This window comes from Festucalex cinctus, chromosome 6 (genome assembly GCF_051991245.1).
Source record: "Festucalex cinctus isolate MCC-2025b chromosome 6, RoL_Fcin_1.0, whole genome shotgun sequence".
Taxonomy (NCBI): Eukaryota; Metazoa; Chordata; class Actinopteri; order Syngnathiformes; family Syngnathidae; genus Festucalex; species Festucalex cinctus.
Genome location: NC_135416.1, coordinates 9,035,078 through 9,252,500, shown reverse-complemented (window position 1 = coordinate 9,252,500; position 217,423 = coordinate 9,035,078). Strand labels below are relative to the sequence as shown.

The window sequence follows — 217,423 nt, the reverse complement described above, 5'->3', positions numbered from 1 at the left end:
TGTCGCTGAATAGCATTTATGCGATCTTTGATGTGGTACCCATGTTGTGTATGTTGTAAAGGAACACAATATTCTGTTTGCCTTGAAAGATGAGTTAAAATGCTCAAAATCGGCCGGCACCGTGGGGGTTGATTTTTGATAACGTGTAGCAGTAAAAGTTAATATGTGCTTGTGTCGAGAACACAAAGTGTGGACAGCCTCTGTCACCAAATTTCTCAAATTTTAACAGTGGAGAAAAGCAGGAAGTGTGAAAAAACAGTCAAACATTGACATGTGTTTCTAGTAGAAAGTGAACCACAGTTAAAATGAAGCATATTGTTTATTTGAAAATGCTGGACCTCACCTGCTCTTCTTTGGTGTACAGCTGGAAACACTGGTCCAGAGTGCAGCTATGTTGTTGAAGATGTTGCTGCTGCTGGTTCCTCACGCTTTCAGCGTCTTGAACAACTTCCTCCTGGATGCTGCCAAACAGACTGGAGCACACAAGTGTTGTTGTCACACACTTAATTTTGCTCTCAGGCAGGCAATGACACAGTTAACCGGGTAACAAGCGTAGGCGGACACTTGCTGAAGAAGAGCTAGACTGCTACAGAATTTGTGCATCCCACCCAACTTGGCGGTCATGTTGCTTACCAGTCTTTAAGCTTGTGCTCCCACTCAATGACAATCTTCACGTGTGGAGGTCCCCCGGGGCCACAAAATTTCAGTGCTCTAAAACGGAAATACAAATAGCAACTTAACAGCGATACCACTACATTTGAATGCACCAAAAGTCTTACTATTTGGAGTTCAAAAATGTTGTTTTTTTTTAGGGGGGTGGAGTAGGAGGGTTGGGTTATGCCACAAAAGGGACCCAAAAACTACTAAATAAAAGACTTATTAACAAAACTAAAATAGGATTTCAAAGTGAAAACCGTTCATGTACAACAGCAGCATATGCTGCTGCTTTTAACATCGTGACTACTGTACTTGCATCAGTCTGATGATGAGTTGTGGTGATGGGTGACATATTTACAGAGTAGAGCCAAGTGCTTTGATCTCAGGTAGAAAATATACAGTGTCAGAATTCAGCAGCAGTCCAAATGCGTCCTACATTTTCTTTGATTTTGGCAACATGTTGCAGGCTGTCTGTCTTCCCAACTTCAGAGGAGAACTTATTTGCTTGTCTTGATCAACTATGTTTGATGTGTCGATACTTCACGTCCCATTAGATGCCTGGCTTAACCTTTCGTTGGGGAACCATGGGACATCGTTTGCACACCATTGATTGGCTATAAAACCGTCCAGACCACACAGAGTAGTTCAACTCATCATCAAATCAAGAAAAAAATAAAAAAAATAAAAATAAAAAGAAGAACGTTGTACAACTGTGGAATAAAACAAATGTGACATTTGCATAATCAATTCCATGGCCAAGTAGTATTGGGAGCAAGATGGAGGAAAACAAGCATCGTTATAAAGTTATTTTTGGTTGCCGTCTCGCCTGCGAAGAAAAATGTCACTCATTTGCAATACACTTCAGAGCCTCATTTGCCATTTTGAATTGATGGCAGGTTGGTTAAACTTTTAACACATCGAAACACATTTATGTATATGTAATGGGGTAATTCAGCTGCCAAAGTAATGCCACACTCCTGTGTGTCTAGTTAGTATGTCAAATCACATGGCTGCCGGAGCACAAAAGTGTTGCGAACTTGATGATCCCATCAAGGAGGCACTTACTCTCCCCCCCAATGAGCTGGCATAAGAGGCAGTGCTTCTTGCACGCGGTATGCCTGCAAATTGCCACAGTCCAAAGAGTTATCCTTCTCTTTTTCAAATGTGACACATTAGATTCTCTTTAAACACAAACCCCTGCTGTTACGCCCACGTAGAAAGCCCTTTTATGCCTCAATGTCAAAAGAGAGAAAAAAAAAATGGCTTGCAAATACTGACATTCAATCTTAGCCGTAAGCCGCATGAAAAGATGTGACCTTTCCTGCAGCTCAGCGGCAATGACTGGTACTAAACCGTTCGGAGCCGCTCTCAAGGAGTTGATGATCATCGTAGAGAGGTCAGTTTGCACTGAGACTTGTATAATTATAATCAACACCAAAGGTGTGCTCTCTTATGATATTGACATTCAGCACCAGCTTTCAGGACTTAAGGGAAGGCCACTGCAGCAAAACCCCTTCAGAAAGTGGTCTTTAATTGACTTCAAATAGTTATTTTAGATTTCATGCAGAGCGGGAATTCATGTGGATAATGTAAACTTGTCTCCTACTTCTTGTAATTTACACAGTGCTCGTGAATCATATCGCAGCCCATGTATCGAGGTATGTATCAAATCGTCTTAGTGGTGAGATGAACACTTGTAGTATTTAGATTTTTACGATTTCATTTCATTGGCATGCGGCCTATTTAGGTTGTTGCCCCATTACTTTTCATATAAAAGCAACACAGTTCTTAAGTTTAATTTTCAGGCTTTCTTTGTTTAGTTTTTGTCTGTGTAATTACATGCAGTCACAAGACACTTTTATAAAAACATTTCAGAACAGCCTCAATTCCATATTATATAGATTCAACAATGCTAGATACACTTGAGAGATTTGTGTTCAGATTTTCTCAGCTGCCCGAGCCACTGGCTCAAACAGGATAGATCCCCCATGTGTTCATGTTCATTCAATCCAAAGGAGTAGGATCTCCTTCTGTTGCAGCCCGTCTCCTCCATGCATTTCAAGTGCCCTCTGGCTCTACTTTGCTTCTAAGGAGTTATTTTAGTTCACATTTCTCATCCACGCTACAATATTTTCTTCTGACCTCTTCTGCGAACAAGACATTTTCGCTTGCTGAACTGCCACTCATGTAAAAGCTCAAGAGTGTATCTAGGAACGTGCATTCCTTTGCGTTAAAAACAAACAAGCAAAAAAAAAAAAACATAGAAAGAATAATGTTTTGAAAAGTTGCATAATGAAAATAATAAATGTGGCAATTGTTTGTGGTAATCAAAGCGGAAATGTGGATCTATTTTTAGCCAGGCAGTGTGTATTCCCTACTGAAAAAACAGCACATACATTATAGTAATTGGGAGCAAGATGGAGGACAATCAGCATCATTTTTGACTTTGTCATTTTGCTGGTTTTTACTTTTAAAAAAAAAAACTAATTTTAAGCTGCAACAATCTTCAGAGGCCTGTGGGATTTTGTATTGTTAGCAAGTTGATAAAGCTTTGAAAAGAAGAAAACACCAACTGAAACAAATATAATGTTCTATTAATAGATGCCTCCCTTTTCCCTAACATCACGAAAGAAGGTAGCAAATGTAATTATTTCTAAGTAGTAAATTAGGCGTTGTCACAAAAACACCAATATTCTTACACCAAAAAACTCAAAACTTCAACCTTGTTAGTATTTCTATTAAATAATATTAGCCAGGGGATGATATTTAAGAAAATTATTGAAATATCCTCTTTTTTTTTTTATTTTTTTTTTTTTTATCAAATGAAATACAAATGTAACACAGCAATTCAGCTATAGTGAACATTTTTTAAGGCTATTGAACATTTTTATATGAATTCTTTTCTTACAACTGCTATATTTTTTAACCTTGTTCAAAGAAAAGGCTTTGTAAAAGAAAATAATCACAAAAAGTAGAGGCAAAACCAGCACACGTTTCTCTTGCTTCCTCACTGATATATTCTTTGGACACTTTAAGGTGCTTTGCCAGGGAAACAGCAACTATCGATTGAGTGCATCTCAGACTACAGATGATGACTGATGTTCTCAACACTCACACTGACAATTGAGACTGAAACACAAACGTTCTGTTTGGCAAAATAGGCAAGGTGACCGTGTGATTATTATCACGGTTGAGTAGATACATAGAGGCACTAAATGTGGATGCAAAAAGCCTTCACAACACATTAATGATAATAATTATAATAATTATTATTATTTTTATGATAAAAAAAATGAAGTAAAAATAAACAGTTGAGATAACGTGGTTGCACAATTGTTCACAGCCTCTCACAATTAGACCTGTATACAGATTTAACCAACCACATTCAAATCTATCCATCCATAGGCTGAAGGAGGGGTAAAAAGAACGTTTTTACTTCACTAACTACTTATTTATTTGAGAAAAAAACAAACAAAACAAAAAAACATTTTGTTTTGGCATCATCATATGGGTGATTGTATACACAAATGGTGAGATTCCTACCTGTCAACGGCAGGGTGGTGCAGCGGCCTGCTGTCTTGAGGTGAAAGGTAGCTATAAGATGCCGATCCTCCCACCACTCTGATCTTAAAAAGCACCCTGGCATTCTGCAGAGAGAGACAAACTCATTAGTACGGCAAATAGAAATTCAGACATTTTCTATCTAAGGGTGCTTTAAGCCAACTTTGTCCAATAGTTACCCTACAGTCAACATAATTTTGAGTTGTTTTTTTAATATTTTGGCGTTACTGAGTTGTAGCTTCAGAGAAGATGTTAACAAGGCAGTGAAGGCAGTATGACTAACAAAATGCACAAAAATATGACTTATTTTTCCATTTTCTAGTGAAGGTATACATTGCCTTCTGCAAGACCGAGTCACATTGAATATACAACAGAATATACAACTCACTACAATGAGTATTACGGTACACATACGCGGCACCATTTGGCACATTACTAGTTTCTTTTTAATTTTATTATAGTTTTTTTCCCCAGGTTGTTTCGATTGTGAGAAGCCTAAAATCAAATTGATTAAATTTCAATTAATTGAAGCACTTTGTGTTGTTTTCAAGTATGAACGGTGATGTATAATTAAGTTTTGATTGAATAAAAGGCCTGTTTTTCAATGCCTGATGCTTGGGCTGCATTTGCCAACGCATTTTCGTCGGTTTCATTTAAGCATTAGTGAGCCTGTTGTGACATAATACACAGAGCAAGCGGGTTTAGCAATAAATCCATACCTGGACTGCCATTATTGTCTCCTACTGTCTCATTATTTGGCTGGTTCCCCTTTCTGAAGAAGCTCTCTAAAAAAATACTTTAAAAATAAATAAATACATTTCGCTAAGCATGAACGAGATGAGTATTTTGACAAAATAAAACTTCTTACAGACTATGATGATGATGATAATAATAATAATAATAATAATAATAACAATAATAATTTTTTGTTCAGTAATTCTGTGTGGCCTGCTGCTCGGTTTTGGCCCACTGCACAGAGGTAGGGGGCCACTATATTACAGGACACACATGGGCAGTATTTAAAAGGGAATTAGTGAAGGTTTGAATCATTACTAAGACATAATTTCAAAACCCCACAAAGCTATGGGGAATAGAAAAAAAAAAATCTGAAATAAAAATATTTTTCTAGTTGTAATTGAAAAAAAAAAAAAAAAAAAACATTTGTGGGAAGAGCTGATTCACTTTACATGCCAGCAGTGTCTTGTGTTGAAAAAAACAACATAAATTTAAAGTTGTAACACCGCAAGAAAACCACTGGGTGGTGCCACAACACCTCCTAAATGAGAAGAAGCCATTCCTGAGTCAAAGCACTACAAATAATTCCTGACTGGACCAGAAGGCTGCGATTGGCAGGCAACCAGTCCAGGGTGTACCCCGCCTACTGCCCAAAGCCAGCTGAGATAGGCTCCAGCACCCCCCGAAACCCTTGTGAGGAATAAGCAGTCAAGAAAATGGATGGATGGATGGATGGATGGACGGATGGATGGATGGACCAGAAGGAAAACCAAGTAAACTATCAGGTGGCAATATGACTACCATCACGAGATGTTTCACATCTGTATCACTGTAAGCAATTAGACGACTGATTTTGTTTTCATAAAGAGGACAAAGGAAGGGCAAAAAAGTGTTTTCAGCTATAGAAATCACAAAAGAGGGCAGATAAAATGCAAGTTAGTGCATATTTGACTGTTGGTGTCTGTTGTCACTTAAGTGTGATTTTAAATCAAAACAAACAAAAACATAATGAGGAAAGGCAGTATTATTCTTTATGGCTACAATTCTTCATGTTGATATATATTCAGTAATGAACTACACTAACAATTAACACTGCCTTAGTGCCCTGTGCCAAACAAATCATATCATAATCGTAATCAAATCACAGTATAAAAAAACACATTCTTTAAATTAGGTCTTTGGAGGGTAGTTATGACACAAGGTGCTGTTGTGTTCATTTGACAAGAATAGAAGGTGTAATGCAGTTTGAATGAATAAAACAGGAGCTTAATAACAAGCTATAAGTCACTGTGACCACATGCCAACAATTAGAGGGACTCACAAAGTCAACAGTGCAATAATTCATTCAGCATGTGGTAAATTATGGCTCAGGAGCTTTCATATGTTGACTCAGTTATAAAATTAAGAAATAAAATTAAGCTAAAAAAAAAAACAACCAAGAGAAAAATGTGAAAATATAATATATAGTGACCCATTGAAGTGTTTTGGCTAAGTGTTTTTGAAGTTTTACGTATGACCAAAAGTAATTCTGATTGATAAGACAGCTAATAACTATATAAGAAAGAAAGAAAAAAATCAATGTTACTTAAAATATTTTTATGGTATTTTTAAAGTTTTATCATGGCAAAATTGACCTAAAATTGGATTAGATGAAACATTTCCAAGAGTGTTAAAAAACAAAAAAAAAAAACAAAAAAAAAAAACCTTTAACGCAGGGGTGTCAAACTCATTTTTGTCACACTTTGTAGTCACAGTTTCCCTCAGAGGACAATTACGACTGTGAAACCAAATAAAAGTGTCATTACCCCATCATATTATTACTAACACACAATAAATTGATGAATAACTAGTTTGGAAATCAAAAGTGAAGGATAATAGATGGTCAACAATTGTTCAAGTTACTGTAAAAAGGGCAACAAAAAAATGCCTGCAGTATCTCAATGTCATGTTTATTTTTGAAATTTTAGTTGGTGCGCAGGATTTGCTTTTGCAGGCCACATAAAATGATGTGGTGGACCGGATCTGGCCCCTGGGTCTTGAGATTGACACTTCATTTGCAGGGCCAAGTAACATTTTAGTATTATAACAGTCTCATAGGAGAACTGTGGATTTTTGTGTGACTTAATTTTTGTCTGTCAAACTGTACCACCTCAGCGCCAGTCCACTCGAGTGTTTATTTTTTATTTTTTTTTCATAATACGAACAAATCAAATAACACCATTGGTGCCCAAGTTCCAGAAGACTCCACGGTAATTGAAAACCCATCACACTTGCCTTCTGGCTTCAGTGAGCCTTGTGGACTAGTATCTACTGGAGCTGATGGCATTTACCTGAGCCTGAGATCTGTTCAGCATCAGATAATAGAGCTTGGTGAGGATGCTCTGCTGCAGCTGCTCCCAAGAGGTGCTCCTGTCTTCCAGCATGAGAAATGGTGGCCCAAACCTTGTAAGAACAGGGGGGGGGGGGGGGGGGGGGGGGGGGGGGGGAGCAGATAAAAATTGCCCTGAGGAATCTAGAACTCGTGTCAAAGCAAAAAACAGTGGACCTCTAACCCACACGGCACCTCCGAATGGCTATTGATGTCACGACCCTACAAAGCAAAGTCAGCAGCCAGGAGAGTCAATGCTGCATTCAGTAAACATTATCAAGGAAAAATGGGATGCGGCGAACTGAATGAGCACATAACTGCAAACAATTACTGTGAGCAGAGTGAGTGAAGGTGACACCTGGTTAAATCTGTCATCCACAATCCAAAAGGAAAATAGAATAATGGGCCCGAAGGGGAAATTGCACAGTAAAGTGTAAACAATCCATCCTAATATATGTCTTGGCCTAAAACTGAAATAATGGTATACATCACTTCTTTTTCTTCCCATTTGAATTTACAGACATAGAGCTCCATTTAAATGATTGAGTGCTTTCCAGAGCACGTCCATTTAATTCTGATTAGTTCAGCGATGTGTAGAGGGCTCGTCATTAGTTTCTAAATTATTGCTGGGCATTTCAAGAGTGACATCTCTGATTTTCCCGTTGAAAGCCCGGTGTGCTTGCACCTATTGCTGCTTGTTTCATAACAAGCATGAGAAAGTTGCTTTCAATATCCACAGCTCACCGGACAGCCTGCTGACCACTTCCGGATGTGTTGCAAATGAGGAGCAGAATCTTGGAGGAGCCGCCCTGGTTCAGGTACTCAGTGGATACGGTGCCGGATGATGGCAACCTCGCAGCTGAGGAACTATATGGGGAATTGGGGAGGCTGTGGTGATACCCTGAGGATAGAAGAGCAGAAGGCAAATTATTACAGGATGCAACTGTATAATAGGATGAGTCACTACTCATTAGGTTCACCTGAATAATAAAAGCAAAAACAAAAACAAAAATAAAAAATACCGGTATATTGTATGCACCGCACGCATGCATACACATTTATATACATACGCATACAAAAGCACAGGTATATATGTAACCTAATTTAAAAAGAAAAGAAAAATCTAATAACCACACTGTTAAAACTGTATTCTATTCTAAAAGGAACATTTAAAAAGTACATGGAGTACATTTCCTTTTTAGTTAAGGGAAATGACTCCTATCCTATTTCCACCGAAAACTGATAATAAAAAAATACCATTATAACATCTAAATAAATAAATAAATAAATAATAATAATAATACCAAATGAGTAAATGAATGAATGCATAAAGAAATAAATTGGCTGGGTTGATAGTTCATGCTGTAAAAGGTACAATTGTTTAAAAAAAATAAAAAATAAATAAATAAAAATACAACTCAATGTCTTCAGAATTAAAAAAATAATAATACTAATACTTAAAATAGAACATGTATATAAAACATAACCTAAATTTTATCCATACATCCCAATACGTGAATACAGGAATGGCATTGTCCTTATCATTGTACAGGCAGCTGGAATTGTGCAAGTGCACCGAATGAAGAATCCAGACTGTCTCATGTTGTCTTGAACAGCTGTGTAAGGTTTCCCAGTTACGCCTCAATAGTCAATGCAACATTACCTCTTCTCTTTCCACTGGGTGGAACAAGAACATTTGTTACGGCAGACACTTACACACACCTCATATACACAGCGGTGAAAATTGGTTAAGAGCTTGAGGCAATGTAAAAGGCCAGATTTTCTGAGAAACACAAACTTGGACTTTGCTTGGTGATTTCATCCAATTACACCAATGTCTAATAATTAAATGAAATGGACTTTATCGACATACAGAAATGTGTGGCTGAGTTTGTTCCAGAAGAACTTCCAAAGAAACCATGTTTTATATGTATACGGTTTTTATCAGCAATGGTATGTTGGTGGATCATAAGTAATAGTGGAGATTGTGGATGATGCAGCGCACCAAGTCTACTGCCAGACTCCAGCCAATTCTCACCTCCTCCTTTTGTCCCCCACCTGCTTGTAGGAGGTGAAGATGAGATCACTCTCACTGGAGCACAAGAACGAGAATGCTGCACCTCATCTCTGACGAAGGAAGGACACACGTCGTTTCTGAACATTTATTCACCCACTCTTGGTTGTACTTTGTCACGGAACCTCGATGATTCACAAGACTTGATTTGAGTCACATGACTTGACTCGAGTGACATGAATTGAGTCAGAATCAAGTCACGGATTTAGCACTTGACTTGGCTTAAGTTTATGGAAGACTTGACTTAGTATTTGTGACTTCATTTATTTGTTATGGGTGTAAACATTTTATCACTCTAATGTAAGTTGCGACTGAGCAAGACTGTATGACTTAAACGGAGTAATGACTTGTTTGAAATTTTGTGGGGACTCTACTAGATTATTTGTTTCCTCTTGTGTTTTCATTTTAATTTGAAGACTTTCAAAACTTCAACCATGAGCCTACTGTAATACGTTTTATGGTGTCTTCTGTATTTTGTGTTTATAATTTATTGATCCATATGATATTCATTAACTTTATTTTGTGTTTTGTTTTGCTTGTCTTTACTGCATGACTGATTTCTATTCCATGTGCAGCACTTTGTATGGTTTGATGGTTGTTTTAAAGTGCTTTATAAATAAAATTGACTTGATTATCCCCCTGGGTCTGAAATAAAGAATAAAGTATGAAAAATGCTCCTCAAAGAGCCTTGCCCTCATTTCTACCACGTGTGCATGTGTGCGTGTACGTACGCGAAAGCACGCACATGCGCGCCTACCTGAGTGTGTCTTAAGTGTGAAAGCAACAAATAAATGGAAGAGAAAACCCAAGCATTGTATAGAGGAGAGACTTCTGGTATGATGTGCTTCAATATCTAGTGAGTGAGCCCTGTCACTAACAATGTGCACACTAACTAAAAATACCCAGAGGGGGCTGTGAGCTTAAACCCGCATGAATCAAAGGTCAGGGCTGTAAACAAGCATCAATGGCCACAGACCACCTGAGCTCTCTGCTGACTGTGGAGAAAGAGATTAGGTAGAGGAAAGAAGCCAGATGCATCCTTCTTCCAGTCCCTTTTTTATGTGATTTTGCCAAATATAAGAGCGTCTTTTAACCACCTAAAATGAGGAAGTGTGTACAATGGTTATTTTGTCATCAGCCAGGTGAATCTCCATCTGAGTGTTAATCAAAAGAATGTTGAGGTTATGCAAGTACAGTATATTCAAGTCTCAAAATGCAAGCTTTAAAATCCTCTAGAAAGAAGTGTCATTGTACTACAATATAGATGATCTACTGAGATTTATTTTTTATTTGTTTTTCTTTTGAAATGCAGGATAAAATTAATCCTCTGGCCAATTTTCTAAGCCTTTAAGTTAAGTGCTTAAAAGCAAATTATATCCACCATAGTCCCTGCTGACAGATGCTGTTTAACACATTAGATGAGTTTTAGATGTCTGTATTTTCTTAAATATATTTTGTCACTTTCCGGGAGTACGTCTACAAAATAAATCAGCTACCTCTGGCCCCATCTTGTGCCTCTAATTTGATTTGCAAAAAAACCCTCTGTGCTGGGAAAAACAACCAATCAAAAGACAGAAAACATGACATATTTAGATGCAGACGAGGCATTGAAGGGGTCCGGTTTGTTGCCGTAATTATTGCATCTCCATTTTCCAGATGTCATGAAGGCGTGGTTCTGTTGGCTTCATCAAGCAGTGATCTTCAACTTTGGTTGGAGAGCTTCGCAGTAGAGTATGAAATGGTTGGAATGAAAATCAGCATCTCCAAATCTGAGGCCAGGGTCATCAGTGGGAAAACGGTGGAGGGCTTGCTCCAGGTCAGGAATGAGATCCTTTCCACGGTGGGGTAGTTCAAGTCTCTTGGGCTCTTGTTCACGAGGACGCGAAGGATGGAGTGGGAGACAACCATCGGCTTGGTGCTGTGTCTGCAGTGAAGCAGACGCCGTATCGGTGCAGACAAAAAGGAAAAGCTCTCGATTAACTGGTTGGGTAAGAGGAGAAGGATGAGATTACTCGGGCATCTGTTTAGGACACCTCCTGGATGCCTCACTTGTGACGTGCTCAGGAGTCCCAGGACATGTGGGAGAGATTCTGACTTTTATGTGTCCTGGAAACATCCCGGACGAGCTGGATGAAGTGGCTTGGGAAAAGAAGATCTGTGCTTCTCTGCATGGGTTCCTGCCCCTGAGACCCAAGCCAGGCAGGGTAAGTCTAAGAAAATGGATGGATGGACCTTTGTCTATTTTTACTCTCTTTTACTGTGTTAAACTTTGTATGCGCTTATTCAAGTGAGATGCTGTTGGAGTAAAAACAAAAATAGTTTTGGATGAGGTGGCACATCAGGTGGCTTTGAGACACCGAGGCAATCAAAGAAGCCGAGGTGCTTTCATGCATAAAGAAGTACAACACACAAATATGCAAATCGAGCTGCCGACACAGAAGGCTAGGTGGGAGTTTCATGAATCTGAATGTGTCTGTGGGAATGCTAGTCAATCAAAATGGGGAAAAAGAGAGAGGCACTACAGGAGAGCATTTGGATGATAAAGGGATGGAGTGATGATGACATGCATATCCTGTTACCATGGGTACCTGAGTGCGGCGCAGAGCCTCCGCGACCGTGCAGAGGCGGCGCTTGAAAGGCGTAGATGACGTCACTGTCAGCGATGGCTGTCAGGTCGTCGTCATCTGAGAAGGAACGCTGGAATCCCGTGGAGTACAACTCGGCCAGAATGACCTGCGCCGGGAGAACCAGATGGGACAACACAAAACCACATTATAATTCTACAACTCTTGAGCTAATGAAACTGGAGTTAGCGATACTATAATTCCATTTCAGAGATCCATAACACAAATATGGAGCAGATAGGTGCAAATGAAAAGCACCTGGTCCGGAGAGATGCCTCCTTCCTCTGCTACCATGGCTCTCAAGCTGGACAGTGAACCAAAGAAAGGCACAGCAAACCCCACTCGCAGATACCGCTGACCCTTGGTGCTGAATACCAGCGTCACACACATTGGCCTGCAAACAAAGAGGCATCTACCTATTGGCACTGAAGGATTTTTATTTTATTTTTTATTTTTTTTAATAAACATCACCAGTGTTGCCACAGTTAACTTGGAAAAAGTAAGAGTTACTCTACTGACGACTTCATTTTAAAAGTAATTAAATTAGATTATAAATAATTATTACTTAGATTCAGCAGATGCCAACAACCGCACTACACATAAAAATGGTTTGCCAATACTTTATTGGAAGTGCATTCTTTAAACTGTCCTATCGGTAAATAGATAAATATTTAAAATAAATAAATAAATAGAGGCCTTTGTTTTCAAAGAATTTTTATAAATTAAAAGAAAATATTTTTGACCTGACATATTAAATTAAAACTTAACATTAATAATATTACATTACATTTTTTAATGTGTTAAATCAACACTGAACTTTGATTATTCATCTTTAGCTGACACAAGCTCAAAATAGTGACTTTATTTCCATCTTGAAAACACAAATCTCTCTGTACTCTAGGGGTGTGAATTGCCTAGTACCTGACGATTCGATTCGTATCACGATTCACAGGTCACGATTCGATTCGATACCGATTAATCCCGATACGAATGGTCACGATTCGATACCGATTAATCCCGATACGAATTTATAAGTCGATTGTTGCGATTTTTTTCCATTCAAATTTAGAAAATACTATCAGTAAATTTGTACATGTACACTGTAAGATTTGTATGAATATATTTATCTAAAACTTGAGGCTTATAACCGTGAGCCACTGTACACAAACAGTTTGCAATCTGTTTCACATTTGAACAGCATTAAAATAAAAATATTAAGGCTTAATGTGCCGTTCATATAACATTCTTCCATGCTCAAGGTGTGAATCCTAAAAAAAAAAAAAAAAAAAAAAAAAAAAAAAAAAAAAAAAAAATTCGATTCTGCCGATTATTTAATCGATTCGATGTAGTATCGCGATATATCGCCAAATCGATTTTTTTTTTTTAACACCCCTACTGTCCTCCATTGTTGTTTATGTCGATGGCTGCTTAGTATGTACTTGTGAGTTGTCTACATGATGAAAATGTGATTTGCCGTATGACACTACTAAGTTGATGGAATCCCAGCAGCCATTTCATAATTTACAGTAGTTCATTTTGTGCCTTTAGTTGGGTATTGTTTGTCTCTCATCAATCATCTATATTCTTATTTGTTGACTATTAAATTAGTTGCATGCACCGTGAGCGACTGTTGTGTTTATTGACCTCCCTCTTTATTTATTGACCTCGCTTCTGCAAGCTAGTCATGATTGTCTGTTACCTATTCGGGTTGCTTGACATGATATCAAGATACAAAGGAGAAGCTCTGTTATATTGATTTTGTTTCTTTAAAAGTACAGAAGATACTTGAAGCAATGGTTTGAGGTGGTCAAATGTTGGTCAAAGGTTTTCACTCCTTTGTCATCAATGGTGAAACTGAAATTAACGTACACCAGAGATTTGAATGAAGCAGGTGCTTCCTTAAGTTTGTTTCTTCATCTGGTGCTACACTTTGAAGCTGGACACAGACGGTAGGTACTGGTTTTACAGAGAACTGTGGCATCCCCTTTGCGGACTGAATGATGGAATTTTTCATGACTGGAAAAGGGAGGTGTCTGATGCACGCTGCAACTAATTGGGGCTTAGCTTCTATTAGAAATATGGCTGGTTCTGGAGGAAATGTAGTATATCAGCATTGCTACACATATGTCCAAAAACGATTCTGATTTCTTGGCCCCGGAGGACACCACTGGCGACATAAATCATGTTGGCATTTGTTTTTGCACAACAGAGGCAGTTAACTTGATTGAATCATAAAGAATTCAACACAACAAAACATTCCACAGAATTAGGAAGATGTGCCATGTTGTACATTTTAATATGTTTTGAAATGGAACACATTTTTTGGAGGTATTAGTGTGCTGTTGTACAAAATCCAATTTCACCGGTACGGATAATCGAATTTGTCTGAGTGTGACTTCATATCTAATTGGATTATTCTCACATCTCTTCACAAGTCAACGCTAGAATGTGTTAGGAGGGAGGACATTATGTGTTGTTGTTTTAATAATGTAGGATACCGCCGGATGAGACAGCAATATGAGAAATAAAACGGGATGAGAGTGCAGGATGACTTTTGAGAGCAACAGGAAATGGAGACCATCTTTGAACACCTTGTCTCATTATAGCTTTGAGCTAGTGGACTAATATTGGAATTCATCACACCGTTGTGTATTCCTTTAACACTCCTTGAATGCTTAGATTCATAGTATCACACTTCACATGCCTGTTTGTGCAAAGTGTTTGCCTGTCCTAAGATCCTCACAACATACGTTATTTGTGGACGTTTTTTTTGTGGATATTTGGAGATGATTTTGTTTTAGTACATCCAAAGCCCCTATTTCCACAAAGCAGTAAGGCTTGGTTTTGAATTGTATTATTGGTATTGGTATTATCTGCAGCATACAGGCATCAGCACCCTGCTGCTAGCCTGCTCATGCTTTCGGGACCTCAGACTCCGCATGACGTCGACTTAAATACTGCTTCAGCAGGAGCATGGAATCACACCAGCCTGTATGAGAGCCACAGTAGCTGTGTTTTGTGTAATCAAAGGGACCGCATGTTGTCAGAGTGGATGCAATTCTGTCAGTCTCAGTGTGGTCTGTCAGCATGAGGTGTGAAACAAGGACACATTTATTAGGCATGAATGTAGAAAATTTAACAGTGCATTAGTCAGCTGTATGCATCTTCTACACAGCTAGTCATAATATATAAGAATGACTCTTGAATCATCAATAAATTCCACATAGTACAACCTATTAAAACAGGAATCGGGAAAAGTTATACGAATAAGGCAGAACCATGATATTAGACTGGAATTACACAGCAGGTCCAAGCACCCAATTCTGAATTCAATGCCTTTGTTTGTATGCATTTCAAGTGACAACATGGAGTAAGAATTAATACGAAAACACAACTAAAAAAAAATATATATATTCCACCAATAATTTGAATGAGGGTAATGGCCATTGTCCATGTATCTCCAATGCCCCAATTAGCAATTATTTTGCTTATTAAATAACAGACATGGCTCTAATGTATCTACAGTATTTATTTATTTTTTACAGTGAGTGTTGGAGTTGTAATTGTGTTTTTTTCATACATTACCTGGTTTGTCGCAGAGGGATGGGTAGGGAGATGCATAAAAAGGGGTCAAAGGTGTTGCTCTGCTTAAGGCAATGAGGGCAAGTCAGAGATGACCTGGGGAGAAAAGAAGAAAAGGTCAACAAGATTTGACTTTTACCTAATAAAATATTTCTATTTTTAATCCAAGAATATAATTTACCTATTATAGAAAAATATATATATTTCCTCAAATGGTGCTTGGGGGCATTAAGTTACTCAAACTGGAGATGTGGGAAGGTGCCTATATGGGAGAAGCCTTATTTGTGTTTCATTCCAAAATAATCAATGAGGCAATTTATGAGGTCTCTGCAAGAAATTCTTCTAAAAAGTACAGTAAGACTCCGCACTTCATCTGAGAGTGTAATTACTGCTGTTTTGGTTGGCAACAGTTCAAATAGACTTCAACAACAGTGTCTGTTAGCTCAGATAATTACAGTTACTACGATTTGTTTCCTGATGGGTAAAAAGAAAGCTATAATTAAAATTAACAGAATGGGCTGCTACATGTTATAGGATAATGCGTTTGTCTTTGGACGTGGCGAAGCAGCATGTGGATCATTGCCCAAGTTTTTTTTTTTTTCTTTTCATACTCTCTGATCCAAGTAATAGTCAACAATTGTACGTTTGATATTGCCACGCCTAAGTGTGTTTAGTACAAGTGGGACAGCAGCTGTTGTGTTAGTCAGAAGCCCTTGTCTACTGCATCTGCCCGGTCCAACTGCTTCTCTTTCTCGCAAGGAATAAACTAGAAAGACAATTCCGGTGTTTATTACAGTAATAATACACTAAAAAAATATTGCCACAGAACAGAAGAATTTATTTATCTCAGGTGGATGACTCACCCAGCAACTAATTGGGACACACCATCTATTAGAAGGATGACCACTATTTTGAGGAATATCACATGACATAATTTGTATTTGCCAGGACACCATTTTGCCATTACTGTACTGCATGACACTTTTTCTGGTGCATTTGAGTCCACTGTCACAAGGTTCATATCCTTTAAATCTTGCATGGAAGTGTCCATTAGGGAGTAGAAATCACTTGCATACACAATGTTGGCCCGATGGACCAAATGATATAAAGTAACAGCACAGACACAAAATCCTCTTATGTGTGGCGTCAGCGTGCAAGATACAAGTTCATAGTCTGGTAATTTGCATGCACCACAGTGTGGATGAGAATCCTTGAATTAGGCCATCTGGATATGCAGTTAAGCAACAACAACAAAAATGTGCTGCTGTTCTGATCTTGAACACCAAACAAAAACAAGACCAGATGATCAGTTGTATAAAAAAAAATAAAATAAAAAATCATCTCTGGATGATGAGGGCAGCAGAGGCATCTGAGGTCGATAGGGAAACAAAAGCGACTGAGCAAAGAGACACAAAGGCAGCGACAACAAAGTGTAGGGGACCGCAGCGGGGCTGTGGGCATTAAATATGAACACAAGGTCGGGCACGGGACAGCCAAGTTGACAAGGAGAGAGCAAAGAGGAAAGTGGAAAAAAGACACAAGCGCTCACACTCACTCCATCATTATCATCATCCAAATTTTATTAGAAAGATCCACAGTAATCAGTGATGGTAAATTTATTGAATACATCACTAGTTTATTAGAAATTGAGATTATTATAATTAAAATTTAATCCACAAAGCTAAAGTGCCAAAATGAAACCACTGACTTGAAGACTATAGAGGAGAAGATGTTCGCCATCACCAGAGGCTAATTTAACCCTTTACCCCATCTATAAAGCTATCACCTGTAATGGCCTAGATACACCAATCCGATGTCTGCCAAATGTGACCGACGCCAACACCCTGCGACGTCGGCACGATGTAAATACACACCGCAACGACCCCGACAGCATGCATGAGAAGTAATTCCCCTCCATACCATCGGCGGCGATAGTCATTATTCTTAAAGGCAACCGGAAACCTCTTTATATTAAAACGTAAACAATGCATATCGGTGACTTTTCTCTCATGTCCTCCCACGTGAATGAAACACTCCAGATTTTGCACAGTATCGTATAAAAGTAAATCCTACCTGCTATCGCCAGTCGTGTCCCCATGTCATGCCATAGTTCGGCTTTCATACCTTTGTCGGCATAACCTTTAACGGTAATATCATACAATGCCAGTCTCTCTTGAACCAAAGAGACAAAGTCATCTTCCCGATCTTCTGTCCAGACTGACACTGTACGTTCAAATGCGGAGGGTACAGCAGGGTGACGATATGCAAAATCAGGGGAAAAAAAGAAAGAAAAAAAAAAAAGAGGTCCAGGCGTTCCATCAGTACTGTTTAACCACGTTCGTCACTTCCTCTTCTTGCCCCGTGCGCTGATTCGCTAGCTAACAGTCAATCACAGCGACCAAATGCCCAAAAGTCGATTCATCATGTCGAATTTGCTGGAAACGCCACCCCAACATATTCCTACTCGATCCGACTTTACGCCAGTAATTTATACACTGATCAGACGTCGCATGGCATCAGCCCAATGCTGTCCGACTCCCGACGTCGGATTGGTGTATCTCGGCCTTAAGATTTGCGGAATTCAGATCCATGTGGACACGCCACCAAATATTCCCAGATTCTGGTCGATCTTCACACAACTGCTAAGAGCAGAGAAAATAAGCTGGTTGTTATGAACGCCTCACTCAGACACAATTATAGATAAGATTATAGATAGCTGGTTGTTTAATTTCACACTTGATAGGTGGACAGGCACTCCAGACAACTATTTGTTTCTGAGAAATTAAAAAATACATTTTATGTTCTGAGGCTGCTCTATCTGGCACAAGGTGTATTGAATTTGTTTAGTGCATAACGAATTTAAGACAATAATCAAGACATTCTGAAGAAAAATGTACTGACGTGTCAGAAAGCTTTATCCCATACTGTTACTTTAAATCAGTAAAAGAAATAGATACAACTAACTCAATGTTTGAGATGATTTCTCCTCCATCCACAAGCCCATCCGTCATACATGTTATATAAACTTGTTTAGAGCTAGATGACGTCTTGGAGACAACAGGCCATTAAAAATAGACACCACAAAGTCAGGGTGACAGACAGAGAGGAGGAGCGAGGCCCTGACAAAGATGCATTCAAACACAAGCGCGGAGACACGGCGAGCGCCGACTCCCACGTCGGCAGCCCAATGCACAAGACAGCGCGGGCTCTAATCGCAAACATTTATTCAGATCACAGGACTCAGCTGACTCCCTCTGAGGAGCATCTATGGAAGATATGAAAGGAACGGGGAAAGAAGATGAGAGGAAGGGAGACCAATTGAACAAGAAGGAAGAGATTGAGTGACAGTCGCAGGTCGATGAATACGACACAAACAAAACTCAATAAATGAAATTGCTCTATTGTTACAAATAGCTGCCTGCAACTGTCGATCACAGCACCGAGATATGTTGACAGCAAATGATTAGAAACAAGATGAAAATGAAGTGACCATGGTCCGAATAAGCAGAACAGGGAAAGGATGGATGGATGGATGGATGGATGGTTTCATTGTTTTCAGTTGCTATGTAATATGAGTATTAGTGGGGCTGTCTTGTCCAATAATCTTGTTTTAATTCATGCCTTTTTGTCACCAATAATTAACGAAACTATTATTGGAGCAAAACAGATAGTCGAAGAGGTAATCAAGCTAAGCAGTAGTTTGTGTGGCCCAAAAGCTTACCTAGCTAAAGAGCTGGCTCAAGCACAAAGTCTAGCACTAAAATAGCCAAAAGGTTAGCCTTGCAATGTAGCCATCTAGCAGTTATTACAACATGGCGATAACTGAGCAGTTAACATGCCAACGGAGGTAGGATAGCAATTATCCTAGCAGGAGCTAGCCTAGCATTTAGCTTTGTAATTTAGACAACCAAGCAGTTAGTCTAGCAACAGAAATAGCAGCGCAACTAACATAGCCGTATCAGTTAGCCTAGCACGTAGCTAGCCAAGCAGTTAGTTTACAAAAGGAGCTAGCCTCGTAGTTAGCCTAGCAATGGTGACAGCCTGGGTTAGATTGTTTATTATTTTAATTAGGAATTTTGCTTATTAATAATCAGTGATAGTTTCATGAAAACATCACACTGGTTTACTTTACAACAGCTTTTTAGTTGAATTATGTAAATGTTCCAGACGTGCCCTCATTTTCTCCATTTGAAACAAGCATGTGTTATTTTTACACACAAAAGACTCTAGTACAGCTATGCGGGCTATACTGTGAGTGAAAAGTAAAATGGAAATGATTATCTATTCAGATATTGTAAACTGGTCCTGAAGAAACCCTCTCAGTCAAATAGAGGTGTTGGAAAAAAAATAAAACATTTCTTCAGTGTTCACCAATGTTGCGACTCTTGCAGTACACGATAAGCTTGTTAGCTGTGACGCTAAGGCAGCTAATCAGTGACAGAATGTCCAACTGTTTGAGAGCTCCAACTCGCTACCGCTGTGGACTTAACAAGAGCTGTCATTCAAACAAGTGATTACAAACCTACTGTGTGTGTGTTGCTCCTTTCACTGCTTTATCTGACGATTGAATGCTTACAAAGTATTGGATTATAATAAGGAGGATTTCTCCCCCCAGCTCAAATGTGACTCTTGTGCTTTTCTGTTTGTTTTTCTGGCATGCCACTTCACCTCCAATAGAGGGCAGTGGAACCATCGCTTCGAAGACGTATTTCATATTTCAAAGAGTATGAACATTGATGTAAGGTTGCTCATTCTGAAACTACAAGAGTATGAATTGAAACTTCTGAAACCTGATTACATGAGCAACGCTTTATGACTTGCATGTTGGACAGGTTTGTACTTACAATGATGAACATCATAATTTATAATTAAAAGCTGACTGGTTTGCACGTTTGCCTCCCAGTGGTGAGGACGGACGCAAGATCGAGTCCAGGCTTTGGCCTTCCTGGGTGGAGTTTGCATGTTCTCCCCGTGCCTGCGTGGGTCTCTTCCCACATTCCGAAGACATGCATGGCAGGTTGATTGGGTGCTCTAAATTGTCCCTAGGTGTGCTTGTGAGTGTGGATGGTTGTTTGTCTCTGTGTGCCCTGCGATTGACTAGCAACCAGTTTTCTGAGGAGGAAGAAAATGGATGGATAGCCACTGACATTTAATATATTTAGTCATATATGTGAGTGTTCAAAATGGAGCTTGAACTACTGTTGTTAAAGTGAGGGATTGCTAGTCAGCCCCATTTTCAAGGTCAGTTTAAATGCATGACCCAATTGCATATCAAGAGATATCTCTAGATGTTCTTACCTATACTGGGCTTGGAAGTGTTCCTGGACAAAACTGTGGCGGCCTCTGGGCTGCTGCTGCGTGTTGGTCAGGTCCTCCAGTGAGCTGGGCCCCTGGAGACACACGGTAAAGCAGACGTTTAACAGTTTAACCTCTAGATGTTGTACAAATCGGAATTCGACCAACATTTTAGCTCATGAGACCTGATTCTAACAGCACCAAAGAACGAGATGAATTAAATGACCAACGATTATCAGGGTATGTAAAGGAACTTAGATGAAATGTGTCATTTTTAACATCAAGTATCTCGTTTAGCCCAGTTGGGCTGCCTGGACCCACATTTGATTTTCCATGACTGTTGCACGACCTTTTCAGTGACAATCTAGCAGATATGACAGACATGACACGTCCCAAACAGAAATTGTCGGCAAAAATACCCAACCTACTAGCACATGCACTGGTGTCTGGTGTCACGCCATGTGTCACTTTTTATTTAGGTCACTACTTTTCTGACTTATTTCAATCTTTCAGGTGTGGATTCCTACGTGAAAAGTGTCTTCTTGACTGAGAAATTTTGAGAGATGAGTCATACTTGTTGAGTTGATAAGAATCTCCCATTAAGCAAATAACCTGGCAATGGAGATAGCTTGGTGTTAGCTTAGCAAAGGAGCTGTCCCTTGAAAAGAAAATGTCCCAGTAGTTAGTCGAATACACAAAATATCCTGGGCATTACTTTTCATTCTTTCGCTTCACTTCATTTTATTGTAATGAATAGGTCTTCGATTCCCAGCATTACAGTACATTAAAAGATATTGCCTAAAACACTGCTCATCCAGTTATTTCATTCTGCTGTGATCCACAGATAAATCCACTGGCAACAACAAAGAAGTGAAAGCATGGACTTGTCTGTCTTTACTAGGGATTTGGAAAGCACTGGCAGAGTGATAGCTTCCCCCTGGGGATGTCGACACTCTATTCCCTAACACAAGAACATATGTTCTTATCAAATCCCAGCTGATTCCCTGTGGCGGGCGTTCATGTGGGACACTACTCGGCGTGCCTTTGCCGCTCGCTGGTGAGTGCGTGGGAGTTTGGCGAGCAGTCAGGCTGCTTATTTGGAGATGTCTATATGTGGCACAACAAAAATGAGAGGTACACTGGCCTGGAAATAGACCAAAACGAAGCCCTCCGGCAACGACTGCTGTAGCCAAACAGACTTTTCAAGTAGTCATTACGATGGGTGTCAACAGGGATTCTGTACCACTATCCACTTGTCACTGAATATTTTTCAAGCTCCTGCATTCTCTGGCATCCCAATGCTCTTCACACTGGTACCACCTCAAATACTTTTTTCTTTGCTTTTCTTTCGACTGGTCGCCACATCCTTTTCCACCTAAATCTATCTTCTGCAGCATCCTCTCTAAAACCAACTGATCTGATGTCTTCCCTCACTGTCTTACCACAATAACCATTGCTATTGGATGTTGAATCTCGCTATCTCTGCTTCCCATGGCTTCAATCTTCCTAGTCATCCCTAGGTAATGTTGTTCAAATATTCCTACAAAAAAACTAAACTGATATAAAAAAAAAAAAAAAAAAAAGTAATACCTTACCATTGTGCAAATGCTTGGTGTTAGCGTTTCACATGCTGATCAAACTACTCATTTTTTAAAAAATTTTTTTTTACTCTAGTGCACAATTACCCCCATCACTACCCACTGTGGACTAAAATACACATGACTTTTCTTGGCGCATTTCAAAGGAGATTAATAGCTCGCACTTTAAAAAGCAAAGCCCCAAACAATTGTTTGAAAGTAATAAAACAGACCAAGCTTTGAAAAAAGCGTAATTACCTTAAAATGGTACTAGAGGTTTTAGGCAGTTGAAGTGCAAAGTGATGTGGTTATTAGCAGTATCTTGACAAGAACAGAGCACTTTGAAAATAAAACTGAGACGATTTCTGAGGGAAAGCACGAGTCTTTCATTGCCGGTCCATCCGCAGCTCACATTATGCAGTCTGCATCCAACTAGAGACCAGCCTATGTAAAGTGTAGCATTCCCTCGTCCTTTCCACACGGGCATGTAGCAAACCAAAGCCAGCCAGCCAGAGCTGTTCTGGCTGGACCACAAATATAGAACCCTAAAATGTAGGTCATCCAAGGTCGTCCTGGCTATTCTTTTTATTACAAGCCAGTGAACCATCTGCGTGCTGTCAAATCCGTTAAGGTCAAATTCTTATATATTGTGGCTTCGAGCTGTTGCCATCAGATCAATGGTTATCAGTGCAGAGCCATTCAAAAAAGAAGTGGGACAAGTACTTGTTACAGCAGAGTTTGTCAAGAACTGCCTCAGGAGATAAATTGATTTAATTTGGCGCCTTTTCTAACTTGCTTCGAGCAAATCATGCATGTCTTTAACCTTTTTTTTCCACATTAATAGTAGAGGTCAAAGAGAGAAGTTGGAGGGAGAAAGGGAAAGAGAAGGAAATATGGGAAAGCACTGGTGGACAATAACAATGAGCACATGGGCAGACAGATTGTACAGGACAGAGAGATAAGAAGATTCTTTGGAGGCCATCAGTGGAACAAGGACACTGCTCAGGAAACTATGTGGACTCAGAAGTGGTCTTTACTGAGCAGACTGAGCAGTCATACTAATCACATCCCAAAAGAGGATGGACATCGGACAACAATTGGTGTGCAAAATACATAATGTCTCTTACAATGTGGACAGTTATTTATGTCATATACCTAATTCCTGTGATGAATCAAAATGGACAATGCTCAATATGAATTTGTAAACTAAAAAAATGTCAATAATGAAGCTTTGAAAACAATCTGTGTATCAACACTCAGGTTTGACACAAGCATCTCAAATATTTGGTGTGCAGCGCCAGCTAACCTTCCTGAACTCAATTCTGATTTAAAATAACACAAAAAGGAGTGTCCTAGCTTGCCCAGCAATGCAACAGAGCAAACAACAAGGTAATGCGGGGTTAAAATGGCAATGACATCATTCACTTTGGCAACAGCCAGCAATGATGTCCATCTTTTTAATGTTTTTGTTTCAAAATATAGCATTACTAAGGTAAACTTTCTTGCTATTGTTGGCTTAATAATATGTTTTAATACTGTTTTCACTGATGGACGTTGACCTAACAGTAGGAGAAAAAAAAACCCATTATGATGTAATATTTTGTCATGATTACTAATTTGCAAATGATGGGCACAGAGTAAGCACCAAGAGATGAGACTGATGCATGCATAGACAGTGAGTCAAAAAGAAGAGGAGCGGTTGTTGGGGGTGTGGGTGTGGTGGGCTTATGGGACGTCATTTGTCGGTCTCCATCCATTTAAACAAAATGCTGTCGGGGCAGTAAAGCGGCTGACTCAAAACAATCCTTTCAATTGTGGATGGCTGCTGTTAATTTGGTCTATTCATGAGGGGCTTACAGGAACAAGATGGCCGGTGAGATAATGATAGAAAGCACAGGCATTTGAAACCCTGCTCTACCCTCTGGCCCGCTGTGTTCTACCGCTCCATCGCACAATTTTTTCCAATATTTATAGACCGCACTTGCTAAGACAAAAGGCAAATAGCACCGCAGTGCTCTTAGGCGCCATTCCTTGGTGAAATCTGCCAGTTTCATTTCAGAGCGGAGCGCAGTGAGACCTGCCACTCTGGCTGTTGCCATGGAGATGTCTGTCTGGCCAAAAACAAAAGGCAAGAAAAGAAATTAGGCAGCCTCAGACAAGAGTCGCAGGCTCGGCAAGCATGGGAGAGAGCTGGCCCAGTGTGGACAGGCTCATTGCCAGCGATACAAGACCAAACAATCTGAGGACATCAGTTGTGACGAGTGAAAGGATTGATTAGCCTCTCAAGAGGACTGAACAACTCAAGTATGTGATTTCGGCTGACCTTTAATTTGCGAAGAGAATATGGAGCAGCAATGTAGATGTTGCCTGAAGGCACTGACGTAGCCTGATTGATCTTCATAGATTCTTTGTCATAAAAATGTGCTTGTAGTTCATCACTCGTCATTGGCTTCATGGGGTTTGTCAGCGCCCACTGGTCTCAATTCTCTCCCAATATTCTTCAGACTTGGCAAGGGTAAAAGCCATCCACCCCAATGTTAGAAAACAGTGAAGGCTGCAAAGCCAAACAATTTGGAATACAGCTAAATCTTGACTTGTTTAATTCCTTCTGTGGACAAGCTTGTGATTCAATTTACTTGTCCATAAAACCAATTTTCTCCACTAAAATGAATTAAACTATTCTAACCCACCCAAAAACATTTTTTTTGTTATGCATTAACAAAATCGAAATTGAAATTAATGTTAATGTAAATCCCTTTAAAACAGCTGATTTTTTTTTTTTTAATGCGTGCCTAACGCATGACCCTTATTTGGTGCAACTTGTCCGTAATTCAGGAAGTCCAGTAGCAAGTTCGCAACACAGCTGATGCATCCTGGTATGAATTACTTCACAACTGCAGCCAATATACACAACTTGTAGAGGAGCTTTTGGACTGTCAAGCACCAACACCTATTCCTGCTTTGAGAGTAGGCATGGACCGATATACTGTATTAGATTTTCTGTATGATAACCGTAAGCAAAAATATTACGGTATTGTGGTTTTAAAATGACAGTTCTAAAATGACTTTAAAAAAAAAAAAATATATATATATATATATATATATATATATATATATAGAGAGAGAGAGAGAGAGAGAGAGAGAGAGAGAGAGAGAGAGAGAGAGAGAAAGAGAGAATAATTCAATGCACATTTAAGTCAATACGAATCAATGGCTCAATGTCTATTAACTGTATAGTAATACATATCTATTAGGCTGCATTTTATTATCCCATTCCACCTGTCCACAAGCATCAGATAATCACAACCATTTAAGTGTAGTGTTAATACAGACAAACCTGGTAATGCGGGTGTGGCAGATTGAATAAACAGTAAATGAAACAAGAAAACCAACCTGCGTCTTGGTAGCAGTTCGTAAGCACACCAGCAGGACCAGTTCCGCTATCAACACAGCAGATGACCGACAGTAATGAGTGTGGGAAAAAAAAAATTGAGAGAAATGCTACTTAGAATTTGTGGATATTTCATCCCTTTTCGCTCCTTGCCTGTCACAATTGGTAAAGGGAGACAAAAAGGTACAAATAAAAGCAATCAAGTTTCTTTATCCGTGTTTTTTTTTTTTTTTTTTTTTTCCCTCAGCAAAAACAACTTCTTGGCTAAAGGCTGATTTTGTCATTCACATCAACATAAAATGTGTCATTGTAGGGTTAGGACAGGGAAATCTTCAAATCAGATGCAGTTTTTAAAGAAGGTTTATAAATCCAGCGTGACATCTTTTTATAGATAAGCAGAGGAACATTACAAGGGAAAAATGAAACAAGTTGTACAGTAATAGTGTACAGTATCATAGTTTGGTCTGTAATATGTCAGGAAAAATCCATTGTTTTCCTATGTGAAAAGAAGATGCTTGCAAATGTGTTATTTTGATTGAACACAGTCTACTTTTATAGAGGACTATGTAAATAATACAATATTGACTGCTAAGAGTCTGAAATTGGAGGAGATGGGCAATTTTAAGTTAATCAAGGTCTCTAAACCAATTAATAGATTATCAAAATCATTGTTGTTTAATTTGGTAATAGATTAATTGATGCACCACTAAAATAACGTCACTTTTAGAAATGTGGCAATAACAACGATGGCGAACAGATGCATCGCAATAATACAAATCCTCTGAATCGATTCACCTCCTGACCAATTGCTTTGTGTGTGTCGCATTGGAATGACAAAAGCCGCACGACCAACACACAACAATATAGCGACAAAAGCAAGCAAAAATATTTGATGCCAGCACCTTCAAGTTTTAAATTTGTTGACATGGATTCTCCTGTAAATCCAGAACACAAGAAATAGACAATAGTAAGGTATTTTGTAAGCTGTACCAGTCCATAATATATCAACAGAATTTCCAGGACATGGGAAATATTATTTGAGGTTACAACAGCATTGTGCAAATATTTATATCAAACTGAATCAAATCACATCATAAAGAATCAAAAGTGAACTGGATTGCGGGGTTCTTAACAATATCCAGCTCTAATTTAGAGTCTCCAGTTAAAGTATCCAGATAAAACCCATGCAAGCACAAGGAGAACATGTAAACTCCAAACACACAGAAATACCATAGCCCGGATTCAAACCCACAACCTCTAAACGTCGCCCACAGAAAAAATATGCTGTGTAAAAATAACCCAGGTCCACATGACTGTGGGCAAGAGGATTTATCGACTACTGTGAAGATGATATGTAGGAAAAGGAATTGTCTTCACTATATGAGAGAGTATTACATCAGATCCTTCACCCTAAATTCGTGTTTACTTTCCTGCTGCGATAAATGTAGAACCAAAAGTAAAGTAGCAGCAGCAAGTAGAAAAATGTTGCAATTTATTTTTGGAAATAGTCACTGGAATACCACATTTGTACCTGAGTAGTATTTCACTTCTATTTACTTAAAAACAAATCTAGCTTCTGCTATGGTTTTATGATTCATTGAAAGGCCTAAAATGTCTTCAAAAAAATAAGGGCTGCAGGCGATGGTGGGGTGGATAAAAAAGGACCACAGTAAGTACCAACCCCCATCCATCTACTTTTCTTTCCTTTCAATCAAGTCTGTCTACTCTTCTCTCAGTGAGGACACAAAAGCTCATCTTCCAAATGTCTATTTAAAGAAATACCAATTGCTTGAATTAAACATTTCCTTCCAGGACTTTGGATCATCCGTTAAAAGCCTTCCCGGGTAAATGCTATTTGGCAGTGGAGTGTCAATGATGCCCACTCTTACAGTGGCCACTGTAATGGGGTCACATGCATACATGCATGCATATAAAATAACCCAGGAAAAGATCAGGGCAGAGCAACCACACACATATAGAGAGAGCAAACACAAGGTAAGGTTAATACAAGGACACTGTTTTCAGAAAATTACTAAATTATTTTCCTGGAAAAGCACTATAAAGAACTTTGTATTCTTTATACTTGACTTGAAAGGCAAGTAGATCCATTGTATTATAAGAGGTGTAGCGACATGCCTTCTTCTCGTCACATTCCTTGCCTCTGAATCTGAAAGCCACATTGAACAATTGTATTCTTTCAACTCTGTATGAGCATTTGAAACGAGTGAGACACTTGGATGAGTGTAATGGGGCCAACCTTTGTGGGGACATGGTTCTTCCTGCAGAGGGGAGAGAGGTACAGTGACCGACTGCTCTCAATTTGGTTGTTAATGTAATCTATCTACTTGTGTTGCATGGTATATCAACAACGTACAGGTTTTTCAACCCAACTGATTTACATTCAAATACAGTTTGAGAGCACTCGTCCTCATGACAGCTCACAATAATCTGTATTGGTTGATAACAAAACCAAATCCATCATCTTAAGGTCTCACCTAATATCCACCAACTTTACAAACGGTTTCTCTAAAATTCAGCTTTATCAAGTGGATTCTTACTCACTTTTGATTGACACAAAGATGCAATATCTTTCATACGCCATTGTACCGGCAGCATGTTGCCAATTAAATGCTCTCTTTAATTAATCATTTAATCATTTCCCGGGGAGAGAAATTTGTCTAACTTAATTAACTTTGAAAAACGACTTCTGAGGTTGAACAACAAATCCTGCCAGAGAGATTATCTTGTTAATTGAACAGAAAGCCAAGGAGACAGCAATTAAATGATGCAGACCATTGGCTATTACACCAGTCAGTGATGCTTAATGAAGCTTATTTTATGCCTTAAATGCTACACAACTGTTTCCCATTAGATGTATGTTCAGTTCAGAAACAAAATCAGTCATTGGTTTTAATTGTTTTGAAAGTAATTACATTTACTCCTAACAGGGCTAATAGAGAAAAGGACAATAATATCACACAGCTAGGACAATCTGTCCTAAATATATTATGCAAAATGGCATGGATAAGCTATTTATGGATGGTATTTCAAAACTACTTTTTATCCTTGTAAGTTTTAGTGAAGGTTCTCAGTGTTACCTCTACCACAGGTAACTTAAAAAAAATCTTTGGGACTGTTGCAACTCAAACTGTTCCTTGTCTCTTTTCACATGAGTAGATATGTTTAATTTTTCATATCTCCCTGCCGTGTTGGCATTTCATCGACAGCAGGTGGGTCGGATCGCTGCAGATTCCTCCCGTCCGGTTAGATATATCAGATTTGCAGTCAGTAATAGTATTTGCAGTGATTTACAAGATTGTCTAAATCAATGTTTCAATGATTTTTTACTTCCGAATTGCTATTTACCATAGATAAACATACTTTACTTTTGGGGTAAAAAAAAAAAAAAAAAGAAAAAAAAAAGATTGCTAACCTTTTAAATTAAACGTGCAGTGAGGTTTATCCACATTCTATTCAACATAAAGTACATTTGAAATAGCTCTTCCAAAAAGATAATCTGCATCCTATAAATTTAACCCAAAAAATTTAAATGTTAACCATAGCCGTTCATCACACTCATTAAGTCAACCAAGGAGATCCACTGACACTTGTGAGAATTGACACATTGATTTAGTCCAAGGTCAATGTTAACAAGAGCAATCTACTGTGCAATATATGCATCCAAGCCCACACTAGCATCCATATCATACAACCGCAAGCAGCAAAGTTGCAAGTAGTGATGGTCTGAGGAGAAGCATTCAGTCATTCATCCCTCACTGGCTGATAAGTCAAGACATTATGCCAGGAAAGTAGGTTTAAAAAAAAAAAAAAAGATACTTGAATGGGCTAAGTGAATCTTGGATGAAGCCAGAAGGCAGAAATGTATGCTGAGAGTAATTTCACAAAGCTCCAGTTTTATTTGAAAGTTTCTTCCATTCCAGACTTGTCCTGGTTTAATCCCTTAAGAAGAGGGTAGGAGGGCAATGGGGAGGGGAATTACGTGACCCGTCCATTCCAGCCAGAGACTGTTTCACCATGATAAAAAGTTTACAAAATCACCTTCTAAACGTTGGCTTTCATCATTCTTCCTTGTCACTCATTTTAAAAATAAGAACAACAGTTTGAACTGTTCTTTCATTATAACGGCAAAAAAAGAATCCCTTGGTTGTCTCTTTCAAGTGTTCTCACTCTCCATCTCTATCGGTAGGAATTTGCGGCATCTCAGAAATGCCACAAGCAGTTACAATCAAGACACTGGCCAAGTGAGGCAAGGTTATGCTTCTCTGAGTTTACCTGTCATTGGTGAGTGGCTGGGCATGAGATCGCTTGATTGATGGAACACATTTTAAACCCTAAATAACCCTAAACCACCTCATTAGTGGTCAATAACACTGGTAGTATTATAAAAATGTGGCCACACACTAAAATGAAAGGACAATTAAAGTAAATAATTTTGCTAGCATTAAGAACACATTAACTGTGTTTTAACAGCTATATTGCATTTTCAACAAACGAACTGCAAACTGTTTGCTTTCTGTCTTTCAGCTCATTGATGCGGTTACAGCTTACAAGCATCAGCACACACCAGTATGTAACACTGCTGCTTGTCAGTTGACTTGTCTCATTCATCGACATTTGCCCTCTCGCCGTTCCCTCCCCTGGAGAACACGGGCCAAACTCTCATGGAGAGCTATCAAACTCACTATTTCTGTCCATGTCGATAAGAGGCCTCGCTGGCTGCTTCTACCGCGTTTTTCAGTGACCCGATTTTCAAAGTCTCCGCATTTGGCTTCGGGGGCCAGAATATTACAACCCTCCACCCCTCCATCCCGTCACAGTTAACCCCCCCTGCGGCATAAAAGGGCCAAAGCACTATCGACATTTAAAACGGAATAATGCATACATAATGCCTGGACGCTGGTGTGGTGTTGCACTGGCAAACCACTGAGCTGCCAGTGGGATGAGATGGTGCAGTTCTTAAATGCATTCGCTTGAAATAGAACTCACGCTGGACCTGAGGCTGAATGTAACTCTTCTCTGTGTTCACTTTGTGGGCGCTCTGTGAAGATGTATGCCACTGTCAAACAAAAGCAAACATTTCCTGCTCTGTTCTTAGAAAAATGTGAGGATATTTCTGCCAAGTTTTCTTCCACCTGTTTAAAAGATACGTTTCCGGCTTTCAGGGTTGAAGCAGCTGCAGTCATGCCGAATGTAATTCTTAAATAGGAATGACATTCAGTTGAGTGCAGATCTTTGCCAAGGCCAAACGGTCCTAGACAAGTCTGACTTGTTTGATCACATCCTGACAAAACCTGTTCCACTCCAGTCCAGTAGGTGGTGGTAATGCACATCACAAAATGTGTGCATAGCTTCTTTTTTTTGTTTTGTTTTGTTTTGTTTTATTATCTCTAGCACCCCCAGTTCCAGTTGAATAAAAGAAAGCCCCCAAACATTCTGCTAGCACCATGCAGGCTTCATTTTTGGTGTACTTTTAGTGATGATGATCAGTGTTGTGTTTGCGGTGCCACACATTACTGGATTGCCAAAAAGCTCAACTTTAATTGTAATAGACTATGACACATTTCCAATCAAGCAAAGGCATCTATCCAACAGGCATCCTTGAATTTTTCCTCTATGCTACCTTTGATAGGAAATTATTAACAGTACCTCTGACTTAACACTAACAGCAATCAAAACCTACCTTCTTACCTTGAGCAATCAGTGACTGGAAAAAAACAGATTACGTTACATACAAAGAACAATATGAAGCCCGCTTTTTCTCAGAGGTTGCGTGAGCTGCACATGCTGGTTTGTGCACACTTAATTACGCAAATGTCAAACAATAAACGGCACCGCTGTTGAATGATGCAGTTGTGACTGACGTGGGGGTGTATGAGGAGCAAAACCAAATTTCATTTTGCGTATTTGGTTTTTTTATCCATTTGACAACCATGTGCGGTATTTTGTTGAGGTTACTGAAAACAGGCGAGAAAACATTTTGCTTACTTGTTATGAATGAGGGGTCGATCTTGTATGAACTTGGAAAAAAAACTTTTTAACAGCTCATCCAGTTTACAAACTATCTCCAATAGAAGTACTTTTAAACAAACTCCGTCCTGTACAATAAAACTACACTTGGGGCTACACAGTCTAATATTTGATCAGCCAAGCTTTTCAATTCCAAGTGACAGAAACTACAAAGTGTGCACAAAGCTGTGACTGTGTTGCTGTCTGACTCGAGCTTGCTGAAGAATGCTACAAATGTGTTGCCAGGCAAACAAGGGGAGGGAAACCAAGCAGGTTTAGCAAGATCCCGTTAGAAGACATAATATTAACCTTACTGAACTGCCTTTGTGTTTGTTACATAATATTGCTGGGCCAAGCTGTGAAACTGGTGCCACTGCTCCTGTTACCCGGTGCAATGTGTGTACAGCATAATGCAATCCAGCACTGAACCAACAAAGCCACACATCAGTGGCAGACGGGCTTAAAGTGTGAAATTGTGGCTCTGTAATAAATCCCCCTTTCACTCATCATGTTTGATAGTATGTCTTTGATGGATGATGATAGCGCTAGTGAATTAAAATGTCGACAGTGAGCAGTGACAATATTAGAAAATTACAGATATAGATCAACACCTCAAAATCACAGACCATCTGAGTCACCCTAGTGGGGTTTCAAATAAATCATTAGTTGCATCCCCATCCATCTTTTCGCTAAACGGCTCATCACGTTCAGGCTCGGGGGACGTGGGGCTGGAACCTATCCCAGCACGCTTTGGCATCAAGGTCGCGTACCGCCGGCCCAGACTGGTCAGCCATCGATAAAGCGGATAAACTTTTTTACCCACTCTTGCACAACAGCACAATTGAATGCCTTTTGATCAACTAGGGAAATTAAAATGCAATCATCCCCTCACATCCCTAGAGAAATACATAAAGAACGATATTGATTCATGTGTTCCAATCCAAGTGAAACTGTTTGCATTTTACAGAAGAATGCGTCGTGTTTTCACTGATTTGATGATTTAACTAAGTTTTTTGCTAAAACAAAACAACAAAAATTTAGGTAATTCAGGTAACTCAACTAAATTACTTTAAACCCCCAAAACTACCAGAATAGATTACAATTCCCCCATTTTCTCTTCTTACAATTATATTTAATGAGGGGTGTACGTACTAAGTGGTGTGCAGAAGATGCACATCAAACAAAGACTGAAGTGCTTTGTACAACTCAAATAATAACTCAACTGAGTCATAATTTAATTTGTAACATATTACTGGGTGAAAAAATTATGATGTTTTAGGCAACAAAGTGGAATGTTATGCAATGACTAAGTCACCTGACCTGAGTCCGATAGAGTATGTATTTAACTTGCTGAAGATGAATCTGAAGGGAAAATGCCCCAAGAACAAGCAGGAACCGAAGACAGTTGCAGCAGAGGACTGGCAGAGCATCACTCGGGATGAAATGCAGCATCTGGTGGTGCCTATGCATTCCAGACTTCAGGCTGTAATTGACTCCGATGGATTTGCAACCAAGTATTAAAAAGTGAAAGTTTGAGTTATGATTGTTAATTTGCCCCATGATTACTTTTGGTCCTTTCAAATGTGGGAGGCATATGGTGTCAAACTGTTCTGCTTCCTACATCATTCACTTGATTTGGAAGTAAATACCTTCAAATTAAAGCTCAAAGTCTGTAGTTGAAGCACATCTTTCTTCATTTCAAATCCACTGCCGTAGTGTTGAGAGACAAGTTTATACTTTTTCCTACTTTTCAAATATGTACTATAAATCTAATTTATGACCAGTGACCGGGTTGACGTTGACTACGGTTTTACTTTCTATCCTGTGGCATTTCATCTTTTGCTTGTATGTTTGTGTGAATTCTTTTTTTCATTTCTCACAAGTGTACTTAACAGTTGGTCCTTTATTTTATACATGCTCAAAATAACAAAACAAAAAAAGATGAACATTGTTTTGATCCTTGTATTTATGGGTCTGACTTTATGTATGACAAATTGACAATATCAAAAGATAGCACATAGTAAAGAGAAACCTCTGCCAAGGCAAAACAATTCAGAAATACACATCAACTAGATCTTCTATAAAATGTAATATATTGTTTCTCGCCTCGGCTCATTGGATTTGAAAACACGAGCAGGTCATTTAGGCAAATGCCCAGCCCTAGCGCTCACTGCAATATTCAGCATATGAAGGTTATGGGCACATAGCTAATGTTTACCCATCGCATGGACCCAGCATGAGGGTCCAAAGCTGGAGTCCCGACATTGTCAGATTATCAACAGGATATGGACAATGACACTATTGAATGATACAATGAAATCTGTTTACAAAGCGGATCAATATTGAAATAAATAAATAAATAAATCCGAGATGATCCTGACTATGAAAAGCCAGTCTCTGCATGGTAGATTCAGTGGAGGAAAGCCGGCTTTATTATAGCACTGGCAGCCTAATGAGAGCCACGGCCTTAAGATGTTTATTTGGCTTCAAGATTGCTATCAGGGAGAAGGGATGCTTTGAATATCGAAAAGAAAACCCTGTATTGAAGAAATGCCATGCTTGTCAAGTGTTTCCTGTTGCCCCAACTCCCACTGAGAACACATTGACCTGTTCTCCAATCATTGGTGTATTGCCACAAAGTTAAATATTATTGTCAATCGGCTCATTTCATGATAAAAGGTCTCAAACAAAGTCATGATGTGTCTGCCCTACTCATTCGCTAAGTTGAGCTGGTCTCAAAGAGCAAGGTTAAGCGATAGAAATTTTGCAGACACCACCAGCATTAAGATAAACTAAATGAGAGGCTTCTTCATTCATCCTCTCATAAAATCATTTCATGGCTTTAAAGGATCAGGAATTTGGGGGCTGATACCAGAAAAAAAAAAAAAAAAAAGATTGTAGATCCCACCACAAGATGGAACAATATTTCTATTTAAATAATGTAGCAGTGTACCAGAAAGGGAAGCACAACAAAAGAAAGTTCATAAATTGACAGAATTCATTTGTGATGACCTGCCACAGGAAAGAAGCACTGCTGCTGTAACTTATTTTGTGAAACCGATCAATGATGACATCGATTGGATCAGGCAAATTAAGACATTACAGCTGATCATAAAAGGTCCATAAAATGCAAATGATTGGCCAGTCCAATACAGCCAATCATATCAGTGTAAAATCTAGTTTCAAACTGGATTCAATCACCGGAAGAAGCAAATGAAGCTGGTCAAATTGGACTCACCTTGACGTTGGCTTTGGTGTTGTTGCTACTGCTGCTGCTACTGTTGTTGTTGTTTGGGTTTTTGGCATCTTCATGAACTCTGTCCAAAAGCCAGAGGAGGAACTCGAGGGCGTCATGTTGCGAGTTGCCCCGAAACTGAGAGCCGTATTTGGCTACAATGCTCTGGAAAACAAGAACATCTCATGACCAATGTTGGCAATTTGTGGTTTCATAATGCAGTAAACAAGAAGAAAACTATATACCGTATACTTTGGAACAACTGGTTCAGGCTTAGACATTGGAGAGGGACTGTAGGGTTGTTGTAGTCAAGATCATACAGAGACCGAGTTAACAGAGTTTGAGGAGTAATTCCAGTGACTCGAACCAAATCCAATAATTCCACTTTAAAATGAACCGTCCTTGAATCATATAGCACTGCATGTATCGAGATACATATTGAATCGTTTTTCAAATGGAGAGATGCATATATTTAATTATATTCTTTACAGTACCACTAATCACCAAAGTTTGGTCAAAATCACTATTTGCTGCTCTGCTAACTAACAACGCAATGAAAACATAAGCTCCTAGGTGGTGGTAACTCCAGGTAGCGATAGGAATTGATGAGTCAAAGAGGAGCGCGGGATGAGTCATGCATCCGACTGTGACGGAATCTGGCATTTTCCTGGGATCGAAATATAAAGTCTTGGAGGGAGAACACACTCACACACCTGACAGCCTGCAAATAAGCTTCACAACCAGGAAGACACCCCGACTAAGTGGATGGAGAGATGGGGGGGCAGGTGGAGGGACTGAAAGCAAATGCAAGAGCCGGACAGATTTTGAATTCAGAGATTTTCTGTATTTTCTCTCTAGACACTTATTAATTTTCTGTTCATAGTTAATTTCTCTCAGCTGTATTAAATGTAGTTCCAGCGAGACTTGTATGTAAATTGTACAGCATCAATTTGGTGCTTTGTAACTACATTTAACATAGCTTAGCGCTAGTTTAGCATAGCTTAGTCTTGGTATGTCTTCTGTTAAATACTACTTGGACTCCATCCATCCATCCATTTTCTTGACCGCTTATTCCTCACAAGGGTCGCGGGGGCTGCTGGCGCCTATCTCAGCTAGCTCTGGGCAGTAGGCGGGGGACACCCTGGACTGGTTGCCAACCAATCGCAGGGCACACAGAGACGAACAACCATCCACACTCACACGCACACCTAGGGACAATTCAGAGCGCCCAATTAACCTGCCATGCATGTCTTTGGAATGTGGGAGGAGACCGGAGTACCCGGAGAAGACCCACGCGGGCACGGGGAGAACATGCAAACTCCACCCAGGAAGGTCCGAGCCTGGACTCGAACCGGAGACCTCAGAACTGGGAAGCGGACGTGCTAACCACTCGACTACCGTGCCGCTACTTGTACTCCTTTTTATGTTATTAATACTTGTCAGAAGTTTGTCTTGTCTCATGCCTACTTATATACCTTATAACAAGGTGACGACTAATGACTTTTAGATAAGCGGTTGCTGTTTAGCCGCCATGCTAGCCAGCCAGCCGTGGAGCTGCAATGCTACACGACGGAAGATGCAATCACGTCAAAAAAATTTTATCGTGAGTGGTTAGCCGGTAGTCCTTATCTTATGTGAACCAGCCAATCACAAGCCAGAGACAGAGACAATGGCTTAATTTTTCACCATTTTGATGCCTCATTCATTGATATAGTTGCCGATTTTTTTTTTTAATCTTTAAATATCTGGCAGGGTTGTTTGTTAACATTCTTCTCTGTGGTGCCATATTTACAAAACACACAAATTTTCCACTTTACAGGCACCTAAAAAAAATACATATATAAAATATGTCTTCCAGAGTAAGACAGTAAAGGACATAAAAGGGAGGCTGGTTCAGGAATGATAACAGTGTGGAAAGGTTCTGATTTTAATCACACCAGTTTTAGAGTTATGGTCACCATGTCCCCAGATACATGGAAAACATCCACATTCTGTTTGTCTTGTTTGGAAAAGCACAGTAGTATAAGAGTACCATGAGTATCTCCTTTGCGAATTTGGACAAATGTATTGCCCTCATATATCACTCTCATTATCATAGTCATAATACAAACAATTTTTATGAGGCATTGTAAAGCGCTTTGGGCACCATGTGGTGTAGATTAAGCGCTATATAAAAAGCAGTCCATTTACCATTTGTGCATAAAATGGAGACATCATAGTTGGACAGCGGCATAACTGGCATGAACTCTAAAACGGGTAACATTATTCACAAAGTGAATGAATTTGGATGAAATTCAGATTGTTTTAACCCAAGGCATATACATTTTCTAATATCCAATTAGAGAATGTTCCATAGAATCACAGTGTAATCGTTTACTTTAAACCATGACATTCTTGTTATGAACTTGGGAATACTGAGCTGACTTCACTGAGCAATTCAAATGGAAAAAAAAAAAAGTGAATTTGTACCAAGAATGAACATGAGGGCCTTGATCTGAGCCAACTACAGGGTCGTGTCTTGTTTGACAGACACTAATACCACCCCAGCCAATGATTGTCGACAACATGCTGGTTCCATAATCAGGGGCATGACATGTCAAAAGTCGCGGTGTAAAGTGTGCTGCTGTGTTGTCTGATCCCTTGACAATTATGTGTTAACGGCTACCTCTGTTGCTGTCTTAACAGTGGAACATTCCATCCCTTGATTTCATCTCCAAGCAATTTCTATTGAAAGCAATGTGCAATTGCTTTAACATGTAATGACAACACTGCTGCTGTCTAACAGGTACAAAGTCATTCTTGCATAATGTTGATCAAGCCAGCAGCAATATGAATTCTATGTTTTATTCCACAGTTTGTTTGGTTGCTGGTCGGGCACACTAAAGTACCAAACTAAACGGGTGTTTGCGTATTTGAGTGTGCAGTACTTGTGTGGAGTCGCAGCTGCTGCCAGGCTAAGAGACCATCTGCTGTGCCTGTGATAGAACACCATGTGAGTTTTATTTGCCGTATTGAAAACGGACGAAACAGATGGAAGATGGAATGGTCTTTCGTCAAATTAATACAAACCCAAGGGGAACGCACTATATGAGGGCACGATTACTAGAGTGTGGGGGTGGGGGGGAGGCTTCTGTTTGGTCCCCTCATCATTTTCCTCACCTTGTAATTTAGTCCATGGTTCATTTGGAGTTCACACTACCATCTTTAATATGCACAATGTGCTCTAAAGAAGGCATATTTAAAAGTGGGATGTGTCGGGTTGGATGTTTCTGCGACTCCTAATGATGGGAACACAATAAAATGGGCCTTTGGCTTTTACACGGCAAAACACAGCGGATTGTTATTGAAACTGTGTGTGCATTTACACAGCGACAAGGCAACATACAATCAGATAATTTTGTGTGACAACTGAAGCTCCAACGACTTGGTCACCCCATATATCAGCGAGGTTTAGAACATCATACCGACACCGAATTGGGCGACTGGGGGGGACAGAAGTCACCCCTACAAATTCGGTGGCTTCTGGGGTAGTATTAGAGGCATAGTATTGGAATAGTGGGATAGATTCCAATGCGTCAGGCAATAGTGAAACATTAGGACCACTTACAGCCACACTAATAACCAAGCTTCCCTCCACAGGTGTGTCCGGAGGACACAATCACTCACTCAAAAACTTGACCTTGCAAATTCCTTTTTCATTTTTTTTTTTTTTACCCCAACATTATCACTTATGGTTCTTCCGTTTGACTGCCTGAGTGAATTGATCTAGTGTTACAGGGCTCGAAGATGGCACACAAGTGATTGAAACACTTCACTTTGAGAAGCACCCGTCTATTTATGAGCCTTCCGGTCTGTATTCTGCTCGCTTCTTCTTGTGTTATCCAACGCAACGTTTTGGAATAATAGTGAGCATGAAACTGAACGACCTCATCACACACCTTGAACCGTCTATAATGTGCAGTGTCTTCAAATAGCCATGAAACTTTCATGGAAGAAATAACCATTGTACATTGTACAAGGATTTGCTGGAAAGCTTACCTTCCCATAGGTGACACCCATTTGGTTTTCTTTTGCAAGTAACCTAGTTGAAGTAGTTCACTTCATTTTGCTTCATTTGCTATCAACAATCAATTTGGCAACATTTTCAACAATCAATTTACTAATGCATTCTGATTGCCACAGGCAATACATAATACAGGCAATACATAAAAATTGGGTGATTGTCAAAGCGAAACGTAATGTACACATCCATCCATCCATTCATCTGCGCGTCAGTTCGTCCATCCAATTTCTACAGCATTTATTAGCGTTGCAGATAACTGGAGCGGTTGAGCTGGTTGCCAGTCAATCACAGTGCCCCCACTATTCATGGGGTAAACGGGACTATGTATTCAGTAATTGATGGCTACTGAAATGTATTGCAAAAAAACTAAAAAATTAAAAAATTGCAAAAAAATTGCAAAAAACAAAAGTTCTAAAAAAAAAAAAAAGTATTTAAACACAAAAAACTTTTTAAAATGCCCATATTAAATGAATTGATATGTAATTAACTAACTAAAAAAAAAAATTGCCAAAATGTGAGTATGTGGAGTTCCACTGTATAAACAAGCTATTCACATTTTCACCTAATTTAGTCTTTACCTGACCTACCATGCATTTCTTTGCAATGTGGAAAGAAGCCAGTGATCCCTGAGAATATTCAAGCAGCAATGAGTCAATATTCAAACCCAGAACCTCCCTATTGTGGGGCAGACCTGCTCTCCTCACCACTCGGGTAAAGCACAGTAGCATTGTTACAGTAATTCATATTATTTTGGACACATCACATGTATTGGCTACCATCACAATGAGTTTACCTCCAGCATTTGTCTGATGCAACTATACTAATTGTTGTTTACTCATAAAAAGATAAGTAATTATACTGCTAAAAATTCCTGCAGCACCATCTGTTCCATTAAAAAAAAAAAAAGACAAAAAAAAGACAAACAATCGCGCTTCACAGTCCAGGTGGCACATATCCACCACTAAGATTAGTGTGTGCAAACATTGTAAACATTCTCAGTCATGAGAGGTCCTTGAAGGAGAGGTGAGGCAGGATGAGACAAACAATCCATCAGTGTTGGCCTGCGTCACTGTCATACACCTCCTGCACCCCCCCCCCCCCACCCCACCCTCTCCCCAAACAAAGGAGACTACTTCAAACACCTCTCTTCATCTCTTCGCCTGAGCTCCTCGAGCTTCACGGAGCCGCGGCCCTTCAAGCGTGAAAAAGATGAATCCGCGCCCCTCTCGCCACAGAAACTCTCACAAGAAGTGCCTGTTGTTAAAAACCCTTTGGGCCCACCAGTGTTAAAGCCACGAGCTGTGTTTTCAAGTCCCATTAATGTGCGGCAACACTTAACCAATAAAACGACACGTCATCCCTACAGATTTAATCAGCATCAAATGTGCAGTGAATCGACAATGTCAAAGTTGAAAATGTTGGATGTTCATGTAATTTGGGAGCATTTCTGCACAGAGGTACATGCTTTCACTGATAGTTATAATTGACTACATCAGACTTTAATGAAGTAAAGCATTCTGGATGAGATTTGATGTTTTAGCGGTTTTTTAATAACCCATATAAAAACTTCAATATCACTCAACAGTGCAACAACCTTAGCAAAAGCTGAAAATGTGAGTTTGTTGAAGGGCTCAATTATGACAAGGAGCTAGATCATCAGTACTTTTACCCATATAGTCACCAAAATGTAATGGCCCTTCCTTGGCCCATGTGCCACTCAAGGTTTTTGGGTAATCTTTATTTTCTGCCTTTTGTTGCTAACGTTACTTTTCCTGCCATCTACTGGTTTTCTATGTCAAAATTGCAGCTGTGAAAAAGGTCATATATAAACACAAAAGCTACAGTAAGCTTAATACCAAAATGAACATTACTACTTTCTGCAACTTCTATACTAGACAATTACACTGTTGACGTCTCTCAACCTGACAAATTACTCAACAAGAACTCAAAAGATGGAATCATCTTAATTTGTTTCAACACACTTTCTGTGTTTGTATGTGAAGACCTTTACCTCATAGCCTCAGGTTAAGCAGCCTTTATGGGGAACATATTCGACTTTTGTTCAAAAAGCTGCTATTTGTAATGAATGGATCGCTTCTCAGAATGAGAAAAAACAATTAGTTTGTTTATTTTGCAGCAACAGAAATACTAACTAGACGACCTGCTCATTAGTCTCCAGACTGTGGTAGAGAGGCACAGCAAAGCTTGTTATAGAGGCCTCGCTAAAAACCCTTTTTTCCTTCTCTGGTGTGTAAACATTGAGTAACACATGGCTGGATTTAAGGAGTTGCAGTCTTACAGTATTTGCACACTGTAATATGTTGTTGGCATAACAAACCTATACCCTTTTCTCTACACCAACTTGGTAAAAATAAGTCGCTTTACTCCATCATTTCATCTGGCATTCTATTAAAGTGCAATGCAACAGGATAAAGATTTTTCAACCACACAATGTTCTATTAATAAAATGTCTTGGTCCATCCAGGAACAGCTTGGTAAATGGCTTATTGGAGTTGCTTTTCAGCCTGGGCAGCACAGTAAAATAGTGGGTTGCACATATTCATCAGAGTTCTGAGGTCCGGGTTTAGAATCCTGACAACAGTCTTTCTGTATGGCATTTACATGTTATTCCGGTGCTGCTCTTCAAACATTCCAAAAACTAAATTGTCCACTCACTGTGTGGATGTGAATAGTTGTTTTTCCTCGAAGTGTAATTGGTTTGTGCACCAGTTCAGCGTACATCCCATCTCTCATCCAAAGTTAGCAGGCTTCAACTCCCTCGCGAACCTAATTTGCGCTCTAGTTGAGTTGAGTAAATGGATGGATGGCTGAGTTTCCCCACGAGACCCACCAAAAAACACAGTAGTGAACATATCAGTGACAAAAACGTACACAAACAAGAATGAAGGAAAAGAAGCATCTCCTGTGTTTTCTGCAGTTATGTGGATACTGTGCGACATAATCCAAAGCCACAGCAAAGATGCAGCAACAGAAAATGCTAATGTGTTAGTGTGTGTTTGTCATTTCTAGCCTTGTAACCTCAAATGTTTCAGTGAATCTGGCAGACAAGTGGTTTGTGTTTCCAAAACAGGAGCAGCTCAACACGTTTGAAATCAAACTAGAAATTGTGGCCAGAAGTACCTGGTTATGCAGTGTTGAGCCAAGCAGGTGCCATGCAAAGAAAGGGCCATTAGAAGATTGAAACATGATTTATTTATTTTTTCTTATACAGTTGTGTCTTGTGATATGAGTTTAATTTGTTCCTGGACAATGCTCCTAACTCAAAATGCTCAAAAGCAGGTTTCCTTAAGGAAATTAACGCTCCCATTTAACTGGTAAAGCCTCCCCCACAAAAAAAAAATAAAAAAAATAAAAAACTCTGTAATGCCTTTTTTTCCATAAAAAAAATAGCAATGGTATCATACTTAATAAAACCATACAGCACCTAGACTAAGTGCAATTTCTGGAGAAATTGCGTGGGAATACTGAAAGCTGAATGCTAAGATTTGAATGCATGTGGAATGCTTATGAAGTAAATTGAGAGATAAATTGTGAAATTATGACCTCCTAGTTACTGGACAATGCACTTTACCAAATATGCCACCGAGCAGTATCAGACACCTGGTAATGATGATAAGCTATATGTATGGAAGTGGGCGTGGAAAGCGATACTTAGAAAAAGTTCACTGTCTGTCCCATTGAAAATGAATGGGGAAAAGTTGATATTTAACGTTAAATTGTGCGAATACTGTAAGTAATGTGGAATCAGACGATGTATACCCCGGGAGGCGTGAATTTTTGAAGCAAGTTGAAATTTGAACAGCGTAAATCGGAAGTATTGTGTCGGAGTTGTTACACAGCAAAAAAGTGTGGAGAATAAAAATTACAATTACGTATGTGGGAATGCAATCCCACAATTACATAATTAATTGGAACTTAAAAAAAAAAGAATTGCACTGTTTTTGTCATACTTTCTCCTTCACTTGTGCTGCTCATTCTGGTGTGCACGCCTGACTGATATACTGTTCACTGAGAATCCAAACACAACAAACTCAACTCATCTTAAGTCAACGGTACAACACTAAAATTAGTCATTCTTTGGAAATGATCAAGAATATATGCATGTGAGCAGTTGTATTGTCTGTCTACATGAGTTCTCCCAACAATTAAATTCCAACATCTGTTTCTTAAAGCATCATACAACGTCATATAGATGCTAATTGTTAACCCATGTGTTTAGACTTTCCATTTGTATGCTAGCATTCAAGTAGCAGAGTCTGTGTGGTTACTTTAAATACACAAGGATGTGTAATTCCCTTTGTTTTATGATTGGTTTGGCAGTAACTTTCAGCTGAAAGTGAAATAAATAGCATGAAGTCTCTCTCTTTTTTAAGAATATGTATTAATTATACCTTTCAAACTGCTGCTTGCTGTGAAGCGAGTCACCTGCTACTAACAGTGCTCCTATCTCAAGTATGAGCTTGCAAGTCAAAGCAAGAAAAAAAAAAAAAAAAAAAAAAAAAAAAGGTGGTTTGTACCTCAAAAAAAGTCCATCTTCACGAGGCCATCGAAAGGTTGCACATCTTTCAGGTCAACAACAACAAAAACAACAAATGCCTATTAGTCAGCTTGAATTTATGAGAAAAATACGACTTGCTAGCAAAAGGAACTCATCAAGCGGCTGAGGAATTCTCAAGTCATGTTGCCTCCAACTGAAGAGGAGTTTGGGAACATAAATTTTACACTTGAGGAATTAAGGAGGAATGTTGCGGTAACAAGCAGCTTTCACGGATGCCTGTCCTTCCTTTACTATGGAGACAAGACAGGGAGGGCCACAATTTTATTTACAAGCGATGCCCCTCTCCTCCTCACCCTCCTTCCCTGGCTCTTAGTATACACCACTGGAGACATCTCAGCATGGGGCCTCCTCTTCCTCATCCTCGTCTCCTAGGCTAGATGCACTTGCTACAGTAACGCTCCCTCCAGCTTTACTCAGCGTGTGAGCAGACACACAAACACACAAATCACTGTGTCCGTGAAATGGGGCGAGGCCAGGCAAGAAAGGGGAAATGAAGGACATGTTTTCGTTAGCGATGCAGAGGAGAGACCCAGCAGGTACCCCGGTGATCCAGCCAAAATATCCATCTTGGTGCGGGACAAGGCTCATGACTCATGCACCGCACACCGTTAAGCTCAAATGAAATCATCTCATTCTCCTTCGAATAAGGCGACAATTCCATCTGGGAAATCATCCACATCCTTGATCATTCTTTATTGTAGCCTGCGGTAATGAGAGGATCAAGTGGGTGCCCCCATTCAGGCATTAAGCGCAGGAGGTAATAGAACTGACTCACAGTAACCACCATTTTGTCACAGTGCCTTAAATGAGGTGCACCAAGGTGACAAGGTTAGACACAAAGACATGGGCTGATTGCACTGCGCTGATTATCACCGTTCCTCATCAGACAGCGGAGTCCAACACACTCGCTTCTGGTCGACTTCTAATTGGTTTAGATTTGGAAACAACTGGGTCAATAACATCACTATCAAGTGCATTTTGGGTCTTTATCAGAATCACTCGGCAGAATGATTAAGTGTGGAGTCTTATTATAAGTGGCTAAACATTTTCACGCACACTGTATAAGTATGATAAGTCGCTAAAATGTGTTTCCTTCACTTTACTGTGTGCCAATTTTTTTCACTGGACATATGTGATTTTGGCACATCGCACACAACGCTCCATCTACAGTGTATGTAATAAGTGGTTAAATGTTAAAAAAAATTAAATAAAATATGGTTTTATTGTCCACAACAACTAATTTGATAAAACAATTCATTTTATTTTTGTATATGTTGTCCATATACCGTACAAAAATGTCCACCCTGGTAGCAAGGTCACATATTTTATTGGCATGTACATTGCGAGCTAGCAATAAATGTATTTAAAAAGTGGAAGCTTGGTCAATATGCATATTTGTAGCAGCGTAAAATTAGTTAATCGCTGTTAATATTTTACACATCGCATCTTTTTTTTTTTTGCACAAGTGGAGAAGTTTAGACACCCTAAAATGTAAAAACAAGTCATAACGCACATAATGATGCTGGCTTAGTTTGAAGCTAATCTTTCTGGGTCCCCAAAAAGTCAAAGCGTGAAATGTGGTTAATCCGGATGTGTTTTAAAATATAGTGACTTTCTGCCACACTTGTTTTTTTTTTTCTTTTGAAATAATTGCTGCGAAAATGCCAAACACATGCCAATAGTAATTTAGACGAAGGTAGAAGTTTGACCCTGGAACACCTCCATTCTTACGAAGATTAAATTCAAAATCCAGAACTCCTTGTGGAACGTACTGTGTACAAATATGGAGGCGTGTCCAACGTATATCAAGTCTTTTATAGCTCCCAGCAACTTGTGAGAGAACTGGTTTGCCGTCATCCAATAAGCCCAGAGGGGCGGCAGTTTCACAGCCCGAGCAAGAAAAGCTCTTTGTTGACCACTTCTTAAATGGCCTCGAGTTTGAAAAGATCCCCTTGTGTTGCGTGCTGAGCAAGCTGTAGAGTAGGAGTTGATAAGTGCGAGTGTCCTCTCCCTCCTCCACATGACTACCGAGGAATGCAGCCTAACCACCTCGGCGTGCCGGTGAGTCGCGCAGGTGAGTCAGGTCGAAACGACATAACTGGTGTATAAATCAGTCACAGTAATGCAAACAAGTTCAGTCATAAAACATCATGTGAACGACATCACATGCCCAAGCTGTACTCTTGAATAGGGAAATGGGTCAGAGGAAGTTGAAAATTACATTGAATCAAAACAAACTTTGCCTCCAAGTGTCAGTAGCGGTTAGCATGTCTGTCTCTCAGGTCTGAAAGTTTAGTTTGGGTTCAATTCTCAATCTCTTGAATAAGTCTTCATGTGTGGGATTTGTGTGCTTGAGTGGCGTTTCTGCAATGCCTTTAAGCACACAGTTTTGTCACGTCACAGCCAATTAGGGCTTTTTGCTTAGGTAAACCTTTTTATGGTCTTGTGGCTAACTGGGGAGTGAAATGCATCTTTAAAGATTCTAACAGTCTCATTCTCTATACATATAATGTTGTGGATGTAACCTAGAGGGAGCCCAGTGCTTTTGGGTCCCTAATGGTCCTCTTGCCTCTTTCCTCAAATAGTGAACGTCCAGCTAATAGACGCCGGGCCCCAATTAGCTGCTGGGTGCGTCATCAACTTCCGTAAATGCCTTCCCCACCTCTCGCCTGAAAAACATGCTGTAATTTTATTTGTCTCAGTACATGATCCCCATTGAACTCTGTTGCTGACCAAAACAGCAGCACCTATCGAAACATGCAAGCAGTCAGATGAATTAAAATGTGGACGAGGCCCCACATTAAAACTTTTGAGGAATTTTGTAGTGGTCTTGCTGTATTATTAAAAACTTAAGAATATATTACTTCTATGTAACTACTTTTTTATAAAATCTATGTGAGTATGCAAGATTTGACATTTTCTGGGCTTTATAACTGCACATAACTTTATAACTTCAAGCCATTACTTTATGGAAGGATTTAACAAGATGCACAACAAAATGTACACGGCCCAGTAAAACGCTAATTTAAAAAATATATATATTTATTTCATCATACCTATTTAGGAAATTTGTACCAGCCCGGTTGGACCAGAGTCAGTGAACTTCAGGTGGCCCAAGGCCTCATTGCATGTTGTAAGCTAGTTCTTTGCACAGTTTTTAAGATGATCTGCACTTTATGTTAAGACACTGTAATAAACGACTAAGTGATCGTTCCACAATATTGTTTGCATCCACATTAGTGTTTTGGGAAGAAACCAGTCGGCCTCCATTCTAGGCCCTTCTCTGCTTTTCTCAATAAAAGTCCTTCTTATTTTGTTTTAGACTTCACTTTCACGCAACATAAATTGTACAACTGTTTAAGACGATTCAAAAAGTATGTCTGCAGTTGAGTGAACAAACACCCTCTCTCCCCCAACCTAATAAAACGTATAATACCCCGAAGAAGAGCAACAATCATGAATGCACTGACTTGATGCTAGATCCTGACACGGTTGCTGAGCTGCCTTCAGACCCACTGTTTCCATTTGACCGGTCTTGGATTGCACGTGTACATAAAACGGACAATTAATCACATAATGGCAAGTTAATGACACACGATGTATGCGATCCTTTCACAGCCGCTGGCCCTGTTTTGCCTGTATCGTTAACTGCCCTTACAACTGACTCCAATTAATATTTAAGTGTAAGCACTATTAACATTTACACATACAGTACTGAAGTCCAATGGGAAATTAACTCCCAATAAGACATGTGTTTCTAGTGGTAGAAAGTAAGCACTGCAGTCCTCTTTGCCATTGTTGGTTTCCAAGAGTTATGAGAAACCTGTAGATAACCCCAAGTAGTACTGCTATTCAAGTTATTCAACATAACATGAATGAAAGAGTATTTAGTACTCCTGGTTGTGGAACTTTGCTTTGTTTTAATCAATGCAATTTTTTTGAAAAGTAAAATGCTACTGTAATGTTTTAAATTCCAAATGCTCTCTTATTGTGGTTATATCACTAGAAATTAGGGGTGTTAAAAAAAAAAATCGATTCGGCGATATATCGCGAAACTACATCGCGCGATTCTCGAATCGATTCAATAATTGTTTTTTTTTTTTTTAAGAGCTCAGAATTGTTCATTCGGTAGTCTTACCGATTCAACGTCTTATCATCATTGCCTTTTTTTTTGTGTGTGTGTGTGTGTGTGAATCGATTTTTAAACTTCCATTTTTAATGGAAAAATATTCAACAAAACGTCTGACGTCGGGTTAGGATTCACACCTTGAGCATGGAATAATGTTATATGAATGGAACATTAAGCCTTAATATTTAATTTTAATGCTGTTCAAACATGAAACAGATTACAACCTCTATAAGACTGAAATTTCAGATAAATAAATAATACATTTTCATATAAATCTTACACTCTACAAGCTTACTGATTAGTATTGTCTAAATTTGAATGAAAAAAAATCGCAACAATCGACTTAGAAATTCGTATCGGGATTAATCGGTATCGAATCGAATCGTGACCTGTGAATCGTGATACAAATCGAATCGTCAGGTACTAGGCAATTCACACCCCTACTAGAAATAGTAGTAAAAAGTGATGCACTGTCACTTGACTAATAAAACATACGCAGTGTACTTCCGAGCATCAATGGAAAAAAATAAAATACCTCTTCCAAGTAGTTGTTTTGTTGAGTCATTTGTTGTGCTTTTTATTTGTTGTTGTGAATGTGTAGCTATTTGTTTGTATGTATTTTAATACGTTGTGGTTTTTTGTTGTTTGTGTTTGCTTTTATAATTTGCTGTTGTTTTGTACACGAGGGCCACCACTCGATATATCTTACGGAATGCAAAGAGCTACTTCCTGCTTTGACCACGCCCATCACACGCTCCCCTTCCATCCCGATGCACCTGTGGAGTCTCGTGACGAGACTACTCATACTTATGATGGTAACCAATATAAAAGATAACCCACACAAGTCAAACCACTTGTTGTAAGAAAAGTTCAAATATGTGAAAAGCTCTAAAACACTAGTCTCACCTTGAAGTCCACAGAGAGCTGCGGCGTGTACTCGAGCGTCCACAGAGCTCGAACCAGCGACGCCAGCTGCTCGGTCACCTCACCCCTGGCCGCCTCGCCGTTCACCCTCCGGGCCAACACGTCCGGCTTGTACTGCTCCAGCCCGAGATACTCGGCCAGCAGGTCGGTGTTGCTGAGGCACTGCACAACGGCGTTCATGAAGCAGGTGTTTCCGTGGTTCTTGAGTCCCAAGGCGCCGGGGGTCTTGTCGCCGTAACACCACGACAGCCGCTCCTTGACCGAGCCGTGGGACGACAGCGTGGCGCTCTTCTTCACGGCGCCCTCCTTCGGAACCCCCGGCGTGGGCTCGTCTTTAAAGCCGCCGGTGTCGCTTCGACCGAAGCCGCCGTCGTCGTCCTCCTCCCCGGGCTCCGGCGGCCGTCCCTCGCCGAAGTGCGCCAAAGTGCTCAAAGTTTTCAGAATCCTGCCCATGAATTGACTGAGAGAACGAAGAGATTTCCGCCGGCTGAATGTCCCGCTCCGGTGCTTCTTCTCTTTCCGCTTCGTCGTTTTGGCTTTCATGGGCTTTCGCGGCTTTTCCTTGCGGGGATCCATGGCTGCTGCCTGCACCTGACAGGAGGAACACTCGCTGTACTGTGGAGGAGGAGGAGGAGGCGCACCTGTCTGCCAGACAGTCTAGTCTTCCTCCTCCTCCTCTTCCTCCTCCAGCTCATGCTCCTCCCGCCTTTCCGCAAACATCGCCGCGGCGAAAGTGGCACCGAACCGGTACCAGGAAAGCATGCGGTTAGCTCGTCTCTTCTACAAATGTGCTGGTCCCCTCATCCTCGGTTCCGCACGCGCTACTACTTCCCTACTCCCGCAGCTAACGCTCCTTCTCCCGCCCCAATCGTGAGAACAATGCCCGCCCCCCACAACCCACCCGGGAAGCAAAAAACAAAAAAAACACACGTCGGCCACTTCATTAGGTACACCTACCATTGACATCCAATTGGAGTTGTGCCGCCTTGAGAAAGTTTTGAAATAAAAACAACTTGAAATGTGCACTCATCAGACCACAGCGCACCCCCCCACCCCCAACTTGGCATTTGAACAGGGGTGTGTAGACTTTTTATATTCACCATATATTAAAAAAAACATGGGTGTTTTGATGTTAGACTAAGCAGATGTGCTTTGCAGACGGTGCCGTCCAAACACAGATGGCCACTTAGGTGCACAATCTCCATTCGCACTATTGTCAGTGTGAAACACCTTGTCTAAAACACACTAGACAACGGAGCCTATAAATAGCTTCAGTCACATTAAGGCTGCCACTGCTGAAAAACTCCAGCAAATACATAAATGGGGCTTTTTGTGCACTTTTGGTTTGTCGGCGGGAAGCCTGCATCTGCCGCGTTCTACTCCGATTCTAATCATTCGAGCCTTAATTTCACAGCTCACCGCCGCCCAAGATTGAATTTAGTGGGCCAGATATGCTGATTTATTGGAACAGATAGTCAGAGCCGACGTTTCCGTAATTTCCCTAATGCTCTTACACTGCTATTGTTGGAAAACGAGCAAAGGCAGTATAATAATGGGTGAATGTACCAAATCTGCTTTGCAAACTTTTACAAGTTTTTTTTAGGTTGCCTTTTTAGGGAAAATCAACTGGGCAATCAAATGTCAAATGCGCCTGATTTTGTACAATCATGTTATCGATTATTTCAAGTTCGGCCTATTTACTAGGATGCGTTTTGTTGTTGTTTTTATGTATACAGTACTGCTTCCAAAACAACATGGCTGCCAGCAGAGAGGAGCTATTTTACAAAGCAGAGTCATTAGGGGTGTAATCTGTCAAAAATAAAAAATAAAAAAAAATCAGTTTGTATCGATACATGGGGTACCATACAATTTAAGGGCACACAGAATGCTAAGATGGCTTTACCCTTGTGTCCCAAATGAAGTTTCATGATTTGCAACATGTTTTCTTAAAATGCTAACTTTTCTCATATTGCTTAATATGCATAAGATGAATTGAGTGGAGTGTTTCTTTGATACTGAAACTGTTTTTACTGTTAATGCCACTGGAGAGATTCTCATTATGCTGTTGCAATGCACCAGAGGGTTCTGTGAGCTAAAGTGCCAGGATGAGGCAGTTGAGATGTGTTTGTCGAACCGTATTACATGTCTTCACCGTTATAATATGATTATATAAAGGCAGGAGTATAAAGGTTCACAGTAAATTCTGCAGAACAAATTTTACTCTAAACTGAGTCTATTTGATCCCACTCTAAATAGAGTAAAATGTACACTTGGAAGGGAGTTAAAAAAAAAATAAAAAATAAATAAAAGGTCACGCAAGGGTTGAGGAACAAAGCCACAACTTAATGTTGGGAGATAGCCAATCTACTCCCTGTCAGATGCAATTTTCCTCCAAGACCATAAACGATGTTTTTGGTCTCCTCTTGGATATAAGCAAACAGTAGGAGTGGCATAGCTCAGGTGGTAGAGTGGCAGTCTCCCAAGGTGAAGGTCCTGAGTTCGGTCCTCAACCCTTAACTTTTTTTTTTTTTTTTAATAAACTAGTAAAATTTAGCCAATCGCTCCTTGCAAAATTTACTTTGAATTTCTGAGAATTTGTAATAGTTTTTTTGTTTGTTTTGTTTTTTCCATGTGATAGGCAAATTCTCTCGTACACGCTAAAAATACTTTTGGGGTCAAATTTACTCTCTTACAGGTGTAAATTTTATTCTATTTAGAGTGGGACCAAATAGAATTCGAGTAAAATTTACTCCACAGAATTTACTGTGTTCTAATGACAAGCTATATGATCATTTATGCACTTTATCCACAATGTCAATGTCAATAGGGATTGCCTTTATTATGAATGCTAGATATTGAAAATCAGTAACTTTTTGAAAATAGCACTATATGCATGGTTTCGAGATGGGAGACATATAAAAAGCAATGGGGCATAAATATATTGTGAAATAAGAATTATATTTATTTTTTTGCCTAGTGCCTTTACCATTATTCCTCAAACTGTATATAAATAAAACGACCCCTATGCAATTATGCCTCACTGCAGTGTAGCGAGTGTAACTCGTCCAGCCCGACACGCTCCGTCACTCCAAGACGGGGTGAGGAAACTTCCAGCGCATGACGGCTCCGTCCACGCTGGTGCTGATGAGGGTGCTGTTGTTGCAGCAGATCTCCACGCTGGTGATGGAGCCGCCGTGAGCTTTTCCGACGTGGGTGACCGTGCCGTCCATGTAGTCCCACACCCTCACCAGCTTGTCTTCGCCGCCTGACAGAGAAAAGTCGTCGAGTATTCATTTAATTTAACTTTATTGTGGAAAAAAAAAAAACAACTATCGAAAAAAACGGAGAGAATTACATGGCTGAAAGTGTAGCAGAGGGACGAGACAGTGCGGAGCAGCTGCCTAATGGTCCGTTACCTGTCACAAAGAATCTGCCGTCATGGGAGATGTGCATGCAGTTGATGGCCGACGTCTCTGTGTCCTGCAGCTCTCTGATTGCTGTCCCGTCGTGCACGTCCCAATAGACGATCTGAACAGGTAGCCGACAGTTATTTATTTGACAGCGGCAATAAAAAGATAGACCAAGATGCATTTGTTGTGTAAGCTCGACTGGAGCTCTCGCCAGCTGTCTTCATGTGCTTGTTTTAAAATTCTGATTGCTTCTCCAATGGCAGATAACGCACATGACTGACAATATTAGCTTTCGGTGCTTTTCAATTCAAATTGTAAAGTCACTACCAGCCTGAACCATGAAATATATGAGAGAAAATTCTGATTCTTTGTAACTAGAGTATTTATTGGTCCTGTTGAACAAACAAAAAAAGAAAAAAATATTTTATTTTTGTTTTGTTTTTGAAAATCAACTTCCACATATGACTTTTGATTTGTGTCATATTTGATACACCCGGTCACAATGCAATTCATACATTTATAACTGTCAAAAACATAATAATAAACAGACATCAAATAGATTAATATTTCCAAAAATCAGAAAGAAAATTTTCTACGGAAAAGCCATCAGCTGGGTGATACTGCCCTCTAATGGATTATCCGTGCAATGCATGTGTCAGATCATATGTCAGGGTTTTAATGAGGAGAAAATATATCAGACTCATGAAATAGAGGGCTCAAAATGTCTTGTATTCAATTCATTAGCTCCCAAAAATGTATAAAAAAAATGTTCTATTTTAAATATTGCCATGGTCCCAAAAACGTATTTATATGTTTTGTTATTTTTATTTTTTTTTTACGTTATTTTATGCTAGCGCATACACATGGGTTTGATGCAGCCTCTGACCTGAAGAGGTCGCTTAAAGCAATGGTAGTAATAAAAAAAAACGGCAAGCAGGTGGCAGCAGAGTATAAGAGATCAGAAATTACTAGGCACAATTGGAGGTAAGGCAGAGGCCCTAATTTGTGAAAATATATGACATGTCTTTTAGCATAGCCATAGCATAGGGAAGGGTGTTAACTTGAGCAGAAGCCTTTATTTGAGGAAATTTACAGATTTTCTTAGTTGGGTGCACTCTGGTTGGTTTCATCTTATAATTTTGCTAGGTTATATTGTATATAAAAAATGACTAATTTACAGTGTGATCTTCTACCATATGTCAACCTGTATAAAATGCTAAGGTGGAAATTATGCTTACTAAATGGAAGCCAAAGTTAATCATCCCTGAGGCTTTGCAGCTGTCAAAGTATGACAAAAAGACGATTGTTGTCTGTGGTTATTTATAGAACAGGTAACAAAAACATTACGGTGGTGCACACGAACACATCATTTTTGTTATTAAGGGCAGCACTGATTATATAACTGATGAAACGAAAATGTTTTAATGACATATTAGTATCCGTCTGTTATTTACTCACAAAGCAGACATATGATGGAAAACTGACATTTTAATTGTTTGTATACAGATTAATTAATATGTCTCCGCAAATACAATAAACATGAAAGTACTATAATCAACCAAGTATAATGGTACAGTGAGATGCCAGTTTAATTTGTGCGACCATGCTCGTAACGCAAAGCACTCATATCTCAAATAATATTTTCTCACTGAAATGAATGGAAACACCATTCATTCGTTCCAGCCTCCCCCAAAAGAAAAAGCAACAAAAATTGTTGGAACGTGTATTTGGTGCCCACCATGGGCACTTACAGACAAATGTTGATTGAGACGTCTCAACTCCTCTCTCAGCTTGTCAGTGTGGCACTATTATTAGTTTTTCTACACAGAGGATAAAGACTGTATGGCTGGGAGTACTATTATATTGTCTAACTTCATATGCTGCTATGAATTTAAAAAATATTTGATAGTGACGGCGCTATACTGTATATAATTGCTATTGATTACATTAGAGTGTAGAAGCGCTAACAACTTCAAGTATGGTAAAGGTGCTCGTACCAACATTAAAAAACAACAACAACAACACCACATAAACAAGTGTAAACCTCTTCAAGTCACCCCAAACATCTCGTCTTTTGTTTTCCTCGGTCTCTTGGCGCTTTCCAGTCACGACCTCTCCCTGCCTCATCTCATTCGAGCAGCTTATTAGCGACGCCGCCTGTGCGACTTTACTTGGCCCATCTGTGTTCTCGGGGGGAAACCGGGCCGCGGTCCAAAAGCTGAGCCGCGCATGCGAGGATGCACGGCATTGTTCGCACATATATCAAGAGAGAAAAAGTTGGGAATCAACTTTTTTTTTTTTTTTTTTTGACCACTTACATGCTAGATTATATCATGCAAATGTGCCGCCGATTTTCATGCACTTAGCAGGGTTTGCAGTTTATCTGCTTCACACTTCTGAAGTTCAGGTTTAAATCCGGATTCCGAGCTTCATGTGTGGCATTTGCATGATCTCCTGACTTGTATTCCTACTAAGTTCATTGACAATTATACGTTTTCCATAAGTGTGAATAAGAGTGTAAATTTTCCTTTGTCTATATGTATTATACGACTAACTGCTTTACCATAGCCTATGACCTTAACAAGGACAAGCACTATAGAAAATAGACGGTTGAATGCCCAAGATAACCATCTAGCTTCAAGGCAGTGAATCTGATGCACCAGGATCACTAATGAATTGAGTTTTGGGCACAATTCGGTCGTATTGCGATATTCGACCGGACAGCTCTCACATCACATCTCTAGTATATTTGTAAAGCTCTGGCCGATACGGGCGTCTTCAACTGCCCGCAGACAGTGTGCCTGTGTCCTAGGATGAGCAGATGGTGGAATTGGCTGACGTGAGGCTGGCGTCGACACATCCGCACACAGGAAGGCACGAGCGCTGCCCTGCATACATCCTTCGTCACAGTTGTGCTAATCAGCGCAAGTTAGCTTCAACTTTTGGCAGAGGTGGGAAGTAATGAAGTACATTACGAGGGTACATGTTTTCTGTGTACTTCAACAGATTTCTCAGGTAGGTTATCTGTACTTTAGTATTTTTTTAAGGACTTTTTATTTTTACTGTTTACACTTATGAGGGATAGGTTTAAAAATGCCCATAGATGGATGGTCTAAACATGGCATTCCGTTTAGTCAAAAAAATAAAAAATAAAAAAATCTTGACAATTCTATGCAGCCCCACTAGTCTAAATATTGTATTCCGGTAAATATGTTAGTGAAATATGAGTTAAACAGCAAAATCCAGCAATTTTTATCCATATCGGAGGCAATTTTACCACTTGCTGCTGAGTGACAATAACATCACAGTTGCTCAGGTCTCAGGTAACAACCAATCACAGCTCAGCTTCAGAAAACAGGTGAGCTGTGATTGGTTGTTGCTGGAGTCCTGAGCCACTGTGATGTCATCTTTATTCGACAGCATGTGGCAAAATGGCTGAGATGGATTTAAAAAAAGCCTGGAATTCGGTTCATAACTCGTATTCAACAAATGTAATACTAATAGTATTCAGAGTGTCATGTTTCGACGAGTGAGGTCACATATAACATATCAAGAAATGTCAAGAAATGTTTAAGTTTGACTTGCCCTTTAATATTGTTTGTGGAATATGAATTGATGCTGCATTCGAGGATGGTCGGAAGTCGGACTTTTGCCAGTTCAAACCAGCAAGTGTATACGGGAACTCCCCCTTGAACTCGGAAATTCCAATTGCAAAGTCGGAAGAAAAAAAGGACCCCGACTTCACCGGCGGACTACAATGTGACATCACTCTGAATGGCAAAACACAATTTACTCGAGTATAAAACTAGATAGCTTTGTTCATTCATAAATATTTGCCATAACTTCACGTAATGCAACGTACGTGATAGTATTGCCACTATCTCCCTGCATGATATTATACGGTCAACTACTTACCGTAACTGTATGGAATGCTTATGAAATAAGATTAAAACAATAAATGAAGCAAAATTGCAAAAAGGTAAGTTTTCTGGAGGTCAAAATGTGTTTTGAGGACCAAAATTAAAAAAAAAACCAATTTAGCACAATCTGCCATTTTGGTTGTTTACTTTTGCCTCGAACACTTTGAGGTCAGGACTGGGAAAAACCAACTCTGATATATCCGACTTCCGACCATCCTCGAATGCAGCATAAGCAGCTAAATCCACCTGTTTTTCCTCCATCTCGGGGCGGCCATTTTGCCTTCAACTGCCACTTGCTGTCAACTAAAAATGACATCACAGCGCCTTACTCTTGTCTAGCTTGTGAACGTCACATGACCAAACCCAGAAAACATGTGAGCGAGCGTTGACGGTCATTACCTGATTGTCATTATCGGTCAACAGCAAGCGGAAGTACAAGGCAAAATGGCAGCTCACTGAAATGAATCAAAATGATTGGATTTTGCTGCTCAATTCATATTTCACAAACACAATATTAATCAGAATAGCATGATCAGACAAGTGGGGGCGCATAGAACATATTGTAAAGAAATGGGGAATAAGTTGTTTCTTGTGCCTAAAACCACCATCCTCACATGCTAAAAAATTGTTTGTAATCGAACAAAAACCAGACATGTAAGGAATTTTGTGTATTTTTCCGATGCTAGCTAATTTAACATTTTTTGTTACTCAGTTCACAAGTTTAAGAAAGCTATGGGAATTTGTTGTTTTGACAGCTTGAAGATCAAGCAAACGCTAGCTGGCTCTTAAACAACAACATGCAACACTATAACTGACAGTAAAAACATTTTTTTTTTTAACTTTTGTACGTGTTAGAGTCTGTACTTCTGTGTCTTCTGTGTCTCTCGGCAGGAGTGTGAGCTCAGGTTAAAGGGGGTGTGGATGAAGTGCACACACATTGGGGGAACAAGGACGGAGGCGGCCTAATTACGACGAGCCAAGAAATACACGACGGGCTTTGCAAACTAATCTGTGGACGTTTGTGCGTGTGTTGTGCCAGTGGTCGCCGTGGGAGGCCGCGCTAATCGTAGCACAGCAGCAGGCTTCTCGCTTCTGCTCGGCTCAGTGAGTGGAAAATATTATGATGCAATAATGAGACATTTAGATTAGCGGGCATGTTTACCCCCGATTTATTTCTGTGTCTTATACTTGATATATATTGGCTGAAAATCCGAATGTGTCAAGATGGAGTCACTCCACTGCAAACTAAACACTGAGGGGGAATGGAAATAACGTCGGCGAAACCTACCCTTCTGTCGGTGCCGCTGGTGACAATCTGGTGTTCTTCAGGATGGTAGCACACGGTCTTGAATGACGAGTTTTTGGTAGTTATCTTCCGAATCCGCACAAATTTCCTACATGAAAACATTCAGCAGAACATTTATTGGTTTTGAACGCAGACATTTTAACGGAGACTTATTGGACTAAAAACACTTTAAAAAAAAAAAAAACGTAGATTTTGTAGGAATAATTGTAAATAATAAGTTATACATTTGCTGCAATGAAGAACTACTTCTGCTTGCAATGAAGACTGCTTTGCTTGCAAAAAAGAATTGCTTCTTCTTGCAATGAAGAATGCTTTGCTCTGTTCCCACTCACATTCACATAGCCTGGCTATTTGAAGATGACTCAAAAAGCTGAAGAACACAACATCTAACGCAGCAGAATGGTTCGAGCCAGTCTGCTGAGGCCGCCTGTTTTCTGTTAAGAAATTATTGCAAACTTGACCACACATACTCAGCAGTCTTCCACTCACATGCACAACACATAAACAAACAAGTACACTGTGTTCCAACTATGCCTTGCATTTGCATTTTTAGGGTTGGAACACCCATGTAACTTGGGGCGTGGAAAACCAAATAAAAAGAGAGGGTGAGGAGAGGAATCTTCAGAGAGTGCAGAAGTGAATTGTATCAGTTCCTCTCCTCTTTCCTCGCGAGCCCTGAACTGAGTGTCTTCTCTCCTTTTTGTGTCGTGTTTAATAGATGTCAAACAGGTTAACCTGACAGATTTGATGACTTTTCCTAAAGTAAGCCAAAAAATACAAAAATAAAAATTCATGTGCATTAAAGCCATTTGTCTCATCTATACTAAAATGAATTGGTATGTAATGTGAATCTTGAAACTGTGCACACATTTCATCACTTTTTCAAATCAAAATAATCCCCACAAATTAAATTACAATAATCCAAAATCCAATGCTTTCACAATGAGCAGAGAGATGCCTTTCACTAAGAAAAATGCTGCATTCACTAAAGTGGGAAATTTTTCTGGATTCATCCCACTCGGACTGTGTCAGTTCTAACCTCAAATCACTTGAGACAAATGTTAATACAAGACATACGTTCACGTGACACAACCAGAACAATTGATCTGAATCAGCCATATTTGATGTTTACATTTGTCTCAAATGGTTTAAGGTCGGAACTGGGATACTTCGAGTAGGATAAATCCTACTTCAAACCTTCCTCGAATGCTCCATAAGACCGCCATTTTGACTTGTGACTTAACTCGGAATAATAGTTGCTCTTTGCAGAGTATTAACACTATAATTATGTGTGAGTATTGAAAACCTCATCCACTATTCATTGATATTTCAAGGGAAGACTGTAATGCAACTCACTCGATGTCCCAGAGGATGCAGGTTCCGTCCATGCTGGCAGTGATCGCCTCCTTATCATCGCTCTTGATCTGGACAGACCTGACCATGGCTTTGTGCTCCGTCAAGAACGCAAGCCGTCGTTGGCCGTGCTTCAGCAGCTCCCAAACGCATACCTACATTGGATTCATTAAACAGACATACTTTGTTCAGACATCACTTGAGGTGAATCTCAGATTGTCACGTGGATTATGAGGCGGGGAAATGCCACAAAAAAACATTTATCACAAAAATTGGTCAAATACTTTTTGGTTCTACTGTTAATTACTGAAAAATCTAGCTTGTGTCATCATCTTCATCATTATCATGCAAGACTGACCGTGCCATCCTGCCCCCCACTGACAATTTTCTTGCAGTCCGTGGACCCCTTGATGGCTGACACGCCATTTCGGTGCGCATTGTGAATGATGAGCATGAGGCGGCCGCTCTGCGGTGCAAAGATGCGGATCTTTCCGTCATTCCAACCTGTGAGAAGAAGAGAAGAAGAAAAAACGTGATGAAATCCAGCTTGGATTGGTCGCCAGTCAGTCACAGGGCATAAGGGTGTCCAAGTTTGGTCCTCAAGAGCCCCTTATCCAGCCTGTTTTCCGTGTTTCTCTCCACCCACACACCTGATTCATGACCAAGATCGTTATCAGGCGTCTGCAAAGCTTCCTGATGAGCTGCTCATTTGATTCAGCTGTGTTGAAGGAGAGAGACATGAAAAACAGGCTGGATAGGGGCTCTCGAGGACCAGACTTGGGCACCACTGTCAGCCATTCGTTCACGCTCACATTTACACTTATGGGCAATTTAGATTCTTCACTCTCTTGGACCCTCCTACATCCTGGCCACTACCTCTTCACTTCACTTTCTTTGCTTGATGACTGTCCTCAATGTCTGCACAACTGTCATCAGTTTGTGCTACAGCACATTACTTTGACTCTCTAATATCTCTATATTCACTGGATGTATCATTTCTTTGTCATAGTTGTTACTTCAAAATGTGTGACATTCACACTACCTGAAACAAATTCCCTGTGTGTTTTTACAAATTGGGTCAATAAAGATGATTCAGATTAAATTAACCGATCATGCTTGCTTTTGGAAGCACGGTAAGCTAATGGTTAGCGTTGGTTAGAGTTCCCAGAGCTTTTGGGTTCAAATCTTCACTCAGGTCAACATCCTGTGTGGATGTTCTCCTCGTTCTCACATGGTTTGTAATTGTCCCTTGATATCCATCCATCCATCCATTTTCTTGACCGCTTATTCCTCACAAGGGTCGCGGGGGGTGCTGGCGCCTATCTCAGCTGGCTCTGGGCAGTAGGCGGGGGACACCCTGGACTGGTTGCCAGCCAATCGCAGGGCACACAGAGACGAACAACCATCCATACGCACAAGCACACCTAGGGACAATTTGGAGCGCCCAATTAACCTGCCATGCACGTCTTTGGAATGTGGGAGGAGACCGGAGTACCCGGAGAAGACCCACGCAGGCACGGGGAGAACATGCAAACTCCACCCAGGAAGGCCGGAGCCTGGACTCGAACCGGAGTCCTCAGAACTGGGAGGCGGACGTGCTAACCACTCGGCCACCGTGCCGCCCTGTCCCTTGATATCTACAATAACAATAATAATAATAATAATAATAATAATAATAATAATAATAATAATAACGTATAAATATAGTTTTAATACTTTGTCCTTCACTCCCTAAAACACATTTATACGTTGTTGTTGTTTTATGCTAGAGCATACAAAAGGCTTTGATGCAGATTCTGACATGAAGAGGTGGCTTAAGGCAATGGTAGTTATTACAAAACACGGCCAGCTGGTGGCAGCACAGTACAACAGATCAGCCAGGGCCATGTTGCAACAAGCTCTTTTTCCCGGTGTTTTCAACAGGTTTGTGAATAATGATGAAACTTAGCTATATTCTCGTGCTAATTGCTGCAAAATGGAAACAATGAAAGAAGATGAAAAAAAGAGACTAATCTTTTGGTAGGTTCCATATTTTATAGCAATAGAACACAATATTCTGTGAGACTAGCAAAATCAGTCAAAATCCAGTAAAGCCGGGAGTGAAGGGGATTGCTTCAGTGAAAATGGATGTGAGTGAATGATAATAAATTAATAAATAGCATTAAATAAAACAACAATAAAAAAGTTGAATGAAAGAAAGAAATTGCCTTATTTCTACACCGAGAGCTGTGTGCATTGATTCCTACCAGTGACAATGCTGTGTCCGTCAATCATCAGGTGCAAAGAGTTACAGGTAAGGCAAGGTTGTGGGATTCTCAGCAGCTCTTTGGACTTGTCTATGTGCCACACCCTGATGTCCTCCTCTGAGCCGGTGACAAACAATTCTGAGGAGCCGCTGATGACGCAGGACAAAAAGCAACAAAAGCTGGAGATGAACATCTGTAGCTGACAATAAGATATAAATGTGAGATGTGAGAAAAGTATTCAGTGCGGGTCAGGTTCCTTGTTGTGAAGTTCCAATCGTATGGTGAAATGATTTACGACAATGTGTATTTGTTTGGTTTACACACGAGTTCTAAAACAATAAAGCAACATCAAAGAAACTTGTTATAAAAGTGGGCTCACTTAGTGTCCTACTTTATCTATAAACAGGATGCCAAATGTAAAAAGTTTAACAATTAATTGTATGAATCCTTATTATATGTGCGGTATGATGTCAATTCTAATTATCATTGATCATTAAAGGTTTACTTGACTCATTTAGATCATATTTTGTCTATAATTAATGTGATGTCATTATTTTCCATGTACAATCAATACCTTTAATCACACATTTTGCCACTTGTTGTCAACTGATTATGACATCACACATGCCCAACAAACGACCAATCAAGGCTCAGTTTTCTGCCGTCACATGACCAGACCCAGAAGACAGGTGAGCATCTGATTAGTCATTACCTGTTTCCTGAGCACCTGTGATGTCATTTTCAGAAAAATAATGACGTTATCAAATTAATTCTGGACAAAATATCAACTTTTTACTGCTGAATCCATTTAACTGACATCTATATTAACTCATTGTCATCCTTTTCATTCTCAAATCAAATCAAATCAAATCAAATCAAATCAAATGCCTAAATACTAGTAAGAATTGCATTTATTACAACTGCTACTAATAACGGAAATGTATAATAATAATAATAATAATAATAATAATAATAACTTTTATAATAAATAACAACCTAATTTAGTCATTTCCCCCCAATAATTCCAATATAGCCGTTAGTAAGCTGTAGTACATAAGAACAGTAAGTGTGTTTATACTGCTCTCTAGTGTGGTTAGTGGGTACTGAACTCAATAGGCCTACAATATATTTTGGAGAACATGTTTTCATTTCATTTCATTTCATTTCATTCATTCACAAAAGACGAGAACTACAGACTATCTTTCTACTTTTTGTAATTTGATAAGAACGAAACTTTCATCATCAGCCTAAGGCTACATTAGTCTACTCAGCTTATGTCTATCCAGCTTGTTTTTCAGTTCAAACCTGAAAGGATGCCTGCGGTGTAAAAACAATATAGTCAATGAGAGTAGCTGATTTCTTTTTTATGTGTGACGCCGCTACTCACAAAGCGATGGAGACGTCCTTGACGGCGCCGTGATGATTGGTGGAGACGAGCTCGGCTTTGAAGTCCTGCAGGTCGAGGCAGTAGATCTCGGAAGCATCCGTGCCAGCGAAAAAGTGGCGGCCGTCGTCTTTGAGAGCGATGGACGTCACTCCGTTGTTCATCTGCACTTGTCTAATGTGGAAGAAAAAGGGGAAGGAGTAAGTCCCTCACATTCCCAAACAGGGAACTTGACTGTTATCATTTCTAACAGTGCTTTACAACCATCTTGTGGCATCTACTGGCAGTTCCAAATCCTTTTTTAGTGATGGTACTCACTTGATAGCTTTGAAGTTAGCCGTGGAACACAGTGTCAAGGTACCAAATCCAGAACCAACAAGTAGTTCACCCGTACTTAATGCCTTTAGCACGTTGGCTCCCTGCGCATAAAACACATTGGAAACGCCCCACAAATGAAAATTAATGTCCGAAGAAGAATTCCAACAGGACTATATTTGGAAACTCTGTGGGAATTCTCACCAGATTATGTTTAGTTTTCAAGGGACCATAGTGACTCAGACACTTTGTCTTGGCGTGGATTTTCAAGATGTCTCCACTGGAAGTGCCGCAGAAGATGTACTCGTCATCCGGTGCGAACTATAAGGAAAAAAATGGCAGCGTGAGCGGTCGCCATATTCACATTCATACCAATGGACAATTTACAGTCTCCCTGATCTAAGTTTTTAGAAAGTTGAGAGGAAGGCAGAGTACTAGGACAAAAACTCACTCAAAGCTAATGATTTTCATTTTGAGTATTCTAACTTTTTATATTACTCTTTTACTGCCAAACGTTATCCAAAAAGACAATCCCTAGAGTACTAGCCGATTTCAAGCATTTTCACACAATGTTCAAGTCAAACAGAATTGTGTGCTATGACTACGTAAACATGGTGGCTACCGTAAAGATTGGACTCCATTCTTTTATTCGAAAAAAAAGTATGATTCTACTTTATTCCGTTCATGAGTAATTACCATTTGAAAATAGATCATTTGAATGACACCAAGTTATTATTGAAAAAATAAGGAGAAAACTTTTTGTTAAAAGATACATTTTCTGCACAACGGTGACTGACACTAATGTTTTTTTGTTTAGTGACGCACTGTAATTTAGATTTAATGTGACCAACGCTTTGATCATTCACGTCCTTGAAAACGTTGCATTTCCTAAGATCCGCCATATTGTCATGTCATTTCAATTTCTTTGATCCACGGGATCCCAGTGAAAAGAGACACAATGCTGCCATCTACTGGCCATAGTTAGTGGGTGTTTTTTGTTTTTTGTTTTTTTCCCTTTCCCCAGCTATTCTTGAAACCACAGCTGCTCAAGAAGTTGCGCTGCCCATTGGAAAAAAACAAACAAACAAAAAAAAACACGTAGTTGACATAAATTAACGTTGATGGCAGTACTCGTTAGGATTTCTTTTAAAGTGAATTAACATTGATGGCAGGGAGAGTTTGAAGCAGTAAGATGCTGTGGGTTTAAAAAAACAAAAACTTCACAGAAAAAGTCGGTAAAAAGTACTTTGATCATATTTTGTTGCAAATTCAGACAACTCCAAGAAAAAAATTGCTTCAAAACCAGCCGAGTACAGTAAAAAAATATTTTGGTAATAGAATTACACTGAAATGCTCAGAATTATGCTTTGTGAATACAAAAGAATAACTGGTGAGTGCACTAGCACAACAATCTTTTAAACATAATTTAGATTAACCCTTAAACTTAACCAAATCACGTCAATTGCAAAATCAGTTTTCTCAGTAAATACCCTGTCGATTTGGACTTTATGGTTTCAATGGAAACGACACAATCTACACTAAAATGTGCATATCACTTGTCAGTTTCTGAAATAAAAACTTGTTTTCAATGTGTTGCAGATTGGAGTAGTTTGGTTTTACATGGTGAGGAAATGCAACATTCACTGATGCTGTGACAGGCAGTCTGCTAATTAGCGTAGCGTTATTTTTGGCTAACTGGCCTTAGTCCACTTTTGAGCTTGAACTTATTTACTTGCATTCAAAAATATGACTTTATACGCACCTCTATGCACCTCACTGTCCTCTTCAGTTTCCCCAGTATACAATCTGTAGGTTTAATCTTGTTGCACTCGTCCAGCTCCCAGATTTGCAAAGTTCCCCTGCAACACAAATTACATATTGTTTTTGATTTGTTTTTTATTATTACCAATCATATTGTGAAATATTGCGAAATGAAAATTAGGGTTGGCTTCCCACACCCACCCAGCCAAAAATAAATGCATTTTAAGTTAACATTGGAAAAAAAAAAAAAAAAAAAGGATGAGGAAAATCTAAAAGTGCAAAATATCAGTGAAAAAAAAATAAAACATTTTGATGCATGACCATATTATTTCATGTCAGGAATGTTTTAAGGTGACATTTGACCCCCACGCACACTTGGATATCATTCCAAATCTCAAAAGAATGTTTTTTCTGTGCAGCACCACTAAAAGTTATTTGTAAGAGCATCCAATAAATTGTGTCAACGGTCGCTCGTGTGCTGCCTTGAAATCTCTACGGATGCAATTAAGTCCAGCCAAACGGAGTCAGTTCTTCCTTTAATGAAAACAAATATTCCCTTAAAGTTTGAGGATTGGTAGAAAATTATGACAGCTTTGATCATTGCCTAGAATGACGCAAAGCCAAATTGATTACAAAATATCCATTAGTATAATTTCTTTAGATTTAATTGCATGCATGGATATCATAAAATAGCACAAGGAATGAAAGAATGTTTTGGGGGGGGGGGGGGGGGGGGGGGGGGTTTCACAAAAAATAAAAATTCATCAATAAGCTCAGTCAATCAATTACATTGCACAGAGTAATGAAAATGTTGGCTGCTACTGATCAAAAAGAACTGATGCCAAATCTTTTATTTATTTATTTTAAGTTGAACACCTTCAATTAATGCATTGATAAATTCCAAATGTTTTTGGATATTATAAACTGACAGCATTTGAAACCAAAAAAAATTCAGACGATTGAGATCATTCACGGTGGATGAGTGGTTAGCACGTCTGTCTCCAAGTTCTGAGGACTCTGGTTTGAGTCCAGGCTCCGGCCTTCCTGGGTGGAGTTTGCACGTTCTCCCCGTGCCCACGTGGGTCTTCTCCGGGTACTCCAGTCTCCTCCCACATTCCAAAGACGTGCATGGCAGGTTAATTGAGCGCTCCGAATTGTCCCGAGGTGTGCTTGTGAGTGTGGGTGGTTGTTCGTCTCTATGTGCCCTGCGATTGGCTGGCGACCAGTCAGTACCCCGCCTACTGCCCAAAGCCAGCTGAGATAGGCTCCAGCGACCCTTGTGAAGAATAAGCGGTCAAGAAAATGGAGATCATTCACCCACCTGCCAGCACAGACGAAAATGTTGTCGTTCGTGTTGGAGTACTTGACGGTGAGGCGGTGACATAAACTCAAAGGGACTGCTGCAGCTGAACTAACGGCCTGCTTGGTCGCAAGGCTCCACAAGAGGATTCTAAGACAAAACATTCAAAACTGTCAGATCAATAAATAAAATAGGCTTCTTAAGTTGCTCAAAACATAGCTACTTTATTTTAATAATGATTTGAATAACGACTTTATTTTCACTATTCTACTGAACAAACTTGAGATTTGCCTTCCGTCATCTTGACCCCCGAGGGACACCAGATATTTGTCATTGGGAGAAAAGGCCAACGCCTCCACCTTCGATTCGTGGATCACAAACTTAGTGTACAAGCATCGTGTGGCGTAATCCCAGACGATTATCTCGGCCTAGGGAAAGAGCATGTATATGTGGAAAAGGGGGATTAAACAGTAATTTAAAAAATACTTTATTGAAGGAAATACAGTGGATATAAAGTCTACACACCCCTGTTCATATTATCTCTCATTTTTTTTATTTTTTTTATGTCCCTCAAATGTTATCAGAAAAAGTGGCTTTTGTACTTTTCGAAACCACCATATATGATAGTACAGAAACAACATGATGGTGTTGGTGGGAGAATGATCTTTTGTCTCTGAAGTCTACCTCAAAGTCATTGCAATTGATTTGTCCAGAGGCAATATAAACTCCACTTTTAGACATGGAGAGGCAGGATACGTCGCTGGTGTGACCGTGCAGGAAGTGCTTCTTGCCATCTTTTATCCGTGCCAGGACGACGGTACAGCCCAGAGGATAGATGAGGTGCTCTTTGTCCGGATGCAGCCTCATGCCGAAATGCACTTGTCCTGAAATCACGAAGGAAAGCACGCACATCACGTTGACTGACTTCTAATTTGTCCTCATTTTAAAGTTCATTAAAATTAAGCCCATGTCGCTGCTCTCAAACGTTGTCGGTATGTCCGCTTAATGTGCCGATTAATGAACCCATGTGCCGCTGAAAAAAAATTATGTTAAGAAGTTTGAGACACAAACATACCACTCCATGTTGGCCAGTAGGACAGGTGATGGGCTTGTCCATGGCATGACTTTCATGCTTGGGAATTTAAATATTGACACCATGCTTTTAACATAATATAATTGGTGTGACTATGCCTCAGGATTGGTTGACGACCAGTCCAGGGTGTGCAAGTCAGTCACCCAATTTTCACCCAAAATCAAATGAGATAGCTAGTTTCAGCTCATGCACAACAAGAATAATGAATGGAGTAAATCACCTGACAAATGGAACAGTCAAAAGAGGAAACAAGCTTTTCTGGTTATTTTGCTTTTAGCTACATGCTACTTGCGTTAGCATCTGATTGGGAGCGTTCAGTTGTAGCATATAATTTTTAGTTTTTAGATTATTATTATGTACGGTTCTAATAAAACACATTAAATGCTCACATTTGATATTTTGTTTTCTTTCTTTCGCTGTTAGGAAACTTACCGTTGTAGCCGGAAACCGCCGCCAGTTCAAGTGGTGGATAGTTTTTTGGTTCCAGCAGTTCCATGCTGCTGAAAATCCACTGTACAATGACTCTATAAAATTAGATTTTTAAAAATATATATTATATTTAAAAAAAAAACACACACACATTCAACAGTAAACATTTATGTCCTTACAATGATATTTTAAAAGACCACAAACATTTTCACACAGTGGAAGCCGTCTACTTCACTTAATTGCCGTTTTTTACGCGTAAACTGGCGCAGTGTGACGTCACTAAGATTAATAGCTCGATAACGGGGCGTGACACTAGGCGTCATTGACGCCAAAATAAATACAGCTAATGCTGATCAGTGATGTAAGGTGTCTTTTGAAGAGCACTTTTATACTAACTACATTTAAATACAAATTTGCCCTTCGTGTCACTAAATGACGTAACAAACATACTGGACACAAAATGTATACATTGCAGTTCACCGTAAAGCCACAATTAAAAAATAAATAAATCCCATGGCCATGTAAAATTGCATTTGCCACGTTGGTTAACCCTACGTTTAGATCCTGGATGCGCAAATATTGCGCATCAGTAGCCCTACAACTTTCACAAACATACCTTTCTAAATATACATATAAAACTCCGTCATCGACATAATTACGTACTGTTCGACGTGCAAAGTTGTTGCAAAACTTACCGTTGACGTTATCAAAAGCCTGTATCGCAAGTGAAGAGTGACTACAATGAAAGCACTTCATTTGACATTCTGTCGAAATAACTTTTCTCGCTAAAAAGTGACGTTGTCCACTAACCACTAACAAACGTCGCCTAGCAACGGGCGACCTGCTAGTACCGCCCCCTCCTCCCTTTCAACGCTTCCCATTCGTCCTGACGTTCGTCTCAAATTCACCTTTATTTACCATTTTGAGCCATTTCTGTCGACACAAGCGTAGCAGGTGAGCCTGAGCACTCAGAGAAGCACAATTTTTCATTATGGGGTATTTCTAATCATTTTAAAGAGGAAAAATGATTTGATATGCGAGTAAATGGAGTTACAAGATCACCGAACAAATAACTCATGTCAAGGTACCACTGCATTTCCTCATGTACAGTGTGTATAATATGACTGAACAATTAATCAAATCCAAATAGCAATATAGTAAAATATTTTTAAATTTGTTGGCATTAATGTAATGATTTATGACGTTTTCGCCACACTTCAATTTGAATTTTGTGAAATTGTATTAGTGTATGCTTAAAAGACTTCAAAAACTAAACTCTAATTTAGTAAATATTCTACCAGAAGTCTATGACCAAAACATGACCGCTTTAAGAATTTACACTTACGACAGAGCATGATGTAGTATGAAGACAGTTCGACCCTGAAAGGGATCATGATGAGTGACCTGGAGTATGACAGTAGGAAGACAGAGTTTTTATTTTGACACAACTCACAAGTGACAATGACAGCAGGATATTGGTTCATTTTCACAACAAAGCATGCAAGAAGTAGAAAACCTCCCCATGATCGGTGACTAGTTTATTTTAGCTTGGCTTAATATACACCATAACCAATAAAGTATTGGGACACTTACAGTATAATGGAAGATTGTTGATTAATCAGATTTTTAAGAAACTTACTCAAAATGGATCGTGCTACTTAACTATGCAAGCAGCAGTCACCCTTTGATTCAAGGAAACAGGAGTTCAGAACATTCAGCCTCACATACTTGCTTCCATTGCAATGCGACATGTTGCTATAAAGTTAGATATTTTTCAGTCTATCCTGTTATTCTCGGAAGTCTCGTCCATTTCCTCCTTCTGTGCTTTCTGAAATGATCACAAGATGGTGTCAGTCCTGTCTAATAGAAAAGTAGTGCTTTGGTGCCACCCTGGTGACAAGGAACTATGTTGAAATGGGGGTTGGGCTATTTTAAAAATTGTCTTATTTTGAAAGGCTAGCGCTGGAGTGTTTCGTGAAGAGCACTTAACATGAGCAAGGGTTTTTAAAGTGATACTTTACTCATTTAGCCATTTACAACATTATAAAAAAAACTTAATGTTTTGCCTAAAATTAATTTGCTAGTTACTTTTCACGTACAATTAAAACCTTTTCAAATACATTTTGCCGCTTGCTATTGACTGCAAAGTGCAAATGACATCACAGGTGCTCAGAGCGCAGGTAATGACCAATCACTGCGATCCTGTTTTCTTGATTTGGTCATATGACCTTCACAAATTGAGTCATGATTGGTCGTTATCTAAGCCCTGCGGACAGGTGTCATGTTCAGTTGACACCAAGTAGCAAAATGTGTTTTTAAAAGAATTACTTGCACTTGAAAACTAACAAAGTTATCAAAATATCAGGTTCTTACTGCTGAAAACGGCTAAAAGAGTCAGGTATCCCTTTATAAAATGTGAATTTTATGTACACTGAGGAATAAAAAGGGACCGAAGCCCCACCCTGTTGTGGAATAGTTTTTTAGTGTTTAATTTACAATTTTCGTCCATTTCATAAACTTTTAGGCATGCTTTTGTCATGCCTCTTAGGTTGTGCTTAATGCAGACATCCATCTTTAGTTATTGGGGTGCACAGTGAGCTTAAATCCCATAACTTTGGGCCAGAGGGAGGGCTGTGAATCTTTGTAGGAGGCAGCCAAAGTAACTCCAGAAAACCCGCACATGCAACTGGAAAGAGTCGAGAAAGACGCAACACAAAGGCACTCAAGTTCCTAAAATGTAGGGAAGAGGCCACTGGCCGCTGTTTTAGCTATGGCCGAAAAACTGAAATGGTGAAAAACAGCTTAAGACTATCGCCACAAATATTGAACCTGGCGAGGCTAAGCGGTACAGAGAAACGATGGACAGATTAGTCTTTGCACGTTTCAGGCAGTTATCTTTCAACGTGTATAATGTATTTAAGAGAACAAATCTCTGAAATGAAGGCCTCTTTAAAAGGGACAGTGTGTAGAAATGTTATTTTTCAATGTTCATTTAAAAAAAAAAAAAAACTTCATTTCAATAATTAGACAGATAGACAGACAGACAGACAGACAGACTGACAAACTTAGTAAATGTAGTAGTGCAGTGCTTCAACTTAAGTCATTGCATTCTATTAGTTCACCACTAGATGGCAACAAAAGTTCTACACACTGTCCTTTTAATGACCATGGGCAAATGTGGGTCAGACCAGTTCAGCGATGGGCAATCTCGGTCCTCGAGGGCCACAGCCCTGCATGGTTTTGGATGTTGCCCTTCTCCAACACAGCTGATATATGATCCGCTCATCAGCAAGCTCTGCATTAGACTGATAACGACCACATTGATTGGAAACAGCTTGTGTTGGAAGAGGGAAACCTGCAAAACCTGCAGGGCTGTGGGCCTCGAGGACCGAGATTGCCCACCCCTGAGTTAAGCCCTGGATTTAATTAAAAAAAAAAAAAAAAAAAAAAAAAAAAAAAAAAAACACTTTACATTAACTTCTCTAGCACTGATGTGACATGTAAATTCCTGACTTGCTGTGTAAAAGCTACACAGTTGCAAAACTATCCTGATTTGCAAGGTTCTGTGTATAGTGGGAAAAAAAACACACTTGATCGTGTTTTCTGCCATCAGAAGTGAATTTCAAAATAATATACTGGATCATGGTGACTGGTCACATTTGGCAAACTGTCTCGGGAAACTACCGTACTCCAACAGTCAAATTTCTGTACAGTCATGCTGGAAAATATTCCACATCAAGTTGTCATAATTGTCTTGAATATGACTGAAGGGAAACAAACCGGTCTCGTCCAACCCCTGATTGTTTTTACTGCATGATTAACAAGGGAATGGGGAATGGTAAACCCCAGTGATCAATTCCAAACAATCCTATAAAACATCACCGATACAATGCCCCTAAATTACCGCATGTGTCTGTTTACAAAACAAGCTTGCCATCTTCTCGACTGCACTGATCCTCAGCAAGCTCTTGCAACTCTTGCAGGTTTTGTAGGTCTTTGGCCCCATCCCTCATCATCTGCTTGTGAGCGTGAGTCCTGCGGTGTCTGCTCAGGCAGTGACTCCAGGAAAAGCTGCGCCCGCACGGCAAGCACATGTACGGCCTCTCCCCCGTGTGCACCCGCTGGTGCAGGTTCAGCGACTTGTAGCGGGTGAACGTGGCCCCGCACTCGTTGCAGGCGTACTTCTCGGACCGGACGTGGACGTTCTTCTCGTGCTCCTTCATGTTGCCCAGCTGCGAGAAGCCTTTGCCGCACACGGGGCAAAGGTGGGGCTTCTCCCCCGAGTGGATCAGCGAGTGGATGTTTAAATCCTGGCGCGAGTAAAATCCCTTGTTGCAAGTCAAGCACACGAACGGCCGCTCGCCCGTGTGGCTCCTCATGTGCCTCTTCAGGCTCTCGGATCGGGCGAAGGTGCTTTCGCACTCGCTGCACTGAAAAGGTTTCTCCCCGGTGTGCGAGCGCTGGTGCCGGCCCAGTTCCGAGGCCTTGAAGAAGGACATGTCGCAGTCGGGGCAGTGGTGGGGTTTCTCCGGATTCTCCTGGTGCGTCTTCTCGTGGGCCTTGCAGTGGCCCATCTCGGAGAATCCCTTCCCACAGAAGGAGCAGGTGAAAGGCCTCTCGCCCGTGTGCATTCGCTCGTGACGAATGCGCCTGTAAAGTTTATCGAAGGTTTTGGCGCAGAAGGAGCACTGGTGGGGCACCTTTGGTTTCCTGGCATGGATGCTGCGATGCCGCGCTAACCTGGAAGGCTTGTTGAAGACTTTACCGCAGTCGGGGCACGGGTGCTCCCTTGTCCGGTTGTGGGTGTCTTGGTGTCGTAACAGCTTCTCTTCTTCTTTGAAAGTCTTGTCGCAATGCACGCATTGATGGCGAGTCTTTAAGGTCCTCGGCCTTGTGTGGACCGATTTATGCCTGTTAAGCTTGGACAGCCTGTCAAATATTTTGTTGCACACGGTGCAAGGGTGGCTCTTGCGCTGCTTTTTCTTGGGCTTTTTGTCATCCTCTGGCTCGGAGTCATCGCTGGGGTCGGACGCTACGATATACTCAATGTCGAAGGCTTTGGTACCTGTTGAGAAAGCATATCAAAGAGTTGAAATGAAAAAAAAGGGGGTGAGGAAAGTTCACCCTGGACTGATCACCAGCCGAACCCGGCGTGATTGTCAGTGAGGCACTTGAATGGAGCATAGCCAAGGAAAAATTACTATAAATGAAAATATAATGCTGCTTTTACACAGGACAATTGCGGCTGGTAGAATGTGGGCTGTGTTTTAATTAATATTACATTTGTGTAATAACACCTAAGAAGACTAATTCACCTATTTATGTCTATTTTATATTGCAACGCCCCCATAGTGCCCACTGAAATTGACAAAGTGGGCATAGGCTCACCAGGTGGTGTGGGCAAGGCGAGCCCATGGACACACTTAAAGGGATACTTTACTTATTTAGCAATTTGTGACAGTCAAACATTAATATTTTGTCTATAATAAATTTGATATGTTTATTATTTTTCATGTACAATAGTACTTTTAAAAACACATTTGACAACTTGCTCTCGACTGAAAATGACATCACAAGGGCTCAGGTAACCAATCACAGCTCAGCTGGTGAATGTCACATGACCAAACCTAGAAAACAGGTGAGCTGTGATTGGTTACCTGAGCCCTTGTGATGTCATTTTCAGTCGACAGCAAGTTGCAAAATGTGTTTTTAAGGGCTCCAGGTGGAGGAGTGGAACCGTCACTTGCCTTTGGTGCCGATTGGCGCGGGTTCGCTCATCCGCCTGGGAGACCCAAGTGGCTTACATGAAGTGAGCTTGTGTGTGAATGAGTGATTTAAAAAAAAAAAAAAAAAAAGTTTTTAAAGGTACTATTTGTATGTGAAAAATAATGAAGGTATCAAATTAATTATAGACAAAATATTAAATCTTTATTGCTGTAATGGGCTAAATAAGTGGTGTATCCCTTTAAACGTCAATTTCAAAAACACAAAGAGGTGTCAATACTTACTTTCATCCGAGGAGTGATCTGTCGCGGATGAACCGTCCTCCATGGCTAGTGCCTTGCAAAACACAAACACACTTTCTGTTAGATTAATGTTACAAAAGAGAATGGCAAGGATTCATTTTATGGACATTACAAGAACCGTGATTAATAGTTGCACCTCTAATCTCTAATCGGCCTACATATTTTGCCGTGCTCCAGCCAAATTTGATGGGTAATCTGTGCAAACATTTTTGGACCTACTGATGGTCAGGCTACTTAGTTGTAATGTGTTTAGCCCACTTTCCATTGATTCCAACCTTTTCAAAATTATTCATATTTGTCTCTGGAAAATGATACTAAAATGTTTGCTTTGTTCTTGTTTACTGCAAAACTGATATTTATGTTTATGTACAGCACTTTGTATACAGCAATGCCTATTCTTAAAGCGCTTTATAAATAAAGTTGAGTTGAGTTAAGAGGAATCAGAATCTCTGACAGATAATGTCGGTCTCCTGTAAATTAATTAATCTTCACCCATGGATCGCTGGGCAGTGGGTGGGATTCACTAAGAGAAAAATCAAATAGTCACAACCTTATCTGTTGCATGACGGCAATTGCATGTTTAATAAACTAGAAAAGCAGACTGATATTCATCTTTCTTGTCTGTAAGCAGCACAGTTTATGTTATGGTATGGCCATCAAGTTAGGCAATTTACGGTGGCACAGTTGTAAACTGAACCTTATAGTCAATGCAAGTTAATTCAGACGACAGAAGTTGATCGTATTTTGGCGACTCAAGGATTGTGAACTATCAACATGATAGCAAAACAAGTGCGTTACTGAACCATTTCGAATTCATCTCAGCAAGTCCGCAATGCACGCAAACACAACATAATGTATTTTGGCGTTAAGACAGTGTGTCTCCTCATCTTGGAATGAGGGCTAGTTTGTGCACGTTTATCCTTTTGTGTGCAAAAATACTCAAGAGAAATGTTGTTAGCATTAGCTGCGTTCAAACAAATAAACGAAATAAACAAAAAATAATGCGAGACCGTTGATGCCACTACAAAAACAATAAGAAAAGAAACCTTACCTCTCTACTGATAAGGTAATACAAAGGATATCATATTCTAAACCGGGCCTTGATTAAAAGTGAAAGAGGCCGAAACAGCTTTTGCTACGATTCTTCTTCTTTGTCTTGATTTTCTGCATACCGTGCACGTTTTGTACATTGCTGCCTCCCAACGGTTAAGTGATAAACACCTGAAACAGGGACAAGCTGCTTTTATGGAAAAGAAAAACAAACAAACAAACAAACAAAACACACAAAAAAACTTTATTGAACATAACTCATTAAAAACGTAACAGCAATATGTTTTTCCCCCCTTAAAATCCGTACATATAATTTACATTATTTTATTTATTTAATAAATTTGTTTAAAAGCACAGTGTGAGGCATATTTTTCTATTTTTCACCACCAACTTACTTCTAAAGGTATAGGAATAGCATGTTCTTATTTTATTATATATATATATATATACTGCACTTTGTTAAGAGTGGCCTACAACAACAACAACAAAAATACTCAGGAGTGGATCTAGAAATTTTTCGATAGGGTGGAACAAGCCAGTGTGACACAATGACTCACTAAGGGATGGCCATGAGATGACACACATTCAATTTGCACATTTGCCATTTTGCACAAACATGCGTTTACTCTTTCGTGTACACACGCTCATACACGCAGACACGTACGCATACTTATGTGAACGCATATAACTCGAACGCAACTTCACTTTTTGAATTGAACTCCTGAAAAAATTACATGCTCCACTATATTGTAAATTACTGAGATGCACCTGCAATTGGGTCTGATTGTAAGGCCTGACTCAAACCCTAACCCGTCCTTTCAATAAACCAAACTAAAAAAAAACAAAAACAACAACTGTGATTACATTATTGAATGGGCATTAAATTGCATAAGAACGCTTGTTGACAAACTGAAAATGAGTAAAGGTGAAATATTTTGCTTGGAGAGAGCACTGCAAAAGAGCAGTAACAACCAGTAGACATTATGTGTGGTACAAACACCTTTAATTTTGTCCAGAAGTGAGGTAAGAGGCCATTTGGCACTCACACATAGCCACATTCAAAACCGCATGTTCCATTGTTTGTCCACATACAGCAGCTGACCAGCTGACCGCCCCACTGCAGCCTGTTGGATGTGGGTTTGTTAAGTCCCTGAGGGCATGTGGTTTGATATTACAAAGTAAAACGATTTTAACCAGTGCACTATGGAGTATATAAAAAATCAGTAAAACAAAAGGCAATGTGAATGTAAAGGGTATGAGTCGAACTAAATATTTTGCTGGGAGGCAAAATAGTGAGAAAAGCAAATGGAGTTCTGGATTCCCCACACTTCCATAGACTGGATCTTGAAATGTCCTTTGCAGAGGGGCGGGCTCTTGAATGTGTCGCAAGCCTCTGTGTAGCCTGCCTTGAGGTTTTGTTGAAAGCAGAGTGCGTGGCCTCCGTTCCCACCTGAAAGAAGGCAGAATGATGTGGACACCTTGTGCATAATGAACTTCATTGCAATGAGTCTTTTGCAGTTGCAATTGGCGATGGCCAAGTCAATGGCCTGACTTCAACCTAATAGAGCATGCTTTTTTTTTTTTTGGCAAGTCCAAATTAGCTAGAGCTTTAAAGAGTTTTAAATCAATTCAATTCGCAAAAGCGTTAATAACTCCAGGACCTAACAGTAAGCAATTGACTTACCAATAACAAGCTGTTCATCACTGCCGGCGATAAACTTCGAAGCCTCTTGCTCCTTGGACCTCTTTGGCTCCTTGGCAGTAAATGGTTCCAGGGAAGGGGCTGTGAAAGGGATGGTCAAGTAGCTGGGGTCTTGGGGCGTCCCAGCTGGACACGTCAGAGATGTGTTGGAGGCGCTCTGGAAGCCGAATTGAGGCTGCTGAGGGGAGACTTTCCTGGTCATGATGTTGACCATGGCTCGCTGATAGCGCTCCATGCTGGGACGAAGCTGAATGAGCAATCATGTTTATTGCCATTGGTGGATATCCCAATACAATTGTGACGCAAGGTATCAATGGGATGGCTCACCGTGAAAACGAAACATTCGCATGTTCCAAAAAATGTGGCTTTATCTGTGTCGTACTTGTGCCGCTCTGTCATATCTGATGAAATGAAGGCACCGAAGACCTATGAAAACAGTTTAATCAATTTAAATTGTGTTGCAAGCCATCATCTTTTCTATATTGTGTACATGCCCACCAGCTATAGTTTGGTAGGTAATGTTACCTCATCATCCACTGTTTTGATGATCAACACTGCAGGTTCGTGACCCTCAACGTGATAATAGAATCTGCGTGAAAGAAATTGGTGAATATGAATGATCAAATAATAAAGCCCATACATTAATAAACAGAGGAGATATATTGGTACTTGTGTTAAAAAGGGGAGTTCAACCCAATTTGGAAAAATATGCATCAAATGCAAAACACTGCAAGTTTCAGCTCAGTAAGGATCTAGACATTTAACTCGACAAGTGGGTATAGTATTGTCTTTTTAACTGCATCTGTGCAAGTGCTTTTAAGTAACGCACTAGCACTACTCAGAAATGGTTCTTCGTGGTCTAAAGCTGCACTTTGTAACAATTTACCCCAAATATCTTTACAATATAGCCTCTTTATTTGACCATTTATGACTGAAATATTTTTTAATTAGTAGATTAACACCTTAGCTGTTCATTATGGGAACTCCTGCAAGACAGAATTCAGGTTCGAATTTTTTGCCCTCTGCCTGCGGATGTGACGTTACGGGTGCGTTGTGTATATGAAGAAGGGAAAGTGTAGTTTCATTTTTTGGCCACAGGTGGCAGTAGCGATTTGAAATTCAATTTTCTGCGTTGAGTAGCTTTAAAGTTTGTTTGGTCCAAACTGTAGTAATGTAAAAATAAAAAATAAAAAATAAATAAAACAAATAAAAAAACTCTCCATCCATCCATCCATCCATCCATTGTGCTTACAATGGCAGAAAGTGTTGACTTACGAAGCAAGACTTTCTCCATGTTCTGTTGTACTGAACAGCTTAATGGGACTGAAAAGGGCAAAGCGTTCCGGTATCCAGGCCCAGACCACTCTCATCTCTGTCCCCGTCACGACACTGGAGCTAATGTTGTTGAAGTCCACCGTATCCACTGACTGTCTTTAGGATCAAAATAACAAAGGTGAGACGATGACATTGAGGAATAATAATTCGAATGTTCTTCTGTTCTTGGTGACTCACCTCTTCTGGTGGATGCTGACCCCTTTTTGCATGAGCGAGACCTTGTTGGCTTTGAAGAGGAGGTTGAGTTCTCTCCTCGTGGCAACTGGAACCAGAAAGGCTCGCTCCAAAAGATTCTCAGCCGTGCAGTGGCGAGCCACATTCTGCACAAACCTTTTCATGTCGGTTCTGAAATCCTCCACATCTGCAACTCTGGACGACACGGACACTTTGTAGAGGCTCAGTAAAGTCAACGCCACTCTGAAAACAAGATATGTATGTTATTTTGTTGTTTTTGCAAAGGTTTTGAGGGGGTTTCAAAGCATATAGAATCACTGCAAACCTGTAAAGAACCTTGTAGCCTTCCAGGAGGTAAACATCCAGCACTCTGATGGCATACGTAAATGGAAGATCAGCAAAGATCCACATGATCCAGTCGGAGTAGAACTCAAAAAGGTTTTGGTGTGAGCTGGCTATCAACTTCCGGATGCCCCGGCAACACCTGTTGGCAAGGTCTCCGAAGGTCATGCACGAAGCTCGGTATGTGAGGAAGGTCTGGTCAATGTAACGCTTATTCGGGTCGTTGTAGCAAATCAGTCTGGAAATGCTGTAGAAACATTCTGCTTCGTCCTCGCTGAAGTGCAAAATGAGTGACACCAAAGCAGGGAGGATGGGGCAAAAGTTCATGTCTGGGAAGTATTTCCCCAGGCAGAGGAGAATCTTCTTAACTGAATTCAGTCCTGCTTTATTGAGACAGTACCTGGAAAAAGATCAGTTTTTTAGAAATTAGCAACATGTTTCTTGAGTTGTTTACATTTAAAGGGGGAGTCAACTTTAAACATTTCTTGACAATATGTTATATGTGAGCTCACTAGTCTAAACATGACATTCTGATTTGTGGAATATGAGCTATGTAGCAAAATCCAGCCATTTTTCATCCTATTATTTCATCATTTTGCCATTTGCTGTCGACTGAAGATGACATCACAGTTGCTCAGGGCTCAGGCAACGACCAATCACAGCTCACCTGTTTTCTGAAGCTGAGCTGTGATTGGTTGTTACCTGAGACCTGAGCAACTGTGACGTCATTTTCACGCCACAGCAAGCAGCAAAATGGCCGCCTTCTGATATTGATATAAACTGCTGCATTTTGCTGCTTAACTCATATTCCACTAACACCATATTAACCAGAATACCATATTTAGACTAGTGGGACTGCATAGAACATATTGTCTCTGTTCTTTCCACAATAAGTGTACCTTGGTATTTCTCCTGCTTCCATGTACTCTGGAACTGGGTGGTTGCTGAGCTTTTGTTCACCAAAGAGCTTCCTGCTTAGTTCGCAGTACACGACTCTTTCTGGACTGTCACACCTACAGCACAGGTAACAATATCCAGTATCACTTTGGGTTCTGTAATTGAAACTTCAACAATTGCATAATACAGAAAATGATGTGGAGCTGTTTATTATTTCAAAATAAAGGACTGAGTTTGAAATGTTATTGTGCCGTATAAGCTTGACAACTCTTTCTGTGTAAAAATAGGCTATTTTGTCTCTAAAATATTTGATTAGTATTTTCCAGATCCGTCTAGTTTTTCTTAAGTATGTTTCGTAGTAGTGTGTATGGCACATTTGAATCTCTCAGCTTTCCTGTCTTGACTTTTGAAGTGCTCACCTGGAATGGATGCCATGAATGATGTGATAGTAAGCCTTTGCCCTCAGTGTATGAGGCATAGCCCAGAATCCTTGTCTTCCCATGGCTTTCAGCTGCTGGTGCTCGCTCTCCAACATCTGCTGGTACCGTTCCGAAGCTTCCGGATCGATCTTCTCCCAGTCCACAAACTGACCATATTTCATGCCAGAGCTGGAGCAGATCTCCCAGCTGTCCGACTCAGAGATGGTCATCATGGACCCGCACTTAAGACTGCCTCTGCTACCTGAACACATGTGCAGCGTTCCATGACGGTTGTGAAACCCAGCAGTGGCATACAAGATGTACTTACCGTTAAGGTCTCTTGAGAGTGACTGCTTGTTTGGTTTTGACTTGGACTTTTCATTTTTGTTCACAGGATGCTGGGGTGGAGTGGTCGCCTTTTGCCTCATTGGAATGGACACGGTTATATGACCCAAGTCATTGTCGGAGTCATCTTGTGATGTTTCATAGCTGTAAAAAGACCTGGAAAGCATGATCACACATTAGCTAGTAGCTAATTAGCAAGTCATTCCAGAATAGAACTCCTACCTTGAACGAGGTCTTTGACAGGTCTCCTTATTCTGTGTCTGTACTCCATACGACTTGCTGTCCTCAGGGTTGTAATAAGAGTGAGACCGCTGCCTGCTTATGCCCCCCGTCATTGTGCTCAGGTCAAACTGACGCAGCTGAAGAGCTTCGGCGATCTCGAGATGTGAATCAGGTCTTGCCAGAAATTCTATGTGGTGGTTGGGTTGCATGTGCTGCACGTTTAGAGTGGACCTTTTATTAGCCTGTGGGTGGGGGGAGTGGAGGGGTGAGGCTTGTTTGTGGTGACTTCATGCTTTGAGCGGGAAAGGTGGAGAACGTTCCTGCGTTAAATCTGGCAACACCAAGTGTCTCCTTCTCAGAAGAAAGCAATCAGCAATAAACACAGCAACCACAGTGTCAAAATGATCATCACTTAAATGCTAATTGTAACTGTACAAATAGCCTACTTTTTGGAACACTCTTGTAGTTCTGGACAGCAACTGAGCCCGTGTCCTCTAAATAAAATAACTTACAAAAATTTGCTACAAAATGTAATACTATAATTTGGTGGATTTGCATAAAGTACAGTATTTTATTTTATTATTATTTTTTTTTAGTATATTTGAAAACCTGTTTAACTTATTTAACCATGTCAAAATAAGGTCATTGGAAATAATTGGAAAGTACTGCTCTTTCCCTGAACTTTTCCAGGATCAAAATGCCAACTAGGACTATTCCGGGAAATCTTCAGAAAGTTATTATTCAACAAAACAGGTGAGTGTTTTGATCTAAACACAACCACTGTTTGGCCATGACACATTCAACCTCTACGCATGCCTATCTCACGTGGGCTCCAACACCAACGGTGGAAAACAAATTATTTACTGTAACAGCACAGGTGCAAAAATGTTTGCATTCACATGTAATTTCACTGCCAGCAGATTCTGTAAATAAAGCAAGGATCATATCAACACTAGCTGGTTATAACTTGTAGGTGCCAGAAGATCTTAAAATAATCTTCAAATCTTAATAATATTAATTAATTTGCCTTTAATTCTAGGCTCACTTCAAAAGCGCAGTTCCAACTCTTAATGCCACTTGAAATCCTAGAAACATTCCAGACACTTTCCATAACAATTCACAATCAAGGAGACCTGCTTTAATTAAAGCCATAGATGACAACAAGGTGGCTGCGATGAAAAATATTAATACAAAGCACAAACCAGAGAACTAAATTTGAAAAGAGTTTAATCATTATTTATTTTTTCCTTTTCACAATGCAGGGCAGGCTTTGTCAGAAAATATGATTTTTGTTATTTTATTTTTTTTCCCCCAGACTGTGATTTTCCCACTGCATCCCCCATTGTTGATGCTGCATCCATCCATACAGCTACAATAATAAAACAGACAGAAAATTGTGGTATTACTGCATTGGCATACTATTTTGATAAACAACAAATTATGGATATCTGCAAATAGTTACAGATTGATTAAAAACACAAAACAAAACAAAAACAGTAAGACAGGAAGAACAGCAGCACAGCATTGGTAATCCCAGAAGTGAAAACAAAACAAAACCAAACCAAAACAAAACAAAACATCAGGCATCAAGGTTACCAGAAGAAATAATAGCAATAATCATATTATTACTTTAGAAAGAAAAAAAATAAGCCATTTAGGGGGTCATAGTTTGTTTAGATTCACCCTCTGCTTTAAATAATTTGCATTATGAAATAAAAGGGGAAGGCGTGATCATGTCTGTAAAAAGATGATGATGATGCTATTCAGTATTTAGATTTTTTTATATACTTCCAGGAATTGTGGGAAATTAATTAGTACTCCATTATGCAAAGCAAGGCCTGAAAAAAGAAACCATTTTTGTTCAATAATGCAACAGGAATAACAGTAGACAAGCAATAATTAAAAGAAGATCTGGCAAAAATAACGAAACAAAAGAGTGATTCATGGACAGATTCATACAATTACATTCTAAACCCTTTAGTGGGAGAAATAAAACAAGTAGGCTCTTGTGTCGAAAGAAAGAATGATACCTCACATAGTAGGACATTCTGGATCAAGTAAACCTAATTACTGTATGAATGGATAAATCAATCAACCAACCAATCAATGAATTTTAGTGTAACATTTACAATCATATGTGACGAACACATAAAGAAGTACAAAATAAATTCTGGTTAGAATAAGATATTGAAAGATTTATAAGTAAGCAAAACATTTACTCATTACACGTGAAATTATATATAAATATAAGGGCAAGCGTATTAATAACGTTCAGATATTTATTTTTGATTCGAGGAAACGCCTTTTCAATGTCTAACAACAAGATTGTCCCTTATAGAGCACTGTCGTGACGTGACACCTAAACAGGAAGCGTTCAATACCGGGTGTTATACGAGCTGTGTGGATATTTAAACCTTTTTTTTTTTCCTTCTCTAAATGTCTCAGGATACCTGGTAAATAATGTCTTCAATTGTTGTTTTATATTATATGCAAGAATGCTGTCCGCAAAACTCAATTCCGACGTAGATAAAATTTTGCTAGCGCATTTTGTTTGCTTCACAGCTGGAACATACACATTCCAGCTTTGTGTTAGAAGATATATATTTGCTTTATACGTTCAAAACGCTATGGAATCATCCAGAAGAAAACGTTCATGTTGTAAATTACACGATTTACCGTTTAAACTCTATACAGGAAAGCAAACCAAATACTGTCAATTTGCGTGTTGCAACATGTTGGCCAAAATGGCCATACTGACAAGTCCATTCGTTTTGCATTAGTAAATCATCTGCTATTGACGTTTACTCTTTTTAAACACAGTTGAGGGCTATAAGTTAACAGTCCAATATAGACATTTCTTTCCTCTTCCTTGTCATCTAGGTTACAGAATTACGATGCCACTTGTCGGCTGGCACAAGAAATTGCTGAAAACATTCATGAGCGCAACAGAGAGCAAAGAACAGGCGGCAACCCAGCCAAGGTGATGAACTGTTTACATCGTTAAATACGATGTTGTACTTCCCGTCTTATCTCAATTTTCTTTTGTCTTTAGATCAACATGACACTACGGGCATCACTTCAGAAGCTCAAACAAAATATTGCCCAGCTTAAAGAGAGTTTGCTGAGGGCTTCTTCGTCACGGCGCATGTATCCTTCCTTTCCTCCTAATAGGAGTCATGAGACTGGCTGTTGAGTTTGTAGTGACATCAGTTGGACAATAGAGGGCAGACGATTGCTTTCAAAATGCTGGCCTGTTAAGTGATCGACTCAAAGTGTCTGCAATCCATCCGTCCAAGCCAGGGCCCAGTGCCAATTGATTACCTTTATCTGTTTTTGTTGTTGTTGTTGGCAAGTCAAGTCAGCTTTATTTATATAGCAGCACCTTAATGTGACTTCATCAGAATGCAGTCAGAAGCGGACAGGCGGCAGAATCTCATTGATGACCTGCTGACCAGGGAGAAGCAGCTCAATGGCACTTTTAAAGGGGACATCACAGAACCAGCTTCATCCAGGTATATAAAGCACTTTTTGAAAATGAGTATTTAGCTTTTTATTAATGTTTTGATTAAGTCGCACAAGGACATTGATTGGGTGTATGTGTGTGTGTGGGTTTTTTTTTTTTCCTCAGTCAATGGAAATCAAACATTGCTTTTGGTTTGTCGTTAAACAGAATTATTTAAAAATACAAATTCATGAAACAGGCCACACCCACGTGTGTGTATTATTCAATGTGTCATACATTTTTATTCCACATGTAGTCTCTGTCCGTCACTCTCAGTCACAAGTCAAAACAAACATCAGTCCATGAAGCTTCCGGAGCCCAACCTGTAGTAAGACAACATTTTGTTCTTTTAAAAGAAAATCGGGGTTGGGCATCCAATTAAAAATAATGAATCCTCATTTTCTTGCCCATGTCCTTGACCGGATGGGTCAAAGGCTCTTCGCTGGGCTTTGATGATGTTGTCACCGGTCACTAATTTCTGCAAGTCTGTGCACTTAGTGCGAACTCGGGTTTGACCCGTGCCCTCGTTGTGCTATCACTTGGAAGAAAATCTCTCTGCCTCCCATTAATTTATTTTTATTAATAGATTTTCTGGCTTTTCAACATTGGTCACTTATTCTGCATCTAGTGATTGACACACTGAATATGCAAATGAGTTACTCTTCTTTGTGATGGATTTTTCATGCTCATTCATGATTTCCACTGATAATTTTGATGAGGCATGGCCATGCGCTATCCGGGTGACATTTGTTTACAGGAAGAGGAAATGATATGTAGGTCGCTTCCTCATGTCCATTGTGCGTTTGCAAATTGCCATTTTACATTGCAAGTTCCTTTTATTCAAACCTCAAAAGTATTTAGACAATGCTATTTTTAATGGTAGAAATGATAGAAAATGAATGAATCTAACCATGTTCTGGATGTATAAATGCAGATTGTTAAGGGTTGCCCTCTAGTTGTGAAGTGGTTTCATGCTTACTATAGCACAAATTGTCCACTCAGGACAATATATCCATCCATCCATTTTCTTGACCGAAGGGTCATGGAGCCTGGAGCGCTGGCGCCTATCTCAGCTGGCTCTGGGCAGCAGGCGGGGGACACCCTGGACTGGTTGCCAGCCAATCACAGAGCACACAGGACAATATATACAAGTAGTAATAAACCTCAAGTTGAACTTCTCTGAAATCTCTCAAGTTTTAATTTTGGTGTTGAGCTACTTAGCAATGCTTGGCGCTGACGTTTATCTTTTTAAAGACCACACACCCAATTACTTAAAAGGTTTTGAGGGGAAAAAAATGAAATGGCACTTGCTAATAAATTTCCTCTAATCATGATGTGGTTATGTGCTTTTCAGTTTGCTCAGTGAGACTGAATTTTATTGTGACACGTAGTGGGGTAATTCGAATTTGTGGCTGGAACCCATTCCCTCTGTGTGGTCGCTGAGGACAGAACATGGGGGGGGCAGGGGATCGCCACGCTTGGCTAATCTAAGACACTTTTTCTCCTGAGAATTTGGTGTATTAAGCAATGAGGGGAGTTTGCTGAGGTGTCTTTAATCTGCCTCAGAGACAATGCAGTCGGGGTATCTCCATTTCAGACTGAGAAAAAGAAGGATGTGGCGCCTACATTTGAAGGTTGGCTTCACCCTGTGACCCCGAGGAGCCACCTTTCCTCAATTATTCACTAACCTTTCCTTTGTGTTTGATTGCACTGAAAATAATCATAATTAGTTAAGTCTCTGCTGTCCAAGTCGCTCAGTCAGGTGGTGGATGCTCAGACGTAAGTGGCGGCAGTCTCTTCCTCCAAAAGATGTGCCTGACTGGCTTTCGAGCTCCCCGCTGACCGGCTAATTGGATCTTCACACACTGGGCACTTGCAGGGATGGAGTGCGGGCCTGCACATAGTCTCATAGTAATCAAACATGTCAGAGAGATTAGACCCAATACATCACCGGCTCTGGGTTACTGACCACATCAAAAACAATTACGAAACGTGATAAACGTCATGTGTGGTCCACAACCAATTTCTAAACTAAAAATTGTAAAACCATCAGTTTTCTCATAATACTTTACTCGCCCGTCGATTGGCTTGCATGTGGCTCACGGTCTACACCGGCTGGCGGCTTGATCTAAGCAGGTTTTTAAGTCAAACTCACATGGTGACATGTCACCACAAGACTTTCAGCGACAGCTTTAAGCAATCAGCGGAGGAATAGCTTTAAAACCACAATGCGGTACGGCGCGCTGCTCTCTGGGCTGTGGCTTTGTTGCCGAGCATTCCGCAGTCCCGTGACAGATTAACAAGCACCAACCAACCTGCTATTATTCTTATTTTTTCCATTCAAATGAGTAAATAGATGCTGTCATGTTTTCTGTGATTATAGCACTTTATTGAGAAGGCAAGCGTGACTTGTACAAATATGGAGGCTGAGGGGATTGTGAAGATAATCAAAACCTTGATTAGTTGAGTTTCCCCTCACAATCAGTTGTTTATATGGTGTCTGATAAAAATAATTGATATAGAATCAATTTTCCATTTTGAGCCTGATTTTGATTCATAAATCCATGAATCTATTATTTTAATTTTTTTATTTTTTTTTTACCCCATAAATTCATAAGAAAATAGAATTTTAAATTCAATTTTGTTTGCCTCTTGTACCTAATTATTTTCAACTCAGCGGTGAAGTTTAGCAGGTTCTTTTCAAGAATGTATCATGCTACTGCAAACTTCAACTTTACAGATGCCACCATGTTTGCTTCGCAGGCATTGTACGTAATGAGGTCAAACACAACACATGGAGCTATCAGATGTCATAGAACCAGTCATTACATCACTATATTTTCTTTCCTGAGTATAGATGGAGGAGTTTGTATCTAATACAGCACAAGCCACAAATTGGGAAATGCAATGAATGAAAGAAAAGTAACCAACCAAACACAAAACCGAGAATCGTCGTGTTTTTGTTGTGACTATCTTAAAGGTCCACCTTAATGGCAGGAGGAGGGGGAGCAAGCGATGGAGTCGCGGCCAACCCGTGGCTTATTAATGAATCAGAAGAAACCCGGGGGTTGACTTTTGGAGAGATTAAACAACAACAGCAACGAATCATCGAAGGTAAACGCAGGATACAAATGAATTTTTCTTGAATTATGTTATCTGAAAGTCAATTTGCAGGTGTCTTGCATTACTTGCATAAGATTTGCACGTCACTTTAAACACTTGTGTTTGAATTAGTACCATTCACACAGATACAGATCATACCCATATGGAGCCACTCTTGTCACTGTAACACAAATGCAGTACAAGGCTATTTCCAGTAAGAGATGGTAAAACACACAGTTAAGTTAGCGCGAAGAGGCAAATTAATATAAGTATATGACACACGAAAAGAATTTAGTGTGTATTGGCCATCTGTAAGTGTGTGTGCCAACACATGAAAGGTGGCCATTACTACCCACATCAAGAAGATACGCTATAAGCCATCGCCTGTTTTCTCCCTTTCCCCAAATGGCTTGGACATGACTTGAACACCCACACGTCAGCTCACCAGAATCCTCCATGTGACACTTCATTGCAATGTCTCCATTATGGCTCTGGTTAGCTTCAATTTGGGATCACGGATTCATTTTACGACAGTGAAACCCAAGCTCTGAGAGGTTTCCAGTCCCGTGAGGGGTTTATGGTGGAGCTGGGTAATGGTTAGCGCCTCAAACTGTGCTCATAAAAAAAAAGAAAGAAAACCCTGTGATAGTGTTTTAAACTTTGTGATCAGCGGGCGACAGGTCTTTTCTATTCTTCTCAGCCGTCATTGTTTTCTCTCAGACTGCTGCAGTTGAATTAGTTTCAGTGAGGCTGCAAAATGACTCGCATGTGGCATTAGGGCTGATCTGTCCTAGTGTTAATTTCGTCAACGAAAACTAAACAAAAACAATTGCGTCAATGCACATTTTTCACCAGACGAGATTAGACTAAAACCTTCATAAATAAACAATAACTGGGACTAAATCAGTATGCATTTTCATCGACTAATGAAGACTAGATGAAAATGTACTTCACTCAATAAAAACTGCATTTTAGTTCATGAACAAAAACGAGATGAAAATTATATGATTTTGTGGGGAAATAAAAAACAAACAAACAAAAAAAAACGGCTATAACGTTCCAGCAATAATGTTACCGGTGATCTGACCGCTAATGCTTGCTACTTACTAGCTCCTAGCACGGAGCCATAGTAGACACTTGTTGATATACTGTAATTGTGTGTTAAGTTGTTTTACATAAAAGTGAAGAGAGAAAATTGTATGTGAAATAATTTTAGATCCGAAATGCGCAACATATCTGCTGACAAAAAATATACATGGGTAAAATGATTGCCCTGACTAAAACTAAACTAGACTAAAACATTGACAGTTTTTATTGACTAAAACCATCCATCCATCCATCCATCCATCCATCCATCCATCCATCCATCCATCCATCCATTTTCTTTACCGCTTACTCCTCACAAGGGACGTGGGGGCTGCTGGAGACTATCCCAGCTGGCTTCAGGCAGTAGGCAGGGTACACCCTGAACTGGTTGCCAGCCAATTGCAGGGCACACAGAGACGAACAGCCATCAACACACTCACAAGCACACCTAGGGACAATTCGGAGCGGCCAATTAATCTGCCATGCATGTCTTTGGAATGTGGGAGGAGAAAAATAAAATAAATAAATAAATAAAAACGGGATGGGCTGGACGAACTATGATAAAAACTAACAAGCGTGATTGAAACTGGACTAAAACTGAGACTAAATTTAAAAATGAATTGAATTGAAATGAATGAAATTTAAAATTAACACTAATTTGTACCACACTTCTCGTCCCCCAAGAAAGCAATTGCATCTTGTTTACCACCTGCATGTATCCCTCCCCCAGTCTAAATCCAATTTTTTCTTTGTTGTTTCAGTCCAGGATGAAGGTCTCGACGCACTCGCAGCAGTCATTAGCCGGCAGAAGATAATGGGGCAGGAGATCGGCAATGAGCTGGATGAACAGAACGGTAAAGTTGAATCATTATAATCTTAAAATTGAACACAAACGTGGTCTACAATAGAGATGGGGATCCTGTGTTTGCATACAAACATTTCACTGCTCCTTTTTTAATTCTTTGAATGGCTCCTGTTATAAATGGACCATGAAACGGATTCCCAACTGCCATTCTGTTTAGGCTGTTCATTAAGGCGACCACTGAGCAATTAGTTTCTTAATTCATGGTTCTCTGAGGACTACATGTGTTGCAGACACAGATGGACAGAGTAATTGATAAATCGACCATTAATAATGTGTTCAATTGTATGGAATTGTTGATTAATGACACGTTCGTGGCAAAACGGAGTGCAGTACTTGGCTGCAGTGGTGCTGTTGATTCGCTCTCTGCTAGTTTGCTGTCTAAAGAACATGTCGTTAGCTTTGTATAGTTGAACTAAATACACAGAACATGGACCTCTGCTATGATACAACTCCAGAATGCTCATTACAATATTTGTAATGGAAGCAGGAGTTGAGTGTTCAGAGGTCCGACCTGACATCGTAATAGGGAAATTTGAAGTCATACCAAAGGTCAAACCCTTTTTATTTTTTTTTATTTTTTATTTTTTTAATTGCTTATAATATATGTAAATGATTAGCTTTGCTCATGGACCCACATTTGCAAAGGCGTTGAACGATCTTGTAATATCTCATCCAAGCACTCAAACGAAGGCTGAATAACTGAATGACTTAAGCAGGACAACCATCAACCTTCCCCTCTGCTGGGAAAGAATGGCAGCTGTTTGGCGCATTTTGTCCGACAGTGATGGGAGGCGGGGCGAGAGAGAAATGAGAGATGATTGTTTTAGCCAGCGCTCCTCTTGCCTTTTCGTTGCCTTCAAAAACTCCATCTGGCCTGTTTTTACTTCTCATTTTTTCAGCTTGATGTCAGTGTTTCCAATTACACGACCGTGAATGGTGGGAGAGCTGACTCGCACCAATTTAGCTGCAAAAATGCGCGAAACCTAATTATTTTGGCGGAAACAATGGCTTGTCACCGACTCCGTGTAATGGAGGCCACATTACCCTTGAATATAAATTTGATGGCGTGAATGTTATTATTTCTTTAAAGACCAAAAAAGATGTGCCACCTGCAAGGACTTCAATCGCTTACACGAGTAAAGGACCATACACTGAACTTCTTCCTGTTTCTTAATTGTATCATAGCCAAAAAAGATGGTCAAATGATGAGAGAAATATGAACATCCAAATGGTCATTGTGGAAAAATGAGTCTCTTTCCTGAGAACTCACCAAGAGTATTTGAGATTGCATCATTTACAACGTTTTCTTTTTATTGTATTCTTTTAATATGGGTTAGACTAACCAGGCATGTCTAAACTTTTTAAATATGAAATGCTCAAAATCGCCTGGGACTAGTTAGTTACACTACAGGATGCTGAAAAATGGACGGCAGGCCGCAAATGGCTCCCAAGCCATAGTTTGGAAACCAAATCCATGTATATGGAATTGTCATTATCTTGCTGATTGATTTTGACACTTTTGTGGCAGCCGCACTTCAACTTCTAGTAAATGTCAAAACGGACTTTGTCAAAATCCAGTTTAATTTGATCGAAGTGGCAAATAAAATGTAACAGGAGAAAAGACTCCCAAGAGAGATGACACATCCAACTTTCTTCTCTGCTTTTGTTCCTCCATGATCACTGTACTGTGAATGCAGTGTTTTTCTATAAATAGATTAAGCTCTTTGTAGTCTTCGGCTGGAGTCTAGCCCATGACCCAAGTGCAGCGAAGGCTGCAGTCATTTCCTTTTGGAGAAATATTTCCGGCTCAGGTCAATAAGGGAGATGACCCCTTTTTGAGAGGTTGAGAGATGAACCCAGAGCCCCCGACTATTGCCTGGACTCCAAAAATAAAGTCTTGATTAATGTAATGTCACTTTCTGCTTATTATTTTAGTGCATAATGACTTTTAGTTAGTTAATTCCATGCATAACAATGGAAAAAAAAAATCACCGATTGTCACTGGGGTCAGTATTATATTGGCCGATTTGAGCCCTTTTCAATCTAATGCCGGGCCCTCGTCTAAATTACGTCTTCATCTGTTGCTTATTCATATTTGTAAAATTCTGGTGCACGAACCTTTTCATTTCCATCGCGAATGTTGGTACCATCTGAGCTGAATTACATGAGCAGATCTGTATTCTTTCAGAGAAAGCTCAACAGTTATATTTCAATTTATAGGACACATTTTAATGAAACCAATCTCCCGAATGATGACATCAATTATTCTTTCAGCATGAGTTGACTTCCATCAGCATTTTCAAACAAATGAAATGTGGCTGTAAGGAATTTGCCTTGCATAAATCAGTCATAGGAATTAATCATACCATCTGCTATATGTAATATCGCTCAAATATGTTGATGGTTTTCACCTTAAATTCCATGTATGGACAACAACTTCCAAATGCTTAACATTCACGCAATCATTCAATCAAACTTTATTTATATAGCACCTTTCATATATTCAAATGCAACTCAAAGTGCTGAACAATTAAAACAATTCATAATGCAAATAAAAATAAAAAGCCACCCTGCCCCCATATCGTCATGATTGTACCCACAGACACACCCAAACCACAACAGACACACGGAAACCACAACATGGCGGGGCACAGAAGAACCCTGTAAGGAAATCAATAACTTGGATGGCGCAATAACCCTTCGTCTTACTTTTTTTTGCGATATAGATGTTTTAGAAAACAGGCATTTTCAGTGTTTAGATTAGCGTGACAGTTATTTTTAAAAATGCCCACTTTGAGAACAATTGTTAAAAGCTTCAGTCATTTTATGAGTTGCCATAACAACATCAATAACAGACATTTTCCAATTGCTCAAGAAAAAACACATACTTTAGTCCTGAATTTTAACCTAAATACTGCCAAATAAATATTTCACTGGGTTGGTTATAAATCAGGTGAGCATCTATCATCCATGATGGGCAGCAGCTTCTCCTAAAGAACGCACTTGCGTCCTTTTGAAATAGCTCAGGGAGCAATTGAAGCACATGAATGATGGAAAGCCAATGTGGTAAACAGCTGAAGATTGATTTTGTGTGTTTGTGTCACAAGGCCGTATTGAGTCGTGTCTTCCAGACACTGTGAAAATGGAGAGCACCACGTATGATGTTCAAAAGAGTGTTGTCATTCGAGGAATGTCAAAGTTGCAGTGAGCCGCAAAAAAAGCCAACCTCGTCTTATGTGACGACTGGATTGGCTGACTGCGTGACTTCATGAATTATTGAAGCTATTAAATATGTGAGGGGATAATGTTGGACACCCGCACCGTAATGTTCTTTGGTCTCATTTCTTATAAGTGAATGCCAACTATTTAGCTTAAAATAAATATTCTGTAGCGCTTTTTAGTGGTTGCATGATCATGTGGAGTATTACTATAGCCCAGGGTTCTTTTATTTGATTTATAGTGTATAAATTAAAATGGACAGACTTGGGTTTTCAGAGTCACAGTTCTTGCATGCTTAACCGGTTTGACTACCAGAAATTTGTGCTGTATTGTCGCAACAATGAACCCAGAGATTGCTCAGTTACCTCAAAAACAGCATTAAAAGTAGCTGTGGGTCGTATTGACCTACCACCAAACTCTGCATTCTAAGCAGATTACAATCAATCATGAGTCTTGATGTCTTTATTTATCTGGTCATCCATACCAGCATCCATCTCTGTCTGAGGACGGTCGGTGTCCGAGCATTCCAACAATGGAAAGGTCTTGGTTGACTTGAGCTGTTTGTGCTCGTGAGCCAAGCAAGGAAATTAACATTTTTGGACTCTACATCTGAAAACATTTCATCAATCACGTCTTCTGTTTCTCTTTACTAGACCCCCCTTTTCTCACTTGATTAGTGTGTATTTAAGTGCCGTTCTTGACACGTTTGAAAAGCAACCTGTTGGCGTTTCAGATGCAGGTCAGGGTGAGATTTTGAGGACATGAAGACATTATCGTGGAGGCTCTTTGTCTGTAAAAATTCTCCATAGTCACGTATTTGCCCAGTGACTGATGTGAATATATATATATGAAAAAAAAAAGCCTGTCTGAATGTTTCCTTATGTGGCTTACCGACAGAGTGGCTCAGTTCCAGCAACCCTTTTACATCACACACTCGCACCTTCTTTGAAAAATGTCATTCCTACTAGTGTGGTTGAAGTAATCGTAAAATACATCGTAAACATGTTGAACAGGTTGAATTAAAGGTAAGTGGACCTTTTGGACCATTGCCTGAATGATTTAGAACCAAAATGGGTGTCTTGTCTATTTTTTTTTTTTTTTATTTTATTTTATTTTTAAACATCTTCATTTTGGTCATTCAGTCGATGCTGGCTGATTTTGATTGGTCTTAATCTGGATCCTGCAACAGATGTGTTTTTGCTATTGTGTTTTATTATCACTGGAGGTATGACTTCTAGCTTGAAACTTTTATGAAACCTGAGAAAAGTGAACCAAATTGTGACGGGCAGTGCTTAATGAAATAATCAGAAAGAAAAGAAACAGTTTCAGTTAAAGGGGAAGTCAACCTTAAACATTTCTTGAATATAATATGTTATATGTGATCTCATCAATTTGAACACGATATTCTGATTAGTATTACATTTAAGCAATATTAGTTATGCGGCAAAATCCAGCCATTTAAAAAAAAAAATCCATCTCAGGGGCGGCCATTTTGACACTTGCTGTCGACTGAAGATGACATCACAGTTGCTCAGGCAACGACCAATCCCAACTCTCCGTTTTTTTTTTTTTTTAAGCTGAGCTGTGATTGGCTACCTGAGACCTGAGCAACTGACATATGTAATGCCCAGAAGGAAAATATACCATATGATGAAAAATCAAGGTGTGTTCCACCCTGTGCAGCTCATCTGCAAGGCAGAATCACGTCCAGATGTCCACAACAGTTGTGTGGGAGAGGCACTTTCCCGTCTACTCCCTCCTCCATCCATCTTATCCAGTCACCATGCCTGGCACTCCAAAGCGTTTTTCACAAACTATCAACTTGGCATTGAAAAAAAAAATGAAATCCCTAATAAAAAAAAAAAGAACAAAAAATATGAAAGGCAGGAGAATTTCAGTGTTACTTTCCCATCGCTTTGCTTAAAGCCAAGAGGATTAAACAACACTGGCGACAAACATTGTGTGTGTTCCTTGATGGCTTTTGCTCTTAAGCACCATGTGTTGGAGTAATCTGTCTTTAATACCGTTTTAGTGGACAATAAGGAGGGTTCAAACTGGCTTTATGGCTTTTACTGGAATGCTAATACCGAAACTACAGATACTGCCGTGCCATATGTGCACTTATTGATCTCAAATGTATGAATCATTTTCACACCCATGCCTTCGATCGTCGATCGTTTATATCATTAATTTGACTTGCTGCTACTGATTCTTTTTCGTAGCAGTTTCTTCCTATTTTAGAGTATCTTGTTTTACGAACTGCGGATGACTCTACTGAACCATTCAGAAGGGACTATTCCATCTCTGTTACAAAATGTGTTCTCATGAGAAATTGGGATATGAGCAAATAGGTTCCATCTAGTCATCTTCACCGTATTCTGAGTAGGGTTGCAGGTGTGCTGTAGTCTGTCCCATCCGACAATCAGGCAAGAGGCTGTGTACACCCTGGACTGGTCACGAGCCAATCACAGGGCACATAAAGACAAACAACCATTCATATTCACATTCACACCTCTAAGGAGGACAATTTCGAGTCAGCCAAAAAGTTAAATTTAGCTCATTGCGCCATGCTCTGCTCTTTGTTCACTTCAGAAATAGCTTCCATTGTCATATCAAAACCAGAACCTGACTGACTCAATGAAAAAAAATCTAAAGGTCACTTTAACGTTGTACAATTGATTTTAGTTCAGCCTGTTCTGGTCAAATCATTGTGTGATATATTAAAAGCTTTCATTCATGTCTTCCCGCCCCTGTAAAATAATTCATTTTCCATTCCGATGTAGTCAGGGAATGTTTTTCTGAGACTTGGTGACTTATATTACCTCTTCATTGTGACTCCCAGTCGCACAGAAATAGAGTTAAAAATATTCCTGTGAGAGAGCTTTTCCTTTGAGTGTTAATATCAGTGTGAAAATGACCTTGTTACTCAGCCAAATGTCGATGTCTTGAATCTGAGACGGCCAAAGAGTCCTCCAGCAGGCTGAAGACTGTCACGCAAATGTAAAATGAATTCAGTGATTAAATAAGTAGACCTTACGCAGGGAGCTCAAGAACACTTTCTTACACTGATGATACAATCACCTGCCATGACTTACGGAAGTACTTCTCAATTATTTTTTTTTGTATTCGGGATTTATAGTAGTATTTAGGAAGACAATCATTCAGCGAGCGAGTGTTAACGAAGTATACATTTGACCTTTTTAAATTTGATCCCGTCTTCAATTAAGTAATTGTAGCAACAAATTGCATATAGCCACTTCACATAGACATAACATACAGAGCCCATTGTCCCCGCTTCTGAGAAATATTTGTCTGAAGTGGGTACTTAGGCGATCCAAATCAGCAAGCCTTCAAAGTGACACGTCTTCCAGCAGACACTATAGCCAGACTTTAATCACGCCACACACGTGTTACAATGTGTCACGCTTTTAAGAAGACAAAAGTGGGTGATGCTGCTTTTCATTCCCTATCTGATAAAGTTGTAGATGTGTAATCTGATATGATGCCCAAACTAGACACCTTCAAGGTTATCTGTCGGATGTTGTACTTCACGTTAGGTTGCTAGCTTTGGCAATAAGTCTAGTGAGTACTATTACTGTTTATTGAGTAAATAACTGGGTTGTATTTTAATATCAAGGGCCATTTGTTCTCCTGATTCAGTTCACGGATGTATCCACTAGTTGGCACCAAAGGCGTGACCAACCCATCAATCTTGTTCCTTCTTTGGGTTTGTGGCTTTAAGACGCACTGAAAATTGGGTCAATTTGTGCTGGATATAACCAAATTGTATCGGACTGTATTGGGAAGTTTGAGGTCTTCTGGGCAGCAGTATGTGCTAAATACAGAATTGTTAGGGAAACGGGAATTCTCCAATGCCATTCAAAGTAAGACTTCTTGCTTTGGTATCATGAAATCACATCACACCGCCTGATACCATTATGTTCTCTAACATGTTATATTTAGCTTTAGCTAGTTTTTCATTTCTTTTAGCGCCTAGTGAAGTGTGGTGGTCTTATTATTACATCATATTTTTGCAATTTTCTTAGTGCCCGGCCTCCTCTCCTAAGCTGTCCACAAGCAAATGTACAGGGCTGTTTCCACTCTGGATGGGAAGTTGTTTCAGCCGTGCTGTTGGCTAAACATTTACTCTGGCCCTTTGCAGGTTGAACGCAATTATCCCCAAATACTCACTGAGATTTTCAGCAATTACACGCGCCTCATGTGCCACCCTGGAATTTGAAGTGCTCCCTACATGTGTCTGTATTAAATCCATAATCCAATTCAAATGTATCATGGGCAAGTATGCTGTAATAAATGTTGTTTTTGGATCTTACTGTGTTGGGTCATAATAATATGCATGACTTAACATGCACTGGGTGGTGAATGTTTAATACCCAGAATATTCCTTTTTCTTATATTAAGTCAAGATGTATTATTCGTTTTATAATTATTCACTTTTATGTGGTTAGTCCAGGTTGTACTGATGTGGTTGCATAATGTGTCCACACCTTACTATATTCAGAATGAACCAATTTCGTTACAACTCATGTTATATAAGAGTCAGCACACAACTTAAACTGCCTCTAATTAACCAAAATAAAAAAGTAAAATAAGGTAAAATAATTAGGGGGCATTTGGGCATTTTGACAAATATCGGTATCTGCCTTTAAAAAAAAAAAAAAAATCTGACGGCCGATAAAAGGTAAATCTAAAACAATCTCAGGGAACTATTTATTTAAAATGTAAACTTTTTAAGCGATATTGCTGACCCTGGCAACCTTTTGAACCTTTTGTTATTGTTCGATATTAAAACAAAAAAATGTAAAAGTTTAAGATTTCAGTTACCGTACTATATTTTTGAATTTTAGAAAAAAACTTACTGTATTTACTGTAGAAAACTATAGAGAGCTATGGTATTTGCTTGTTTGTTTTCATTTAACTGAACATTTTGTTAGAAATTTAAAAGGATGCCTACGATTAAGAAAAAAAATTTATATATTTTGAAAAGTTTGGAAATTGTTCAATAAACATGCTTTTAAGATATTTAAAAAAAAAAGTCAAGATTGCCATTTGTATTTCAAAAACATTTGATGCCAATGATACATACACCTTTTTTTTTTTTTTAAACTGACAATGAATATTGGCTCTAAATATTGGGTTATTGGCCTCCTTGACTACTAACAATCAGTATTGGCCCTGGAAAAAAAAAAAAAAAAAAAAAATGTATCGGTCTATCTCTAAAAATAATGATTCGTTTTTGTGGTTTTTACTGAGTGAAAAAGATTGTAAAAAAAAAAAACAACAACAAGAAACTCATCAGTGAAGCTGACAAAAAAATGTGACCGCAATATTAAAGCAGCTGCAGGAATGTCTGGCAAGTATGACATTTTGAGTAAATGTTACAACGGTCTTATGTCCTCATCAAATGTCTGGATAATGGGGTAGGGTGGCAAGATTTTGCAAAGAAAAAAAATATTCAACAGTTTCAAACAGCAATCAGTGTTGCCACATAACCGTCAGGCTTTTACTGGAAAGCAAAACAAACAAACAAACAAACAAACGTCAGGAAAAAGCTTGAACATTTTAACTTTATTGGAGTTAATTATAGACACGTTAAATGGTGGAAGTTTTGCTTTCTCATTTAACATAAGTTTGAATGTGATTGGTTAATTCCGAACACAGTTAATCTCGAGTTATAAACTGTGGACACTTGCGCAACTACATTACTCAGTTGTTTATAGTTTCTTTCCCCACTCTAAAATATTTACTTTTTTTAATTGAGTGGTTCAGGTTTTTGGTCACAATAATAGTGGAAATAGTCTTAAAACTGTAGACTCCATCCACTGTAAAGTATTTGTTTTTTCTATAACCAAGTAACCATAATTTCCGGAAGTCTGTGTGAGCCACCCGTTTTAACATCATTGCTAGCTATTCAAACTGATAACAAATCCTGCTCACTAGATTACCTGATAGATACCCACTCCAAACATTTTTTTTTAAACTTCCTTCTCAATACATCACCTTCTTCTGGGTGTCGTCGCTAATGAAGTGTGCCGGTATTGATGAAGTGCAAAGGCAGCTGGCGTTGGCGCGAGTGCCAGTGACAGGGTGGTCCGCCCCCGCCTGCACCGCCGCTGCCACCCTCATGCTCATCACGCTTACATTGTTTGGTGGCATTTGGCTGCATGGGGGAAACCTGCTGATGAACATTCTTGCCAAAACTTTGCTACCTTTTAAAATAGTCACACCATTGCTTTCATTTCTTCAAATTAGTGCAAACCAGAATCTGTCATATCCCGGAAATATACTGTAGCGTCATTGCCTGGGCAACATTTTCAGTTTAAGGATTGTTAAAAAAAAAAAAAAAAATGCATACCTCTCACATAATTTGGTAGGCTCTATTACTATACTATATGGTCCTGCTTTTTGAAGTAGAAGCCCAACAGTCTATACAGTATATGGAACTAATGTGAATATTTTCAAGACTTCTTTGGGCTCTTCTTTGAAGTGTCGTGCGAGTCAAAGAAAGGTTCAACTTTCACAAAGTCATCCATCAACGGACTGCTCATTGGGTTGTCTGTCATGTGCGTCGGCAGATCTTGGGGTAAACGTAGGTGAAACTCTTCACGCAAACAGACGGTTTCAGTTTCAAACAGCACACGACTAGGCTAGGGGAAGATGATTCAACATGTAACTCAGTGCTTTGTTTAAAGCAAAATGTTTGCTATCCATTCTGGAGTTTGATGGCACGATTGCATTGCATCAAAACACAAATAAGCAAGACATTCATCGCCACTTAAGCTAACTAGTCCCCAGCGGCATAAATTCAATGATGCATTAAAAGACCTCCCCAGAACTGTTGGCTCAAGGAGGCTGCCAGTCTGGCAGGGGGTTGATGTCCAACAGTGAGACTAATCTCACCACATGTGTCCAGCGCTTCACAAGGCCAGATGTTGGAAGGGCTGATTTTTTATTTTTTATTGTATTTTTGTGTGCGTGTGACAGCGTGAAACACAGCAGCCCATTTCACGCACGTGGTTCGAAATGCATAAAAGCTGCGGTACCAGCTAAGAAGACGTACTACACAGAGCTAAATTTAATTACGGCACGCATTTATGTCATTTTTTTTTCTTCCTAAGCACTGATCAGTGTGAATTGATTTCATGGTTTCATCTGTTCTGGTCAAGGGTGGATACGGCGAATCAGAAGGCATAATTCTCGGTATTTGGGCATGGAATTCGGAGAACAAAAACAGAGAGGAAATAAATACAGGGAATTTAATTGGAAAACAAACAGTTGTGCAGTATTGCATTGTCTTTTGCCTGCATCATGTGTCTTTGTTGCTTCATGCATCTGTTTGTCCATTCATATACACAGAAAATACATTTGGAAGTCTTTGAAAATCCTCATGTGTTGACGTAGGCACTTTAATTTGTGAATGTTACTCTTTTGCAAATGATTGGTGTATGTATGTACATGCAGTTGGAATGCTCTAGATCAGGGGTCACCAACCTTTACTGTCAAAAGAGCCATTTTAGGCCAAATAACGAAAACAATTGTCCGGAGTCGTAAAGCATTTGAACATTGTGATGAACAAAACAGTGTGATAGTGTTAGTCTGTGATAGTCTAATGTACTGAGGGGCCAAATAGCTAATTCGAGTTGCACCAGAACACAGAAATATGCTGCACCCAATTCATTTTCTTCTACCTTTTTGTTATGTTTCATACATTTTTAGACTTTCTGCCTTTCAAAAATTTCTATTTATAATTTTTGGTAGTTTTATGGACATATGGTAATTTTCTGCTTTTTTTTTTTTTGCCTCTCTATCCTTTTTTGGACATCTTATGGCTGGTTTTGACATTTTTTTTTCTGCCTTTTTTTGCTATTAATCTTCTGACATTTTTGGCAATTTTGTCTACATTTTTACAGTAATTTTCAAGATTTCTTATTTTGCTTTTGGACATTTGATTTGTACTTTTTGAGCATTTTATCTTCTGCCTTAAAAAAAATCAATCTTATTTTTTCAATGCTTAAGACACTATGGTAAATTTTTGTTTTGTTTTGGGAATTTTATGGTTACTGTTTGAACATTTTCTTTTCTACCTTTTTGTGTTCAATTTTCTGACATTTTTAGCAATTTCATGGACATTTTTTTTCTAGTAATTTTGTGCTTTTTCTCTTGCTTTTTCGATAATTTATGGTCACTTTTTTTTATTTACATTTTTAGGCAATTTGTAATACCTTTTCATCTCCCTTCAGTCTCTATTTTTTCGGACAACTTAAAAATTTAGACTGGCATTTTTTTCAATATTTAATTATGCATTATTTATTTATTCATTAATTCATGTGAACAATATTTGATCTGAAAAATACAAATAGATAAATATTAGTTTTTTTGTTTTTTTTTTGAGAGATCCACATCAGATCTGGAGCGCTACGCTCCAGAGCCGCAGGTTGCAGACCTCTCGTCTAGGTTTATCCACTGTAATAGCATTTTAAATAAACAAACCTTGCATGAAACAGGGCCTCCTTTGTGGCCCACCAGATCCAAGCCAGGGCCAATAGCCGTCACACATGGAAGCATATGTTACAATAGGAAATTGAGAATTATGTTTGGGATATACTCTACTGTGCAACGGCTGTAGCTACAGTTAAAGGTTTTGTTCTATCACTTTAGTATCTTGGCATGGTTGTGAATCCCCCAGTGGATTTAGATGTCATTGCGAAGCCAAAATCAAGAAGCTGAAAGCTAAAAAAAATCTTGTGACTCATTGCAATGGCACGCAGTACAAATGTATCGGTGCCTACACAGGGCATGCCAGCGTCTTCTTGACATAAGGTCTACAAATGACTTCACCCATGGGATTGTTGTGTAGCGTTTGGATTATCAGGAGATCTCTAGATACAAAGATCTTACATAAACAACCACATTCCCTCCTCATGAAAACTTCATGTTGAAACTTACAATGCATCTATTAAAGCTAAAAATCTGCTTCCTGCTAACGTCTTTGCTTTTAAATTGCACCTTTATGAAAATAAAATAATGGTGTGAATTCACTGTAGTTTTAAATTATAAGGCGAAAAATGTCTGTATCAAATGTTCGTTTTGTTGTTGTTGTTGTTTAGAAATCATTGATGACCTTGCGCATCTCGTGGACAAGACAGATGGCCGCATTCACAACGAGACACGACGGGTGCAGCTGGTGGAGAAAAAGTCAGCCTCCTGTGGTGAGCTGCCTTCTTTACTTTATTATGTAAACTTTGCAATTGGCTTAATTAGCCTGATACAGTAATTCATATCCATTATTAAAAGTCAATTTTTATGACTGATATGTAACAGTCGCCAATTTGTATTGGTTTGGATGAGTTAATTAGTTCAATGTGTCACTCGCAATGCTTCAACTATTTTTTAACAATTACAAAGGCCTTTACAAAAAATATTGGTCGAGGGAATTTACTGCTGCTGGCTCAAGCCAATCTGTGGAATGCGTAAGCGTGAGCTGACCTCCGTTTGCCCATTGAACTCGGTCAGTATTGCTTAGGCAAATGTTGCTTTATTGTGTGATGAGAGCAACGAGGCTAAACAGAAGCAGAGCAGACACTGAAGGTCTCGCCCCTGAAATGCTTGATTCTGTTGGCTGTGTCCCCATGGTGCCCGAGTGTGAGCTTATTTGTAGATCCCAGAGCTGCCTCTCCACCCCTCTCCTTCATCCCTACGTTCACCGCTGTGGCGTAATACATTTTGATACATCTACATCATACATTTTTGAGGGTGTGCGTTCCCAAATGCATGCAAAGAGTGTCCTTGTGCATACATGCCTGGATACATTGCTGTGCATCTGGCCAGCTACGTGAATGGAAAAAAAATCTCCCTTCCATTCCTCAACATCACTTTTTTTTTTTTCTTCCCCGTTTCATCTCGTTGCTTGCTCGTCTCTGCAGTTGTTTGGCAGGCACCCGTCTTTGTGTTGAGCAGAGAACAAGGTGAAACGACGACATGCCGCAAATTGTTTGTAGGGCTTTCCCTCTTTCTCAATGGCAGCATGTTTATAATTCCTCGGCTCTAAGTCTTTATTTATTTTCGTAAGCGCCTCTCATCTAAAGCTGGCGTTTTGTGTTATGTCTTAGCAGACTTTGCGACGTCAAGCCTTGACAGCTGATGGCATTCTTAAAATATTTTTTTGTGGGCCCTCATTTATAATAGATTTTTTTTCCTTTCCAAAAGTAATACATTGTTTTTGTTGAAGACATTTTGGGTTTCAGATCAAAAGATGAATATGAGACAAAGGTCCGTTTGTTTGAAACCACCCACTTTTCAAGTGAGCAAAAGTATTGGAACAGACATTAAAAAGTGAATAAAATGTAATCATTGCTGGTTTGACCCTTACTTCCAAAAACTGCACCAATCCTTCGACCCATTGACTCTACCCGACAGTTCCATTCTTCATTTGTAATACTTTTCCAGGCCTCTTCTGCAGCCTCTTTCAGTTTTCTGATTGTTTCTAGTGCTTTCTCCTTTTAGGAGACAAAATGCATGCTCTCTTGGTGTTAAGGTCTGGTGATTGTATAGTAGTAGAATAATAGATGACAACATATTGAATTTTCTCTTTTTTAAGTTATTTTATCTTAATTATCTTTATATATTCTTTATTATATTTATACTTACACATTCTACTTTACTTTTTTATTTGTTCTTTGGGGTATATGCCCTTGAAGAGGCGGGACTGTTTTTGCACCAGTTTGCTTCCGATTCGGTTTGCGACGTGTGGGCTGCGTCAAAATACTTGTGCTTCCGACTTTGTGCCCCTCGGTTGCGCGTCCGCAACCCGGACCGGAACCAAACTGATGTGCAAAAACAGTCCCGCCTCTTCCGTGGCATATACCCCATTCTTTATCTATTTTTTATCTTATCTATTATCTTAATTGATTGAGAAGAATATAAGGCAGTAGAGGATGCTACTGAAAATTATTATATTGTCCCGCTTAATAAAAAAAATAATAAAATAAGTTGACACAGAATCTCAGTTATTGTTTTTAAATGCTAATTAACATTTTGAAACAAAAATAAAATTTTCTCACAGCTGCTGAGATTTTTTTTTTTGCCTTCTTTAAAATATAAAAAATTGCTTTATAGAAGCAAGATTATTTATCATAAAACCAGCAACATTTTTGCCTTTATTCGTCGTCCGACTTATTGTTTGGACAGTTCATCAGAGTGGGAAAGTCTGCGCCAGCTTTTCACAGAAATCAGAACGCGCTGTGCAGACGTACAGACTGATACGTGCTCTGTCACTGTCACTCTTAAAATACTGATACTAAAAACACATGATATTGTAAATTGCTATCACAGTACCTTTTCAGTTCTGGCATTCTGAATGAAGCTCAGTACAGAAATAATACACAAAGCATACGGTTGTCATTCCTCACCTGATAGCCAGCCAAAGAAATAGTCGTGCATGTTCGACTGGAATACCATTTACCTTTTCCTTTTTCCGGAATGAATGCAGTCAATGAAACTAAATGAGCCACGAGTACCGACTCCTTACTACGTGTCATAGCTGATGTGGCAGGAATATGTCAAATAAGAGTGCATGCTGTGAGTTTGAATGCATTGAACAAATCCTTTGGAGGGCGGCATTAGTTCTCTGGAGCTTAGACATCACCACCAGGCAACATCAGTAGTGCTTAAGCACTTCCCTTCTCTACAGGGCTAATCCACATTTGGTATAGTACCACTTGTGATAGGCCAGTAATCCTGTAGGTGGCTTGCATTTAAAGTAGGGTTGTGCTATTTGGACTGGAAGCAAATTAATGTATTAGTGAAGTGCTTGGGAAATAAACTATACTGAGGACGCCGCAAATAGTCCTCAGTAACACTTGTTTGATGAGATGTTTATGCCAAGAGATCTGAAGTTTAACTCGTGACAGTTCTCTCCAGTTTAAAATGATCTTTTGTCATGGCTCTAATACACCATTTATGTAGGACTAACATTCAGACATGATCCAGACTTAAATAGAAATGTATCTTTGTAATTGTACACTGTAAAAAAAACTGTTAACAGAAATTTACTTATTTACATTTTTTTCTGTACTTCAAAAATATCATTTAATTTACAAAAATAAACTGATTTTAAATGTCAAATGTAAAATAACATGAAATCACTGTAACTGTAAAAACACAACATTTATGTTCTTTAAAAAAAAAAAAAAATCCATTATAATTACATATATTGATTGTTAAAATACCTTCACAAAAATCGTAATTTCACAATTATTTGCTTGTTATTTAATGGAATAAAATGCAAACTTCAACTTTAAAACCCCCCCATAAAAGAAAAACGTATATTTACTTACAAACAGTAACAGTAAAAATTCATAATTTTACCATAATTTCTTTGTGAATTGACAATTTTTTTAAAGTGAAAATAACAAAAAATTCTGTAATTTCCTATCGAAGGTAGCATTCATTGTATTAACATTTATTTTGAAAGGAAAAAAAAAAAAATAATAATTATAAAAATAAAAAAAAACACGGTAATTTTCCAGCAGCTGGGGTGCCAGAAAAATACTATGAAATAACAGAAAACTACTTTCTCGATAGCATGTTTTTTTCCCCCGATTCGGTTTAAGGCTTATCGTTGCCGCTCAAGTATGCCAATTCATTTTTCATCACATTATGTTATCGGTTTTATTTGTTTCCAATTTTATCCAGAAAGAGATTTGTTGATCCTAATGTGCTGGAGTGTCAGGATAACTTTATTACCATAAAATGTGTCCCTTTTCTTTAGGGGTCATCCGTGTGACTAGTGTGGGAAGTTGAGGGGGTTGGGGTTGGGCCTTGCCCCAATTATCGGCGATTCGTCTTATTGATGTGTCTGAAAATTGCTAAGATGGGCCTCTGGAGCGCCTGGGTGGTCGGTTTATCACCAAGACACTGTGCATCTCCTTCAAGCATCACTGTCACAGCAGATTTCCAATCTATTTGGCAAGCAAATTTTACCGTCAGTCTCCAGAGGCATCCTGAGGATCAGGAGGAGCTTGTTTAGTCAGAGACGAGGAATAATGGTCCAAGAAGAGGGGGGGAAGGGTCACTGTGAGTGTCTCATGTGGCTCAATGTCTGGATTCGATTACTGTATGAGAGTCATTGAAATGTAACACGTGATTATGGTACACACCTCAGTCATCTTGATTCTCTTGTTGTCACTGGAATTGCTGACACGTGTTGGAACAATAATTTCTGACGTATTTAGGCACAGGTTAGAATGTATACAAATATGTGGCATACAAAAGGCATTATTATGGATTTTTGACTTCAAGCAATTATCAGTTTAATTAGACCAGCCCGATGACCACAAGCGTCATTTTCTCAAGAATGCCTTCAAACTAGCCCGTATTTTCCCCTTTGGGAAAGATGACTAATTAGGCTGCTGGGTGGGAACGAAGGCACAGCAAGCCAAAGAATGAGAGAAATGTAAACTGAAAGTGAAAGGCCGGGCAAAATACCAGCCGCACGTTTCATAACAATGACTGTCTTTGAGTTCACGACTGTTCAGCTCAGTTGTTTGGAATCTTCACTCAAGCAATTCTCATAGCAAAATAATAAAGGAGAGGCGTCTGGTTAATGGCTGTGTCCTTGAAGGAGGTTTTACTAATAACAGCAGTTACTTACATCTCTTTGCACACATGTGAATTGAATTAATTACTCACAGAGCACCTGAGGTTTCTATATTTCCATGCAGACCCTTTAGCGCAGCACCATCTAATGGATGCACAACGTAACCCCAGCCTCTACTGTAGCACCTTAAATATGGAAAAAGTTTTAAAATATGTCATTCATTGAAGGTGTGCGTTATAATGCAGTGTGCCTTATAATGCGGAAAACACGGTACAGGTTTAGATGTGGCCCTAATAGGCCGTCGTAGATTTTAATTGTCCCTTCTGAAATAATTTCCTCTTCCCCCCCCTCAGGGATGCTGGTGGTGATTGTGTTGCTGCTTATTGCGATTGTCGTGGTCGCTGTGTGGCCTGTGTAGCGAGCGTGGACGCAAGACCCTTGCTGGCTGACTACGGTACTGAGAGTACAATCTGTTGCAGAGGGAATGGTAGGATTCCAACACAGATGAAGATGATCTCTCCTCAAGGTTGATTTTATTTAAAATCATTTCTGCACCATTAACCGTAATTCTGTTCAACACAAATCATTCCAAGCTTTGCTTTTTTTTTTTTTTTTAAAACTGTTATTCTGTATTAAGTAGCATCGGCACTGCTGACATTTGTTGTTTGGGTTTTGTTTAGGAAGATCCCATCCAAAACAACTGTTGTTTAACTAACATGAATGGAGTCTTCCCGCACTGTAAATTTATTCAAATTGTATTTTTTTTTTTTTATAAATTACATTTACAATTAAAACTCATTCACTGCCTTTGACAAGTATACTTGTCAATTGTATTTTTTAGAGCGGTGCTAAATGGGGGCGAATCTGAGCATGCTCCACTGTAAATATCAAACTTGGAAACAACTTTACTGATGCCCAACCACCGGTAGATGACATCATTGCCCCATTTTATAGGAAATAAACACAGTTTCAGAGTCCATGGGAGAAATGGCTGTATTTTGGCAAACCTACATTTTTCTGCTGTCAATTATAAAAGAACGGGACGCGACAAAAAGTAGGGAGTCTATTCTGTTATTTGGTAGATTCGGTTTATATATAATTATTGAATGTAATATCACGTGAGTATTGGAAATGTAAAAATGTTCTATAATGACTGGCAGTGAATGAGTTAATAACAATAACTAACACAAATGGAATTTTGCTAGCCTGTAATGCTATTCAAGTAGACTAGTAGTTTAAAATAAATTGCATTTACACTTAATAACAATAACTAACATTGTTTTATTTGACTGAAGAAGTGAATTCTGATTTGTAATTAAAAGCACAAAAAGGCCACGTTTTTTCAGTGTAACAAGAGTTTATTTGAAAATCTGCCTTTTGTTCTACCAGGTTGGTATGTTCAGTAGTTATAATTTGCTTCTTCAGTTAATGGCAACAACCTAAACAATGACAATACATTTTTTAAAAATTACAAATAAAAAGTTGGGTAAAAAAAAAAATCCACAATGGCTTGTGTAATTAAATATATTCATATATATATATAACCATAATATATTAGTACACATTGTAAAAACAACATTACAAAAACGAAAGGGCTTTAAATGTGACAACTAAACAACATTTACAATTCATAGTATGAACACAAAGCAACACTTTTGAAGGGAAGCCCTCGAGGGTATGATGTCAATAACGTGGAAGCTTACATCGTGTACTAACGCAATAACACTGACACGTGACATAATGCTGGAGGGTTGAAGAAATGTGTAAATGTATTTCAGAATAAAAGATGTACATTATAATCTGTCTTTGCAGCAGTCGGTAAAAAAAAAAAAAATGCGGTGACCAATCATTGCACAGAAAAACATCGCTCATAATCAAACACTATCTGAAAATACTGAGTCATTTGTTGACTGTAAATGTTTGTTCTACTGCTTTTAATCGTATATCTGAGACCCATGTTTAATCTGCAAGACTTGTAATTAGATATACGAACAAATTACTGGGTTTCTGGGAAAGAACTCAATAGAATATTGAATAGTAAAGCTTTTCTTTACTATTTTATACCACTAAGAAACGTACCCATGTCGTGAATACTGGTTCAGCATTTAATAAAGTGGCAACAAATTCATGGTGTTTGGGGAGAAATATCAGTTTGTAGTGGCCAAATGCAACTTAAAATGCAATCAAATAAATGCACAAAGAAGGATTGTGAATTAATGTGAGGCATGTTGTGTTTTCACAGGAATTTGTTGGGAAAGTATATATGACAAATGAACATTTGTATGTAAATGAGGGCAATCAAAATCAATTTGAAGAGCATTTAGTTTCGTATAAGAATAGGCGGAAGCGAGTTTTCTTAACTTTGAATGACCAAAAATATAATTTTACTTTAATTTCATTCATTTATTTATTTATTTTTTTATTTTTACCATTGATGACATTTTTATACGGATTAAACTGAATTCAATACATACCTTTCTGCGCTTTGAAAAACTATCTACGTACCTATTTGGGTAGTTATCAATAACTATCTATATAGTTAAGACAAATAATATTACCTTCCTTTGCCTTATATATTGATTTTTTTACACATAGTGGTATAAACCAATATATTTTTGTAAAGAAGCATCACAAAATTCTGTATTACCAGTGTGACATTAATACAATATGTACCTTTTACCCGATTGATCCACTTTCCACAATAACCAAATTTAACATTGACCACTTTCATAAATGGTAACAAAATGCATAACATTGTTCAGTATCGCTCCATTAGGTATTTGAAATGGTCTGTCTAATAACTGACTGATGAAAATGTATTTCATTTTCACAACCATGTTTAGTGGTCAACATTTGAATCCATACTTGTTCATGTTTACCTGAATGAACGCTTTTTGCATTTGCATTTTCACCATATTTTGGACGATATGAACTACTTTTCTCTTCGTTTGAGCTTATGAAACAATTTGTTATGTTGGCTAACAATCCAAAAAGAAAACCATGTAGAGGAGAAAATTGAGAGGTAATTAGTGGCTTTTTGGACCAGCCACTAAACCAGAAACAAAAGATTATTTTAAGTGTAAACCCAACAAGTACATAAATTGGTAATATACGGTTAAAAGGTGCAAAATGGGCAAATCCACAAGAGATGTGTCAACGTTAAAGAAAGGGTCAAACCAAATCTGCAAGTGAGCTCCTTCAACCAAAGTTCACTAGAGAAGAATTCCTAAATGAAGAATCATTTCATGCTACTAAATGAAAAACCAAAAAGCAGCGACGTCAACAGTCTCTTTCGGCTGTAGTCTTCTGTCAGTCTCTTGCATTCTTTTTTTTTTTTGTAAGCTTTCCTCTGGAATCCCTCTCCTTACTGCGTCTTTTCCCCATCTACGGCTTCTTGCACTTTCCTTTCTTCTCCCGCTGTTGGAACTTCCTTAGCCTGCGCGCCCACGTGTCCCTCCACTGGATAACCAGGCTGCCTTTGTCCGCTACCATGCCGCCGCCCTGCCCAGGGGAGTCCTCGTCGTTGCCCAGCAGCAGGTACTTCTTGCCGGGCTTGATCTTGGGACACTTGCAGGCCACGTCTTTGGCGCGGACCCACAGGAACTGGTCCCCGCGGCGGATGCGGCTCTCGCCTTGCTTGTAGACGGAAATGACGTTGACGGTGAATTTCCACCATTCGCCGGCTTTGTCCGCCTTCAGAATGTGCACCTGGACAGCTGCAGATGTGAGAGGAGCCATGTTGTTACTTCAGAATATACTACACAGTAATGTATAATAAAACACTGCCTTACTGTTTTTGTCGATAAGTGCATCTGTGGCGGAGTGCAAATGTTGATGTGTCCTTATTTTCATATAAACAGACAGTTCATCAATAATAATAATAATAATTATAATATTTGTGAATAGTGGGCATCAAACCCTCTTTTCTGGACCTCACTTTGTGGAGTGGGAGCAGAAAAGGGTCTTCCCCAAATTCTTTCAGCGAATTTGGGAAATGTCTTGGTAAAATGAAGGATTGGGTGTCCGGGGGGATTCAGGATTCAAGCCAAACCCCAGATTGAATAATAATTGTAATTAATAAAAACGAGTAATAACAGAAATGAACATGTAATCAAAAGAATTAAACACTTTGTACGTAATGATTTAATGTTGCAATCCAATTTATTGTGCTGATGCTTCTGTTGTGTCTACCTTGGCCATCAGGTGGGAGTATAATGCAGTCATGCAGACACAAATGAAGATGAATAGTACTTCAACTGCAACTTTAAGTGACAGTAATATTTGTCATTTTTCATAGAGGATTAAAAAAATATTCATGCCTGAGATAACTGTTATATTGTCTAGCTGCACCTTGATTCTACAACTGCATTTATTAATGCTAACCGTTGGCATGTCAACAGCGTTTTACATTGATTTTTATCATTAAGCTAAGTGAAACCTTGCGCAAAGCTATTTGGTTGTTTTAAATACAGTACACAAAGAGTTATTTCTCTACTTTATTTTTAGTTTGACAGTAAAGTCCAACTGGGAGTGGCATTAAACATCTTAAAGTCTCTTTTTTTTTTTTTGCGGAATTGTTCAATATTTGCTGAAGTTCTGAGTTGGTTTGAGTTCACAGCACTTGTATCTCACGTTTTCACTGTCACTTCAACCCCCCCCCAAAAAAAATAAAAATACCTGAATGGCGGCACCTATCTTACGATGTATGATATTGAGCTAACTGCTATTAGCTACATTACGCTTCCCCTGTACTTACTATATAATGGAACTTGAAGTGGAGCACTGTAAAGCAAGACCATGATTTCACCTTCATTGTGGAATTAATAGAGTATCCTGCAGTGTTATTGAATCGGCCACCGGTAGTACTTTGACCTCCCCGCGGCCATTTTGTTGACCGATAACCGGTGCTCCGTGACCTCCGCATCACCTGCTACCACACAGCATTGTGTTCCATACAATCATTATTACAATCCCGCTGAACATCTTCACCCGCCGTACCCCTCCCTCCCTCTTTCGGACCCCCTTAGTGATTCTTTCGACACGTCGCCCCAAGAGGCTTGTAGCATCATTTTGCGACGCAGCATGCCGTCCGGCTCTCCTGCTGATCCTTTCAAAACGAAGCCCTGACTCGCTTTCTATCCTGTGGTGTGCTTGAATAGTCAGACAAGATCTTGTCTCTGGTCTGTTGTGGATCTGGGTGCACATTAGAGCCTTTTTTTGTGAACAATGCTAACAGATTGATTATACATACATGTCTTATAGGTTAGGCTTACGCTAAAATAAAGGCATATGAGCCATGAATTAATATGAAAGACACTATACTTCAATTAATTTGACTGTGTCATCCCTCGCTACCAGCAGATCTCAGCCACGTGGAGCCCCACACGCTGCATGAGGGTGCTCTGTGCCGTGATGACGGACGGTTTCTGCGGGGAATTTTATACATAAACGCCGACATTGATTAAATTCACGGACGTTGTCGCTGATGAACGCTTGATCTTGAGCGATAAGGCCACTCTCACGACATGGTGGGCTGTCGTCGAGGAAGGAGGCGCCTTTAAGTTGACCCCCTTAACCCCCTTAACACCCGCAAATCCTTGCGGAACAAACCCCCGTCGGCTTGGCCGTCAAGCTGCTCGCTTGAGCACTTCAATCGACGAGGAGAGCAAAAAAAAAAGGGGGAGAGGTCATACGTCTTATCCACACCTTGAATGGCGTGGCGGGCGGACGCGCGCAGGAATGTGGCGGGAAGCACAACAGCATTTGGGTAAGGGGGGGTGGGGCTGCAGCCTCCCTAATGAGAATCTCTCATGGAGCTAACCCCAGCGTCGGATTTTGATTTATTTCATCATCCTCTTTCCCTGTAACTTCCTTCTGTTTTTCTGCTGTCGTCTTCGTCCCAGCAGGTGTAATATGTTTCATGTTTACACGCTTTACGCCCACCAGTGTCATCATGTCTCCCCTGTAAAATGCAACGTGGAGCTGAGATGGGTAGGATGGATCTACAGGATTAACTTCAGCATGTGAACAGGGAATGATCTGGATGAGGAGCCAAATGGCAATTGCATTTAAAATGAAGCGAATTTATAATTAAAAAAAGCAAAACGTGTGCTTACATGGGATTGTTACCTCTACAATATAAACAGTCATGTTTACAATGGTGCTCTAATTGGAATTTCTCTAGTTTTCCATTACACCCCCATTACATGAATGTTAATCTACACCACTGACTCACCGTAATCCTTCTTGCAGTACTTCTTCATGTTGATTTTCAGTTTGCCTTTTGACGCTTTGCAGTAAGAGTCACAGTCTGAAAGCAAGATGTGTAAAAATACAGTTAGGGAAAATGTTGACCATTACCATGAACAGTTTGAAGAGTCCCAAGGAATAATCACATTAGGATTTGAAAAATAATGTATGGTTTATTTATATTTCATCTAGTTTAGAGATTTTTAACTGTTGTCACACGCATTTTTGTATTTAATTGTAGCAAAGTCGTGACCCACTTTAATAGACTTCATCAGTTAAGAAAATCTACAGTTAAAAAAAAAAAAACTTTAAAAAATCTGTACATGCTTAAAGTGCCTTTCAAGAGCACCTTATAAGGAAACTGATGTGGAACATGACGAGTGGCAAATCCAAAATGTATCCTTGACAATAAAATGTCGTATGTCTGTCCTGTTGTGCCCCGAGGAACCCCTGCAAATTTTATCACCTGTCCTCGACCCACTTTTGGGTCCCCACCCACCGGTTGAAAACCCCTGGTTTGAGATAATATCATTGCCACGTGAGTCTCAGACTGTACTTTATAAGATGGCACATTGTTGTTAAAATAACTAGAAATGTATGAGACAATAAAATGGCAACAAAAGCGATTAAATGTTTTTTTTAAATGATGAGAATCTAAATGTATATTTTAGATTTAGAGCAAGCAAACGTTTGTTTTGCTTCACAAAGGTAGCAAGCTACCTCTCACGCGCCCCCCCCCCCCCCCCCTTCTGCTAATCAGTCACCGGCCCCCCCCACGCCCCGCCCCCTTTTATCGGTATGTTATTTTTAACCAGCACTGTTAGTGCTGTGTTACTACCGTATTGCTGCTGTTACTGCCGCGTCACAGGCACTGTTTGGAAAGAAAAGCTAAGGTATATTATTAAACCTTTGAAAACTCTTTCTGAGTATCGTCTTCGTAAATATCTTATGTTTCAATGTGGGCACATGCGGCTTATAATCAGGTGTGGCTTATGTATGTACATCATGACTTATAATCAGGTGCGCTCTATAGTCCGGAACTTACGGTATATATATTCCTTTTGAGTAAGAATATTTACAATATTACACATTACTGTATACATAGACGAGATACCGTAATACACATACTTTTGTACAAAATCTAAAAAAAATATACATTTTTGTCTGAACCATCTGCGTAATGTAACATGCGTATTATTCATACCACAAAAAAAAGGTAACTGAACATGTATTGATTTTAAAATAAAATGCTACCATATTTTTGCAAAGCATCCATGACGATGTGCAAGTGGCTGCGTGGAAAGAATTTTCCACCCCCCAAGCTGTCTTGTGTGGGCCGCTGCATAGGCCTGATCAGCGAGTTTGCAGCGTTACAAATTACCAGCCTATAGCCACTTATTCCCTGGGAATCATTCAGCCCAATGTGGACCACCCTCCCACCGCCCACCCAGACCCCCCCACCACAACACGTCCATCCAAATCTCACCTCGCTTGTCACCTCGACCCCCACAAAAAAACCGTCGCCCTGGGATCAAGGCCCCAACGAAGGGCCGTGTCAAACGTTTGCATTCATTGCAGCGTGGACATTGGGAGAAAGAGTGTTTGTGGGGGTGCTGGCGGCTATTCCAGGGTGTGGAGGCTGGGGGTGGTATGAAAGGGGTCATTGCCGCACAAAGGGAGGTCAGGAAGGGAAAATTAGCCATCCATGAAGAAGAGTTAGGAGCAGAAGACACTTTTCTTAAGGGGAGTGTGTCCACTCTGAACAAATAAATACCTCACGCAGACACGGCCATCACCTAAACGATTCTAAAAGTATTCGTTGAGGAGTCAATAGAGGCCAAATGACCATATATGACACATTTTAGAGGCTGTAACTTTACCGAAAAGCTAAGAACTATCCAATGCTAAAAAAAAAACCCAGACCATTTGGTCCAGACCTCCGAGCATTGCCCCATGCTAGCTTGCTAATCAGTCACCCACTTACAGTTGTACTCCAACAATAACACGGCCTGAAAGCAAATCATCAGATTTATTTTTCTCTGCTCCTGAAAATTGGATCCAGAGTTCCGACTCGCCGAATGCGACACGAGGAAACGGGACGGCCTCTTTAGCGGAGGAGAGTCCTCTGGATGCAGTGTCGGAGCTTGAAAATGAACAAACTTCATTGTTGGGGGAGCAGATCTTTGCTCCGTGCCTCCTTTATGCTCTTTTTCAATGAGGTTGCCAAGGGAACACTGGAAGGAGAAAAAAATGCACCCCCTCACCTACGCAAAACAGTAGGAATGAGGCGGGGGGCTGACAAAGAAGAAGATAGAGCAAGAGTGAAGTTTGTCACCAGAATAGCTCAAGTCCGCTAGCATCACTGGCGTAACTAGTTTAGCGACAAATTAAATGGAGTCTAAATAAGCTGGCCCTGATTACCATTTAAATGATTAGAGGCTGGAGCTGTGGCAAGGAAGCTTTGTTCTCTCACCAACCCCCCTTGAGAAGCATCACGATACTTCCCTTTGATAGCCTTTCCTACCCTATTAGCGACATCGCACTGGCTGCGAGGAGCCCCAAGACCCCACGTTTAGGACCAGGCAGTCCCCTACCGGGAGGACAAATGTTGCCTTTGTTTGCACATTACAGACAAGGGGAAGTGGGAGCTGCTCAAATGCGGCGATGTAGTTACTACGCTGCTTTGTTTGCAGCCTGCATGGCGAGTACCTAAATCAGATCTGGACCTATGCCCCTGACCATAATACTGCTCTGGAACACTGTCAACTGAATCGTTTTCGTTACTAGCGCTAGTTGCTAAACACTTCAAAACAATGAGTTTGTGCCCTTCAGTGTGGTAGCTGGCCACTTCCTGGTTCTTGGTGAATTGTTTTTGATTGTGATTTTGATTAGTGGTTTCTTCCTACTCAAATGGCAAAAAGAGCAATTCAATTACTTGAACATTCTTGGGATGTTGAATCAATCGCAATCGGACTGCTGTTGTTGTTTTGTTTATTATCTATGTGTGTTGTTGATTAGCAGCTAGCTCCTGGTTGCTAATCATTTAGTAGACAAGACACAGGCCACACTTTGAGAGTAATGAGAGAAACGATTAGAGAGCGAGAGAGGTGAAAAATCAGAATTTGAAAATCAATATTTGGGTTTGTTTGTCCGTCCATTTCTGAGTTAGCAGGCTACTTCCTGTTTCATGAGAAATTGTCCATTCGTTTCTTAGTTGGCCGGTTAGGTTACTTCCTGGTTCATGGAGGACGAACGTGAGGATTAGACAAATGTACAACTCTACATTGTAAATCATTGGAATAATTCAATTTTTTATTGAATTAATATATATTTAAAAATACATACTTATACTCTGATATGTGAATTCATTTTCAACATCATGTTTTTGTATACTAACTAAACAACGTCATGGACATCATCTCCTGTAGTGAACAGTGCGACAATTCACTCTTTGTGGTATGACAACAAATCTCCACGCGTGTTAATAAACATGGAGTCACACTTCCCTTCTCGATAGAAAATCATCTGGTGCAAGGTTTTCCTTGCTCAAATCATAGCACAGGTAAGTAACACTGATCATTTGAGAAAAAGTCGAGGTTATTCTCTCCTGCATTGATGATTTTAATAGCGACTTCTAACAGTTTCTGATACCGTCGGCGTAGTATTTTTCTTTTTTGGCATTTGCTGCATTGTTCATAACGTTCCCTTTAGACCTCTAGGGGGAGCCGTAGAGCCTTTGTTTGTTCCTTGCCGCCGGTTTGGCAAACCGCAGCGGTGTACGCAAGTGTATCTCATGTGCATATTGAGTAGGGCGATGCATATTAAGTTGACTCGGCGGTGTTGAATGGAGGAGGCGTGACTGAGAGCCCAGGAGGAGGCCTTTCTCCCCTCGGCACACTGACGGGCAAAACAAAGTGTGGCAAATAAAGCGTGTCATTAGATTAGGGAGCCCAGTGTGCTGCCCTGCTCCCAGCTCCTCTGCTTCGCACTGTTTACACTTCGTTTGGATGGCATCCAGACAACACGGGAGCGAGAGAAAGCATCCCACAAGTGGATTTTACCACCTGTTTTTAATTAACCTCGCGGACAGTAGTCATATTTAAATGAGATTTGGGAACCTGAACATAAAAGAATTGAGCAGTATTTCATATGTATGAACTGATAAAGCAATGTGTCCGTTTTCTGTTGCGCGTGTCCTCATTAGGGTCAGCTGGAGCCAATCACAGCTGACTGAGTGAGAAGTGGCGTAAATATTGATTGGTTATCAGCCAATTGGAGGGCAATATATCTTTCTCAATATTTGGAAGCAAAAATATTGGGGGGCAAATTAATATTCACTCCGTTAGGCCCTCTCGTCGGATCCCCAAATATGTGCCCTACCTTCTCCTCGCCATCCAGCTGAGGCGCACGGAGGCACCTGCCAAACAACTGTCACGCTAAACCTCATTTGGCTCAAACATGCGCTTGCATGCGCAAAATATCCTTTGACATTGATTGATTTCTCCATCAACACAGGCTTTTCTCTCGCTTTTTTGTTTCTCTACCTTGGATGAATCAACATTTCAAAGATCACACTAGTTACAGCTACATCTTGTGTCTTTTACCATGTACACTGTATTGTTCATTGAAAAGTCTGAGAAAATTCAAAATAAGTCTGCTTGGAGTACGACCACACAATATTATCTTTTTTTTTTTTTTTTTTTAATGTTACATTTTTCATCTTCTCAAAATCAAGTTCCACAATAGTAATTATTCAAAGGAGGTTACATTGAAAATAACAAAAATAAAATGTAAAGCCATTAAAATTAGGGGTGTCAGGCAATTAAAATGTTAAATCATAATTAATCCCATGACTTCAATAGTTAAGTCACGATTAATCACAAATTTTACATCTTTTCTAAATGTACAATAACACATACGATAAAATAGTTTGTTCTAAGTTTTCGTACTCTTGTTTACATAAAAGTGGAAAAAAATTTAAACTAATTCCACATTACTTACAGTATTTGCACAATTTAACATTTAATATCATCTTTTACCCATTCATTTTCAATGGGACAGTCATTGAACTTTTTCTAAGTATCACTTTCCACACCCACTTCCATATATATAACTTATCATCATTAAGCAAGTGTGGAACAGTTGGTAAAGCACATTGTCCAGTAACCAGGAGGTTAGAATTTGATAATTTATCTCTCAATTTGCTTTCAGCATTCCCACACAATTTCTCCAGAAATTGCACTTTGTTTAGTTACATTTATTACGACTAAATTTTGACGTCAACGTGCCTGCTGCATTGCAACTGGAATTCTCACAGTACAGGCTTTCCAAGTAAGGGTTGGTCATTAATTAAAAAATTAGTGCCATTCAAGAAACTTTAAATTAGCTCAAAATTAACGCACTAATTTTGACACACCTAATTAAGATGTTTTCAAAATATTTAAAAAAAAAAAAAAAAAACATTCTTAAAAAATGTAGAATCAAGTTTATTGCGTGTAAAATCATGTATCATTTCAACTTTATTTTGTATTTTTAGTGTGGCATCATATGTTATGATCAATAGCAGGTTGTATATTGACATATAATGCAGCAAGTATCAAACCTGAAATTTCGCTTCAGTTCAGTTCACCCACTTGTTTATGAAAATACGTCAAATGATATCAGAGCTGTTCAAAAAGTAGCACTGACACAGTAAATATTTCATCCCAAAATGTAAACACACGAGTTGGACCCGCAGCCCTGGCACGTCATGACATGTCAGCGTTGCCATCTGCTCAAATTCAAACAGAAACTTTGAGGAGGGAAGCCCTGCCATTCCCCGCCATCATTACATGATCTCTAACTACGTGCTCCAACATCATTAAAAAGTCCGTTTTTCGTCACGCTTCTCATCAACGGATGCACAGTAGGACACACTTTAGTTAGAGCGGAATCAGCTACATACAATGGATATAAAAAGTGTTCACACCCTTGTTCAATCGCTACGTTTTTGTAATACGAAAAAATGACACTAAGATAAATCTTTTCAACTCTTCATTTCAAGATGCTAAGTCAAAATGAAAGTGAATTAACTGAGAATTCCTTCCAACAATTCCAAAGGTGCATGGCGTCGTGACAAAGGGGGCCCTGGAGAAACTCCAGATATATTCCCTCTTGCCACAACACATGCACACACGCACATTCTGCCACGTCAAAGACAAAGCGTGAAACAGACGGAGATGGAAGATGGAAAAAAGAAAGCGGGAAAGAAAAGAAGTGGAAGGGAGGTGTGGGGGGGTGTTAGGCAGTGACTGTGCTGTCAATCAAAGCTGTACCAGAGGAGCTTGCCGGTCCAGCTACACACTTTAGGCCTCGTGCAGCATGAATCACCCGCTCTACATGCGCAACACAAAATTCTTCAATAGACATTATTTCTATTTGTCTACTTTTGTTTTTGCACCGCATAACTCATTTTCACAATACTGCGAGTACATTTCAAACTTTTCTTCCCATACATGTATCTAGCCTGGATTGCTCAATTTGTTTCATGTTGAGGTGACACTAGAATACTCTACATTAGCATTTCAGTAGGGCTGTGCAATTGATCAAAACTCAATTACAATTTCAATTATTATACTCCACAATTACAAAATCAGCATAATGGTTAAACAAAACAAAACAAAAAAAGATTATTAATGCTAATTTTTGAGTTGTTTAAATTTATACATTTGCACCTTTTTTTTTGCATTTTAAAACAACTAATTTAATAAATGTTGTTTCATCCAATAGGAATTTGCACAATTATAGTGTTTCAAACTATTTTATTTGTCTTAATATTTTTTAATTTGTTTTTTTACGTTACATTTTCTTGTTTTGACCCAAAAAATAAATAATTGTTTAAATAATTGTGATTTCAATGATTGCCATAATAATTATTATTTTTTCCATATTCGAGCAGCCCTACGTTTTAGTATAAAATTGTCCAAAATCTTAAGTTGAAAAACAAAAAAGTTATTAGTTAATTATTAGCTGAAAATACTGTATGAATAATTAAAACAATTTCTACAGGAAGAATCAAGTTTAAAGTTGGCTAATGCTAATACAGGACTGTCTCAGACAATTTGAATATTGTAATAACGTCCATTATTTTCTGTAATGCAATTAAGCAAAAATGTCATACATTCTGGATTCATTACAAATCAACTGAAATATTGCAAGCCTTTTATTATTTTAATATTGCTGATTATGGCTTACAGCTTAAGAAAACTCAAATATCCTATCTGAAAATATTAGAATATTTCCTCAGACCAAGTTAAAAAAAAAAAAAAAAAAAAAAAAAAAAAAGCCATAATCCGCAATATTAAAACAAGAAGAGGCTTGCAATATTTCAGTTGAGTTGTAATGAATCCAGAATGTATGGCATTTTTGCTTATTTAATTGCATTACAGAAAATAATGGACTTTATCACAATATTCTAATTTTCTGAGACAGTCCTGTGCTGTAATGTTTGTATAAAGAAAATCAGCCATATAGTATCTATATTATAAACAAAATGAGTACATTACAAAAAAAAAAAAAAAAAAACCCTAACGTGTATGCCCACTAGTTTCTGTTGTAAGAGGAATCTTTGAGACTTAAGGCTAAAATTGATAATAATACAGTAACAGTAATTTGTCCAAATAAACCATGGGCCAATACAACTATTGCATAAGAAAGCATATCACTATTTTGTGTCTCCAGGGTTTGTTCCAGTCAATGTGTGGCATGTCAATAGTTCATAGTCAGCGGTTGGCTCACCTGAGGGCTCTTCTGTGCTGCTGGCTGCTGTTGTAGGCGGCGTAACTGGAATCTCTGCTCACCAGCACACACACAAAAAAAACACAAGGATACTATGTGAATAAGAAGTACAAAACAGATCGCAAAAGTTCTCATTTTACTTGGATAAAGCGTTATCTCTTTTCCCTAGGTATACAATTAGCATACAGCCTCCACTTTGATTGGCCATGACTAAATTTGGGCGTGACCACACCCACAACCGGCCTGCTGTCATCTGCGAAATTACCAACATCAGGTCCGTCACAAAAATAGAGCCGTACAAATGTAGCTAACCATTTTTTAAGACACATGAAGTGTGTGGAAATGGTCAAATTTTTACACTTCGACTGGCCCTTGCAATGACATTTTGTGTTGACGTTGAGAGGAAGCATGCGTGAAATTCGGCCCTCTTATCTACAAAGGCGCTTCATGCTGGAGCAGATAGGAACAGGAAGAAAAAGGACCAAGCTGTGAAACCGCAGCCATCAAAGTGTGTAGGAAGAGAAAGAGTAGCCAAGCAGCTGCGCGCAGGTGAATACAACCTCCTTTTTTTTTTTTTTTTTTTTTATCAGACATCAAATCAGATTCATATGTAGGCGTGTTAGAGCCAAACTGAAAAGGAAAAACAAACCGCAAGAGAATAAAAAACGTGTTTTTAAAGTTGGATTTGTTTTGGGTAGTAAAGTTTTTATTTTAAGAGAACAAATTTATAATTTTATATTAAAATGTAGGATTTTTTTTTCCTCAAGAAAAAACAAAAACAATGTAAACTTTTTTTTTTTTTCCCGAGAAACAGGAATTTTTCGTTTGTGCTGAAAACAAAGGGTTTGTTTAACATGAAGGAAACTTCCCTTTTTCTCTTTTTTTATTTTTAAATTAAAATAAAAGTCTCATTTTGGTTATAAGTAATGTTATTAAGTCAAACAGTATTTTTTTCCAGCGTAAATACATTCCAATAATAAGGCTTTGGTCATTGAAGAAGCAGAATCTTAATTTTAAAATGGGAACAAAAATTGATTGATTAAAAAAATATATATATATATTTTTGAATATCTGTGGAAAATTTATTTTTACAAGCATTTTTTTTTAATAAAAAGTCCTAATGGGGAGGAAAAGTTTAAAATGTTAAAATGTATTTATTTTTATTTATTTATTTATTTATTTTTGTAAGCGAGCTCAGAATTTTTCATTCGGCAGTTTTACCTATTCAACATATCATTGCTCTCTCTCTCTCTGTTTTGTATGAATTAAAAAAATAAATATTTTTTTTTAATTTAAAATTAAATTTTAAGTCTTAAAATTATTTCTGCTGTAGTATGAAGCAAAAGCTTTTGTTTTTCTAGAAGTAAAAAAATCTATATATTTTTTTCCCGATACAAGTTACATTTTTCAATACAATAATGTTTTGTTAAATTTTTGATTGTGAGAAAAATATGTTATTAACAGGAATAAATGATTTAGAAATATAAAATCATGTTTTAAATTATATTTAACATTAATTAAGTCGTCAAAGGGAAAAAAATATATTTATGAATTAAAATTGTCTTAATTTGACGAGAATACAGTCGGAAATAATTTTAACAAAGAAAAGGTTCTTTAAAATAATTTTTTTAAAAGCCATCATTTTGAGGGACAAAGCTTTATTTCATGTGTTTGTCATGTTTGGCTTCAGCAGAATTTTTTTACTCCACATCCTGAAGATATTTTTAAAAAAACGTTTTATTTGCTTAATATTGTTACTTCATTCCCATAACTCAACAACTTTTTTTGTGAAAGATAATGGTTGTATTTAACACTTTTCCTGTTTTCCACTAACCTCACGTTCTAATCTACATTTTGTGCCAAGAAGACAAATCAAAAGTGTGAATAAAGACGGTTTGCACGTACTTATGCAGGGCGCAATGGGCGAGCGGCTCTGCTGGAAGCCTTTAGCGCAGCGGTTGCACGTGATACCGGTCACGCCGTCTTTACAGGGACATTGTCCTGTGGTTTGGTTACAGGTTTTGCCGGCCGCACCCACGGGATGGCAATCGCATGCTGTGAGGGACACAGGAAGAAAAAGGAGAGGCACAGTGAGTGGTCGCTCGCACACGTATGAGAGATCACAAAATAAGAAAGTGCACTCGGGTGATGGCGTGGGAGGGCGGGGCAGAAGGACAGGTGGCAGAAAGGTGCACTCAATTAGTGGAAAATTGAACCAGACATTTTGTTCACTATATGATGAGGTCACTGTTGTGACTATGTTACCGGGTCGCTCATTGCTTATGTCTTATTTTGATTGAACACAGAAGATAATCAGTCTTCTTCTGTGAAAGACTCCAAAAATCAGTGATTCAGAGATGCTGAAATCATATTGTTGTGATAATTTTCAATTAAAAACTGGCTCCAAACGATTACTGAAGCAACTTCCTTTGATGCCGGCTGTTGTACTGGATTTTGACTGATTTTGCAAGGGCCACAGAATATTAAAATATATATATAAATAATGTAAAACATGGAACCTACCAAAGATTAGCATCTCTTCTTTCATCAGCAAAAAAAGTATATTTGTATCTGTTTCCGTTTTGCAGCAATTAGCATTAGAATATAGCTAAGTTTCATCAATATTCACATTCCTGGTGAAATCATTGACAAAAAGAGCCTGTTGCAACATGGTCCTGGCTGATCTCTTATACTCTGCTGCCACCTGCTGGCGTTTCTTTTTTTTTTTTTAATAACTACCATTGCTTTAAGCCACCTCTTCATGTCAAAAGCTGCATCAAAGGTGGTGTGCTCTTGCATAAAAAAACAAACAAACATGTAAACACATTTTAGTAGGAAAGGACAACGTATTAAAAAAACATGTTTACACGTTTTTGGGATTGAATGAGTTAATTTGATAATGGATTACTTGTCGATTAATCTATTAATTTTGATAGCTCTAGTTGCCATATTCATAAAAATGTCTTTCTTCGACAAAGTCACAATTTGACCAGAATAAAGCCACATTTCACAAAGAAATCAAGTTTGTAGTCGTAAGAAAAGAGTCAAAAGTTGTCCAGTCTTCTTAGAAGCTTGCCAGGATCTGTAATGAATTTTGTAATGTTCAGGAAGTGTGTTTGTTTGAATGCCTGCAACAAGCAAGGACAAACCTAATTGCCTGTTTGTGATTAAGGCGGGCCTTCGAACGTCACTTACGCTTGCTTCCCCACTGACCGACATGTGCTTGAGGAATGTAATCATTTTCCAAATGTTGTGCATCAAGTCCAACACTGATTTGTGGAAACGAGTCTTGAGTCGTTTGCTGTTTCTAAATTTAGTTTGACAGTTGAAGCAAAGAGTATTGGAAAGAGCGATCTCCATTTTGTTGGGACACTCACTTTTATCTCTAGTGCATGTTTCCTGCCATTAAGCTCCTGTGTGTAATCTTATCTCCACGCTAATAGTTCTGTTCACGCGTCTTATCAACTTCTTAAGTCTGCTTTGTACCTTTTTGCGTTTTTATCAGGCCAATGTGTCACATCTATCATTGCTGACTTGTGTCTATATGGGCTAGAGGACACGTACGCACAACTGGCCCCGCAAGCAGCGTGTACGCCCGTCCAGCACGTCTTCGGGCCTGTAAATTCAGACAAATGTCAGCCGCAAGTGCATTCCTCCTTGGGGTTTTTACGTTTAGTAACGGTTCGATCGTGAAGGACCTCGGCTCGGTTGAGGCCAAAGTCCACTTCCACTGATGGATGCGCTGTGTGGTTGCATGACAAATTGAACGGCTCCCTGGCAGGCACCTTTTGGACAAACGTACTTGGGGGATGTTGAGCGAGCCGTTCTGCTTTAAGTGCGTGTCCACTTAGCGCTTAAGTGGCTGTGTGCTCAGCTTCATGGCCACTCCAGATGGATTAGGCAGATATCAAGCCAAGACAGTGGCCTGTCTTGCTCTCCTGAAGTGATCAGACTTGGAGAATAAAATGAAAACAACAAACATAAAACAAAAACGTTCTATACACGTCAATATATTCCCATTGGAAGGTTTCAATGTCAACGCTCGACTTCCATTGTTTGTTGATGTCAAACAGATGCAAAGCAATATAGATGTGCTCACACTCTTGGTATACATGTTTGGAGTATGAGCCGCTGCTCTCGTTCGTTCATAATGACCTCCGATGGGAATGAGCGATGGTCCTAAGAGTTCATAAATAAGCAAACCACTCATTTGCTGTCACCGCTCGGGGGAGCGGACACACATCTGCTTACTGCGCTGCGAGCCACACTCAACTATACTGACATAAAGACAACCCATAAAAGGTGTTAACTTTTTGTGCGCGTGCGTGTCACATCTGTGATTCAGTTGTTTGATTTGGCCGCCAAAGGAGCAGTCCATGCTTCCTATCTGTTGTCGTCTCAGGCTAATGAGCACACGTCCACCCATTTGAAGCCTCTGTTGATGTAATTGAATATGTCAGCGTAACTTGGAAAATGTTAGTTTTTGATTACGCATGACCGTGCAGATGGGAGGTCCAAACCCCTCTGGATCATTACGCACGTTTAATGGAACAAAATGAGCAGACTACTTGTTAGAAGTCGGTGGAATATACTGTATATTATCCATCCATCCATCGAGGCTAGCTAGCTAGGTAGGTAGTGTCAATTCATGTAAAGCACTCCAGATCTTTTCTTTTCTTTCTTTCTTTCTTACTCTCTATCTATCTATCTATCTATCTGTCTATCTATCTATCTATCTATCTATCTGTCTGTGTCTGTCTGTCTGTCTGTATTACTGGTATTACATCAAAGATTTAATTATTTAAATAGCTAGCTAGGTTACGTATCCATCTAGCTAGCTTGATAGGCATGCTAGCTAGCTAGATAGGCATTATAGGTATCAAAAATTAAATTAAATTACTTAAATGATTTGAAATATTGTATTTTACAGATCCACATTAAAAGGAGAGAAAACAAGAGGGGGGGGGGGGGGACTATGGTGTATTGTTAAATTAACAGTCCATATCTAACATCCTTAGTCCATTATATTTATTGCTATGGCACCTAAAACTTTTTTTTGTCTTTCTTGAGTGGAAAAAAAATACAAATGCATCGCATGCATCACATTATGCGATGTACACTAGTGTGTAGTTCGCCCATAGATGACACATGAAGCAAGCTATACTTGCTGATATGTGTGACCAAATATTTTATCTATTTATTTATTTTTAACAGTGTTTGTCTGTCTGATTTGACACCCCCTTCATGAGCCTCTCATGCAAAATATGCAAGCACACTCGACTCTGGACGTGGTTAAGATCGTTTATAGCAACGATAAACATTTGCGTTTACTTTCATTTTTGTTTATCGGCGTCTGTTCGTATTATGGATGTATGGATGGATAATCGGGAACCACAACAAACTAAAGCGTTTTCTTCTTTGTTGATTCAAATGTGGCGTGCTGGATTTTCCGAGCCCTTTAAACTCACTTAGGAACCCAGTTGTGAAACAATAAAGAACATGAAAATGCTCTGTCATTATAGGAATTGTGCTGGAAGGAATATTTTCTTTCTGCAAACAAACGTGAAGGTATCCATCATTTGTGGTAGCTCAAAACTTGGATTTATGGTATGTACTTAATAGCTAACACATGTTCATTTGACTGTATTTTTTATTTATTTATTTTTTGTTCTTTATGAGCAGTAAACTTGCAATGTAAGCTGTATGTGCTAATTTTATTTTATTTTTATTTTTTTTACCATTTATTTGTAATGGCTTGTAGGAACCTGACATCACTGTCATTACCATAGAAACCTTGTATGCAAAAGTGATGGCCATCGCTCATATTTTGCGCTGATGCTAAATAATAAATAATCAGGTAATGCGGCTGGTGTGATGATTTAAAAAAAAAAATCCAAATAACGCCCGCATACTCATGGTTCAGCACCCGCAGATTTGCATATTCTGCGATTCCCCCTCCCAATATATTTTTTGATAATAATAATAATAATAATAATAACAATAATAATTTTATTATTATTATTATTATTATGTATTTATTAATTTATTTATTTTACTTTTACTTTTTTTTTTTTTTTTTTTACAGGATTTTGTTGCCCATTTTACCCGAGTCTTCATAGAAAACAAAGTGAATGTTTGTTAGCATTTTTTAAAGAATTATTTGGGTTAAAAAAAAAAAAAAAAAAAAGAAAAGAAAAAAAACATAGATTTAACCTATTAATCTACAACTACAGACCGCATTGGATCACAGCCAAACTTCAGCCAGCAACTCATGAAAACTATTTGCAGAATTGCGAACACTGTGTGGTGCAACGAAATGTTTGTGTTTCATTGACATTGAAGCACAAAAGAACACAAAACATCTCGCCCGAACTTCCACGCGAAGCTTTTCGCAGAGGCCTGTCTGAGGTCTGTCACTGTCGACTTGTTTATTTACTCACTTCCTGTTGAGTGATATGGGAAAACGTGGGCTTAAGCTGTCATCACGCGGCCGATTTTTCCACGCGTGAGCATCACATTTTGGAGCGCTTGGCTTGTTTGTACAGGGATTATGCTGCTGTTATTTTTACCTGCAGCTACAGCAAATGTGAGAAAACTCACTTTGAGCCTTATTAGCTCGGCTGAGGTTCGATGTCATTAAAAGCGGCGAGCGCACCTGCGCAGGGGCGTGCTCGCGCCACCTCCGCCGCCCTCCATTCCTTCCTATCTTTCACCCTCGCGACTGACCTCCCGCTTGCTGCGCCGATCACTTCACACCTCGCCTCTGTTTGCTTTGCTTGTCCTGTCATTCCTTCGCCTCCCCTCGAATTAAGGCAAATAACTCAGTGTCAAAAGAGGGAACACCCACTCCACCGCCCTCGCTCCGCCATCCCCGCAGACCTCCAACTCATCTCCGCTGACAGAGGACGATGGGGGCGAAACAAGACTCAGGAATGTTGCGACGCCGCGCTTCCTCCCCCATTTCCTGTCATTAATCTAAAGCGCTAGAGTAGCAGGAACCAAACGTGGGGCCGCGGACCGTTGGTGGTCCGTCATACACAAAGCAGGGTTATAATAGTTTCGGATCTTTCATTATAGTTTAGTTTTTAGTTCTTTTTGACTTTGACTTTCAAATTCAGTTGTTTTAATTAGTTTTTAGAGCACATATATGTCATTTATTAGTTTTAGCATTAGTTTTAGTTTTATACTCAATATGGCTTATAACTACAATTCTCAAACGGCTGTTTGACCTTCCTTCTTCCATAATTAATAACTAAACAACGACAAAAATTGAAATAAATCCTAAAACCTCATTTGTGAAATTGACATACTACGACGGCACATTATATATATATACATATATATATATATATATATATATATATATATATATATATATATATATATATATGTATATATATATATATATGTATATATATATATATATGTATATATATATATATATATATATATATGTATATATATATATGTGTGTATATATATGTATATATATATATATATGTATATATATATATGTGTGTATATATATGTATATATATATATATATGTATATATATATATATATGTATATATATATATATATGTATATATATATATATATATGTATATATATATATGTGTGTATATATATATATATATATATATATATGTGTGTGTGTATATATATATGTGTGTATGTGTATATATATATATATATATATATATGTGTATATATATATATATATATATATATATGTGTATATATAAAAAAAATTACACACACATATATATATATATATATATATATATATATATATATATATATATATATATATATGTGTGTGTGTGTAATTTTTTTTTTTTTTTTTTTTGCTTTTTCAAAAATAGTTGGGAAACACAGTCCTAGAGTACGGAATGAACGTGCACACTCCTGAGAAATGAAGTCCGCGCGCACACAAGGCGCAGATGTGCTTTGCGATAAAGTGTGACGGCGTACCCTTGCAGGCTTTCCTGTGCGAGATGGGTTTGGACAGGTCCCGGTAGTAGCCCTCCTTGCAGTAGTGACAATGGCGTCCGGCCGTGTTGTGGCGGCAGTTGAGGCACACGCCTCCGCTTTTCCTCCCTGACAGCTTGTATAGCTCCATGTTGAAGCGGCAGCGGCGGGCGTGCAGGTTGCAGTTACAGGCTACGGAAGTAAAAAAAACAAACACATTAACATATTGCAACACAAGACAAAGATAATGGCATTCTCCCAAACAAACAAATTAAATAAAGAAATGGTCCATGCCAATTTTGCTTGTGTTGTAAGGACAAAGTAATGTAAAACAGTCTAATGTTGTGCCTGTAACTGTTGTAAGGGTTAAAGGACCCCCCAATTTTATTTATTTATTTTTTTAATTAATTGGGTATCGGATTAGTATTCTGCCAAATGTGAAGTTGGACCCAGCTATGCACACACGTTAAAGTACATTGAATATAATTATTTTTATTTTACATTTTATTTCAATTGGAAAATGAGAGGAAAAAAAACACCAAACAGATCATAACGCAACATAAAATGAACTAAAATTAAAAATGAATCTAAACAGAACAAAATATATAAAAACATAAAATCAGTGTCATTTAATTGAACTTGTTTATTTATTTTATTTTATTTTTTGTAACTTATGTCAAAGCCAAAAAACCATGACACATACAACATATAGCACCAGCATAAAATAAAGACTCTACAATAAAAAAAATTTACTTTTTTTCCCCCACAATTTATTCGGACCCATTAACTCATTCACTGCCTTTGACAAGTATACTTGTCAATTGTATTTTTTAGAGCGGTGCTAAATGGGGGCGAATCTGAGCATGCTCCACTGTAAATATCAAACTTGGAAACAACTTTACTGATGCCCAACCACCGGTAGATGACATCATTGCCCCATTTTATAGGAAATAAACACAGTTTCAGAGTCCATGGGAGAAATGGCTGTATTTTGGCAAACCTACATTTTTCTGCTGTCAATTATAAAAGAACGGGACGGGACAAAAAGTAGGGAGTCTATTCTGTTATTTGGTAGATTCGGTTTATATATAATTATTGAATGTAATATCACGTGAGTATTGGAAATGTAAACATTTTCTATAATGACTGGCAGTGAATGAGAAAGGAAAAGAAATAAAAATAGAGAAAGTAACTTCTGTATATTCTGATAAATTCAAAGTCCTATACTTTAATATCATTTGTCCATTGGAGACTTTCAGGACATTATGAGATCAAATACGAGAGTTATACTATTTTGCTTTCAACGGTAAAATTAAAAAGAAAAACGAAAAAAAAAATTACAAACACATTAATGTGTTCTTTTAACAATATGTTTAATATTGTGGTTGTAGTTTGGATCAAGGTACTGCACTGCAAACACCCACCATTGCATTTACAGTACTTTGTAGCTCTTTGAATGCTAACAATGTATTGCCATTCAATCCATCCATTTATTTATTTTTTAAATAGTACTTGTCCTCATTTTGATCATGAGTGAGCTGGAGTCTGCCCCATCTCTTCATGTAGCTACACTGCAAATATTGATGTTGTTGCAGCACTCGATACAGAAATCAAAGGTCAAAACATCATATAAAAAACATACCTTCTGAAATATTAAATGAACTTCTCATTACTGCGTGCTTGCCATAAAATATGTCGCAGTGGCTTTTCCTGTCGAATCACATTGCAGTTGTGACTTGAGCTACGACTGACCCGACTTCTGAGTTTTTCGAAATACAAGCTGCTTTTGCAGAGTGCTCTATGTTGGTACTGAACTCAACTCACTTCATAATAAAGAGAACGTTGGCAAGTAATGAACAATTCTTCCAAAAAGAGGCTTCAAGCTGTTTAATATCATTCCCAATTAAAGTTTGTCATAAAACTGACGGAATTACACGTTTTGTATTTAAAAATGCCTAAAGGCCGCTCAAGTATAATGCTAACATACAATGGAAAAAAACAATGGCATTAGCATCTATGTAGCAATTTGGAACGCTTTAAGCAATTTATTTTTGAACATATAGTGAATTAACAGATGTAGACATATATCACAATAATCTGTTGGTGGATTTAAAGAAGGAAAGCGTGTCAGCTGCACTCTGCGACAAAGTCTTAAATAAACAATATCTGCTCAATTAGTTGTTTACAAACTGCAACTGTTTTTCACATTTTCAGTTTTCCGATACGTATATATATTTTTTGGCCATGACTCAAACAGGCCCCAAGTAAATGACGAGTTGCTCTCCCCAACCAACATTATAATTCAGCAGTTATGTACTGCAATTGCGAGTTTCTTTCATAATTACTTGGCCCATTTCGACCACTACACTGTGCTGTTAGATAGCTAGCTAGCTAGCTACTAGCAAGAGCTTACGCTCCGAAAATGCTTCTTCCTTTGATTCCACATTTTACAGAACAGCTTTGTATCGTTATTTAAATTCCCAAGTGTTATGTATTTTGTGTTAATCGGGCTACTGTAATATGTTGGCTCACAAAGCTTGTCTTAAATAGCTAGTAGGAAGTAAGACTGTCATGTTGTGTGAGCCACTCAACTACTACATATTCCGCCATGTTTAAAAAAACACTTGACTTTTCCGCAAGTGTCTCTGTTATGAGGAGACACCGCAGATGAGGTGTCCGTCTGTCAGTCAAGATGCGCCACAGCTAGCTATTAAGCTAGCTGTTGGCTAGCGTCTCTTGTCGTAGCATGGAGCCCCACGATGGTGCCCCAGTGGGATATATTCACCGCCCAAACATGAATGGATATTTCTTAATTTATCCTCCAGTTTGTTTAGTGGTTTGTTTTTTGTTTTTGTTTTGCCTTTTTCTGTTTTATAGTGTATAGCTGTGATTTGTTTTTTTGTACCATATATAGTGATTTGGTCTGTGTAAATGCAGCTCACTATTTTGGCTCGCAACACAAATTAACACAAAATTTACAAAGGTAATACACCCCTTGTAAGACAAGTGTTTCTGTAAGCGGCATTTGTGGTTATATAAACACAACACAATAGTTCGCATTGCAGCACGTAACCACAAAACCTTCATTCAGTCACCTTAGGACTCGGACAAGACATCCTTAATCTGCGAAGGCCCTGAGACAACACAGGCCTAATGTTGAGACATCTTTGAGATAATCTGTGACATGGTGTTGAAAAGAATTGAACATCCAAGCCATCCGTCTGTAAGACGCAGCTGGCGAAAATCACCGCTGAACCTGTCTGCAGGTGATCACTGGGCAAGGATCAGATTCGTACCCGCCGCAGACATGCTTTTGTTGCAACACTGTTTCATGCCAACATGTCATCGGTCTGGGAGACATGTTGCTTCTTGTAAGGAAGCACCACGTGCTCGCTTCCAGAAGATCAGCCGTTTATTCACAACTGACAAACTACAACCTGTCAATTTGGGTTTGTGATTCCCAAAATAAATTATATTTTAATTTTCAATATTTTCATCTGTTTACATTTATTTAAATCACACAGTTGTAAGTTTTTGAAATACATTGGATTTACTAATGCTGAATGCAAAGCCAGCTATGTGAACAACTACAATACTGACGACACTTTTTGACAGGTGAACCCACTAGAGTTGAACGAAAGTTGCTTGGTGGAAATAAGGTGTAATTGTGAGATTCACAGAGACATTGTTATGTTTGGCATGAACATAGGTGTATTGAGTGTTCAAACCACTCGAGACATTACGTCAACGCGGCATATTGAATACATCCAATTATGTCTTCATTGGTAAGACTGCGGGAGTTCCACTTATTCAGTTCCCTGCAGCGTACAATAATGATGCAATCAGTTCTGCATCCAACAGTATCATGTATATAATCAACCCAAACACATAACATTAATACATATTTGTAGTTTAAAAGACACTAATTTGAAGAGCACCTGTTATGTGTTAATTCTTTCGACATTTGATGTTATGAGGACGTCTTCAACATGTTTTGATCCACTGCACACGCTCATCCTCCTCTTTTCTAATCAATGAATTACTTGCATAATTAATGCATGTAGTTATGTTAATTGCTCAAACACAACCTTTGCCGCCTTTAATTCATTCAATCCCAAAAACGTCTAAAAACGTTTTTAAATACTTTGCCCTTCCCTCCCAAAAACGTGTTTACACTTTTTTCTTTTTTTTTTCTTTTTTTATGCAAGAGCATACAGAAGGTTTTGATGCAGCTTCTGAAATGAAGAGGTGGCTTAAAGCAATGGTAGTTATTTAAAAAAAAAAAAAAAAAAGCCAGCAGATGTCAAGAAGTATAAGAGATCAGGGCCATTTTGCAACAAGCTCTTTTTGTCAGGGTTTTCACCAGGAATGTATATTGACAAAATCTAGCTATATTCTAATGGTAATTGCTGTTAAACGGAAGCAGATACAAATATATTTTGTTACAAAGACACGAGCCTCTAATCTTTCTTTTGGTAAATTCCATGTTTTTATAGCAGTAGAACACAATCGTCAATAAAATCAGTCAAAATTCAGTAAAACAGCAGGAAGCAAAGTGGGTTGCTTCAGTGAAAATGGCTGGGAGTGAATGAGTTAACGTAACCGTACATATCGTGTTTTTAAATGGAGGAAATCAATATTTCATTTGTCCTAAAACAAGACACCTACCTAGCTTAGACCAGACATGTTAGCCCTGTTTTTCATTCATCGACACGCAGCCAGCTCCGACTATTTTAGCACACTTCATATTGAATTAGCCTAACGATGGTTTTCAACAGAGCCTTCAACACGCTCCGCAACTAATTGAAAAGACTGCAAAAACAAAGCAAACAAAACAAAAACCTGGACCAACTTTCACTGCCAAGTGGCGAATTTTACGGGAAACTGATATGTTTATCGGGTAGTGTCTGTTTACTGCGAATCCTCGGGAAGCATGTTTTTGCCGGGAACAAGCTGGCTAATGAGCGTCTTTCCCAGCCTCTGCCGAGTGACCTCAGCCTCGGCGCGCCCGTGACTCGCTGCTAATTAGAGGCGCGTTCAAGCCGCAGAGACGGAGGTTGAGGTTAAGCTCATCGCACCCGCGATAACCGCTAATTTAGCCATGTCGGTCGCAGCCGCAAATTGTTGTAAAGACGCAAAGTGACACTTTTAGTGAGCGTCCGCAAACTGGCTTCACTTAAATATGTAAACTAACAGGCAATTTGTTGTCTTTTGGATTGATTAAAAAAAAAAGAAAAAAAAGTGGGGGCAGCAAGTCGGTGAAGATGCTCGCGCTAACAAAATATGAGCGGTGGTCCTGGTTAGCCCAATATTTTACTGTAAATGACGAGAGTAGGCATGCTTTTTTTCTTTTGGAATTCATATTAAAACATATTGTTGGTTGTAAACTACATTGACTTAGGTCAGCATGGTAACGGTTGTTATGTTATTCTTCCGAAAGGGAAGCTATGATTTTGGAATTAACATGGCAACACATTGCATTGCTTCCTTAAATATTTCAACCATGCACATCCTTGCCCAAGCTGACACTTAAAGGGATACTTGACTCATTGAGACATTTTAGCAGTAAAAAGATAGGTAAAAAGGTTTTGGTCACTTCATTATTTTTCATGTACAATTAATACCTTTAAAAAGTATTTTTTCTACTTGCTGTCGACTGATGATGACATCACCTGTGCTGAGGAAGTAGGTCACGACCAATCATGGCTCAGTTTGCTGACAAAATATGAACTTTTCACTGCTGAAAATTGTTAAATAAGTCAAGTGTGCCTTTAAGATTTGAGACAGATTGAGAATGAATTTTTAATATATATTGCCATTTAAAAAAGAAAAAAAAAAAGAAAGAAAAAAAGAAAGCAATGTTCCTTTGTATTGTATATCTTTCATCTTTCATTTGTAGGCATTCTTTAAACAACTAATGTGAATTACATTCATAAAAAAATGGGTTGAAACTAGATTATTTAATTACTCACTCAAAATTAAATTACTTTGTTTGTTTATTTATTTATTCAAACAAAATAAGTAAAATTTGAATTGATGTATACTGTATATAGGTAATTGCTCTGAATGGATTACTTTGTATTCCTGATAAATAAAATGTCCAGACACGATCAATTTAAGTGTAAAATGCTTTTTTTTTTTTTTGAATTAAGCAAAGTGTCATGCACATTGACCTTATTGTATATTTAGTAATAATAATTTAAAACAGTATTTTAATTTTGCCTGTCCGTGCTCTCTAAAATTAGACTTCAACACAAAATATAATTTATAATTCTTCAGAGATTTTTCCACGTATGTGTGTTCATCTTTATCCCGATTATACACACTCATTATACATACAAATTTGTTTTTAATTTTTGCAAAATCTCAGCTGAGTGCTTTCTTTGTTATTTCTTTGTTTTAAAATGTATTTACTTTTGTTGAATAACTAATGTGCTTAGCATCAACATGCAGCTAGCATAAATGACGTGGCTATATTTAATCTGTTTGCTAAAGCAATGCTAATTGCTTTTTTCAGTGTTGTAAACACATTTGAAACAATTTGGATGTGAGTTCTTTGTTTTTCCTTAATGCGTCGCCAGAGTATTGCGACTTGGACTGGGACTCGGTATTGGCGGATACTTAAAACAATGGCAGCAAAAAAATGAGTTGGGCCGGTGCACAATTTAAGTATTTCAATATCAGAGTTGGAAAAAGAGAGCAAATGGCACTGATTTTGTGGAATGGCCCATATTTATTTATTTATTTAAGTTCAAAGGGTTCAGTTTTAAAACAACTCCTCATATATGAATTAATACAAGAAGTCATACAGAATATTCATCAACTTGGCCCCCATTAGCAAATAAATTGCCGACGTGTGCACTTCTGTTTATTTGGTTCTCATTTATTTATTTCATAATTGAACATCCTCATGTTTTCTTCCATTGAAGCAAAATCCCCCCCAACGCCCAATCTCTCTGTCAGCGGGTGATAAAAACGTAGTCTGATGATGATGAGGGGGATGCAAATCAAGAGTTGTGCAAAACAGACTGCCAGGGAGCAAAAACAAAACAAAAGAATAGCGGTTTTGCTGTAGCGCCATTGTTGTATAAAGTGATTAACACTCTGCAAACATGTGCATCATTATGCTGCAATCCTGCAGTCGAAGTCATCCGTCCAAAAATAAATTACAAGCGCCTCATCTTGTAGACATTTCTTCATACTCGGCACTCCAAATTAACATGCCATTTTAGCTGAGGTCTGTATTAATTAAAGTCTAATAGAATGATAAAACATTCACTTCATAATTTGACTACAGCAACTTGTTTGGCAACTATATTATGGATATTACAAAGTATAATTCTATTTAGACTATTTAAATTTATATTTTCATTTATAATGTCTTAAAAAAAATGACTGTTTTCAGCAGTATTCATTTTTTTATTGATATGTTATAACACAGTTGTAAAGCATTAATAAACAGTAATAAATTAGACGAAAGTTCTCAACAATTCAGATTTACAAAATGTATTTTGGATAAGCTAATAATAATAATAGAATAGCAAATAGTATAAATCAGTGCTTTTCATATGTGGTGCGCTTTCGAGTGGTACATGAAAACACGACTGGAATAAATGCAAATGCAATTTACAAGATCGAAAACAGTAAAAATACAATCAAATATATTAGAATGACACTTATAGCAATACATATTTTTTTCAAACTGTAGAGTACACTTTTAAAAGTACAACTCGGTTGTTTTTAACTTTTAAATACAGCACAATGAATGCGTTTGCATTTAATCTTTGATAACTGCTTGTTTCCATTTAACTTCAATGTGAATTCAATTTTAATTTAACTATTACTTAAGTGCACTCCCTATATAACTGAGTTAAAACTCTATCTACTATCTTTATAGATATTTATTTATTTTAGCCTTATATGTATTTGACACAAAGCTACTAGCTCGCCGCGTTTGTTGACGTTATTATTGAAACGTGACCAGCAAACCCTGCGCAATTCCAAGGTTGTATAAACTGAGTTAACACATTCATTTGATGTCCTCTCCACAATACGCCAAGGCCGTGCGCACCGTGCATTAAATGGTGCGTGTATTCCCCCCGCTCGGTCGCCATGCGGGGGGCTAATCGGGTCTTCTTCTCTGCAGCCAAAGCCACACAGAGGCACCACAACAAAGGAGGCCCTAATGGCCTCCAATTTCCCGCATTAGTGCCCATTTAATGGCTGACCTGCCCTCTCGTTAGGCGGCACACAAAGCCTCGGGCCCACTTCCACCCCACCCCGAGTCGCATAATAGTCCTGCCTGTGATCAGCGGCGCAACCACTTGCTGAGTAATCACGACTCTTTTGCGCACAATAGCGTCAAGGTGTGACAGGTTCAAGCGGGGCAAAAGTCTCCGTCGTGCCCATCTGCTTTTTAAGTCTTCCAGGGAGGGAATTCGCGTGCGGTCTTGTAATGTAAAGGAGTACAAGTACTTTGTCACCGTACTTTCGTAGAATTTTTACACATCTGTACCAAGTGTAAACAAGTCATCGAATTCAAATCGACATTGCAGTGTAATTTTGAGGGGTAAAATAATGGGGGGGGGGGGGGGGGGGGAACTCTCATTTTGCTTGGTCATGGAGTTCTTGTTTTTTTCTTTCTTTTTCCTTTTTTTTTTTAAAGCTCAAATATCGGTACGGGGTGCTCTGCCACAAAAATCGGTCAGGCTGTAGTTTGTTGAGTCTTTGACCACAACAAGACATACAATTAAGTGATTAAATGTAACCTGCTGCTCATACAACGGACCGCTACAGTTGTGAACTCCAAGGTGGTTGTCATGTTACAGATTTGAAGGAATTGTTCTAGTTCACGGGAATGAAAGATTCTTCTTCGAAAATAATGTTCCTTGACACTGTAAAGAATTGACTGGCAAAAAAGTTGCCAGCTAATTATTGTAAAATCTCAGTTAATTACTGTTAAAATCTATTACAGGATATTACTGTAAAAAAATAATTTGTTTTTACTGTATATAAATTATTTACTGTAAAGATGCATTACAGCATATTACTGTAATTATTTTTTTAATTCTATTATAGTGTAATACTGTATTTTGTGCAATTTTTATTGCAACATATGACTGTAAATCTGTTTACATTTTTGTACTGTATATAAATTACAGTTACTGTAAAAATAAATTACAGCATATCACTAATTATTATTATTATTATTATTATTATTAACATTTTTTTACTGTATATAAGTTAGTCACTGTAAAAATGTATTACAGCATATTAATGTAATTTTTTTTAACATCTTTTACTGTATATAAATTACAGTTACTGTAAAATTGTATTTCAGCATATTACTGTAATTATTATTTTTATTTTTTTACAGTACAGTATTCCCTTGCTATAATGCATTTCACTTTTCGCGGTCTTGCTGTATTGCAGATTTGTTTTTAGTGTAATTCTGCATGTTTGTTATTGTTGTTTTTTTTGTTTACAGTAGTGTACCTATTATATATAACATTTATGAAGGTTTGAACATTTGAGAATGAAAACGAGACAAATGTGAGAAAAAGTAAATGCCTTGATGAGAAAAGTGTATAAACTGTGTGGTGAGGGGTTTTAGAGCTTTAAAACATTTATAGTCAATGTAAAACATAAAGCTAGCTACTTCGCGGATTTCGTTTATTGCAGGTATTGTTTGGAACCTAACCCCAGCGGAAAACGAGGGAACGCCGTATATAAATTACACCTACTTACTGTATTCAGCATAGTCATAAAATCAAAATAAATAAAAACAATAAAAATACTGGCCACCATTTAGAATACTTTAACTTCCTATAACTGTAAAAGTCTATTACAGCATATTACTGTATTTTTTTTTATTATTTAAGAGGTACTTTTTTTTTTTTTCTTTACAAGGCGACTTTACCTTCTACCAACAGTTAGTTTGTTTTTCCAAGTAACTTGTACTTTTACTCAAGTATCACTTTCAGGTACTTTCTATAGCGCAGAAGGGGAAAGCGACAGTTGACATCCAAAGGGGGCTCGCACGGTGGGGCTCGGCCGGAGGGCGTCGCGCGTATGTCGGCTATGCCATAAAAATGCCATGGCTGGAGGATGACATTGGCAGCTCCCATTCAGGACGGCGGCCCCCTCGAGGCTGAATAAAGATTCCTCAGGGCCTGTCGGGTCCCTCGGCGAACAATGGCCTGCCGAGAGCAGCTGTCTTAATAGCGTGAGGACTGACAGCTTTGACGGCATCCGAAGCCGGAGACAACGCTCCGCTGTGTGATGACATAATACGAGCTAATCGGGTCGGACAGCCGGCGAACGCGCGGTGTACGTTTCCGCGTGAGGCTGAGCCTTGCGAGTGCTTTGGCAGACGCCGCAACACCTTGACGCTCACGAACCTGACGATGAGAAAACGGATGTCGCGGAGGATCCTTCCTAAGCGGATTTGCCATTCCTGTGGCAGGAGAGAGCAAGAACCTCTACTCCTTTACACGAGAGCTCTTGAGGGCCTGATCTGCTAATCGCAGTGGGATCATTGGAGGCTTTCTCCTTGTGGAATAGTGTAATCACTTCTGCCACTTCCTCCACTCTTATTGTTTGACATCCAGCCATTAGCTAACCCTGTCACCTCTTTGCTCCACCTCGGCAAAACGTAGTGCAAACAGACAAGCAGGACATTGATCCGAATCTCCAAATCACCTCCAGTCTGTTTACGCTCCGGGTTTGGTTTCTACGAGACAAGCGGATCATAGTGTTGTGGGTTCAAATATCTCCTGGCAGGTCCTCTAATGCATCTCTTGGCCCCGAGCAGTTGACAGGGATGGGCGGAGGCTGTCACCGGGAGACGGTGAGATGGCCTCATTCACACACTTCATTAGCTGTGATTCACGCTGATCCCAGAGCCTCGCCAATTAAATCAGACACCGTTGCTGTAACTGACAAAAGATTTTAGGCTGTCTTCGCACTTGACAGGTTGAAATGGGCGCTGGTGTTTTGGCTAGCGAACCCTGGCTCACAGAAAACAATGGGACTAAGACTGCAGACTGTGTACACTTCACACTTGAAGTTCGAGACAGTAGATATTTGGTGTACACATTTGGTCTGGCTCGCAGGCTTCATCAGTTCATTCAAGTATTAATGAAGCTTGCTAGTCGGACCAAAACGTCTTTCAGGACAACCAGAACAGTCCATTTGTGATCAATTCAGTGCCCTGAGAATGAAATGACCTGGATGAAGGAGAATATTCACAAGCATGTTAATGTGAGAATTCTCAGGGTTGTCTGACCCCTTCAGCCCTACCAGAGCTAAGCAAAATGGCTGTTTTTTTTGTTTTGTTGTTTTTTTAATGATGTCATCTCAACTGAAGAAGCTAGTGTTGTTGTTCTCGAGATCGGTTTTGCTCTTGAGACCACTTTTTAAAGGCCTCGGCCTCATCTCGGAATCAAAAGCATTTTTACTCAGTCTTGTCTCAGTCTCGGGCAGGGTGACTTGGGATTTTTGATTAAGATCGGTCGAGAGCAGGTCAGTACTGCTGTGATCAATGAAAAACAAAGAATGCAGGTGCTGCCTCCCAGTTTACTATTTCAAAAACAACATGGCAGATTTTGTGTTTGATGCAAACATAATGAAAAAAAAAAGATGCTAGTCATTTTGTCCCATATTTTTGTGATTTTTCTTTAATATATATTCTTGGTCTTGTCTCTGTCTCAACCTCCAGAAGTCTTGATGTTGTCTCTGCCTTGACATCCAAAAGTCTTGGTCTCGTCTATGTCTCAACTTCCAAAAGTGTAGGTCTTCTCTCTACGTTGACCTCCAAAAGTCTTGGTCTTGTCTCTGTCTCAACCTCCAAAAGTCTTGGTCTTGTTTCTGTCTCAACCTCCAAAAGTCTTGGTCTTGTTTCTGTCTCAACCTCCAAAAGTCTTGGTCTTGTCTCTGCATTGACCTCCAAAAGTCTTGGTCTTGTCTCTGTCTCAACCTCCAAAAGTCTTGGTCTTGTCTCTGCATTGACCTCCAAAAGTCTTGGTCTTGTCTCTGTCTCAACCTCCTGAAGTCTTGATGTTGTCTCTGCCTTGACCTCCAAAAGTCTTGGTCTTGTCTCTGTCTCAACCTCCAAAAGTCTTGGTCTTGTCTCTGTCTCAACCCCCAAAAGTCTTGGTCCTGTTTCTGTCTCAACCTCCAAAAGTCTTGGTCTTGTTTCTGTCTCAACCTCCAAAAGTCTTGGTCTTGTTTCTGTCTCAACCTCCAAAAGTCTTGGTCTCGTCTATGTCTCAACCTCCAAAAGTGTAGGTCTTCTCTCTACGTTGACCTCCAAAAGTCTTGGTCTTGTTTCTGCCTCAACCTCCAAAAGTCTAGGTCTTGTCTCTGCATTGACCTCCAAAAGTCTTGGTCTTGTCTCGGTCTCAACCTCCAAAAGTGTTGATCTCGTCTCTGCCTTGACCTTCCAAAGTCTTGGTCTTTCAACCTCCAAAAGTCTTGGTCTTGTTTCTGTCTCAACCTCCAAAAGTCTTGGTCTTGTTTCTGCCTCAACCTCCAAAAGTCTTGCTCTTTTTTCTGCCTCAACCTCCAAAACTCTTGGTCTCATCTATGTCTCAACCTCCAAAAGTGTAGGTCTTGTCTCTGCATTGACCCCCAAAAGTCTTGGTCTTGTCTCTGTCTCAACTTCCAAAAGTGTTGATCTCGTCTCTGCCTTGACCTTCCAAAGTCTTGGTCTTTCAACCTCCAAAAGTCTTGGTCTTGTCTCTACCTGACTTCCAAAAGTCTTGCCTCAGTCTCACTACTCTCCAGTCTCGATAATGTCTTGGTCTCAATTGGTGTGATCTTCACTACAACACTAGAAGAAGCTAACAAGAAGTCACATTGCCTACCATCGTACCTTTTGCGGTCATTTGGGATTGATTATGAAAAAGATGCTATTACAAGTGCGATAGCCATCAGCATGATTTGACAGTCGCTTTTTTTTTTTTTTTTTTTTTAACATCAATTTGTTGGATGTTGAGATTAGATCAGTTTAGGTCCCGAGGAAGGAAGGGAAGAAAAGGCCTCGGACATTCCTCAGATGATGATCTTAGGAGAAAAGACATATTTCATTGTCGTCAGAATAGCCTCGTCTTTTATTCTCTACCTACAGGAAGTGAGAGAGTCTCCTATGGGATGGCGACACACCCTACTCTACTTTGGGAAGTGTTCCCATGTTGGATTGACGCATCCTTGAGGATAAGCAGATGAGTCTGGGATTCTGGAAAGAGGAATGCTTACTTGGAAGTCTGCTGCGTTGAAGGTTCCCACTCATGATGACCAAAGACAGCAGACTGAATACTTCTTCAGTCTTCAATCAGACCACTGAGACTTCTTCATTAAGGTCGTATTCCTGAGCAACCACGCTTCTGAAATGAGCCATGACCTCCCTCAGGACACATTTCCGCTGTGTTAGCTCAGAGTCTTGGTTTGAGAAAAGACTAATGTAGTTTGCAGGTTAGTGATGATTCTCTGTTGACTAGTTAACTGCTGTGTCTGTAAAGCCACCCCCTTTAAGTACTATACCAAAAAGAAGTACAGATCAATTATTTTACAAAGTCAAAAAGGTACCAAAAGCTAGGATTAAGCTTCAGCATTTTATATTCTTCTTTCCACCGGGGGCCAACTGGACCTTCCCCACTGTGGATGCCGTTCGAGAGTGGTTCCTTGGCAACGGAGATGAGTTAGTCTGTAAATCTGTGTGAAGTGGCGCAGAGGAAGACGTTAAAATGGAAAGGATAAGAAATAAATCCGACTGACTAATGGTCTAATGATTTGAAGTTTCTCCGGCTGCTGACAGTTGATTTCAATCGGTTTTGCTCGCAAGCAGGTGCGATAGGCGCTTTGCCCAGTCCCCACTGTACCCGCAATCACTAATCCTATCTTACAAGCTTGCTTCATGGGAACTACAGTATGTTAAGGGTGTGTTTGAGCTGTACATTGTTGAATATTTGCCACAAAGTTAATCTTACATAGAGATGGGTAGGAGTGAGCAGAAAAGCTTCCGAGGGGCCTTAAATCTTCATAGCACAATTTCATCTGTGACACATTTATCACTGTTACATTTTCCCCTTCATATTGTTCTCGGATCTGACTCATAATCTCTTCTGAATTCCTTAACATCCTTCGCGCTAAGAAAGCAAAGCCATCAGTGTGAGAGAACTTCTTTTTTTTTTTGTATCCAACGAGAAGTTCATGGTTCAAGCCATGCTTCACCTTCATGAAGATTGTTTCTGACTGATGGAGAGGAGATATTTTGGCTCCACAACAATATTTACTACATTTCTCTGTGCCCAATACCAATTTAACAATTGCGAGCAAGAATCAAAGCACGCAGTTTATGACCACTACTCAAAGTTGGAACAGTAGCCCTTCGTCATCATAGACTGTAATATTTTACATCCCCCATAACCCGATGTGACACGTGCGACTCAGGCAGGAAGGATACAGTAGAGGAAGGAAAATGAAAACCCCTCTGATTTGTGAAACCCAAAACCTCATTGTGATTTAGTCATCGCAAGATGGCAATTAGTGAAAGGACGCCTGCTCTTTGCCAGAGTCAACAAACGGCCTCAACCCAGGAGAGGAAATGTCGAGTTTTGCAATAATGCAGATTTGCCACGCCAATAATGTTCGAATAGTTGCATTTGGAGATGTATATGTTGGCAGCAAAATTCACAATGTTATTCAAATGCAGTATTTCCTCAAATAGGGCAACGTCATACTTAACAGTGAATATAGAGACGATATATCGGTAGTATTTTTATTTCAAAAATGCTTTTGTAACAATAAAAACATTAAAAAAAGAGTTGTGATTTAAAAAATGCAGTAAAACAGCTAATCAAATCTGTGGCTGAAGAACATTTTCTTAAATGACATGTTCATTCAATACTGTAACCAATTTAAACTGACACTTAATTGCAAGTGACTCCATCTAATCAACCTGCATGTGTTTTGAATAGTCGTCTATATTTTCTCTGGCCGCTCTTTGACACTCGCTATGAAATGATTGTCCTGCCATTTAGGCCAAAACATTTTCAGAATTTATCAAATAGGCCACTTAAACATTATCTGATAAGAAAACAGAAACATGCATTGACATGTCAACACTTATTTTTCAACATCGTTGTATCATATTTGAAACTGACAGTTCGGTCCATCAGTCATTTCATGTCTAAAACTGCACTGTTGTCTGCGTAAAATATGAAAATCGAGAGGTGTAGTTTTCAATGAGGTCATCATCCATACGCTGGCCACTGTTATTCTTTTCCTTCTTTCTATCTTTGTTTGCCATGGCTGCAGTTTTGTTTGTTATTAGGACTGTGGGTTCATTTCATTTCCCGCCCACTGCTTTGGAACCTTTGCGCAGAAACCTGATACTGTCTGTCTGGGTTAAAACCACTGTCCAACTCAAAATGTGGACTTTTCTTACAAGTACAGCCAAAATGATTCATACCTTGGCCACATTTGACCTTAAAAGTTAATTTTGAAATGTTCACTCTGTATGCGACGACTGCCTTTTGACATTGTCCATTAGATATGATCTGTACATGTGAACTACAGAGATCTCATCTCTGCATCCATCTTTGGTGTAAATTCAACAGAGCCAGGGCCAAGTTTTCACCTCATTTTATACACACTCTGGTCACCTCCTCCATTTTGGAAATGAATCTTCACCATCATCTCATAAGACAAATATTACCTTTAATGACTCCATTTCCTGATCATTTCCTTATCGACCCCCTATAATTAGGTTTCCTTTGTTTGTTTTGTCATCCTCCGGTGTGGACCCCATGACACTGTTATTGTGGGAAACTTCAACCAAAAGCACACACGTGCACGCACACACAGAAGCAGCACGGGATGTTATTTAAATAACGCTTACTGGTAGCACGCTGAGTCTCTTTTGTCGTTATGACTCCCCCACCCTGCCTCACTTTCCCTCTCTTCTCGCGCCACCACCCCTACGGAGAAGCTCAATCAGCTGAAGCCAGCAATTTGTAAACTCCTATCTTGCTCTCTGTTGGACACTGAGCCTAATTAATTGTCTCTTTTGTCACTAAAGAGGAGTGGGGGTGCAGAGGCGGAGTGGGTGGGGGGGTAATAAGGGAAATAATCGGGAAAAGGAAGACAGCTTTCTTTTACTCTCGAGAGCCTCTTTCAACACAGAGTTTCCACATCAATGGTACATCGCATTCGCCTGTGCCAAGCAGGCTTTCACACAGTAACATTTTCGGATGCTACATCTAAAATTTAAGGCTTGCTTTTTTGTAACCCCTATTCTGAGTTAGTTACTTCCGCACAGACCAGCAATATGCGGGAAATGATGTCGCGTGTGAAAGGGGATGATTTATTTATTTTTTTTGTCTAGAATAATTCTGCAATTTTTTTTTGTTTGTTTGTTAATTAAAAAATCATTATTATTATTATTGTTACATAAAAAATAAATAAATATCTTATTATTATTTATTATCAATATTATTACATACAAATACATAAATATAAAATGCAAAATACATAAATCATTTACCATTCATAATATTACATAAAAAACAAATTAATAATAATAATAATATTAATAATTTTTATTTTACAAACAAACAAAAAAACAGAATTTCAGAATTTCTCCAGATGGGGAAAAAATCAGCCCCTTTTTTGTAATAATAATAATAATAATAATAATAATAATGTAATTTCCATTCTATTTTTGGTGATTTGGCCCCTCTTCACTCACGCAGACAAATTATTTATCTATAAAATATTGCTCACCATGCATACCACCACCCACGCTCTCACCTTTGAGCAATTTTATTGTCTTCATTCCCAAAGTCTGCGCTATTGAGTTGATCTTCTGTTTGGTTTTCTGCCCCAAGTGAATGGGATTGGCTGCTACAAATTTTTCGCTACACTTGTTATGAATCTTTTATTTACCATGGGCTATGATGTAATGTAATTTATTTTGTAAATATATAGCAACTATATCACATTGTACAATTTGTTGTACGTATATGTATTTGCTTTTATTTTGCGTTGTTTTGCTCTCCTGCCTGGGACAACATTACAAATGAGAATCTGTTCTCAATTTCTTTACTAGTTTTTATAAATGTATGAAAAATATGTTGCAAGGATCTTATTTAACGATGTCATAGCAAGTTTTATTCATTTTTACAATTGCATAGTCATCCCTGTCAAATGATTTCACGGGCCATAAAAATCCCACGGCCCATAGGTTGCGCACCTCTGCCATGTGACTTCATTACCGAGTGGGCCGAGTAGAAAAGAGGGACTGAGTTGTTAGAAACACTGAGGACCTCCCACCCCTTCACCCCTCCGTGCGTGTTATCTGTGCGAGCTAATGAGTGATGGATTAACCTGGGCTCACCCCTGGCAAATTGAGATGACCTTACCAACTTTCACCCCCAACCCAAAAAAAAAAAAAAAAAAAAAAAAACTTGCATTGCACTTTAACCAAATTGATGCAACAAGTCACTGAGGTGTTCAAATCGTGCATATGACTTACTGCAGTGGCGGCCGGCATCCGGTGCTGACCTCTGCTGACTGAGATCTCTTTGTGCAAGCGCAACATGAGAGGCAACGAAAAGCAAACGTGGCCAAAAGCATATTCCACGGATGACACTGGAAGGCATCCATGACGACTGGGTGTTAAAAAGCCCTCATGACCTGATGACACACGCACACACACGCACTCACAGCGCCGAGCCATGATGACTTATATGGGAAAGACAAAGCCATCGGTAATAAATTAGCTTGAGCTATTCACCGTCACACACAAGGAATTCCAGGGACTGTTTTTTCCCCACTCAGCTTGTTTGACGCTAAATGAAAGTTTGATGCGTCGCAGGTGCATTCGCTTCATGCGTGTGTGTTCTTGTCTTTCTATACTTGTGAGGGAAGGATTTCATCTGCAAACATTGTGAGCTATTTTTGGCTTGTGAGGTCATTCACTCACTTTGTGAAGCTCAAAGTCAGTCCAGCGGATTCTCAAGATACGAGTAGATAAATATTTGACGCTCTGAAGTGCTTTAATGCATATCTTTCACTTTCAGTGAGTTCTCAACATCTTAACAGTTGCAGCCATCATATTTAGCATCATGTTCATTCTGTTTCATGATATGACGATGTAATTGTTACTCACACCTCAAAGGCTCATTCCCTACGATGATGTCATTATGTTACCGCGCTTATTATGTGACCAATATTTCTATATGTTTAAAGCAACTCTCTCACTCGGCTTCATCTATCCTTCCTTCCTTCGTTTAGTCTTTCCTCTGGTCTCTTGAGGTCTCCCTACCTGCATTTAAATATTTCTGTGGCTGGTGTAAGATTCTGGTTTTGTAACTCTGTGGGTGGCAGGTGGTGTCTGATTGGTGCTGGATTTCATTTTGTTTCATCTTTCTTTCCTTTGATTCTTCCTCTGGTCGCCAGAGAAATTTACAACTCTGGCGGGACTATAAGTGAAGTATAGTTAAAGGAATACTTTACTTATTTAGCCATTTTTGGCAGTCAAACGTTAATATTTTGCCCATAATAAATTTGATATAAATAAACGAGTTGAGTCGAGTTGATATTTTCATTATTTTTCATGTACAATTAGTATCATAAAAACACATTTTGCAACTTGCTGTCGACTGAAAATGACATCACAAGGGCTCAGGTAACCAATCACAGCTCACCTGTTTTCTAGGTTTGGTCATGTGACATTCACAAGCTGAGTTAAAGTTGCAAAATGTGTTTTTAAAGGTACAAATTGTATGTGAAAAATAATGAAAGTATCAAATTTATTATAGACAAAATATTAACTTTTTATTGCTATAATGGGCTAAATAAGTGAAATATCCCTTTAAGGTGAAGGGTTTGGGATAAATAAAATAAAAAAATAAATAAATAAATAAAGCAACCTTCTCCTTCCTCATTTCTGTGCGGGAAAGTATTAGTCAGCATTTTTGCTGCTGTAAAAAAATATGAAGAAAATATATAACCCGTGACCAACTTCACTTTTGATGTATAATGCAAGAGTATGGATTACATTCACAGAAAATAGCACGGACATGTTATTATCATGATGCCTTGAGATACGTGTCTAATTATTCTGTGACCATGCTCATAACTCAAATACGTGTATCTCAAATCTTCGTTCTCCATTGAAATGAATGCAAATGACATTATTCTGTTCCAGCCTCCCAGGTCATGATTTTAAAAAGAAAAATAGCACTCTATAATATTGTACTTTATATAAACATACATTAACAGCATCAATAATAATCAAATTAAAAGGATTTAACAGTTTTTGTCATGCTTGCACTGTTTGTGTTCCAATACCAGTTGCTCAATATTAAGAAGTTTGTTGGCGACATGATGTTACAACACACACCAGGTTTGTTTACGTTGAGTAAAATTGGCTTCTTGAGGTACTCACCATGTGTTTGTGACTGAAACTAGTTTTCCTCTGCGGCACTTCTGTCCTGTTCATGCCAGCCAGGCTCCCTCATGGAGATAATGAGTGAAAGTTACTCCTGAGTGTTAAGTGTGATTGCATCGAGTTGTTTTCTGGCACGGAGTGTTGATTACGCACAAATGCCTGGCGCTTCCACTCTCACGTGGATTTTTTTGTGCCAAATCGCACCCGCCAATCTACCTCGTTCACACAATTTATTCGTTACACATGTTAACGATATGTCAAAAGAATCAGTGTGTGTGAAACACTTTGGACTTAACAGCTTGCAGCAATTAGGTTGGTTTACTTGTTTTGGTTTTGTATGCATCAGAAATGTCATAACAGAAACAGCTTACATTAGAAAAATTGAATTTCTGTATGTAGTTGGACGTTGAGAACGGCTACCAGACAATTTCATGAGATCCAGTACAGTCAAATTTCAGCCCCACAGTGATCATGATGCCAGTTTTGTGATTGACACTGGCAGAAATATTGAACAAAATGATTTTGTTTAAAAAAATAAAAGAAAATAAAAAATAAAATGCATTCTATGTAATTACGTTATGACTATTTTTTTGTAACAACTTTTTTTCTTCATGTTTTATGAGAGGCTGGAACAAGTAATGGCATTTCCATTCTGTTCAATGGAGAAGATGATTTGAGATACGATGTGGAATGAATTAAATTCGTAATCCATGGCACTAGTGTAAATCGCAATTACACGCGCAAATTAATTTTGCTAAAGTGATGCTAACAGAAATAGCATGTAGATGAATATAGCATAGCAAAAGGCTAATGGCTAGCTTGAGAATGAATACAAAAGCGTTTCTGGTTGTGTCTTGTGAGCGTCACTGAGTACCGTATTTTCCCCACTATAAGGCGCACCTAAAAGCCTTCATTTTTTTCAAAAGATGACCATGCGCCTTATAATCCAGTGCGCCTTATATATGTATCAGTATTGAGCCGCAACAGGTCTCGCTGTCAAGACGCTATCGGTGACCCTGCACGATCGGTGACGCGCATGCACAGAAGATCCCGCCATCTTGGATCGCTAGCTAAGAGAAAATAATAAAACATCTGTTTATTCATTTTGGGAGTAAATGCAGTTGTCAGAAAGCTGGTTTGTAATCTATTAATAAAGTTTGACTGACCTATCTGACTGTTTTGTTGACATTCCCTTTAGTGCAGCACCATCTAATGGATGGATAATGTAACCCCAGCCTCTACTGTAGTGCCTTATATATGGGAAAAAGTTTGAAAATATGTCATTCATTGAAGGTGCGCCTTATAGTGCGGAAAATACGGTAATATTACTTCCTTTTAGTTGTATCTAGTTCAATTTTACAGTGGTTAACGTTTTTATACTTGCGACAGTTGAGGATGAATGTTGAAATAATTATCTTGTTAAACATCACTTTTGAGTCACTCATATCTTTGTAAAGACATAATTTTGCAACAGTTTCATGTCAAGAATACAGAAAGTGTAGCCAAAGACCCTCATGGGAACAATTATCATCAGCATCTTCCAAAAGGTGAGATGACCGCGGTGTAAAAAATGTGTCTTTACAATAACAACTTGTGTTAGCACATCGTTCTGGCCTTTGTAAAAGTTGAGTTTAAGCGCCAACACAAAGAGGCAAGCGGAAGTGGGAACATGCCAAGAGCAGACACGTAACATGCCTCCTTCAGTGGCAGTGTGGCTCCCTACCAAACTGTTTCCCAAAAACAAGGACAAGGCTCCGTTGCTGGGCTGAAAACAGTCACGCAATACAGACTCACACTTCGAGATCTGCACCGCCTTACGTGTTGTAGGACAAACATTACACTTACAGTTTTAAACGGGTTGTATTGTATCTCATGTTTTTATTTCTTATAATGGACATCAGGATAGTATATCTGTAACGTGTTGTAAACTTACCAAGCTTATATGTAACATTTTTAACAATCGAACATCATGCAAATCAAGTTGCGATTGTGATTGTTGTAGGACCCAATCATAAACCAGAATTGTTGACGTCATCCAAAATGATGCGTTTTCATTGGCTTAGACACGCAAATATGCCATGGCCACTGCAATCATCTATGGGTTCGAATTAAAAATGTAAGTATAAATCTTTTATCGGTCTACAACTTCTGTTGTTTTCTGAAAATGTCTGTTAGAGAGACATTTTGAATTTACACTGTACTGTCACATTAAAGTGAAATTATAGCTTAGATACATTTGCGTAATCCTGCCTTTCTTAAAAAATTGATCATTTCAATGCTTTGGAGCAATTTTATTGATCACTCATGGCTCTAAGACCTTTGAAAAAGAGTTTAGGAAGATAATGTAAGCACAGTTGTTTCCGTTTTTTTTGTGTGTGTTTTTTTGTTTGTTTGTTTTTTTAAGAATTAAAACAATTTTGTGAGACATTAACACAGACTGCCCATCATTTTAATCAATGAATGTGCACTAAATTAGTTTTTTTGTAGCATGTTAAATTAGCGATTGAACATGATTTGGGGTCATTTAAGGGATAACTCAAACATGAAGATCCCCCCCCTAAAAAGTAGTGGATTTAGAGGTGGTAGTATTCTGCCCAACTACGATGAAATGTGGCATATCGTTGCAGAGTTTTTACTAATTCTGCATGGTTTTCTTAGTTAAAAAAAAAAAAAAAAAAAAAGCTGCGTAATAAACTACAACTTGTGATTATGCGTCTCTTGCAAGTACAGCGTTACATTAAAGTGATAATTTACATGCTAGCAGCTAGCTAACACAGCATTAGCATCTACCAAGCTGCACATACTTGAGAACTTGGTTACAAAGTTGATGAAATGGAGTGGGGTATTTTTTATTATTATTTTTAAATCAATTTATGTGTCCATGCAAGTAAAAGTGCTTTTATTGTCTTTTTGGAAAATAGCTTTGTTCCCATATGGGCTCTGCTCCAGTCAGTCCCTCTCATACAGGCTAATTTCAGCAAGGAAAAAAGTAAGGAGTGTAAAGTGTGATCCTTGGGCACTGTTAAATTATGAGGAAATTGTAAAGAAAACTCACAATATGTCTTAGAAGGCACCAGTGAGTTGAACAGACATTCAAGCTGGGGGATTTCAATGTGTATTTTTTTTTTGTTGGTCTTTTTGGACCAATACCCAACTTTTGTCAACAGTAACGGGAATCGTAAAAAGCTGCAGTAATATACAAACATAAATTTACCTCAAAGCTTATGTTCTCCGCACTGCATACAAAATGAACTTAGCCTTCCTCTTCAAAGGCTCACTAAGAATGATCTTCGGTGCAAAACTGCCATTTAATCAAAACCCAATTGCTTCTGGAACGAACGTCCTGACAAGCAGCGAGCGGCTCCAAAATTCCTGCTCGGGAGGGAGAGCGCCTGCCAACACGCTGACATTAATTGCTTCAAGATCCTGCAGACATCCACACGCGGCACAAACGCAGCCATTTGTAACATCCATCGCTTTTATTTCAGGCTAAATGATTTTGATCACGCCTCGTAAAAGTTGCAGTGCTCAATCATCAGCAGTTTTGGAAACTTTAAATAAAACTGTACAGATTATCATATGCACGTGTCGAAATTCTGTAATTTATGAAGCGTTAATCATATGTATTGCTTGGGCATTAATACAAAATATTGTCAATGATGATTCCGATAATGTATAAAAGCAACAACAACATAATGTAGTACAGTTACCTCAGTAGTTTAAAATGGTGAGTGTTGTATAGCTAAAGTAGCTTTTGCCTATAAATTCCTATTTTAAGTTTTCACATTAAGACTCCTGTTAACAATGTTTTCACATCTGGCCAAGTCTTTTGCCCTTTACATGTTTGACACTGTTGATTTGTACTGACCAACGTGGCTTGACTTCACATCTGTACTGCTCAAGTGCACCGCGATAGTAGCCAGGAGGACCAAAACTGCCATAATTAAAAATAAATAAATGACTAAATAAAAGTGAAAATAAAAACGTATATATAAAAAATCATTCAAAAATTAAATACAAAAACTAGAAATGAATATATATATATATATATATATATATATATATATATATATATATATATATATATATATATATATATATATATATATATTTAGAGAGAGAGAGAGAAAGCATCTGCAGCATGAAATAAATAAATGTGAAAGAAGTTTTTTTGATTGATTGATGCTTAATTCTATTTATATATATTTTTTATTTTTTATTTTGACATGTATTTTTTTAATCTTCTTTTTTTGTATTTATTTTTATTTATATTCATTTATTTAGGGATATATATATATATATATATATATATATATATATATATATATATATATATATATATGTATATATATGTATGTGTATATATATATATCTATATATATATATATATGTATATATATATATATATATATAATTTCCATTTATATGTAATGTTTGAATTATATTTTTTATCTATATTTTTATTTTCATTTTTATTAATTAATTTATTTAGTCATTTATTTATTTATTTATTTTTTGCCAGTTTTTGTCCTCCATACAACCTGACCTGCGCTGCATTTTTCTCTTTCGCTAAGAAATCAAGTCTCCCTGTGTGCAGTTGTCCCCTTTGAGGTGCTCAATACAGTGGATATAAAAAGTCTACACCCCCCTGTTGAAATGCCAGGATTTTGTGATCTAAAAAAAAAAAAGTGGGAGGTGCTGGTGACTTCCATTTAAATTGAGTTTGAATGTGATTGGTTAATTGTGAACACAGCCAATACTTATCTCAGTGGTTTATTTTTAGTTTTCCCTCTCCAAAAGATTTCATTTTTCTTTAAGAGAAGGTTATAGGTCCATCTTATATCTTGGCCTCATTTTTTTGACAATTGAATCAGGGTGTGTAGACTTTTTATATCCACTGAAGCTCCCAACAAGGGGAAAACATCCTTCCTTCCACTTTCCCGCTCTTATCAGTGTTTACGGCTTCTTTTATAAACGATCAGCTTGGCCTTCGCGCGTCTGTTTTATCTCCTCCGCCGTTGACGGAAAAGCGAAGCGTGAGCCAGCGGTCTGCTGGAAGCAACGTCGCTGGCAAGCGGCGGAACACAAAAAGTAAGAAACGAGACGAGTCGTTACACTGAATCCACCTGTTTGCTTTTTTTTTTTTTTTTCTCTGTACAATCATCCGGCATTGCTGTGCAGGGCTGCGCTGCGCTGATTCAATAAGCCAAATGGATGAAAAAAGGTTGAGGGTGGGGGAGGTTGATGCATGAGGGTCCTTCACCATCCTTATGGATGTAATCAGTTAAGTGCACTTGAATAAAGAGGCGCTGACTCATCTTTTTTTTTTTTTCCTCTCTTTTTTTTTTTTTTTTTTGGTTTTTTGGAGCAGTTGTTGTGGTCCTAATCTGAGACAGAAGCAGAATTTGTGGAGTACACAAAAGTATTTTGGAAATTTTTATTATATTGATAAAACAAAAATAAATGGCTTCACTCGTGGCGAGATGGCACACTGATTAGCATGGCCACCTCAGAGGTCAAAGGTCGCAGATTTGTATCTGGGCTCTGGTCTTTAAGTGTGGCATCTGCATGTTCTCCGGGACCCCCCACATTAAAAAAAAAACAAAAAAAAAAACATATTTGAAGACTAACTTGTCCGTCAGTGTGAATGCTTGTTTATATGTGCCCTGTGATTGGCTGGAGACGAATTGCTGACATTTTTTGCAAGGTGGAATAACAATTCCGAAATGTGGAATTAGTTTTGTTTTTAAGTTATCAAAATATATCACTTCTTGTGCAACTGTTAACAAGAACTGTTGTGCAGAACATATTTAATACAGGGCTTGTGGGTTTTGGAAATTCCACAGGATGTCCGAAAAAATCTATGCAAATTAGAAATAATTATAGCATGGTGCACATATAAAAGATCTGCAATTTCAAGATATTTGAAGAATGATTGTACTGCGATTTCAGGAGGTATTGCCAATTATTTCCAGCAGTGTCCTTCTTTCCCCCCTGTGCAAAATATCCAACAAATGTCTTATCACGGCAACATTTTAAATACATCAACGAATGTTAGCAATAATATTTTAATCTCTCACAGCAGCAGAACTAAAGCATTCTGGTGATGAATGTAATTTTCAATTATTATTATCATTATTGATTGTATCATGTGGTTTTACTATTGTGAATTGTTAAATCTGAATTGAATTAATTGTCAATTCCCTCAATGCATAAAGAAGCATCACTAAAGCACTTTTAGCCTGCATCAAATTGAATACAATGTTGTTGTTTTGTTTTGTTTTTAGAGCTTGAGAATGTGTGGTTTATGGATTTAAAAAGTAGGCAGAAATCTTGCACCAAAAAAAGCAAATTAAAAAGAAATCAGGCACCAGCTTCCCACAACCATGAACAGGATAAGTGGTATACAAAATGGATGATGATGAGCTAGAAAAATAACATCTAAGATGCAATATATAAACTATTAATATACAATACATAAAAAAAATAAGTAACTGATTGATAATCATATTTGTGGTACTATTAGGCTATTATACGGCAACTACTACCACGAACAAGTAAACAATATCAAGACTATTACTATACCACAACTGCTGATATATTGCTGTTACTAATAATAATAATAATAAGTCAATCATAATAATAATACCATATAACACCAGTAGTCTAAAATATTTTTAATAATTGATTAATATAGTCACAACGAAAAACTATAGAAAAATAATATAGAATAAACAGAAAAGTATTACTGTTAGTAATTAGGCCTGAACTGATCATCATCATCATCATCATCATCAATGAGTATTGAGCTTTATGAAAGCCTGCACTTTTCACTATACTGTGAGTGACGTCATTCGTGACAGAAATAATAGTTTCGGATGACAGTTATTATTATTATTATTATTGTTATTGTTGTTATTATCAATACTAATAGCTGTCAGCATAGTCAAGCAACAAATGAAAATGAAGTTGAAACTTGCAGAGAGGGAGAGAGCGGGAGAGGATAAGACGCGCGCACGCGCACGCGCGCGCGCACGCGCACTGACTCACCGACGCACTCGTTGGCCTCCCTGGCGGTGGCCCTCTGCCACGGCCGGTCGTAGTGGAAGGGCTTGCACCTGTCGCACTCCGGACCGGCCGCGTTGTGCTTGCACTCGCACACCAGCTCGCCGTCGCGGTCCTTGACGCAGCGGGACGCGTGGCCGTTGCACTTGCAGCGGCCGCCCACCTGCAGGTCGGACACGGCGTAGAAGTACGAGTCCCGCGCCAGCTCCGAGTCGTCCTCGTTCTCGTCGCCGAACGTGTGCAGCCGGCTGAAGGTGACGCGGATGTCGGTGGCCGTCACCCAGTCCTGCAGCACCGGCGAGTTGTCGAAGTCGTGCGCCGAGGGCCGCCCGTCCAGCGTGCTGAAGGCGATCAGACCGCCGCTCAGCGGGAACGCGTCCGTGTGCGAGTCCGTGCAGATGGCCTCCTGCTCGTTCTGCTTGGTGATGGCGGCCCGGTTGGGCTTGTTGTACATCTTGCGGCACTGGCTCGAGTAGTACTGGAAGGGCACCCACGTCTTGCCGTAGTCCATGGACTTGGAGATCACCATGGACTCGGGTCTGGGCGAGCAGAACTGCAGGCTGACGTAGGTCACCTCGAACTTCTTGCCCAGGGACAGCGTGAGCGTGACGTTCTGCGGGAACTGGACGAAGTTCTCCGACTGCCAGCACGTCAGGTTGTGCGGGTTGTTCAGGTCGGTGAGGTACGCCGGGGGCCGGTTCCGCTTGGGGTCCGCCGCGTCGCACGTGTGGCAGCTGCGGCTCCTCTCGTCCACCTTGTCGGTGGAGCTCAGCACGCAGTAGCGGCTCGCGCTCCGGTGGCCGCAGGTGCTGGACGCCTTCACCTCCTTGCCGAACGCGGAGTTGACGAAGTCCGGGATGCAGCGGCGCGGGGTGCCGTGCTCGTCGTAGCACGGGTCCGGGGGCGAGCTTTGAGCCGAGAAGAGGGCCGCGCCTGCGCCTGCGCCTGCGCCTGCGCCGCCGTAACCGCCCGCGGTGCTCCGCAGAGAGGCGGCCAGCAGCACGGCGAGCGCAGCGTCCAGAGCCCGGAACATGTTCGGTGCGTGTCGGGTCCGAAAGTGTCGGTGCTGCTGCTCCTGCGGATGAGGAGGAGGAGGAGGAGGAGGAGGAGAGAGAAGAGGAGGAGGGATGGGGAGGGAGAAAGTTTGGTGGAAAGAGGTACACAAGCACCAAATCTTTCATAAGAAAAGCAGCTGACGAGTTCATGCATTTGTTTGTTTGTTTGTTTGTTTGTCTGACTTAAAAAAAAAAAAATAGCTATTCATATTTTGTGATTTTTTTTGGTTTATTTTTTTTGTCATGAGACAATTATTCGTAATTTTTAGCATCGAGAAACTATTTGTGATTAATTTTTGTTCCTAAAAAACAAAAAAAAGAAAAACAAAAATAGAGGCGGGGGAAAAAGCATGCCACCAATTAGAGGAATTGATTAGTTTTTAGTCAGGATTAGCCGATTTAAAAACAACAACAATATACATTTTATTTATTTATTTATTTTATTTTATTTTTTGTAGAAAAGACTTTACCTGATTTTTTTCATGGAGATAAATTTCCAAATAATAAAGGATTTTTTTTCACCAAGAAAATTTCTTATTAATATTATTTGTTATTCACCATGAAGAAAAAATAACATGTATTTCTTGTCACTGAGAACATGTTTTCTTTTTATTTTATTTATTTTTTGGCAATGGTTGAACTTCTTAAAATGAATACATTTATTATTTTTACCATCAAGAAAATTATTTTTTTGAGGCGGTTACCAGACAACTTTAATTTAAAATTTAGAATTTTTGTCATAGAGAAGAATTTTTCCTCACTTTGTCAAGGAGCATTAAAAAAAATACGTTTAAATGCTGTTTATTCATTTTTGTCACCAAGGAAACGTGTGATTATTTTTTTTTATCATGAGGGAATTAAAATAGGCTATATTTATAAGTATTTCTTAATTTTAATCAGAGAAAATATTTCCTATTATTTGCTGTAATTGACCATATTTAATGAATATGTGTACATTGATTATTTATGTCTTCAAGAAATTATTTTTGATTTTGTTTTTGTCACCAGACAACTTTTAACAGTTGTTTTTTTTAAATTTTTGTCATATAGAATATTTTCCGCTTACTTTTTAATTTTTAACTACACTTAAGTACTGTACATTTATATAGGCTATTTATTGATTTTTGCCACTATGAAAATATTTGTGATGGTTTTTGTTTTGAGAGAATTAAAATGTAGTCTTAATCTAAATGTGTTAATATACATGTCTTAATTTTTGTCCTTAAAATATTTTTGATAATTTTTGTCATTAGAAATTTTTAATTAAAAAAAATATTTTCCTAATTTATGAGCATAGAGAATTTTTTTAAATGGTTTTGTCATGTAGACTTTAAAATTATTATTATTATTATTATTATTATTATTATTATTTGCTTATTAATGTAGGATATGCATTTCCTATTTCTACAGCGTAAATATTGTAGTTTACAAACATAATACTACTGCATCCTCTGAGGGTGCATTCAATGTTGCGCAATAGAACCATGCATCTTCACGTAGAGTGGAGGAATGCACGCACTCAACTGATTGAAATAGAGAAACAAACAAATATGTAACTCACTACCTGTAGCCTACATGCCCACATTATAAACGATGCACATAAAATACACCAAATGCAAACTCAGCACCCGTTAGTAGGCTCGTGTGGCGCCTGTGTTGCAAGGCGGTGCAATGTGCAACTTGCAGGAGACCGTTTGACTGTTGCGCTAGGTGAAGTAGCAGCGACATCTAGCGGACTCTTGGCCAAACAACAGAACATCGTCTGAAGAAAGTTTTTAGCTAGCTGGATTTCACCCAAATCACACTACGTTTGTTTTATTTATACTGATAAATCACGCATGTTTGTGAATGGACGTTTGAATGGAGAAAAAAATATTACTCTCACCTTGTAGTCATCTCTGCGTGTGTTTCAGAGAAGGGGAATTCACAGTCGAGCTAATATGTGGGAAATGCAAATGTGGCAGAGGATGCTGCTGCTGGGGCCTGGGGGAAGTAAGGTCGGTGTTTTCCCTGGAGGAGGGAGGAAGCTGCACCGAGCGCACCTGTTGAAATCAAGTACACTTGTGTGTTCGAAAAAAAACAACAACTCGAGATATCGACATTCTGAAGTTATGGCGTCATTTGACATTTTGAACATTTTAAGATAAATGTTTATTTGCACTTTTTTTTTTTTTACACTACTGTTCAATCTATTTATTTCGATGACGACAACAAATGAATTTGAAATGCAAACTAGATGAGGGGCCACCAATCTTTGAAAATGAGAGCTATTTAATGAGTATTGATTAATCAGAAAGGCCACCAGTTTGATAAACAACACTTTGAATTGATTTTGATGTATGAAAAGTGCTATACAACTAAACTTTGATTTGATTTGACGCACTTTTAAAAGAATAAAATTGTTGCAGCTACTTTGAATAATTTTTATTATTGTCTCCCATTAATAATAATTAATTGTATACATTAATTAAGGTTGTTGGATACCACTTTTTCCCGATCAATACCAGTACAAGTAGCTACGCTTCTCACAGTACACTGTACTTTTGACACATAAAATTGATAACCAGCATAATAATAAAAAACACAACTGACAGATAATTAAAATAATAAAGACAGCTTTATCCCAGTATTGCATTTTTCCGGAAGCCGGTACTCGCTCATCTCTAATGTTCATTCATATGAAGACACAAATCTTGATAATGCTTTCACACAACAATTGTGAAACAGATCAATATTGATATCTCAACTCAACTTTATTTATAAAGCGCTTTAAGAACAGGCATTGCTGTCTACAAAGTGCTGTACATAAACATAAATATCGGTTGTGCAGTAAAGAGTAAGGTAAAACAAGAACAATAAATTTTACATCAGTAAATTAATAATAAATAAATAAATAATAATTATGCAATTAAAAAAAAACATTTCAGCCATTGTTCACCTTTCAATTAATCACTTATACAAAATTCCTATAGGAAAAAAGTAACGTGCTTTTCTTTCAAAAAAATAAGTTGATTTCTTCGTGGCTCGCCAACTTTTGAACAATCGTGTGTAGGGGCGTTGTGGGGGCATTTGCATTGCGGTGCTTTGCACATAAAAACAAGTGACTGTAAATTTTCATTCAGCTTTTAGTGGAACAGTGAACAACGCCAAACAATGAGGTGTGTGAGAATAGCATGAAAACAAACACGTCAAACAGATGACTTCCTGTCAGGCACCGACATCCCTTCAGAATCCACATGCAAACCTCACGCAACACACACCGACACACACAGCCGCAACAGTGGCAGCCTTCCTCATTGTGCTGACATGCACCTCGCTCATATGCTTCCTGTTTGTGAGTCAAGTGTGCTCGGAGAAGCAGCCAGTAGCTCGTGTTCATCTGTCACTCAGGCCGCTGGATGGCAGTGAGCCGGAGACCCTGCTGGACTCGGAGGCTTGGGCACTCTTCTGGGACGCTCGCACTCCATGGATGCCGGACACTAGATTGCAGGTAAGATGCCGGAACAAGGGGACGGGTGTTGTTTTCAACATGGAAAAATCCACTTTGTTATAGAACTCTAGTTATATAACACTCCCTCTGGGCATAAAACTAGGTACACATGCCCAATCTCATAAACTCCAATGCTAAATAGCTTAAATGCCACACAGTAGAAGACAGACCTCCACCAAGGCAAAACAACCACTTTCCTAGGTAACCGTTTCCTGTTTATAGTGGCGTATGAAGCACACTTGATGCTTGGGCGAACATTTTTTTTTTTTTTTGTAATTGGCAATTCTTGATGAATATGTGTATAGTAGATTACTAGATTCATTATTTTTTGTCGTCAAGAAAATATATTTTTTTTGTCACTAGACAACTTTAACGTTTTGAATTTTTTGTCATATCGAGTATTTTTCCCTTACTATTTTTCATGGAACCAAATTTTTACATTTATATAGGCCATTTTTTAATTTTTGCCACCATTATTATTATTTTTTTTGGTGGGTCGGCATTGATTTTTTTAATTACACCAGTGCTTCTCAATTATTTTCTGTTGAAGGAAGAAGAAAAGAAGAAATTATTTTGCACAATATCGTATCCTTATATAAAATTGAAGACGAAAAAACAATTATTTAAATGTTTTAATGTTTTTTTTTTTTTATGAACATTCATTTATTAACATTGTTTATGCACACACTGTGACACTGAGAGCGCCACTGCCACCTACTGTCGGGGATGTGCAATTACACTGTTTTCTAGTAACAAAAAAAAATAAAATGAGGACTGAATTATACACACTCAACTACGGACAATTTAGAGTCTTCAATAAATGTAATGTGCAGATTTTTGTTTTTTTTGTTTTATGTTTTTATGTTATCCTCTACAAAAAAAGGACTAATACTGTATTGCAAAGTGACTTACAGTAGTAGTAGGAGAACAAGCACTATTCTTCTTCCTTTGGGTCTGCATGACTGTTCAGTATTATACTGCCACCTGGTGGCAAAGGTGGGAACACCAGAAGGAGTATCGTAATGAATTGGTTTGCACCATTAAATCACAATGGGCATGTTTAAAAATCCTTCATTCTTTTAATTATGTTATCAGTCTGTTTTTTTTAATAGATTGTGCAGTTCTATCTCAACATGTTTGTAACATAATCCTACTTTGCAGCAATAATTGGTTACATGTATTTATTAAAAAAAAAAAAAAAACGTCACATGGTGATTATTCAATCATTAGTCAAAGGGAATGATTGATGCAGTATTTTGCAAAGAATATGACATCACCAATATGTCATTCTATACATGAGAATTCTTCATAATGTATGAATGATACAGTCGTGCTGTGATTAGAACCAGCAGCTCCTTAACGGCTTACCAGGCGCATGCGCGCTGCGATGGTGACCCCATGACGACAGACTCTTCCCGTCGAGCCGCAGGAAAGGAATCATCAATTTTTCTTAGAAATTGCTTCATCTCCTACACAAGTTGTTGAGACATAGACCAGCGACAGAGGCTGAAAAGTAGTAGAGTGCGATGTTTGTGTAATGGGGGACACGTGTGGATGTGTGCTGATGTGTGAACAAAAGAATTGGGACGCCATTTCAACTGATGTCAAAGGAGCAAAAGGAACGTGAGGCAGGATTGAGTCAAAATGGGAAGAGACTCAAGATTAAACGTGTGCAATTATGGTAGTGTGGCTGTTTGCCAACTGTTTGACCTTGAAACAGCGTCATTAGTGTTTCCATTATTCCCTCGGGGAGATATTGTTTCAAAATGAGCAGCTCAATGGACTCCATCCATCATACATGTCAATTTCAAAAGGGAACCTCTCCTTGAGCCACAAGAGACCAATTCAATGAATGGATGTGAATGGATATCAGCCCCAATCAATCAATGTGAAGTGTGGATGAGGAGGAGAAGGTTACACATACTGTACTCCCACAATCCCATTCACACATACAGAATGTGGCTGTTCTTCCCTCCCGCTCCTCCTTTAGTCTGTGGGAGTAAACCTGAGGGTCGGATCACACCACAACAATGGGGAGGCACCTGCTTCCTAGGCTCAGCATGGGAAGTCGCGCTTCCCGTCAGGAAGCAGTTGGTAATGGGATCGTCAGATGTGAAGAGGAAGCGGGTGAGGGGGTCGGCATGAGAAAGAGACACAGGTGAAGGTGCCATCCAGGTGGGGAAATGAAGATTTCGACGTCATTGGTCGCTCTCCTGTGGCGACCCCCATCCTTTAGCACAGAATCAACATGGCCGACAGGTCACTGTTTATCCTTCCATTCAGCCAAAGTTAAGCTAGCTTCAGCAATAATTGTTCATGTTCATCAACATAACATCCTGAAATCATGTTCAATTGCGTAGTACGTAGAACGTACGTATGTACGTTCGTTACAAGTACGTAAAAGAAAAAAAAAATACATTGACATTGTACGATATGGCAGCAGCTACCGGCATTAGCGGTTTTTGGCTAGCAGCTAGCTGCTAAGCTAGTGTCCAATTAGGCTTGCAAGAGCTGTCAGACTGCTTTTCAAAGTCAGTTTAACTGGCAAAAATGACTGCACACTTGGATTCTGACAACCACAGTTTCAGCTTGTACTGGGTTTTTTTGTGTTTATTTTTTTTTGAATAAATCAAGCTTACTTAAATGTCCTCTTTTAGCCTGCAAAACAGCTACTTATGTTTCTAGTGAATTTTGCTTTGCACAGTTGAAACTTAGGAAAATTATGATGATTATCTGTGTTATTTTTCTTTAACCAAGCAAAAAATATATTTTTTTTATTTACCAAATATTCGATTATTCACTAGTAGGATAAGCGGATAGCAACATATTTCGATAGCTGCAGCCCTACTCATAATACAAGGAGGAACGTACGTAGGAAAGCAACATATAGACTTGTGAAGGATTTTAAGATTTTTGTGTCATTGTGCTTCTTCATTGTGATTTGAATGAACGGGCCTTCGTGCACAAGATACTGTAGAAGAAGACTATGAGATTACATAAAATGAGTACATAAAAGTAAAGCAACAGTCAACAAAAAGACATTGACTGACTTTACTTGGACTTGTTCTTTGTGTGCTGTGTAGCTAAGGCAAACCTTTTTTGAGTTGTGAGTTTACAGTTGTGTAAATGCTACACGTGTGCACATACTTGTCTTATGGCTACACTTATGGCGTTGTTGTGTCACACTGGCCACCCCATTGAAAAAGTTCTTTCTATGGCCCTGCTCTCACCTAAACGGAAGCTGGGATTGGTTCCAGTACCACTCTCAACCTAATGAGGAAAAGTGCTGCATAAGAAATGGATAATGGCTGGATTATTCACCACAATTACAAAACGGAATTTTTGATACATGTTTTGCGTGATATCCTATAATTTTCATGAGAACAATCCCTGTGTACTAGCAAAAATACATGTCTCATTTGATTTGGAAAAAAAAAAAAATGTGGAAGTGACCCTGTTGACACCGAGGGACAACATCCTCTTATGAAACGCCCTCAAAGTCATCGCACAGTTGCAACATTCTAGAAAAAAATAAATAAATAAAACAAGTGTGATGACATTTTGGGGGGGCGTATGGAAAATTAGGCTTAGTTTCAGTCAGTGAATGAGTAGGACAAGGCAAAATGATTATTTTTTTTCCTTCCACATGCTATGCCCTCTAGAGGCTATGAATATTATATGGATGACATCAGAGAGCAATCTGATTGGATGCTTTTTTTTTTTTTTTTTTTTTAGTCAAACCTTTTAAAACTGGCAAGTGTGTTATGTGGGGAATAAAAGGAAGAGTAAAATTCAGATGACTCATTAATTGGCTGATTAATTTAATAAATGTAGATTAAATGAAAGGAATATTTTTCATTTTGGGTCCTACTTTCACTAATCTAGACAGGCAGAACATTTGACTGTTTTACAATACTTTGCCCTTTAGTGTTTGTTTAACTTCAGAAAAAAAATCTGCAAAAATCTGCCTTTTTTTTCATCGCATCATCGCATTCATCGCAACAGTGTTTTGTTTTTGTTTTTAATAGGAAATAATCTAAAAAATCATTTAAAAATTACATTAAATAACCTCAAATAATGAATTTTAATTGCCTTACAGTATTCCTCATTATTTTAATCTCACCTTTTATCATAAAAAACTATTTGAAATAATTAATAAGGCTGACATGGCCATATATTTTTGTGTGACTTTAGAGGCATTTTTTTTTATATATCATAAAAAGCTCAGTGTTTTATCTTTTATTAAGTTGCATGGGTTTTTTTTTTGTTTACACTCTAGGGAGATTCGAAAACCAGATGTAAACCTCAACGTTGTCGCTCACTCTGTGAATTGTTGGCTAACCTCATTCTGAAACTAATCTGCTTGAGGTCTCTCTAAACACCTTATTAAAGTAAACACCTCATATTTTGGAGGGTTTAGCTTCTATAGAGAAAAATGTGCCAATTGTGCCCACTCTGTCTTTTTTAGAATTGAGAAAAAGGACAGTCATGTTCTTGTGTTGCAACCTGAGAAGTACCCAGCTGTTTATATGTTCTAAAATGGAACATCAAAAAAAAAAAAAAAACCAGCAATATCCTCTTTACTATGAAGGAAGTACTGTACTTGCTGCTTCTCAATTTGGATTTCGACCCAATGTACATATGCTACATGTATTACTACTGTTTACTACTACTACTACTACTGCTTCTACTACGAACGATATCACTACTATTGATATTAAAAATAATCATCATCATCAATGTATAGAAAAAGCCATTTAAAAATATAGGTCTTGATGCGTTTGTAATTTGCAGCAGTGTAGCATTGCACTTTACAAACAGAAACAAAGAATAATTATGATAATAGTTTTTTGTTTTTATTTGCAGTTGTCAGAAGTGCACTGGCGGAAGAAAAAAAATTATTATATAAAAATTGAAAAGATGTATGTGTAACAGACATATGCCTTTTTGTTGAATTTAATACTATTAGTGTTTTTAAATGTTGTGTCTCTTATTGTTATACTTTTAAATGAATACTTTTCCTGAAATGACATTGTCCATCCATGTGTACCTAATAAAAGGGTTACGGAATATTTAAAAAAGAGAACATGATGCATAACGAAAATTATTATGCATAATAATGTTGAATTTGACTGGAAAAGGGCTATCGGGCCACAGTGCGGTTTTGCTCGAGGTCTTTCAGGCGTGTCATCGTGAAGGTTTGTGCGGTAAAATGGGTCACTTGACACTTTGATGCAAGGCGAGGGACACCCCTGTCTTGGCCTTCTGACGCACCCGACACTGCCACGAAGAACACAAGTGAAACCTCTTAGCCACACCTGACTCCTTCACACTTGCAGCTGTAAAACAAAATGGCTCCCGATGACGATTTGGTGACCCACTTTACTGTGTGCACAAAGGCTACAAGTTGGTGCTGCTCTGATTCTTGAAAAATAATCAAACAAAAATAATCAAATACATAATCATCAATTAAATTGAATTAAATAGTGGTCATGATCCATTTCCAGCTTTTCTGTTTCCTTCCTTGCAGTATTTTCAATATTGTAAATATCATTCAGTTTGTTTTTGCAGACTTTGTCTAACGCTGCTAATTTACGACCCATATGTTTTTCTCCTCACGTGACATTTTTTTTTTTAGGAACTATGGCAACAAAACAGCAACACAAGCATTACCGTGTGATTCAAAAAGAAAAACATCCCCTTTTTCTGCCTTGAACAGTCAATATATTTGTATGCTGCGCGTCATGTGAGGAAGTAGCGCATCTCCCACAGTAGAGATGAATGGCTCGGTGGCTGCGCGTTTTTCATATCTCCATATTTAATCAAGATCATCCTTGTGCGCAGAGCGTGAGGCAACATGCAGCACACCTCTTGCACGGAGGACAGGATCCAGCACGCACTGGACCGATGCCTGGATGGGCTGAGACACAGTCCAACAGCAGCACACCGCTGGGATGGTAAGACCAAGTTATTCGTCATCACCTTGTTCGATCATGAGATGAGAAGTACTTTACAATTTTGGGATGGATGTTTGTTAGGCTGTGCATTGAGTAGTCTGCTTGGAATGAAACTGGGATTATTTGTTTGGGCGTTACAATAGGGACCCAAAGTTTACAATGCTACTAAATGTTATAGAAGGGTATACGTAGGGGTGTGCGATTGAGCAAAATTAAATTACAATTTCAATGATTACGCTCCAAAATCAGCACAGTCATAAAAAAAAAAGAAGAGTTTTTTGAGTTGTTTAAATGTATACATTTGCACCTTTTTTAAACTAATATATATATATATATATATATATAAAATTATATAATTATAATAATAAAATATAATAACTAATACAGTGTTTCAAAGAATTGTATTTGTCTTCATATATATATTTTTTTTTTACGATTAAACATTTTCTTGTTTTGTCCCAAAAAACTAAAGATCGTCCTAATCGTGATTGCAATCATTACCAAAATAATTGTGATTAATATTTTCTTCATAATCGAGTAGCCCTAGGTATATGTAACTTTTGTGTGACAAAAATTAGCCCAAAAATAATAATAGGGGATTTAAAAACATTAAATTATGATAAAACGTTAATATCATAATTTATACAATGAACATAAAAAATATATGAAAAGAAGTTTGAAAATGTTTACTTATTTCAGTAACCTAAAAATAAAATTATGAAAACTAATCATAGTAATAATAGTGTGATTATACTGTAAATGCCACTCAAGAAAATGATGATTATTGTTAGAGGGAAAAGTAAAATAATTAAATAAATAAATAAATAAATACAGTAATAGGTAATTATATTTTATATTTTAAAAGTATTTTTTTTGTATTTAGATTGTATTGTAAAGAAGGGGAAATAAAATGTAACAGAATAAAGTAGCAATAATTATTTTATCAAAAATTCCCATTCTAAAAATATTATATTCCACTGTAAATATTGTAGTGATTTGAAGCGCATAATTTTCTAGACCAGAAATGAGAAATTCCTGAATTTGTATAACATATTTAAAAAATGACATAAATCATTCTCCCCAAAAAAATAATTGCAGATGATCGGATTTATATTTGAATGGTAAATAAGAACCAGCCAAACATGGGCTTATTTTGGGGGATTTTTTTATATAAAATGTGATGCACAATATATGGAACACATGAACAGAAATTGACTTTAGTACTTGAATATCAATATGTAAAATCCTCTCTTTACTTCTCCCTTTCTCTGTGTCCTAATAAGGGTTATAATGTTCATGGGCATCCAGTCAATTATCTTGTCAGGAGCGCCTTGACTTTTAATATCAACAGACAGCGCAGTTTTGCTGCCTGAAACATTTCCGATCTAGACAAAAAAATGTCAGATAACTCCAATTAAATTTGAAACTATAATCCAGGTACCTCCACCACGACTCTGAATTATTGGAAGATCTGATTCGCTCTGTGCGTATATTCAATTTCGTGTATGGTTTGTAAGCGTGACAGCTTTATGGCTTTAGCTTGAAATATGTTAGTGGGTGATGGAGGAAGTTGTGCGGCTTGGCGTCTGGGAGGAAGTGGTAGCATTGACAAGAAGTGAGTGTGCGTGTGTGCGTATGTGTAGTGAGCATCACATAGGAAGGGTTACTGTGGTGCACGTGTCAAAAGGGCTTCTCAGGTAGGCTGTGGATTTTTCTCATAGTATCCACTCAGTACAGTGTAAATAATGGGTGAAGATTTAACAGGGAATATCTGTAAATCGTGATACAAAAACAATGAAGCATTGTGAAATTTACATTAACATGTTGTAAAACTCTGAAACAAACACAACTGTTGATTTGATAGTAAGAAAATGTTAAAAAGAAATATATATATATATATATATATATATATATATATTGGAGAATTCACAAATTACTGTAATTTAAACCCAAATTAACAGTAAAACAGAAAATATTGGGATACAGTTAAAATTACATCATTCAAGTGTTACAATAACACTGTTTGTCAATATAGGTTCTTTGGTACATTTTGTTTATGCCAAAAGAAACATTTTACAAATTCAGATTAGAATATTTGGATATACATTAAAAACGTGTGTAAAAATACTGTTTATTTTTACATAAACAAAACTGGAAGCGGTGGTAATCATAATAACAATAATAATTTAATAATAATAATAATAATAATAATAATAATAATAATAATAATAATAATAAAAATTTAAAAAAAACTTACACTTGTAGAGCCAACAGTCCTTTACTGATTACTTAAGACCAACAGGTAGGGTGGGTCAGTGGTAGAGTGCTCGTCTTGCAACTGTGTGGTTGTTGGTTCGATCCCAGTGCAGTGTGATGGTGTCAAATATTCATAAGCAAAGTAAAAAAGTACAGTTGTTCCTGGTGTAGTGTAATCAAGTGAAATGACTAGTCAAAATGAAAAGAACTTTGAGGGCATTATCAGCTGGGAAAGTGCTTTATTACTATATTTTACTATAGAAATAGCATTTTTTAAATGCAAATTCCACGGTAAAACATTTTTTAAAACAGTAAAATCCTGGATTAAGGACATTTTATAATTGTAAAATCAACAGTGTCAATACAATCTTGACCGTAAACGTAGAATAATCAGCTGACTGCATTTATTATTCTGTTTACTGGTAACGGATGACAGGCATTTTATCATGAAAGTAAGCATAAGTAAATAATTGCAGTCATTCTGCGTGTTGTGTTCCAGTGCTGATGTGCTGCGTGGGCCAGTCAATGAACCGCTGGAGCCTGGAGGAGCTGGTGAAGAGAGACCCCGACAACTCCATCATCCTCTTGCAGCAGATCCTGAGGAAGACCAAAGAGGTTCGCTCAAACAGAATACACGCATAAAAACAGTCACGTACAAATCCTTTGGTGATTATTGAGTGTTTGTTCTTATGTGCAGGTGCAGGAGAGGTGTCAGTATGAGCTGGTGGCGCCACTTGCCATCATGTTCACCTCCACGCTGCTGCAGGTACAAATTCTCTATTAAATTACCCAATTTTAATCCTAGTTAGTAGGGGTGTCAAAATTAGTGCGTTAATTTTGAGTTAATTTCAAGTTCCTTGAACGCCACTCACTTTTTTGTTACGCGCGATTAATGACCGCCCCTGACTTGGAAAGTCTGTACTAGTCGCAATACAGCAAACACGGCCACGTCAAAATTTAGCAGTAATACATTTAATAAGAATACATATCTTTGTGGAGACTGGTGTCAAGTTGTTGTTTACAATTTTTTTTTCGTGTTCAAGATTAGATCGCTCTAAATATAAAAAGAAAAATGCACTGAGCTGTCACAGTCATACAAATGAAATTATGCCATCTAGTGGCAGAAAAATGACCTCAACACAAATCAATATCACACGATTTTTACAGTACAGTACATGTTTTTAATTTAACTCAATTTTATGAATTATTATAAAATTACCGGGTAATGTATCAATGGCTAAAAGTTGCAGCCATATTTCTATTGGTTTAACATTTTTGTCCACTTTTTAACAAGAATATAAAATTTTTATTGTACATTTAGAACAGATATAGAATTTGCGATTAATCGTGAGTTAACTTTTGAAGTCATGCGATTAATTACGATTAAAAAATGTCATCGCCTAACACCCCTACCAGTTACATTCTGTTGTTTTGAATTTGACTAGAGCTAGACCAACATGACACCAATTATTAGAAGTCAAATACATAATAAAACTCACCTAAGTCATCATTTAAATGTTGAAATGGGGCAGATTGAACTCGTATGTAAAACGTTTTCACTTTTAACTCTTTCCCTGCCGTTAGCATTAATTGACGTTAACAGAAATCGCAACGAGTACTGCCATTAACGTTAATTGACGTCACCTAGGTTTTTTTTGTTTTTTTTGATAACGTGTGGCAGTCCAAGAGTTAAACACCTTCAAAATGTTTTTCCATCCTTTCCAGACGCCGTACTGTCCTCCAGACACGGAGCTACTCGAGAGCGCCATGGAGGTGTTTGGTGCCTTCCTCACGTGGCCCGAGCCGTACTGCAGCGTGTGTCGAAACCTGCTCTCCACACTGCAGCTGGAGATCAAGGCTCCAGGTACTTATTACGCTTGAAATACTGCAGTAGCGGGTCGGTCTATTCCTGAGCTTTTGTGAAAATAGCGTTCTAACCTCGCTTTCTCTTCCTCAAAGGGATTTCTTTTCAGAGATTGGTGAGAGAAGAGCAGGACTTGAACGCCAGCTGTCAGTCCACCAAGACCATGTAATTTAATTTAATTCATGACTTTTATATACAATACTAATTTGAATTATTACAAAGTCACACACCTCATTTCCCCCTGTACTCAATTATGTTCCTGATTCTATAGTTCCCTGTACTGTACTGTACTGTATTCATGACCACTGACGTTACTTTTCGAAACGGCTGCAGGACGGTGTTGCTGATGAACTCGAGCGAGGTGCCTGCTGACTTTCTGTCAGTGGCCGAGCAACTCAGTTGCGTTCAGCACTCTGAGAAGGACACCTACATCACTCTCATCAAACATGCCTTCCAGTCAGCGTTTGGTACCAAGCATCCACTCTGCAGTATCCATGCAGCATTGCAGGTATGTTCATCGGGGCAAATAGAAATTCATGTTAAATAGTATCAGGTTGGAGTTTAATATCCTTTTATGGTAAATGTAGTGTAGTTCTTCGATGAATTTAGGGTGGAATTTAGTACTTTTTATGTAATTTGGGCTTGCTTAATTGTGGCCAATACCTCCCTTGCCGTCAACGTGCCTTCGGGCTCGCATTGCAAATGTGACTTCAAGGCTTACCTGTTTTCTGGGAAAATGACATGACAGTCGCTCAGGTCTCAAGTAACAACCAATCACAGCTCAGCTTCAGAAAACAGGTGAGCTGCGATTGGCCGTTGCGTGAGCCCTGAGCAACTGCGATGTCATCCTCAGTTGACAGCAAGTGGCAAAATGGCCGCCCCCTGAGATGGATAAAAACGACTGGACTTTGCAGCATAACTCATATTCTACAATTGTAATATTAATCAGAAAGTCATATTAAGACTACATATTGTCAAGATATTGTTTGAGGTTTACTTCCTCTTTAAGTTAGGTATGAAAACTGTTTGTTTTTTTTTTAGCTAATTTTTGGCTGCGGAATCCAAAACTGATCTCAGTTTTTCTCTATCACGTTCTCTATCAAGGTTTTTAGCTATTAGATCCTCTTTATCTTAACTCATTCACTCACAGCCATTTTCACAGAAGCAATTTCCCTTCGCTCCCGGCTGTTTTACTGAATTTTGACTGATTTTGCAAGGCCCACAGTATATTATGTTCTATTGCTATAAAAACATGGAATCTACCAAAAGAAAAATTAAAGTCTCTTCTTCCATCAGGAAAAAAAAAAAAGATTTTTCTGTCTGTTTCCGTTTTGCAGCAATCAGCATTAGAATATAGCTAAGTTTCACCATTATTCACAACTCTGTTTAGAACTGTGGGGAAATCAGCCTGTTTTCAACTTGGCCCTGGTTGATCTCTTATACTCTGTTGCCACCTGCTGGCAGTTTTTGTAATTACTACAATTGCTTCACCCGTTCTCTGCAGTTCAGAGGCGGCATCAAAGCCTTCTGTATGCTCTAGCATAAAAAAATAAAATAAAAAAATAAAATAAAAATAAACAACGTATAATTATGTCTTTGGGACACTTAAAAAAATAAAAATAGAACGTATTCATACGTTTTTGAAGCAAATGAGGTAAAAATAAATGAAATCAATGTTTATCTATGTAAATCAAACAGTAATCTGGAATGGTGAAAACAACAACAAAAAATCAGCAAAAAATGAAATACAACTTACAATGGTATGCCCATGGTTACAGGTTAGGAGAAAAGCCGACACTAATCTTCTATCCTATTAAAATGTATTGCCTAAATTTCACATCGTGATACTATCAATATACATTTTTTGGGGGGGGAAGGACATTTGCTATGTTTCATTGTTATCACTAAACACATAAAATGTGCATTAATGAATGACCCTGTGCAGGAAAAAGGTGTTGAAGAACTGAGGGAGATATTCTCCATGGTCAGTGGTGTGTTAGAGACGGCCGCAGCCAAGAGCGATTCTCTGGAGGGACGTGGTCATGTGATCCAGGAACTGGAAGGACTGAGGGAGAGGCTGAGCGTCCCTGCATCCAGTGGAAGGAAGTCTGATGGTAAAATTACAAAATTAAATAAATTATTTTAGACTATTTTCTTGAGTGTCATTCTTCCTGTTTTCCCAGTAACAGGAATGCTGCAGACGTTCCCCATCCCCACAGCCAAGTGTCGCATGTTCCACTGGGAAAAAGACAACTTTGGTAAAGTGCTTATATAGGCTACTCATATTTATGTGTTTGAAATGCCCACCCACCCATTAAGTACCACATAAAGTTAACTATACATATTTTGTGAGCAGAAATTTCTAAAATTTAACAGAGCACCAGTGTTGTTGGATGCACATTGTGTACATTAGTATTGGTATTTAATTATTCTTTGGGTTCCTACTGCTAAAGAAAGTGGATGGATGTTTACTAATGTGCCTCACTTGATACCCACAGATGTCCTTAACACCCTTCTGGATGACGAGCCACAAAATGTATCCACCAGGGAACACCTTAAGGAGGATGAGGACGAAGCGGACATAGAGGACGATGAGGGCCATGACACCTTGTCCGCAGTGTCCGAGTCTTACGCTCCCTCATTCCACTCAGGAGCAGACAGTGACTTTTTCGAAGACTCCGACGACTCCATCAGCTCACCAAAGTCGGCCAAGTCTCCGGCTCGGCTCAGCCAGCACTTGTACCGCCTCCTCCGGAAACCCAAGAGGTCGTTAAACCGCGCCAAAAGTTTGGGATACACGGAATCCAAAGACTTCTCTGTGGTGCGGGAGATCCGTTCTAACTCGCTCCCCCACCACGTGCAACTGCGCAGTCCCGAGCCCACCTCCTCCTCCTCCCAGGCTCCGCTGAACCACACGGTCCGACAGGTTTGCTTCAGGAGGAGGCCCATCCTCAGCTGCGACGAGGACGAGAAGAGTGCCACGCTGAGGGTGGTGGTGTTCGGCGCCGACCACGTCGCCGGCAAGGTTGCGCGGGCCTACAACAGACTTAGACAAAAAGAGAGTGCTTGTCCTCGTCTCAGCCGGGCCTTCAAAATTCAGTTCTACTTTGTACCTGTTAAGAAAGACTCAGCAGCCGGACAATCTTGCCTCATCTCCCCAAGTCCTAAAGGAGTGAATGTAAGTAGAAACTCTTCAGAATCAACACTGCCTACAATGCATCACAGTTACGCTCAGGGCTGGACTGGCCATCTGGCATACAGGGCAGATGCCCACTGGGCCGGCTTCTTTGGGGGCCGATGCAGTGCTTTTTCAGGATTATTTTCCTACATTTTACCACAAGAGACTGGCCCACAATTTAGAAGGGCGACTCCATTAATCCATTTCGAATATAGATAGCAAAGTGAAAAATCATCAATAAACAGCAGCGGTAAAACTACATGTTAGGCAAGACTGGCTGGGCGGACCGGTGGGCTGAAGTCAAAATGCCAGGGATGATTTTTTTGTGCCAGTCCAGCCCTGGTTTCACTGTACTTCACAATGTTGCCTCCATAGCAGATTATTTTATATAATAATAATAATAATAATAATAATAATAATAATAATAATAATAATAATAATAATAATAATAATAATAATAATAATAATGATGATAATAATAATAATAATAATACAGTACTGTGTTCTCTCTCTATAATGCGGTTCACTTTTTGCGGCCTAGCTGTTTCGCAGATTTTTTTTAAGTGCAATTGTCCATGTTTTTTTTTTGTTTTTTTGTTTTTTTACAGTAATGTAATTTTACAACATTTATGAAGGTTTGAACATTGAGAGTGTTTAAACAAGAGAGAATGTGAGAAAATGTAAATGCCTCGATGGGAAAAGTGTATGAACTGTGTGGTGAGGGGTTTTAGAGCCTTAAAAAATGTATAATAATTGTAAAACAAAAAGCTAACTACTTCGCAGATTTCATTTATTGTGGGTATTTTTTGGAACCTAACCCCAGCGGAAAACGAGGGAACATTGTATTACTATTATTGTTATTATTTATTTTTAAAGCACACTTTAAAGGGTTCTTAATTACATCAAAATATCAATATTGCAATAAAAGACAAGAACGAAACCACTAAAAAAATAAAAAATAAAAATAAAATAAAAAACCACACACACATTTATATGTTTAAAAGCTATTCAACAAAGGTGGGTTTTGAAGAGTGATTTGAAGGTGGAACATAATCATAAAACAAAGAGAATTACACTTTTGTGTGTAGGCTATATGAACCGCTAGCTTAATGCTAACACTAATTAGCATCCATGTTACTGTGCTTTAAGCCTATAAGTAACAGATTGAACATAAACAACATGTAGACAGAAGTTTATCCTATGCATAGAATAACTAATATTAATGCTGATTGAGAGACACATTGATATGTGAATTAAGGTTTATTATGAATTTGAAGCAAGTCAGGACTGCCTAGAACGCCAGTGAGATTCGTAATAGCGCCTCAATGAAGACCATTTGTCTCTCTATCTTATACTGCCCCCATGTGGCCAAGGTAGACTGTCCTTACAAGTGTTTTTGTGCAGTAGAGTTTACATCAAATTACAACAATGTTTGCAACAGATTAAATGGCATCCATTCATTGAAGTGAATTACTGACGCTTCTGCCCCAATAGGAGGCTGTTAACCTGAATGGAGCAGAAGACAGCACTAATGACATCGCCCATCTCCTCGGGATGTTGGATCCCTGGTACGAAAGAAACACTCTCAGCCTCCTAAAGTTGCCCGCCAATATCGTCTGTCAGGTACAAACCACTTCCCACAACCCTTTTCCAATGTCCCATACTTTTTTCTTTTTTTTTTTTTTAAATTAAAAATGATCTATCAATCAATGCTGTCTTCCAGCAAACATCCAAGACCGAGTCAGAGTCGTACGACAGTTCATATGAACAACGGCTCCCCATTCTCGCCGACCTGATTCTCTACTATTGTCGTTACGCGGCACGACCTGCTCTGATCCAACTCTACCAAGCTGAGGTTCGCTCTCATCATGTGTACTATTTCAGTGTAATTTTATAATTACCGGTTTGTGTGAATTTTGGCCTTGTCAGTTTTTGAATTAAATTATTTTCTTTGACTTGTCTGATTTTGTGATCAAATGACATCAAATACTTCTTCATTTGATGGTATTCAAATTTGCCTCATACACATATTAACTTATACCCTAAATGAAAAATATGAGCTTCAACCAGAAACTAAAAATGAATCTTTGAGATCTCTGCTTTTGCATCTGAAGTACTGTATACATTTTGTTGTGTTGCAGTTGACGTTAGCCAGTGGAGAGAGACGGACGGAGGTGTTCGTCCATTCCCTCGAGTTGGGTCACACTGCAGGGACCAGAGCCATCAAGGCAATGGGTGAGCGGAAGACAATGACGAATGACTCACTCATTTCCATACTGTGCAATACATGACTGCTTGTTATGATGTATGATGTGCAAATGTGACTACATCACCAATAGAGGAACATCACACATATTAACAGGATATTATGATTTACTTCTTTTTTTTTTTTTCGTAACCACAGGTGACACTTCTGATTTCCGTGCGGAAGTAAAACTAGCTCGGGTTGACATGTCAAAATGGAATATATGTTTGTTTTGTTTCATGAGTCACCCTCATCTGGTGACAACGAACTCAATTTACCTCACTTCACAATAAGCAGAACTTTGAAAAAGTTAAAAAGAAGCTTCACGCTGTATAATGCTGTTCCCACTTGAAGTTGAAGTGTCAAATTTAACATAAATACTTCACTTTACTTAACATTACTGTGTTCTATATAACTTTGCCATATGAAATTATGATTAAAACCCTATAAAGCCTGAACCATGAAATATGAGAGAAAATTCTGTTTCTTTGTGAATATTTATTAGTCCTTTTGAACAAACAAAAAATATATATATTTTGAAAATCAGCTTCCACATATGACTTTTGATTTGTGTCATATTTGATACATCTGGTCACAATGCTTTAAATTCATACATTTATAACTGTCAAAAATGTGATAATAAACAGACATATCTAACACATTAGTATTTCCAAAAGTCAGAAAGAATATTTTCCATTATTAATAAGTATTGGTGTCTCTCTTAATTGCAAGGTCGCTGGAAAAGCCATCAGATGTGTGATACTGCCCTCTAATGGATCATGCGTACAATGCATATGTCAGGACTTTAATGGGGACAAAGATATTATACTCAAGAAGTAGAGGGATCAAAATGTATTGTATTTATTATGATACATTTGGCATTATAGTTAACGTAATACTAACAAACAATGTAAAACGACATTGACATGCTAATCGTTAGCATTGATAGTCGCAGTTTCAAGAAGGAACGGATATTTGAACACGGACAATGGAGCAAGCTTTGTCGACAGATAATAAAACAATACTCACAGGCATATATTATTTATCATCCAGGAAAAATATTAACATTACATTATCTTATAGTACTATTCTTCTTCTTTCATGTTTGCATGGCAGTATTACACAAGGACAAGGTGGCCACAGCTGGAGCAACTTTGGATTTTTATTTTTTTTATTTTTTTTTTTACCTTACCTTTTTTACCTTACCTTATGTTATTTTGCTATTACTCTGTTTTTATATATAATATTATCCAGTGATTTGTTTTTCCATTAAAAAAAAACACAAACAAAAACATTTCTAATTTTAAGATGAGGTGGACTGGATTAATGTCATTCCCATTCATTTCAATGGGGAAAGATGATTTAAGATACCATTTACCTTGCGCAGGCACTGCCAGCAAACGGTTTGGTATCGATGGTGACCGAGAAGCAGTGCCACTCCAGCTTGACATCATGTATAATAGGGTAAGACACTATTGCGTATCTCTGTTTACATTTTTTTTAAAGATGTCCTGGAGTATGATTTTTATTAACCATCATTTTCACTGCTTTACTTTAATAATAATAATAGACTTTTTTTCTTTTCTTTTTTTTTTTGCTACTCAGGTGGTGATTAGTGGGAGGAGTCAGTGCAAAAGAGAATCTAAAATGTGCACTTCAGTCAACTTGACCAAAGCCTGCAAGAATCCTGAAGAGCTAGGTGGGTACTGTTGGGTATATGTTTTTATTTGATCTTTTTAAACATGGTTATGAAAAAAAAAGGTTCTCAATACGTGGATGTGGATGTATCACTGACAGACTCACAGTTCGAGTGCTTGCAGCTCAGCATGACAGAGGTTCTAAAAAGACAGAATGGGAAAAGCAAAAAGGGCTACAACATGGTGAGCTCTATTCATTCACTCATTTGAATCGCTTTCAAACATTTGACACAATAATCAAAGCATGTAATCAAGAATTTTTCTTTTCCAATTAATTAGTTACAGAGAGCAGATTTGTGACATGCAATCTTAAGGCTGTCTTCTCCTTTTTAAATAGCACATGAGCTTGACGGAGGTGAAGGTGGACAAGGTGCAGGTCAGCGGCGCTGCAGACACAACCTTTGCTGTATGTCTGGACCAGGATGAGAAGAAGGTACTCCAAAGTGTCATCAGGTAAGATGAACACACTTGAACTGGAATGGAGACATATAGAGGGAAATCTCACAATGTTTGAGCTGAAATGACAAAAAATGCCACTCGTCTCTATGGTGTGTGTCTGTCTGTCTGTCTGTCTGTCTTCATTCTAGATGCGACATCTCCGTGTGCTCCAAACCCGACAGCTCCTCAGACTGGAGGCAGCGACAGGCCGAGATGTCGGCCCAAATTCAGCCCTTGCACCCGACCTTCTGCTCTCTCCTCTGTCTGCCCATAGTCACCTTCAGCGGAGCGCTACCCTGACCCTGATGGTCTCTGCTTTCAGGGGCTTGGAAGAAAAAAAAAATATACAAAAAAAATTAAAAAAAATGCTGACTGACTTGTAAAGCAATAACAACTTAACAGATAAAACTGGAATAGTGAATGTACAAATCCAGTGCAAACAAAATGTGTACAATGGGCTTTTTAGATGCACTGTATAGTTCTATTTCATTATGCCAATGCCACATAAATATTTTGTATCTCCTGTAGATTTTGGAATTTCTCCCAGGCCCTAGCGATGAACTCATAAACTGTGTATAAATATGAACAACAGGGGGCGATGTTGTCACAAATTTGGGGTTTGGTTGAGGCAATAAGGCCCAAGTGGTGATATATATATATGTATATATATATATATATATATATATATATATATATATATATATATATATATATATATATATATATATATATATATATATATATATATATGTATATATATATATATATATATATATATATATATATATATATATATATATATATATATGTTGTTTATTGTGTAAATATTACTTTTCCCTGTTTATTTTCCACAAAAGTGGTAGCTTTAATGCACATTTTAGTATTTCTGACACATTTATTTTTTGAACTCATTGTTGCACTTTCCACACACACACACACACATATATATATATATATATACACACACACACACACACACACACAAAACAGAAAAAAAAAACACACCGTATCTATCGTAGGCTTGTTAGAGGAAAATGCCTAGCTAATATTCCTCAGACTGAAACTATTTAATTGCAAAGAAATTTACGAAAAACTACGGTATATAAAAAATGTTCAAAGACTAATAAGGTACTTTTAAGATGGGATGACATGTCTTATAATTGTATGTTACTTGTTGTCATTGTTTTTATCAATTCACTTCATGGATTTTTTTTTTAATATCTATAAAATATTAAAATTCAAAACTTGAATTCTACTGAAGTACTGTAGTAGCTCCTTCACTTTGTCAAGCGATCTGATTGGTTGCTCTGGGGTATGATTTCTCCCGGCCTTTTCATTGGTTAACTGTCCCGATGGGCGTGGTTAAGACTTCACACGGCTGCTGAGGAAAATGTAGCCGCCAAATCAAAGTTGACGGCCGTCGTTGACTTCACTCCAGTAAGGGTAAGTTTATTTAAAGTAAGGTACATTTGTTATGTTTTGATGAGTTTGTGGTTTAGCTGCCCTGGAAAAGTTTTGAACGAGTCTAGTAGCAGGTGTTAAATTAAATTGCCCCGCCCGCGTTTGCTTGTGTGTCTCAGGTCAAGCATTTACATCGCTTCTACTTTTAACTCCATCTCATTTTCAGTCTCAAGTCTCAAGGTGGTATTGTCCTTCAGTTGAATTATTTCAAACAGTTCTATTTCTGACTGTCAGCTAATTAATAAAGTATTAATGAATGAGCAATGCAGGCCGTTTCAACTGGCCATAACTTTGTATTACGCTTAGTTTGCTTACAATTTTTAGAGAATCCTATAGTCTAACCTGGGAACATACAAACAGACAAACAAACAAAAAGCTATATTAGGGCTTCTGTGGCATATCCAAGCTCTTAATGTAGAAGAAATATGTAATTTTTGTTTGGCTGAAAAGTAAAACTGTAAGAATAGTCCCAGGGAAGACACTAATTTTGTGTGTGTCCAAAGTCTGGCATGTGGGCTATTTGCAGCCCGCTGTGTTTATTTTTTTTTAAATTTTTTATTTTTTTTATTTATTTATTGTATTTTTTTTATTTATTTATTTATTTTTTTAACTAGTGAAGTGAGTAAGAGGAGCGACCAGCGGGGCCTCATCCAACCCGGCGGGTGTAGGTGGCCCGCTGTCTTTTTTTTTAGCGGTCCACATATAATGATAGATACGGCCTGCAATGCTATTTTAAAAAATGTAGTGTGTTTGCTTGTGGGGAAGCAGACTAAAATGTGTTGAAAAAGTGGGGGTTACAATGTCCCTGAAAACTACTACTACTACTACTACTACTACTTATAATAATAATAATAATAATAATAATAATAATAATAATAACTTTTCCTCTAAGCTACAAGCACATGAAATTCTAAATTGTGTGCATTATTAACTATAGCAGAAGCTGTGATGTAGCAGTAAAACAACAACACACTAATATAGAAAAATATAATTTCACAACGGATTGGTTTTAATGTATTAATAAATTAAAGTTTGTACATGTTCAATCAATTCCCACTTTGTGATGTTATGAATGTGAGCGTGAATGGTTGGATGTCTCTTTTTGCACACTCAACCGTGATTGAATGGGGACCAGTCCAGGGTGTCTGATCTTGCAACCTCTTTGCAACTTTTAACAAGACAAGCAGTTTAGAAAATAGAAATGGGTTCCCGATAGGGAGGAGCGAATTCTCCAATTTTGGTCCTGAAGTGAAAAAGTTAGTAAAATCCTCCATTCAAAAAGGAAGCACCCAATGGATGCTTGTTTATGTTCTCCATTCTGAGATAATAAAGGCATTTTGATAAGAGTGCCAGATGTGATTGAAGCACCCCCACCCTCTGTGCCGTGTTGTGTCTCTTAAAATCTAAAACCACAGCACTATTTCCTCTTGCTTCCTCGTTTTATTGTCCAGCTTCCCGTTGGCTCTGAGGGGCATGCTGTGTGCTGCTTATTTGCCAGTGATCCTTTTCTGAAACCCTTGGCTAAATAAAGACACTGTTAGAAGTTGTCTTTCAAATCTTGATTAAAATCCGACAATTGATTTCAATTACTGACCAAAGTCTGGCCATGCAATGTGTGTGTGTGTGTGTGTGTGTGTGTGTGTGTGGGGGGGGGGGGGGGGGGGGGGTTGGGATAAGAGGAGCGCTATCAATGGTACTCGTAAGCCTCCAGCAATTGAGATTGACATTTTGGGCTCGAACCCACAACCCTGAGATTAAGAGTCTCAAGCTCTACCAACTGAGCTAATTGGGCTTCTGTAGCTTTTGTATTATGTTTTTAAATCTGGAATGGAGTCTAGAAGGTGCCGAGAATTTCAGACAAAAACTACCGCCCATTGTCCAATGAAGGGCTTGAATCCACTACCCTGAGATTAAGAGACTCATGCTTTGCCGACTGAGCAAACCGGGCCTGTGCCTCTTCTGAAATGTATTTTTAAATATGATATGGTACTATGGAGTCTAGAACGCCTATGAATATTTCAGAAAAAAACATCCCACAAAATAAAGTACCGCCAAATGTGGGGCTCGAACCTACGACCCTGAGATTAAGAGTCTCATGCTCTACCGACTGAGCTAACTGGGCTTTTGTGTCTTTGGTACTGTGTTTTTAAATCTGGTATGTAGTCTAGAACATGAGAATTTCAGACAAAACATCCCACAAAACAAACTACCGCCCAATGTAGGGCTTGATTCCACTACCCTGAGATTAAGCGTCATGCTTTGCTGAATGAGCTGACCGGGCTTCTGTCTCTTTTGTATTGTGTTTTTAAATCTGATATGGAGTCGAGAACGCCGACCTGACTATTTCGGAAAACATCCCACAAAACAAAGTACCGCCCAATGTGGGGCTCTAACCCACGACCCTGAGATTAAGAGTCTCATGCTCTGCCGACTGAGCTAACCAGGCTTCTTTCTCTTCTGTGTTGTTTTTAAATCTGGTATGTAGTCTAGAACATGCTGAGCATTTCAGACAAGACATCCCACAAAACAAACCACCACCCAATGTGGGGCTCGAACCCACGACCCTTAGATTAAGAGTCTCATGCTCTACCGACTGAGCTAACTGGGCTTCTGTCATGTCTGTATTGTGTTTTTAAATCTGGTATAGAGTCTAGGACATGCCAAAGTTTCAGACAAAACAAAGTCCCACCCAATGTGGGACTCTAACCCACGTCCCTGAGATTAAGAGTCTACCAAATGAGCTAACCAGGATTCTCTTTTGTAGAGTGTTTCTAAATCTGGTATGGAGTCTAGAACATGCCTGGCAAATTTCAGACAATGAATCCCACAAAACAAACTACCGTCCCATGTGGGGGCTAAAACCCACAATCCCGAGATTAAGAGTCTCATGCCCTATAGGCTGAGCTAACCGGGCTTCTGCTGCTTCTGTAGTGTATTTTTAAATCTGGTATGGAGGTGCTTGTTTGTAAGCCAAGATTGTATTTTATCACAAGGGACAGGTTTTTTTGTGTTTTGTAGGGCCTTACTGCGTTCATGAATGATTCTTCTTACAGTCAGTCAGATGATCACTTACTGTAGTCACTTGACAAGGCGCCGTCATAAAATGTGAAAGAAAAAAAAAAAGTAAGTCTGTACTCTGTGTTCTCGACGAGACCACACTGTACCGTTGCAGCTAAGTGAATTCCGAATTTCTCCTCAGGATTAATAAAGTATCCATCCATACAGCTAACACATTGTTTACGGTTGGCCCTGTCCAATATATTTTATATAACAAGCACTATATGAATAAATTGTACTTAGTTTCTTATCGACAAGTTTCTACCTCAGGCCCCACTCGTAACCATGGCAACACTACAACTTTTCAGATGCATGATTATTTAGTCACAAGAACCTAGTAGAACTTCTTGCCAAGTTTACAAAGCTCTATTTTCAGCAACTAAGCACTGTGTGTGCACAAGCCCAGCTATCCCTCCAGGGTTGCACATTGAAAATTTGGGCATGTTTCGGCAAACAGTCTTGAACAAACAGGGTAGACATGCCAGTTCCTCAAAATAAATTGAAGTACTGGTGAATATTTTGCTGCAAAAAAAAGCAATGGTTTTACCATGTAAATGTGTCATTTTGCTAAAAGCTACAAAGAATAAAGCATCATTTTAGCTCCAGAACAGTATTTTGCTGTAAAATGCTATTATCGGTTTTGTTTTTTGCTAAAAAAAAGTTTCCAAGAAGCTGTCATTTGTCAAAAAGTGTAAATATTTTGCATACCTAAATTACCACTTGTCACAAAAACATAACACACTGTTAAAAAAAAAAAAAAAAAAAGCCACAAATCTAAGATTTGGTAGCAAAAAGCTATATTTTGCAACGAATGCTGCAATTTCTCAGTAAAAACTTAATATTTCATGCATACACATGTACAAACAAATAATTGTTTTTTCTGAGTATGTGGTTATATTTTCTTTTGTCAAAAAAATTGTCACGAATTATATTTTTCTATTAAGAATTATTTTGCTGCACAAATTCTCTCTCTCTCTCTCTCTCTCTCTCTCTCTCTCTCTCTCTCTCTCTCTCGCTCTCTCTCTCTCGCTCTCTCTCTTGAAAGAAGCTATATTCAGCCACACAAACTAAATATTTTGGCACACAGAGCAAAAGAAAAATGTTTTTTTTTTTTTTTCTTGCCTAAGACAGTGCTGTCCAAACTTGGTCCTGGAGGGCCGGAGTCCTGCAGGTTTTGGTCCCATGTTTCCTTGCTCCAACGCACTTGTTTCAAATGAGCAGGTTCATTATCAGGTTTATGCAGAGCTTACTGATGAGCTTCAGGTGTGTTGGTGAAGTGTGTCTTTTATCTTTTTTTTGTAAAATACTACTTTTGTACAACAGGCTATATAGAGTAAGAAAGTATGTTGTTGTTGTTTTTTAAATAAAATGGCAACCCTAACCAAAATTATCACTCAAAAGTAAACTTGACCCACTTCTCACACATTTGCACTCGCACACGCTCACACTGAGTACAGGTAATCATGTACAGTCAAAGGATACTCTCCTCGCCAACGCAATCCTCATTTGGGGATTTCCACTCAAGCAAAGGCCCTCTTTTTGCTCTGTGAGCGCACTTCCACGCATTGCTGTCAGCTCCTTCCTGTTTTCCGAGGCGTCTTAAGCGCGCCAGAACGGAAGCGAGCGCTCCTGTTTTCTAGTCAGCCTCATTGTTCCCGGCCTTGTTTGGCCGTCGCCACACGTATGGCGACTGTCGGCGGCAGCGGGCAAGTGGCAGTAAGTACAGAGCAGGAACTGATTCAACTGTAAATAGTTTAGTAACAGAAGAAAACGAGTGGGGCACAAAACCACTAAATAGACTACATAGGAGGAAAAGTGATTGGTCGCCAGCAGATTGCAGTATTATTTCATCAACAACACAACGAATATCAACTGACTGACATTTTCCTGACATGTTTGTCGGTTGCTAGGCAGAATTCACTGAGCATAAGCATAACTGCCTTCATAGGCCAATTGAAAATTGCCGTAAGCCTTTTACTGGGATGTTTGAAAGAGAACTTTTTTCAGCAAAAATTCAGAAAAATCCCACACAAGACCTCAGTTAATAGAACATCAATTGATTCATTGTTTGGCTTGTTCATTGTTTGTTTGTTTGTTTGTTTGCAACATTATCCTAATAAGATGGACCACCACCACAGATATTGGCAATATGTTGTGCAAGGAACATAATAATTAACATAAAAATTGTTTCAAATTATGACCAAACTGGAAGAACACATCTCTCAATGTATTTATAGATTACGACATACATTAATGATTAATGTGAAGGGTTCGGCCTACCAGTTTCATTAATTTGCACCCGCTAACTAGTATTTTTTCCTCCATATTGTCTTTCCTGAATTTGCACCAAATGCATGTGAGATTTAGTAAAAGAATAGCAACAACAAAATTTAGACCTCATCTTACTAGTCATGTCCGCGGGCATCATGTTTATGACCCCTGCTCTAATATCGAAATATTGCTTTGGCACCATGATCTTGGTGCAAAGGAACCGTGTTGGGCGTGACAGGAATTGCCGTATTCAATCAGGACATATTGTCTAATAGAAAAAAAAAGTGCTTTGCTGCCATTTTCTGGCATCTTTAGGCAATTACAAAGCGTTTTGGGGAGGCTTCAATTACTCGCTATCATCATTGCAGAGTTGCTTTCGTACACATTATTTCATTGGTTCTCTGTACTAAATACAAAATACTGTGGGACATACTGTATGTACAAAAGCCTGCACACACAAAAACACAGTTAGACCAAAAATGTCTAATTCAGCTCATAATCAAGCCGTCAAGCTCTTTTTTGTTTTTGTTTTTCCACAAGCAATCTATTTATAGATGTTTTCCTCCTCCTCCTCATCTCTTCATTATCATCATTGTCTGCCCACTCATTCAGACAGAGGAAGTGTTGTATACGTGTCAGCTTCTGCTCTGTGCACGCTGTCAAGCATACACGTGGTGTTAGCGGTTAGACTGCAGCCTTGCACACAAAGCCTTTCCTCCTGAGCTGAGCAGCCATGATGCATGTGTGACATTGAAGGCATATCATACAGCCTCCATGTTTTGCTTCGGTATATGCTTAAAGGCCTATGGGACAGTATTGTGGCCAAACTAGGGAAGAAAAATAGAATTAGCAGAAAAAAAAGTTGTCATGTTTCAAGATTAAAAACTCATTTAATTGGAATTTTAGTCTTATAATTCTATAACTTCCGATGACTGACAACCTTCAGAATATTTTGACTTTACTTTTGTTAAATTACTTATTCTCGTATTCTTATAGTATGACTTACTAATGGTAAAGCAATGCTGCTTTTTGTTCATGTTAGTTTTATTTGCGTATTATGACTTGGCCCGCTCTGTAAAAAAAAGACAGACTGCGACAAAAGTTGCAATGCTGACATCAGGTGCATTGCATATAGTGAACGGAAAACATGCGAGGAAATAAAAAGTCACAGAGAGAGTAAAGACTTTGGAGGCAGGCGGAAGCTTGTGGTCATTGTTGAGCTGCTGAGGCAGCGTTGGCAATTCACTGCTGCTTTTCTTACTAGGATCAAGGTGAAATCCAGCACACTAAACCCTCGCAATGCGCACACGAGGCCTGCGAACCGACAAGACCTGTGTGTATGGGTGTGTTTTGAGCATTGGAAAGTGGGGTATGAATTTATGAGTAGTGCGTGATTACTGGAAATAGCGCCTTTACTGAAACCTGACGAGGGGGAGGCAATTTGATCACTTTGTCACTGATGAAGGGTTTCGTGGTGGAATTGTGGAGGACCCAAGCGGACGGGAGGCACGCAGGAGTGCAGGGGATAATCAAAAAGATACTTATACTGATCTTTTGAACCCTGACGAAAACCCCAAATTAGATACATGTAATTTTGCATACATTTGTCACTGCTGCCACTGGGAAGTCCCAAAACTTTTTAATTTATAAAAAATAATAATTAAAAACAATTAAATTTAGAAATTACATTGAAATTTTATAACACTTTATTTACAATAGAAAACTTTAGAAAACTATTTATTTATTTATTTATTTATTTATTTATTTATTCATTTATTTATTTATTCGCTGAAAACACTGAGAAGTCCCAACACTTTTTAATTTATAAAAATAATAATAATAAAAAAAGTTATAAATTGTTGAAATTTTGGAAAACTTTATTTACAGTAGAAAACTATTTATTTGTTTATTTATTTATTTACGTACTTAGTTTTGACTTTAGCTTAACACATGCTGATTACCCTGGAAGGTCCCTACAATTTCTACAATTTCAATTTTTAATTAAACAAAACTGTCTATTCTTAATGTTTAAAATTAAAAGAAAAGGTTTTTTTTTTATTACGCTATTATTTTCTCTTTTACTGCAAATGAATATCGTCTTGAAATATCGGTTATCGGCCTCCTTGACGACTAATAATCGGTATCGGCATCGGCCCTGAAAAAAGCATAACGGTCTATCACTAACAACAACCTAGGAACAAAATAATACAGAGAGCTGATTGGCCAACATAAGGTAAAGGGCAAATGAGTAGAGAACACATGAAGACTAGGGACACAGGAAAACAAGACAAAACATGAAACAAACCTTAAAAAAATAAAAAAAATAAAATAAAACAAATAAATAATAATAATAATAATCACTATAATCAAATCCAGTATACAACACAAACACATACGACAAATATGAGCACAAACCAAAATGAGCTCTAAAACACCTGCATGTTTGCAACCTCTCATAACCTCAAATCTCTCTCTCTCTCTCTCTCTCTCTCTCTCTCCCTCTCTCTCTCTTTCTCTCTCTCTCTCTCTCTCTCTCTCTCTCTCTCTCTCTCTCTCTCTCTCTCTCTCTCTCCCTCCCTCCCTCCCTCCAGCTCCCTCCCTTTCCACCCCAGCTCTGTCATACACAAGCTGACTAGAACAGTTTTCTCACGGTGAGGGAGTGTGTGGACCTGCAGGTCTGTGTGACATCTGTGTGGTAAGTTTGTAATTTTTACCTTTACCTTTTAGAGCGCATGTCATGGATCATGAATTACTTACTGAGGGACCCTCAGTGAGGGCCATATTCTCCTGTTCGCAGCTAAATCCTTTCTTACGCGGCCGGACTTGCACTTTTCATCGATGCGTATTGCCGCATGGTCCAGAATTCTGACACACCCACCACACCAAAGACGTGTGATTCACTGACAGCTGAGGCTGACATGAGGTCATGGAAAGAATACTGTTCTTAATGCTTATGACTGAGTGCGGACGTCCAGCAATAAAAAGGCACCAAATAAAAACAAGTGATGAAATATACAATAATATCACTATTATACAGTTACAGTAAATGTTTTAAATAGTGGGACCCAAGTGCTACTGGATCCTTTTTGATGAGTCAGTCTTTGGTTAATCTTTTTTCTCTGTTTCTCAAAAAACAAAAACCTCCAAACACTTGTCTTAAAATGGCAGCAATAATTTTAATAGCTACAATTGTTTAATAGCTAACTGAGAGCACATCTTTAACCAACTCAATGAAATATTGTTGTGTATTTTATAGTAAGCTTCTAAACTTCAATTGTAATAGGGTGTTTAATCTTCCCACTTGATTTACTGCATTTTCGGAAGAGTGTAAGAGAAAAACTGTCAATTGAAAATGTGCACAAGGTCAGATTTACTAGATATATATTTTTTTTTATTTCATTAAATACTGACCCAGCCCTACTTTTAAACTATATTTTGTCATTTTAAAAAAATCATTTATTAGCAGGTAATTTGAGAAGATTTTAAATATATATATTTCATATATATCATATCAATATATGAACACTTTCTAATGAATAAAATGCAGGAAAACCAAACAAAGTAGACAATGCTGGACAAATTAAGTAAGTTTTATAAAGCGATCCCATACTTAGCCCTGCGATTGGTTGGCAACCAGTCCAGGGTGTCCCCCGCCTACTGCCCAGAGCCAGCTGAGATAGGCGCCAGCAGCCCCCGCGACCCTTGTGAGGAATAAGCGGTCAAGAAAATGGATGGATGGATGGATCCCATACTTATGTGTCATTAACCAGAAATAGCTTACACGATTTACCGCCTTCACACTTCATGCTTGTATGTTCACTTTCTGTTTGATGCTGTATTTGTCACAATACGTGTGAAACTTTCGTCACTGTCATCTTTTTGATGTTTCTTTCCAGGCACATAATGTGTGTGAGCCATGACGTGCCAGGCCCTTTGGGATAACACAGGCGGTCTGTTCAACATGGAGTCAAAAGGTAAGTGATGCACAATTTGGATCAAACGTTCTCAAGTGTTTGGTAGTTGTAGTTTTCTGCGGGAGAAAAAAAAAACGAATCAAAGAATGCTGAGCATCTCATTAGAGGGCAAAGTTGACTTTCATTTGTTAGAAATCATCTAATCTCTTCACTTTATTGCCAGCCGGCTGCGTGCCAACGGTTCCAGAGCGAGAACTGTACCGCAGCGTCCAGGCTGTGCTGCCCAGAGAAACTGACATCCATCAGTCCCCAGACTGTCTCAACAAAGGTACTACTCGTTAATATTTACACTTGCAACGTGAAGAGAAATCAATCTTGTAATGCTGCACATTCAGCTGACGTTTCTGTCACTTCAGAATCAGCAGAGTGTTCAGCTGTTAGTCATCCAGTATATTTGGATTTAGCACAGCCATACAACAATATGACAGATGGAGCAAGTTGATGTGTTTAACCACATGTGTCTGTGTAGGAATGCTACGATGGACTTTACACAAGAAGGTTCAGAACAGTCCCACCAACAGCTTGTCTTTACTGTGGGTTCTGATAAAAGAGCTGGAGAAGGTGAATGATCACTACACTGTTAATTTGAGCTCTCATTGGATGTGTTTTTTAACCCCTGCAGACCTTTTTTTCTGCTGGGCATTTTTGTCTTATGTTTTGTTTTTTTTTTTCAATGAGTTTGACTCTTTTTTTTCTTTTTTCCCATGAACAACATGAAAAAAAAAATGGGGGTTTTCTCATGTTTGTATTTGTTATAGTGGACGCCGGGATATTATGGCTGTAATGTGCTGTAAACTTACCAAGCTTATATGTAACATTTTTAACATGAACGTCATTCAAATCAACTTGCGATTTTGATTGGTTAGCTAGGATCCAATCATGAACCAGAAGCGTTGACACTTGACTTCATCCAAATTATGGGGTTAAAAAACTTGGCCAATAAAGATGATTCTGATTCTGATTATTAAGTTGTGTGCGTTTCTCTTAAGGCGGAGAGGTGGGACAGTCTCGAATACGTCATTCCTTTGCTCCACACGCTCATGTATGCCATCATTCAGGTACAGTTTTTATGAAAAATTCAGATTTGTGTCTCCTGATTTTCCAATCCATCAATTAGTCTATGTTGTATTTATTGATTTAAAAAAAAAACTGTAGAGATAATGCTTTTGTTTTTGTTTTTGTTTTTTTGTTTTTTTAATTTTTAATGTTTTTTGTAACTTATTTTGACACAAAGAGCCACGCTACACAGCAGAAAACTATGTAACAATTAACAAGAACATATTCATCCAGACAGCCTACATCCCGGACGATTTGTATAAGCGTGTTTATGACTTCTGTAAGCGCCTGCTGACCTACCCTCAACCCTACTGCACCGTTGGTCTCAGCTACTCCAGGAGAATAAAAAGAGAGCGCTCCGTTCCAGGTATTTATCAGTCTTTCAGTTTCACAATCTAGACAAAGCTTATACTTGTGAAATGAAAACCCTCGCAGGATTACTACTGTACATCTGTTCTGCTTCTGTACACTGTGAATGAATGTGTAATTTGTCCTGCAGGTCTACTGTATCGGAGGATGGTGGTAGCAGAGCAGAGACTCAAGAATGAGCATTATCCCTTCCAAGAGCGGTATGATATGAATGAATAACTCTTTACATGATATGAAACATGAGACTTATCATAAACATTGTGCCTGATTCATGACAGGATTTTTGTTCTGGCTGATCCAGAGGTGTTTTCGGCCTCTCTGGCACAAGTCGTGTTGGCTGACATTGAGGCAGCATCTTCTTCAAGTCCAATAGATCACATGCGGCATGTTGTCCAACACTCTATCCAGGCCGCTTTAGGAGAGCAGTGCCATGGAGCCCTCCTGGCTAACACCTTAAAGGTCAGTGAAGCAACAACTGTAATGTTTACTCAATGTATTTACTGGCAACTGTTGGTTTTGATTTATGGCAAAAACAGTAACTTGTAGATAGAAAATAAGAAAAAAGATATCCCAAAACATCCTCAATGTTTTGCTCTCCATTGGCGATGGGCCTAATATAAGACTTCATCAGTACACACACATGGGTTACGCATACACACACACTTGAGACCTTTCCCCTCTTTGCTATTAATACCTAGCCTGGATATATTTATCTTCCTGTGTGTGCTCACCCGTGTGTTGTTTCTGCGTTTTGGAACAGGATATAGACGTCGAGCCTCATTTTCAGGATGTGATGGAGACTGCGGAGCGTTGTGTGGAAGAGGGTTGCGGCACGGCTGGGGGTGCACTGAAGGGCCATCTTCAGCAGCTGCACGGCGACATCGTCACAGGCGTCAACTCAGGTAGGAAATGCAGCACAGGATGTTGTCTGCATGGGTTTTACAGCTGCAACAAATTATGTGACACAGGCGTGGGGTGATTTGAATGGAGTTCAGCCACTGTAACGACAGTAGCGGATTATGTCTGATGGACGAAACATAATGTGATATGAGAAAACATTTCTTTAAATCATCTGAAGACTCTTAGTGTTGTTTACGACCATAAAGCTGACCGAATAAACGATGGTAACAAACAGCAAACTAGTTGAAAGCGAATCAAAAATCATTTATTAACAGTCAACCAACTCACAAAATAATTCGTGGTCACTTCTTAGGCCATACATAATTGTAATACATTTTTGGGTTCATGTGTGGAAATGATGATGAATTGAAGGGGTCCAAAAAAGATCCCTGGGGAACTCCACAAAGTCACCCATGCCTGCTTAAATGATGAATCAAGTGAAAGAAACTATATTGTATGTTGCGATGTGGGTGTTGTTAAAGCAATTCGTTTTGCATACATAATCATGAACCCATGTTACATAAGTTACTTATTGTGGCGATGCTGAAGTATTCACACATATGTTATTGTGATTTTTATTCTCCACACTTTTTTGGCCGCCTAACAACTCCCACATAATGCTTCCAATTTACATTGTTCAAATTCCAACGAGCTTCAAAAATTCATGACTCCCGGGGTATACATCGTCTGATTCCACATTACTTAAGAATTTTTGCACAATTTAACATTTAATATAAACTTTTCCCCATCCATTTTCAATGGGACAGTCATTGAACTTTTTCTAAGTATCACTTTCCACACCCATTTCCATATATATAACTTATCATCATTAGCAGGTGTCTGATAATGCTCGGTGGCACAGTGGGTTAAAGCGCATTGTCCAGTAACCAGGAGGTTAGAATTTCATAATTTATCTCTCAATGTGCTTTCAGCATTCCCACGCAATTTCTCCAGAAATTGCACTTAGTCTAGTTCAGTAAAGTTATTCAACACAATTTACAAACAGATCACCTTCACAAGAGGCTCGTCAATAGTATAGCCAACATACTAGCCTAAATAACACAGATAATGCTATTCAATAAGTTCAAATTGCAACAGAAAAGTAGACGAGGGAAACAGAATCATACTTTCACTTCCATTTTGATGGCGCACAATGTACATTCAAAGACTACCCATAAAAGAGGACATCATAATTGTGCAGATGAAAAAACACTATCAATGAATTCAACTTAACAACAACACCAAGATTCTATCAAGTGGCGCAAAGTACTGATAATAAATTTATTGCTTTGGCCTGACCATAAAAGCAGCAAATAGACAAGATTTTCAGTAAATGGGTTCTGACAAAGAATCTGCCAATGTCGAACTGTGAATATGTTCACTGTATTTTCTGTTGTTTGTTATTGTTAAATTGTTGAGTGACATCTTTTTGGTGTCATCAAAATCCTTGACACTTCAGTCCAGCTGACATCAAGCATTTATCCCTGTGTCTAATAGGTTAAACTTTTATTTTTCCCGGAAATCTATTTCCGCTGCTGTCATGTCTCTGACCCATCTGTTGAAACTGTTGTCGTCTCGTTTCTGCGGAAACAGGGATGTTTTGTTTTGAGTGTCATTGTGACACTTTTGGTCTTTTCCACTTCCTCTGAATGTGTGTCTCTGTGTAGAGGCTGCTTCCGTCGGACCACTTTTTAACTGCCCTCTTCCTAACCCCGAGATGAGCTTCCACCTGTGGACAGAGGAACTGGACATCTGTGAGTGCCTCTGCTTACTGTGGGTGGTCTACAGGAAGTTGTTCAGACCAGTTAGTTGAACTGAATTAACTAACAGTGCAACAGGGGTCAAAATATGTTCAACCATTTCCTCTGTAGTTGCCCTCATTCATAAAAAGGGACATTTTTGCACCGTACCATCCTCTCCATACTCTTTGGTGATTGTGTATACAAATACACAGGGCGGGAGGTGGCCAAGTGGTTACGTTCCAGCTCCTCGTCAGAGCAGTTCTCACTCAGCCCGGAGCATGAGGACCCCGAGCTGGGCGACTCTCCCGGTGACCTGATGCCACCCGACATGGCCCGCTTCTCTGTCATGTCCAACGACAGCGGCATCGAAAGGGACCTGCCCCACGGCGGTGACGCGTCGCCGGTGGTGTTGCTCGATTCGAGCGTGGGTGCGTCATGGGAACCGTGCAAGAGGTAAAACGATTGGATAAAGAAGACCCACAGTGGGGAAATTCACTGGATAGCAGCAAAAGACAATGGCTAAAAGACAATACAACAAATTCAACTAATTTCTTAGCAATCACTTCATCAATTAAATGCTGAAAAGTGTCGAGCGTTCCCAACTGAACTGAACCGTAACTCTTGGGGGGGAAACAGGTAATTTATACACGCGCTCTCTTCACAGCGAGCAAGAATCAGTCAGGCTGTCCCGACGCGGAGGCATGAAAGTGAAACCGTCCGCGAAGGACAGCGTGGCGCTGATGCAGGACACCTTGGAGGGTCACCCAGGACCATTGGGGAGCAGTGGAGGAGGAAGAGAGGTCACACTGCAGAGGCGAGCAGGAAGCAATGCCACACAGGCCCCATTCACAAGACACCAGCGGCACTTTACTGCCAGGATTGTCATCATGGGCGGTGACAGCATAGCGGGCCGCCTGGCGAAGGCCTACTACTGCTTAAGGTGAGCGTTTCAACCACATATAAGTAGCTTGCGGTTTGTGACAAAGGGCAGTAAGGGGTCTCAAGTGATTCAATGCAAGAAATGATGCCTTTGCAGAGGAAGTTATGCTTTAGTTTTGCTGGTGTGCTGAGGTTTTTTTTGCCTCTTTCATAATAAGGTATCTAAAAATAACTTCGAAAGATGCACGTGTTTTTGACTTTTCTGTGAGAAAGGCAAGGAACACAGATCTCTTCCTTTGACAGTTTAGATTTGTCTTTAAAATTTGTTCTACATTTACTTCTGGGGAGCAGAATAGGAACCAAAAAAAGTAAACATAATGATAATAATAATAATAATAATAATAATAATAATAACCAGTTAAGTGAGAGAAAAATATATTGTAGTGACAATTTGCATTGTGTTTTTTTTCCCCTACTTATTCTTTAGTATATTTTATGCACATTGAAATACATTTCATATAGCTGAACAAGGTCACAAAAGACAGCCGAAAAGCAGAAGGAAAGCATTGCGAAATATCATTTGATACAGTTGCTAGCTTGGGATTGAATAAGATTCTGCAGTTGTGCCGAATATTGTAAATGGTAGGTGATTTTTAAACTACAAAATCATCAGAATGTATAACTATACCCAAAGAACACCATTTTGGATATGCACCTTCGTTGATATTAACCACCATCTGCATGTGCCAGAATTTTGTAATCAAATCCATGAAACAAAACAGAGCAAAAAAACAACAATAGCTTATGTAACAAATTACACTGTTTCAGATTTCTTTTCCTTTTGCATATAATTTTTGGATATGTTTATTTATTTGACGCTATTCTATCTACCTAGATAAAGTAACTACAATTTAAAAAAAATAAATGTTTTTTTTTCCCCCCCAACATTAATGTCACTAGATTGTGCCATTGCACCTACGATAATGTGGCCTATTTCTAATATTGTCCATGAGTCATTGGTGCACTAAAAATACTGTTTAATGGCCTCTGTCAAGAGCGTCATCGTCTGGCATAAACATTGCGTGTGCTTCTCATCCATCTCGCCCTCCATTCCAGGAAAAGGGAAGCACGGAGAATTTTTCTTACCATGAAAGTCAACCTGCAATTTTACTACATCCCCGTTTGCGCAGCATCAACCACTACCTCCTCTGACAAGGTGAGGCAACTTCCCCTTGCCAACACACAGCCCGCCTGTTTTTTGTACAAACACGTTTTACTAAACATTCTTCACTGGAACAGAAGTGTGTTTGGACAGTGGAACTATTACCATTGTCAGTTAGACTACTTTGTCTTCTCTTATAGGAGAACCATCAGTCCAAACAGAGTCCATGCACTCTTGGGTCCTATTTGAGCATAGTGGACCCGTGGTACAACTGCAACATCAGCAGTTTGGGCTGCATGATCCCCAAACTGGCTAAAATGGTAACAAATAAAAAACTAAACTAAAAATGTCATGTATATGCAACACTGCAGGTTACCAATACACAGTGAGTGTATGCATAGGGCTGTAGCTTTTTTCATCACATGCTGTTGGCATGGCAACAGAAAAAGTTGCACAACATACATTACCCAGTAACCTTGATATGTAAACAGGAAAAAAGCAGTGCAATTACATCTAGAAACGTCATGTGTGGATATTTTTGCAATCATCAGCTACATTGGGTACAATCAAATGAAATCCAGGATCAAAATTATGCTTTTACAATGATGATAATGCTCAATTTAAATGAACACTGTCAAAGAGATCACCACTACTCCACCATGCAGCTGTTTCGAAAATAAATAAATAAATAAATGAATAAATAAATAATTAAAGTTTACATAACTTTATTTGCCATCAATAAGCACTTTTCTTTTCTCATTTTGCAGCAACAAACAAACCCATCGAGGTCCAAAGAGCCATTTGTGTTTGATGTCATTTCCTACTATGTGCGAATGGCTCAGCAGCCGGTCTCCTTCAACATCTACTTTGCCAAGGTATTCGCAAACATTCATTTTATGTCTACGATGACTTTTTTCATGCAATGTGTTGTGTTTAAAAAAAAAAAAAAAAAAAGAAGCAAGAATTGTATTTTTTTTTTTTTTTTTAACCAGTCAACTTATAAAATTGAAGGCTAGCTTAAAAATCATGTTTACTTAGTAATAAAGTAATAACGTTTTCAATGGATAGACATGGAGATTCTATTTGTATATTACCACAGAACACAATAATCTGTAGGTCTTGATAAATCAGTCAAAATGCGCTACTACGCTGGCAATATGGAGAACTGGGTTTCAAAATGGCTGGCAGGGAATTATTTAATTATAAGTTGATACATTTGTTTTGTTTTGTTTTGTTTTGTTTTGTTTTGTTTTGTTTTGTTTTGTTTTGTTTTGTTTTGTTTTGTTTTGTTTTGTTTTGTTTTGTTTTGTTTTGTTTTGTTTTAGATTACGTTTACAAGCATGACCAAGGAATCAGTGGAGGATGTCTTCCTGACACATGTAGAGGTGGGCGTTCCTGACCTCAGACACTCTCCAGCGCCAATGAGAGGTGATTTAAATTTGTAGAGACGCTGAGCTATACCTGCATATTTATATACAGTAATGAGGATTGACATCACAATTGTCCCTCGAACAGAGAAGCAGAAGAAGAGTGTGGCTGATGTATGTGGAGCTCTTGTCTGCATCAGTTACAAAAAAGTGAGGGTTTTTTTTTTTAGATTTTGCATTGTTTCATAGGGTTAAGGTATTACCTACATGCCTCATTACTTGCCGTATATGTGTGTAGGTGACACTAAGTGGCCGCGACACTGACAGAGGCCTCCCCATGAGGACAACAGGCGCTTATATCAATGCTATCCCCTCCAGTACAAAAGAAGGTTTATTCCTTTCTTTTTCTTCTTATTGTTTTTTCTTGTTTGTTAAAGATGTGTTTCATTCTCTTTCATTCTCTTTCTGCACTTATAGATTTCAATTGTTTGACACTCACCTTGAAGGAATGGCCAGCAAAGGTTAAAAACAGCAATTCGGTATGTTTTCCTCATGGTTTTTCCATTTGGAATTTTCTTTTTTTATTAGTAAGTACTTTTACATTTACAGGAGTTCAAAATCAGGAGCAACAACATCAAAATTTGTTCACTGGAGAGTCAACCCTCACTCAGAGTTACTTTGGACAGAGACTGTCAAAGGATCTATAATGATGTGCAGAGGTAAGTTGGAATTCTAGCACGGCTCGAAATCACATTTTTAGGTTTAACTGGTAAAATAACAAAGAAGTTGACAAATTTGCTGTTTTTGGTGAGTAAGCTAAGAAACAAACTTTCATCAGAATATTGTACTGTATGCTCAACATGTCATGAACATAAAAGTTGAACTCAAAACCCCCTTCGCAGTGCCAGTACTGCTTTCAGATACATTTAAATTTGATGTGACTTTACAACCTTCTGAACCTACATCCACATCATTTGACAGCGATGTCAGTATCAAAATGTAGCCAGGAAGATGCACACAAACAAACGGAGAAGAACCGCCTTGGCTGGCAACGCACAGTGGCTTTCAAAAAGCAAACTATTAGCGTCTTCACCAATTATACATTCAAACGACTATAATTTTGACCCATAAAAAGCTTGATCACATCCCCGTCCCAAACCAATGGCTCTATTTTGATTGCAGTTGCTCAACGTCATCCTTAAAGCACGAGGCCTATTGTAGAAATTTTTGTTTTATCCCAGTAATGTCCGAAAATATTGTATGTCAATCGCTTCTTCTTGTGTGTCGCAGCATTGAAATTGTTCCCTGCCTTGACCCCGGATACTGCGTCCAAAAAAACATGATGTCCAAAATGAACCTGGGCGAGGACAAGGACGCTGGACTGAGCAAATACATGAGCAAAGGACTTCCACTGCCTGTCAACACGTTTGCTGGCATCATCAACTGACCTCTGCATAAAGATGCATGGATGACATATGTGGATGTGGATGGAAAAGCTAAAAAAAAATTTTTAAAAATGAAAAATCTATACAGGAGGTCCCCAAGATATGAACACAATGGGTTCCCAAAGACTGTTTGTAAGTCATTACATGTTCAATTTCAATCTATAAAGGCCATTTGAGGTAATTAAAAAATGTATTGTGGTGTGGTGCTGAATAAATAAATAAATTAATACTTGACTGTTTTTCACTTCACCAAAAACTACTGTTAATTTGGTCAATAAAAACTAAACAGAAATAATTTCGTCAACACACATTTTTCACCGGACTAAAATTAGACTAGACTAGACTAAAATCTTCATTAATAAACAATAAGTGGGACTAAATCAGTCTGCAGTTTCGTCGACTAATGAAGATGAGATGAAAATGTATTTCACTTATCGTAATAAAAACTGGGCTACAATCTATGGACATTTTAGTTCATGAACAGAAATTGTAATTGTTTGTGAAATTATTTTTCATCAAAAAGACGAGAGAAAATGTGAAATAATTTTTGATCCCAAATGTTCAAGATAATTTTCTGACCAAAAATACAGGGATTAAATGATTACCTTGACTAAAATTAGACTAAAACATTGACATTTGTTGTTGACTAAAACTAGACGAATAAAAATAGGTTTTCTTGAAATAAAGTAAAGAGTAAAATGTTCGATTTTATAGTTGACTAAAAATGGACTGAATAAAAATGGGATGAGGTTGACTAACTATGATAAAAACTAAAAAGTGTGATGAAACTGGACTAAAACTGAGACTAAATTTCAAAATAATGGATAAAATTAACAATAATAGCAAGTCAAAGATTGCCATTTATGTACATCAGTCAGACTCAGCATTTGTTCGAATCTACGAATGTTCTTAAGTCGGATGTTTGTAACTTATGGATTGTCTGTATTTCTAGAGTTATCTACAAACTGCAAGCCCTGTTTGATACAGAACGTAGCCAGCCACCAGTTAAATTAGAATAATCTGCTAAATATCATGGGGACCAGATATAATTTTTCATCTTTAAACTCATTCTGTGGTGAAAAATGTCACCCAAGTCAGCTGGGATAGGCTCCAAATCACCTCAGTGCTATCGAGAATGGACAGTTTCTTGCCTTAACTCCAAATTGTACAACCTTGAGGCTGTTTGACTTTGGGGGTTCCACTGCATAGCCCAGATTCTGTTGTACATTTTTTCTTATTTATGAAAAAAAAAAAAACAACAACAAATTGAAACACAAATTGAACACACATGCAACCATCCCAACCTCAGTGTCTGTTGGCCACTTTGTTGTTGATATTGCTTGTGTTTAGACCAAAACTGTGGGGATGATTAGAGTGCAGCTTGTGATTGCGCATCATCACAGACTCAATTCACCGTCGAGGGCCTGTTGAAGAGCTGACACTTGTTATTCATGGCAAAATGTGATTGCATCTGTTCACAACCGGCCACCTGTGTCTCATATAGCTACCGAACCCATCGCAGTATACACATGGAGTGTCGTCTTTGGTACAGAAATGTGCGTGTAAACGTTGACAATCTTACCCAATGCAAATCAATGATGTGATTATGTAAATAAATAAGCTTTTCTACAAGTCCCTCTTCATGAGTGCCTGGTGGAGTTGACTGGCTTGTTTGCAGCCGACCAGCAGATGGCATAGTGGCCCCTGTGCCATGACCAGCTTGATTGACAGGGAGTCTTCCATCCTCTGCGCACACACGTCTGACCGAGCATGTGGAGAGCATCTCGTACCTCTGCAGGTCGGTGACTTGGGCTGGCAATGAGTCACAGCCGAAATACAGCGTCACACTTTTCACCCATTTAATATTTCTTTCCTTTTTTGTTGCTGCTGCTGCTGCTGCCGCATGTGCATCCCGCAGAGAGGAGGAGAAGCTGGAATGATGGAAGAGAAGAGAGAATCTTTCCATCTGTATGGATCGCTGCAGCGTGCACAATGGAGCGCGGGCAGCCGCAAAGCAGGTGAGCGAAAGTGCTCATGCTGCAGTGTTCTCATTTCAAATGCATGCTTTGTCAATGTTTTGCCTGCAGCTCGTGTTTCTTGTCTTTTGTACTTTTGTGTTGAAACATGTTCAGCAAATTCTTGGTCTTACAGCTCCGAAATGCTGTATTTTATTTTTTTTTAACTGCAACTTCAGTCATATCAACCATCCACAGGTGTCTCTTCCAGTGTGTGTCTGTCAGGAAGTGAGTGAATGAGTGATTGTGTGTTGGTAGGTTGATGCATATAGTTGCAATCTGGCATAATCTTAGCATATCCAAAGCCAGTATTTTTCATGAAATGTAAAAATAACAGCATCAATTGCTAAAAAAAAATAAAATAAAATGAAAAAGTGTCATTTATTCTGCTGTCATTATTTAGAATGCTAGGCATGCTGTCAGCTTTGCCCAACAAGATTACATAAGCCCCCCAAACTCTATTTCAAAGATCTTAGAGCCATGAGTGGCACTTACCTTCGTGGCTAAACAGCTTCTTTCTGCAATGAAACGTTCCAGCTCTCCATTTTTATCAAAACAGGCCTATTTTCTACTGTCTACAAAACATACTGACTTTCAATCTTGAGGTAACATAAAACCGTGAGGCTCCCGCAGTCAAGGAAAGGAGTTACAGTATACAACATTTCTCAAACTGTTGAAGAGTTCCAGAGTTAACAGATTTGCTCTCAAGCTAACTTTCAACACTGTATTGTTTAAAAGTGGGTAGATCAAATAAAAGAATAAATGACAGTATAGATTGGTGGAAAACATATTTAAATTGACCATATTTTGACAAACAAGCATTCCGCATGACAGCAATGAAATGTCAAAAATGGAAACATGTTATTGTTATAGTTTTGGTATGTGCAATATGTGCGTCAGCACAGGACAAAAACAAAAATGCTGAAATGGTTTTCTGCTCGCATCATGACATGTAAATCATTGGTGTTTTTAATGGGGAATTTGCACCCCATAGTGGAGATATATGAGGTCTTTAAGAATTTTGTTAGTAAACATTGACGTGAGAAGTTATCAATATTAAGCAAGTGTGATATCTTAAAAGATATCTTTATTTTGTTAATTTAGCTTGTTGGTTTGTACGTTCTTGCTTTACTGAGTAGTTAGTTAAAAATGTAAGCTAGCTTGGGTCAAGGATCTAATTTTGTACATTATGATGATCTGTACTTTCTTTGGTTCAAAAGAACTCAGGTCACATCAATGTAAGAGTAAGTTAGTATTATTAGAAAAATGTCAGTGATGGTGTGCTGGTCCACTGAATGTTTTACAGTAAAAACACTTAATGGGCATTTAATATTTCCGAGCATTGTTTGCAAATGGAGAAAATAAAGAGGACTATATTGCCCCGTATTACATGTTTTATTCCAGAGGACGACGTGGTGTCCATGGCAGACTCCAGCATCACCGTCGACGACATCGAGGGCGAGCTCTTCAAGATCAATCGCATCAGAGACATTCTGGTTCGGAGGGAGTCTGAGCTCAGATATATGTAAGATGGTCAAGTATGGTTATAGAAATAAGTAGTATTTATTTTTTTTAAGCTATATGGTTTGACATCAGTACATTGTGATTTGAACTGTTGTTTTTTTTTTTTTTTGTATCTTTCACAGGATGGATGACATTCAACTGTGCAAGGAGATCACTCGGCTGAAGAAGGAGCTGCAAAAATTAGTGTCACGACCAGGTTGGAAAGTAACACCTTCATAGTAGATATGGTTCATGATAAAACACAATCGAAATCATCTAATCTTAGTTTGCTTATTTGAAATTCAGGTTTTCCTAACTTTTATCTAAAGTTTTCCGTTTGACTTCCGTTTAACTGTTAATTATAATAAAGAAAGAACGAGAAGCAGGCACTCCTTTTTTTTTTCATGGTTAATCTTCAAAATGTTCATACTTGACGCCATAGTGCATTAGATGGCTTATGCAAAAAATTGTATTGCCCATCTAGCTGACTCATCCAGTAGTCGTTCTCAAACTTTTATTACCAACTGACACATGTTTAGCTCTCAAGTACCACCATAAGGGCCAACATTAAAATACTGTACAAATAAAACAAAATACAGAGGCAGTGGTTTTAATCTGAAAAAGCACATTTACTCACGGTTCAGCACCTATGGATTTAGCAGTAGCAGATTTTTTTTTTTCTATTTTTTATTTTTTTTCAATATTTAATGTGCTCCCCATCCCACCCATTTTCTGCCATGTAAAACACATTGAATTATTAGTAGAGCAACATGTAGACACACTATAACAATTCCCACGGGCATCTATTCTTTATCCTCTACGAAGAGCCGTTTATATTACTGTATCTTACCAACAAAACTTGTCTCTCTTTCTTCCTGATGTAGACGACGACAAGTCCAGCGAGGATCGACAAAAGGAAGAAGAACTTCTACAGCAGATCCATAAACTGGTGGAAACCAGAGACTTCCTGGTGGATGACGTGGAGTTCGAAAGACTCAGGTGAACTTTTTACATTAATCGTGAGATGAGAGTGAGACAGAGAGATAAACAGAGAGAGAGACGGACATTTAGAGAGAGAGAGAGACAGAGATACAGAGAGAGCGACAGACTAATATTGAGTCGGGTGAGTCATCTTATAGCACATTGAGAAAAGGTCAGGTCTGTCATTCAACTGCAGCGAAAGGCCTGAGAGGAGATGAGGTGGAATCTAATATGTGCTTTGAATGCGTCCTCAGACATTGTTGAGCATTGTTTGCCTGCATGAGCAATCACAACAAAGGTGAGAGGCAGGAAACAGGAGAATATGAATGAAAATGCGGCTAAATGTCTTCTTGTCTATGTTAATAAAAATCTCACAGTGAGTCATTCTAATCACCTTTTACTACATCATATTACCGTCGATAGTAATACACTGGAATGCTAGTCTTATCTATGCACATTACGGACAACTTAAGGTAAAATTGATGTTTATTCGTTCCTTTATTCGTTCCTCCTATATTTATTTGATATACTAAATTTAAATAAAGACCAACTTATTTGGGCAAACTGACTTCTAATTGAAACCCAGGATGATTAAAATGTGTTTATGCACCTGCCTTATCACCTGCAGGGAGAAAGAAGAAGATAAAGAAATGGCAGATTTTCTGAGGTCCAAAGTCCCGAGACACTTGCAAAAGAAAGGTACGCTCAGGATGTGAATACAATATTGCAGGGATTAGCGCTTTTGTACTGGAAAATAGTCAATTTAGTGCTTAACCGTTAACACGTTTTGTCTTCGTTACAGGTGGACCGAGCAAGCGAGCAGCATCCAGAACTCAGCAGAATTCTTCTCCCTTTGCCAAAACGGGCCTCACCCTACTGAAGGAGTGCTGCGGCTTCACGTGCTCCGTCATGTAGCTTTTCATCCAGTCTCGTCACAGTTAAGACTTCAAGTAAGAAAGACAAAAAGGGGGCTGACAGTGTATACATTTTCTTAATTCATCTCACCTGTGTGCCTCACACTCATGACACTCCTAAATTATACCATTATTAATCTCATATATTAGGATATTGTGTAACACGTTTGACTTTGATAAGATTTAACAGCTACCTTTTCTCTCAACTCTTTTTGTATAGCACCTTATCATACATGTGCAATTAGAGGTGCTTTACATCCTTAAAAAAAAATAGCAATTTAGCAATTTAAAATCATCCAATAAAACCTGACAACAAACAAAACAACAAACAACAAAGCAAAAAAAAAGTCACATTTTTTCCCTTACATTTCTAATAAAAAAAAAAACTGCTTTGTAAAATATACCTACATGAACAAACAAAACAAAATGGGAAGATATAAAATGGTTTTATAAAGTCTTTTTAATTCAAAACTCTCACACACTGGGGCATTTGTGTGCTGATGTGTGCCTTTAAGAGGCGTGGCCTAGTGGATGACATCAGGAGAACTGACTCCAGCTCTGATCGTCAGTTTACAACGGGATTAAACATCTGTGTCTGCGTCTCCTCCATGCTCCTTGCAGGTGTTCTCATTGTGTATTTGTGTTTGAACTATACAATAAAAGGCTGAAAGCGCATCCTCAAATATCGCGCACCTCCTTTTTTTCACTTCACTTGAGTGGCTGCGTATCTAAAGCTCGTTGGTAAGTTTTGGCTTGACATACTGAAAACTTCTGAAAAAAAAACAGAGGTTGGTGTCTGGAACTAAACCACATATTATTTTGTTATCTGCTTATTTCTTAACCCGTGGATGATATTTATTTTGAGCCTGATAATAGCCTGATCAGAATCATCAAACAGCCCAAAACAGGGGCCAATACCACATGTGAGCACGCTGTTCTAAACTCCCCACTGCCTCCCATTCACATTTACATAACGTTCACGACCCGGAAAGGGTGAAGATCCCGAGGCACTTTCAAGTAACAACTCCCGAATGAACATCCTCATGCCGCGCGGCTCCTGCCGTCGTGTTAAAGCCAAAAGGTAAGCAGAGCTGCATTGAATGTTGTTAGTTGGACAGATTAGCATGAGCTAACAACGTTTGCAACAACGTTGTATATTGTGAAATAAATACGCAAAAGGTCTCATTCTAGTGTTATATATCACGAACATCACTTTTAATATGATTTAAGATGAAGTCTTATGCTTAATAGCATTGAACTAAGCAGAGAGAAAACTACAAGTATATCCATTGGCGCTAATATACTATATGAAAATCATAGTTTTAAGATTTCTCTCTCTCATCTGAATTTCACGGCTGGTTCCGTGAGGTTCTCCAGTGGCCACTGGCGCCACAGATCATGTGACCAATCTAAGGCCCAAACACATCTGTGTTGCTGAGAAGAATAGTCTCCATAGCAACCGCGTACAACCCTTCATACCTTTACAATGAGATATTGCGCATTTGTGAGGACAACAAAATCAGCAGTTGCAAAAGTGTAAAAAAATAAATAAAAAAATGTGCATGCATCATCATATGTTGTCATGATTTTGTTCACATTTAGTGTATTTCTTCCTAATCTAACTAAGCTTGAACTAATCCATGAATCTTTCTTTTAGGTCAATTTCACCTTACAACAAGCTTTGGGTGACATCTTGCCCAGCAACGATGGCCCACGGACGGGAACGGGATGACTGATCGAGAACTTGAAGCATATTTCGAGATACAGGCCATCGCTCGGCTGATATCTTGAGCTGAGCTGACATTCCAACCATGCAATACTCCATACGTACCAACGTGAAAAGCATGCGCGTGTTCACCTTGGCTTGCTTCTTCAAGGTCAACAATGAAAGGTGCTTGGTTCCTATGGTGACCATCACTGCGAGGCTAACTTCTTTTATTGCGTTCTTTTTAGAACCTCAATTGTGACACAGTCAAGAAGAAGAAGTGGATATGGAAGGTGAACACATTTATCTTTTGTGGCACAATAAATCAATATATTGTCATGTCACTAACACTCTTATCAATTTTTATGCATCTGCACATCCATGGTGATGATTTTGTCCCTTAACTAAAAGTAACTCTGTGCTCCACGGATACAAAAGCAAATAATCAGATGATTGCAATGCAGCACGTTGCCAGGCTGCTTATCTCCATTTCGCTGTTTATGCAACAACGTCATGAAAATGTATCTTTACTCACAAAAATAGCAACAAATCAGAAAGAGAGACCATCTGACTACAGATCCAGGGGGCTTGTTTATTTGATATTTCTATTTCTATTCAAGTATGACCACTAAGTATTGCTACCACGGTGCAGTTTTTCATTGAATCCCCACCAGCTACAACATTAGGTAGCCTACACCTGCGCTAACTAATTAACATTTCTGAGTTTTGGTCATGTAAGATAAGCAAGCTGAGTCATGATTGGTCATTTCAATCCCAGAGTAAATATGATGCCATTTTCTGTCGAAAGCAGTTGACAAAATGCCTGCCCATGAGATGGGTAAAAACGAGTTGAATTTGCAGCTTAATTCATATTCCGCAAAAAAAAAAAAGCTGCTCAAAAACTAAAACTGAGATGTTCTCAAGTTATATTTTATTGGGGAATATTTTTACTGTGTGAGAAATTTTTAAGATGCACGTTTGCATTTGAAAAATGTTTATTAATGTGCAGGATTTATTTTATATAAAATATCTGGACAGTTTGACAGGACTTAAAATACGATGATGGTATAGTTTGTTTAAAAGGTTGTGATGACTCTATTTCTTTTAAATATACTGTGGGAAGGATGTTGGGGAAAAATGTACAATTGTTTCTCTAATTTTATTTTGGTATTTGTGTACTGTGCCCTACAGACTTTATTGCGATCATTGAATTATGATGGAATTGGGAAAAAATGGTTAAAAAGTTGTAATTACGCCTTCATTTTTGTTTAATGTACAGACTGTGTGAAGGATGTTGAAAATAAATGCAATTGTTTTCTCAATACATTTTTAAAATGAATGAATTTAATTATGATATTTTTGTACCGTATACTGGCCTGCACATACACGTGCTCATCAGTTTACGATGGAGTTTCATTCCTTGGTGGATTTGTGCAGAAAATATTTAACCCATAATTACTGTAAATGGCTTTTTAAAACACTTCTAGGTCATACATTTATAAACTAACGAAAGTAAAACCATAAACACGTCATTAACTGAGGAGTTACTGTCTTATTTTTTTATTGATTTCATTTAAGTGTAGATCGTATTGCGTTTTTACTGCTCTGATAGAGTTGTGCTCTATAATCATCTTAAGTAAAACCAGGACACATTGAAATAAAACCAAGTTAAAGTTTAAACATTACACCACTATTTGACTTACTCAGGAAAAAAACCCGAAAGCATACCTTTGTCGTTATGAGTTAGTCGCTCTTTAAGATGACGCCACTTGTAATTAACACACGGATTGGTCGGTAACGTTTCTTTCACGCCCCCTCGGCTCTATTTGGCCTCTGATTGGATAGGAGTAATGTCCCCCCCCCCCCCCCGTCATTTATCCAGTCGGTGCTGCGAAAGTTGTACATCACTCGAATCTTAGTTGACACACTTTATACACAAACTTTACGGTGTGTGGTAAAATTCAGCGTGTTCAAACATCGCTATAGTGGTTGACTTGCACAGGAAGAACACTTTAGTATGTATGGCTGGTTTTATGTTTGTGTGGAAGTCGTGAAAAGTTCGCCTTGTGTCTGATTTTTCCTTTTTCTTTTTTTTCTTTTTTACACTTCACTTTAGACACGATCGTTTTTGTTCAAATATTTTTCAAAGGCAAAAAAAAAAGGGAGAAGAAAGTGAAGCTTTTGTTGCGTAAAAACAACATGCCGGTGAGGCGTTTCGGCGGTCACAGGTCTCTGGTAAAACGCTCTGAAACGCCCAAGCTCTCGTATGGTTTCTCAAAAATGAACGTGTCAAGAAGTTACCGAGTTTTCTCCGCCAACTCCAGCACCGCCTGCACCGAGCTGGCCAAGAAGATTACTGAGTAAGTACACCACAACGCTATTCTATTGTTGCTTAGACGTTTTAATAGCTTGGTTGTTGACTTGGCACGGAGATGCAAACAGTTGGCACGAGGCTGCTGCTGCTCCCCCTCGGCCTTAAGTCGCTGGACAGTGGACACAGTTACGCATGCGCAGTATGCAAGGCAGTAGCTCGTGACACCCAAAACAGAAGACCATGGTGCACTTAACATTTTTGAACAGAAAAAGAAAAAGATTACGCTAATGTTGGGTTTGTATTTGTACTCACATTGGATATGATGTGACGTCTAGTCTACATCCAAATAACATGCTAAAGTGTTCCCAACCAAAGTTTAATGTCTGCCTAAGTTTAGGCAGAACTCGTAGTTAACTAGTCTGATGTGTGGTGTTTGACTCTGAAATTGTTTTTCTGTGGGTGTTCCGTCTTCCTTCTCACTTTCCAAAGACATGGTTGTCATGTTCATTGAAAACTTTAAATTATGAATGTGAGTTTTTGTTTTACTGGAGACCAGTCCAGGATGAAGGCCAGTTATGGACAGTTTAAACCAGGGGTGTCAAACTCATATTAGCTCAGGGGCCACATGTAGGAAAATATATTCGCAATTGGGCCGGATCGGTAAAATTGTAAAATAATTTGTAAAACATTGCCGTCAATTACATGCAGATTTTCGCTATTTGTGGGCCAGCCCTAAATTGTGGGGCGCATCTGTACAAATATTGTCCTAAAAATTTTTTTGCATAAACCTGTATATTGTTCACTGATTGTGTGCCGGGTGCCGTTAATGAAGTTATAAGGACGTTAATCCTTGTCATATGTGTAGTTGGATGTGTCTTATTCAGCATGTTTGTGTTTGATTCATGTTTTTATTTTTTAAACAAACTAACTTTAAATTGTGTTTAAAATAACGACATTCAGAACAATTCCATGTACAAGATGCATTGCTCAACTGAGACTTACTTGTGTAATTATGAATTTATAAGCTTTGATTGTGGCCGGCTGATTAATTGGGCCGACAGTCTTTTTTTTTTTTTTTTTTTTTAACTTTACAAAACCATCTCGCGGGCCGGATTAAACCCCATTGCGGGCCTGATCCGGCCCCCGGGCCTTATGTTTGACACCCCTGGTTTAAACGATGGAGTTTCTCACAACTGGGGTATTACATAGGACCTCCCACTTCCTAAGATGTAAGGGGGGAATAATGCCATTTTGAACAATGACAAAAAATGTACACATGTCTGTAATTTATTAAATCTATGTACAGAATGATGTCTTACAAATTTAAATTAAAATTTAGAATGTGCAGTCTGCACTGCTCAATTCCAAAGGCTTTGAAGAAGAAAAAAAAAAACTGTATAATTGCATAACTGCAAAGTTCTGTCTTGCATAAAAATTCAAATTCAAGTATGACCCAACAAAACAAAACAACTGCTGGACGCACACAATAAAATAAAACACCATTAAAACCAATAACTCATTTTGTGCAAGTTTTCACAAAAATCACTCAGATTTTCATTTTTTACGGTTGTATATATTTGTCCTGCATGTCTGACCTTAAAATCTTTCATGCCTGATAGCGTCTCTAAGCAACCTTGACAGAAAGAGTTGTTTCATATTTGGTGAACATAATCTGCTTCTTCTTTTACCGTACCTGAAAGACAACATTTTCTTAACCTAACCCGCTCGTCTTCTCTGGTGGAGAAGTACGTAGCTGCCTTAAGCCCTTTTCACACTGCATTTATAAGGGCAAAGCGCAGCGTCATCAAACCCATTCGTTGTGTGTCGTGAGGGGGCGGGACCACAGAATGGAGCATTGCAGGACAGCACAGCAAGTTTTCTCTGCGTACGCTGGCCTTCTCTCATACAATAAAACCAAACTCTGCGCTTTCGATATTGCATTCGTACTGATAAGATTTTGTTAGTAGTAGGGAAGGCAGGGTTTGCATGATGAAAATGCCCTTTCGGCCCATGATAAATTGTTTAGGGGGGAAAAAAAGGTTGGCCCACAGCCAAACAAAGTTGCTGATCCCTGCTCTAAGTTGTACATGGGCAAGGAGTATTACCACTACTACTGCTGGACTTTCCTGGCAGTCCGCAACTTTTGGATCCTGACCCACATTTGAGAATTACCATAAAAGTGTATTATCATTATTTTTGTAGGCTTTAAAATATAGCTATATTTGCCATCTAAGTTTGGATGGTTTGTTTGTTTTCCCCCTTTGTGTTCCTGTGGGATTTGTCATGGAAATTCATGAGAAAGCAAAGTCATGTGCAGACTTACGGTCTCCATCCAAGGATGTTTGCAGAGCACAGATTCTGGCCTTGTCTTGTTTAGTTGATTTAAATGTTTAGGAAGGTAATATGAGGAAAAGTGAATAATTTGTTATTCGGGCTCGACAGCTACAAGGAGGCTAATGCATAAAGTATATTCTTTTTGGTCACTTACAACAATACATATTTGTCCTTTTGAATTTGTTTAACTTTACAGCAGAAGAGAGCAACGTGCAAAAATGTGCCATTTTTTGGAATATCAATATATTGGTCTTATGTTTACAATCTGTACTCTTAAAACAAACATAATTAACATATTTTTGCCCCATCGAATTCCTGTCCTTGAGTTGTCACTCAGTTGAAGCCACGTACAGTTTGTGAGTTATGGACATGAGTCAAAATTTCTTGCCAGACTGGAATCATTAATATCACAGCTAGCCAAACAGTCAATAGCCCGGGGGTTTCCATATTTTGTCAGGAATCAGGATTCAGTTTCTCAATGAATGTAACAAAAAAAAAAAAAAAAAACATGATCATATGATTGCAAAGTGATAGTTAAATTTTTATGGTCATGCCAGGACAGTAAAAAGCCTTCCTTCCTTGCACGCATATCGAAAATGCAATCAAGACTGCGATTGAGTGAGGTGAACTGGGTGGAGTTACCACTTGTGTGCCAAGCCTTGTCGAGATGCTCTTACATGACGGTTGCCTCGCTTAATTAGCAGCATATTTTTTATGACGCAACTCCAGGCGCTCCATGAAGTTGAGGCTTGATCAGAATGTTGTGTGCCTAACGCATGCCTATATATGTCATTTGAAAAGACCTGAGATGAACACTCAAATGACAAACTGACTCTGCTGGATGCTTAAAATGGAACGCAGCCTGTTCCAAGCCTTTTAAATTTTGTAAGAAATAGGAGACTTCCAAAGTCAAATGGGGACAATATCAACAACATCCAACAACAGAGGAGACGCTTTAACATTCTGTGTAGAAGGTTCTAAATGATGTTGACCTTGTTGTACTTTTTTCCCTCCTAGACGTTTGGGTGTAGAGTTGGGCAAGTCGGTGGTGTACCAAGAGGCAAATGCTGGTAAGGCGCCAAAGATCTCTGTAGTCGCCCGCTTCCATTATGAACTGCCGTTGTTGTCACTTGAGCCAACTTTGATATTGACTATGCACAGAGACAAGAGTGGATGTGAAGGAGTCTGTGCGCGGACAAAACATCTTCATCATTCAGACGATTCCCAGGTGAGATGTGTTCCTAATCCCTAGGAAGACTAGGACTTAATTTTAGGTCAGGAAAATTGCATTCCATGCATGAAAGACAGGAATGACCTGGGCTTCTTGACAGTTGCGTAACTGGTCGATCATCACACATCTTGATTACAACAAACACAATCAGATGTCATTTGTAGGGATGGGCATTCACGGAAATCAGCCAACTGCATCTCGTTCTTCAGGGGAGTTATCTTAAAAGTTATCGCATTCTTTTACTCTGATCACTATTGTTTAAAAGCTGCCAAGGCTATGACTCAAGTTTATCAGCTCCTCTAACATCCTGATGTATTTTATCTTTAATATTTTGGGGTGACTGGCGACATTCCAGCCCTGGCACACCAAAAAGGCCATACTGGATGTGTCACATTTTACCTACCGATGGGCGGAGTGTGACCCCTTCTTTCTCGTAAAAAGAAAACTACACAAATTTTATGTTCATGTAGCAGAAAATAATCACATAAGTACATCTTTTGAATAATCCATCATTGTTCCGAAGCTCTCATTACTGCGATCATGAAACGCAAAATTGTTGAGCTACCACGTTATTACAAATGTTTATTTTTACTTCTCTCAAAAAGTTTTTTTTTTAAATTAATGGCATGATTTTTAGTGCTGTTACTGTCAAATCTTTTAAGAATTGATTAGCCGATAGACTTCTGTTAAGTACTCAAGGAAAGGGATATTGTAGCAAGCTGTGCTAAGATAAGCTACTATCTTGCATTTTAACACCAAATAGTTTCCATTTCCTACTTATTTACAATGCCATTGTACAGGGGTCCTTAGGCTGCTATATGTTTATTCCCATGCCGTATCGGTCCAAAACACAGTTAAAAATGTGTGTCTTACGTCAGTAAAGGGTATCTGGTGTAAAAACTGTGCTAAATAAATACACAGTCTCTGTGGCAACCCAACCATACAACTCTGTGCCTCATACTGTAAAAGTCACGTGTGTGCTTGGAGTCATTCCAAACGGACTTTGTGTGGTTGCAGTAGCATTTTCCCGTCAATAGAGGGTGCTAATGCATTGAAAAGGGTGATGGTTTGTTTTAACTTGACCACTGCTCCACGTGTTGTTTTGCAGAGATGTCAACACAGCCATCATGGAGCTGCTGATCATGGCGTATGCCCTGAAAACGTCCTGCGCCAAGAACATCATCGGGGTCATCCCTTACTTCCCTTACAGCAAGCAGTGCAAGATGAGGAAGAGGGGCTCCATCGTCTGTAAATTACTCGCCACCATGTTGGCTAAAGCCGGTGCGTGCGCGTCAATAATTGTGCCACTTTTTGTGTACAAAACGAACTCTGTTATCCTTTGCTGTATAAGATAACCAGTGCCGTTTTATACCACAGCAAACAAAAACCACAATAACTACACTTATTGTTTCAGTTAATACCCGTCACTGAACTGTACATTTTTCTTCTTGAATTTCCTGTCGACATTCCAGGACTGACTCACATCATCACCATGGACCTTCATCAGAAGGAAATCCAGGGTTTCTTCAGCTTCCCCGTTGACAACTTGAGAGCTTCCCCCTTCCTCATCCAGTACATCCAAGAAGAGGTGATGTTACATGACACTGCACTCTCGAGCTGGGGTATCAATATCATGATGTATAATACAAATGAGGCATTTTTTTTCATTTTCTTTCTTTATAGGACACATTTTTAGCAGGACGATAGAGTAGTTGTTAGCATGGTCAAGAGGTTCTTGTTTGGTCGAATTTTGTGAAGTTGTCGTGCACACTTAAAGACTGCAATTCAAATTGTTCAGTAAGTTAAGATTGCTTAGTCTTGTCACACTAGCAAAAAAAATCACAATTAGATTATTTTTCTAAATTGTTCAGCCCTACTTTGTATGTATTATGTTTTTCAATATGATTTACTGCTTCTTAATTTACATAGACCTGGATGTATTGGCGCTGATTTTCTTCATATACTGTAATGTATATAAATTGTCACATAATCACCATATTGTGATAATATAGTATCTATATACAGTACCGGTATATAGTCGGGATCTTATCTGTCGGAAGATGTTTTTTATAACAATGCATTTTCTCATTCGTGCCCAGTTTAACATGGGGTCCCACAGGGCTCTGTCGTTGGCCCACTGCTGTTGTTATTATACCTAGTACTATTCGATCAAATTATGCACTCTTTCGGGGAGATCTGTACAGTACTTTGACCAGAAGTACTCTACAAAAAAATGTATTATTATTATTATTATTATTATTATTATTATTATTATTATTATTATTATTAACTTCACACACTCTAACGACTCCTATGGGTTTTCTATTATGTCATATGATACAATATGTAATATTATCTGAAGTGTAATAACGATCTTTCTGGTCTATTCCCACGCCTCTCAGATCCCAGACTACCGGAATGCCATCATTGTTGCAAAGTCCCCGTCGGCTGCCAAGAGGTAACGAGACCATTTGCAATGCTCACTTTTTACATATTTTTCCCATGCTGTCAGAGTGGATATTTGCCTTTCTCTATGAAAACATCTCTCTCTCTTTTTGCTCTGTTTGGGTTATTTTGTGTTTGTACATATGTCTGCTCGTTTGTCAGTTTCTTTGCCGCTTGTGTGTCTCAGGGCTCAGTCGTACGCCGAGAGGCTGCGGCTCGGTTTGGCCGTCCTGCACGGCACCGCTCCTAGTCCCGAGTCCAACATGAGCGACGGGCTGTACTCGCCCCCGCCCACTCGCTCCAGCGCGGGACACACCGGCCTGGAGCTGCCTTGTAAGATTGTCCATTCATATTTACCTGAGGAAAATTCTGTGATTAACACATTGTAACGCAAGACCACGGTGTGGGTAACGTAGGCCCACTTCACAATTGTGTAAATGTTGTTAGAAAAAGGCAAAAAACTTGCTCTACTCTTAACTGCATACATTTTAATATGTAACTCAGAGGACTTTTGTCGGGTTTCTGCGAAGCATTCAAAGTGATTAAAATGGAATTTGCCTTAAATGGCATGAAGAAGTATTAAATATGATGTCACTGTAACACAACTTAGCTTTAATAAATATGATTCAAAAATACATGTATTTGTGGGGACTGGTGACTAGTTGTAATTTACAACGAACAAAGTGTCCTGGAGTCACTATAAGATTACTTTATCAATTAACACAATCCAACCACATTTTTATTCGGTAACCATTTTTGTCCACTTTTTGTTATGTTCTGAGGTTGGATCCCAAAGCGCAGACACAAATAAGATTTTAACTATTTATTCACATCGAGAGGCAAGAAATGAGAGTTGCACAGAGGAACAGAGGTAACAGAAGTAATAATCCGACAAAAACACACACTTCTCAGTCAAGCTTATCGCGAATTGATCTGATTGGCTGTGGCTTGTGGGTAACAGGACTGACATTGAATTATCAGATTGGCTGTTGAACAGATAAAGAGAGTAAAGATTCCTGACATCACGTAGCTTCTGACATCACATAGCGTCTTACCAGTTGAAACTAGACGCTGGTTACATCAGTTCAAAACAGACACTTGATCACATGGTCATGACCCAAACATAACCATTGCATGGCCCAAACATAACCCTTGCCTGACCCTAGTCATGACAGTGAACATAACCCTTGCATGACCCTAGTCATGACAGTAAGCATAACCCTTGCATGACCCTAGTCATGGCATTAAGCATAACCCTTGCATGACCCTAGTCATGACAGTAAACATAACACTTGCATGACCCTAGTCATAACAGTAAGCATAATAACCCTTGCATGACCCTAGTCATGACCATACTAAACATTACCCTTGCATGACCCTAGTAATGACAGTAAGCATAACTCTTGCATGACCCTAGTCATGACAGTATAAGCATAACCCTTGCATGACCCTAGTCATCACAGTAAGCATAATAACCCTTGCATGACCCTAGTCATGACCATACTAAACATTACCCTTGCATGACCCTAGTAATGACAGTAAGCATAACTCTTGCATGACCCTAGTCATGACAGTATAAGCATAACCCTTGCATGACCCTAGTCATCACAGTAAGCATAACCCTTGCTTTTATGTTAACGAGTATGAATAATGTGAAAAAGATATTCTTGTACCGTTAGAACATGTATAATGAGATTAATTTCTGATTAATCATGATTTAACTATGGATATTATGTGATTAATTATGAACAAAAAATGTAATCGACTGACATCCCTAATTATAAACCTATGCATAGAACCAACAGACTCTGGATTTAACAGACAGAAAAGTGTCTAGTCCGTTATAATCGCTGTGAAAAATGGATGGATGGATGGATGGATGGATGGATGGATGACATGATAGTTTTGATAGGCGCAAATATTACAGAGTGAAAAGATAACACTTTCTCGACAATTTGGGCAATTGTTTTTATTTGACCTACTTATGTTTGTTTGTTGTTTTCCAACCTGCTGGGCCCGATGTAACATGTTAACGTGCTTTTCACCAACACAGGCAGAAGATCTTGTGCGCCGTTCCCCGGGATTGAGCTTCCAAGTATGAGCCCAGTGAATGAATAACTCCATTTCTTCCTTCTGTTTATTTCTGTAGGAATTTCCAAAGTTTGTCTTTGTTTTTATTTATACTGATTGGCTTTCACTACTGATCATTTTAAGAGATTCACTTGGGCAATAGTTTTTTTTATCATAAACCTTGCATCACCCCCAAAGTGAGGATACAGTAAGTCTGGAGAATTGCCTGGTTGGTGGTCATTGCTGCTGTGTGTGCGTTGGGGTGCATTGCAATTCAGGTGTGGAGGGTCCTAGCCTGGATCGATGATTATTTGGATTATTTTGAATCATAAACTCTTACATTTAAAAGGAATGCTCATTTTTTGCAACATGGCAAATCCCAGCAATATTTGATTCCAAGTAATGATCGACTCTGGTTCATAAAAGAGACCACTAAGCATATAATCATTACAATGTTGGTGTTGACGAAGGATGAGTACAAATCATTCTTCGTGTGCAAATTAATGATGCTGCGTCAGCTGGTCGGCTAATCAAGTCTTTGCATGCCTTTTGCAGGTTCCAACCAAAATTCTAGACAACAAATCTCCACTCCCTTGAGCAATCTGCTCCTGATTGCCCTTTGAAGGTTTTGTCTTTTCTGGGGTGTAACTTTTGTGTTTTTGTGTCTTTTCAGTAATGATGGCCAAAGAGAAGCCACCAATCACTGTTGTCGGCGATGTGGGGGGAAGAATCGCCATCATTGTTGTAAGACTGTAAACCTTCATACGATTTGCATACTTCTGCTACTAGCATTAAGGTAGTATGATATTTAATGCATTATTTAATCAAAGAACCCTTTTTGCAAACATCTTAATAATTAGAGAATCTTGTGCCGACTCTTTAATTAAGGAAAAAAATGGAAATACACAAGAACATTTGTACAATTTTTTTTATTATTTAACCCGGTTATCTTAAATGTGGTTTGTTATTCCCAGATTGAAAATCCTTCCCGACAATGCTGACAACAACATTGAATAATGTTTCAGGATGACATCATCGACGACGTGGAGGAGTTTGTCGCCGCCGCGGAGATCCTGAAGGAGCGAGGCGCCTACAAGATCTTCATCATGGCCACACACGGCCTCCTGTCTGCCGAGGCACCCAGACTCATTGAAGAGTCTGCTATTGATGAGGTAAAAGCTGATTTCCGTGCATATGTGAACATATGCAAATGAGGAATAAAATGGCTGTAATTAGTGGCTTATAGCCATCACATACAGAGCTTCAATTACACCTTCAAGTTTGCTCATTTCCAAACTGATGTGATATTCACTGAATGGTTGATGTCTTATACTCTGCTGCCCCCTGTTGGCCGGTTGTGTAAAAACTACCATTCCTTCAACAGTTCTCTTCAGTTCAGAGGCTGCATCAAAGCCTTCTGTATGCTCTATCATAAAAACAAAACAAAACAAAAAAACATATAAATACGTTTTTGGAACACTTAATATTTAAAATAGAACGTATTTATACGTTTTGGAGAGCAAATTAGTTAATTACATTATAAGGATGTTAATCCTTGTCATATCTGTGTTACCAGTAATTGCATTTGTGTCATATTTACCATGTTTGTCGGTCTATGATTTAAAAAAAAAAAAACATTTTTTTTTTTTTTAAATAAACAAACCGTAACTTTAAGTTGTGTGTAAAATAATGACATCCAGGACGATTCCCCGTACAAGTTGCATTGCTCATCTGAGGAGTGCTTGTGAAATTATAAATTTATATGTTTTGATTATGGCCGGCTGATTAATTGGTCCGACATTACAAAATATTTTTTTACTTTACAAAATCATCTCGCGGGCCGGACTAAACCCCTTTGCAGGCCTGATTCGGCCCATGAGCCTTGTGTTTGACACCCCTGATCTAGGGATATATAAAACCATCTAAAACGCGGCAGTGTTGCGGCATGATGCGTTACTACACTGAAGGCGAAATCCGCAATGTAGCTGGGGAGCAAAAAAAAAAAAAAAACATTATTCAAGCTCTTGAGAGACTACAAATGTGTTGCTTTGCGTCCCATCTTAGGTGGTGGTGACCAACACGGTGCCGCACGAGGTGCAGAAGCTGCAGTGTCCCAAGATCAAGACGGTGGACGTGAGCATGATCCTGGCCGAGGCCATCCGCCGCATCCACAACGGCGAGTCCATGGCCTACCTCTTCCGGAACATCGCCGTGGACGACTGAGGCGACGCACAACAAACGACACGACGTCACCAAGCACGTGAATAGCGGGAACAACATTTGACGACGACGGTTTGCTCTCACACAGACATGATGATGTATCGCATGCGGCCTCTCATCATCTGGAAAATAAAAGCATTCTTTTGGGGTGACATGCATTGTTTTGGAGCGTGATTGGGACAATTACAGTAATGGGGGGAAAGCTTTTACATAGAATGGTGCAATTTAGTGTTTGTGCGCAGTGAGCCTGTGAAATATGCGGAAGTGAATCTGTGAAGTGTGTGCCTGTAAATGACTACCGGGTGTGAAAGTGAAGAAAAGTGTGATGATAATCATAGAACCTGGAAATGAATTTCATTTATGTCTTCCATCTGTACAAAACTCTTCGAGAGGAGTTATTTTAGTCGGGATGGTCGATACCACTTTTTTTTTTTTCATTTTTTTTTTTCAGACCCATACCAGTACCAGTACAAGTACTCAACTCTTGAGTTACCGATACTAATACCATTAGTACTTTTTAATACATAAAATTTCCTCCAAAAAACAGTAACATACTTTTAATTAAAGGGATACTTCACTTATTTAGTCCATTATAGCAATAAAAAGTTAATATTTTTTCTATAATTAATTTGATACTTTCATTATTTTTCACGTACAATTAGTACCTTTTAAAACACATTTTGCAACTTGCTGTCGACTGAAAATGACATCACAAGAGCTCAGGTAACCAATCACAGTTCAGCTGTTTTCTAGGTTTGGTCATGTGACATTCACAAACTGAGGTGTGATTGGTTACCTGAGCCCTTGTGATGTCATTTTCAGTCGACAGCAAGTTGCAAAATGTGTTTTTAAAGGTATTAATTGTACATGAAAAATAATAAAAGTATCAAATTTATTATAGGCAAAACAATGTTTGACTGCCAAAAATGGCTAAATAAGCAAAGTATCACTTTAAAGAAAGACCTTCAGGACTGTCTCAGAAAATTAGAATATTGTGATAAAGTCCATTATTTTCTGTAATGCAATTAAATAAGCAAAAATGCCATACATTCTGGATTCATTACAAATGAACTGAAATATTTAATTTATTTTTTTTAGCTTGGTCTGAGGAAATATTCTAAAATTTTGAGACAACATATTTGAGTTTTCTTAAGCTGTAAGCCATAATCAGCAATATTAAAATAATAAAAGGCTTGCAATATTTCAGTTGATTTGCAATGAATCCAGAATGTGTGGCATTACTTGCATTACAGAAAATAATGGACTTTATCACAATATTCTAATTTTCTGAGACAGTCCTGTATATATCCCAATAAAGCATTTTCCTTAAAATTGCATGAAATTATTTGGAATTTTTTATTATGATTTTTAATTTCTAGTTACTGATTTATAAAATGGCCACAAGAGTAAGTAAGCTTTATTTGTATGGCGCGTTTCACAGACAGAGGTCACAAAGTGCTTTACATGGTTTAAAAATATGACATAAAACATTAAAAAAATAAAAATACAAGGGGAAACAATGTCAGCACATTTATGGAACTAGAGTTCATTCTTAAACAAGTTTTAATTGTTTTTTTTTTTGTTTTTTTTTAATTGGTCACCATCGTGATTTACAGATACCTTGAAAAGTTCAAGAAAAACTTGGAGCAAATAAACATTCGAAAACAAACAGCTCTCAAAGATTAAATAACATGTACTGTACTTAAAATTTGAATACAACTGAACTGAGCCACTCGTAGCACTAGTGCTACACTTTGATAATCACTGCTCTAATGTATGAATTCCAAGATGCTTCCTGCTGTCTATTTCGTACTTATTTTCCACGTGGTGTGTGATCAAAAGGGAAATTAGCTTGCACGTCTCATTAAACATCAAAATGAGCGCTTCTCACACAGGAAGTGAGGCACTGAGATATTTAATGCATTTCAGGCTGTAGAACTGCATCTAATTACCTTTTAAATGGGATAGCAGGAGTTAATTACTCCCACCATGACTCCAAAGCAAATGTGCTCATTTTACTCAATAGTTTTTTTTTTTTTAATTATGCAATAGGAAGAACATTAATATA

At 38.7% G+C, this 217,423-nt stretch overlaps 10 protein-coding genes, 1 long non-coding RNA gene and 3 other non-coding genes across 24 annotated transcripts in view; 6 read left to right on the top strand and 8 right to left on the bottom strand.

The window, feature by feature from the left end:
- usp43a (ubiquitin specific peptidase 43a) overlaps positions 1–49,676 on the bottom strand; it is a 64,018-nt gene extending 14,342 nt beyond the window's left edge. Inside the window, exons 1-11 of the mRNA XM_077525650.1 lie at positions 48,804–49,676; positions 35,130–35,291; positions 20,900–20,991; positions 15,605–15,697; positions 12,278–12,413; positions 11,984–12,128; positions 8,066–8,222; positions 7,284–7,395; positions 4,201–4,304; positions 634–711; positions 344–473 (exon numbers count right to left, since the gene is read on the bottom strand). Coding sequence (XP_077381776.1) covers positions 344–473; positions 634–711; positions 4,201–4,304; positions 7,284–7,395; positions 8,066–8,222; positions 11,984–12,128; positions 12,278–12,413; positions 15,605–15,697; positions 20,900–20,991; positions 35,130–35,291; positions 48,804–49,397 — 1,803 coding nt within the window. The 5' untranslated portion in view covers positions 49,398–49,676. The remainder of the gene's footprint in view (positions 1–343; positions 474–633; positions 712–4,200; positions 4,305–7,283; positions 7,396–8,065; positions 8,223–11,983; positions 12,129–12,277; positions 12,414–15,604; positions 15,698–20,899; positions 20,992–35,129; positions 35,292–48,803) is intronic.
- A 1,959-nt stretch (positions 49,677–51,635) lies between these two features.
- cfap52 (cilia and flagella associated protein 52) lies at positions 51,636–68,184 on the bottom strand. Of its 3 annotated transcripts, none has more exons than XM_077525654.1 (15): positions 68,034–68,184; positions 67,342–67,433; positions 66,501–66,700; positions 66,108–66,244; positions 65,838–65,966; positions 64,518–64,614; positions 62,960–63,076; positions 62,759–62,859; positions 62,444–62,614; positions 61,057–61,205; positions 59,169–59,314; positions 58,814–58,965; positions 57,440–57,545; positions 52,238–52,349; positions 51,636–52,086 (listed from the first exon to the last, which is right to left on the bottom strand). In XM_077525654.1, exons 2-15 carry the CDS (start codon positions 67,403–67,405, stop codon positions 51,905–51,907), a joined length of 1,863 nt encoding a protein of 620 aa, XP_077381780.1. In that variant the 5' UTR covers positions 67,406–67,433; positions 68,034–68,184; the 3' UTR covers positions 51,636–51,904. The 3 variants fall into 3 exon arrangements, with proteins under 3 accessions (XP_077381780.1, XP_077381782.1, XP_077381781.1); XM_077525656.1 differs by lacking the exon at positions 68,034–68,184 and adding an exon at positions 67,518–67,864; XM_077525655.1 differs by lacking the exon at positions 68,034–68,184 and having other exon boundaries at positions 67,342–67,511.
- Positions 68,185–70,786: 2,602 nt separating this feature from the next.
- LOC144021404 (uncharacterized) lies at positions 70,787–74,624 on the bottom strand. The gene is made up of 3 exons (XM_077525657.1): positions 74,416–74,624; positions 73,347–73,398; positions 70,787–72,403 (listed from the first exon to the last, which is right to left on the bottom strand). The coding sequence occupies exons 2-3, from the start codon at positions 73,387–73,389 to the stop codon at positions 71,256–71,258; spliced, it is 1,191 nt and encodes a 396-aa protein (XP_077381783.1). The 5' UTR covers positions 73,390–73,398; positions 74,416–74,624; the 3' UTR covers positions 70,787–71,255.
- A 771-nt stretch (positions 74,625–75,395) lies between these two features.
- Positions 75,396–80,066, bottom strand: LOC144021402 (TBC1 domain family member 24-like). Of its 2 annotated transcripts, XM_077525653.1 has the most exons (11): positions 79,851–80,066; positions 79,612–79,784; positions 79,284–79,545; positions 78,867–78,980; positions 77,951–78,367; positions 77,629–77,868; positions 77,392–77,547; positions 76,642–76,705; positions 76,444–76,542; positions 76,099–76,363; positions 75,396–75,864 (listed from the first exon to the last, which is right to left on the bottom strand). In XM_077525653.1, the coding sequence occupies exons 1-11, from the start codon at positions 80,057–80,059 to the stop codon at positions 75,680–75,682; spliced, it is 2,184 nt and encodes a 727-aa protein (XP_077381779.1). In that variant the 5' UTR covers positions 80,060–80,066; the 3' UTR covers positions 75,396–75,679. The 2 variants fall into 2 exon arrangements, with proteins under 2 accessions (XP_077381779.1, XP_077381778.1); XM_077525652.1 differs by having other exon boundaries at positions 79,284–79,784.
- Positions 78,776–80,070, top strand: LOC144021405 (uncharacterized). The gene is made up of 3 exons (XR_013284128.1): positions 78,776–78,991; positions 79,376–79,603; positions 79,678–80,070. It is a non-coding gene; the product is annotated as an uncharacterized LOC144021405 (long non-coding RNA).
- A 2,112-nt stretch (positions 80,071–82,182) lies between these two features.
- stx8 (syntaxin 8) lies at positions 82,183–107,455 on the top strand. The gene is made up of 8 exons (XM_077524873.1): positions 82,183–82,303; positions 82,731–82,830; positions 82,903–82,997; positions 83,252–83,362; positions 86,333–86,466; positions 88,302–88,394; positions 100,753–100,854; positions 105,596–107,455. Exons 1-8 carry the CDS (start codon positions 82,287–82,289, stop codon positions 105,658–105,660), a joined length of 717 nt encoding a protein of 238 aa, XP_077380999.1. The 5' UTR covers positions 82,183–82,286; the 3' UTR covers positions 105,661–107,455.
- On the bottom strand, positions 106,544–154,823 carry ntn1a (netrin 1a). Its single transcript, XM_077524871.1, has 6 exons — positions 153,746–154,823; positions 127,243–127,431; positions 121,173–121,322; positions 119,268–119,321; positions 111,478–111,552; positions 106,544–108,958 (listed from the first exon to the last, which is right to left on the bottom strand). Exons 1-6 carry the CDS (start codon positions 154,791–154,793, stop codon positions 108,627–108,629), a joined length of 1,848 nt encoding a protein of 615 aa, XP_077380997.1. The 5' UTR covers positions 154,794–154,823; the 3' UTR covers positions 106,544–108,626.
- A 3,346-nt stretch (positions 154,824–158,169) lies between these two features.
- Positions 158,170–176,616, top strand: pik3r5 (phosphoinositide-3-kinase, regulatory subunit 5). 2 transcript variants are annotated; one of them, XM_077524175.1, is made up of 18 exons: positions 158,170–158,305; positions 164,150–164,262; positions 167,018–167,133; positions 167,216–167,284; positions 168,244–168,382; positions 168,478–168,547; positions 168,716–168,890; positions 170,328–170,496; positions 170,572–170,640; positions 170,881–171,560; positions 173,055–173,183; positions 173,284–173,415; positions 173,702–173,795; positions 175,193–175,269; positions 175,411–175,504; positions 175,603–175,685; positions 175,840–175,955; positions 176,090–176,616. In XM_077524175.1, exons 2-18 carry the CDS (start codon positions 164,163–164,165, stop codon positions 176,238–176,240), a joined length of 2,463 nt encoding a protein of 820 aa, XP_077380301.1. In that variant the 5' UTR covers positions 158,170–158,305; positions 164,150–164,162; the 3' UTR covers positions 176,241–176,616. The 2 variants fall into 2 exon arrangements, with proteins under 2 accessions (XP_077380301.1, XP_077380300.1); XM_077524174.1 differs by having other exon boundaries at positions 170,566–170,640.
- Positions 176,617–177,319: 703 nt separating this feature from the next.
- On the top strand, positions 177,320–196,872 carry pik3r6 (phosphoinositide-3-kinase regulatory subunit 6). 6 transcript variants are annotated; one of them, XM_077525390.1, is made up of 22 exons: positions 177,320–177,383; positions 185,321–185,424; positions 186,626–186,703; positions 186,867–186,971; positions 187,173–187,264; positions 187,693–187,761; positions 187,994–188,126; positions 188,259–188,328; positions 188,407–188,587; positions 188,889–189,030; positions 190,696–190,782; positions 190,983–191,223; positions 191,435–191,710; positions 192,766–192,865; positions 193,012–193,131; positions 193,579–193,686; positions 194,137–194,239; positions 194,327–194,388; positions 194,477–194,567; positions 194,656–194,717; positions 194,788–194,897; positions 195,469–196,872. In XM_077525390.1, exons 3-22 carry the CDS (start codon positions 186,646–186,648, stop codon positions 195,623–195,625), a joined length of 2,367 nt encoding a protein of 788 aa, XP_077381516.1. In that variant the 5' UTR covers positions 177,320–177,383; positions 185,321–185,424; positions 186,626–186,645; the 3' UTR covers positions 195,626–196,872. The 6 variants fall into 6 exon arrangements, with proteins under 6 accessions (XP_077381516.1, XP_077381520.1, XP_077381515.1 ...); XM_077525394.1 differs by having other exon boundaries at positions 177,351–177,383; positions 185,311–185,424; positions 188,916–189,030; XM_077525389.1 differs by having other exon boundaries at positions 177,351–177,383; positions 185,311–185,424.
- trnak-cuu (transfer RNA lysine (anticodon CUU)) lies at positions 179,451–179,523 on the bottom strand. The gene has a single exon. It is a non-coding gene; the product is annotated as a tRNA-Lys (tRNA).
- Positions 179,775–179,847, bottom strand: trnak-cuu (transfer RNA lysine (anticodon CUU)). Its single transcript has one exon. It is a non-coding gene; the product is annotated as a tRNA-Lys (tRNA).
- On the bottom strand, positions 179,937–180,009 carry trnak-cuu (transfer RNA lysine (anticodon CUU)). Its single transcript has one exon. It is a non-coding gene; the product is annotated as a tRNA-Lys (tRNA).
- Positions 196,873–197,248: 376 nt separating the features above from the next.
- On the top strand, positions 197,249–201,702 carry pik3r6a (phosphoinositide-3-kinase, regulatory subunit 6a). Its single transcript, XM_077525396.1, has 7 exons — positions 197,249–197,421; positions 197,542–197,641; positions 199,043–199,163; positions 199,285–199,358; positions 200,026–200,140; positions 200,751–200,821; positions 200,925–201,702. The coding sequence occupies exons 1-7, from the start codon at positions 197,335–197,337 to the stop codon at positions 201,035–201,037; spliced, it is 681 nt and encodes a 226-aa protein (XP_077381522.1). The 5' UTR covers positions 197,249–197,334; the 3' UTR covers positions 201,038–201,702.
- A 2,906-nt stretch (positions 201,703–204,608) lies between these two features.
- On the top strand, positions 204,609–215,507 carry LOC144021055 (phosphoribosyl pyrophosphate synthase-associated protein 1-like). 2 transcript variants are annotated; one of them, XM_077525046.1, is made up of 11 exons: positions 204,609–205,101; positions 208,407–208,459; positions 208,551–208,617; positions 209,729–209,901; positions 210,093–210,208; positions 211,023–211,078; positions 211,253–211,398; positions 213,119–213,160; positions 213,809–213,879; positions 214,161–214,307; positions 215,200–215,507. In XM_077525046.1, exons 1-11 carry the CDS (start codon positions 204,941–204,943, stop codon positions 215,356–215,358), a joined length of 1,191 nt encoding a protein of 396 aa, XP_077381172.1. In that variant the 5' UTR covers positions 204,609–204,940; the 3' UTR covers positions 215,359–215,507. The 2 variants fall into 2 exon arrangements, with proteins under 2 accessions (XP_077381172.1, XP_077381174.1); XM_077525048.1 differs by lacking the exon at positions 213,119–213,160 and having other exon boundaries at positions 204,610–205,101.
- Positions 215,508–217,423: the final 1,916 nt, after the last annotated feature.

Bases quoted from the DNA above. Each gene is read 5' to 3' on its own strand.
- pik3r5 (XM_077524174.1), top strand. From the start codon at position 164,163: ATGCAGCACACCTCTTGCACGGAGGACAGGATCCAGCACGCACTGGAC. The intron at 168,383-168,477 runs GTACTTATTACG...TCTTCCTCAAAG, and splicing joins GCTGGAGATCAAGGCTCCAG to GGATTTCTTTTCAGAGATTG. The intron at 175,956-176,089 runs GTAAGATGAACA...TCTTCATTCTAG, and splicing joins GTACTCCAAAGTGTCATCAG to ATGCGACATCTCCGTGTGCT.
- ntn1a (XM_077524871.1), bottom strand. From the start codon at position 154,793: ATGTTCCGGGCTCTGGACGCTGCGCTCGCCGTGCTGCTGGCCGCCTCT. The intron at 111,553-119,267 runs GTGAGCCAACCG...TCTTGCTTTCAG, and splicing joins CAGCACAGAAGAGCCCTCAG to ACTGTGACTCTTACTGCAAA. The intron at 108,959-111,477 runs GTGAGTCAGTGG...TCACATCTGCAG, and splicing joins GTACTGCAAGAAGGATTACG to CTGTCCAGGTGCACATTCTG.
- cfap52 (XM_077525654.1), bottom strand. From the start codon at position 67,405: ATGGAACTGCTGGAACCAAAAAACTATCCACCACTTGAACTGGCGGCG. The intron at 62,860-62,959 runs GTGAGAATTCCC...TTTTATGCGCAG, and splicing joins TGAAAACTAAACATAATCTG to GGAGCCAACGTGCTAAAGGC. The intron at 58,966-59,168 runs GTCAGTCTTGCA...AATCCAATGTAG, and splicing joins GTGGGGGGCAGGATGGCACG to GTATGCGTTTGGGAGCTGCT.
- stx8 (XM_077524873.1), top strand. The intron at 82,998-83,251 runs GTATCCTTCCTT...TGACTTCATCAG, and splicing joins GCTTCTTCGTCACGGCGCAT to AATGCAGTCAGAAGCGGACA. The intron at 88,395-100,752 runs GTAAAGTTGAAT...GTTGTTGTTTAG, and splicing joins TGAGCTGGATGAACAGAACG to AAATCATTGATGACCTTGCG.
- LOC144021402 (XM_077525652.1), bottom strand. From the start codon at position 80,059: ATGCAACCCAACCACCACATAGAATTTCTGGCAAGACCTGATTCACAT. The intron at 76,364-76,443 runs GTGAGCCATCCC...TTGCTCATTCAG, and splicing joins GCGAATGTTTCGTTTTCACG to CTTCGTCCCAGCATGGAGCG. The intron at 75,865-76,098 runs GTAAGTCAATTG...GCCTTCTTTCAG, and splicing joins TGATGAACAGCTTGTTATTG to GTGGGAACGGAGGCCACGCA.
- LOC144021055 (XM_077525046.1), top strand. From the start codon at position 204,941: ATGCCGGTGAGGCGTTTCGGCGGTCACAGGTCTCTGGTAAAACGCTCT. The intron at 208,618-209,728 runs GTGAGATGTGTT...GTTGTTTTGCAG, and splicing joins ATCATTCAGACGATTCCCAG to AGATGTCAACACAGCCATCA. The intron at 211,399-213,118 runs GTAAGATTGTCC...TCACCAACACAG, and splicing joins CACCGGCCTGGAGCTGCCTT to GCAGAAGATCTTGTGCGCCG.
- LOC144021404 (XM_077525657.1), bottom strand. From the start codon at position 73,389: ATGGAGGACGGTTCATCCGCGACAGATCACTCCTCGGATGAAA. The intron at 72,404-73,346 runs GTAAGTATTGAC...CTTTCTCAACAG, and splicing joins AGATCACTCCTCGGATGAAA to GTACCAAAGCCTTCGACATT.
- pik3r6a (XM_077525396.1), top strand. From the start codon at position 197,335: ATGACCAGCTTGATTGACAGGGAGTCTTCCATCCTCTGCGCACACACG. The intron at 199,359-200,025 runs GTTGGAAAGTAA...TTCCTGATGTAG, and splicing joins AAAATTAGTGTCACGACCAG to ACGACGACAAGTCCAGCGAG. The intron at 200,141-200,750 runs GTGAACTTTTTA...TATCACCTGCAG, and splicing joins GTGGAGTTCGAAAGACTCAG to GGAGAAAGAAGAAGATAAAG.
- pik3r6 (XM_077525390.1), top strand. From the start codon at position 186,646: ATGACGTGCCAGGCCCTTTGGGATAACACAGGCGGTCTGTTCAACATG. The intron at 194,389-194,476 runs GTGAGGGTTTTT...ATATGTGTGTAG, and splicing joins TCTGCATCAGTTACAAAAAA to GTGACACTAAGTGGCCGCGA. The intron at 194,568-194,655 runs GTTTATTCCTTT...CTGCACTTATAG, and splicing joins CCCCTCCAGTACAAAAGAAG to ATTTCAATTGTTTGACACTC.